This window comes from Equus quagga, chromosome 4 (genome assembly GCF_021613505.1).
Source record: "Equus quagga isolate Etosha38 chromosome 4, UCLA_HA_Equagga_1.0, whole genome shotgun sequence".
Lineage (NCBI taxonomy): Eukaryota > Metazoa > Chordata > Mammalia > Perissodactyla > Equidae > Equus > Equus quagga.
In genome coordinates this window covers 20,201,849-20,409,507 of record NC_060270.1, presented here as the reverse complement: position 1 = coordinate 20,409,507, position 207,659 = coordinate 20,201,849, and the positions used below count along the sequence as shown (strand labels likewise).

The 207,659-nt window shown below is 40.3% G+C and overlaps 1 protein-coding gene across 4 annotated transcripts; it reads left to right on the top strand.

Moving 5' to 3' along the window:
• Positions 1-21,235: 21,235 nt before the first annotated feature.
• Positions 21,236-144,886, top strand: IGSF11 (immunoglobulin superfamily member 11). 4 transcript variants are annotated; one of them, XM_046657922.1, is made up of 8 exons: positions 21,236-21,574; positions 71,667-71,804; positions 125,085-125,248; positions 126,662-126,869; positions 129,151-129,306; positions 139,688-139,810; positions 140,850-141,000; positions 142,580-144,886. In XM_046657922.1, the coding sequence occupies exons 3-8, from the start codon at positions 125,210-125,212 to the stop codon at positions 143,022-143,024; spliced, it is 1,122 nt and encodes a 373-aa protein (XP_046513878.1). In that variant the 5' UTR covers positions 21,236-21,574; positions 71,667-71,804; positions 125,085-125,209; the 3' UTR covers positions 143,025-144,886. The 4 variants fall into 4 exon arrangements, with proteins under 4 accessions (XP_046513878.1, XP_046513877.1, XP_046513876.1 ...); XM_046657923.1 differs by lacking the exon at positions 21,236-21,574 and adding an exon at positions 40,680-40,754; XM_046657921.1 differs by lacking the exon at positions 71,667-71,804 and having other exon boundaries at positions 140,934-141,000.
• Positions 144,887-207,659: the final 62,773 nt, after the last annotated feature.

Genomic DNA, 207,659 nt, shown 5'->3' with positions numbered 1-207,659 from the left:
TGTGTGTGTGTGCACACGCAAGTGTAACCTACTGGTTCTCCTTCTCCAGTTGAACTGTCACTGATGCAGAAGTTGGTACCAAAAGTGATGTTTCCAGAGGAACAGAATCTTAAAGATGAGTTCTCTGAATTGGTTTTGGGTTTTCTGGAATGGGATCTCTGATTAGATATAAAGGCACTAATGACCCTATTTTCAGTGGCACAAAGTGACAAAAGTGTTAGCAAAGTTACCACATTTGGATACCTGTAATCAACTACATATAGAAAGCAAGGCTCTGGTCACCAAGTGTTAGCAACCCTAGAACATTTTATTCAAAATAAGGAATATAATGGGATTGGTTGGCTGTTTTTAACTGCACTGAAAAAAATAAGGAAAGAAAATGATGAGCTCAGGGCTTCAAATTCCCAGCTCAAGCTACACATAATGACCTGAAAGCTTCTATAACTTTCCTGAAAGAAATCCGTATCCCCTTTAGCTACCAGTCTGAGACTTCTGAAAACCAAACCCAGAGTTTCACTTGCATGTAGCTGATTACAACACAAATCGAATTCCCAACTTGGCGCCATCTATTCTGTTAAAGTTAGAGTCTTTATTTGGATAGAATGGGATCAAGAACATATGGGTAGATTCCAGTGAAGATGGGGGAACATGGACCCCTAAATTAAATAGAGGCTTCGTTGCTAATGGAAACAGCTTTCCACCCCTGTCTGAGAGGGTTAATGGTATATATGCAATTGGGCTTGAGTCCAGTATATATGAAGTACATCCTGAAGGCACAAGTAAATTGCATGAGGATGTGGTCAAAATGTCCATGGCCTCTACTCCTGCTGTAGTACCTTCTCTCTCTCTCAGCCTGTACTTATAACCTCATGGGGAGTTCTCTATGACCAGCTGACTGAGCAAGAAAAAACTTGAGGCTGGTTTACAGATGCTTCTGCAGAGTATGCAGGCACCCACCAAAAGTGGACAACTGCAGCACCCCAGCTCTACTCGGCGACATCCCTGACAGAAAATGGTGAAGGGAAATCCTCCCAGTGGGTTGCCCTTCGAGCAGTGCACCTGGTTGTTTGTTTTGCTTTAAAGGAGAAACAGCCAGATATGTGACTGTAAACCAGTTCACAGGCTGTGGCCAATGGTTTGGCTGGGTGGTCAGGGACTTAGAAGGAACATGATTAGGAAAGTGGTGACAAGGAAGTCGGGGGAAGAGGTATGTGTATAGACTTCTCTGAATACGCAAAAAGTGTGAAGACATTTGTGTCCCATGTGAATTCTCACCAAAGGGTGAGCTCAGCAGAAGGGTATTTTAATAATCAAGTGGATAGGATGACCTGTTCTATGGTTACCAGTCAGCCTCTTTCTCCCAGCCACTCCTATCATTGCCCAATGGGCTCATGAACTAAGTGGCTATGGTGGCAGGGGTGGAGGGTATGCATGGGCTCAGCAAAATGGACTGACACTCATCAAGGCCAGCCTAGCTGTAGCCACAGCTCAGTGCCTAAATAGCTAGAAGCAGAGATCAACATTGAACCCCCGTTATGGTACCATTCCCTGGAGTGACCAGCTGATTACCCGGTGGCAGGTCGATTACATTGAACAACTTTCATCAAGGAAAGTGCAGCACTTTGTTCTTAATGAAATTTATACTTATTCTCAATGTGGATTTTCCTTCCCTGTGCACAATGCTTCTGCCAGAACTAACCTATGTGGATTTACAGAATGTCTTATCCACTGTTGTGGTATTCCACATAGCATCACTTCTGATCAAGGAAGTCATTTCACAAGAAGTAAAGGGCAGCAATGGGCCCGTGGTCATGGAATTCACTGGTCTTATCATGTTCTCCATTATTCCAAAGAAGCTGGCTTGATATAATGGTAGAATGACTTTCTGAATAACTAGATATGATGCCAGCTAGATAGCAATACTTTGCAGCATCCTCCAGGATGCAGTATATGTTCTAAATCCAGTGTATAATATATGGTACTGTTTCTTCTCTAGCCAGGAATCAAGGGGGAAACATGGCATTGTGTCTCTCACTGTTTCCCCTAATTTCACACAAAATTTTTGCTTCCCATCCCCACATCTTTAGGCTACGCTGGGCTGGAAGCTTTCATTCCAAAGAGAGGAATGCTTCCATCAGGGGGGCACAACAATTATTTCATTGAACTTGAAGTTGAGATGGCCACTTGGCCACTTTGGACTCCTCTGAATCAGCAGACAAAGAGGGGGGCTACTGTGCTGGCTGTGATGATTTATTGTAACCAATCTTACATGTTTTGAGATTTTTGAGGATTAGAGGCAATATCAGAGATAACATTCCCTAGAAAGAAAACTCGAATTCCTTAACTTTGACAGGAAACGAAATAAATCGATGTCACTACTTTTACAATGAAGTTTGTGTCAGATAATTGGGTTACAATTCCCATGATATACAATATTCCTTTGGTAAAATACAGAAACCACATACCATATCCCTTCAGTCGAATGAATATCCTCATTTATGAACCTCCTCCTGGGTCTCTTTGTCTTATTTGATACTTTTAACCATGGCAGGATCACACTTTGTCAAAAGCAGCGATCACAAATAATGTGAAGTTTGCAACTGCTATAACTCAAAAGAGATATATCATTATTTCCTTCAAAGAATTTCTTTCTTAGTGTGAATATTTTCTGTCTGGTAAACATGTAACCTGGACAGCCAAGGCTTTGCCAAGTTATGAGTATGACTGTGGTCATGTAACATTTGTGCCCAGCCTGCCTCTTAGCTCTTTCTGTTCTCGCAGAACCTCATCTCCCTCTCAAAAATTTCCCCCAGTTGTTTCAAGCAACGTCCATGATTCTGATGTTTCACATGTGCCCATGAATAATTCTGTCCATGCTCCTCCACTCTTGTATAAGCCCTGTGACTGACAACCACAAAGGAGACACCTCTCCCCTGGCAAAGAGCTGTTTTTGAGGATGCTGTTCTGCTGGGCACTGCTGCCTTCTACCTGCTGTATGCCAGAGCTGTGTTCTGGGGTGGAGGTCGGGGACAGAGAGAGTAGTCTCTCTGATTCTGTATGCACTTGATCACCTGGAGAAAAGCTAGCTCTGTTGTGTTCAGAGCCTCCGACAGACTCATAAATATACTTCCTTTGGCCTTTTGCCCTAATACTGCTCTCAGAGGAACTTGAACACATCCATCAGTACAGGTATGTCATGAAAGAAATGAAAAATGAGAAGTGAGAGAAATGGCATACATCCTGGTCACTGTCCCTGATTTTCTCGTCTTTATTCTATTCCTCCCTATCTCCTCTCAGCAAAAATAAAAAAATCCAAAACCCAAAACCAAATAAAAAACCAAAGACAGAAAAAATAAAACCACTCCTGTACCCAAAATTCACATATACTCTAAAGATTGGCACTTAGATGCAGCCTACACATCAGAAGATCTGATTCTTAGCTGTCCAGGTAGGACACCCTGGAACAACTTGGAAAATTTTCAGATCATCTTAAGGTAGTAAAATTTTGATTCTGCATAAAATATCATTAGTTAGGTGTTATTTAGGTATGTTTGCTTTATCAGTTCAAATCCCATCCCTTAAGTATCCCAAATATGTTATTAGTCGTGTAACTAGAACAATATTGTAATATATTATTTCATGCTAGGTATAAATACCAGCAAGTCTATATGCTGGCTCCCAGAAAAAAATAATCCCTTTCTGAAGCTCAGTTTGTTTTTGCTTTCAATTTTCAAAAGAATAAAATAAAAATATTTGAAATTCTTGCTGAGGGCCTAGGGTTAAAAGTTATGCTGTCTACTTTTTTGGTCTGGAAAAACTGTGACATATGGTATATACCATGTGCTCCAAAGTCAGGAACACCCGAATTCCAACTTCACTGCTTACTTCTGTGTTCTTGGTTAAGTTCTATGGACTTCAGATGCCACTCTTGAAACACTGAAGATCCTTCCCGGTATTCCCGTCAGGGTTAAATGAGATCTTGCAGAGACCCCAGCACCTGGCAGGGGCCACACCATTGCTCCTTCCTCCTACCCAGTGCCTTCTCTTCCAGAGTTGTCTCCGACTTCAGCGAATCATCGCTACATGGAATTTCAGAGCTGGGAAGAAATAGATCTCAATTTTCATTGCCATGACAACAGAATCAGAGAAGTGAAAAATTTCCTCCTGAAACAGTGAGCAACTGTTAACAAAGTAGCACCTTTTTAATTGGTGGCGAGTATGTGATGCCCCTCCTCCTTTTTCTCCCTTTGCTTCACCTAGCATCCCTAATCCTCTTTGTTTACTCTGAGAGGACCAAAAGGAGCTGATGGAGATTGATTTTCTACTTTCTGTGAAAATGTTCACGATGATATCTAGTTCTTTCATATCAGCTACCTTCAAGCTGCTGCCTGCAGACTCATGGAAGGTACCGAGGGTTCTGTTATTCTCTGAAGTTAGACCTTTTCATAATCAATATCTGCATTTGTCAGATGTCTTTAAGCTATTCTTTACAATCTCCAAGAGTTACAATGGTTGTCTAGTCTTTCTTTCACCCTCTAAATAGATTCATTTCCAAAAGGAGTTTTTCTGCTCTTTGTTTTGACATGCCTAAAGTCGACTCAATTAATTTCCATGGTAATATACTTCACTCCCTCATAGTTTTTGTGGTCTTAATTACCAACCCAACCTGCTAAAACCTAAGCCTCTTTGCTCTCTTACCAAAGAGATAGAAAATAGTTAATCATTGCCACTATAAAATACATCTTTTTATGCTCTAATTAAGAAAGACCCCAACTTATGATCTCTTCTTTTTTAAGATAAATAAACTGTTGTCCTTTTATCACATGATGTAGTACAAGCTATTTTAAAACAATATGTTCCACTTAAAGCATATTTTTTAACAGTTGCTTTGAAAGCTTGATTCCTTAAATGCGAAGGTTTGGCAGAAATCTGTGACCAAGGTTAGGCTTCAGAGATCAGTAGAAGTCATTTGCTGACAATTTCTTATTTGAGAGAAGAACTGAGTGATGTGGAAACACGTTGCCAGTAAAATTTCCTTCTCATTGATAAAGGATCACGACAGATACAGAAGCCATGCTTCTTGCATGCAAATAGGAACTAGCGGAACTTTCTTTGGGCTTTTGATAAGGTAGTAATTTTTCACTTGTGCAATTATAGAGAGGAATTTATTAGTTAGATAAGAAAGGAGATATAGGAAGAACTAAGAATGGAACTGTAACAGAGATTGCTAGCTGCCCACCTCACATCCATTCTCTCCTTTTTCCTTACTAAGGGAAGCCCAATTTTGGGAGGGCAATATTGTATTTGGGTTAACAAATATTCCATTTCCCAGCCTCCCTTACAGATAGAAGTGGATAAGTGGTACAGTTCAGGTCAATGATGTAGAAACAGAAGTTTAAGGTTAGAACTTCTGAAAATACTTCTTCAGAGTGCGTGATCCACGGCTGGTGTGACTTTTCTGCTCCATGGACTTGTTCCTTGCCCTCTCTGTGAAACATGAAAGCCATAGTGGATGTGGGTCATGTATCTTGTAGAGGTGAGAGAAAACCACGAGAATCACAGGTACCTCAACCCAGATCTAATCTTGTAATAGTTTCTTTGATGAGGTCGGTGTTGCTTAAGATTGGCTGCTTGTTAAAATCTCCTGAGGATATTCTAAAAAACTAAGTGTTGGGACTTCTACTAATAGGCAGGATGTAGTAGAGAGTGGCAGGCCGGTGTTCCTGTTGCAAAAGCCAGGCAAATTACAAATTTATTTCTAAAGGAATCAGAGAGCTGTGAAAGCAAGTTTCTGGTACTACAATTCCAGAGAGGGAGGAGCCAGTCTCAGGCGGGTGGATGAACAGCAACTCTTCTCTCCCTGGTGTCATTTGCCAATTCTGGGCATGGGCTGAGGATCTGACTTAGCCTAAGGAGAGGGACTCTGCTGAGAAAAAGAGAAACATATAAAGTTTTTAGTGGTCATTCAGGGCTGGAGTGAAAAAAGTAAACTCGAAGGACTTCAGATACATGTCTGATTTCCCCACAGGACATTAGCCAAGTTTTGGTGCTGCACAGGTGGCCGAGGAGCTAAGCTGAAAGCTTCTAAAAAGCAGAGTGAAATACCCTTCAGTCTCATAAAAAGAGGTGAACCAAGGGTAGACCTGAGTCTTATTAAAACTGGAACTCAGCCCCAACCTAGCTCAGTACTTAACTGGATTGAGGTAATCAGTCTCTCATCCTATATGCTAGTAGAGAACAAGATCTCTCTTTGGGAAAGGTAACATTATTTGGAGCATTTGTATTTTTTTTTTAATACACAGAGTTTGGCATACAATAGAAAACTACTAGACATACAATGAGGCAGGTCAAATAAGACCTATAATTGAGAGAAAAAGAAGACAATTGAGGTGGGGCCGCAGATAGTCCAGATATCGAAGTCTGCAGACAGGGAACTTAAAATAACTGTGATTAATATGTTTAAGAAACTAAAAGAAAACATAGCCACACAGGTGAAGTGATGGAAAATCTCACTAGAGATTTGGAATCTACAAAAAAAGTGAAATGGACTAAAAAATGAAGAAATACAATATTTGAAATTAGGAACTCGATAGATGGGCTTTATGAGATTGGACACAGCGAAACATAGACTTAGTAAACTAGAAGGCAGTTCAAGAGAAAATATCCAAGTTGAAGCATAGAGAGACAAAAGGATGGAAAGAACAAAACAGAGTGTAGCAAATGTGTACAGTGGTATTCTGGTAATCTAGCACTCTGAAAAAAGAAAGTCTTGATTTGTAGCAATACAACTGATTACTATAGTGTAAATACTGTCACCACGGCTGATTTCAAGTTATTGATGGTTTAACAGACATCTCACAAAATTCCTGAATATTTAACAATCAACTCTGGCAAGCTGGTACAAGCTGGTTCCAGCACATCCTTCATGTGAATCATACTCTGAAGGTCTAAAATATATTAGAGACCCAGAAAGAGAGAAGAGAATGGGGCAGAAGCAGTATTTTAAGGTATGATAGCTGAGAATATTCTTAAACTCTTAAAATAAATCTAGCCAGACACTAAAGAACACAGAAACTTCAAGCACGGTAAATACGAAGAATACTACAGCTAAGCACATCATGGTAAAAGAGTTGCAAACCAAAGTGTAATAGGCTGGATGGTGTTGCCTCCCCAAAATATGTCTGTGTCCTAATCCCTGAGATGTATGAATGTTGCCTTGTTTGGAGAAAGAGTCTTTGCAGATGTAATTAAATTAGGATTTTGACTTGAGGAGGTCATCCTGGATTATTTAATCCAGGTGGACTCTAACTGCTATCCCATTCCTATTCCACCATTGTAGAAAAAGAGAGACACAAATTACCTGCATAAGTTATAACAAAGGAGACTATGGATTTGACAGAAATCAAAAATATACCAAGATACTTTTGTAAACAATTTTACACCAATAAATTTGGATGAAATGTGTAGATTTTTGAATAATACAACTAACCAACGCTGACAGGAGAAGAAATAGAAAACCTGAGTAGTATTATGTTTATTAAAAAGATTATCCGTTAAAAAACAACTTTCCATAATGGAAATCCCCAGTTTGATGGATGCACAAGTGAATTCTTACAAATATTTATGGAAGAAATAAAAAGAATATTTCACAAATTCTTTTGTGAAATAGAAAAAAAGGAATACTTCCTTACTTTTTATGAGGTCAGCATAACCTTAGCTCTAAAACTTGACAAGCAAATTACAAGAAAAGAAAATTACAGACCAATCTCTCTGATGAAAGTAGATGAAAAAATTCTTAATAAAGCTTAAAAAAATCCATTTATATTTAAAAAGGATAATATATCATGACCAGTGGGATTTATTTCACAGACACAATGGTAGTTTAGTATTAAAAAAAACCAATTAAGGTAATTTACACATTGTCAAGAAAAATTAAAAAATCCACGATTATTGCCACAAATACGGAGAGAGCATCTGAGAAAACTTAAGACATGTTAGTGACTTTTAAAAAATTGTGGCAAACTTGGAATAAAATGGAATTTTCTTAATTCAGTAAAGATACCTGTTAAAAACCTATGGGAGACATCATAATAAATTATGAAATATTACAAACTTTTTCTCTGATATTGGGTATGAGACAAGGTGGCTTGCTACTAACACTTCCATTCAAAATTTTCTGGAGATCTTAGGAAGTATAATAAAGTAAGAAAGAAGCAAATAAGGATTGAAAAAGAAGAAATAAACATTATTTTCAGATGACATGATTGTGTATGCAGACAATTCAAAGAATCAATAGACAAAATATTAGAATTAATAAATCAATTTAGTAAGATTGTTGGAAACAAGTTAGATGTACAAGAATTAATTTTTTTCTTTATGCCAGCAATAACCAAAGAGAAAATGAAATTTGAAAAATGAAGCCATTTACAATAGCATCAAAGAACATCACATATTTAGGAATAAATTTAACTAAAAATAGACAAGAAACTATTAAATATTATTGTGAGAAATGAAAGAACTCTAAATACATTGATTGATATGACATGTTCTTGGATTGGGAGATCTAATATTGTAAAGATACCATTTTTTCTAAATTAATCTATAGTTTCAACACATTCCCAATCAAAATCCTGGGAGATTTTATTGTGGAAATTGAGGTACTGATTCTAAAATTCACATGGAAATGCAAAGGACCAAGAGTAGCCAAGGTGATCTTAAGAAGAACAAAACTGATATCAGATAGCAAGACTATCATATACCTATACTACCTACATATATACTGCCTATAGTGTAGTATTTGGGCCAGGATTGAGAAATTTGTCAATGAGAATAGAAGGGAGGCATAAAACCCCACACATACTCAGTTATCTCATTTATGCAGGCTACACGACAGGCTGAACTGCAGTAAGGAAAGGCTTTTCCTTACTTTCAATACATGGTGCTAGGTTAACTGGCTGTCCCTACGTCAACCATACACAAACATCAAATCCATGTGGATTGCAGACACAAATGTGAAAACTAAAACAACAAAGCTTTTAGAAGAAAATGTAGGAGAACATCTTTCTGACCTGGGTGTAGTCCTGCATTGTGGTCACTTCATTCCAACTCCAGGGTTCCTTGGGCGCACCAGTTTTCTTAGTATCTCAGAGTGCCCTCCCTTAACCAAGAACATGATAACTCCAACCTGTCCTTTCTGCACCACCATAATGAAGTATGTGCAGCTCTAGGAGAGCATCTTCTGGCCCACCCATCAAGACTTTCTTCCACACACATTCACTAAATTGCAGGACTGCCTCGTTGAACTGCTATACACTACAAAGAAAGTGAAGACTCTCAGAATTGACTTCCTGGCCTCTCTTTCTTTCTCTGCCTTGGTTCCTCTTTGAAAATTTCCCCTTTCCCTTTTTGCTAGGGTTGGAACTTTGTTTATATAATATTCTCTGACCTGTCTTCAGGATGACCACTATAGAATCTTTTTGTTTGAATCCATCTGATTTGTCTCTTGATACTTAAAAAGGAGCTATTAGAATTAAAAACAAACAAAACTACAAACAATAATGACAAGAATAACAACAACAAAAAAAAATAGGGAGAAATTTTCCCTGTCTTGAAGCCTGGCTACAAGACAGTAGCTTTGCCATGGACTCAAAGAAGTAACCATTGTTCTCAAAGCAGAAGAGTTACTTTTTTTGTCTAGGTGCCTGTTTTGTCCTTCTCTGTGCACAACAAAACTCATGGCTTGACTTAAAACGAGGTAAAAATTGCAGGAAAACATTATTTACAAAGGGGAATTTAAAAGTGCATAGTTTTAATTGTTCCAAAATATCTTCATTACACATTCTATTGCCTGTGCCAGAAATTATCTACTTCTCTTTTGCTGGGTCAGCCTTCAGTCTTTGTAAATGAGTCAATTCTTCAGGGAACTCTTCCCGGATCTTTTTAATTATGTTAAACTTGGTTACAGGCCTCCTTAGCACCCGATCTCTCTCCTGCATACCACTGTTACATTTGTTTGTAGGATTATGTGATAAACCTCTGCCTTTTCCACTAAACTGGAGGTTTCATAATAGCAAAAGACCTTCCGATTTTTGCTACTTAATGTATCCCCAGTACCATGGACAGAGCCCGGGGGATGGTATACTCTCAACAAATATTGTAATATGCCTCATCAATAATGAGAATTAGTATATAATGCAATTGACAACTCCTGTCCTGTGTTCAGCCCCTTTTTCATATGGCAGGATAAAGGGATGGAGGCTAAAGTGTGTACTTTCTAAGGGAGGATGTGGTGGAGTGAGTGAGATTAGAAGGTTAAACAGCAGGTGGTTCTGTCTTAGGAAGCATGGGATGTGTCCCTGTATATCATGGCCCAGTATTCTTGCATGAAGCTGATGAAACAAGTGCCGACCCACTATTCCTGGAATCACAGAGGCTGCCCTGGAAGTACCAACCAATACAGGACCCATAAACACTCCCATCAATAGCTAAGCTTTAGTTTGAAGTGCCACCAGGTAGGACAGGAATAGATGTGGATCCAGCAACAGGAACTCTGGAATTCCTGCTCAGCAAGCCAGTTTATTAACCCAGGCATTTTATTAACCTCACAATAATGGGACTGTGCATTTTACATGATCTAATTGTTCAGTTGCACTCAATACATCATAGTGGGATTTTTCTATGCTTCTGGAATTGATGGACTGTGTGGAAGCTGTGTACATTCAGTAGCGGTGGAAGGACAGGGCAGGGTTGGCTGTGAGGCAAAGGTATTTGTTACAGCAATAATGCCTTGAAATCTCTCATTTCAAAGATCCACATAGAGGTCCGCTCAGTTTATTCTATGGAGATATCTTGATTCCAAGCATTAAATGAGTTCAAATATTTGCTTATGGCTGTAAAATACAATGCAACAAAAGGTTTTTGGTGGAAATACCAAGTCCACCAAATGGATATTTGTATCCCCATGATACAGACTATCAAATAAAATGAATAATCTACTATTTATGGTAATAATAACAGCAGCTAACATTATTTGCCAGGCTGATGACCTGTAATAGGCATTTTCACATATATTACCTCACTGAACGCTTATAACAACCTGTGAAGTAGAAATTATAATCCATTTTTATAAAGGTGATAGTTGAGGCATAGAGAGGTTAAGTGACTTTCCAAAGGTTATTAAAAATACATAGCAGAGTTGAAATTGAGCAAAGCTTTTATTACTTAGAAGTTCAAATGAAAAAGCAATACTTTGTATTTGCTTTATTTGATTCTAGATATTGAGAAAGACACACAGAGACACACATCCAAAATCTCTAGGACAAGAAGAAGCATACTATTCCATTGTTTTGATGTGCAATTTGAAAAGAGCTGACTAATAAAAAACTATAATAGAATCTTGGTAAGAACTATATACACAGATGTATACAATCTACTTAAGGGTAGGTCTCTTAGCCTGGATTCCCATGCAAATTTATCCTGAGTCAAAAGCTTATGTAGAGTTTGTTTATTTAAAAAGCAATGGCAGGGGGAGGGAGAATAAAGCAGTCAAGGATGTCTTTGTTGTCTGTTGGTTACTGTTGATCATGGCAGGACCTTCTGAGGAGCTCGAGGAACTGAGAGCTGCCCACTTGGAGAATGCAAGGGAGTAGGATTATCCACTGGCTCCCATCCTACATGGGTTGAGAGTGGCCCCATAAGTGTTGACATCCCTGTGCTTCCAGGTTGCACCTGTCAGTCCACTCCCTTCCTGTCAGTGTCCCAGGCAGCAGGGTCAGAGAGGCTCCTGAGTAGGGAGAGTGTAGGCCTTGGGGTAGGCCACAGTGAAGCAAGTTACTGACAGGTTATTCCTGTGAGAAGCTGATCTAAGCCTGCAGCAGAGGCTGGAAGAAGAGGCAGGGCTGAGAATATCTGGAATATTGCACAAGAAGGTTCTAATACTGTGGTATTCTTCCTTTAGGAATACATGGTATTAATATGTGGATTTTGGTAATAATAATGACTAGAAATATATGGATTTTGCTAAAATGATATTAAAGCTGTGACCCAATTTATTGTAATTAAAATATCTTTTAGACCATCTAATTTTTTTCTTCCTTGTGTTACCATAGAAACATAGCATGGCTCACTATTTTTAATTTGAGTTCCAATTTTTAATGGGTTATTACTGATTTTATTATTAATAGCACATAGAATTCCAGGTATTATTTAGTCTTTCAAGCTCACTAAATATAGAATTTTAGATTAATTTTTAAGGGGGCGTGGTATCCATTTAATTGTGTAAGTCTATATCTTTTAAGGAAGAGTGTTCATGAATAGATTCAGAAGACAGGCTAAAATCTGAACAAACAATTCTTTAGTACTAAAAAGTAGAAGAAATATTACTAGTTCCAAATTGTCAGGCAGGTTACTAATTCAAATAGAAGTTTCAGGATATAGAGGAAAGAATACTGGCCTAGGAGTAAGAAAAGTTGGGTTTTATTATTTGGGTTTTACTGAAGAGCTGTGTAATCTTGACCAAGCAGTTGAAAGCTTCTTTGGATCTCAGTTTTCTTCATCTGGAATAATGGGGTAAAACTACCTACCTCACAGGGTTATTGTGAGGATTTCTCTGAGACTTTGTACGTTAAAGCACACAGCATGGCGCCTGGCACCTAGTAAGTATGCCATCAATATGGACTGAATTTAAATTGAAATGTACATGCGACACCGGCTCCAACCCACACACTGATCATATATGTTACGAGACTGGAGGCCATCTTTTTGAAATTTCTGGTTCTTTTCATGGCTTATTCCTTCACATCTGTTGATTACCAGGTTAGATATCACAGCTTTAAGATCTTCTCTGATGAGTCTAATCAAGTAAGACCTTCCTCCCCCTACTTGAAGCATAAGTTAATGACCCTCAGGACACTTTAATCCTGAAGACAATGTTTTTGGTGGCAGGCAACAGAAATTGATGGTGGTTCATTGGAGCAGAAAGGGTCCAGGATGTTGGGTAGCACGTAGAAAAGATGGGAAGTCTAAATGATCAGAAAACAAGCAGCAACCAAAGGAGTCAAGGTAGCCAAAATGACACCATAGGAACAGTCCAGTGAGGACTCACAGACAGCTCACCACCACCACTGCTGGCACCAGGTACTGGAAGCCACACCCGACACCATCACCACAACTGCCTCTGGTCAGTGGACAGTGGAATGAATTCTTCCTCATTCCTTCCTTATTCTTATATTTTGTCATTTCCTGGTCCCTTATCCCTTCCTTATTCCTGCGTTTTTGTGATGCCTGCTCAAGACTTACAGTGCAGAGGTGAGCCTGTCCAGCTGGCTAAGCCTTGTGTTATGTGACAGCACTCTGGTTGCTAGGAGGTGAGGAAGCCCTTTGGGCACCTGCAGTGGAAGGTGGACTCTGCTTCCCTTTGAGAATCAAACTTTGGGGAATTCTCTGAACATTGGAAGAGGGTCTTGGTGCTTAGCAGTCAAAAACAGGTTTAGCAATCAAAAAATTCCTCAGTCGAGCCCTTTGGATGACTAACATCCACCAATACTTTTTTCCTTATATTTATACTTAAAAAATACATAATGCATATATCTTTCTTACAACTGAAAACCGCTCAATTCTTCTACATTAGGAGACAATTGAAGTCTATTATTACTTATGGTTTCCAGATTTAAGTCCAAAGGTGATATCCATTCTTCTACTTGATATTCTCGTGTCTTGACATTCTTCAGTCTGTGGATTACCGGTAAAGTTACCTGCCACCATCACCCCCTAAATAAACTAGTGGGGTAAAGGAAAAGGAAAGAAATAGAAAGTTAGTTGAAAATTTAAATATATAAATGACAAGCAAAGAATAAGGCATAGAGGCTACAGACCTTATTTCTGAAACTGAGTTTGAGGCCACAGCTATTTCAACGCTGAATCTTTGAGAGATGACGTTCTTTTTGCACACTCTTTCAAAGTACCTGAGTTTCAGTCTAGGCCTTATGCCCAGAATTCAGGGATTTAAGCACATTATCTTCTTTCTTGAAGCAGTATAGTGCCATTAAAAGTAGTCACCTACCTCATAGTTCTTCATGCTGCTTTTACTGTTCTCCAACAGTGACAATCACTTTTCTCAAAGCCTTGTCTTCTCTTCTTTTTTTTTTTTTAAAGATTGGCACCTGAGCTAACAACTGTTGCCAACCTTTTTTTTTTTTCCTGCTTTATCTACCCAAACCCCGGTCCCCCGCCCCCCAAGTACATAGTTGTATATCTTAGTTGCAGGTCCTTCCAGTTGTGGGATGTGGGATGCCACCTCAACGTGGCCTGATGAGCGGTGCCATGTCCGCGCCCAGGATTCGAACCCTGGGCCGCCACAGCAGAATGCTCGAACTTAACCACTTGGCCACAGAGCTGGCCCCTCCTTTAATCTCTTAATTTGGTGAATAAGATTAATTTTCAGATGTTAAACCAATCTTACATTTCTGAAATAAATCCAGTTGGTGTGATGCATTATCCTTTTTAGATATCACTGGATTTGGTTTGCTAGTGTTCGTTTGCATTTCTCTAGATGATGAAAATTGGCCTATTTTCCTTTCTCCCATTATCTTTGTCAATATTTGGTATTCAATATAATGCTAGCATCGTACAATGAGTTGAGCATTTCCTCTTTTTCAGTATTCTTAAATAGTTGGCAAAAGACTGGAATTTTTAATTTTCTGAACATTTGGTAAAAATTCCTGATAAAATTGTCTGGATCTGAAGTTTTATTTGTAGGAAGATTTTAAACTATTGCTTCAATTAACTTACTTGTATGGGACTATCTGGGTTTTCTGTTTATTTTTGAGCAAGTGTTTGTAAGTTATATTTTTCTAGGACTTTGTCCATGTCTTCCAAGTTTTCAACTTATTGGCATAAAATTGTTCACTATGCTCCTTACTTTTTTAATGTCTTCAGCATCTGTAAGTGATGTCTCCTTTTTTATTCTGATATTATTTGAGAGCTCTCTGCCATTTTTTTTCCTTCTTCTTCTTCTCCCCAAAGCTCCCCAGTACATAGCTGTATATTCTAGTTGTAGGTTCTTCTGGTTGTGCTATGTGGGACGCCACCTCAGCATGGCTTGATCAGCAGCGCTCAGTTGGTGCCCAGGATCCGAACCAGTGAAACCCTGGGCTGCTGAAGTGCAGTGCGCGAACTTAGCCACTCGGCCAAGGGGCCGGCCCCTCTCATTTTTAATTTTGATTATTTTCACCAGAGTTTGGTTAATTTAATGAAAATTTTCAAGGTACTAACTTTTGGCTATGTTGATCTTCTCTCTATTATATGTTTGTTTAATACTTTATTAATTTTACCTGTTTATTATCTTATTCCTTCTACTTTCTTTGGACTTATTTTATTTTCTTTGTCAAATTTCTTAAACTTTATCTTAATTCATTTGTGTTTAGCTTTTATTTTTTTAAATATAAGCATTTAAGGCTTTAAGTTTCCCTCCAAGTATATATTCCAGTTGCATTTCACAGATTTTGATGTAAAATATTTTTATTATTGTTTTCTTCTAAATACTTCTTAGTTTCCTTTATGATTTCCTCTTGGATTTTGAATTATTTAGAGGTGCCTCTCTTGATATCCAAATGTGTGTGTATGTGTGTATATTTATCTTGTTATTGGTATCTAGCTTAATATCATCATGATCAGAGAATGTGTTCTGACTGATTTCAATCTTGTGAAATTTTGCTGTATTTACTGATTCATCTATTCAAAATGTTGATTCAGTGTCTACTGTATGACAAGCTCTGTCAAAGGCACTGAGATTTCATCAGTAAATAAAACAGATCAAAATCCCTGTCCTCCTTGGTTCCATTGGGTGAAGCAGACAATAGACAAACAAGATATTAAGTAAAATACACAGTATGTTAGTGATGGGTTGCTAAGAGGAAAATACCACAGGGAAAGGGATTTTGAAATGTCTTTTAAACTTTTTTTTTTTTGAGGACAATTAGCCCTGAGCTAACTACTGCCAATCCTCCTTGTTTTGCTGAGGAAGACTGGCCCCGAGCCAACATCCATGCCCATCTTCCTCTACTTTATACATGGGACGCCTGCCACAGCATGGCTTTTGCCAGGTGGTGCCATGTCAGCACCCGGGATCCGAACCCGCGAACCCCGGGCCACCGAGAAGCAGAAAGTTTGAACTTAAACGCTGTGCCACCGGGCCGGCCCCTCTTTTAAACTTTTAATTTTGGATAGAATGGTCAAGCTAAGGGCTCACTTCAGGTGACATGTGAGAAAAGACCTACTGGAACTGAAAGGAGAGCTGTGCAAAATTCTGGGAAAAGAACAGTTTCAGTGGCCCTGAGGCAAACATGTTCCTGCTTGTTGGAGGAACATTGAGGAGGTCATTGTAGCAAGATCGGAGTGAGTGTGGGGTGGGGGTGGGGGAGGACGGAAGAAGCCATTAGAGAGATAATGGACTAGATCAAGGTGGGCCTTGTGGTAAACAGAATAATGCCCCCGCTTAAAGACGCCTGCTTCCTAATCCCTAGAATTTGAGAATATGTTACCTTATACAGCAAAGGGGAATTAAGGTTGCCGATGGAATTAAGGTCACTCTTCAACTGACCTGGAGATGAGGAGATTATCCTGGATTATCCACGTGGGCTCACTGTAATCACAAGGCTTTTTAAATGTAAGAAGGAGGCAGGACAGAGTCAGAGAGACGGCAATGTGAGAATGACTTGGCCTGATGTTGATGGCTTTGAAGATGGAGGAAGGGGGCCATGAGCCAAGGAAAACAGGTGGACTCTAGAAGCTGGAGAAGGTAAGGAAATGGATTCTCCAGAAAGGAGCAGAGCCCTGCTGCCATCTTGATTTTAGCCCAATGAGACTCATTTTGGACTTTTGACCTCAGAACTATAAGATAATAAGGTTGTGTTGTTTTATGCCACTAAGTTTGTAGTAATTTTTTATAGCAGTAATAGAAATTTAACACAAACCTTGTAGTTTATAGAAAGGACTTTTACTTTCACTCTGAGTGAGATGGGAGGTCATTGGAAGGACCCAGGCAAAGATGTGAGCTGATCTTACCCAAGAGGATCTTTTGGGATGCTGTGTTGAGAATAGATTATAGAAGGAGTCCTTCTTTCATCTAGCTTTTGGCTTGACTTTTTCATATTTTATTGAGAGCTTATGAATTCATCTAAGATTTAACAAAATATAATTTGACATTTCTTGTAAGTCGAGGTCTCTAATCAACTTTGTTGTCAGAAATGAAAAGTCTTAAGTACACTTTAAATTAAACTTCTATGGAAAACTCATAGTCTACTCTGTACTTTTTGGTGTTTTTTGGAAAAGTTACATTTAGATCTAATCTGAAACTGTTCATTTTTAACAAGTAAAATGTTACAGGTCTCAAAAAACACAAAAACATAGTGGTGCCATTTTAAATTTACCATTAAAATGCATTCAGTAGCACTTTATCACAATGGGCTGTGCTCAGAGAATAACTTTGCCTAAAAAAAAATGTGTTCATAATAAAAGGATTTCAAGGAAAAGAGCCACCTTTTCCCCAAATGGATGAAGATGGCGTGAAACTTTGCTTAGGCGATATTCACAACGGTGGCAGGGATTAGGCTTCAGTGAGGGCGATGGAGAAGCTGTGACCTTTGTGTAAATCCTAATTAGCAACAGCTACTAGAGGAATGGGCAGAAATGGATATAAGAAAAGTAGGCTGTTAATATATCTAGATATAAATTGACCCACAATTTGAGAAGGATGTTAAAATCTTAAATGGTCTACTTACGTCTTAACATGCAGTGAACACTTACTGGCTTGTTAATTACTCTAAGCATTCCACTATTATCTTCTCCACTCCTTTATTGTTATTTTAGACCCTTTGTTGCCTCTTCACAAAGGGGAAGGGGAAAGAACTCCTCTCAAATTTTACTTCTGAAAGGACCAATAGACTATATGTGGTTCTAAGCAGCTGGGTTAAAAAGGTTACAGAATGAGTTACTGGCTCAAAGTTCAAAAAGGTATTTTCTAACTTTAAAAGTGCTTTTCTTATAAAACATTCCATAGACAAACATCCTTGAAAACTTAAATGCAATTAATCTGTAATTATATACGTGAATCCAGAGGGATAGGTGGTATTAATAATTTCAAATATCTCATTAAAAATGATTTATATTGAGCTTTGAAAAGCCTTATAATTCCCTCCATTGTTTTTCTTTCTTAATTATTTTTCTCCTGAGCAAATAATATAATTAATTTTCCATTGTTGAATGCAGAGTAACTGTGGGAAGAGATGATCCAGCATTTTGATGGGTGGAGCAGAGAAGCTGGTGTAGGATTAAAATGTGAATTTGAATAATCCATATTTAGATATTTATAAGTTGAACGTATTCCCATGTCATCAATATTTTTGAGCCAATATTATTATTACAGTATAGCAGAGTCTCACTAGGGTTCCATGTCCCAGTGACTCCCTTGGTCAGATAGACCAACTATAGCTCCCCTCGTGTTGCGGGTGGGGTGGAAGTGGTGGTGGTGGGGATGGTAATGAGGGGAAGGTGGGATAAATGTTGGGGAGGCAACTGCAGTGATCCCCATAGCCAGCTTTAAGACACTATGGTTTATATAAATTTCTTTAGATGTTGGTCTATAAAGAGATAAAAGAAAAAGACTTTGTGGTGTGATCGAAAAAACTATGGCTTGAATGACAGAATGCCTTGGTTCCAGTTCTGCCCATTGGTATTTGCAATCCCTGAGGCATCCCTTGATCCTTTTTTGAGACTGGACATCTTACTATGTGAATAATGTGAATATGTGAGTAATCCCTGCCTTACACCCTGTGAGGTTGCTGTGAAGATCAAATCAGATGATATATGTGAAAGCACTTTGAAATTTATGAAGTATTATACAAACATAAGATGATGTCTGTTGCTTTAGCACCCAGAATACTTTAGAGATTTAAAGAAATCCTACCGTGGTCATAAGGCAGATTAGGATAAAAGAGCTGGTGAAACTCATCAGTACTAATAAAAAATTTACTCAAAAATACATGCCAGTGGTATTATCTCTATGAATTAAAAAGCCCATTTTTTCTTTGTTTCCTGAGAGCGTCCTTTTGGAAGCCTCTGTGCACAGCACTTGGAGTTTCCCGTACTCTCCGTCAGCTTCCTTCGAGTCCACCATCTACCATCTGCCTCCACGCTTCTGGGCAGCCACATTGCCTCCTGAAATCTGATCGCCCCCACTCTCCCTTCAGAAGCCACGCTCCCTTTTCTATGAAAAGGGCGGCTCCACCAAACTCTGTGCACTGACCTCTTTCTAACTCGCCAGCTCCTGTTGGGCAAGGCGGAAGTACACCATGGTGACAGAGGCAGGAGAGCTCTCTTGCTCTGCTGATTCACGATGTGCAGTTACATCCCATATACAACTGGAAGTTATTTAAGGATGGGGATCATATCTTATACTTTATGTTTAACCTTCAACCCAGTGCCTTACAGAGTGTAGATACTCAGTAAATATATGCTGAATTGATGTGCTAAGAATTATTTCAGGTAACTTGCTTTATCAGGGCTTTTCAGCCTAGATTATTAAGTTATTTATTTAATTAAAGAATAAATATTCTATCTCTATATTTATGTCTGGGATTATAGTGAAGCAAAGTCCTGCTCTGAGGAGCACCTGCCATTTGACAGCTTTATATTACTTACTCTTATGCCCTGCATAGGATTGGTTAGAATGCAGGAATTTGTACAGGGCAAAGTAAGGAATTGAATTGGACAGAGAAAAAAAACCCTTTGTGTTTAAAAGAATGAGAATGAGCCCAGTTATGAAATCATAGTTGAAATTTTAACTTTCTGTTGTGAATAGCAAAGACTATATACTGTCATATCATTCTTTTCTTGCCATTAGAGATCTGGTAAGGGATTCTAGCAAATTGGAAATAGTGAGCAAAGTTGAATCATCTCTAACTGATAAGCAAACTATATCTTTTTAGGGTAGTCTTGTTAAAGGTGATTGACACTTGTTAATGGTTCTCCTTTTTTTTTTACTTGAAACTATAACATCAACATTTTCAAAAAATAAAAGGTGCATCCATAAGTCCACCATCTTGATACTATTTTCATTTTTACGTATATCTTTTAATCTTTGTCCAAATGGATAGCTGTTTTACATTATTTGCCTTTCTCCTGTGCATACTATTTTCATTTCTGAGTTGCCTGTATCTCACATTGTATCTGCCAGATGGGGCTAAGAATTTCTGAATGGCCTCAGGAATCCTAGTGTGTGCCACTGTAGAAATTGACCAGAATGGTCTGACATTCCCAGGGCAGACATGTTCTCAAATTTCGAAGGCTCAGGTTGGAGGCTGAAGCAGAGAGTGACTGTGGGCAGTAAGGAACCAGCAACCTCAATGGAAAAAAAAAAGATGATTAGGTTTTATAAGAAGAGATGCAGGTAGATATTTAAGTAAAATAATTTCAGATGCCACGAAGTTCCCTCTTCACACCCAACCAACCAAAGAAGAAACAAAAAAACCCAACCAAAATAACAACCATCACAATAAAATCACCTCCTCACTAGTTAACAAATACTTGAAATTAGTTGAAGAAAGCGATAACATTTAAAACAGGAACATTTAAAAGTTAGAAGTTGACGTAAGTTTTACTAACGGAGCGAGAGAGGGAGTCGTCTCATTGATAGGACCCGGGAGTGAGGAGCGTGGTACGCCCCTACGCTCTTTTGAAGGAAGAAAGAGTAGTCAGAAAAAAGAAGGAAAGAAAGAAGCTATAGAATAGAACAAGGCTCGTTGATTATGAATTTTGTCAGACTCAGGTTCTTTCAGATTATTTAGATTACAGAAGAGAAGACTGAAAGTGAAATGGCCAAATAGAAATCATCTGGAAACTGCAACGGAAAACAATGTTGCTGGTTCTGAGGAAGGAAGTGGCAAAGTCCCTCCTAGAGCCGGGTGGGGATGGGGACTGACACCTCCTGTCCCTGGAGTGTTGAGGCCCGGAGGGGCCCCGGGCGGCGAGCAGGCCGGCCGCCCCTTTCCGGCGCTCGCCGGGGCCCAGCGCACAGGTGGCCGGGCCGCGCCAGCTGCGCGCCGCGCTCCCTCCGCGGGCGGGCCGCCAGGCGTCGCGCTGGAGCCGCGGTTGCCGGGGAGACCGAGCGGGCCGAGGGGGCGGCGCGGAGCCGAGCCGAGCCGGGCTGCCGCCCGAGGAGCAGGGCGAGAGTTGGGGGAGTGGCTCCCCGGGCGGCGCGGGGGGCCGGCGGGGCCGGGGGCAGCGCGCGGTGGCCGGGGCGCTGCGGGGCGAGGCCGGCGAGCCCGGGACGCGCCTGGTGGCAGCTCGGCCTCCGCAGAGCGGGACGCCGCGGGAGCCGCACTTGCCGGGTCTGCGCGTCCCACGGTCTCAGCCCCGGCGGGTCTGCGAGGACCGGGCTGTCCCGAGAGCGCCGAGAGCCCGGCCCGCGCCTCCGCGGCCGCGACGAGGAGCCGGGCGGGCGGCGGGCGCGCTCCCTGCGGCCCCGGGATGACTTCTCGGGGCTCCCCGCTGGCGCCCCTGCTGCTCCTCTCTCTGCACGGTGAGTAGCCCGAGCCGTCCGCTGCCGTTGGGCCAGGCTGGGCCGGCGGGCGCGGGGAGAAGCGGTCTGGGGACCGCCAGCAGCCTTTTCGCCTGTGCCGCGTCTAGGAGCCCAACTTTCTCCGGGGCGCAATCGTGGCTGTGGGCCGCGGCTCGCGCGCCCGCCCGCGCCTCCTTCCCCGCCGCCGGCGCGGCTCAGGTGTCCCCGATCGGAGAGGGGACTGCGCCCGCCGCTCGGGGCCCGCCGATCCCGAACCTGACTTTGACCCCGCTGTGCTCCTGTTTAGATAATCAGCTCCCTTACTTACTGGGTCCAGTGAGAAACAGTTTTTAGAATCAATTTCCGTTGCTAGGCGGCTGCAGGAAAACTAGAGATGCCTTTAAAATAATGCAGAAAACTTTAAATTGTAGTTTTACCATAACGTTTAACAAGCATATGCAAGTTTGACTGATAAATGTGATCTTTATTTTAAAAATAACTGCACAGCGTGCTACACTATACTCGAAAACAAGCATTTAACGTTTTCTACCCTAGCTTCTTCCCCAAAGGATTTGAAATGACTTACAAAAATACATAGAATATAATGATATTAGAACAAAGGAATAAATGCATGTTTAATTTTCTTAATGGTTTTAAAAAAATCTATTTTAAAATTTTCTACTCTCTAATCTTTCTTACATTTGATTTTCTATGAATAGCCATCATATTTAAACTCTGATTTTCATCTTATCCAGTGCCCTTTTCTTTCGTGAGTGCACTGTCCTGTGCAGTCAAGTTCTGTCTCATTTAATTGATTGTTGAGATTTGCTGAGATTTATTCTGAAGGGTTTTATTTAAAAAGCAGGTTCAGTGGTTTATGGAATATTGCTGTTAACCTTGTTCTTTCTGGAGATATCAGTATGTTTCCCATAGTTTTGTGACCTTAATTGAGCTGATAATGTACCTATAGATAACCTACCTATAGTAACCTAATTTTAGCTAATTTAAATTGTACAAATTCATTTAGTAGGGGAGAAAGGAATACAAAACTTCATATACCTATTCCATAGAAGCCAGTGAAGGAAATCATCAAAATTACAGCTAACTTTCCTGGAGTTCAGTAGGTATATTTTTAGTGATGATGTGTAGGTAATAATTAAGTGATGTCAGTATGTGCTTCTAAATTTATTTTGTCTGGTTACTGGTTTGAGAGGGCCAACATTTTTGTCCTGCTTCCTTCAAGTGTGAAATAAGATGGAGCAAATGGGCTTTTTATACAGTACCTTGGACATAACTGAAAATGTTATAAATTTTACTATAAGAACTGCTGAAATTTTTGGTAAAAATAATGTGATTAATCTTCATAGGTTAAAGTAAATGCCACTCTCTTTTTGTAAATGACATTTATATATAGTTTGCTTTTGAATTATTATTGAATTATTTGAATATTTTTGAATTTTTTGAATATATTTGAATTATTATTATTTTGAATTGTTAGGCAGTACTTTTAAAGAGTTAATGTAATTCGCAGAAGCAGCCTTACAAGGTCATCTGATTTGTTTCTTTTCCTTCAGCAGAACTATTGCTAAGCCATCCTAGGATGTTTGTAAAGACTTCCAAGGACATTTCAGCCTTCATGATGAACTATGCTGTAGAGGCACTTTTCACCCTCCAAAAATGAACAAATGTGTTCATTTGTTCAGCAAATATTTACTGAGCTTCCATTCTGCATCTGGGTGTCTGGTGGGGAGGGGTGATGGTGGAAGACAAAGATGCACAAGAGTATGTCCACAGCCCTTAAAGAAGGAGTTTGCAGTCAGGCTGGAAGCATGGACAAGCGATTTTTGATACAAGGAATATATGATGAGTGCTGTTTATTAATGGTGACATCAAGGAAGACTTCCTGGAAAAGTTTACTTTTGATCTCCTCTGCTTTGAGTAGAATTTGAATTGGCTGAGATGGCAGTGGTTGGGTTTTCCAAGCTAAAGGAACAGCCTGGACGAAAGATATGAAGTGGAAAGTGCAGGGGCATGTTTTTGAAAGGTCAAGCTTCTGGCTTGCTAGAGCAGGAGATGTGTGCACAGGACAAAGGGCTAGAAAGGTCGTAAAAGGATAGTGAAAGCCTTGGATGCTCACTTTGGGATTTATTTCGTAGGCCATGGAAAGGCCACTGTTCAGTTTCCTTGAGATGGGGAGGGGAGAGAGGGTGAACAGGTATTGAGTGCCTGCTTGTGCCTAGCATAACCATCTGGGGGAGAATACCACATCCTGATGACATTAAGTTCTCGAACCAGACAATAGCCAAGATGGTTTGAGTGAATTAGGGCCCATCCCTTGGACTTCCAGTGTGGAATGAGGGGGAGGGCTGGATATCTGAACAAAGTTGTTTCTATTATGAAGGAGGAGAAGGGAAATGGATGCTAGATAGATAATCATTGTAGCAGGAGCCACTACAATGGGATAATGCACCAAAGGTGGAAATTGAGTCTCTCCAATTTTCGAAAGAAAATGGATGTCAAGAAATTTCTGTTTTTATTTTTGTTTAAATCTCTTCAAAGGGAATTTGAATGGAAAAGTTGACTTTTATATAATTCTACCAATGGGTTAAATATATCTAAAGTGTTTCTTGTACTACTTGTGATTCCTTGAAATAGCAGATAACTTTTTGGAATCTGAGAAAATATAAAAAGAAAGAAAAGACCACATCAAATGAAATGAAAATGAAAAGACTTATGAGCCTCAGTGTTAGCATTATGAAAAATTTATTGTAAACTTCAATTTCTTATCTCTAACTTTAATTATGCAGCTCTTTTGGAAGGATTCACTTTTTAGTAAAAAATCTGTAGTTTGACCCAGAGGAGGGGTGTCAGCCACTGGATGGGAATTTTAGAGAAATTAAGCTTCCTACACTGTATATTCAACATGGACTATTCAGAAGGCAATTTAAATATTAAATCACCAAGTGCCTCTAAAATGTTAGACTTAGAACTGTTGTCAGACCCGGGGTCATGATGCACTGGGTAGACTTTCCCCCAGTAACAGTATGTGGCACATTTTCAAATGTGTTTTCACACTTTGATAGTGGAAGCATTTATAATGAAAAGTCTCATTTGAATCTTCATACTTCAGCCGTGTGATTTAGTGTCGAACAAGGTGGTGGCTGGTACACAAGATTCTTCACTTGCAGTGAGTTATACGGAACAAAGGATGGGAGGTACTAGCAGAATTGGGAGAGAGTTGGGAAAATTGTGGCATTCCCACTAAAATTCTCCTCTATAACTAGTTTCTTTAGAATAGGGATTCCGAATCTATTGTTATCTGCACCAGTGATACCGATTTATTTCTACCATTTTAGGCAGTTTGAGGGAGGATTGCTGGGTTTCTGGTGGTCCAGTCACTTCAAGTCCCCTCCTCTGTTTGACGAGGCTGCCTGGCACTCACACGTCTCACCCTTGAGTTTGAGGGCAGCCCTCAGACCATCTGGAGGCTCGGAAATCCTGCTTTGATCGTTATTTGAGAGTAACTGGTATCAGGGAGGTTGTCAGCTCTTGGGTGGTGTTCAAAACACCATCTGATTTGAGCTGCATTTGGTCTTCAAGTGGAAAGTTAATTAGTTTCCTTATTAGTTAAGCTGATCTTACTAAACTGTGGAAGGATTTTTTTCATTTTGTTAAAGTTTGGGTAATCGATTTTCTCTGCACCTGGTTTCCTGTCGCCTAACAGATTGTTAGTAGTAGTTTGCATTTGTGATAGTTTTAAAGTTGTAGAAATGTGAAGTCAGTCACAGAGAGAAATCTGTTTGCTAATTTCACAGATAATAGACTCAGCCGTTGATCTGATACCAGTTCATCTTCACCAACGGATGCTACAGAGGTGCTGTATGGTGTGGCTCTGCCTCACTCATGTTTGACAGGAAGATCACATTGTAATAAGTATCACTAAAAATTTTCTGTTTCTAGAATAGGGTTAAACCAATACAAATTTTCCAATGTGAACAAAACGTCTATGCAATCAAAAAATCCCAGAAGTCTACTTACTGGTCTCTCTTCATTAAGCATTTTGGTCTTGAGAGGGTGAACACACTGACAGGGTTAGAGGCACGCTTTTATAGGAGCATTGCCGGGAAAGAAGTGGAGAAGCCAGAGGCACTGAGTTCAGGAAATTCTTGTACCACGTAGAGTTCTTTGGAAGAATCTTCAGAGAGTTAGACTAACGTCAGTGGCAATGAATCATAGTGGATCAGGATTTAGGGTTGGGATAGAAGGTCAGAGTGTAATAGTTTGTAGGATTTGAAATTCAATGCTGGTTTTTCACCAAGGGTCACAACTATGTAATAACAATGTGACATTGTGAGTGTAACTCTAATGTAATGGGGCTGCTTGTACGTCCAGTCTGAAAAGACTCATTCATCCAATATTTTAAAAATTTGGAGAGAAATTTAAGTTTTTACCAGAGTCTGTTGAAGATCACACCAGAGGAAACTTAAATGACTGTCGAGAAGCCCTTGACCCACCTTTGCCCGCAGTCTCCCTGTTCACAGCAGTTGCTCGTGGAAAATCTCTGTTCTCTCACTCCCGTATTCTCAGTAATGTGATTCTTTGCTGTCCTCTTTCCTCCTCATTCTCTTCTTCCATTTTGGAGGATGTTATGTTCTTCTGCTAGTAGCATCAGGTTCTTTTAAGATAAATCTAGCCATTCATGGCTTTTCCAAAAGATTTAGGTCTGCCTGTTTTGAGGGTTCATATAAAAACCCTAGGGCCAAGCAGGCAGACCCAGAAATTGCCTTAGAAGCTGGGCGTTGGTGGGGCTATGTGAGAATGTGGACATAGTTCCATGCTAATATTTTCCCTTTGTTCCATGAAGTTAACTTTATGATATAATTTTCTCTCTGTGTATATATATATGTATGTATGTGTATTTTCCCTAAAAGACTATGGTACCATGCCCAGTACATAGTGAGTACATGGTAGGTAATCCTGAATGAATGAGGGAGCGATACTAATATAAGTGGTAATCCCGTGTGCTTAGAGTACGTGAAAAGAATGTTTTTCTCTCTTTTAAAGAAAAAGAGAATTTTTGTTAAAATTTTCTTTAGGGCCAGCCCTGGTGGCCTCGTGGTTTAAGTTCAGCGTGCTCTGCTTTGGCGGGCCCCGTTTGCTTCTGGGTGTGGACCCATACTGCTCTGTTAGCAGCCATGCTGTGCTGGCAGCCCACATAGTAAAAAATAGAGGAAGGTTGGCATGGATGTTAGCTCAGGGGGAATCTTCCTGAGCCAAGAAAAAAAAAAAAAAATAGTGATTTGGTGTGACTGTGTCAGCATCATTGATCTTTAAACTTTAGTTTATATTTTGTGAAAGAGAGGTGACAGAGATCTATTTTCATAGTCTTTTCAAATTTCATGACTTTGGAGGTTTATTTAAAAATGTAATACTTATAGACCTTTCAAAATTGATTCTTGGCTTATCTTTAATCCTAAAACTTTGAAGTTCTCTATTTTGAATCATATTTTCCTAAGGAATTTCTGAAGGTTTTGCTTTGTGCAATAAAGAATGGTGTTGGATTTTTGGGAATTTATTTAGAACCTTGAAGATTCCCACATCCATGTCTGGCATTCTTAGACCTGACGGCCTGTATCTTGGAACTGGTATGCCGAGAGCAGAGATAATTAAAATAACACCTTGTATAGTCTAAGCTCAACTTCCCCTTCCCCACATTGTGTATAAAGTTCTGGAGTTGCTTTTTTAGAAATAGGAGCATTAACTGAATCAGCCGCACGTGCAGGTATTGTAACTTCTTCTGTGGAGACTGTCAGGTGCCCTCCCCTCCCTTCCCCTTCGTTTTTCCCGAAGTCTGTGTATTTCCAGCCATAGTCTCTTCCAGCTATGATTCATTCCCTTATGGAGCATCCTCTCAGTCAGCCGTGATGTTTATCTCTCTCAAAATGTCAGAAGTCTGCTACTAACTATAGCCACATCCTCACCCATGTGCTCAGAGATGCCTTAAGTAACACCAAACATTGATCGTAATACCTAATCTTTGTTTCTTTGGACCAGGTCCAGCCCTGGTTATATAACCAGAGTTATATGACTTCTGTTACCCACCATGGTTCAAGGTCACTTGCCAGGACACAAAATAGGTGGCAAAAAGAGAGGCTGAAGTGTAGCAAACACCACTTGTTGCAGAACCCATTCAAATCAGGCTGGCATTTTAGGCTTGTAGTGCAGTCCGGTTGTGAGCCTTGCCTGTGTGTAAATCCAGGTTACCTTCCCAGCACCTGTTGGCCAAGACTGAAGACAGTATGCAGAACATGTGAAGAATGTGTTAACAGTGTAGTACAGAGGTTCTTTTGGCCTTAAAGATTGCTAGGGGCTTAAAGATTATTGAGAATCACAAAAAGCTCTTGTTTATGTGGACATGTCTACCGATATTTGCCATATTAGAAGTTAAAAATGAGAAAGTTTAAAAATATCAATTTAAAAAAATAATAAATCCATTATATGTTGACATAAGTAATATATTTTTGTGACAAGTAAGAATTTTTTCCAAAACCAAAAATTATTAACGAGGAGAGTGGTGCTGTTTTACATTTTTGGAAATCTCTTTAGTGTCTGGCTCATTAGAAGACAGCTGGATTTCCTTGTCTGCTTCTGCATCCAGTTTATGATGATGTGTTGTCTTGATTTGGTTGAAACATATGAAGAATATCTGGTCTTAGATTTGTAGTTGGAAGAGGAAAGAGTATTTTGATAGCATTTTCAAATAATTTTGGATATTCTTCTTTGATATTCCATCAAAACTCGGTAGTCTCTTAAAGTGGTTGCGATGCAGAATCAGAAACCATGTGGATAAACGTTGCTTACTCTGCTATATTAAAATCCATTGGTTTATCTTGAAAATTGAATGGATCTCTTATTCATGCATGATTTATTGGTAACATTATACAGTGATAATTTGGAAAATATTGGTTCACTGATGGAGATCTTACAAATGTTCATATGTATCAAATTTTATAATATAAAGAACCCCACATTTGTTAATATCACCATTGATTTCATCAGAACAGTCTTTAAGGATTGAGAAGATGCTAAACTCATGATGGCAGATACAAGTTTTCCAAAATTTTAATATTTCCTCCAAATTTATCATTGGCAACAAATAGCTGTCAGTTATTTCCCCTGAAATAACTTATTTTGTTCGATTTTGTAGTCTTATTTTGTTCAATTTTGAGAACACATCTGCCAGTTACCTAAGTATGAATAACTGTAGTGTGTCTGTGAGTTGTTCTTTCAAGTAAAAATGCCGATCCATGAAGAAGGCCACCAGTTCACTCAGCTTTGAGCTCAAACAGTTGCTTTTCCTTGGGACAACCATTTTGCTCTGGTATGCAGCATCAGTGGCTTCTGTTTCATCCTACCCATTTTGTTGCCCAGAATATTGTAAAAGGTCAAGATTTAATAAAATGACTGGTATTGTTTCATCAAAGACATTCTTTAGTGAAACTGGGTTTTCTTTCTTAACTGAGTGCGTGACAGTGAGGACTACAGTGACTGAGTAGGGTTGAGTGCCAGTGCCTTGACTTGTGTAAGGCGCCAAGTTTCACCCAGCACTGCTCTGCCCCATCAGCGCAAACGTCAGCACAGGCAGAAAGGCAGAGAGCATTTGACCCTTATTAAGAAAGTAGGTTTTACCTCACAATTTTCTGAAAGGGTCTTGGAGACCCTCACGGGTCTGGTGTACTTAGTGGAATGTTAGATTCTTTTTTTTTGAAAATTGTTTTAGAGACAAATAGCCACACAATTATTCCATACCATGTGGGATGGCATTGAATGGAGTATGCATGTACTATTGAAAAATAAATAACAAACTCATTTAAAATTCTCTATTTTTGTATTATAATTCTTTTAAAATTACAAACGTAACATATCCTAGGCATAAAAATTCAAACCATTTGGAAGTCTTTGAGAACTGACTCATACCCTACCTCCACCCACCGAATTCTCTGGTTTTGCTGTGCATTGTTCCAGACCTTTTGCTAATCATAAACAAAGCCTGCATGTACATGTATTTTTATTTTCTTTTATGAAGATCTTTATGGATCTCACAGAGGACCAGTCACTTAAATTTTTTGGAGCTTTTGTTTACCCTCTTTACCTAAATTCTATTGTCTGATTGCATTTAGTAGGAAAATAATCATAGCTGCTAGGTAGAAAGTATGTGTGTGTGTGTGTGTGTGTGTGTGTATTTATATGTGACTAACAATCACCATGCCACCAGATTGTTTTTCATGAGTTACTCATATTGCACTTTGTTTTAATGAAGTATAATTTAATTACAAGATGCTCCTATTTTCAGTATTGTGTTATATGAGTTGATAAATTTATGGACCTGTAGAAACATGAGCACAGTCAAGATGTAGCAATTTCCCTCATCAAAAAGTTCCCCCATGTGCCTTTGCAGTTAACTCCTCAACTCTTGGACTCAGTCAAATGTTGATTAATTTCTGTAACTATACATTAATTTTGACTGTTGAAAAATTTTACCTAAATGGAATCATACTATTTGTGCTTGAAAAGTACAGACTTCATGATTTTTATGAAAATGATCCATATTTATTTTAAGTAAACTCAAACAATATAAAGCAGGAGAAAATAATATTTCAACATAGTATTCTAAACCACACCACCCAGATTTATCCATTTTAACCTTTGGTGATTATGATTTATTTTTATTTTTTATTTCTTTTGAAGATTGGCACCTGAGCTGACGTATGTTGCCAATCTTTTTTTTTTTCTTCTTTCTTCTTCTTCTCCTCAAAGCCCCCCAGTACGTAGTTGTATATTCTAGTTGTGAGTGTCTGTGGTTGTGCTATGTGGGACGCTGCCTCAGCATGGCTTGATGAGCGGTGCTAGGTCCGTGCCCAGGATCTGAACTGGCCATACCCTGGGCCGCCTAAGCAGAGCGCACGAACTTAACGACTTGGCCCCTGTGACTTATTTCTTGATAAATCTAGGTAGGTTTCTATCACTTAGAATTGTTTTAGTGCTTACTTTATTTCCTGAATTAGTTCATTTTTTCAGTATTTGCCTATTTCCATCCAAATTGAAGGGGAATTTGTCTACGTATGTTATTGAGTGAAAATATTTTTCCTAGAATTTTTAGAAGTTGCTCCATATCTTCTGGCATGGGCTGTTGCTGTGGTGAAGTCTGACATCAGTCTAGATTTAATTTTTCTCTCTTGAGAGTGATTGACTTTTTGTACCTGAAGGTTAAAAGTCTTCCTTTATCAATAGATTAACCATAATTTGTGTTGATGTGCTTGTTTTTTTTCAGTTTTTTTCCGTGAGGTATTATGCATTTTCAATCTGCCTAGTCATGTCTTCCAACATTTCAGATTCCCTTTCCTGTATTGTATTTATGAATATTCTTATGCTCCGTATCTTGTATTCATTATCTGAGATGCTATATATTAAATCATTTTTGTCTCTTCTGCATAATTTTCTTAAAAAAAATTTTCTTTCTTTTCTCCAAAGCCCCAGTGCATGGTTGTATATTCTACTTGTAAATCCTTCTAGTTCTTCTATGTGAGCCACCACCACAGCGTGGCAGCTGACAGACGAGTGGTGTGGTTCCGTGAACCGGACTCGAACCCAGGCTCCCGAAGCAGTGAGAGTGCCGAACCTTAACCAGTAGACCATCAGGGCTGGCTGTGAAAAAGTTTAATTCAATTTATTTAAACTACAAAAAACCAGTTCACCCATTTCTTTCATGTGCTTTTTTTTGAGGAAGATTAGCCCTGAGCTAACTACTGCCAATCCTCCTCTTTTTGCTGAGGAAGACTGGCCCTGAGCTAACATCTTCCTCAACTTTATAAGTGGGACGCCTACCACACCATGGCTTTTGCCAAGTGGTGCCATGTCCACACCCAGGATCCGCACTGGTGAACCCCAGGCCTCCGAGAAGCGAAATGTGCAAACTTAACTGCTGCGCCACTGGGCCGGCCCCCCAGGTGCTTTTTTAAAAAAACAAATAATACCATAAATATTGTTCTACAACTTATTTTTAAAACATAACAATTTGATATGGGCATCTTGCCACATTGTTACATGGATCTACCTTATTCTTTTTAATGACCCTTTAGTATTTCATAGCATGTTGGTACATAATTCAGTTAGCTGTTTCCCCGTGTTGGACATACATGTTGTTTCTGATTTTTTGATATTAATGATGTTGGAGTGGACATCTTTGTACATATAACCTATAAACTTGTGTAGATATCTCTGCAGTCTGGCTTGCCCAAAGTAAGAATTATTTGGATGTACACATTTAGCATTTTGGCGCAGATTGTAGCATTGTGGGGATTTTGATAGTCAGACATATTGGGTTTGAATACCTGACTTGTTATTTATTTGCTCGGTGACTTTGGGACTACTTTAATGTCCTGAACTAGAATTTGATTCTCTTGTAGAGTGGAGATGGCCTTCTCAGTGTGTTGAGAAGTACTAAATTAAATAAATTGACACATCTCTAAAGTGTCTAGCATAGTGCCTGGCGTATAGAAAATGCTTGGTTAGTGACAGTTATTGTTGCAAGGATCCATCAGCTCCAACTTGAGTCAGGAGGTAAGAGTTCCATCCGAGAGGGAGCACGGATGGAGGTGTGACCTGGGACACATCATGTGGTTCTCCGGACCTGCTTTCTTTTGTGAAATGAGGGAGTTGGGTTAGGTCACCTCCTCTTCTTTTCCACCTCTGTAATCTCGTGATTCTTTGACTTGGCTTCCAAGTATTGAGAATATTGGCAATCAAATAAGCTGGAGCTGATGTATGGCTGGTTTTAACATACTCACAAAACTTTTCCTAAAATAGTGACTTGACTTTCCTCCCCCCTTCCCCCATCAATATCATGAGACTTTATGGTGATGTCTATTCTAGGAACTACATATTGTCATCTGTTGTAGGAAGATTATAAAATGTGGTTTCAAATATAAAGAATCTTATTTTTAAATTTTGTTTTAAAATTGACTTCTTTTCACTTTGGCTCAGGCTCTTTATTCTTTTAAATCCTTTGTATCACAGACAGATCTTGTAGGTGTCAGGAGAGGTTCAGTGATAAGCAGGCTATAAATATGACAAAAATCTTTTTACCACAATCACTGTATTTTGGTCCTTAAAGTTGATTTCTGTGACCTTCCTCTGCTTTTCTCTCATAATGACTTATCTTTGTCTAAGCCATGCATAGGTGTCTAAATTTTATCTATCCTGGGTCACATGATGAATATAGACATTTTCGTAATGTTGTCATTGATTAGAAGTGAAAGGCCTGTGAACTTTTAATGAACAGTGAATTCGAGTCAGGGATGTGGCGATGCTCAAAGTGAAGCCTTTGGAGGGCGTGGTTAGAGCATGTCTTCATTCTGACTCTAGGTTTCGTGTCATTGCTGGTGTTTCCAAGTGGTGCTTTTTGCATTTTCATGGAAGAAGATGTTTTTATACAAAGCCAGGTGGTCTCCAAAATGAACAGAGTTAGTCACACGGTTAGAACTTTCAAAATAATTCTGAGATTCATAAACTCACCACCTACTGTGTTCTTTTGGTAAGTGTAGTTTGTTTTTAGGGCATTAAATTTTTGCTGAAGCTAAACCACACTAATAAAGAAGGTTCTTGAGTTTTTTTACTCCAAAATAGTTATAGAAACTTAGCATGATTCATTTTCATGAAAATATTTTTTGAAATTGTGACTTCTCATTTTTCCTAATTTGTGATTTCATTGTCCTCAGAGTTTGTTTTTTTTTAATGAGGAAGATTGGCCTTGAGCTAACATCTGTTGTCAATCTTCCTCTTTTTTTTTTCTTGAGGAAGATTGTCACTAAGCTAACATCTCTGCCAATCTTCCTCTATTTTATGTGGGAGGCCGCCACAGTGTGGCTTGACATGTGGCACTAGGTCCGAGTCAGGGATCCGAAGCTGTGAACACTAGGCTGCCAAAGCAGAGTGGCTGGACTTAAACACTACACCACAGGGCTGGCCCTTCAGAGTTGTTTTTAGTTGCCCTTTGATCAATCTGTATTTACAGTTTCCATCTTAACATTTGCACTTCTTTGGACAAATTAATTATGCTGTTCCCCGATCCCTCCCAGTTGCTTCGATTTCAGGGGGTTGAGTTGTCTCTCTAATTAATAAGAAAGTGTAATGTTGTGAGGCACAGGGATCTGGACCAGTAAGGTCTCTTAGAGCCCTTTAATTCCATAATGTCCTTGATCTGAGGAAGCCGCTCAGTAAAGCTCTTCACAATTTCCACGACCAAGCCATCTGCCTGCATTAAAATAGATCAGATCTGCTTACTCCTTCAACATCTAACAAATATTCTATAAACTGATGATGATGAAGACCACGAATGTGAAAATAATTTGCAGTCTTGAGCACTTCCTCTGAATTCTCGGCTCAGATCCTCTTGAAATAGTGGAAGTGGGCTGCCAGCTTTCTCTTTGGCTTGAATAAAGGGTGGCCGAACCCTTTCCCCACTCCTCTGATTGCACTTATCCCAAGTGTGGCCAGTGACTAATTCAGCTTGTCCACATTCAGATTAAACTTCACAAAACCTTTGCTTACTCTTCTACTTCATATATGCTGGCTGAGTAGGTAAACCCACATATGTATTGATTTAGTTTTATCCATGGCAGTTTGCATAAATGGTATATAGATATTTAAATCTCGGGCAGACTGATTTTGTGTCTGGCCCGAGCTTCTGATGTTGCATAGACTGTGTCGACTGCAGACCGTGGCAGCGTCACGCCGTACAAGTGCATGATCCCATGGCCTGTTCTTCTGCAAAAATAGTCTATTTCTTTCACACCTGAAAACCACGGAATCTTGACAATATTTCTTTTCCGTGTTCTTCGTACTGTCCTTTCCTTCCTCACCACCTCCATTAATTTATATCCTTATTTTAAGTTTAGATTATTCCAACAGTTTTCTGCTGGTCTTTACTTCACCTTTTTCGCTTTGATCCATCCTTGACTCTCTGCCAGGTTGCTTTCTGTCAAACGCTGCTGTCATTGTATTCCCCTCTTCCTTCAACAACAATAATGACAGCGAACTCCAGAAATCTTAAAGGATAAATTCCAGTTTTTAGGGTGTCATTCACTGTCCTCTGTGGCTTCCGCTCTTCCCCAGCCAACCCACCATGTTTGCACCCCCCTCTTTCACACTCTGGTCCCATCTACCTCTTCCGCTCTCCTGCTCCCACTTCCCTCCTTTCTGGTTGGTCTGGATTACCTCGCCTCTTTCTCCTGATACCTGCACTGCCTACCCTTCCAGGCCCAGCACAAGCCTGTTTCCTCCGAGGCTGACCGCCTGACATCCTGGCCTGACTGCTCTGTGCAAGATCTTTTCCTCTTTGAGTTTCCTAAGCACTGACTGTGCTGCTTCTCTGGTAGCACCTCCCAACTGCCATGCCCTGTCCTCTTGCACTTTCTCGAAAGTTCCACCAGGTGAGCACTTGTGCAGTGCACATGGCAGGTGCTTAATTTATTGAGTGAATGGACGAATTTTAAATTTTCGCTTTTCAGCAGTCTTTTATCTTGTATATACACAATCCAATTCTCTGATTTTTTTTGGGCAAAAAGTTGAAATTCTGTACATAAAATTGAGATAGTGATGTGAATTTTAAAGTTTTTTTTTTTACTAAAGCATAGACATTTCTCATTCTCAAAAAATGATAAAAAACATATTCTTTTATACCACGGATTGAATTTGCATTTCATTGGCTCCAGTTTTGAACAGGCTAATACAATTTCTCAGCCTTTTCCTTTATGTGAACTGAGTTTACAGTAGCTTCCCTGTATCTTCTAACATATTCCTGCTTCTCTTCTCTAAGTTATACTTTATTTGTTCCACTGAGGAGCATTGATTTATATATGGTCAACTTTTGCCAATTTTTTTAACGGCTTTACTGAGAAATAATTCATGTATCGTATAATTCACCCATTTAAAGTATACAATTCAATGGTTTTTGGTAGATAACATTATTAATTTTTAAGATTGTGGTAAAATACAACATAAAATTAGCCATTTTAACCATTTTTAAGTGTACAATTCAGTGACATTAAGCACATTCACAATGTTTTGCAGCCATCATCCCTATCTATTTCCAAAACTTTTTCCAGAAACTCCGTAAATGTTAAGGAATAACAGCCCGCTTCCTCCTTCCCCAGCCCCTGGTAACATCTCATCTCTTTCTATCTCTATAAGGTGGCCTATTCAAGGTCGCTCATATAGGTGGGATCATACAATAGTTGTCCTTTTGTGACTGGCTTATTTCACTTAGCATAATGTTTTCAGCGTTTATCCATATTCTGAAATGTTTCAGAACTTCATTCCTTTATATGGCTGAATAATATTTCATTGTATGTATAGACTGTATTTTGTTTATTCATTTGTCTGTTCAAGAATCCTTGGGTTTTTGCCAGTTTTTAAAATCAGAGAGTCTGTGTGTCTTTTTTTCCCCCCGATTTGTATGAGTTTTAAAAATATCTGTTGGAGTATTTTATTGGTACTTTATTTTATTTTACTGGCACTTTATTGGTTATAAGTGTTGTGAAATGTTCTTTTACTCTGTGACTTGACTTTTCACTCTCTTATTTTAGTATCTGTTAAAGAACAGTTCTTAATTTTAATTAGCTCAGTTTTAGTGTTTTTTCTTTTTTGACAAGCACTGTTTGTGTCTTGGCTAAGAATTCTTTGCCTATCTCAATGTCACGAAGATATTCTCTGTAATCTTCTAGAACCTGTACTGTTTACTTTTTATAGTTTGACCCACAGCCCACCTGGAGTTGATTTGCTGTATGTGTGATGAGAGTTGGGAGTCAAGGACTAAAACTTACGTTTTGGGGTGGTTTACCTATTTGCATTTATGTCCAGTCTTTTTTGTTAGATAAGTTCTTCGATGTGGTCTTAGACTTCCTTTACCTCCAGGGTCTAGTACAGTGCCTGCTCATGGTAAGTGATCAATAAATGCTTGTTAACAATAGTCAGGCCATAGAGATTTATTTCCCCAAAGATGTATCTAGGGACCCAAACAGAACGCTGTGAAATCTGACTTTATTCTTCAGTAGTGTTCATTTCTCGTTTACAGCATTATTTTCTTCTCTCCCTTTTTTTTTTTGGTCTATTATCTCTCACTGTTGCCACTGCCTCCTTTGTCACTGTCATCTCCTCCTCTTTCATTGATATCATCATCATCTGGAACTGAGGTTAAGTTCTAAATCTCATGATCTTAATTTTATCATTGTATAGTATTTACTTTAAAAGTAATCATTTTGGTTGTATAAGAGAGTTTTATATTGTTGAGTACTTTACATCATAACACCACCCCCTCACATTTGTTTTGTACAAGAATTTTTTTTTAAGGTGGTAAACATTTTATTTTTTCTTGAGGTACAGTTGATATACAACATTATATTAGTTTCAGGTGTACAATATAATTCAATATTTGTATATATTTCAAAATGATCACCACAGTGCGTCTAATTAACATCCATCACCATACATCGTTACAAAGTTTTTTTTTCTTATGATGAGAACTTTTAAGATTTATTCTCTTAGCAACTTTCAAATATGCAATACAGTGTTATTTACAGTAGTCACCATACTGTACATTCCATCCCCGACTTACTTATTTAATAACTGGAAGTTATTTTTGACCCCCTTCACCCATTTCACCCACCCCTCACCTCCTGCCGCTGGCAACTACTAATCTGTTTTCTGTATCTATGAGCTTGGATTTTTGTTATTTTGGTTTTCTTTGGATTTTTTGGTTTGTTTTTTAGATTCCTCATATAGGAGAGGTCATATAGTATTTGTCTTTCTCTGTCTGACTTATTTTGCTTAGCATAATGCCCTCGAGCTTTATCCATGTTGTTGCAAATGGCAAGATTTCCTTCTTTTTTATGGCTGAATAATATTCCATTGTGTACCTTTACCACATTTTCTTTGTCCATTCATCTGTCGGTGGACACTTAGGTTGTTTCCATATCTTGGCTATTGGAAGTAGTGCTGCAATGAACATGGGGGTGCATATGTCTTTTTAAGTTAGTGTTTTTGTTTTCTTCAGATAAATACCCAGAAATGGAATTGTTGGATCATATGGTACTTCTATTTTTAATTTTTTGAGGAATATTTATACTGTTTTCCATTGTGACTGTGCCAATTTTCATTCCCACCAACAGTGTACAAGGGTTCCCTTTTCTACACATCTTCACCACTTCTCTTGTTTTTTTGATAATAGCCATTCTTGACAGATCTGAGGTGATATCTCATTATGGTTTTGATTTGCATTTTCCTGATGTTTAGTGATATTGAGCACCTTTTCATGTACCTGTTGGCCGTCTGTATGTCTTCTTTGGAAAAATGTCTATTCAGATCCTCTCCCCATTTTTTAATTGGATTGTTTGTTTGTTTGTTATTGAGTTGTATGAGTTCTTTATATATTTGGATATTAACCCCTTATCAGATATATGATTTGCAAATGTTTTCTCCCATTCAGTAGGTTGCCTTTTTGTTTTGTTGATGGTTTCCTTTGCTATGCGAAAGTTTTTTAGTTTGATGTAGTCCTTCCTGTTTAGTTTTGCTTTTTTCGCCTTTGCTTTTCGGCGTCAAATTCAAAACATCATTGCTAAAACCAGTGTCAAGGAGCTTACCCTCTATGTTTTCTTCTAGGAGTTTTATGGTTACAGTGAAGTTTACATTCAAGTTTTTAATCCATTTTGAGGTAATTTTTGGGTATGGTGTAAGATAGCGGTCAAGTGTCATTCTTTTGCATGTGGCTGTTCAGTTTTCCCCACACCATTTATTGAAGAGACTGTCCTTTCCCCATTGTGTATTCCTGGCTCCTTGGTCGTAAATTAATTGACCATATATGCTTGGGTTTATTTCTGGGCTCTCTGTTCTGTTCCATTGTTCTATGTATCTGTTTTTACAAGGAATTTTATTAACCTTTGGTCCAAAAATGGTTTTCAGAGAAGTCACAGGAATTTTATGCAAAATTTAGTGCTGTATGCATTTGATATTTTTCTTTTTTCTGGGGAGAGTATCTCAACTTTTTACAGTATTCTCTTTCATTTCATAATAAACAATTAAGAGATCTACTTTCTGTATGTCCCTGTACTTGGCCCTGTGGGTCATACAGAGTATTCACTATGGTGCCTGGTCATAAGGAACTTAATACATGTGTAACTATAGTTAGAATTGTAAGCAGTTACAATTTGGAGACTTATGTGAATCAGAAAAGAAGTAATTGTGGAACCCACTTGTGGTCAGAATCATGTGAGGGGACAGAGCAGGTGACGTAGTAGTTAGAGTGTCAGGTGGAAGATGACGTAGCCAGATAGTTAATAGCCTTCTGCACTGCCTGTCTGGTCTTCCTCTCAGCCCATGAGGCAAAACACCTTTCTTTCTTCTGTATTCAGCAGTTTTTAAGGGGGAAAAACCCCAAAAACAAAATGGAGGGTTTATTATGCTCTAGGCATCTGGGGATAGCACGATGAGGAAAGTGTAGGCTCCAGTCTTCGGGATCCATGGTTTAGTCTAAAAGACAAATGTGATTCAGCTCATTGTGATACAATGTGTTACATTAATGGTTTAATCAAGTGTTGTCTCCCGTTCAATTCTCATTCTTATTTTGACCAAGCCATGCCATTTTCCTAGGTGGTATTGGTTCCTGGGGTCTGCAAGCTCTGCAGGTGCTGTTTTCAGTGTGTGCTAGGGGGATGGCATGGAGGCAGTGGCAGAAAGCAGGTTGGAGGCAGTGCTCCTGGTTCCTCAGGGCCCACCTGAAGGGTGTGAGAGGCCTGGTAGTGCTTGTGTATCCTGGGGAGGGGACTGATGGAGGCCTGAGGTTAGATTGAAGTCTGTGTGTGCAGGAATTTCAAGATCAGAGGCAAATGGCCAGGCCCACGTACGAGGATGAAAACTGGCACATACCCTGCATTATTCCCCAGTAAGCAGCAGCACCACCACCGGAAAGGCCACCCCCACGGAGGACCTTACTGGTTACCAGGCTGGGAGCAGCCGGTGAAGATGCTTACAGCAGAGGCCAGTGCAGACCCAGAGAACTTTGTGTGGATAGGAGGCCCGCCTCTCTTCTCCTCTGCCTTGGGGTAGTTTGAGGACTTTCTTCTTCATGCAGTCAGATCCCCTTTTGAGAAAAACAGGACCAGGGGAAAAAAATCTGAAAGACTGAGCATTTATTGGAGGCACTGATAAGAGACATCTGTAAGGTTCCTTAAAGAGGCTGTTCACGTTATTGGCTCAACCTTGGATGACCAGATTGGATTGAATTCCGTTACCCTCCTTGTCCCCACCACCCATCTGGTTTTGGGGCGGGTTGATGGGAAGGGGTTAGAAACAGTAAGAAGATCCTATCAGTTTGAGAGAAATAGACTCTGCTTCTTTGCATATGCTTATTTATTAACAAAGGAATGTAAATTTACTTAGTGCTGTCCTCTTGAAAACATTTGGTTGAGACACATGGCCAGTCCCACAGAGTCCAGGGTCCTCATCTGGCCAGATGCGCCAACCTTGAGCTCTGTCCTAGTTTTTAATTTAAGCTGATGTGCCAACACGGCAGCCAATGTGTAAGCAGCCGCGAGAACCATACTACAGTGGTTTATTGAATCGCAATAAATGATCTTTTCTTTCAAGAAAATCCTCTTTATTCGCTTGATCACTTGGAGTGTTTTTTTTAAATACTTGGATTTGGCAGGCTTTTTCGATCCTGAGGTGCCCACAGTGAACTGAATGTGGTTAAACAGCTTGGAACACTGGAGTTGAATAGGCTCTGGCCACATGTGCCAAGGGGTGGCAAGCCAAGTCATCCTGCCTCCTGTGCCAGCTCTGACGCGCTTCAGTTCTGCTGCCGTCACTTCTGGATCCCTAAGTCACACACATTTCTTCTTCTTTTAGTGTCATGAGTTTTCAGTCTGGATGTCCAATTTCCATTAAGATCGTAGCTGCCATTGTTGGCTCTCTACCACGTGCCGTGCATCGCCTAGGCATTTTAGTATGTTTGCTTATTAATCCTTAAGACAACCTGTGAGATAGATGAGTGTGAGCCCTATTTCCAAGTGAAGAAATCAATTGTGCAGTTGGAGAGTAGAATGAATTTCAGTACCTGGAGTTTAAGTGCCTGGAAGATTAATACTATGTAAGTGCCTAGTACTGCGTCAGGCTCCGACAGTCAGTCAGTGGATTGCATTTTCTCTTTGTAGCTCTATTGGGCCTTGTGGTGGTTTTGTCTCCATTCTGGGATCCACCTGGAGAGGAATGTGGGAAACATTTGTATGAGTTGTGAGCAGAGCTTGTAAAGGCCTTTAAATGCTAGGCAGGAAAGATTATGGGGCCCCTTCCTGTGGAACTCAAAATGAGACACTAAACTGTAGAGTGAGGATGATTCCAACACAGTTGTGTTTTTTCCTTCTAAAAGACTATTTTAATCTTTGTTCTGAAGTATCAGGAATTGACCTTAAAATGATTTCTTCCCTCTGTCTCTCTCTTTCTCTCTGTGTTCCTGCCTTGCTGGTGCCTTAAGTATTTGTTTGGTGTGCCCGTTGGGTAGTATAGCACTCACCATTATAGAGTTTAAAATTTTATTTTTATTTATATCAGATAAGTAGGTATGGTACAAGATTTATATGTTATTAAATTCAAAAGGGAATGATTAAAAACTTATTATATTTATCTCTTTTGGAGATTATGAGTCAACAATAAATTGTGCCTGGCAGTTATGTTCGACACTGCAGGTGACAGAGAAGAAGTCCCAAACTCCGTTCCTGCCTGCCTGGAGTTTACGGCTGGCGAGGAGGGAAGGGAGGAAACAGGTTTTGAATGCTTCCTAGGTGCTAGTCCTCGGTATACGTTATGTAATTAATCGTCACCACACGCTTCCATTATTCCCATTTTATAATCAAGGAAACTGATGTTCAGAAAGGTTAAATAAAGTCACAGTTCATGTCTTTTGGTTTCCACACCTACCTTCCTCCTGCTTCAGGAAAAAGAGAACGAGAAAATACTGTTGTATCAACTTGAAATGCCCCTTCCTTCTCTTTTTTCTGAGCCTGGAAAATAAGACTTGTGCTTCCAGATGCAGGTTGATGTCACCTCCCGTGTGGTCTCCCTGAGGTGGCCTTTTCCTTTCCTGTCTCCGTATAACTTTGTTCAGACTGTAGCCAGCCCTGTTTTCTGTAATCTCTACACTCACTTCTTTGTGCAACCCCCCTCCCCTACCTGGCTTACCCTTTGCACGGTGCCTAGTACACAACCAGTGCTCAATAAATGCTTGTTTCATAAATAATAAGTGATGATTGTATAGTTCAGGCTGTAAGTGCAACTGGAGTTTGAAGAGCGTTTAGGGAACAGGGGTGAACTAAGAGTCCTGCAGGATCTGAACAGGATTTAGACCAGCACAGAGGAGGCCAGGCACACCAGATTGGGGAGGGAGGGGCGCGGAAGACACGGGACTTGGTCACATGGAAGGAGCATCACTGGTTCCTGTTAGGAAGTAATGCGAGTTAAATTTGGATGCCATGTTTATTATTTCAACTCTTTGAGAACTGCCCCTAATGATATCTCTTTTCTTTTGTTTCCTCAAAATTAATTATCTTTTTGTAGCTATGGTAACTCATTTGAAGCTCTATTATGCATGTAATCTGCACACACTGACTATTTGCTTCAGCATTCTAAACATTTTCCTGCATAGTCAATAATTCTGTATTTACAATGTCCTCTTCCTTCTGGTGAAAATTGGCTTTTCCCTTTAGATTTTTAAAGATGGCTTAAGAAAGAATTAGGAATGACAGCTTGACTAGTAAATTACCATAAATGACCATCATCTTTGTCACGAACGTTCATGCCATTATTTGCTTGTACTGACAGTTGTTCCTTTGAGAAACTTTAAACACATGACACACACCGCCCTGGTTTCCCCACTTTCCTCGCTCCAGGGGCCCCTCCACCCTCACTCTTGAGAGCTCCCGACCCCCTGCCCCTCTTCTGGGACTCCCGCAGCCCAGCGGGGCACCCTTTGTGCCTCTGGTCAGCTCTGGTCCAGCCAGTTACACTTCTGTGTGTGCGCCTGTTCTTTCCCCCTGCTGCTACCTATCCTGTCGCTAACCTTCCTGGCTCAGCCTCTCTGCCTGGGCTCAGACCGCTCGTCTCTTATGTCCCCCGTCTCTCTCCAGGAGGAGTTCTGCACCTGCAGCCCAGCTCACCTAGGCAGACCATCCAGTCCCATGCTTTCTTCTCTTCTTTGCTCAGAGTACGGTCTAACCTCTGAATCTTTTTCCTCATCTGGAAGGTCAGGCAAGCAACACCCCGCACTGAGTGGCTGGATTGGATGGAGAGATGCCCTAACACGTGGGCCGTAGTGAGTAAGCTGTACCTCTGCCTCTCCCTCAGCCCTCGACATTATGAAACTTCTGTTTCTTCCTTTATTCACTAAATGTTTAATGAGTTCCCGCTTTGTGCTAGGCACTGGGATATAGCAGAGGCAAAAATAGACTAAAACCAGACTAACAACATCTAAGGCAGTAAATAAAAATGAGATAGCACTAAAATTTCTTTTTCAAGTCCCTGCTTCTTAAAATGTTGGTTCATCTATGAAATAGTGGCAGGTTAAGAACAATGTAGCTGATACAGAAAGAAATTCTGTTAAGAACCTAAGTCCCCTTACGTCACAGTAAACATGCTTTTTAAAGCTTCCACAACCTTTTGATTTTGTTTGTGTTCTCCAGGTCCCTAATGGTTTCCTTAGTGAAGTGGCAGGGTCGTGCGGTTGCAGCCTGTGCTGCTGGGCCCCCGTCTCTGAAACGCTTGCAGTTGGTTATGTTAGGCGAGCTGGATGTTACACAGACATTGGAACCGACTCTTGTTAGTTAGTATGCTTTTTATCTCCAATTAAGTGATTTCCTATTGCTAAGAGCAGTAATAAAAACTTTCACAATTTCCTCTGAGACAGTCATTGCTCAATATTGCTTAAACCACGGTGCTTTACGTGGGGAAGATACTCAGGAAAGGTTTATGGGCCCCGAAAATGTTTGTTTCTCTAAATGAGCTTTTATGCTTCTCTTTTTGGGGCTTCGTCAACAATTACGTTTGATGTTTATCGCCAGTAATCAGCATCATCCTAGATAATGTCTGTGTCTCTTTTTCTTTTAACTGATTTTTGTACTTTAGAAATGTAAAATTGTTCTGTTTGAATTGTGTTTATTTTTAAAGTACTTCTAAGCTGTTTTAGTATTTACTAAATATTTATTAAGCATACAGTATATGTGACTCATACACTTTAGAGGTATGTGAATAAATATTGATTGGTTTGCTTTTGAGTCTAATGTTGATAATTTCAAACCAGAAGGGGAAAACATCTTGCACTTCGAGTGGCTTTCTTGTGAAAATCTCTGCAGCTGTCTACGGTCCCAGTATTGAGATCTGGGAAGCACCTTCTATCTTCTTCTTTGCTCAGCTCTTTCCTCCTTCCCCTCCTGCCTCTATTCTTTGCTGTTATATAATAAGAAACTCAGCAAGGTAAAGTAATCTTTTCAAAACTACACAGCATGTAAGTGGCAAGGTTGGGACCAGAAACCAGGTTAATGCTCTTTCCAATAACATGAGGGAAATAAACAGCTAAGCAAAATTTCAGTTTCTTTTTCTGTCTTTTTCAAACTAATTTTAACCTCTTTAGGGTCAAACATTGTCTTTGCCTAGGGTCTTTCTGCCTCTGTCACTCCAACACCCCAAAAAAATATTATACAAGAAAAATGTACATATACCATGAGTGTGCACAGACGTGTGTAAATAGTCCATGTGCTTGTGTAATTGTGGTAGGGTTCTTTAGGCCCAGTGGAGGTGTTATGTGCACCAAAAAAAAAAAAATAAAAATACGTATCAGATACCTGCCCTTAGTTCCTTTATGCTTCTGTGATGTCGTTGTATTCCAGACTGGGTAAGATGAAACAGATGAGAAAATACTCAAATTTCATTTCAGAATGTGCAGCAGCTGGAGTGAACATCAAACAGATGGGCTTTTCCACCCTGATTATCCTAACTTCCTAAATTTAGAAATACATGCTTTAAAAAAATGTAAATTACCCGAGGGGGTGGTGTAGCACATGCCAGGCAGTGCTAACGAGTGCAAATAGATGTCATCTGCTGACTTAGATGGAGCTCAGCTCCCACTCCTGGGTCTGTGTCATTTTGTTCCCTTTAGACTTGTTTATGTCACTGCTCTCCTTTCTGAAAATGTAGTGTCAAGCCTCTTTTCACACATAGACTAATATTATTTTAGAATGTTGAGATTTATATGGTATCTCCAAACCAAAATAGTGTTTAATCTGCCTTATTACTCAAAATACCTTCAAGCTGGTGGAAAAGGATAGGGAAGAGATGTTAGATGAGAAGTCTCTTGTATTTTACCAGCTGGGGGAATTTGGGCAAGATGCTTCCTCTGCCATAAAGTAGGGGGACTGGACTTGGTCTCTAATGGGCCTCTCAGTTATAAAGTTCTTTGTTTCTATAAATTATCTCTATCTCTACATTATTTTTGTACTGTGTTGTGTCATTAGAATCTGACACAATGTCTGGCACATAGTAGGTGTTTAATAAACATTGTCGAAAGAATTAATACAGTCTTATATTTTCAGTTAACAAAATTCGTTGGGCCACTTGTGTAGGAACTACGTGTTTTATGGCCACTCTGCCCCTATTAGAATACAGCATTTCTCTCCTGTATCTTATAGTTAAGGTGAGGAGACCAACAGTGATCTAAGGACATAAAAAAGCAATATCCAAAAAAGTGAGAAGGTTTGAATATACACATCACCTCCCATTGGAGTGTGATTGGTGTGGGGAATCACATTTTATATAAATGAATATGTTGATGGAACTACCTTTATTCCAAAGTTACAAGAGGGGAAGCAGAAAATGATCCGTAAGCCCATCAGGAAAGGAAGTGGAATGATCAGGTTTGCAAGACGAGGGCAGAAGCAGCGAGTCCAGAAGCTTCCTCATAGGGGCTGAGTGAGAGTTGAGGAAGCAAGCGGGTAATGTGGAAGGGGGAGGCATGAGAGATCCATCCTTTCTGGGCAAAAAGAATAGATAAGCAGAGTTACAGAGGCATAAAACAGTCTGGGAGCTACAAGACCTCTGCCTGACCAGAAGGTGTAGGGTTCGAGGGGAGCAGAGGCTAGAGTTGGGGTCAGAAGGACAGGCAAGCGCCGGGGATCTGGACTTGATCTCGTGAGCAGTGGGAAGCCTTCCAAGGGCTGAAAGAGGAATGGCTTGCTCAGCTTTGCTCTGTTAGCAGTTTGACTTCAGCAGCAGTGTGGAGGATGGACTGGAGGTGGCTGGAGAGGGAGGCAGGGGCATCAGTTAAGAGGCTGTTGTGCTAGTTCAAGATCATGTGAGATTTCTCACAAATGTTGATAAACTAACTTTAAAGTCCAACAAGAGAGATGTATTCTCAATGAACCTTTAAAAACCTTGGCATAATTACTGCTTCAAAGCTCCCATCCCCCCAAAAATGAAGACTTGTAAAGAGAGCATTTTCTTCTCCGAATAGGGGAAATGTAAGAAGGAAAAAAGTGTTAAATTCATGGGAGCTTTATTCATATATGGATATATGTGAATAATTGAAAAGTTATTAATGTTGTATTGAGACAAATCTAGCCATTTGTATCTATTTTCTATTTCTAGTGTTGGCGACCAGGCCAGACCTTGGAACTCTAGATAGCATGGTAAAAGACGAAATTGAATTTCAGCTAAACGGTACCCATCTGAGCACAAACTAAACTAAACCACCTTTTTGGAGGGGATATAAATTATGAATACATTGAATAAAGCATGTGAAATTATAGTGTAGCACTTATTTGGGAGTTTCATTAAGGTCTGGGAAATGTCATAATTCTGGGAATGGCAGACCTTGGCAGTTTCTCTTTTCTCGAATTTGCTTGAGAGAATAATCACTGATGGTTTGCCAGTTTCTCCATATTTCTCAGAGGTCCCCAAGACTCTCTGACAATCTCTTGGCCTCAAGGCTCTTTTCAGAGATTGAATTTAATGAAGTTGTATCTCACCCTTGCTGGGAATGGATCCTCTCCACCGTCCTGGGGGGGAGGGCCAGCACCATTACTCCCCTCCTCTCTCCTCTCACCCTCCACTCCCCAGAGGAATTAGGTTAACTAAGTTAGCCCTTCTGAACTATAGCTTCCTTGCCACCCCCGACAGGGAAATAGTTTTTCAAAATTAATGTTCCATTTATTTGGGATAATTTTAGTATGGAAATAAAACATGATTTATTTTTTAGTTTGGTTGATGTAATAACAGCTTTTGCTGACTCCGTGATTTTGTGGAAGGTGGTAAGATGGTGAGTTGCCTGTGACTAGTCCACTCCTCATACCACAAGCACAAAGGGCCCTCCTGTGGGCACTGATGATTTTTAAAAATCCAATTTGATAAGGTTCAGTTTAAGTACAAAATTCTGCATCTATTTAAAGTGTACAATTTGATGACAGTTGTATATATCCATGAATTTGCCATGTCAGTGAAGATACAGAACATTTCTACTGCTGCCTAAAGATGACCTGTCTCATTTTGCATCCATCGCTCCCTCTGCCCCCAGGCTCAGGCAGCCACTGATCTGCTTGCTGCTACTTGGTGTTAGTTTGCATTTTACAGAATTTTTGTAAATGGAATGATACAATATGTAATCTTTTTGTTTCTAGCTTCTTTCACTCAGCATAATGATTTTTTTTTTGAGGAAGATTAGCCCTGAGCTAACATCTGCTGCCAATCTTCCTCTTTTTTTGCTGAAGAAGACTGGCCCTGAGCTAACATCTGTGCCCATCTTCCTCTACTTTATATGTGAGACATCACCTCAGCATGGCTTGACAAGCAGTGCATAGGTCTGCACCCAGGATCCGAACTGGTGAACCATGTGAAGTTAACTGCTGCACCACCCGGCCAGCCCCTCAGCATAATGATTTTGAGGTTCAGCCATGTTGCTGTGTATATCAGTAGTTTGTTGCTTTTTTTGCCGAGTGGAACCCTTTATCCGGATGTGCTACAACTTGTTTTTCCATTCTCCTATTGAGAAAAATTTGAGTTCTTTCCAGTTTTGGGACTATTGTTCTATGAATCTTTGAACACATTTTCAATTGTTGGGGAGTAAATAGTTATGAGTGGAATGGTTGGTGTTTAAATTTCTAAGATACTGGCAAATTGTTTTCCAAAGTAGTTGTACCATTTTTCTTTGCACCACCGCTATCGGTGTCTAAGAGTTTTAATGGTTTCACTTCATCGCCAAGACTTAGTATCATCAATATTTAAAATTTTTAGCCATTCTATTGGGTGTGTAGTGATTTTTTGTGGTTGTAGGTTTGTGTTTCCCGATGACTAGTGATGTTGGGCATCTTTGCGTGAGTGTAGTGGCCATTCACATAATTTCTTTGGTGGAGTGTTTGTTCAAACTCTTTTTGCCCATTTATAAAAAATGGGCTGTTTATCTTCTTATTGAGTTGTAAGAGTTATTCTATATTCTGGATACCATTTCTTTGTCAGATATGTTTTGTGAGTATTTTCTACCATTCTGTGGGTTGCCTTTTCACTTTATTAATGCTGTGCTTTGAAGAGCAAATGTTTTTAATGTTGAAAAGTCCACTATAATTTTTTCTTTTATGGTTTGTACTTTTTGTGTCTTATCTAAGAAATGCCTATCCAAAAGCTGCAGGTATTTTCTCCTATGTTTTCTCTAGGAGATTTATATTTTTAGCTTTTACATTTAGGTCTATGATCCATTTTGAATTAATTTTTGTATATGTTGTGAGGTAAGAGTAGATGTTCATTTTTTTAAAATGCAAAATCCAGTTGTTCCAGTACTTTTTAAAAGATGTTCTTTTCCCCATAAATTACTTCTTATCTTTATTGTTTCTGTTTAATTTGTCTTTGTTCATCTTTTTCTGGCTTCTTTTGATGGAATCTTAAGTCACTGATTTTAGACCTTTTTCCTCCAACATAAGCATGTACAGCTGTAATATTCCCTAGTAACACTGTTTTTCCTGCATCTCACACATTTTGATATGTTGTGTTTTTCATTTGAATTCAGTTCAAAATGTTTTCTAATTTCCATGGTGATTTCTTCTTTGATCCATTGGGTTTTTTTTTGATTGGCCCCAAGCTAACATCTGTTGCCAATCTTTTTTTTTCCTTCTTCCCAAAGCCCCCAGTACACAGTTGTATATTCTAGTTGTAGGTCCTTCTGGTTGTGCTATGTGGGACGTCACCTCAGTACGGCTTGATGAGCAGTGCTAGGTCCACACCCAGGAAGCAAAATGGTGAAACCCTGGGCCGCCAAAGTGGAGCGTGCAAACTTAACCACTCTGCCACGGGGATGGCCACCATGGATTTCTTGAAAGTATCTTATTTAATTTCCAAGCACTTGGGAGTTTCCCTGGATATCTTATTGTTATTGATTTCAAGTTTATCCTTTTTGATCAGAGAACTTACTCCGTGTGACATCATTCCTTTTAAATTGATTGGAACTTGTTTTATGAGAAAACACGTGCAGTTTCTCAGTGAATGTACCATGTGTACTTGAAAATAATGTGTATTCTGCAGTTATGGGAGGACAAGGTGGTTGATAGTGTTGTTCTGATCCTCTTTTTTCAGTATTAATTTTCTGTCCAGTGTTTCTATCAGTTGCCGAGAGAGGGATGTTAAAATCTTTTATGATTGTGGAATTGTCTCCTTTTAGTTCTGTCAACTTTTGGTTCATGAGCTTTGAGAGTCTGTTAGTAGGTTCATATGCATTTATGATTATAATGTCTTCCTGATGAATTAACTCTTTTATCATTATGAATAGTCCCTCTGTATATCGTTAGTTATGCTTTTTGTTTTTAAGTCTATTTATATGATACTAATGTAACTCTTTCTTATACTTACCTTTTGCGTGGTATATCTTTTCCCATCCATTTATTTTCAATCTATCTGTGTCTATATATGTGACACACATCTCTTGTAGATAGCGTATAGGTGCATCTTGCTTTTTAATATATTCTGATAATTTTATGTTGTCTTGTAAGCTATTCCTCTTTACATTATTTTGTTTTGTGATTGCTCCAGAGATTATAATATACATTCTTAACTTGTCTTGGTATACTTAGATTTAATATTGTACCATTTGACACAAAATAGAGAAACTTTGCAAACCTAGAAGTCCATTTACCATAACTGCCACTGTCCTTTATGTGATTGTTGTCATATGTCTGACATCTACGTTTTATAAACCCAAAAGGCCCTTTATGTGTTAGATAGTCATATTCATTTTAAACAAATTAAGAGAAAGGTATTATTTTATATTTACCTGGATAATAACTATTTCTGATGCTTTTCATTCATTCATGAAGTTTCATGTTTTCCTCTAGTATAATTTCCCTTCAGCTTGAAGAACTTTCTTTAACAAGTCTTATGGTGCAGGTCTGCTCATGACAAATTTTCTTATGTTCCTTTATCTGGAAGTGTCCTTGTTTCTCTTTCGCTCTTCAAGGGTATTTTTGCTGAATATAGTATTTCTAGGTTGGTAGTTTTTTTAAAGCTGTTCAGCTGTCTTCTGGCTTCTGTGGTGTGGGATAAGGAGTCTGCAGTCATTGGAATCATTTCTCCTGTGTGTGTGTGTTTCCTTTTCTATGACTGTTTTTAAGATTTTCCTCTTAGTTTTTTAAAACATTTGACTATGACATTCCTAGGTGTAGTTTTCTTTGAATTTATCCTGTTTGGGTTTTGCTGAGCTTCTTGAATCTGTAAATTTATGCTATTGACCAAATTTGGGGAGTTTTTGGTCATTATTTCTTCAAATATTTTTCTCTGCCCCATTTGTTTTCCTCTTTCTTTGGATAGAATTGTTGTATCCTAACATTTTGAAATTGGTACACATATCCCTTAGATTCTATTTATGTTTTTTAAATCTTTTATTTCTCTCTTCTTCAGTTTGGATGATTTCTGTTACTCTGCCCTCAAGGTCATTGATTTTTTTTCCCTTTTTTTTCTATTCTACTGTTAAGCTTACCCAGTGAGTTTTTAAACTCCACGTTTTTTTCAAGTTCTAAAATTTTCATCTTGTTCTTTTTTCCCTATCTTTTTTACTGAGATTCCCTATATTTTCACTCATTACCAGGGTACATTCTTTTTCTTTATTGAACATAGTTATTATAGCTAATTTAAAATCCTTGTCTGTTAATTCCAGGATCTGCTTCATATTGAGACTAGCATCTGTTGATTGTCTTTTTCTTTGAGAATGGATCAAATTTTCTTAGCCTTTTTTATATGGAGTAATTTTTGATTATATTCTTGACATTGTGAGTGTTATGTTGTGGAGTCTCTGTTTCTGTTTTCTTTCTCTGAGGTTCGTTGGTTTTTTTCCCTTGTAAACAGGGCTTTAACTAGGTTAGGGTCAAACTACGAACTCTGTCAGGCCGGTGGGGGAGGTGGCTCCCACCTCATGCAGGCTGTTTTGGGTCTGCCCTGTACATACGTGGTTTGGGGTCAGCCAGGGAATTGTGCAGTATTTATGCAAAATTTTGGGTTCTCTGCTTCTCTTCTTTTCAGGGTCTCTGTCTTACTTTCTGGTGACCTTTGTTTCTTTGGACCCTGATTCTTTCTGCCAGAAAGGTGGCTGGGTTTTCTATTGGAGTTTTAGTCTCCAGATGCCATGGCCATGGTGCGTTGTGGCTCATATTCCAGATTAGACTAATATCGGTTTGTCCCACGCATGCCTTCTTCAGGGGTCTGCCAGAGATGTGGACGGAGTTTTTCTACAGAATTTGATGCTCTCCTTCTCTGGTTCGTTCCTCTCTGGGGTTTTCCCTCACTGTCTGGGAGCTCTGGTGTCCCTGAGCTCCTTTCCCTAGTTCTTCTGGTTGTTAAGAGGATGGATTTTTTAATGGGGCTTTAGCACCATTGCCACCACTGTGGACCTTGAAACGCACCCCACCCGCTCACTTCTTCCAAGTTTAGACTTCCCTTCCAAACATGTCAACTTTTGTGCACCTGCCAGAGCTCTCAGGCAGTTGCTTTTATATGTCGTCCAGAGATTATAGTTGGTATTTTTGGGAGGATTGATTTGCTGGAAGCCTTGTCTTCCATACCACAAGTAGACCCTGCAGTGATTTCTTTTCCCAAGTACCTACTTAACCTGTAAGAAGGGAGGTAGACTGACTGACTTGTTGGTTCCTTGAGTTTAAAGTTATGTTTACTTAACGTGCCCAGGCGGCCTGGTTTTGACTCCCATGCTTGAGTAGGGAGGAGTTCAGAGCAGCACCCTGCCGTGTGCCGACATAGGAATGGCTCCCATCTTTCCCTTTCCTGATGTGTTTCTCTCCTTTATTCCTTTTAAAGAAGGCTGCTGGGGAATCCCAGCCGAGTCTCTGACCTCACGCATGCCACTTTGCCAGAGGCACCCTATTCTTGGGCACACTCTGTGCTCTGTGCGGGGATGTCCCCCGGCTCTGTGTCCAGCTGGCTCTGAAATAGGAGTCTGAAGGAAAGGAAAACAAGCTGACGCCCACAGAGCCCCAGAGGGCAGCCCATAAGATGACGCTTCTCTTCAGACTGCCTCTACTCACCCTTCAGTGTCAGCATCCGTCTTCTCTCTCCTTTTGTTTGCTCCTCACTCTTCCTCCTCAACTCCTCATTCTGCTTATTAATTTTATTAAATTAATACTCAAAATCATATCAAAATAGTATCTTTTGTTTCCTACACAGTAAAATATTATTTTTACCTTTTTTTTTTTTTTTTGCTGAGGAAGATTCACCCTGAGCTAACATCTGTTGCCGATCCTTCTCTTTCTGTATGTGAGTCACCGCCACAGCATGGCCGCTGACTGATGAGTGGTGTAGGTCTGTGCCTGGGAACTGAACCCTGGCCGCCGAAGCAGAACATGCTGAACTTAATCACTAGGCCGCTGGGGCTGGCCCCACATTATTTTACCCACATTATTTTACTTTTTGAATTATCTGTTTAACTTGAAACCTAGGTATCATTTATTTCAAGGTAGATCTTAGATCTCTTGTACTACTTTGCTTTCCTCAGTTTGTTGGGTAGCTGAAAACAATGTGGCAAAACAGTTAAAAGTAAAGCAAAAAAGTCTATGAAACTTCCCAATTATTTGGGAATGGAAACACCTGGAGAGGCTAAGAGTGTAAATGAAATATCTTTTTTTTTTTTTTGGCTGAGGAAGATTCATCCTGAGCTAACATCCATGCCAGTCTTCCTGTATTTTTCAGTATGTGGGCTCCAGCACAGCATGGCCACTAACAGAGCAGTGTAGGTCCATGCCTGGGATTGGACCCTAGGCAGCGGAAGTGAAGCATGCCAAACTGAACTGCTAGGCCCCTGGGGCTGGCTCAAATTAATCTTTTTTATTTTTTCTTCTTCTCCCCAAAGCCCCTCAGTACATAGTTGTATATTCTAGTTGTAGGTCCTTCTGGCTCTGCTATGTGAGACGCCACCTCGGCGTGGCTTGATGAGTGGTGTGTGGGTCCATAACCAGGATCCAAACCAGTGAAACCCTGGGCCACCAAAGTGGAGCATGCAAATTTGACCACTTGGCCACAGGGCCGGCCCCTCTTTTTTTAGATCTGTTAATGCCTATTGGTTCTTTGTTTAAAGTCTTCATTTATTATTATTATTATTTTTGGTAATTATATGGATGTTTCAGAGGGTATTATGGAAGAAGATGTTGGATGGGGAGAAAGCTTCAGTAGTAGAATTTCAAATATTTTACTCCAAGACGGTTGGTTGGCCTCTGGAATTTGCAGTCTGAGAGACTGAACACAAGTAGACTAAAGAAAGTATATTCTTCGTGCTCAGATGGGCATGTTTATTTGTAAAAGAGGTAACCTCTAATTCAGGAAACCTTCAGGGACTGATTTAGGATGACCAAAAATGTCTGAAAAGAAGTCTCCACAGGGAAGTGTGTGTACAATTAGCATTCAGCACTGTTGCCTGCTTCCTTCTCCTAGAAACTCCTTGCTTCTTCTTTGCCTGTTTCTCTTTCTCTGATTACTCCTTCAGTTTCTAGGAGGACCTTTCCACACTCAGATTCAGACTGTGTACTACAGACAAGTGCGTGGCAAAGGTTGGGGTGGAGGAAAAGAAGAGGAAAATTCACTTTCCTGAACATATTTCACAGCAGAACTTTATTTGGTTTCGACGTTTAGGAATTCATAAAGTGCAAGGCCACATTCCAAAGCCAACTGAAATGGGCTGTATTTGTATTGACCTTCATTTCAGATGATAAGTGTGGCTCTTCACTTTTGTTTTGTGGAGATACCTGAAATAGTTTTGAGTAGGGTTCATCTTGGTCTTCTTGGTTCTTTTTTTTTTAACCAAGAAGTGTGTATTCTTCTGGATGGGAGGCTGTCGAGAGTCCACACCGGTTCACTGTATAATGTTGGTCAAATTAATCTCTCACAGGTCTCAGCTTCCCTCTCCACCCGAAAAGCTAAATGGGGTGGATGGGCTTGAAGGTCCCCTTCACTTTTGATTCAATGATTAGGAGGACATTAGGGAACTTCGATAAGGCTATTTTAGTAGAAGATTTGAAACCGAAGCATCCCTTTCCTGAGGGAAGGAAGAAGCAGTCATAGATGTGGCTTCTGTACTTGGGCAGCTTGACCAGAAAAAGGAGAGAAATAGCACAATAGTTAGAGGAGGCAGCTGGGTCAAGAGAAACTTGTCAAAATAACAGAAGATCTTTGCTTTTTTAGAGGCACAAAGGAAGGGGTGGAACAAATGGGAGACGTTGAAATGTGAAGCGGTCGGATGATTGCGCTAACAAGATGTTGGGGGAAGCGGAGAGATGATTTAAGGCAAGGAGGGAGTCAGCCTACTTCTTGTGAGGTGGGAGAGACAAGTGAAAGGATAGGTACAAGGGTGGACACTCCGATGTGGTCGGGACAGAATTCCTTTAGTTTCTTCTAGGAAAGGTGAGAAGTGAGGTGTTTGCCAGGAGTTGGAAGGGTAGGTTGGGAGAAGAGTTTAAGGAAGACGAATCTTTGGAGGAGCTTTTAAGTGGGTCTACTGGGAGCTCAGTGGGAATACCCATTTGCAGTTGAAGGGTGAATCAAAAAGCCAACGTTTTCATATTTTTAAATATCTGATTTTTGTTCCCCAACAACTCTGGGTGTCAGTTGTCACTGGTACTGTAGGCACCTTGCTTTCTGCTCACCTTATTTTGACCTGAGACCCTATTTCTCAAGAACCTCCTTATGAATTAATTTTTAGAAGACATTCTGTCATTTGGGGGCTGTAAAAGAAAATGTGATTAGAATAAAATTGTTCTTGAATGAATATTCTACTATTAAGTACTATGTTATAAAGTTTGTATTTAATACATGATTTAATGTAGCATTATACATGAAGAAACATTTTGACTTTTTCATTTAGCAGGTGATGCACAGTGCGATTAGAAGAATTGAACATTTTCCAAACATTTTTGCTCCGTCACTTCTTATGGGGTTTTGTCAAGAAGCTTACGTTTGTATTGCCTTTTCCTTACAGTCTTGAGGAAATGAAGGAGCCCATTGTAGCTGCTGTTTTAACCATTGATGGAACGTGGAAAGGATTTGAGATGAAATTAACTCTAAGATTGCTATGGTCCATGTGATTCAAGGGGGCACACAGAATCACGTGAGCGGTTTTCAGATTACAGACGTAATTGTGATAGGTCCTTTACAAAATGGTTTTATCTCTGTAATTATATATAACCTAGTCATTGAGTCCTACATTTTTTTTTGTGGGGAATCATTTTTTAAAATTTTATTTTATTGAGATCCTGATAGTTTATAACTGTGAAATTTCAGGTTTACATAACTATTTGTCAGTCACATATATATGTGCCCCTTTACCCCTTATGCCTACCTCCAACCCCCTTCCCTTCTGGTAACCACTAATCTGTTCTTTTTGTCCATGTGTTTGTTTATCTTCTACATATGAGTGAAGTCATACGGTGTTTATCTTTCTCTGTCTGGCTTATGTTGCTTAACATAATACCCTCAAGATCCATCTATGTTGCAGTTGGGATGACTTTGTGTTTTTTTTATGGCTGAGTAGTATTCCATTGTGTGTGTGTGTGTGTGTATTCACCTTATCTTCTTTATCCAATCATCAGTTGATGGGCATTTGGGTTGCTTCCACATCTTGGCTATTGTGAATAATGCTGCAATGAACATAGAGGTGCATAAGTCTCTTTGAATTGCTGATTTCAAGTTCTTTGGCTAGATACCCAGTAGTTGGACAGCTGGGTCATATGGTATTTCTATTTTTAATTTTTTGGGAAACATCTATACTGTTTTCCGTAGTGGCTGCACCAGTTTGCATTCCCATCAGCAGTGTATGAAGGTTCCCTTTTCTCCACATCCTCTCCAACGTTTGTTATTTTTTGGGGGGGAGGTAATTAAAACCATTCTGACAGGTGTAAGGTGATACCTCATTATAGTTTTGGGGTTTTTTTTTGTGAGGAAGATTCACCCTGAGCTAACGTCCATTGTCAATTCTCCTCATTTTTTTTTGTTTGAGGAAGCTTAGCCCTGAGCTAACATCTCTGCCAGTCTTCCTCTACTTTGTATGTAGGATGCCTCCACAGCACGGCTGATGAGTGGAGTAGGTCCACACCTGGGATCTGAACCCACGGACCCCGCCCACCAAAGTGGAGCGTATGGAACTTTAACCACTTGGCCACGGGGCTGGCCCCTTCATTGTAGTTTTGGTTTGCATTTCCCTATTGATTAGAGATGTTGAACATCTTTTCATTTGCCTGTTGGCCATCTGTCTGTCTTCTTTGGAAAAATGTCTATTCATATCCTCTGCCCATTTTTTGATCTGGTGTTTGTTTTTTTGGTGGTTGAGTTGTATGAGTTCTTTATGTATTTTGGGGATTAACCCTTTGTCAGGTATATGATTTGCAAATATTTTCTCCCACTTGGTGGGTTGTCTTTTTGTTTTGTTCTTGGTTTCCTTTGCTTTGCAGAAGCTTGTCAGTCTGATGTAGTCCCGTTTGTTTACTTTTTCTTTTGTTTCCCTTGCCTGAGTAGACATAGTATTCAAAAAGATGCTTCTAAGACCGATATCAAAGAGTGCACTGCCTGTATTTTCTTCTAGGAGTTTTATGGTTTCACATCTTAACTTCAAGTCTTTAATCCATTTTGAGTTAATTTTTATGTATGGCAAAAGATAATGGCCTACTTTCATACTTTTGCACGTAGCTGTCCAGTTTTCCCAACACCATTTACTGAAGAGACGTTCCTTTCTCAATTTGTGTGCTCTTGGCTCCTTTGTCGAAGATTAGCTGTCTGTGGATATGTGGTTTTATTTCTGCTCTTTCAATTCTGTTCCATTGATCTGTGTGCCTGGTTTTGTGGAGTCCTACATTTTTGAAAGTATTCATTTCTTTTAAAATAATTTTATACATGGTTTACTTTTTAAAAATGTCATTTATTTTAACCATTTCTTTCTTGGAATAGGTTATACATTCACATGGCTCAAATTTCAAAAAAATATAAAAGAATACCTTTTGAAAAGTTTTCCTTGGCTGCATTCCTTCAATTTGTCTCCTGCATAGGCAGCCAGTGTTGTTAGTTTTTGAAAAAATATTCTAGAGTTATTTTAAGCATATATAATCAAATACATTTATAACCCACCCCCATTTCCTACACAAGTAGCAGTACACTATATACCTGTATGTTTCCTTATTCTTTTTTTATCCCTGCATAAAATTTCAGTGTGTTGATGTACTATAACTTGTACCCCCTTCTGATGGATTTCCATTCGTAGATGATTTCCATTCTTTTTTTTCTTAAACATTGAGATCTGAGCTAACATCTGTGGCCAGTCTGTTTTTTTTCCTTCTTCTCCACAAAGCCCCACAGTACGTAGTTGTATATTCTAGTTGTGGGTCCTTCTGGTTCTGCTATGTGGGACGCCGCCTCAGCGTGGCTTGATGAGTGGTGCCATGTCCACACCCAGGATCTGAACCAGCAAAACCCTGGGACACTGAAGTGGAGCTCGCAAACTTAACCACTCTGCCACAGGGCTGGCCCCTCCATCCTTTACTATTATGAACAATGCTAAAATGAATAGCTTTATACATACATTATTTTGCATGTGTAATAAGATTGCTTAATTTACTTTAAATTAATCACCTAAAATAAAGCAGCGCTTGTCACATTTTAAAATGATGTATTTTGGGGAATGAATATAGATTAAAGTGCAGATTGAAATTTAAGGTTGTGTCCAGGCATCAAGAAGAAATAAAAAGCTTTCTTTGTCACTTAATGGTTGAAAGTCTAGTATTTTGTCTTATTTTTAAGAAGTTATTTTATGGGCTTTCTTTTTAAATACAATAATAAAATACTTTAAACTGCTATTTGTAAGTACTTTCCTGGCAAATAACACATTGTGGGGGCAGACAATCTTAATTCCTCATAAATGAAAAGACAGTTTTGATGCTATATTTCCTGTAATTTTCTTTTTTTTATTTGATTTTGAAGTATTGGAAACATTTTGTTGTAAGAGATAAGAAATCTGATCAGATAACGTAATACCAAGTTGGCAAAGATCATCTTGAGTTGAAGTTGTAGGATTTAATGTTTGTATTCTTTATTGACTAATATTCCAATAATTCTTATGTTTCCTGTATTTAGCCAGTGGCCTTTTATAGATACAAAATAAATGACATACAACCAAACATGAATCAGTTTAAAGCCTTAGGACTGTCAGAGTCACCAGGCTGTTGCCTGTGATCAACTGAATAATAAACCAAATGACTAGGTCATAAGCCGACTCATCTTACAGTTGCTAACTGTGCCCGGATGTGTAGACAGAGGTTCTCAAAACATTCTCTTTTAAAAGTTAAAATAGAGGCTGGCCCAGTGGTGTAGTGATTAAGTTCACGTGCTCCTCTTTGGTGGCCTGGGGTTCACGGGTTTGGATCCCAGGTGCAGACATAGCACCTCTCATCAAGCCATGCTGTGGTGGTGTCCCACATAAAATAGAGGAAGAGTAGTATGGATGTTAGCTCAGTGACAATCTTCCTCAGTCAAAAAGAGGAAGATTGGCAACACATGTTAGCTCAGGGCCCATGTTCCTCACACACGAAAAAGTTAAAATATGTAAATAATTATTTTATATGTTGACCTAAAAATTGAAATAAAGATAGATGCCGTAACCATCTTACTGAACTTGAAAGATTTGTGTACAGTAATTAAGAAACACTGATACTGGGGAAAGTTAAGGAGAAAAAAGGATATTGGAGATTATAATCAGTGTCTCTTATGCAAATCTGCATTTGGAAGAGTAATTGTTACTTGTTAGAAATTCTGTGGAAGCTCTTAGTATTTGTTTATCGTGTATAGTACTTTATATTAAATGCTTTGCACAATACCATAGGAAGCCCACAGTGAATCGTAATTTAATTATTATTGTCTGAAAATCCTAATAGCAGCCACATCCTGAGGCAGCTCTCTAGGGTCAGTAGGAGAGAGGAAGGAAGATAACTTTTGCACCTGTTCCCTAAACTGTTAGCTGAGTGGTGTCCCCAGGCTGAGAAATTGCCTGGTTTGGTTGTCAGGATACAGACTTCCAGGCACCACCCCAGATGTGCTGCCTGAGAGTGGGGGATGATTTATGATTAACTAATAGAGAAGTCATTTGGAAATGGGTGAGGACATCAGGGAGCAAAGGGGCAGAGGTGCTGCAAGAATAGTTGGAAAGTAGTGGTCAAATCCTAGGCTTTGCTACCAAATTGATCCTTGTAAAGATCCCACCACAAATCTGGTGCTGGGCCACTGGTTTCTTTTGTCCTTGAAATGCTAACCTAGACCTGACCCAGAGCTGCAAAAGTTCAGATTAGAGAGACACTTTAATCTTTTCTAAGAAGCTGAGCTTGCTTCAAGCTTTATTAACTTAGTTCATGATTATCTAAAATAGTCTTAGTCCTGTTTACCATAGATAACTCTTCTTATGTTAGACCTGAAATAGTGAAGCCAAATGTCACTTAGGATCCAGGCCCATATTGCTGGTTGCCAGTGGGGTGCCTCTACTTGGACATCACACAGACACCTCAAACCCAAACGTCTGTAGCTGGACTCACCATCTTACTCCAAAGCTGATCTTTTCTCTTTCATTCTTGTAATGTACTGGACCTGGGCACTGAGTGAATAAAACAAGACATGTTCCCTGTCTTGAGACTTCAAGGGCAATGGGAATATCTTGCAGGGTTTTACACTTTAAAAAGATCATTCTTGTGTTTAGAATAGATTGGAGTGAGTCCAAGGATAGTGGGGCAAGGAGACTGAGTGAGAGGCTATTGGAGAAATCAAGGAGTGGGTGATAATGGCGTAAACTAGAGTGGTGGCAGTGGTGATAGAGAGAAGTGATGGACAGGTGAAACAATTTCCAAATTAGAGTTTGAAATTCACTGCCACTTGGTAATGGACTGAGTGTGGGGGCTGGTGGGAACAGAGGTCAAAGGTGACTCCCAGGTTTCTGGCTCAAGTACCAGCATCAGTCTGGTGCCATATTCTGAGATGATGAAACCCCGCACGCACTGGGAAACAGGTTTGAGAGTGAAGGGGCAAGAGTTCAGTTTTGGGAACTTTTAGGTTGAAATATCTTTACAAAAGTCAAGTGTCCCTTGTACATTTCCTTTTATCAGTGAAGTCATTCCTCTTCCCTAGGCCAGAAGCCCGGAAGTTATCCTTGATTCTTTCTTCTTCTTCACTCTCTGCATCTAGTCAGTCATAAAGTCTTGTCGATTCTATATCTCTTTAGAGCTTTCTGGACCCTTTTCTCCCCTTTCTCCGTCATTTACGCCTACTTCAGGTACTGATCATTTTTCGCCTGGATTACTACACTCGTTTCCTAATTAATCTCCAGTCTTCCATTATTACCTCTCTTTAGTCCAGAGTTTTCCACACCATCTTCTGCAGAGCACCAAGGGTTCTTCCGTGGTGGGGGGTTAAAGGAGCATTGTCCAGACAGGGCACCAGGCCCTCCACCACTGTTTCAACCAGAAGAGATTTGGTTTTTCACATCTTGGGTTTCTGTGTAAAATTTCATTTGAAAGCAGATTAAAAATAATTACATAGGTAAAGAAAAGCTGGAGAACTCTTGCCCTAGTGAATCTTCATCCTGCAGACAATGGCTAGGGTGATATTTCTAAAATAAATCTGATTATTTCATTCACCCACTTAATAACCTTCAATGGCTCACTGTTGCTTTTAGGATAAGGTTTAAAATTTGTAGCATATCCACAAGACCTTTCATGATCTGGCTTAATTACCCTAACTCATCTTCTAACAGTCTTGTCTCATCCCCCTCCTTTTTTTTGGGGTGAAGAAGATTGGCCCTGAGCTAACATCTGTTGCCAGTCTTCCTCTGTTTTGTATGTGGGATGCCTCCACAGCATGGCTTGATTAGCAGTGTGTAGGTCTGCACCTGGGATCCAAAACCGTGAACCCTGGGCTGCTGAAGCAGAGTGTGCAAACTTAACCACTACGCCACTAGGCCGGCCTCTTGTCTCACCTTTTTGATTCCCAAATTTCTTTTGGTCCCCTAAGCCTCTTTGCTTTTACATCCACCTTTTCATTGCCTTGACTGTGGTTTGCTTTCCTTTCTCCATCTCTTTGTAGACCGTTTCCCTCTACCAACCCTTTAAAGCCCTTGTCATTCCTGTGAAACCTGTGTGAGTCATCTCCAGACAAGATTCATTACTCCTTTCTCTGTATTTCTCTGCCCCCATACTTTTCCCTGTAGTTTGCACATAGAGCACTGAACTTGAATCATGTGCATACATATCTATCTCAGACCTAACAGGCTGTGAACTCCTTGGGCATTGGGCCTACTCTATCTTTTGTCTTCATAGTCTGAACATAGTCGTTGGCCTATGGTGGCTTCAGTCAGTGTTGAAGCAAATGGAACCAAAATTGGCAGTCAGTGCTGCTAGGCTTTGGTATCCTTAGACATTCCAAGTGTTTGGAATGCATCTGTTTGGTTCTTTGGTACCCCCAGAGCCAGTCCAGTTCTAGAGCAATGCCTGGGATATAGACGCAGGTGGATGCGAATATAATTGCTCTACTTCAAATAGGCCTGGCCCCATCTGGTATCAGGGAGCTTTAGGGTCGGCTTTTAGAAATGTGTAAGGGTTTGCACTTTGGCACACACACAAAAAACAACTTTATTGAGATAATAATTTACGCAGCATAAAATTTACCCCTTTAAAGTGTACAGGTTGATGGTTTTCAGTATATTTACAGATTTGTGTAACCATCACCATAATCTAATTTTAGAACATTTTCATCACTCCAGAAAGAAAACTTATACCCACTAGCAGTCTCTCCGCACTCTTTCCCACCCCCTCCTAGTGCTGGGCAACCTCTAATCTACTTTCTGTGTCTATAGAGTTGCCTATTCTGGTCAATTCATACCGATGGGATCATACATTATGTGGTCATTTGTGACTGGCTTCTTTCACTTAGCATAGTGTTTTCGAGATTCATCCACATTTTAGCATGTATCAGTACTTCATTCTTTATTATTGCTGAATGATATTACATTATGGATATACACATTTCTATTTATTCAGTCATAAGTTGGTGGACATTTGGATTGTTTCCACTTTTTGGCTATCATGAATACTGGTGTGAATATTTATGTACAAGTTTTTGTGTGGACATACATTTTCATTTTTCTTTTCCACCCTGGAGTAATTATTGGGTCCTGGGGTAACTCTCTGTTTAACTGCCAAACTATTTTCTAAAGTGGCTGTACATTTTCCCAGCAGTGTATGAGGGTCTCAATTTGTCTACATCCTCACCAACACTTATTATGTTTCTATTGTAGCCATTCTAGTGGGTTTGAAGTGGTATCTCATTGTGATTTTGCATCTTCCTAATAACTAATAATACTAAGCATCTTTTCAAGTGCTGATTGGTCAGTCGTATGTTTTCTGTGGAGAAATGTCTTATTCACACACTTTGCCCATTTTTTAATTGGGTTATTTGTCTTTTTGTTGGTAGATGCTGGAGACAAGTCCCCTGTCAGACATATAATTTACAACTGTTTTCTCTCATTCTGTTGATTGTCTGTTCACTTTCTTGGTGGTGTCATCTGAAGCACCAGCAGTTTTAGTTTTGATCAAGTGTAAGTTATCAAGTTTTTCTTTTGTTGCTTGTGCTTTTGGTATATCTAAGAAATCATTGCTTAACTCTGGTGCAATTCCTTGACCTCTTTTTTCCTTGAACATTTTTCTTCCATCCCAAGGTGGCCAAGGCATCGTTGTAACTTATTTGAGAGCCTGTAGACATGTTATAGCCCCAGGATCAGACTAGAAAGCCAGATCCATAGGACAGATAGACCAAAATTGAGTGTGTGCTTGGAGATGGGGGTGAGCATGGTGACTATTTGTCCTGCCAGTTTTGGAGAAGTATTTGCTAGAATCTGTTAATTTGGTGAATGCGGGCTTTTTAAATGTAGATTCAAAGGATGTATTAAAGAGGCTTTGCACTTTATTACTAAATGTTCAAGGAACACCATCTAAATCAACCATGTGCTGGAATCTTAGACTACGGTTTACATTTGTGTGTAATAAAAGATTTAGTAAAGGGGCGTGTTTGGGTGAAATCTACCAGTGTGGGTTGATAACTGGGAGACCCATAACATCCAGACTTATGTCTGCTGTATGAATTTTTCAAAATGCTAGTAGTCTTTCTTATTTATTTCACATTGTGGAATATAGGTTGTTTGTGATCGTTTCTGGTACATTTCCCTGCTCTTCCTCTTAGTGCCAGTTTAAGGAGTTGCTAATTGTCCATTCTTGCTGGAAAGTACTGATTTCCATTTGAATATAACAGTCTTTTTGCTAAAACTTTCCTATGGTTGATTCGAGCAAATACAAGAAGCCTTCTGTTTGTGGACTGAATGTTCAGCCAGCCGTGACGTAGTCACTATAATCAATGCAGCTTATTCATCACTTTCCATGCTGGTGCATTGTACGGGACTTGCAGAGGATCTTGGAGCCTCTGAATGGAGAGCTTCTCCTCTGCTTACCTCCATACATGATTGGTATTAAGCGATTCTGTTCTCTATCTTTTCCAGCCCTCGTGGATAATTCGATCTTTGTGTTTTCCATTGGTTCCCAATAGTGTCTTACAGATTGGTAGGCCCTGATTGAGACTTTGTTCATTCTAATGATAAAATGGCAATTAATAATCTTAGGAGGTAGTTTTATGTTCTCTTTTCTTGTATGTGAACATTTATATTATATCCAATGTCATTTTAAAAAGACATAGTGGCAGTTGATGATCTTAGATTAAAAGCATATTACGTGTTAGGTAAATTAAACTTTTTAATGCTGAATCTGGTATACTTGTTGAATAATTAAATTAAATTCACAGGTTAATTACTGAATTGCACTTGTATAGATACAGCTGTGATACAAAGATACCAATGGGGTTATTTGACCCAGTTTGTGACCAGAATGCTGCAGTGGAAGTTGTTATGAAACCAAGCCTATTATATACTTTGGTAAAATCATGTGCCCTGAAATATAGCTGATACTTATTAGGAGAGCCTGATAAAACATAATCGGGCCACCACAATGTGGGCATTGGACCTGTCCCACAACGGTATTGTTATGATAAGTGGTGTTCCCTGTGTGTCTGTGGCTAACAGGGGTATAAATATCCATGATAGAACAATATTTGAATTGTTTCTGACCCCATCTAACAGACTTACTTTTTTCAAAATATTCCATGAAAAATGGTATGTGCTTGCCTTACCTTCCCCACCCCTGTTGCTTTCTCTCAAGAGGCACTGAGTTTCAGGGACTCACTTAGCCTGTGGCCGCTATTCTAAGGAGAAGCATGTCTCCTGACCTCTGTGAAGTTTCCTTGGGTTTGGGAGGGCTATCCTTCCCCTGGAGACTGGGTGATTCCAGAAGAGCTGGTTGACTCAACACTTTTCATTCGAGAGACTCAAATTTTTCCTGGGGACATTTCAGGGAACTATTCATTTCTTGCAGCCAAGAAGCCCTCCCTCCCTGCCCACCAACACTATACACACACACACCCACCTGCCCTTTAGAGATTCCCAGAACCCGTAGGCTTCTCTGATTGAAAATGAGTCTTGGTTTGATACTTGTTGAAGTAAGTACCTCAGGCCTGCTGTGGTACATCGCTAACTTCTAGGGCGTCTAGGAGACCCAGAGTTGCCCTGGGGCTAGTAGTGAAAGGACTATTCTCACGCCCCTTTTATCTCCCACAGTGTCTGTGTCCACTGCTCTCTATGTAGAAGGTGAAAAGTAATGTGCTGGCTACAGCTCCTTACCCATTCCTCTTCTCCACTTACATATACGTGAATCTGTTTAGATTGTTAAAGCCCAGTATTCTAGAATTTCACATTTTGCCCCACATACCTCTCCTATCTCTCAGCAATACTCTTTTCATATTTGTATCTACTGAACTTCCACATTTTCATTCTAGAATTTCGCATTTCATTCCATTCTCTCTCTTCTTAGTAACCCACTCACCATCCTTATACTTAACTGATCCCTTCTTATATAATCAGGCCCCGTATTGAATTAAGTGAACAACTGTCTGATTACAGATTCTGATCCATATTGATAAGTAGGGAATGTTATACATTCCTACCCTTAAAACATTTTCCTAAGCCATCTCTCCTGCCTGTTTTCCTTGGCATAAGGTAGGCTCTGTTCACTTCCCACCTAGATTATTCCAGTATTTTCATGACTGGTCTCTGTCCCTCCGTCTGTTCTCCCTGCCTTCAAATCTATCTATCACACTGATGCCAGAATAACTTTAATGAAAATATTAACACATCCTTCTTCTGATTATAAAAATATTCGGTGGTTCCCTCTTGTGTTTTGGGTAAAGCCCGAAGCGTAAACCGTAAAGTCATGCAAGTCTCTCAGAATCACCTTGTAGGTTAACTTTCTGCACTTGTACTGTTATTACTGTGCCTCAGAGTTGATGCTGTAAACATCCCATCCCCTTTTCTGACCCCCAAGCTTTTGCAGATGCTCCTGCTCCACCTGCGGTACCTTGCGCTTCTGCCTGTCTCCGACTTATCCTTGCAGCTCAAAGGCTGTCTCTTCTCTGGAGCGTCTCTTAAATCTCCCAGGCCGTTTCTCATCCGTGCTCTTACTGGATAGCATAATATAGTGTAGTATAGTATATATTACTTCTGTTATATCACTTTATTGCATTGCTTCTCAAACCGTTTGTGGACCAGTAATTTTGTAAAATGTAGTAAAAGTGAAATACTGGGAAAATGAAGTGTAATAGATACACTAAAATACAAAATAGAAAGCTCATTTTAAAATTATTAGATTCAACAGACCTAAAATTACTATTAAATTGCTATAAAGGTTTCTAAATGTTTACCCTCAATTTCTAAAGTTAACTATTTCTTGTAGACCAACAATAAACCATTCACGGCGGCATTGGTCCTTGGGCCACATTTTGAGCAGCACTGCTTTGTAACGTTGATCAAACAGTTTTACCGTTATTTGCATGTCTATTTGCTTTTCTTACTAGACAGGGGCTGTGTCTTATTTATCTTACCTTCCTTTGGCTTCTCATCCTTTGTCCCCTGTCCCCCCGAAAATCAGGTCGTAAAATAGTGCATGACCCAGAATTAATCAGTAAATGTTTGTTGAATGAATTAGTGTAGCATTGCTCTCATTACCTTATAATCACAACTGATTTGCATTTCAGTTTGCGAAGTGACTTGGGTAGAGCTTTTTATTAGTTTATGAGGGTATGGCTTTGAACTTCATTCTGCCATAGCAAAGTTCTGCTGGGGAAAGGGCTCGCTAACTCAGTCCGAAGTAGACACAATCATGTTGTAATATGCCTTCGTTTCAGTGGTCTCTAAGAAATCTTGCATGCAAGACATCGCCCCATTCTTAGCACAGGCGACAAAATAGCTCTCTGCCAGGAGAGGGCTATAGAACTAGTAATACCACCGAGGCAACCTTTTAGCAAATAGTTGCTTTGAGGAGAATGGGTGCTGCCAGTTACAAAAGAAATGCTCTGAATTTTTCTGCTTACTGACATGACACGCAGATGCCATTCTGTTTTCTGGGTCTCCCACCCTTGAGGACATCCAGCCCTCATACCCCTCCCTCCATCCCCGTTCATATTTCCTTAGTCAGTGTGTCTTTTGCACCTACTTTTGAAGGTTGTATTCTCTCAGCTTCAGAAGCCTAGAACTTGCCCCATTTTCTGTGATTTGGGGACAGTATTCTGCCGTGGTGGAAAGTGCTGGAGATCTGAGTTCTAGCCCAGGCTTTGCTGCTAATTGACTGCATGACTCTGGGTAAGTCATACCCCTTTCTAACTTGTGTCCTCATTAAAAAATCCAGACAAGGTGATTTCTAGGGTTGTTTTTTTAACTCTTCCCTTTGGTCCTCACAGGGGTTGATGTTTGCTTGCCCTGCTTTTGGTCTTTTGACTCTGGCTGGTGATCTTCATACACTGTCATATACATACTATGTGACTACCATATTATATTGACGTTCTCTGTGCTTTCATTTCCTCCCCGGTAGACTGTAGCTTCCTCAAAGACATCTTACGCATCTTTGTATTAGCTGCTCTTTGTCCAGTGTCTCAATTCACGCTCCATTAATATTGGTTGACTTGTTAAGCTGGACTCTGTTCTTTGTTGTTGCTTCAGAGTTTTGTTCAGCAGTCTGCCTACCAGGTGAGAAACCTTGCATTGGTTGCATATTTGATAGCCAATTAATATATTACAGAACTTTCAGGTTGTAGAAGTCCTACAGCCCAGTTAGCGTCATGCTGATAAGTCACATGTGTGTGTAAAAGAGATGAGAGTCATGGTTATTCATTCATTGTTCCCCTCGGGGAGATCTCATTGATTATTAGCTTGATGAAGGATCTGAGTTGGTATTCCTCTGTCTGGGCCTTCTTGGCCTCTGGCAGCAGAGAAGAAGATGTGAATTCTCTGCCCACAGGCTGTCCAGCCCCACAAGGCAGGCTGCCAAGAGTCTCAAGTCACATGCCCAGTGAGTTGCTGCTACATTTTTTCTTCTTTGTCTTTTTCAAGGCTGCTGTTGTTGGGCTCTCTGCCTGGTGTCCCTGAATTGTAGCTCTTTTAGTTTCCTGGGTGATGAACTCCAAATGTTGTTTAGCAGCCAATGCAATCCTTATTGGGGCTGGATTACCTCCACCGAGTGGGCCAAACGTAGTTTTATGAGGCCATGTTACCAGGCAGGACTTGTGGAAGTGGAAGTCCAGGGCCATTGGACTTGTTCTAGTCCTTTCCCCTGAGCTTGCAGCCATGACTCATATACTGAGCCCATAGTCCTCAGTACCCACAGCTTGCCCCAGAACGTCCCAAACCTAGGGTGTATGGGTATGGTGTGAGAGGTAGCTTGTCCTCACCCCTTTCCTGGAGGAGGGGAATCCTCATCCTCTGGGAGGAGCACATGAAATAACCCTCACACTCAGCTTTTCCCAGTAGGTGTTCCATTGTGTGTTCTGTTTGCAGAGCAGAGCCTTGAGCGTCTTTGTAATATCTGTCATACACCAAAATGTGCAAGTGCCATTAGGAAGGTTAGTTCTCTGAGCTGTATTTGTAATGGTGATGGATTAGAACAGCCTCTACACGTGTTTTCCTGGTCCACATGTTTGTGAGATGGTTTGCAAGGTTAGAAATTTAGTAGATGGATATCTAGAGGAATGACACTAATTAATACTTAAGTTTATTGAACGTGCTAACCTGAACTTTTATTGACATGGTGTAGTAAGTAACAGGCAGGATCTTAGAATGACCCCATTACCCAGAGTCCCCTATTCTGCTGAGAAATGTGGAGAAAACTGTGAGAATGGAGGAGAATGTAGAACAATTTCTCTTCTTTTATTCTTTGTATTGCCTTTTCTTTCCATTTAATTTCTGTGTTCTCTCTCTTATGTGAGAAGCACTATTGAGTTCGCATAGACCCTGTCGTTCAATATTGACGTATCCACTTCCCAGCTATATAACCTTGGGAGAATTTATTATCCTCTCTGAGCTGGTGTTTCCTTCTCTGCAGAAACAGGATACTGCCACTACTTAACTTACCTGGCTGTTTTAGACATTAAATATCATGTGAAAGTGATGGTGTGGTGCTCTGCTGACCTGGGGAAGATGTTAGTAAAGGCTCCTTGCCATTTTCCTGTTAAATCGAGCATACAAAATCTTACTTATCGTAAACCCCTCGCTTGTACCTGTATTGAAAACTAGAAGAAAATGTTACAAATAGCATCAAGTAGAAATTGAGGCACTTAATGAAGAAAATGTTGTTGGGCACCGGGCACTGTGAGTGGAGGAGAGGACCACAGCCGTGAGCTGTCACAGTCCAGTGAGTAACGCAGACACACAAACATTTCCCTAGAGCTTGATGGTGCTGGAGAGGCAGGGCTGCTGTGCTGAGAAAGTAGAGAAGGAGGGCACTCCATCCTGAAGGGAGAGGAGAAGGGGCGGCAAAGAGCCAGGGAAGAGTTCCTGAAGGAATGGAGTTTTGAACTGTGGCTTGTTGAAGAGGGAAAGGACGTTCCAGGCACAGGAAAGACAAAAAGGTGTAAAGCAGCATGGGGATTGCAACTTCGAGTTGTTCATGTTGCTTAATTGGAGCGATTGTGTGATGTGGCCGTTGGTGGAAAGTGACGCTATTAATGGCTGACTTATGGAAAGCGTTTTTGCCATGCTAAGAAACTTGGTTTAGACCTCACAGAGAATGGAGTCTAATCATCGTAAGGCTGTGTTGTGAGGTGTGGCATGAGCACATTTGCGCTGTAGAAGCATCCCTCTGGGGCTAGTGCGCAGAATGGCTTGTCAGGAGACAGGATGAGAAGGGGAGAGATGTGCCCGGAGGCTGGTGCGGGGGGTTCAGAGGAGAGACGACTGTGGCCTGAACTGATAGAGCAGGTGGAGGAAGGGATAAAGACGAGGAGACCAACTGAGTAATTTAGGAGGTAAAATCTGTGATTCTTTCATCTTAAAGGATGAAATGTGTCCAGGATGAATCTCCTAGATTCTTGTCTTGGGTGCATTGGGATGGAGAATAAAAGAAGAACATCAGAGTTGGGGAAAAGTTTTGGACAAATTGAATTTGTTCTGCTTGTGGAATGTGATCCAAGGGGAGGGAAAACCAGCAAGCAATTCGATGTATACACCTAGGGCTTAAGGGAGGTCAGAGCCAGAAATGTAGCTTTTCACCTTAATTTTAACTGATAGTAATAATGTAGGAAACAACAAAGAAATGGTCCCTTTGTCCTTGCATTGTGACAGAGGGACAGAAATTTATAATGTATCACAAATGAAGCTGTTATTACAGATGTTCAATAGACCCCCCCACCTCAATTCTCCCCTTAATAGAGATAGAATATTGTTATCTCCCTTTTCTCTCTCAATTCCCTTAGTGCCTTCTGGTTTGAAATACTGCTTTGAAATTAAATAAGATTGAATGTTGAAGGGTCTTAAATTTTCATGTGATACTTTACATAACTCCAAGCTGCATTTTAATGTGGCTCAGCATATCTTCTGAAGTCTCTGGGGGTACTTCAAAGTAATTTATTATTATTATTGTTATTATTTTATCATTAGCTCTCAGACAAAAGTTGAGAGAAAATTATGAGAAAAATCAGGATGTATTCCCTAGGCTGCAAAACGGGTGAATGTTGACGTCTGGGCTCCAGCGGCTTTCTGTCTTCTTGCTCGGCATGCCCTGCCTTCTCTCTCCTGGAGGCTCCGCGGGTTTAGAGCAGAATCAGGGTGTCACTGAGGGGCGGTGACAGAGTTCTTGCAGCTCAGAATTTTTTGGATAATCTTCCACACCTTCACCTTTTCCCTACCATTCCCTCCTCTTTCTCAGCAAGGAGGACAAACTTCATCTCATTTCAGAGGATCTTAGGAAATCCTGTTCTTAGGTGTTCTCATTCTATTCCTTTATGATCTGTACATATTTTCCTTAATTATCCTCTTGTCAGTATTGAGATTTATGGTAACCTGTCCCTTCCTACCCTCTTCCATTTGAAAATGGGTAGAAAATCAGCCATTCTGTTCTGGCTTCCTTGACGTGATAGGTTTGTCTTTTTTTTTGTTTTTCTTTTCTTTTGTTCTTCTCTCCATTAAGATAAAACGTTCTTGGTCCATTCACTCCCTGCCCCTTCCAAATAGACCCGTTAACCCTCTATATTTGGCTCCGTGAATACTTCTTGAACCAGCTGCCTCATGCAGCTCATTTCATTCTCAGCAGCTTTATTGTCAGAAGACGTCCTTTACGTACAGGTGATATAGTGATGTATTAACCAGTGTGCTTTCCGTTCTGGTACTTCCTGCTGTCCTCTGACAGTTTCCCTTTGCTAGTTATCAGGGGAGGGAAGAGACACCTCAGCAGAATGCAGAGAAGAGGCAAGTGTCTGGTTTTTGAATTTCAGAAATTTGAAGTCTGGGTCTGTCTATAAAACCAAATTTGGGAAAGTCAGGAAAAAAGATTTTGTAGACTAGCTGAGGAAGGAGAGTCCGAAAGGGAGTCGAGAGAGCCTAGTGGTTGGCATTGGGCTCAAAAGAAACCCCTGGGAAGGTTTGGTGAAGCTTCTCCGAGAGGAGAGTGGATTTCTCCCTAAGACCTCAGAGCAAAAATGCAAAGATTAAGTTTCTGCCTCCCAGCCAAATAGAGCTCACAACCAAAATTAAGTTTAGTCCCAGAAAAAAATGAAAAGATCGAAATGACATTTCTTGCCCGTGTGATTTGTAGACAGAGATTTGTACCCGCACTCTCTAAATTGACTAGCAGTGAGGTGCAGTGGAAGATTGCTTAGGCTCCGAGGCCAGATTGCTTTGGGTTTAAATCCTGCCTGTACATAATATCCTTGTCAACTTACTTAATCTCTCTGAGTCTGTTTTTCACTTAAATTTTTCTCTCATTACTACCTCTTATTTTATCCTCTCAAGACTTATAGAACACATCCAAATCCTTTTTTCATGTGACAGCCCTACAGATATTTGAAGCCCGATATCCTCAACAGTGCCCAGCGCCATGTTCTGCACATTTGAGAAGCAAAATGATGTAATATATTCTGGAGCCCATTGCTTGCATGTGAATCCCAGCTAGGCCACTTCCTAGTTTAGGTAAGTTACTTAACTTCTTTGGACCTCAGTTTCCTTGTTTTTAAAATGGGATAATAATTATAATACCTATCTTATGGAGTGGCCGTGGATATTAAAGATGTTAATATATATAAAGACTTCCAGGTGCATGGTAGTTAAGTAGGTATATAGTCAGCAACTCACTGTGACAGAGACAAGGCTACGTGTTCACCTAGTCCTGTTTTATTTCTCTCTTCAGAGCCAGGCCGAGGCTGTGTTTTCCTGCCTTCCTTGCACTTAGGTTGGGGCCACGTGCTTATTCTGACTGATAGACTATAAGTGGAGGTGATAGGTAGGTGTCATTTATGAGCCGAAGCTCTCTGCCATGTGGATGGTGGAGACCCACGTGTTGAGATGACAGAATCACAAGATGTATTAGAGTAGGTCCATGAGTCACCATTTGGAAGAAAGCTTCTGGATCCATAGAGGACATCGTGCCCAAAAGAGCAAGAAACACACTTTGTGTAAAGCTGCTGAAATTTCAGAGTTAATTTGCTATCAAGGCATAACCTCGCCTATGTGGATTAATATAATATGGCTATTATTATGGGTTGGTTGAATAACAAATGAAGGAAGCTGTTGAGTCATCTTCAGCAGAGGCTTTTCAATGAAGATATTAAGAAGGTGAGACAAGGGGCTTTTATCAGGGAAACAAACTGAGTTAATAGAGGGTCGTTAATTTTTCTTTTGGAAAGAGTTTTTGTGTAAATTCATGTCTGGATGATAAAAATCTTTGCTCTTCTTTTCCTTGTCCCATATCCTTTAAGAGAAATTTATTTGTCATAAAGCTTTATATATCTTGTTAAACTTCAAACCGTTGTGTTCTGCGAATGTTAATTGATAATTTTATTAGTGAATGAGCTTATCAGTTCCCATATTGGGGAGTGGGCTTTATCAAAAGGAGTGGAAGAGAGAACATAAGAGCTCCAGTTAGGTTTGTGAGAAGGGAGAGGACATGACATGGGGGCCAAGGGTGAAACACGGGCCGTCTGTAAACAGGGTCAAATGATCCTTGAGGTGACAATGTTGCCTACCATTGTCCTGATAGTTTCTCTGCTTACCCCACATGCCACACAAAATGGGAAATGGATTTGATTCTTGGAAAACAAGTTTTCAGCTACCTTTAAACACTTAACGCAAGAAAATAGGGCATTTCAAAATGTTTTCTGTATCATTTTTCTCTTTTCAGTATTTAATTCTTCATGTGTTTCTCAGATTGAGTCATTATGAAGATGGACAAAGAAATATCAGAATAAAGTGTAACAAAAATACAAGTCAAGTATTAAGGTGACTGACTTAGAGGTCTAAGCAGACCGACTTCATTTATTAACAGAAATTGATATGTGAAAGAATATTCGACCCTTAACAGTACTGGAGCGGTGGTCACATACCCCATATATTCACTTCATGTTACCCAAATGTCTGCTTTTGAGAAATAGGAGCATGAAGACAAATTTTTCTTTTAACAGTTAGAGGCTGTGCAGTGATACATCAGAGCAGCTGTGGAAATTCAGTAACTGTTGTTTTTTTCTACAGAGAATAGAAATTTCTGATACTGACACTGGAGTGTTACAACTGTGGGAAAAAAAAAGTATGGACTCTCCTACGATTTTCACATCCCTCCTGGTCCAGCATGGACTGCCCTGGCAGTGGGAACTTTGAGACACATTAATGATCTGGATAGAACTGATTGTAGAAATGAAGCAAGAGACTCGCAACTTTGGGGAAGGGCTGTTGCCTATATCTAGCTTTCAGAATCTCCTCCATCTTCAGACTAGAGGGAAAAGTTTGTTTCTGTCTCTAGTTTCACCAGTAGCGGTTCTGTCCCCCTTTCTTGCTCTCAGTGTAGGGGTACGGGGACTTCCTTGGAGCCCAGATTATGGCAGCAGTGGTAGATGTCTCCTTTGAGGTATTGGGAGGTAGGTGATGGAGATTTTGCGGCTTCCTGTATACAAGACTTTCTTTATGCAAGATACTATTTGATAGTACAGACAATAGCATGAGGAGTTTGAAAAGACAGCTCCAAGGTTTGAGCCTGATGTTACCACTAGCCAGAAAAAAGAAGTTGAGAGAAACTTTTTTTTTTTTTTTAAAGTTTGAGGAGCACCATTCTTTGTTTTGTTTTGTTTTTTGGTGAGGAAGACTGTCCCTAAGCTAACATCTGTTGCCAATCTTCCTATTTTGCTTGAAGATGATCATCGCTGAGCTAACATGTGTGCCAGTCTTCCTCTATTTTGTATGTGGAATGCTGCCACAGCATGGCTTGATGAGTGGTGTGTAGGTCTGCACCCAGGATCTGAACCTGCGAACCCCAGGCTGCCAAAGTGGAGCTGGCGAACTTAACAATATGCCACCGTGCCAGCCCCAGAAAACCACCTTATTTTTAAGGGGAAGATATCGACTTCGTTTTTGGACCTTGAGTTAGAGACAATGAGTATTAATATAGTGGTTGGAAGGTCAACACTCCATCCCTTATGAAAAGCTGGGGCTAACGATGGTTTGAATAGAGGCTTTTTGTTGTTACGCCCAAATTAAAGACACCCCCCCAATTCTATATTTGGTAGAGCACGTCTTTGAGATTATAGAGCGCATTTGTGGCAGTATATGATGTATTATGTAAGCTCTTGACAAACAGCTTTCTATGAGCACAGCTTTTGTTCAGCAGGGGTACAAATTTATCTCTGTTATATATAGTAACAGAAACCTACATGAAATGAGTGAATTTTCTGTTTTTAAGGAAAGGTGCTATTGAAGAAGATTGAAAAGTGGGATAGCATTTTTAAAAACATATATTTGGTTTTGTGAACAAAATGATTTAATTTTCCTTTTGCAAGGCAAACTTTCTTCAGTGAGAGAGAGAGGAGAATTTCTTCTCCATCAAATTTAATCTGTAGCCATCTGCTGCTGTATCCCATTATGTTCTTCATGTAATTAGAGCAATTAGGATGAGGCTTGGTCTCGGAAGGAGGGCTGAGCTCTTTGCAGGCTTATTTTGGGAGACTGGAGATTAATGGCCTAATCTTTTAGGTAAACTGATGGAAAGTGAGAAATCTTTAAGCTAGTAAAAGAAGAGGGCTATTTTTTCTCCTATCTGTAATGTTGCCTTCTTATCACCATGGTAACGAGGTATCTTGATAAATATGTTTCTAATGAGGTTAACTCAAAAGGTGATAGAGAAGAAAGATTGTGAAACGAACGAGAGGAGATGGGCTCTGTGGTGTGGTGGTTGTGGTGGAAACCTCTCTCAGACTTTTGACACTGAGCTGGGTGGAAGGAAGGAATGGGGAAAAGGAGGAAGAGAGTTTAAAGGAGAAGGCGTTAATCAGAGATGCGCAAACCTCTCTTTTCGGAGGCCAGTCACACGAATGTGGTTTGGGTATTGAAGAAGGGATTAGGTACCATCACCACGATGTGCTGACCCATTGTGAGACCCCTCGGATAGAACTGCCATGCCCCCCACACACCCACTTGGGATGAGGGTGTCAGTCCACATCCCGGGAGGGGCTTCCCTTGAGGGCTGACAGTTCTTCCTGTTCTGTCTGCCTCTCTGCCCTCTTGTGTTCATTGCAATTGCCAATATACTAATAGTGATTCTCATTACCAATAACTCAACTACTGCATTATTTTTCCAACTGATCTTTCTAAAGTCATTCTCTACTCCAATTCAACCTACCTGTGGCCACCAGATACATTTTAATGAAATATCACTTCTCTGTCTCTTTTTTATTCAGATGCTTTTTGTAAAGGCTCAGCCTCGCCCACAATGCCCAAACTTCTTATCCTGGCATTCAAGGTCCCCTGAAGGGAGACTGACCACATTGTCATCTGTAGCTCTAGTGCATGAGCCCTATTTAGGTAGTCTAGGGTCTTTCCTGTCTCAACAGTGTGCCATGTTCATCTCTGCTATTGCTTCTCTGTGCATGCCATTGCTCTTGTCTGAAAACCCCCTTGATTCTCAATCTAAGTCCTAAATCCTTCAAGGTCCAACTCAATCCTTCACTCTCCTAATTATTTTCTACAGCTGTTGTCTCTTATATTTTTATCAATAGTCCTTACAGTGCTCAGAATATTTTTTCTATAATATAGTGGATGCTGAAAAGTTGGTGGTAATTGAACCACAGGGCTTTAGAAGTGGAAGAAACTTTAGAGATCGCGATGGCCCATCCTGTTTCGAATGTTGGATTGTGTGGCACCAGTTCTTTGGGAACCCAGACAGACGAGCCTGCTTAAAGGAATGAGTTGGGTCTTTATTTCATTCCTTTGTTTCATCTTCTGTCAGGGCCCTGGTATCGCTGAATTCCACCAGGCTCAGGCAGTTGACAGACAAAATCGTTTTCTCCAGTTTCGAGGGGATTTATGCTGGAGGCATTGAATGTGTTCAGCTTCTGGGTGCGTGCCCGGTGCTGTATACAGGGAACAGTTAATTCTAGGGGCTGTCCGTGCTCTACTCTATTCAGATCAGGACTCATTTATGGATGCCAGGCCACTGCTGAGCTTGGCACTTGCTGGTGGGCAGGAGAGGACTGCTTGTCTCTCTGCATGTGACAAGTTCTGCTCCTGCCGGGTGGAGCATATGCCTGGGAGAGAGGTCCTGCGTGAGACAGCAGCAGGGAGAACAAAGCACGGGAATGAGAGACTGAGAGTGAGTAGTAAGAGCAGAAAGAAAAGGAGAAATTAAAATGGAGGGAATTGGTATCCACATTCCCGGTGGAAACAGCCAGGGAGAGCAGATCATGATGTCTTTCTCAGGGTCGTGTGTCATTACCTAGGTCCTAGCATCACCTGAAGGTCACTGACCCCAGCTCTTTATTCATTTGTGGCATGACCTATGCCTCTTCCCAAGTCTGCTTTAAGAAGGTGTTAATTTTTTATTAAAGGTGTCCATATTTTAGTTCTCCAGTGGTTACTGAACTCTTTAATTTGCTTTTAGTTGATGACAGTGACACCCTGGTCTACATATCTGAAATTGTTCCATTTGTCTTTGAATTATACCTCCCAAGCATTAAGGTATAGGTTTTACAGATTCAGTAATGGTATCTGCCCAGGATGACCAGGATATAGCTGTCCAGCCCTGGACCTGTATTTTGTTTCTGGCACAAGGATTTTGTTGCTTCAAAATGACAAGTTTATAGGATGTCGAGATTTTCACAGGCTATGCAAATCCATCCATTCAGCAGCTATTTATTGAGTGAATATTCTTTGATATAAAAAATTTGAGGGGCTGGCCTGGTGGTATAATAATTAAGTTTGTGCACTCTGCCTTGGCGGCCTGGGGTTCACCAGTTCAGATCCTGGGTGTGGACCTATGCACCGCTTGTCAAGCCATGCTGTGGCAGGCGTCCCACATATAAAATAGAGGAAGATGGGCACAGATGTTAGCTCAGGGCCAATCTTCCTCAGCAAAATGAGGAGGATTGGTGGCAGATGTTAGCTCAGGGCTAATCTTCCTCACCAAAAAAAAAAAAAGAAGAAGAAGAAGATCCTTGTCCTCACAGACCCTCCATTTCAACAGGGAGAGACAGACAGTAAACATTAAGTATGATAAGTATAATGTATAGTATGTTAGGGAAACAGAAAAAGTACAGAATGGTAAGGGGGTAATGTGATATGTGAATGAGAGTAAATATAGTTTACTGTTTTCGATTTGGATACATTTAAACCTTATATTTTAGCAAATATGTAATTAAAGAGATTGTGCCTTTTTCCTGGGTTTTTAGATTACAGGACCATGAGGAGTCAGGCATTCAGATCCTTGTTTCTAGACTCTACAGGAATAATGGGCCATTTAGTCCTAGCCATTTGGGACTGGAGAGAAGGATAGGCATAACCCCAAAAGTCTCAAGGCAAGATCACAATTTAGTGGGAAGAAACCCTAAAACAAAGCAGACGCTGAATTCCCTCTTCCTGTTCCCATGGACTGGGGAGTTTCTCCTTAAAGATAGAAGTGCTTTGTGTTCTAATATTTGTCTTCATTGTACAGGAATAGTAATTTGAGTTTTAGGTGGTTTTGATTAAATATCTTCTTATTGAATAGATTTAAATATAATTTGGGGACTATGTTATCTTAAACCTGCCATTCTTCATTCTTCGTTTATACACTAAAATGTTCAAGTGCGAGGGAAGGGTTGAAAAGGTTGTGAGTGGGGAAGGAATACGTTTCTTTTATCCACCAATTATACTTTCACATCTTTTAATTTCCATTTTTATTCCAGTCACTTATTTATTTATTTGGTGAGGAAGATTGGCCCTGAGCTAACATCTGTTGCTAGTCTTCATCTTTTTGCTTGAGGAAGATTGTACCTGAGCTGATATCTGTGCCAATCTTCCTCTATTTTATGTGGGATGCTGACACAGCGTGGCTTGACGAGCAGTGCTAGGTCCACATCCAGGATCCAAACCTGCGAACCCCGGGCCACCAAACAGAGCATGTGAACTTAACCACTATGCCACCAGGCTAGCCCCTACAATCACTTCTTTTTAGGATAATCAGTGTTATTGAAATGAGGAAATATATCTCCAAATTAAGATCAATCACGTGGCCTGGCATGATCCTGAATTTTTAACGTTCTAGTTTTCACATACACACATAACCCTAAAGTGTTTTCCTTTAGGTATTTATTTTCTGTTACTGGATTTTCACTCCCTGAAGTGTACTAATCTGACTGACGCTGGCCTAATCGTTTGTGATGTGAAATCTCTCCGCCCTCTGCCCCTGTTGATCCCGTATGCCAGGAGTGCCTGTCGTAGGCTTCAGTCATCCCATTGCCTTTTGCTCTTCAGTGCTATAATGGACTCTTCCTTGTTTCTTCAGGTTATTGTCTGGGCCAAGAGTGAGCGAGTGAGGTGGCAGCAGGTACATCTATCAGTCCCAGGACTGCCAGAGTTCGCCCCAGGCCTTGGTAGGGTGCAAGCAGCTGGGACTGGTGTTCATTTTGTCAGCTTTATTGTGACCCATTCTGCTTCAGCCGCCCAAATCCTGCAGAGACACCACAGCATTATTCTTGGTCTCTTTTTCAGCTCAATATTTTTTTTTTCAGAGAACGAATAACCTCTGTACCTATTCCTACAAAAGAAGAGGCCATTTAGTAGAGAAGTGTGAATGGAAAGGCAGATTGTAGTGGTTGAAGATTTTGAAAACTTGTAAAAGATCAGTTGTGCTTTCTCTTTAAACTGTAAAGTTATTTGAAATCTGATAGTATCAGAAAACTGTAATAATGAATATATTGAGAAACAACTGAGCAGTCCCAAGTCCTAGAGTAAGTCTCGCATCCTTCTGCTGGTATTTTCGATCATCACCTTGAACCAGAAGAGCCTGTGTGAATGTAATTCAAAACCAAATTCAGAACCTTGCCACTCTGAACTGGCTTCTGTTTTGAGAATGCCATCGCTTTCCTGATCTCAAAGGCTGGAAACCCTGGGGTGATTTTATTTCCTCTCCTAGTTGGTATCCTCGGCTTCTGTCAGGCATTCCTGCCAGCTTTTCCTTTTCATATCAATAAACTTACTTATTTATCCTCTTTTCCCAAAGATCCCCTGGTTCAGGTCTTCTTTTCCTCCTGCTTGGTTTGATGTGATAACGTTTGAGACATTAACCAGTATCCCTCCCTATTGTTTCCTATTATACTTGCCCTTTTTAAAATTTTTTTCCAATTTGGCAATCCAGCTTATTTTTTAAGGAAAAGATAAACCCAGCATATCCCATACCACAAAAGAGTCAAGTGCCTGACTTTTCAAGTTTAGGAGTCAAGTTCCAGGCGTAAAGGGAATTGATCTGGAAGATTCCAAATCAGTTCTTCCTGTCCTCAGAAAAGTAGGGAGTGGAACTGGAGAAGAGTAGAGATGGCTTCTAGTTAGACGGACCTGAGATAGCTTTGCCAATTGTTATGGCAAGGAGAACTTAGGGGGCAGCCAGGAGATGCCTGTGTGCCCAGAGGGGCAGAATGTAGCCGAGAGCACCGGACTAGGAGCAGGCTTGACGGGGAGGAGGAGGACGAGGGAAGGCTCTGGGGAGACCAGCTGCTGGAAGAGCTTCCGATGTTTGCAGGGGTAAGGGCTAGTGATGACCTCCACCCGTCCTGTCCCCCGCACCCCCACCCCAGGCTAGCGTTTTGTGATCCTCTGGAATTTGGATGCAGCCCTTGAGAAAGAGGAACCCAGAACTTGATTGAGGTTTTCCTGAACTGACTGAAATTTAGTTTTCATCCTTCAGTAGAATGGGCGCCTCAAAACGGAAATTCACTTCAGTCACACAGATGTCAACTCCAGTTCCTTGCCCACCTGGGTGTGTGCTTTGCAGTGGTACCTGTCACACTAGCTCCTTTCCAGCACTGCCTCTCGAATCTTGGTGCTTTCAGTGGGGATGTCTCTCATGGCTGTTTGCAGTACGCGGCCTGGATGTCCAGATTCTTCAGAGCCTGGTTCCACCCCGTGTTTTCACTGGTCTCCAGCCTGAGCCTCTCAGGAGACCGACCAGTCTCCTCAGCCTCACGTCTGCCAGATGCCTTCTCAGCCTCCCACCCAACCGCTCGCTCTTTGCTTCTGTCTCTCCTCCTCACCTTCAGACGTGGACTGTCCCCCTCCTCTTTTTTGCCAGTCTAAATCCTATCCATTTTCAGGGTTCAGCCCAGATCGTGCTGCCTTGTAAAAACTTTTCTTTATTTTCAAATTCAAAATGGTTTTGGTTTAAAAAAAATTACCTTACCACTTAGTGTTTAGTTACATAGTGCTGTTTGTTCCTTCATTTTTGTTCTATGGCCAGTAGTTTTTTTTTTTCTTCAACTAGATGATAAGCTTCTTAGAAGTATGGGCCATGCACCCCATATTTTTCTTGCTTTCTCTTGAATTCTAGCCCATGATGGGCACAGAGTAAATAATGAAAAATTACTCATTAATCAGTAGGGTAGAAGCCATTGCTATTTGCATCGTGTGCGTGAGATGAATTGTATCTGTATCAGTTTTATTCTCTATTTCTATACCTCTACCACTCTAGCAGTTAAAGAAGCAAGCAGTGGGTGGATGCTCTGTGCCTGCTCTGACAAGTAAAACAAAGCTGATTTGCTCTATTTTTGGAAAGCGTGATGGTGTTCGTTTTTCAAGTGTCACTTAAAAATGGGTGGCTAAATAAGTACTCTGGGCGTTTTTGACGCGATGGTGTAGTTTGGTAAGAAGCCCTTTGGAATATGGGCAGCACAGGTTTAGCACCTTTACTTAATACCTCCTGAAGTTATTGAGGGGTAAGGAAAGCTAATGCTCTGCTTTGTTTAATTTTTTTTAATTATGAAAAATTATCTAACATTAATTAGAGTCCCTTCTTGACACAACCTCAAAAGCATAATTTTGTTGCAGATTTTAGTTCTGTGTTTCATTCATTTCCTTGAAAGAAACTCAGCTGGCTTCTTGCCCCATCTGTACTCTCTTTTTTATTCAATATTAGGAGCCTCTTCATAGAAGGGTCCTCTTCAATTAGGTTTTCAGGCAGCTGGATCTTCTGTTCCCATGTTGCTTCTCTGGCTGTGACAATCCCTGGAGGCCTGGGGCAGGCAGAAGACCTGGGGAAGGAAGGAGTAGAAACCTGAGAGGCTGCAGGTGCACAGGGATGTTATCCTGTCCCCCGCCACCCTCCCCCGACAGGGCGTCAGCTTTCCCCAGTCCCACAGGAGAAGGCAAAACCCATTTTGCAGAAGTAGGCCATATGCCCCTCTTTAGGGATGCCCTATCCAACATGTATCCTTTTCCACGTGTAAAAGTATATAGTGCATCTAATGTTTTTTAAATCCTCAATTGACCCATTGCAAATAATTTGAGTTTTGTAATATTCTGCTTGTAAGGCAATGTTATCTGAGGTGCTTTTTTGTTAGGAAGCTATCTCTCTCTCTCTCTATATGTATATATGTATATGCACATACACACACAGACACACACACATACAAGCACTTTCTTACTGGTAATGACCCTGGTAATAGCCCGAGTCACGGTAAAGTTATTGGAGAGTGTCCTTATTGTGAGAATAAGGAAGAACATGCATTCAGTTTGGAGGGAATCCTTGCCAATCGTTGCCTGGCTCTGCTTGCCAACGCATAGTAAAAATAAAATAAAATGAACAGAAAAGCTTCTACAAAGAGAAAGCAGTACAACTATATTTATTCACTTGTTTGTTCATTTGCTTATCTATTTAACATGTTTCAATCAGTGCTGAGAAGCACCGCTTACTATGAGAAAGACACAGTGGGGGCGCCTTTCTCATAAGGGTTCTCTAAGGAAGTGGTAGCTAAGCTGACACCTGGACAGTAAATAGAAATTAGGGAAAGACTTGAAGAAGAGGCTGTTTCCTTGAAGTTGGAAACGGTTGGGTACGTGGGAGGACCTCAAGGCTGGACGTTGTGGCACAGCGACTGAGGGGGAGAGTGGCAGGAGAGGAAGGGAGCTGCATTTGGAAATGCTTATTTTAACTTTTAATAGATGATTCTGAGGTTAATGATTGCCAAATAGCTGTGGAAAGTAATTTTGGAGAGTCAATTTGCTGGAACAGCAGATTCTTGTAAAGTTGTATCTAACTCAGTCGAGAACGTAAAGAAAGACTAGAGGAGAGATTTGACACAGATCATACTATGATCAGTGGCTTTTATAAACTTTTTCCTCTTTTACTTTAAAATAATGAGTGGAGTACCTGGATATTAACTTGACGGATTTCATATATATATATATATATAAATTAATTGGTCTTTTAGTTTTATGTTTTTGGCCTTAATTCGTGAAATAGTCGATTTGGTACCCTGTATGTTCGGTGCCTTTTAGAACTTGTGCGGTCTCGCTGAGAACATAGCAGTAGGGTTGAGTTGCAGCCCTCCTGCAAAATCCTGAGTTAACTTTGCAAAGTGCATCTTTGTCTTTTCCTTTCCCTTCCCTCCCTCAGCTTACCTGTTAGGTGGAATTGCAGGTGGTGGGAGCAGTTGTCTCCTCTGTGAGGTGCTGTGTTTCCACCTCCTGTGCAGGCAGAGCCCTGCGCGGGCCAGAGACGTCCTGGGAATGGAAACCAGACGCAGGCAGAGGAGGACTGGGCTGGCTCGGTTAACCTGTGGTGTGTTTGTTGATGAAAAGATCAACTGGATGTAAAGAATAGGAAGGGGGAGATCTTGTCAAGATGGTGGCGTGAGCAGACTGAACTCATCTCCTCCCACAAACACAATTAGGTTACAACTATTTTTGGATAAATTACCGTGGAGAGAAAACTGAAAACTGGATAAAAAGAACCCCCACAACAAAGGACAGTCCTGACTAAGGCGGAAGAGGCAGAAATTCCTGCTGGAGAGGAAAAAAGCCACCTTTGGGAGCAGCGGAGCTTCTCAGCTGGCCAGGCGGGAGCCCCCTAAGGTACTCAGCCCTCCCTGGAGGAGTGAGGTCCAGAGCGGGGGTGATACTGCCGTAAGCGTCCTTCAGACTCAGCACAACTGAGACGGGTGTCTTACTGTCTGGCTTTGCTGGCTATTACTGCAGTGAGGATACCCCCAGAAAAGCTATCGGCCGAAAGCCAAAAAGACCCGGGTCTTAAAAGGCCCATGCACAAACTCACTCATTGCAGCAACCTAAAATCACCAGAGAGAAGGCTGACAGTCCTTTGGTGAAACAAGACTCACCTGGTGGGTTCTGGGGGCATCTTGGTGAGAGGAGGGACCTCTCTGGAGACTGAGACGTTGGTGGGGGCCAATGTTCTGAGCTGGCCCAGGCGCGCTGACACGGACCCTGGTGGGCGCCATTGAGGTTCATCCCTTGGCATGGTAGCCCAGGGGTCTGCCACGCCCACTGGAGCACAAATTTAATCCAGTTCAATCAGGGCAGGCAGCCTGCCTTAGGGACTGGCCCCACCTAATAGCAAGCCCTCAGGCTACTTTTCAACCTGTATTGACTGGGTACCTTGATCCTCTACAGGCAGGCAAGGGGGTCTGCCTCTGTGGGGTGGGGTGGGGCCTGTGTGAGGACCAGGTGAACTGTAGGGGCATTGGTGGAGAAGTGGGGGCCCCTGCAGCGCGGCATCAGAGTGTGCTCCAGGGGGTTGAGAAGTGTGCACAGACCAGGACTGTGTTGATGTATATGTGGTCCTGTTGGGGGTGAGGCTTATCAGCGGCAGAAGACCTCTGCTTCATAAATAGCCATAAAAAGGATCAGCCTCACCTTCCAAACCCTGAAACAATTGAGTGCCCTGTGTCTAGGGCCAGCCCCACTCACCTGCACTCCTAAGAGGTCTGACAACAGCCTTGTAGGCCTGAGGCCTATCACAACTGTAAGCCCCTGAGACTAGCAACCAGCTACACTGGGTACCAACCCAATTAAGAGGAAAACTGTAATAGGAGTGTGCTGTTAGACTTTGTAGCCAACAGTGCTGAGGCTCCCCAAACCAGATTTACAAACAGCTGGCCAGGGAAGGAAAGACTAGACTCCCTGGATACCTGAAGTAAGAGCAACCCTGCCACAGCAGAAAGACACAAGTAGCCCACAGAGGGGTCACTCCTTGTTCTTATGGACTGGTGACGAGAGGGAAGCACACTGCTGGGCCTCATAAGGCATCTCATACATTAGGCCACTTCTCCAAGATTGGGAGACATAGCCGACTCACCTAATACATAGAAATAAGCACAGAGAAAGAGCCATAATGAGGAGGCAAAGGAATGCTTTCCAAGCAAGGGAACAGTACAAAACCCCGAAAAAGGACTAAATGAAATAGAACCAAGCAACCTACTCGACAAAGAGTTCAAACAAAATATCATGAGGGTGCTCACAGATATGGGGAGAAGAATGGATGAATACAGTGAGCACAACAGCAAAGAACTGGAAGATATTAAAAAAATCAAAAATGAAGAATACAATACTGGAAATGAGAAATTCACTAGAGGGACTCAATAGCAGAGTAGAGGATGCAGAAGAATGGATCAACAAGCTAGACGAAAGACTAGAGGAAATCACCCAAGCAGAACAGAAAAGAGAAAAAAGAATTAGACAGAATGAGAACAGTCTAAGGGAAATCTGGGACAATACCAAGCATGCTAACATTTGGATTATAGGTGTCCTAGAAGGAAAAGAGAGAGACAAAGGGGCAGAAAATTTATTTGTAGAAATAATAGATGAAAATTTTCCTAATCTGAGGAAGGAAACAGACATTCAAGTTCAGGAAGCACAGAGAGCTCCAAACAAGATAAGCCCAAAGAGGCCCATACCAAGACATATTAGAATTAAAATGTCTGAAATTAAAGACAGAGAGAATCCTAAAAGCAGCAAGAGAAAGACTACAAGTGACATATAAAAGGAACCCCATCAGGCTATCAGCAGACTTCTCAGCCGAGACCCTACAGGCAAGAAGAGAATGGCACGACGTATTTAAAGTGCTAAAAGGAGAAAATCTACAGCCAAGAATACTCTATCCATCAAGGTTGTCATTCAGAACAGAAGGAGAGATAAAGCAAAGAGCTTCCTAGACAAGCAAAAATTAAAGGAGTTTATCACCAAGAAACCAGTTCTACAGGAAATGCTGAAGGGACTTATTTAAGTGGGAAAGCAATGACCACAAATAGACATAAAAGAAAATCAACAAAACAAAACAACAACAACAAAAAAACAGGCAATAAAATCACTTGTAAGGTAAAAATATAGTAAAGGCAGCAGATCAACTACGTGTGAAGATAATATGAAGGTGAAAAGACAAATATACTAAAATCACATATTTCAGTGATAAGAGGGTAATGGATAGACACACACTAAACAAGAGACTATATATGATTTGAAAAACATAATGTAGGAGGAGGGGAGTGAAAAAGTAGAGCTTTTAGAAAGAGGTCAAGCTAAAGAGTCTATCAACTCAATATAGACTGTTACATGCATAGTATATTAAATAGGATCCTCATGGTAATCACAAATCAGAAACCTATAACAAGCAAGAAAAAAAGTAAGACAAAAGAAATCAAACATATTACTAAAGATAGCCATCAAACCACAAGGGAAGAGAGCAAGAGGAAAAGACAGAACAGAGAAGAACTACTAAAACACCCAGGAAAAAAAAGTAACAAAATGGCAATAAATACATATTTATCAATAGCTACTTTAAATGTCAATGGACTAAATGCTCCAATCAAATGCCATAGGGTGGCCAATTGGATAAAAAAATAAGACCCATGTATATGCTGCATACAAGAGACACACTTCAGACCTAAAGACACTCACAAACTGAAAGTGAAAGGATGGAAAAAGATATTCCATGCAAATGGCAAAGAAAAGAAAGCAGGGGTAGCAATACTTATATCAGACAAAATAGGCTTTAAAACAAAAACTGCAACAAGAGACAAAGATGGGCACTACGTAATGATAAAGGGAACAATCCAACAAGAAAATATAACACTTGTAAATATCTATCCACCCAACATAGGAGCACCTAAATATGTAAAACAATTTTCAACAGACATAAAAGGAGAAATAGACAGTAACACAATAATAGTAGGGGACTTTAACACTCCACTTACACCAATGGATACATCATCCAAACAGAAGATCAATAAGGAAACAGTGGCCTTAAAGGACACATTAGACCAGCTGGACTTAGTAGATGCATACAGAACATTCCATCCAAAAACCACGGACTACACATTCTTTTCAAATGCCCATGGAACATTCTCCAGGCTTGATCACATATTAGGCCACAAAACAGGTCTCACTAAATTTAAGAAGATCGAAATAATACCATGCATCTTTTCTCACCACAAAGGTATGAAACTAGAAATCAACTACAGAAAGAAAAAAAACCAGAAAACCCACAAAAATGTGGAGATTAAACAAAATGCTACCGAACAACGATTGGGTCAATGAAGAATGAAAGGAGAAATCAAAAAATTCCTGGAGACAAATGAAAATGAGAATACGACACGCCAAAATCTGTGGGATACAGCAAAACTGGTTCTAAAAGGGAAACTTATACCAATTCAGGCCTACCTCAACAAAGAAGAAAAATCCCAAATAGACAATCTAAAAGCACATCTAAAGGTACTGGAAAAAGAACAACAAAGCCCAAAATCAGCAGAAGGAAGGAAATAATAAAAATCAGAGCAGAAATAAACGAAATAGAGACTAAAAAAAAATAGAAAAAATTAATGAAACCAAGAGCTGGTTCTTTGAAAAGATAAACAAAATTGACAAACCCTTAGCTAGACTCACCAAGAGAAAAAGAGAGAAGGCTCAAATAAATAAAATCAGAAATGAAAGAGGAGAGATTACAACAGACACCTCAGAAATACAAAAGATAATAAGAGGATACTATGAAAACTATACGCCAACAAATTGGATAATCTAGAAGAAATGGATAAATTCTTAGAAACACACAACATTCCAAAACTGAACCGAGAAGAAGTAGAAAATTTGAATGGACTGATCACCAGTAAGGAGATCGAAACAGCAATCAAAAAGCTCCCAAAAAGTAAAAGCCCAGGACCAGATGGCTTCCCTGGTGAATTCTACCAAACATTCAAAGAAGACTTAATACCTATCCTTCTCAAACTCTTCCAAAATCAAAGAGGAGGGGAAGCTTCCTAACTCGTTCTACAAAGCCAACATTATCCTGATACCAAAACCAGACAAGGACAACACAAAGAAAGAAAGTTACAGGCCAATATCACTGATGAACATCGATGCAAAAATCCTCAACAAAATACTAGCAAATCGAATTCAACAATATGTTGAAAAGATCATACGTCATGATCAAGTGGGTTTCATTCCAGAGATGCAGGGATGGTTCAACATCCACAAATCTATCAACATGATACACCACATTAACAAAATGAAGAATAAAAATCACACGATCATCTTAATAGATTCAGAGAAAGCATTTGACAAGATACAGCATCCATTTATGATAAAAAATCTAAATAAAATGGATATAGAAGGAAAATACCTCAACCTAATAAAGGCCATATATGACAAACCCATAGCAAATATCATTCTCAATGGAGAAAAACTGAAAGCTATCCCTTTAAGAACAGGAACCAGACAAGGGTGCCCACTGTCACCACTCTTATTTAACATAGTATTGGAAGTCCTAGCCAGAGCAATCAGGCAAGAAAAAGAAATAAAGGGATCCACATTGGAAAAGAAGTGAAACTGTCACTCTTTGCAGACATGATTTTATATCTAGAAAACCTTAAAGATTCCACTAAAAAACTTTTAGAAACAATAAAGGAATACAGTCAAGTCGCGGGATACAAAATCAACGTACAAAAATTGGTTGCGTTTCTATACACTAACAATGAAGTAGCAGAGAGAGAAATTAAGAATACATTCCCATTTACAATTGCAACAAAAAGAATAAAATACCTAGGAATAAACTTAACCAAAGAGGTGAAAGATCTGTACACCAAAAACTATAAAACATTGTTGAAAGAAATTGAAGAAGACACAAAGAAATAGAAAGGTATTCCATGCTCTTGGATTGGAAGAATTAACATTGTTAAAATGTCCATACTTCCTAAAGCAATATATAGATTCAATGCAATCCCTATCAAAGTTCCAACAACATTTTTCACAGAAATAGAACAAAGAATCCTAAAATTTATATGGAACAACAAAAGACCCCGAATAGATGAAGGATTCCTGAGAAAAAAGAACAAAGCTGGGGGTATCACACTCCCTGATTTCAAAATATACTACAAAGCCATAGTGACCAAAACACGTGGTACTGGCACAAAAACAGACACACAGATCAATGGAACAGAATCGAGAGCCCAGAAATAAACCCACCATTTATGGACAGCTAATATTTGACAAGGGAGCCAAGAGCATACAATGGAGAAAGGAGAGTCTCATCAATAAATGGTGTTGGGAAAACTGGACAGCCACATGCAAAAGAATAAAAGTAGACCGTTCCCTTACACCATGCACAAAAACCAACTCAAAATGGATTAAAGACTTGAATGTAAGACCCAAAACCATGAAACTTCTAGAAGAAAACATAGGCAGTATGCTCTTTGACATCAGTTTTAGCAGCATATTTTCAAGTACCATGTCTGACCGGGCAAGGGAAGCAAAAGAAAAAATGAACAAATGGGACGACATTAAACTAAAAAGCTTCTGCACAGCAAAGGAAACCATCAACAAAACGAAAAGACAATTTAACAATTGGGAGAAGATATTTCAAACCATATATAAGATAAGGTGTTAATATCCAAAATATACAAAGAACTCATACAGCTCAACAACAAAAAAACTAACAACCAAATTAAAAAATGGGCAAAAGATCTGAACAGAGATTTCTCCAAAGATATACAGATGGCCAATAGGCATATGAACAGATGCTCAACATCATTAGCTATCAGGGAAATGCAAATCAAAACTACAATGAGGTATCACCTCACTCCAGTCAGAATGGCTATAATTAACAAAACAGGAAACAACAAATGTTGGAGAGGATGTGGAGAGATGGGAACCCTTGTACACTGCTGGTGGGAGTGCAAACTGCTGCAGCCACAATGGAAAGCAATATGGAGTTTCCTCAGAAAATTAAGAATGGATCTATCATATGATCCAGCTATCCCACTGCTGGGTGTTTATCCAAAGAACTTGATAACACAAAGACATAAAGATACCTGCACCATTATGTTCATTGCAGCATTATACACAATAGCCAAGACTTGGAAGCAACCTAGGTGCCCATCAAGGGACGAATGGATAAAGAAGATGTGGTATTTATACACAATGGACTACTACTCAGCCATAAGAAACGATGGAAATCCAGCCATTTGTGACAACATGGATGGACCTTGAGGGTATTATGCTAAGTGAAATAAATCAGAGGGAGAAAGTCAAATACCGTATGATCTCACTCATAAGTACAAGATAAAAACAACGACAATCAAACACATAGCAACGGAGAATAGATTGGTGGTTACCGTGGTGGGGGGCAGGGCAAAAGGGGAGATTAGGCTCACATGTGAGGGGATGGACTATAACTAGTTTCTGGGTGGTGAACATGATGTAATCTACACAGAATTCGGAATATATTATGGTGTATATCCAAAAGCTATATAATGTTATAATCCAATGTTACTGCAATAAAAAAAAAAAAAAGCTTTCTTGTTAACCTAACTGGGTCAAGTAGTTGAAATCCTAAAAATAAGATTTCTAATTAAAATTTTAATTTCTGGTAAACCAAAAAAAGGAAGGGGCAAAAAGTTTTTCACTTGACTATCTTAAATTTAAATCTAAATCTGGCCCTTACTAATGTAAACTGGCTGCTTTTTATTTGGATAAGTATATAATCTTTGATACACTGTCTCAGTGCTGCCTTTGTGCTCACCTGAGCCTGGAAATCCTTATATATGTCGTTGGGATACGCAACATGGAGGTGAAAGTTGCCTTTTTAATTCTGCTCCCTAGTAAGCACGTTGTCAAATGCTTGGTAAAGAAATTGGAAAGAAATCAGAAAGGTTAGAGGTCTTTTGGTAGACTGACGACACAATTTCTGATTTTTAACCTGTGAAGAATATAATTACGAAAAACCAAATAACTCAGTCAAGCTTGTAAAGGAGCGAGGTGTAGGGAAAAGCAACGTGGAGTGAGGGTCCTGTTAACACCCCTGCTTTGCCACAAATTAGCCATGTGATTTTGAACTGAGTACTTAGCCTTTCTGAGCTGTTTCCTCATCTGTAAAATGGAGATGACAATACTTACTTCATTAGGGTCATTGGTGAGGATAATACATGTGGCAGTGCCCAACATAAGGGTGAGTGGACCCTAACTGTCAAATGAATTGAATGAAATCGTATTGGGGCACACATGTGTACAAGGTTAGGCATGGTAGGGCACACATGCGTGCAAGGTGAGGTATGGTAGGCGGGACATCTCTGGCCCCTGCCTTTCAGCAATTTACAGTCCAGTAGCTGTGGAACCTGACTCTCTTATCATTACTGTTTGTTGTTTGAAAAGCATCTGCACTGCCATTTCTGAACATGCTTTGATTCAGTGGCAACAGTGGTCACACACAGGGTCCTGCAGCACTCAGTGGACCACATGACAGGAAGCTCACTGTGTCACCACCCTGCTGGACCTCACGTGATCAGGGGTGAAAGAATCATCCTGATTTGGCTGCTACCCAGGGTGATGATGTGGGAGTGAGTCCACCAGACTCAGGATGGTTGGAGGAGAGCCTGCAGGTCCCATGGAACGATGCTGGGAACCAGCAGTCAGAGTCAGCACGTAGACATCATTTGATGGAAACGTGGTGAGCTCTGAACATGAGGACTGGCGAGTGGGTGGCAAGGTAAAATTGGCCAAGAGGGGAGGCACCTGATATTGATTCTGTGTTACTCTATGCATTTTGTATAAAAAGAGACTATTTTTGTGCCCCGAAATGGGTTCTGATTATGTTTGTATCACACTCGTTTCTTTGGTCTGCTACTGCGGTTCTGTCCACGCAGTTCTTCTTCCTTTTCTATTTTACTCTCCTTCCTGTGGGTTTTTTCTTACCCTTTCTTAATATTCTTGTCTGGTCTTTTCTGAACACTGTGAGCTGTTCCACCCCCAGAACTCATCCACCCAGCTGCTGAGTGTAAAACAAGTTGGCCATCCTTCATCTTTCTTTCATCTCTGAAATGACGCATGGCTAGGCAGTAAACACATTTTAATAGATGCTTCCCTAATTCTAAACATTATATACATTTTTTGCAGGAATTTTGGTAGATATGGGAAAGTATAAAGCAGAAAATTAAAATTAGCCACAATGCTTTAGCACCCAGAGGTCACATTTGTTAAAATTTTGACATATCCTTTCTATCTTTTAAAAAATTATGTAGTAAACATTTGGATTTTCCATGCAACACACATGGACATGTTACATTTAGAAAACAACACTGCCACATTTATGTATGATCTCTGATAACTTCAAACTATTTTTCCTAAAGAATTATGATCACTTCTATAGGAAAGTGTTTTGTTGTTTTTTTTTTTAAAAGCACATCTTGTGTAAGATTACTATGATCACTGACCTCGACTCATTTTTGAGCCAAAAAAGAAGCAATAAAATGGAAATTAGGAAAGAGAAGAGCTCTTTGATTTAGTAATTTATGACACAGATGCTTATCAAATAGTTGATTTTCCTTTTCTTTTCTCTTTCCTTTCCCTCTTTTTACTTCCTTACACCCCTTTCAGCCCACAAATGTAGCTGAGGAATGGAGCCCAGTAGCTCTCTTTGGGGTCCTTGTGACGCCTGTTGGGTTCTGAGTATGGCCCCCAAGAAGATACACTGATTCCTCTATGTTGGAGGCTCCTAACTTGGGGTATTGACGTTCTCTAAAAGTGTACGCCAAAATATATTTATGTGTGTACTTTTCTGGGAAGAGGATTGGTCCATGAGTTTCATCAGATTTTCAAATGATTCTGTGACCAGGAAAAACATTCAGGATTTGAATCTAAGATCTGGTTGTGGCCTAGCCCTTGAATTGTTGCCAGCTCTGGGCAAGGCACGTAACCTCTCTGAAAAGAGGAAGAGTTCCTTGTGCATAGTGTACATGGAAATTGTAAAAAAAAAAATAATAAAATTTATGACAAATTGGGTTTGTTGGTAAGGGAAAAAAGTCAAGGGACAGTTTACTGCCAACCTGAACCGTGTAAACTATTGTTACCATTTTCTGAAGCTAGCTGTGAGCTATGGGATTTGGGACACAAAACAGATGCAGGCTTCACACGCTAGTATGAGAGATCTGAGTGGACTGTAAGGAGACCTGTCCTACAAGGGTTTCAAACAGGAGAATGAGTTTGTATAATCTTCTCTTCAATAAGCCCTCATAAATGGGATAAAATTTTTATTTGCATGAGATGGCTTAGAAGAGTTCTTATTTGGAGTTAAAATAGGTTAGATTACCTATTAATGAGCCCATATGCTCAAAGTCTGAAAAAACAACCTAATAATTAGAAGTATAAAATGACCTCCCTTCTTTCCATTCGTACCTCCTCCCTTCCCCTGCAAGTGTATTTGCTGTCCTGTGTGTACTTACCTTAAGCTGATGTTTTCAACCCTCTTCTCAGCCTGTGACAGGTTGGGAAGTCTTCTACCCTGACCCCTTCCTCTCCTCTGTAGTTCTGCCCATTTGTCAGCTCATCCTCTGAATTGCACTCATTATCCACGTGTATGTTAACTATCCTATGAGACGCTGTGGTTAAAACACAATCGTGGACAAAACTCGTCAACTTTCTGACTTCTTTTCCACTTACTTGCTATTTTACTGAAAAGTCTGCAAAGCAAATTTGCAGACCCGGAATGTCATGATGCTCTAAGACATCTTTCCCAAGCTCATCTAATGCATGGAATACTGCAAGAGGAAATAACAAGGACTCAAGCGAAATGAACAGATCCTTTAGCCTTTGTGGGGCGAGGGATGGGGAGGTGCTGGAATGATTTTATAAAACAATGTGCACAAGGCTGAACTAGATGGATCTCCAGGATCTTTCTGGCTCCAATATTCTGAGCCTGAACAGCATTGCCTAGTTGGAGACCACTGAAAACAAAAGGGTTCTGTGCATAATGGAGCTCATTGTGCTCCTGACCCAGGAAGCTTGGCCGAGAGGCCCATCACAAGACTGTCATCGGTCAACTAAAATCAATACCAATTAGGGAATATTAATTAAAATTGCAGTTTCCCTAAGGAGAAAAACATTGATTCTCTGTCTCTATACATAGATAAAAACATTGACTCTCTATTTCTATATATAAATAAATAGAAATATTGTTTTTTTCCCCCAAAACCAAAAGAAAGATAATAACGCAGAATATCTTTTGAGCGCATCCGATTTAGTAATCTGGTGCTCTTAGGTTGCATGACTTCTGTTTAGCACCCCGGGACCACCAAACAGAACTTTTCCTTTTTCATTCTGGTTTTGCATAGTTCCCCTGGCCCACAACCTCCATCTGCATGGTCTCCTAGCTACCCATGAACGCAACTCTCCCCCACGGCTGTAGCACTTCTCAACCCTCATCAGAATGGTGGCACCACATAATTGAAATGGATTGATGTAAATGAAAAGCAGAAGTATTATTTCTGCCCTGAGTACTTCTGATTATTGTACGTTTATCAAGTACTTTCTATCTTCTGGGTGGATTTTAGTGATCATTGCTTTAGCACTGTTTCCAGAGAGACAAACAATTGAACTATCCCATGTCAGGTCGGATGGACGGCGAAGAGCATGTAGTCTGGTGATCCTCAGATTTTAGCATGCATAGGAGTTACCTGGGGAGCTTATTAAAGACACCTAGTCTTGAGTTTCTGCCGCCTGTGATTCTGACTCGAGTATCTGAAGTAGGGTCCTGGAATGAGCATTTTAATCAATTCCTCAGACAGTCCTGATGCGTGTGGTTCAGGGACCCCTTCTGTAGGTCACCGAAGCCCAGGGCATCCCTCTCTGGCTCCCCCAGGGTTGGGAATGCGGGCTTCTAATTCTGCAGTCCTATGTCTCAGCAAAATGGCCAGATCTACTCCCCTTTGGGAACTTCTTTTGTAAAGACCACCAAAGACCCCCTGATGGCCAAATCCAGTGGGGTTGGCTTGCAGGTTTCATGATAAGTTGACTTAAACATACAAACTGATTTTATAGCTTTTTAGGCCTGTGATGACTCCTTTTCCTCCAGGTACTTGGCTCAGTCCTCCAGTCGTACATTCTTGTTTCCTTTCCATACTTCTCCTTCCTCAGCCCACCCCGGAGTGGGGGTGCCATGAAGGGCTGGCTTTTATTTTTATCTTTTACTTGAATGATTTTTTTTTCAGTTTCATGACTTCAGTGGCCTGTCGGTTTGTCTGTGAGTTCTGAATCTTGCTCTTTGCTTGTATTTCTAGCTACCTACTGGGCATTTTCATCTGTTTGTCCCCCAGAACCTTTAAACTCAGTGTCTAAAATTGAACTCCAAATAATTTTCCCCTGAATACTTCCTCCAGCTGTATTTCCTATTTTAGTAAATGATCCCATCTATGGCCTACCCAGAGTACTTGATAACCAGAATAGATTTTTTTTTTTTTCCTGAGGAAGATTCACCCTGAGCTAACATCTGTGCCAGTCTTCCTCTGTTTTGTACATGGGATGACACCACAGCATGGCCACTGACAGACAAGAAGTGGTAGGTCCAGGCCTGGGAACCGAACCTGGGTTGCCGAAGTGGAGTGCACTGAACTTAACCCCTGGACTGCTAGGTCCTGCTCAATAGATTATTTTTTAACACCCTCCTTTTCTATATGACAAAATTATTTTCAATAATAATCGTGAAATGAAAGAATAATAATGGACAGAAAGTTTTCCGTGTTGAAATTTGTGTACTCATACACATAATCGTGCCAGTAACAAAATAAACATTAGTATACAAAAAGGAAAACTTGTAAATTATAGTAATCTGATTATATTGATATAATAGTTGAAACAAGAGAGGTAAATGTGAAGAAACACAAGAGTGAACTCTGCAAGGTTCAGAGAATGATTTGCAGGTAGAAGGACAGAATGGAAATAACTCAAGTTGTGTTTCTTCTGTTGCAGTCACTGTGCTAACCATTGTTACTTAGAATCTACTCCCTGCTCTGCAAGCACAGGCTTACGTAGTTGGAGGTGTATGTGGATTGGAGACAGGAATTGTGCCCGAAGTGAGCTCCAGTTCTTTCAGACAGACATGTATCAGAGGCCAGGCCATATCATCACATACGTGGAAATCCCATAAAAGTAGCGATTTCTGTGAAGTAACGTCCACGTGGAATACAGTGTTTATTAAAGGATAAGTAATAAAAATGTGCTAATTCAAAGTTTACATGTATATTATATTACCAACAGTAATGTAATTAACAGTTATTTAACAGTTGTATTAACAGGAACCGTGGCAATTGTTTAGAACTTAGAACAACACATTTTTTCAGGGAGTAACTTATCAGTGACATTGTTTAGAATTGCTGGTTCCTGGTGACAATAAGAAGCAAACTGACTTTTAGTCAGCTTTATTAATGCTTTGAAATTGGCTGCAAACAGTGCCCCTCAGCGTCCTCAGACTGGCTCCTGGGCGTCAGAATGTCACCGGATCCCACCATTCACACATTTACCTCAAGCCAGAAGGCTTAGAATCATTTTCTAAAACTCCGTTTCTCTGTGTTCTTTGGAATTTATTTTGTTATTGTTTTCCTGACCTTCATTGTATGGTTAATTCATTAATTTTGAGATTTTTCTTTTTGCTAATGTGAACATTTTTGGCAAATTTCCCTTTGCTGCTTTAAAAAAGTAGGGTTTTTTTTTTGAGGTATAACTTATATACAGTAAAATTCACCCTTTTTCTGGTGCACAGAGCTGTGAGTCTTGAGAAATGAATACGGTGTGGGAGTGTGAAAGAGCCTGGGTCCTGCGGAAGCCTGGAGTTCGAGTCAAGAGGTCTCTGTGCAGAGCGTCGTGACCCCGCTGTCTGGGCCCCCAGGCCCCAGAGTGAGTGCCAGCAAGTCTTTCCGCAAAAGCCCAGGACCAGCCACGTTTCAGCAGGAACCAGTCCAAGGAAGAGCGCCATCCTGTAGCTGACAGCAGCGTGATGTCCAGGGGCATCACCTGGACCAAGGCCCTCTACGCCCCCTGCCAGAAGGATCTTATGAGCCCCCTTGTATGTTGTCTCCTTTAGCCTTCCAGGCTGAGGGAAGGGGTGGCGTAGAACTCTGAAACAGTGCTAAAGACACTGAGTCCTCCGAAGGGGACCGTTGAAACCAGCAGTTTTGGCAAGTCAGATTTTGAGTAGATAAATATTTAAGCTGAAGGATTGTTTAAACTGGAAAAGATTGAAGTATTGCTGATTAGCGAGCCTGTCGTCCCACTTTCCACTAGAATGGGGCTCCTACAGATGCCTAAGTCAGCTGTACAAAAGAACGGCTGCATTTTCTTTGCACAGCTGAAAGTTGCAAAAATAAATTTATAATATTTTACCACAAAAAGTAACCCCTGCCAAAAATAGATCTATAGCCTCACTGTGTGATAATAGGAGTCGTATAATAAATGCGTGAGAAAAAGATCAGAAATATGTACACCAACAGTATTGATCTCTGAGTAGTGGCATTCAGGTGGTTTTTTCTCTTTTTTTCCCCCTCAGTTGTCTGAAATAAACTGTATACTTTATAGTAGGAGAAACAAATGCTATTAAAGAATAAGAAATTAATCAAACAGCAAAAGCTAAGTTTTTTCTTGGGTAAATATACGTTGTTGCACAGCCTTATAGTACACACTGCACGTCTACATATTTGATACAGTACTTTTTATAGAATTTTATATCCTGCTTTTTGTCACCTGTTGTTATACCATGATCATTTTTCCTGTTTCATATTGATTTTAAAAAACGTTAAAAAATGTCTGTACAATAGTTTGTTGATGAACAATTTCTCTATTACTGTAAATCTAGGCTTTTTAAAAATTTCACCATTTAAGTAAGCCTGTAATATACATATTTCTTTGTCAGTCTTGCATCTTTGATTGTTTCCTTGGGATACATTCCTTGAAATGGTGTTACTGGGCCAGATAATAGGAACGTTTCCAATATACTAGATAATAGTTTTAATGTCCATGATCTTTTGGGAGCCTTGACTGAGGCCAAGCTGTATTACGTGGATATAACCTTTGCATTCTGCACATTTGTCATTTCTTAGCAACAGCAACAATTAAAACACCCACTTGCACTTGTGCAGGTGCACACACATGCACACATACATATACACACACAGCTGTTGCGTCTATCTAATCAAGACTTCCTCAGACCATACATAACTTGTCCTAAAAATTTGCGACGCCTCTTGTCTGTCTGTTCTCTTTGAGGGGAGGCCTCTCAATACTCATAGCAGTTACTCTTCTGTGAATTCAACAGGGCCAACCAGCTAAGAATGGCTTTGCTGGTCGCTTCTTGGGCAGGGTCACATTATCCTGGGATGTTATTCCTTACCTATTGTTCCATCAGGAGTAACTGTTGACGTGTTGCTCTGAGGAATTCGTTGCTGTTTCCTCTGTCTGGAGTATGGGCCTACCTCCTTGCTGTTTAATTATTCTTCTCCCTGTCAAGACTCAGATGGTTTGCAGTCTTTCCCTTTTGAGTCAAGCCATGTCAGTCTCTTCCTTTGCTGGCGTCCAGCAGCATATATATTTCGAATCAGGAATCTTACTGGGGGGTTTGGATCTTCTCTATGCAGAGACCTGTTCCCTTCATGATAGGAACATCAAAATTGACTCCCTGTTTAATGAAAGAAAAATCTCCCATACCTGTTGGAGGGCAGGTAGCCTGTGCTTACTTTTTGCCTAATCTGAATGTACCTCCAAAGTGCGGTCTTGAGTGGAATCTGCCTGTCCAACTTTATTTTTTGGTAAAATGGCCTTCTCTTCCCCACACATATTTTGCAGGTGCCTCTGTAGCAGAAGTAAAATTACTGCTGGGAGGAAGGAGGGGAGTTAGCACTTGGCAAGTATGAAATGGGATGATGACTCCTATGAATGTAGGGGATCTCATTTGCTGCTTTTGTGTTCCTCACAATGCTTAACTCAATGCTAAGGACAAAACTCGCCCTGAATAAATGTCTGTTCTCAGTCCATCTGTACTTCTGTTTTGTTTTATTATTGTTATAATGCCTTTGATGATGATAAAGTGTTGAAGAACATCTCTTATAAAATATACTTATTAATCCTTCAGGTCACTGGCTGACCTTGTCATTATCTCAGCTTTTTACTCACTGCTGTTGAATCTAATCCTTCATTTTTGAATTCATTCCAGTGGCAGAAGCACTGGAATGAATTGTAACTATCCAGTGTTTATATTTCTTGATGTTCCCATAGTGAATATGCATGTATCCCTTTGTAATAATTTTCTTTATCTTGCTACTTATAGCATCATCCTTGTTTTTTTCTACTGACTAGGGAAAGTTGGAGACTAATGAAATGCATGACTGCAAGATTCCTGGGCAGAGTCCTCAAATAAGTCATCTCTGAGTACATTGGGATAAAGTAAGGAAAGGGAAAAATTAAACTACAAACTTAGTCACAGAATATGCCTGTGTTCCCCCTTGCTTTTCTCTCTAAAGCATGAATGATGGTCACAGTGATGGTAATTGTGGTGGTTTGTGGATTCTGGTTCACTGCCCCATTTGTTAACTTTGATTTATTTCTCTTCTTTCTTTATAAAAGAACAACAATGGCATCCATCATTGGCAAGTTTAATTGTGAACTTTAACTCTTCCTTCAATGAGACTTTGAATTTTTTAAAAGTCCCATCTCCTGTGAATATTATAGAGAGCTCTTCGGTAATGTCTGTGACTCTGAGAAATACAAGGAAAGAGGTGATTTACAAGTGATCCTAGAATAAGCAGTGTTAAGTTTAGAATTTCTTTTTTCTTCTGAATTTCTACTTTTGGATTTTAGCCCCTTTGATTTTAGCAGGAGGGCTGTGCAGCTGCTGTAAAGCTCGCTCATTTTGCTAATGTCTTCCTAACCAAATCAGAAATGTGTCAAAGGCTCAGTAGCCCAGAGAAAGTAGGAAAGATGAGGAAATTCGGAGGGTGATGTGGTTTCTTGGAGGTAAAGAAAGGGATGCTGGTTATGTGACCCCCGCTCAAGTCAGTAGCAAAATCAGCTGGTCCGTTACTTTAGCCTACAAACAAGGCACTTTCCACTGAAGCCTCTGCTAGCAATTGGCTGTTATTTCAGAATAGAAGTTACTTTTACTCCTTAAAACAGGGTGAAGTGGGGACTAGTAATTGCTTTGAAAAATTATGTTTGGAATATGTTGCTTGTGAAACGAGCAGTGATTAGAAGAAATAAGCTAGCCTGCGAGGAGTGGAAATCATGGTGGTTAAGAACATGGATGGACTCTGGAATCAAACTTCTTGTATTCAAAATTTGGCTTCGTCATTTATTAGCAGTCAGTTGACAAATTAATCCCTCTCTGTCACACTTTTCTTATTTGTGAAATAGGGATAATAGCATATAATAATAGTGCCTATCTAACATAAAGGTCGTAAAGATTGGGCTAATATGTGTGAAGAACTTAGACTCAAGAAATGTCAGATGTAGTGGCCAACTGGGGGAGTACCCTGTCTAGAAGTATTTCATTTACACTAAAAGCAAAATTGCCATGATCACCAAACCAAACTCATTTGTCAGCCAAGTTTTGTCCATGGATCACCAGTTTGCAATCCCTGGTATGGGGGATACATACATGATAAATAGTTTAGCTGTATAAAAAGACTAAGAAGCTAAAACTGTGCTATCCAGTATGCTAGCTATTAGCCACATGTGGATATTTAAATTTAATTAAAACTAAAATTCAATTCCTCAGTCACACCAGCTACAGTTCAGGTGCTCAACAGCCACGTGTGGCTAGTGGCTACCATATTGGATAGTGCAGATATAGGACATTTCCATCATTACAGAAAATTCTATCAGATAGACTTGATGTCGTGGTTTATAAAAATACTCACTCATTACTCTCTACCAAGAAGTATCCCTTGGTGAAATGGCCAGGCCCGAGGCAGTAGACACCAGTACACAGCAGTGTGGGGTTGGGAGTTGTTTCCTGTGTGATTGTACACCACAGCTGGTAATCCACTCCCTAGCAGCAGCTTCTAAGTTTGTTTTTGAAGTTTTTTTTTTTTTAACAGCTTTTTGTTTGGTGACTGTAGGCTTCTGGCGCTAGGAGAATCTCCAGTTTGAGAAAATTCTATAGGGGAATAGAAAGGGTGGTTTCCCCCTTGAATTTCATGGGATACATTATTAGTGCCTTTCTAGGCATGAAGGAAAAATTGAGTTGGGGTATATATGTGTTAGCATGTGTGTATTTTTTCCCCATTAAGAAAAGTACGTCAGTGAGAAACTTTAACCTTTACATATTCTCTATAAAATGTATAAAATGCATATTGCCTTAGAAGTTCTTTTACTGTGTCCTAACAATGCTGTGTCTCGTGGTGGCAATCAATACTTGCTATTGCTGGAATAATGCTTCATCATATAATGGGAAATAGCACACTTTTAATTATTTAATGGTGATTTGAAGAATTTTCAGGATGTTAAAACTTCACTGGAGGAAGCATGAGCTGGTGGTGGGGTGATACAACAGATCGGATCCCATAGAGCTATTTACGTTAGTAGATGGAATTATATGGCTATTGCCATTAATAATAGGGTCCATGTGTTACTCCTTAACAGAGAAAGCGTAGAACACAGAGGGAGCCAGTGTATGCACTATGGTTTCTTATTATATGTGTCTTGGGGAATTATCTGTTTTCCCTGAGCAAATCTCTACTTCCATTCCTGTGTCAATGAGAGTCATCAGAGAAAAGGTGATTATTCCTTCTATTTCTCCATTTAACAGCACAATTTGACCTGTTCCTGAACTTAGAAAGAATGAATGGTGCCTCACAGTGGATTACCATAACCTTTATGCCATGATCCTATCCATTAAGGCCGCCGTTCCCAGAATTATTGAAATTACTGATTCCATCTAATCAGCTACTGGATAGTACTTTGCAATCATAGATTTGGCTAATATGTTCTGCTCAGAGCCTATTTCAGCAGCCTCTCAGCTGCAGTTTGCCTTCGTCTTTGAAGGGACACAGTATGCCTCTACCTAGCTGTCCTTGTGGCACCTTAATAGCCCTATTATTCTATACAGTCTTGGCAGGTAAGATGTTAACCATATCCGGCTTTCTCCAGAAGCACAAATATGACATCACACTGATGACAGTCTCCTCCAGGGAGAGTCCTTTAACACACTCATTCAGGATACTAATACTTGCAAAGGACATGAGCCCTTGTCCCACACATAGTGGAGGGCCCTACTACTTTTGTTAAATTCCTGAAAATTGTTTGGTAAGCTGAGACCCACTCCATCCCTGACACTGTCAAGAAATAGCTGATGGCCTGTTCAGCACCCACAAATGTTAAAATAGGCTCAACATCTTTCAGATCTCTTTGGGTTTTGGAGACAACATATTTGTCATTAATGAATTTTCCTTAAGCCAGTTTATGCCATTATTTGCGAACCAGCCCATCTTGAATGGGACTCCCCACAGCAAAAGGCTCTAGAATCTGTCCAAATTGCAATACAATGGCACTCCCATTAGTGCCCCTCTTCCCGTCCCAAGACTCATTTACTACGGAGGCTTTAGCAAACCTCCTTGAATCTCTGGACCACCCACCCGTAATCAGCACAAGTTTTGTGCGCTGAACTGCCCTCTTGGCTCCATGCTTTGCCACTAGATACTGAGATCTCCTGGAATTAGAGGCTCTTGTAGGCCCCGAGCCCGTGACCCTCTGCAATGTCTCAACTTGCAGTATCTCTGTTCAGCTTCCCAATAGTCTTCTCTGTTGAGCTGCATAGAATCATGCCTTTTGCATATGCAGCTAAGTCTTCAGCCAAGGACTTAAGGGGAAGTCTGTATAGATATCTGGAGCTCTTTCTTTTTACAGCTCCTACTCTGGTAAGCTACTCCATAGAGTCCATGCACCTCAGTAGCCCCAAGGTTGAACCTCTGCTTCTCAGGTTAGTGCGTGTGCTGTGCTCTGCTTTGCTTCCACCTGTCTACACTAAGTCTGGAACTTGCTCAAGGCAGAAGGCTGGGATGATCATGGGGACCACCTCATTACCGTCCTGTATGCTTCTTTTCCAGCTTCTGTAAACAATTGCTTCATATATTTTGCTCAGTTTTTTACTTATTTATACACAATTGGAGGGATAGTATGGTACCATTTAGTTTTTTTGTGGCTGTAGTAGAAATTAAAATATACTTTTTATTAGTATTTAGTGGGAACTTTCTTATCCTAACCATTTCAATAATATCATCAGCCTTATTCATTGATATGCTTTGCCTTAACAGTACATTATTCTTTGCTTCTTTTATGTAATCTAGAACTATAACTATGATCATACTTTTATTTCTAATTATTAAATAGCAGTTGAGTTACTTGTAGGTTTTCTGCAGAACTTATACTTAATGTTACCAGCTTCAGTTGGATAGTGTATGTATACAAGCTATGGTACGTGACTTGTATATTTTATGCTTTACATTTTTATCTAATTAAATTCTCACAACATTTCACTAACTTTTTAAAAATATATTTGAGTTTTTTTTTACTGCAGTGCAATCAGATTATCATAAGTAGGATATCCTGGCAATAGTTGTAGTCAAATATCTTTTAAGTATTTTCCTATGACAGAGTAAGTTTTCAAAACTCTATTTTGAAACAAACTCTATTTGTATTTAGTTTGAGCTCATGCAGAAACACCAATGTTTAATTTTCCAATTTAGAGAACGTTTATTGAGTTTTCATGGTGATTATGGCCTAATATATTAGAAGGTGAGGAGACATGAAACATAGATGATTGAAATTATTTAAAACACCAATTGCAGTTTTTCCTCAATAATTTCAACCTGTTTTCATCCAAAAACTTTAAAACAATTAAGTTCTAGAAATTATTTGAATGGATGAATTTCAGAGTCGTTTTCTTTCTCTCCATCATCCACTACTTGGTAAATGTCCAAGTGAGTAATGGAATAAGTAACAGTGACAAAGATAGAAAGAAGCAGAAATTTCAGACTTCCTATTCATAAATACTTGAGATTTGTTCGTGGATATTTGAGTTTCTGTCCTTGGTGCAACAAATCCGATACAGTGGAAATCATAGTCAGTTCGGAATTAAGGACTGACACTAACTGTGATTTCAGACAATGACTTCCCAGTTAAGGGGGTAAGTTTTTTTCATTTATGAAACAGAGGGATTGGATTAGATGATATATAAGGTCACTTTCAACATTCTGAAAAGCTTCAAATAATAATAAAAAAACCCAAACACTAAAATGACATCTGATGTCTAAGATTTACCATAAACCTTTATTTTAACACGAAAACTGAAAGAATCTGTAAGCTCTATAGGGAATCTGAAGGGTGGAACATAAAACCATCCAAAATAAATACTTGCAAAGGGACGTTTACTGAAAGTGGAGCAGGAGAGCAACAATGGAGATGCCGTCTGGGTGCTGACTTGATTTCTGAACACAGTTGGGTAACTGATAAGCTTAGGAATAGGAAACTCACTGGAGGTGGAAACGCTGATTGCAAGGTACCTAAGCTAAATGCAACTGGAAAATGAAAACTTACAAATAAAGTAAGATTGAAAGACTCTGTATAGTTTAAATGCTGTTTTTCTTTAAGCTCTAGTCTGTTAAACTGAAAAACGAAACAATTCTAGACCCCTGTTTGTTTAAAAGCTAACTCACTACATGTACCACCTGACCATTGGAGGGTATCGCTTTTGTTTTTGTCAAAACTCATGTATATTGCCTGAGTTAGTTGTGTTTTTTTCAGACCATACTCCCATCTCAGTTACAGAGCCAGCACAGATACAGTCTAACAGCGCTTGCCACTAGATACCAGTGTCTGAGCATCTAAAGAAGGCTACTCCTGTCAGCTCCTAATTAAAAAATAGGAAATGATTGAAAGATGGGAATGATTAAGTAGAACAACTAATGAATTTTATTTTATTAATATTTTTTTTTGATGAGGAAGATTGGCCCTAAGTTAACATCTGTGCCAATCTTCCTCCATTTTGCCTGTGGGATGCTGCCACAGCATGACTTGACCAGTGGTGTGTAGATCCGCACCCGGAATCCAAACCCATGAACCCTGGGCTGCCAAGGCAGAGCGTGCAAACTTAACCACTATGCCACTGGGCCAGCCCCATCAGTGGATTTTAAATTGAGCTGCTTATCTGATTCAACTCTCATTCCTCAGGCATTTCTGTCTATTCTTAGTGTTTTATGCATACACACACACACCAACACATGCACACACATCTTGAGATGTAGTGTTAGAGTGATCGTAAAGGCTATAGGAGATGCCTCACAATTGAGGAGTAGATTATTCCATTTGTGGATTGTTTAGACCTCTGGCCTCAATGTCATTTTCCTCTTTATAGATCACTTCTGTAGAAGATGAAGTGATGGTCCCCACTGGAGTCTGGCTTCTAGGGGAGAAGTGGGTTGAGGGAAGCAGATTGTTACTCTGAGGATATCTCACATCCTCTTTAGGAAACTGGGTTGAGAAGGACGGACCTGTGACCTCTCATTTCTCCTTTCGTGTCATAAAAAAAATGCTTAACCCTTTGAAAACTGTAGATAATGTGGTAGTCTTACCGTTCTCGTAATCTTCAGCTCAACAGCAACTTTCATCACGAAACTTTATTAATACTGTTCTTTTGTTGGTATCCAACCTGGGTAATTGATTGTATCTCCAAATTCTGAAATCGTACTCAGATTGTACGTTTGTTGGAGGCTCCTCTGATTGTTAATTAAGCCATTTTGTACCTCGTGGTCGCTTTTTGTCTGGCTGACTCCGAAAACCACAGACAACTTTGAAGAGCCATGGAATTGTCTGGAAGATTAAATTGCAATGTTATAAGACTGTCTCTCTAGCTCCTAGGGCATGGGAGGGAGTGGCCTTCTTGGGTTCAGGACATAAGATGGTGTGCGCTATGCAAGGAAAAGTAGCCAGAGTCTAGGGCTGCTGCTGCTTCCAGTCTCCAACGGGGTGGAGGGTGTTTGGGGAGGGGAGAGAAGTAGAGAAGACCTTCAAAAATCGTGTGGAAAGAACGTGTTGTTAATATTGTATAAGTAGTTGTGGTACCTTAGATCTGATAGCACTTTACAGTTTTCGACGTCTTTAACTCAAACGTTGGTGGAAGCACATATGTTATTGTACGCGGCTTTTCCCACCGTGACTACGGTGGAGCTGGGTAGGTTTCACTTTCACACCACCAGCCAGCCTCTCGCAGGGAGCAGTTAAATTTTTGCAGAGGAGTGGCATCTGTGCAGAAAGTTCTATCTGTCCTGCTTGGTGTCTTCAGTTCACGATGATTTTTTTTCTCATGCCAGAGAAAACATCCCACCACCAGCCTGTCTGGGCTTCCTCTGAAGATCAGTTTGATCAGAATTCAGCTGAAATTTTCTCTGGACCTGAGGCAGCTCTGGAAGGGCTGGATCAGCAGAGTGGGAGCCCACAGACTCCACACCTCAGAGCACAGAGCCTCGGGACTCCAGGGAGGAGTTGCCCCCTGCACTTCACCCCCTGGGCCCTTGTGTGTCAGTCACAGACCACTCGCTAGCCTTGGTTCCGTGTTATATTGTCCTTTCACCTGAGAACTCAGCAGTTGGTTAACAGGCCAGTGGTTCCAGAGGTAGCCATATTTATTAGAGAAATTATAAGCAAACCTCACCATCAAAAGTACCTCATCCTGAGAAAAGAGAAATAAACGTGCACATCTTCTGCATAACATTTATCACCATGCATCTGTTGGATTCACAGCTGAATCTCCACTAGGCTGTGGGTTCCGTGGGGGTCGAAGCTGTGTCTCTGCTGTTTGCACCCTTACCTGTGCCCAGCATTGGTTGGCTGCCCGAATTAATCAGTGTAAAACTCCATCAGCCTGGGCCCATGTGAGCCTCTGGGCTGGGGTGGAAGCACCGAGGGTGACTCCTCAGTGCTCCCCAGCCCCTGCCTCCTCCTCCTCTCCTGCCCCCTCGCCCCCGCCCACCACACACACACCGGAGCTCTGGCCTCCGTTCCCCTCCCATTCCCGAAAAGAATTAGGTCCGTTCTTTCTTATTAAACTATTAGTAACATACCTGTCATCAACGTATTTTCTCCACGTGCTTCCTCCACTTAACCCGTTGTATCCGTGTCCTTCATTGCCTGTGTTTAATAAAGGGAGCCACAAAAGTTTATCTTCTTGTGACATTCAAGTTACCGGATAGCTGTAAGGGCTGAGCCAGTAATAGATGAGAGAACCTAGGTGAGCATCTCAGTCCCCCAGCAGGGAGGCCTTCTGGATGCTAGTGGAGGCCCTCACAGGGAGTTAGCACCTTCGGAGCTGGTCCCTGGGCACCCGGAGGTTAGGAACGGAAGCACTGAGGTCGAAAGAGGAGGTCTTGAAGGGGAATACTCATTCGTCTGTTGTTGTCTTGGCCATCTCAACCCTAAGAGTTTTTTCTTTCTACATAGTGGGGCTGTGGGGGCGTTGTGCTTTTTCTGATGAAATCATGCTTCCCCGTTCTTGCCTGGTTGCAGGACCTCTTCGTGCTGAAATTGAATGTTTTCTGTGCATTTGTTAATCCTGCAGCTGAACATCAAAATTAAGCCAAAATAGGGGACCAGTGGCTGCAAACGGGCACATAGTTCCCAACAAGTGACTAGTGTAGTCCTTTCCTGCTTTTACCTGGCATAGAATTCCTTATTGGGAGTCAGGGGGGTGACCCTTCCGAGTTTTAAACTTTTCACCAGCAGTATAATGTGCAACGGACACAAAATCACAGTCTTATACTGCGACTGCTTTAACAGTCTTAGTTATTTAGGAATAGGAGGGGAAGTAAAAAAGCCTGTTCTTCTGGACCAAACGTTGGGATATCTGTTACACCTCAAAAGGTTTTTTTTCTTTTTAGTAAAATAGGCTCATCTTAGAGATTAAATCTGTTATAAAGTGCTATAAATATGTTACAAATATAAATGCTGCAGAAAAATAACAAGTATACTATACCAGCTTAATTCTGGCTTTTAGTGGTTAGTCTTCCACAGCCATACGAGATTTCAGAGGAATATGAGATTTTTTATAAAACCATTACTGAGTTCAGCAGTTTTGCAGGATTTATATATCAGTGCGTCTGTGTATATAGCATAATATGTGTATTTTTTATCTTCTCATCTATTTCTTGCCACTGCAGTTCTTTGGTTGCTATGGAGAAGGTTATGATAAGGAAAAGCGTCAGAAGGTTAAAGTTCTTCCTGCATCTGGGACAGAAATAAGAGTCCCCCACCCCATCTCTTTACGCCCTCCCACTCACGTGATGCTCACCACCTGTTGCTGAAGGGAGGATGGCTTGATGCTCTGTTTGAAAAATTATACAGAGAAATTCTCCTCTTTTTATTTTGCTTTTCAGCTTTATCACTTCAGGATAGGCACATTCGGGTGAATCAACTCGAGACATTTCTGTTTTCAGTGGATGGGATTTTTTTTCTTCTATTTGTCTGTTTAAAATTTTTATTTATTCTTTATTTGCTGATAGGAGGGAGGAAAAGCTTAGAGAAAGGACCTGATGTAGAACAGTTGGGATTTGGTTAATCTGCTTAGAAATAACATTAATCGGTGGATAAGACGCTGTCAACAATACAGGGTCCTCTATCCCCATTATCGTCCCCATTCTTTTCTTGTTGATTCTTCCTGCACTCTCTTTGGTTTCATTTACATTTATCCTCTTATTTCCTGCTGGTTATTTGTTTCCTAATGTTTCTTTTATATTTTTACTTCGCATTTTATTTTGGAATTTCTCTCCTGCTTTGTCATGGGAAAGTACTTAGTCTTTTGGCCTTTTACTCAGGGAGTGGAGGGTGTGAATATGTACAAACTCATAGACGAAAAAAAGTTTTCTCTTTGCTGAAACATATGCTGAAGCGTAACTTCACCTAGCTCTTCATCATTAAGAAATCAGAGCTATGGGTATGTGTCAAAATAAGTGTATGACCATAACTTTCTTGAGAAGTTTCATCTCTGGGACAGTTACATGAATGGAGGTGAATACACACGTACCACTTTCTTTCTGCTTATTACTGCTTTGGGTTTTTTTCCTGAGATCAGATTCAGTTATGATTTATTAAGAACCTCCTTTATCTCAGGCCCTTTAATGTACACTTCTCATGTGGTAGATATTTTTATCCCTTTTATTAAAAAGGCAAAAATACTAAGGCTCCAAGAGTTTTGGTAACGTGCCCAAGGTCACACAGCTAGGAAGGAGCCGCACCTGCATTCTGAGTCTGTGCTCTTTTCTCTATTCTGGGAGGCCGTATGGAGGAGGCTTGGGAAGCCCCTAGAGTCAGACCAGACATTGATTTGGATTCCTGTTCTGTCTGGGAAGTTTTTTTAACATCTCTGGGCCCCAGTGTCCTCATGTGTAAAATATGATTAATAGCCGTTATCACCTCCCAGTCATGTTTGTTACTAAGCCTGTATAAAGTGCCGACAAGAGTACTTGGCGCATAGTTCTGGATGAATCTTATCAAGTACACATTGGACATTCACTGTATTATGGTCAGTGTGTGCTGGGACCTGGGCATGTAGTTGCTACTTAGAATCTGGTGAGAAAGACCTATGCTAAGAGAATTTAGAGGCTTAGCACAGTTTCAAGGAATTACAGGGTGCTGTGGGAAGCATGTAAGGGAGAATTGTAACCTGTTCTGGATCAGGGAAATTTTAAGATCTGAAGGATAGGTGGGAATTAGAAGGATGGGGAGTGTGTGTGTGTGTGGTGTGTGTGTGTGCGCGTGCGTGCCAGAGGAGAGTATTTCAACCTAAGCAAAGAGACCATACAAATCCAGGAGAGCCCAGTGTATTCCTGGACCTGGAGAAGCCCGCTGTGGGAGAAAGTGCTGTAAGACTGGCTAGAAAGACAGGCAGAGGCCAGATGAAGGGGGGCCTTGAAGATCGGGGAAGGTATTTGGACACATTGTGTCAGTACATAATTATGACACCATCTTGCTTCTGTCTACCTTCTTGGATTTCTAAGAGCTTCTAACAGGATAGATAACCATTAACTCCCTATTTCCACATTTTTTAAATTGAAGTACAATTGACATTGTATTTGTTCCAGGTATACAGTGTAATGATTTGATTATTTGTATATATTGCAAAATGATCACCACAGAAAGTCGGTTAACATCCACCACATACATAATTACAAACATTTTTTTTCTTGTGAGGTGAGCTTTCAAGATCCACTCTCCCAGCTACTTTCAGATCTATGGTATTATTAACTCTAGTTACCGTGACATCCATTACATCCTCATGACTTACTCATTTCATAGCTAGAAGTTTGTACTTTATGACCCCCTTCACCCCTTTCATCCACCCCCAACCCCCACCTTAGGCAACCACCAATCTGTTCTCTCTGTATCCGTGAGCTTGGTTTTTTATTTTTTGGGTTTTTTTAGATCCACATATAAGTGAGATCATATGGCATTTATCTTTTTCCGTCTGACTTATTTCAGTTAGCATAATGCTCTGAATGTCCATCCATGTTGTCACAAATTGCAAGATTTCCTTCTTTTTTATGGCTGAATAATGTTCCACTCTATGTATATGCCACGTTTTCTTTATCCATTCATCCATCGAGGGACACTTAGGTTGTTTCCATATCTTGGCTATTGTTTTTGTTTCTTTCAGATAGAGTTCCAGAAGCGGAATTGCTGGGTCATATGTTAGTTCTATTTTTAATTTTTGAGGCTCTTCCACACTGTTTTCCATGGTGGCCACACCAGTTTACAGTCCCACCAACAGTGCACAAGGGTTCCCTTTTCTCCACATCCCAGCCAACGCTTGTTATCTCTTGTCTTTTTGATGACAACCATTCTAACAGGTGTGAGGTGGTATCTCATGTGGTTTTGATTTGCATTTCCTGAATGATTAGTGATGCTGAGCAGCTTTTCATGTACCTGTTGGCCTTTTATATATCTTCTTTGGAAAAATGTCTATTCAGATCCTCTGCCCATTTTTTAATTAGATTGGTTTTTTTTTTTTTTTGCTATTGAGTTGTATGATTTCTTTACATATTTTGGATATTTACCCCCTATCAGAGAGATGATTTCCAGATATTTTCTCCGATTCAGTAGGTTGCCTTTTCATTTTATTGATCCTATTTCCACATTTCAAATCTCTTATTTTTTCTTGTTGTGCACACTGAAGAATGCTTTAAACTAGTTAAAGCTAAACTAGTACTGACAAAAAATCAAGGAAATGTTTAAAAATAGTGCTTAGTTTGGAAAGAGGCGATGCTATTGGTTAACAAGAATAAATTATTTCAGTTGAGCCATTTTTTAAAAAGAATTTAATTGGTTTCACAATATAGCATCCTTCTTGATGGTTTCAGATGGCTTTATTTGTTCATAAATAACTCCATTTGTTGATTTAGCCTCTTTTATCGTATGAATGCTTCATTAAACAAATGGAGCTCGCTCATTAGAGCCAAGTGGGGCTGTATTTAACCAAGTGGTGAAGTTGAGAGAACATGGTTATATTTAACAGTAAAGGCCATTTACCTGGCCTTTTGCCATCTGGAAACGCTAGTTAGTATTTCCCAGTATAAATCTTCAATCTGCCACCCACACTGATACTGGCATTCAGCTACAGGGACACGATGTGAGAAAGGCCTACCAAAATATAAACTAAAGTGCTCTGTAATTTCTTTAGAAAACAAAGCAAAACTAAGACAGGAAAGAAAAGTACATTTTTCCCATCCTAGTCATATCTAGGTTAGAAGCCTAGATCTTCTCAAGTTCTTTAGAAACCTAAACAGCAAAGAATTTGGATTTTTTTTCTCTTGAAAAGGGCCAATCACTTGCAAGTTCTGATCTGGCTACAGGCTTACCCCTATAAGAAGAGTCAATCCTGAAACACCGAAAAAACAGCCCATAGACTGTCAGTTTTTTCTCCCCACATCCTGATCTCTCTCTACACAGTGAGTTTTGAAGTTTGAAAGTGCCAAGGTTAAAAAAAAAAGTCCTTCATATAATCCTTGGGGCATTAAGATTATTTAAAAATTATATTTATCATTCCTAGGACCCACCAAAGTTTGCAAGAAATGTCTCTTCATCTGTTTTCTTTAAATCAAGCTAAATGCAAATCTGAGACTCTCTTCTTACTAGTATGGCAGGAAATGTAGTATCACCTTTTTGTTGGGCTGGCTCCCCCCACTGCAAGGTCTCTTACAGAGCCAACGTGCCAGGGAGTCCTCTGGTCTTCTGTGGAGTAATTGCTGACGTTCCCCACGTTTGAGCCTGCAGAGTCCTTCGCAGTCTTACTGCTCTGCCGTGTCTGTGCCTTGTAGAACGCAAGGGACCTTGCACTGACAGGGCCCGAGTGTCCGTGGGCCGCCATCCTCTCAGGTGCTGTATTTCCCTTGGCCTCTGAGGAAGGCAGAGCACAAGTCCCTTCTTCTCCAGGAACTTGGCCAGCTTCCATGCCCTTCTCGGGAGTCCTTCTCACCTTCTCTCCCCCAGTATAGTTTCCTCAGTGAGCACAGGCTTTCGCTAGAGACAAGAAGATTGTCTTCAGGAATTTCATCTTTCTACCTTGCAAAAGCCTATGAGGTAAGGAAGTACAGACAAAGATAGGCTTAGAAGAAATAGGGGAGAAGAAAAAGAAAGAGAAAGAACTTTTAATGTTTTCTTTGACTGTTTGCTGTAGTCAACATTTGTCCTGTTCACTTCTGGCCGTCGTATTTTGAATAGTGTTTCTATATTTGGAGAAATTCCCACATTATGAGTCCACCTCCAAGTGTTAGAAATGAGAATGCAAATTTCTAGCCTCTTCTGCACCTTGGGCTTGGGCTCGGGCTCTCCAGTCAGATGCACGTAGGTGAGACCGTGGTTTGGACGAGAGCAGCGTGAGAAATGGGCTCTGTGCCGAGCATGGATGGCAGCAGAAGAGTATGGATTTGGAGATGGTGGTGTTGTGGGGTCAAGGGCCTGGTGGAGACCTGACGTCATTAGTAGTTGCAGTAAGGTTCTGGTTCTGGCATTTAGGGGCTGGTGACAGGGACAGCTGCAGCAGTTTTCTCATCAAGCCAGTTCTACAGTGTCGTTTTGGACGTTTTCCTAGAAGTTTAGCCTTGAACTTGTTTCTCTAGCTATGTCAGGGATTCTGCAAGCTTCCCAGCATCCTTTTTTTAACTAAAAAAAATCAGATTTATTGAGGTATAATTTACGTACAATAAAATTGTCCTTTTTAGGTTAGTTTGTTGAGTTTTGACAAACATTTATAGTCTTGTAATCACCACCACAATTGTGACGTCGAATATTATCATCACCCTAAAGAGTTCATTCATGCTCCTGGGCAGTGATTCTCTGCGCACACACACCCCAACCCCCGCCAACCCAGTTTCAGCCCCGAGTAACCACTGATGTGTTTTCTGTTTCAATAGTTTTGCCTTTTCCACAATATAGGATTTTTTTAATGGTGCCTCCTGCATATAGTCTTTTGTTTCTGGGTTCTTTCATTTAGCATAATGCCTCCATGTTGCATCTGTCAGTAGTTGTTTCTTTTTGTTGATGAGTAAGTTTCCATTGTTTGGCTGTGCCACGATTGTTTTATCTGTTTGCAAGCTACTGGACATTTGAATTGTTTCTAGTTTTTTGGCTATTGTGAATAAAAGTGCTATGAATATTTGCATATAGATGTTTTTGTGTATGTATGTTTTTACATCTCTTGGATAAGTATCTAGGACTGGAATTCTGGATAGTATGATTAAGGGTATATCTAACTTTTTTAGAAACCGAATGATCGTACCCCTTTGCAGTCCCTACAGAAGCGTATGAGAGTTCCAGTTACTCTGCATTCTTGTCCACACTTGGTATTGTCAGTCATTTTAATTTAACTCATTCTAGTTGATGTGTAGTGGTATGTCAATTTGGTTTTAATTTCCCTGTTGATTAATGAAGTTGAACATCTTTTCATGTTCTTATTACTCATTTGTGTGTTATCTATGGTGCATTTTAAAAATTGGGTCGTCTGTCTTACTGAATTTTAAGAGTTGTTTATGTATTATAAACACAAGTTTTTGATGCGTTTTGAAAATATTTTCTCCCAAACTATGGCTGGTATTTTTATTTTCTTGATAGTGTCTTTTGAAAACAAGAAATTGTTAATTTTGAAAGTCTCATTTATCAATTTTTTAATAGTTCATGCATTTTGTATCCTAAGAAATATTTTCCTAACTCAGAGTCATAGAGACTGTCCCCTATGTTTCCTTCCAGAAATTTTTATAGTTTTACTCTTATATTTAAGTTTTTGATCCATTTCAGGTTAACTTTTATATAAGGTGTAAGGTAAGGGTAAAGTTAATATTTTTGCATATGAAGGTTCAACTTTTCCAGCATTATTTTTTGAAAAGTCCATCCTTTTCCCCTTGAACAGCCTTGACACCTTTTTTGGAAGTCAATTGACCATATATGTGTGGATCTATTTCTCAACTCTCTGTATGTCCTTCTGCGAATCCCATGCTGTCTTGATGACACTAGCTTAATAGTAAGTTTTTAAATCAGATATTGGAAGTCCTCAAACTTTTTTTCCTTTTCAAAATTTGGCTATTTTAATCTTCACTTTTACACATACATTTTAGAAATAGTTTGTCTATTTCTACAGAACATCTTACTGGAATTTTGATTAAGATTATATTAAATCAGTAGATGAATTAGGGGAGACTTGACACCTTAATAGTAGTAAGTCTTTTGATTAATGGCAATGGTTTCTCTATTTATTTAGGTCCTTAAATTTCCCTCAGGAAAGTTTTGTAATTTTCATTGTATAGATTTTACAGATATTTTGTTAAAATTATACCTAAGTGTTTTTGATACTATTATAAGTGGTTTTATTTTTGAATTTTAATTTCCAAATATTCCTTGGTATTATGTAGAAATATAGTTGATATTTGTATGTTGACCTTGGATTTTGCAACTTTGCTAAACTAATTGGCTAATTAGAATTAGTTGCTTTTTTGCAGATTCATTATAATTTTTAATGTAAATGATTGTGTGATCTACAAATAAGTACAATTTTACTTTTTCCTTTCCAATCTGTGTGCCTTTTGTTTCTTATTCTTGCCTTATTGCAATGGCTAGCACCTCGTGTTGAATAGACATGGTGAAAACAGACATCCATGCCTTGTTTCTGATCATAGGAGGAAAACAAACCATTAAGTAAAAGTTGTCTTTTACCATTAAAGATGACATTAGCTGGCTAGTTTTTGGTGGATGGTTGTTACCAGTTCGTAGAAGTTCACTACTCTTTCATTTTGAAGAGAATTTTTATAATGAATAGATACTGATTTTTGTCACTTTTTCTGTATCTATTGAAAAGAGTATGTACATTTTTTATTTTTTGGTATGTTCACATGGTAAGTGATATTGATTTCAAATATTAAGTGAACCTTGCATTCCTGGGATAAACATCACTTGTGTCATGATTAATTATCCTTTCTTTGTATTGCTGGATTCAGTTTGCTAATACTTGGCTAAGGACTTTCTGTCTATATTTACAGGAGATGCTAATCTGTAATTTTCTTTGCTGGATTATCTTGGTTGAATTTTGCTATCAGTGTCCTGCTAGATTCATAAAATGAGTGGGAAGTGTTCCCTCTTTTTTTCTTTTCTGGGAAAGTTTATATAGAGAATTGGTATTATTTTTTCATTAAATGTTTGACAGAGTTTGCTATTGAAGGCATTTGGACCTGGTGTTATCTTCATGAGAGGATTTTGAAATGCAAATTAAATTCATTTTGTTTAATGGACATGGGCTGGCCATTCAGGCCATCTGTATCTTTCAGAGTGAGTTTTGGTACTTGTGTCTTTCAGAGAATTTGTCCATTTCATCTGTACCAAATTTATTAGCATAGAGTTATTTATAATATCACTTTATTATTCTTTGAATGTCTCTAAGATCTGTAGTTATGTTCCCTCTTTCATATCTGTGTCTTCTCTTTTTTATTCTTGATCAATTTGGTTAGAGATTTATCGATTTATTGGCCTCAGAGAACCAGCTTTTGATTTCATTGATTTACTCTATTTTTCTGTCTTCATTTTCATTGAATTCTACTCTTTATACTTTTCTTCTTTTGACTTGGTTTTGATTTTGTTTGCTTTTCTTTTTCTAGTTTCTTAAAGTGGATGCTTAGGTAGTTTATTATAAACCTTTCTTTTATAATGAGTGTTTAGGTGCTATTAGTTCTCTTCTAAGTAGTGCTTTCTTGCTTCCTATAAATTTCAATATGTTGTGTTTTCATTTTGATACAATTCAAAATATTTTCTGATTTTACTTGTAATTTCACCCTTGACCCAGGAATAATTTGAAGTGGATTTTTATAAATATTTGATGATTTTCTAGATGTCCTTCTATTATTGAGTTTTTATTTAATTCATGTTCTTTGTATGATTTTAATTCTTTTAAATTTGTTAAAGTTTAGTCTGTAGCTCAGAATATAGTCTATTTGGTGAATGCTCCATGCAAACGGAAAATAATGTGTATTCTATGATGTTGGGGAGAGTGTCCTAAAAATCTCAGTTAAGTTCATCTGTAGTGTTGGTTAAGTCTTCTATATTTTTACTGATTTTTATCTATTTATTCTATGAATGAATAACAGAAGAGTATTTTAATTTCCCACTATAAATGTTTTTTTCTTTTCCTCCTTTTAGTATTATCAGTTTTTCCTTCATGTACTCTGAAGCTCTGTTGTTAGGTGCGTACACAGGACTATTGTGTTCTTGACGAACTGACCCCTTTGTCATCATTTAATGTCCCTCTTTCTTCCTGTGTTAGTGACCTGGCTCTTCTCTCTTCACGTGCTGCTGCTTTCTCAAACTCCCCACCAAGAGGGAAGGTCCTGTTGGATTTGCCAGGCACAATTGTATTTGGCATATCTTTTGAAGAGATCTTGTGACAGTTACCTCATAAACAACTGTCCAGTCTATAGGTGACTGTCTTGCTCAGGTGCTGATTCCTGGTGCAATCACTTGTGGCCAGAGTGTGAATGAGATCCCATGTCCCAAACCATGGTGACCCACGTTTAAGGAATTGCTTCATTCTGCTCTCTCCAAAGGGAATTCTGGCTATGGTAGCAATCAGAGTGTCATGTCCATCATAACACTGGCAAACCTGGTTCCACTTTTGTGGCTTGCTTCTTGAAACAGCTAATTAAAATCACATTACTCACTTAGTTTTACATAGGGTTTTGCAAACACAGATGTCCATAGGAGTCAGGCAGGTAAGCTTACTCAGTAAAATGGGCTGTATTGTGGAACAATAGGGAACGGTGGAGACTGTGGCAATGTGGAGAGCTCATACTTTGTCTAAAGAGGTAGCACTAATTGCCACGTGAAATGCAGGCACAGTGTTACCAGCTCTTTCAGTTTTTCCAGATAAGTTGGTAATCTAGAGTTTTGTATTATTTAATTGTAAGTAATACAAAGTATTTAGAAACTCTGAGCGGGTCATATAATATAGGCCAAACCAAATATGTCTGTAAATCCTCTGTCACCTTGCCAGACTGTGGTCAGCCCTGGAAGGGGATTCCTAAATGGAATAGAGCGCCTGTGCCCATAGCCAGCTGTAACATCAGGAGAGGCTGCTAGTAATGAAAGACTTGCTGTAGAGGGTTCTGATCAAGTTTGCCCCAGGTGTTAGTGGCTTCTCCTGAGCAAATGCCACCCATGTAATAGACATGCCATGGCATGAAGGCGTCGAGGATGCAGATGTATGTACTTTTTGATCATTTGAAAAGTGACAAAGGAAGGTGACCATGGATAGAGTGAGCGTTGTTTCGGTAGAAGGCGTTAATCCTCCCTCTGGACCTCTATCTCGTCTCTGGGCCTGCTCTTTGGAACTGCACCTGAGGAGATAATTTCTGTACTCAGGTCCCCAGCATGCCGTTTGCCCTTGGTATGGTCTCTGAGGACTGTTTGTGGTTGAAAAGGAGAAGTCAGCGAGAAGGCACTGAAATAACATCTCAAGGGGAACCATAACCATGGAAATAAAATACTGCATACCATGGGCCATACACTCTGTATGAGTAGTCAGTGGTTCAGCCAGAAGATAAGGATGTGTAAGTTTATGGTAGCCTGCCTGTGTATACCAACAAGAAAGTGTGTCATGTAATATGGCATAGAGTGAAGTAGAGATTTGACAGTGATCCTGCAAATTGATTAATGTGGGCGACTAGTGCATAACAATGCCATCAACATTGAAAAAATTAACTAGATATTTACTTTTCATTTAATTTAGTACCGTATTGATGGTCAAAATATAATTTATTGTCAGTGACTCAAACGTTATTTTTTAGTTCAGATGGTAGTTTTAAATATATATATAATAATATAAATTATAGAGTATTTTATCTAATTAAAATTTGGTTAAAGTATGAAGAGAAGTGATTTGTTTTAAAAATGACTACAATGGAGACTTGTGGTATTCTGTAGTTCCCTTCAGAAAACAAGTATAGTGTAGAATTTTTATTTTCTGAAATTTATTTCAGTCTGATAGAACTACAAAACTGAATTTGAATAGGTTAAATGAATTTTATATTATATTTTTCACATGCAAGAAACAGCACTTATGAAATCGTATAAGCCAGTAAGCCTTTTGTGACTGCCGCTATTAACATTTTGGGTGAAAGGAGAACGTGGGTCTCCCGAACTGCCATGAGATCCTTTTGATGCTTTGCTGACTATATCCCCAGAGGGCAATGTTCTGGCAGTTGGGCTTGTCCTGAAACGTGAGCACATGCTCCACAGATATCAGCAAACACTTTAGTTTGAAATCTCAGTTGGATTGGCTGGGCCAGCCCTCGTTCGGAACTTCAAGCGTTCTGGCCCTGATGGATTTGCAGGGGAGGTTTCCCGTCCTTTGAGTCTAGCAGATCACTCTAAAATGTCCTTTGTCTGTTCTCTTGGCTCTGTGGTGTGGATGATCCTTCTTCAGACTTTTAAGGATTCTCTGCTGCCAGCTTCTTTTTCTCTATCATGTGCCTCTTTGTCTGAGAGAATGTGAATTTCTTCCTGCTTTAAATCTTGGGAAAGAGGGGCCTAAAGAAAGAGTATAGACAACTGTGATTTATGATTTGAACTCCTCAGAGGAAACAAGACCAGGTGCTTTATGTCTTTCTTATTTAATTGCTAAGAGTCATTCAAAATTCATGAATTATCTTAATTTTTCTTGGGTGAAAGTACTAAGAAAAGATTCAAGTCTGCAAACTGCTCCCAATTCAGCTCTTAAATTATGCATTTTACATGTAAATATTGCAAATTGTAAGATATTTTAAATGAATTTTTAATCCAATATTTAGCATTAAAGTTTAAATTTCTGTCTAGAATTTCAAACATGGAAATACACTTTAAAAGGAAATAGGATTTTTAGTTGTTTATTTAATAAGATAGAAAATATTAATAATTTAAAATCTGAGAAACACCAATTTCTCTCCTTACTCTTTCTAAGAAATTTTCAATTATACTCAGTTCAATCAGTATGTTAAACAGGAATCCTGAGACGTAATCACAAAGCAACTTATGTTTTCCTTTTCACATCCCTTTAAATTTATTCAAGATCCAGTTCTTGTCCTAGATGAAAGCTTAAGCAGGTTACACAACTTTTCTGATCACTCTGAGTTTAAAAATAAAGAAAAACAAGAAAATCTCAATTTATGTACAAAAATATGTATGTAGTTCTCAGAATGCCAGTGATCCACCCTCTAGGAATCCAGAGATCTACCTCCATCTTCCTTCCACTGAGGTCTTGTCAGATGGCCCTCTTGGACAGAATCTCAGCTGGTCCTGCACCAGCGCTTTGTCTGTTCACATCTGGTCCATTGGAAACACTCAGATGCCCTTTGCCCTGACACATTCCAGGAATGTAGGCCCTTTTGTTGGGTTGCAGTGGGATGGGACTTATAACACACCACAGCTCTAATAAAAAATTCTCTCCACGAAGTCTCTTTACTGATGTTCACTCCTGACTCACTTATTCCCTGCGTTGTTCTAAAGTTATATAGTCAGTTTTCAGCCATCTTTTTTGTGCAAATCCTTTAGGGTAGTCTATCTTAAACTTCAGTTTGGTATCTGATATCTTAATATCTGATGTCTCAGAGTCTTGGAAAACTTCCTTTTAAGATTCTGTTACATAGAGAATTCTGGTCACTGAAGAGCCTAACAGCCTTTTTATGTTAAATGTTTCTATCCACATGAGACTGAGAGTAGAACAGATGTATTTACAAAGAAATTGAGTTTTTATTGCTCCCTTCACCCTAATCATAATACAAGCAATAACATCATCATTTGTGTTCTGAGATATGGTCTCTGGAAGAGTTTGGTATAGTAGAAAACATACTCTATTGGAAATCAGAAGAACTTAACTTTTGGCAAGTCTATCTCTTTGGACCCTAGTATTTTCATGTGGAAATTTGAAGGAATTGAATTAAATAAGTCCAGCAACATGTATTTATTGAGTTCTGTTGAGTGCTTACACTAATGGAGTTCTTAGTGGACCTTACAGTATACTGGTGAAGAAATGTTAAATAATCACCCTAATGAAAGTATGGTTACCAGTGTGGATAGTGTTGAGAATGAAAGGAACACTACTTTATGGACCTGACCTAGGCTGAGGGGACAGGAAAGGCTCTTCTGTGAGAAGGTAGTGCTTGAGCTATCATGAAGGATGAATAGGAGGTTGCTGAGTGAAGGGATTGGGATGTGGAACAGAAGAAAGAGGACAGAGCAAAGGCTCTGATTCAAGAAGTCAAGAAAAATTTAGTTGGTAAAATGGATCAGATTTGATCACAGATTGGGTTTGGGAGATGATTAAAGAGTAGAAGGAATCAGGAAAGATTTCTAAATTTCTGACTTGTCCAACCTGATGATGACTGGTTGAGCTATTTGCTACCACGGGGAACACTGGAAAGGAGACAGATATACAGGGAAGACAGGCACAGAGAGGAAGATAAAGAGTTTGATCCTGGACAAGTTGACTTGAGAAGCCTTTGAGGTAGCTGCATGGAGATGTCTCAGAGAGAGTTGGATATCAGAGGAGAGATTTGGGTTGGACAGAGACATTTGGAAGAGATTGGAATGTATATGAGAATTGACGCCACAATACTGGATGAGAATCTGTAGGGAGAGAGTTTAGAAGAAAGAACAAGAGAAGGCAGCTCTGAGGGATGCCAACATTTCATAGCCATGTAGAGAAGGGTGAAACAGTAAAAGAAGCCTAGAAGTATCCAGAGATATAGGAGGAAAACCAGAAGTAAATTATATCACTGAAGCTAAGGGAAAAATGTGTTTCAAGAAGGAGGGAGCACGGTCATCACTGTTAGATGCTACTGAAAGTCCAAGAATGGTCACAAGAATCATGAAGCTACCAAAAGGTCTCTGGGAAACCTAGGGAGAACTATTTTTAAGACGTAGTAGGGGCAGGAGTGGATTGAAGACTGAGTGATGGAAGAGTCTATGCAGAGAGTGAGTATAGACAAAAAGATGAGTGGTGAAGTATCAGAGAGAGGGCAGTCCCTGGAGGGGACTGTGAGATGGAAGGAGGAAGGAATTTTCTTTTAAGTGGAAATAGCTGAGGATGTTTACATGTTGCCAGGAAGGCTCCAGTGCAGCAGGAGAGGTGGAAACTACAAGAGAGGGAGCAGTCAATGATACGATTACCAAGGAGGCCAAGAGGATGGGATTTAAATTATGCTCAGATGAGATGCTGGCCTTAGAGGAACTCCTCTAATCTAACAAGATTGAAGAAGAAGAGGATGAGGGAGATCGAAGCTGAGTTGTAGGTTTGGAAGCAGGAAGTTGAGAGAGTTTCCGTCTGCTGGCTTTGAGTAACAGTCCATACTAATTTTAAATTTTGTGATTGTAGGATATAGTAGTGATACTAATCACAGACATTTGTGGAATGATTTCTGTGTGTTGAGTTATGTGTGGTAGGTAAGTGTTTGTTCTCTGTAGATAAAACTATCTGGATTAGAATCCAGACCCTCCCACTTCCTATGGGACCTTAAGCTATGTGACCTTGAACTAGTTTTTATTCTCTCTGGGCTTATGATTTCTTCTGTAAAATGGAGATAATGTCAGCAGACACCTTATAGGATTAAATGAGAGAGAGTGTGTGTGTGGGGGGTATATATATATATATGGTGTGTGTGTGTGTGTATATACACAGTGCTTAATGTGGGCTCGTTATATGGTCAGCGTGCTCTAAATGTTAGCCAGCAAAAGCAGTGGCACTAGTGATAGAGCCATCAGCATCTGGTCCCGCCCTCCTCATACCCTTTTGATGATGTGATGGTAGTCTTTAGCCCTACGTTACAGATGAAGCAGAAGAATCAGAAATTGACTTATTAGGGGCCACAAAGCTAAGTAGATGAAAGAGCCAGATTTCAGACTAGACGTATCCAGCTTCAAACCCACAGTTTTACACGTTCTGAAAGCAGCTTACTAGAATATTTCTTCTGCAGCTGTCTCAATCCTTGAGATTTCCGAGTTAACTCTATGTAAAGATGTGAAGTCACGGAAGGCCGTCTTCTATAGCAGCTACCGCCCCAGACGCTGACGGGCTGCCCGCGGACCTGCACTGTTTCCCCAGCTCCCCCCTGTCCTGTGCGTCTACTCTTCCTTTACTTAAATGCTGCCGGATTTTGATAGTTTTTCCTGTCTACATCTTTCTGTTTCATTCTTAGTTTATATTGGGCATTTTTTTCCTTTTAAAAATTTGTATGAGCTCAGTTGGAAATTAGTGAATTGAGGGTGTACATGATCCTGTGTAGTTCAAGGCGGGCATATTCCCTTCTCTTCTTCCTCAGAGTTTTACCCAAAGAATGAAGCGATGGAGCTTTTGCCATTGTTTGGCTTATACACCTATTCTTAAAAGCATCTCCAGTGGCATTTATTAAATCACTGTAACACATACACTCTCCTAACCCACTTGTACCCTACAAGGTAGCTTATTCCCCTGTTCATTGCCTGTTCCATCATCAAATAACCCCCCTTTTTTCCTGTTAATGCCTGAGATTCTTTCAACTTTCCCTTTTAAAACTCAGAGAATTTTCCTAATGTTATTTAACTTAGAGACTTTTCCTGATGTTAGCAAGTGCTTTATGTTCTATCACAGATGGCTTATTTCCTTAAACATTTTGTCCTGCAAGCTTACTTTTGAGAACATCATCAGACTATGTGAAGAACATGAGATTCTGTAGAAGGAAGGTGTGATGTACGTTTATTTTTTTAACTAATTGTCATCATTATGGTATGTTGCTGTGTCACTTTTTGGGGGGGGGGGGAACAAGATAATAGCACTTCAAAATAAAACAGTTTGAGATACTGCCATGGACTTAATGTATTTTTTATGATTAGAATGCCTTCTTTCTTGGGTCTCCCTGACCTATTTTAATCTCCTGTTAGTCCCATGCTGTTCTGTAGTCCCAGGCGGGCAGGCATGCTTTTCAGAGGAGATAACAGTTGGTTTTGACTTCCCAGGAGTTGGCTCTGCTAAGTCACTGTTTTCTTTTTTGAATTTTAACAGTGTTCTTCAGGTATAATTTACATTCCAAAAATTTTACCCATTTAAAGTATAAAATTCAATTATTTTTAGTAAATTTGTAGGGTTGTGTAGGCATCATAACAATCCCATTTTGGAAGTTTTCCATCACCCTGAAAAGTTCCATTGAACCTATTTACATCAAGCCCTCCTCCCTCCTCTCTAGCCCCATGCAACCGCTGATTCGCTTCTTGTCTCTATAGATTTGCCTTTTCTGAACATTTCCTATAGATGGAACAATGCAGTATTTAGTCTTTTGCATTTGGCTTCTTTCACTTAGCAAAATGTTTTGAGAGGCCCATCCATGTTGTAACATTTATCCTTAGTTTGTTGCCTTTTATTTCTGAATAGTATTTCATTATATGGGTATCCCACATTTTGTTTATCCAGTCATCGGTTGATGGATATTTGTATAGTTTCCATTTGGAGGTATGATATGAATAATGCTGCTATGAACATTCATGGGCAAGTCTTTATGTGGACATATATTTTCATTTTACTTGGGTAGTTTTCTAGGAATGCAATTGCTGGGTTGTATGGTAAGCTTATGTTAAACTTTTTAAGGAACTGAAACTATTTTCCAAACTTGCTGTACCATGTTCCATTCCTACCAGCGGTGAAGGAGGATTCCAGTATCTCTGCATCTTTGTCAACACTTGGTATTGTCTTGATTATATAGCCATTCTAGGGGATGTATAATAGTATCTTATTGTGATTTTCATATGCAGTTTCCTAATGAGTAATGGTGTTGAGCATCTTTCCATATCCTTATTAGCCTTTGTTGAAATATTTATTCCAATCTTTTACCCATTTTAAAATTAGATTGTCTTTTTATTACTGAGTTGTAATAGTTCTTTATATATTCCATATACAAGTCCTTTATCAGGTATATGATTTACAAATATTTTTTTTTCCCAGTCTTTACCTTGGCTTTTAATTTTCTTAATTAAATCTTTTGAAGCACAAAGCTTTTTACATTTTAATTAAGTCTAATTTATTAATTTGTTTTCTTTTATGATTTGTGGTCCTGGTGACATATCGAAGACCTCTTTCACTAACCTAAGGTCACAAAGATTTTCCCCTATGTTTATTTCCAGAAGTGTTATAGTTTTAGGTCTTACCATTAGGTCTATGATACATTTTGAGTTGGTTTTGTGTATGCTATGAGGTAAGGGTCTGAGTTAATTTTTTTTTGCATATTAATATCAAATTGTCCCAACACTGTTTGTTGAAAAGACTATTCTTTCCTCCATTTAATGGTGGTGTACATTTGTTGAAAAACATTTGACCATAAATATATGGGTTTATTTCGGAGGTCTAAAACCTGTGCCATTTACCTGGTGGCCTATCTTTATGCTAGTGCCACGCTGTATCGATTACTATTGCTCTCCGGCAAGTTTTGAAATCGGATAGTGTGAATTCACCACATCTGTTCTTCTTTTTCAGTATTCTTTTGGCTATTCTAGTTTTTTGCCTTTCTGTGCATTTTAGAATTAGTTTGTCAGTGCCTATAAAAAGCCTGCTGGGGTTTTTATTGGAATTGCTCTGAATGTGTAGATCAGTTTGGGGAAAATTGGTGTCTTAACGATATTGAAACTTCCAATCTATGAATGTTGCATATCTGCCCAATAAGACTAAGTAATAGTCTTATTTGATTTCTTTCATCAGCGTTTTGTAGTTTTCAGTGTATAGATCCTGAACATATTTTGTTAGATTTATGTATAGGCATTCAATTTTAAGTGTGTATTGTAATGATGCTTTTAAGAAAATTCACTTTATTTCTCATCCTTCATCACCATTGCAAGCTTTCCTCAAACCTTATCACTTGAAATCTCCCACGTTGTATTTGAATCTGGCCAAATACCGATAGCGTCTTACAAAATAGAGTAAATAGTCTCTAGTATTTTTCATTTGTAGTTTCTGAGAGGTAAAGGAATGAGCTGTTTTAATTATTTTGATGCAGTGCCTTCCCAGCAGTTGTTTAGTAAGACTGTCGTGTCAGTCTGTTCACATTACGACGATGTAAAGCACACAAACCTTTTCTGAAGGGATTTGGACTCTCAGGAAAGGGCGAGCACGTAAACCCCCTCTCCCTCCTTGTGCAGGTGTGGCAGCTTCCCTGGAAGTCTCAGAGAGCCCTGGGAGCGTCCAGGTGGCCCGGGGGCAGACAGCGGTCCTGCCCTGTACTTTCACCACCAGCGCGGCCCTCATTAACCTCAATGTCATTTGGATGGTCATTCCTCTCTCCAACGCCAACCAGCCTGAACAGGTACTTGCACTTCACCCTGCGCTACCTCTGAAGTAGTAGTCTGTTCAGAGGAGGTGGGTAGTAAAGCATCCTGAGTGCATACTTGATTTCTAGAATAGGGTGGCACTCTCAGTGTGCCTGTGCTGTTTTAGGTCCTACTCCTGTGTTGTTAGTCAGCTATCAGAAGAGCCTGTCCTCTTTTTAAAAGACTTTCTTTTCGAATTGACAAATGTCAAGGGGATCCTTCTGAGAATTTTATGTAGGAACCTGGAATTTTATCAAAAGACATTGCTGACAGGAAATACCAAGACAGAAAAAGCAAAGTATCTTTTAACAGGAAGGGGTTGGCACTAAAACAGGTGGGTGAGAGAGTACTTTTTAAACATAATGATAATATTAAGGAAGTAACATTAGATAGTAGTACTTGATTTATTTGGCTAATTTCATAAGTATTTTAAAATAAACAAAGCCAGGCATATTAGCCATCCTCAGAGTCTCAAATAAATTAGAGTACGTGAAAATAGAAGCCACTACCTAATATGTGTGTCAATTATAGGTAAAAGATCTGTAATTTATAATACCCACTGCAGAAAATAATGCTCAGAAAATTAATGAATTGTGATCATGACTATACCTCCATTCCCAAAGATAACTATTTGTCTTATGAAGGTTTTCTGCTTCAATAAGCTTATTACTTCCTAAAAATATTTGATAAGCTAAATTTTCTGATATGAAATTCAAATAGGTATATTTAGAAGCTTCTTTTATTTCTTTAAGCCATGGAAGTTTTCTAACTGGACTGAGCGTTTGAGATCATTTTATTCAACCTCATTATTTTAGAAGTCACTGGCAAAGAAAGACTTGACCACAGTTGCCCAAACACTTGCAGGAGGAGCTTGAATAGAACCAAGTCCCTCACTCTCAACCCAGAGGGCTTTTTGCAACACCATTCTGAGTCCTCTCCCATGGAGGGTTAACTTTGATAACAGAAATTGACGTTAAGAACTGCAGTCATGGGCCTGTAACTCTTCTTCCCTCTTCTGACTTTCATTTATATTCAGTCTATAGCTGTGATCTACCATTTTGTGACCTAGTAAGCATGAGAATTGCAGTGCTAATATTTTTTAACTTTTTATTTTGGAATTAATTTTTTGAACTGATAAAATATTTATGGGGTGATAGTAGGATAGCATTAAAGACATTTTTTATATTCTGATGAGCTAAGCAAGGAAACAGTGTTATTCCAGTTTAGTATGTAAGAATTTAGACCCAAGATCCCTGTGCACGGGTGCTATAGGGAAAAGTTGATGACAGCTGTAAGATTAGAAAGCAAATTTTCCAACGTTTGGTGCAGTCTACACTCTACCAGATAGTTGCTGTTGTATGTCTAGAAGGGGTGCACTGGCAATTGATTTATTTTGCTTTCTTTTGCAGGTCATTCTGTATCAGGGCGGACAGATGTTTGACGGTGCCCCCCGGTTCCATGGTCGGGTGGGATTTACAGGCACCATGCCAGCCACCAATGTCTCCATCTTCATTAATAACACTCAACTCTCAGATACAGGCACCTACCAGTGTTTGGTCAACAACCTTCCAGATAGAGGGGGCAGGAACATTGGGGTCACCGGCCTCACAGTTTTGGGTGAGTGGCGGGAAATGTTCCCCACACTTCGGCTGCGCTCAGGGATCTGCTCTCAAGCGGCTTCCTTCTGCCTGTCCTTCCACGCTCTCAGTCTGCGTGTGTCCTTTCCCTGTCTTCTCTCCTCTCTGCCTCGTCTCAACTCTGCTTCTCCATGCTTCCTACACGTAGTCTCCCCAACCCTTTCTCCATTTCAGGTGGCTCTCTAAAGCTTATTTCTTAAATGATTTTTCCTAAAGGTAGCACAAAATGCCATCAAAAGTGGCCTCATCATTTTTCTTAGGCTTCTACAGGATAGGACTGATTGTTGAGAGTAAATAAATAAAAAATTGTTAAAATGAGTACGAAGCAGAAATATCATCCCCTGTGAGGATAGGTACTGCTACTTCCTGTGTGCGTCACGCTGGGTAGGCTCACCACAGTTCTCGGCTTATACCCATTGTCCTGGCATAATTTTGATATTACCTCCTTTTACTCTCAATTATATGATCAATTTGGTCTTAATACTGAGACCAAATGGATTTAGGACCTTTCACAAGGTTACATAGACAGACAGTAAACAAAAATAAACTTTAGCTTAAAATTTAGGTCTCTTGACTCAAACCAGTATTCTTTCCATTATCCCATGCGGTTAGACTGTCTCAAATTAAATCCATTCTCAACATGTTTTATTTCTCAATTCTGCTGCCTCTAAATTAAACAGTGCCTTCTAAATGGATGCTTGTGGTAGCAGCGGCTAAACTCAGTTCACTGGGGGAGATGGAAGAAGGATTTAGAGAAGGCTGACGCTCTTGATTGTCCTCCATCCTGCTGAAGTCTCAGAATCCGCTCCCAGCTCCTTGTCAGATTCTCCCGCTTTTCTTTTCCTTCCCTTGCTGAGTCACTTGAGGATACCAGTGCTGGGGACTCTTGCCTTTTCCTTCTCTGGGGGAGAATGTGCTACAGCCTTGGTGCCTTGTTCTCTCAGTCTTCGAACAGAATAAGAAAACTAAGGACCAGGTCGGGGACTTCTATCCTAGAAACGCTATTCATTGTAATATATTAAAACTGTATAGACTTTAAAATACTCTGAGGACCGAATACAGAGTGCTAATGGAATTTAATATTATTCCAATGCCTCTACCCCTAAGTTAGGTAACTAGCTTCCTACATCATCCAAGTTTTTTTTATTTTTTAATTTTCTAAAGGAAGAAGAAAAGCTTTTAATTCATCTTATATTTTACGCTACCTTCAAAGAGCTTTTTGGGTTCCCCTGTAGTGCCACAGCGGCAGTGTCAAGGGCGGTAAACTGAGGAGATTGGTTTACTCCATCACAGCAGTTAGGATTCTCTGAGTTTTTTTACTCTTCCTGCCTTTACCCTCACCTTGCTCTCTCTTCCCCCACCCACTTTCTTTCCTGGTTCCTCTGTATACTGTATTCATTTCCCATTCCTTTTTGCAGGGTTGAGCACATTCATGGAAAAGTCATTAGCATTACAAGTACGTCATCACTCGGATTTAAACTCTACAGCCTACGTTCCCCAAGATGAGACTTAGTTTCATGGGCTTAGTTTATGTTTTTATTTGCCTGCTTTTTTACTACAAATCCCTATCTTCTTCCTTTAGTGTTCTTTTTAGTAATTTTTTGTTTCATGTCCTTTGTGTCCTTAATGGTCTTAATGATTACAAATTGTCCGCTGCATGACTCTCAAGTAGTAGATGTACTTGAACCTTACTCTAACTTCCCCACCATAAAGCAGAATTTGGTATAAAGTGGGTCTGTCTGGTTTTCGTTTGTAAAGTAACAAAGAACTTTGTACAGGTAGTCTTAGCCAGAGAGTAGCTGGCAGGGTAAGTGGTTGTTCTTCTTTGAAATATCTCCTCTATATCCGTCTATGGATGCTTGGGTTGCTTCCACCTTTTAACTATTGTTAATAATGCTGCTTTGAATGTGGGTATTTTCAGTAATGTTTTTAAAGGCAATATGTTGACATGGAGAATCTTAAGAATTCTTCTTTAGAGGAAGCAGAGTGAAACCAAGACCATAAGATACCTTGAAAATATAATCAAAGCATGTAGCCCCTCTTACATATTTGCTCCCTGCCAACTGAAGTTGTAGCCCTTGCACCTATGCCCTGTGAAGAGTACATAACTGTCCACTGCCTTCACCCGTGGGGCAGTCTCCTGGTTTGTGTTCCAAAAACAGTGTTATCTCGAGTTCCAGTGCACTGACGGTTGATGTCTCCTCCATCGTCATTTGGCTTACAGTAAATGTGTATTTTGTTGCTTCTGCTTCCTGTTATAGTTCCCCCTTCTGCCCCACACTGCCAAATCCAAGGATCCCAGGACATCGGCAGCGATGTCATCCTGCTCTGTAGCTCAGAGGAAGGCATTCCTCGACCAACTTACCTGTGGGAGAAGTTAGACAATACCCTCAAACTACCTCCAACAGCCACTCAGGGTATGTACGCTGTTGCTTTACCCGTTTAATTAGTTATCATGGAAAATTCTGATTCTGAGACTCACAAAGTAATTAATAGATTTTGAAAAATAACACACTGTATTTGTAACTGCCGAAAATGCCATCTGGCTCATTTTGTGTTTTCAGCTTTCAAGAGAATAAAACATTTCCTTTCTCTTCTAATTGCTGCCTTTGTGCAGTGTATCTCCTTCAGTGGTAACTATATGTGGAAATTCTGTTCCGTGATAGTGCAGATTTAAAGTAGCTAAAGGGTAGCTTCTTTGTGTTGGTAACTGTAAGGTAATCCTTGATGTTTATAACTGAGGATCCACTTCCTCCTTGAGGCACAGCTGCCTATTTTAGTGTGAGAAACATCAGCATGGTCATGAGGGGGTTAATCATCCTGTTCTCAGCCTCTAGTCTGATTAGAGGAGGAAGATGGCAAAGGGAACAGGAAAAGGCCGTAGTTCGTGGGAGATCCAGGAGTTAATCTCACCAGATGGGTGAAGGTGGAGGAGCGTGAGTATCATTGATGGTTTTCTAGGTGTAAGTCCAGCTATTTAAATTTGATATTAAAGGAAACACCCTTAAAAAACTGAGGAAGATTTATGAAATAAAATGAGGGAGAATTATCTGTAAAATCTTCTATTTCAAGAAAATAAAATTTAGCAGCTTCGATTGTTGCATCATCTCTGATACAGAAAATGTGTCTTGTAGCTGTCTCAGGGCCGGTTTACGTATCTTAACTTAAAGAGCTGGCAGTTAATGGAGAGGCCCCAGACAACCTTAGTTATGCCTGAGAAGCTGAATCATATTGACGGTATGTGCCTGTCATGGAGAAGGAAAGCCCTTTTGATGTGGTGAAGTTAGATGTAATAAAGAACCTTGGCGAGCAGCTTCTTAAGAGCCTGTAAATTTCCTTTAAGAAGCCCAACAGGAATATTAACAGCCCTTCCCATCATCTTTTAATTAACCTGCCCCAAAATTAATGATTTAAAAATACTTCTTTTCAGCATAGTAACTTTTGGGTTATTCTAATAATGATTACTGCAATACTCTTGTTCCCTACTGATTTTTCATTGCTAAATGTTTCAGCCACACTGTGGGTTAAATAGCTTTTTTTGTGGTCTAACTTGTTAATCTCATCATTGTAAGTGGCGTGTTTAAAATAGGTATTGTTTTGAAATCCTGAAAACCATATTCAAATTCCACATTTTCCAGTAACTAGTTTGATGACGGTTCACCTCGCTGGGCCTATGTTGCCTCTTTGTAAAATAAGGGGATTAAACAATATCGTTGCCACGGTCCTGTGTATCAGCATTAAATTTCTATTATTTATAACATTTCTGTGAAATATTAGGCTGAGTTTAGAATTACAAATGAACATTTAAAAGTGGTTGTTTGTATGTAAGTGAAGCAATATCTGTGGAAAGAGGCTTCCATACTTCCTTATTTCTAAATAATTGTATATCAGTCAAAGTGTTTGGTGTCTTCTTTGCAACTTGAACATTCTTTGGTACATTACCTATAAACATGAACTCGAATGCCAAAGATGAAAATGTTTGTCTTGTATATTTCAAACTCTGGATCACTTATCAGAATTACTTTGGATAACTTTATTTATTATAGTAACATGCATTAAATGAGTCAGATTTTTAATTTAAATTTACCTCTTGATAGCTACATTAATAAAGTGGATCTCAAAACAGCATATAATCTCAAAATAACTTAGATTTTTTCAGAAGATTTACTTTCTAATTATGTTTGCAGTTGCTTAATATAAACTCAGGATGCATTCTCTTAAAAGAATATTTGGCACCAGGGAGGGCACCCGAAAGTCCAGTTAGTGACAGGGACATAATATTTAGGGGTTAGAATTGTCCGTGAGTATAGGGGCTAGCTTGAAGGAGCTCCTTTTGGACAAATCTGGGACAATCTGAACATTAAAATAAATACATAATCTGTTGAGTAAAATGAGAACTCCTGAATCCCTACTGATATATATATAAATAAGTCTGGGGGGGGGGGGAAGGGAAAGCATTTTCTTACGGTAGGATGCTGACTAATATATGTAGAAGGAATGATAGAGTTATAAAATCATCATTGATGTCAAAATAGTGGACAAGTTTGATGAGGAACAGGATATTTACATAGCCCCAAAGTGTGTCCAACAAATTACTTAATAATTACAAAGAAAAAATAGTAACTTCATAGTGCAGAGAACTATTGGAAACCAACTGATTAAAGTGAACATTGCCAGTGACAAGTTGATATCCATGCCTCCTGATATATGCACTGAGAAGGATACAACATCACTGCTGTGCTATTCTGTCAAAAACACGTAACCCGAATCTAATCATGAGGAAACATCAAACAAGCTGAAGACAAAACTGTTCCGGATTGAATGAGACTAAGGAGTTAAAACAACTACGTTCAATGAAGGTCACTACAGTATGGGAATCATATTACAGTATAGAAATGTATCAAATTAATATATTGTACACCTTAAATTTACACAATGTTATATGTCAAATATATTTCAAGAAATAAAGAAAAATAGAAAAAAAATCCACAGTTATATAGGGGGAAAGTGGGTCCATGGTCAAATAAATTGGGAAAAGCCAAAAAAAAAATCCTAGATTAGAATCTGGATGGGGAAGAAGAACCATAAAGGACATTATTGGAACAATTGGTGAAACCTGAGTTTAAACTGTAGATTAGATAATACTGTTGTATCAATGTTAAATTTTTTGACTTTGGTACTTTGCTGTGATTATGTAAAGAATGTCTTTGTACTTAGGAAATAGTCACTAAGTACTTAGCGGTAAGAGGCATAATGTCTTCAACTCACTCTTAAGTAGTTCAGAAAAATATTTTTATATTTACTGAGAAAATGATAAACCTAATAGGGAAAAATGTAAACAACTGTTGAATCTGAGTAGATGATATACAATATATGAGTTCCGTGTAGTAGCTTTGCAACTTTTCTGTAAGTTTACAATTATGTCAAAATAAAAGTAACTAAAAAATTTTCTTTGTATAATTTATGTGTGGATACTTAAGAGTTGAGTGAATGGAGAACCAGTATCCCATGAGGTACACTCCATTTTCATACGGAGGAATAATAAAGTGAATTTAGTGTTGTCCTCTTAGCATATAACCATTTTGAATTCTAAGATAAATGAAAACTATATTTAAGGTTGATATTCTTTGAAGCCAAATGTAGCAGTTTGGTCTGTGCTTCTAAGGCCTGTACAACTGGCCCAGGTTCCGGTAAGAGGAAACAGTGCATGAGACACAGTTTGCCGGGCTCTACACCAGTGGAGCTCAACAGAGACAATTTCGTTTGGCGATGTCTGGAGAAATGTTGGTTGTCACAGCTGGGAGGATTGTGCCACTGGCAGCTAGTGGGTAAAGGCCAGGGATGCTGCTAAACATCCTACAATGTCCAGGATAGTCTCCACAACAAAGAAATATCCAGCCCAAAATGCCAGTAAGTGAATTATATTAATAAATGTTCTCATGTTAAAACATCCTTGCATTTCTGGAATAAAGTCTATTTGATTGTGATTATTTTTTAATTTATTACTATATTTGGTATGCTAATATTTTAATAGAATTTTTCCATCTGTGATCATAAGTGAGAATGACCTTTTTTGTCTTCTGTTGTCCTGGTTCAGTTTGGTATCAGACTGCACATGGCCTCATAAAATGAGTTGGGCAGCATTTCCTCCTTTTCTATCCTCTGAAACAGTATGAATGAGATGGATATTATCTGCTGATTTTGTAGAATTTACCTATTAAGCTTTGCCTTGCTGTTATGTTTTATTGGTAGATTTTTGACTATTGATTCAGTTTCTGTGATGGTGTAGGTTTGTTTAGATTTTTTGTATCTTTTCTATTTTTCTAGAAAATGTCTCTTCTGTCTGACTTTGTTCATATTGGCATCAACTCGTTCTTAGTATTCTCTATATGAAAACAGAAGAGTGCGTTTACAAGTGCAGGTTCTGGAGTCAGAGGAGGTGGTTTGGAATCTTGGCACCAGGAATCACCGACTGTGTGACCTTGTGCCTTAGTTTACCTATATGTAAAACAGACACAGTAACAGTAACTTCTTCACAGGGGTGGAATAAAGATTAAATGTAAAAAGTTTAGAATGTATAAGCACTTGATAAATATTGGTGTTTATATTATTAGTATTGTTTTTCCCTTGTGCATTTTATTTTATTTATTGAGGAAGATTAGCCTTGAGCCAACTGCTGACAATCCTAACTGCTGCCAATCCTTCTCTTTTTGCTGAGGAAGACTGGCCCTGAGCTAAAATCCATGCCCATCTTCCTCTACTTTTATGTGGGATGCCAACCACAGCATGATGTGCCAAGCGGTGCCAAGTCCACACCCAGGATCTGAACCAGGGAACCCCGGGGGTGCTGAAGTGGAACATGTGCACTTAACCACTGTGCTACTGGGCCGGCCCCTCTCTTGTGAATTTTAAAACTGTATTTATGTTCCCCTTTTCATTCCTAATTCTGTTTGTTTGTGCTTTTCCTCTTTTATGTTTTTGATCTGCTAATCCCAGCTTTATAAAACCATATCTATGCTCTTATATACCTGTATTAATTTCTTTTCTTCATTCATTCATTCACCAGATACTTGTTGGGCACTTACTGGGTGCCAGACACTATTCTAGGTGCTGGAGATACATCCATCAACAGGATAGACGTCTTTCTCTTTGTAGAGTTTACATCCTAGTGGGTAGAGATCGGACATAATGAATCAGTAAATTGCAGAGTTTGTTACAAGGCGATAAATTCTATGGGGGAAAATAGATCAGGATAAAATGGATTAGTTGGGGCCTGAGGAGCTGCAAGATGCTTAGGGGAAGCCTCATGGAGAGGAAGATACTCTAGCAAAGATTTAGAGATGCTGAAGGAAGGCAGCATGTGACTCTGAGGGCTGGAGAGCATCCCAGACAGAGCGAACAGCCACATGAACGCCCTGAGGCAGGAGCGCGCCTGGTGTTTTTGCAAAACAGCAAAGGGACCAGCGTGTTCTGAGTGGAGTGAGCGAGGCGGAGAGTAGTAAGAGCTATTGTGTCCAGTTGCAGGTGCTAGGAGATAGGAATATATCTCTCTCATATGAAACATGTTAATTGTATTATTCAAGTATTCTATATCTTTACCAATATTTTATCTGTCAGCTATTATTTTATGAAAGAGGTGTTTTTAAAAATCACACAGTAGGACTCTGGATTTGTCAATTTGTTCTTGCACTTATGCCAATTTTTAAAAATCTGTTTGAGCCCATGTCATTAGGTACTTGCACGTTTGTTACATCTCACTGATTCTCTATGTTTAATATTCATTTTTGCCTTATTTTAACTTATTAAAATTCCTATAGTAGCTTCCTTTGGTTGATTCTTGTTAGTATGTTTCTATTTTATGGTTCCTTTACTTTCATGATTCTGTGCTTTATATTTTAGGTTTATCTCTTATAAGCAGCATGTATCTGGATTTAGTTTGGTTTTCAATCTGCCATCTGAGAGCCTCTATCCTCTGATTGATTGAATCCATTTACATTAGTTATGATTATGGATATATTTAGATTAATTTCTAATATTTTATTTTATTTATTTTGTTTTCTATTTACCGAGATTTTTCTTAACTTCCCCTCTCCCCATGCCTTTTACTGATTATTTGAGTGTTCTTTATAAATTATGCATTTTTCCTTCTTGGTTCCTGGGACTTCCTCTGTTGTCCTCATCCTTTCATAATTTAATGCGGTGAAGAGAGATGATAAACTCTCCTGCTTGCTTGAGAACTCTGTGCACTACTTTGTATAGACATCATGTAGAGCAGGAGAGTATCTTAAATATCACCACGGTCCAACACTGTCAAGCTACAGGGGAGAAAACCCAGAGAGGATTCCAGGTTTGCCCAAGGTCTGGTGATAGACAGCACTCCCATTCGCCCGCCGTGCTTGGAAGCCTCAGGGACCTTGATTCTCCTCCTTGAACTGCCACTGCCGAGTCCTCTCCCAGTGAGAGTGGTTCCATAATTCTCTCATGGGGAGTAACAAAGTTTTCACCCACTTAAGTTGCTGAATAAACAGGCGCTTATTTTGTCTTCATCAAGATGTTATTCTGACTAAAGACAGGTTTCCCCCCTTGCTTTTTGCCTTCTGACATAAACAAGTCCCAGGCAATGCTCAGTACTCCTCCTTCTTTAAAAAATTAAATACCAGTGATTATCACAACTCTGTTCACTTGGTTATACATTTGTCCATTCTTTAGATAGGTGTGTATGTGTGTGTGTATGTGCAAACACACAGGCACAACCCTTATTCTGTGCAATTACCTCAGGGTAGATTGTTGGGGAAGGTAGAGAAATATAAATATAAAGAGACGCATCTCCATTCTAGAGCTCACTGTCAATGGAGGACAGATATAAAGGGATAATTATAGTACTACAGGTTTAATGCTATAAAAATGTTTACTGTGCTGTAAAACTAAAAAGATAGAAGTTTTAATTCCCCCTGAAGAGTCTAGGAAGAACTTTATAGGGAAAGAGATTCCTGAGCAGAAAATGATCTTAAAGTAGGAAGTAGCAGTTTTAGCAGGTAAAAGGGGGTGTTATCAATAGAGGGAAGCATTTGTGTAAATAAAATCTTGCCAGTGTAAAAGTGTAACAGTTTTAAGTGAGAAGATCTATAAAGCTGACATAAAGATTCATGGGGATTTGGCCAGAAAGGAGGTTGGCAAGTTCACGTCCAGGTTGTGAAAGGCATTATATAACATTCAAGGAGTTTGGATGTTGTCTTTGAGACTGTGGGTATTCAGTGGCATTTATGAAGCAAGAGAAGATATCCACATGTGCATTCTAGAAACAGCTTCAGCAATCAAGGTGAGAGATTGGCAGCTGGGTCATAGATGGGAGGCTTTGATAGCAGCTCCATCAAGAAATGATGAGGGCCTGAACTAAGGCCCTTGTGGTGGGGATGGAGAAGGGACAGGAGGCAGGGTGGATTCAAGAGAGACTGAAGGCAAAATCAACAAGACATGGGGCTTGATTAGATGTTGGGACCCAGCGAAGTGTGAAGGTTCATTCAGATTCTTGTCTTAGGCCATTGAATGAACAGTAACTATAGTAACTTAGAGAAAGAATACTTAGAGGTTTGGTTGAGGAAGGTAGTGAGTGAGTTAATAGTCCTCTGGGACTTCTGGATGGTGACTAAAATAATTATAATGGTAACAGGTAACATTTCTTAGGCACTAAGTACCATTCTCCTTTGAGGATTAAAGCTTAATAATCAACATAGAAATATACTGATTCTAAAGAATCTGTTGATGTCAAGTTAAAAACAAGAGCACTCAGAGTCAACATTTCTGGGAGCCGGACAGAAGCGTGTAGGAGAGAAGCAGTCACAGGCCAATCAGTCAGGCTTGCTCGTAGCTGTTGCCATGTTGGGAGTGTGTGTTCATGACTCTTTGTTGCTAATGGTGAGTCATTTTTGCAAATAAATATTAATCTCTTTATACATATTTTATAGTATATTTTATATAAATGCTATGGGTGGTATTCTAAGAAATAAGTTTTAGAAGCAAAATAAGTCCTTAGCTTGGTAATTTTGATGCATGATGCATGATTCTGTAGAATATTGTTAATACCAGGGGATCCAAATATTAAATTATTCAAATATTGCCCAGTAATGTTCATTGGTGTTTTCCAGAGTTTGAATATTTGCTATAGACTTGAGTTCTTTGTAAATACTTTAACAGCAGAAAGGCAAAGAGAGGAAGATGGGAAGGTTGCTGTGGAATACACTGACATGAAATCAGAAATGGATTTAAAATCTGAACTGGCAAAAGTAGTATCTGTTTCAATGGCAAAACCAAAATCAGGGCAAACAGACAAAATATGTTCATCATTAAATAAAGGAAATGAGCTAATATGAAGCAACGTCTGTCCTAACATCTGCCTCGAAGGCGCTTTGGACATTCTCTTAATGGGGACGGGTTCTCTCCCCTGTCCCTTCTCCATCTACATCTTAGTTCAACCAACATCAACACAAAAATGAAATGAAATGTCCTATGTCTGGAAAATTTGGCATGAAACAAAGATCAAGGCTACTGGGTAATTCACTTAATGCTGTATAGTGTTTTCAAATTTTATTTTATTTTATTTTTTTCTGCTTTATCTCCCCAAACCCCCCTGTACACAGTTGTATATCTTAGTTGCAGGTCCTTCTAGTTGTGGGATGTAGGATGCCACCTCAACGTGGCCTGACGAGCGGTGCCATGTCCACGCCCAGGATCCGAACCCTGGGCCGCCGCAGCGGAGCGTGCGAACTTAACCACTCAGCCACGGAGCCGGCCTCTCAAATTTTATTTTAGAATTCCTGATGTTATCTTTGAATTTTTACATAGATTTTAATTTGGCATTTATTTTGTGTTGATGTTCCCTTTTTTACTATTTTTTATTATCAAATGTATCAGGTTGCAATCATTTTTTGCATATCATTGACATAAATAATTTTGTCATATTGCTTCAGATAACAATAAATCATGCATTCATTATTTTTTTCCACATAGTACTTCTGAAACTTTTATATAAGAAATGACTCACTATTATTATTATGGTCACTCATTATTATTTAAAAATAAATAAATCATACGAAAAATATATAATAATTTATGATTTAGGAACTCCTATCTCTCAACCTCAAATCCTGAGCATTAATACCTATTGGGAATTTGGAGACATTTGACATTTTCCCAATTTCTTGACTGGTTTTTCTTATGATTCAGGAAAAGACAAATTTCCAAAGCAATGCCAGGAAGGAATTCCCACATGGACACATCACCAGGCACTGTCATGAGCTTGCTACACGCATTATGTCATCTAATCCTCACAGTAACCTAGAAGGCGGGGGCATGTTGGTAGCTCCATGTCACACATGAGCAAACTAAAACACAGATGAAGAGAACGTGACACATTCAAGACGCATAGCTAGTAGGTGGTAGAACAGGTTCCAACCCAGGCTGTCTGAGTCTACAACATATGCTCTCAGCCAGTGCACCATCGTGTAGGCGGTTTGGATCTGGGAGAAAGGGTGGAAGTGGAGTGTACACTTATATGTGTTTCTCTCTGATTCGGAAGGACTTTCTAGTGCAAGTGCACAGCTTGTGTGGGCTGCAGTGTTGCTGTGGACTGAAACAGTGGGGTGTGATGTCATTTGTGCTTCCCAAACTGTAGTTCCACGCAGTTGAACTTTCCCTATTCTTTAAAAGAAAGAGGATCCAAAGAACATTTATTCCCTAACTTCATTTCAACAAATTACTTCTGTGCCAGAGCAGGCCAAGTGAAGTGACAGATTGAGGACTTAAGTCCATCTTGTGTCAGAAAGAGCCACATGCTTGTGGTTGGGAACAGTCTGGGGCTTGCTGAAGGCATGCTCCCGTCTCCACTTGGCCTTGACCACATGGGCAGCCCTGTTCTGCTTCTGGTAAATCCCCTCTTGCCAACGCCGTCTGCCTCATTCCCTGATTACATCCTGAGTTAGGTCTAGCATGGTATGTCAGCCTCGGTTCAGAAGACGTTTTTACATCCATCTACTTGAGGAGTCTGCATCTATAGAGACAAAGGGGAGAACAGTGACTTCGCCTTTTAAAAATAACTTTATAAAGCAAGAATCTTTAAAGTTTACCTCTTTCTACATGCCAGAATGCCACTTACATCAGCTGTTAAAAATTTCCCAAATTACCTCTACGGAAATGTTAACAAAATTGCTGGTTCTGTGTGAGCTGATCAAATTCCTAGAATTTCAGGGCTTCTCCAGCTTCCTCTCTGCTTCCTTTACTGGCATTTCCTCCGGTAAACCTTGTCTTGGTGTCTGCTTGGAAAATCTGGACTTACACAGACAGTTATAATGGTTGTTGGGTGTAACAGTCTGCACCCTTGAGCACAGAGTGGATACTTTTTCCATCAACTATGAAGTGAACATTATTGTAATAAGTTTAACCTCATCTTTATGTTATTGCCTTTCCTCAGAATTAAAATTTGGTGTTACTGATCGTAAATTCTTTAGGATAGGCATTAGCCACTGTTTCCTCAGGGAAGGCTGCTAACATTTAGGACCTCTCACTAATCTGCAGATTAAGGCGTAAGATTGCCCTTAATTAGGACAGTCCTCTGTAGCTCCAGTCTTTAATGTGATGTCATGGTTTTAGTCTTTAGCATTCATGAACCAAAAAAGTTTTTTCAAAAACAGCTATTATAGCTCTTCAGTGTTTGTCTATTTTTATAGTCTTATCTTCTGCTAATTTCTTTGGTTTTCATATTTTTTCTCCTAAATCCTTACTTGATTATTATTTTTGTGACAGATCAGGTCCAGGGGACAGTCACCATCCGCAACATCAGTGCACTGTCCTCAGGTTTGTACCAGTGCGTGGCTTCTAATGCCATTGGAACCAGCAGCTGTCTTTTGGATCTCCAGGTTATTTCACGTAAGTATGTAAAATTCTGAGTCCACTCTGGGTCTGAGACGCCAAGGTCTCTGTCAAACCAGGAAATGAAGAGTTCTGCTGAATTGTTTTTAGGTTGTTCAAAGATGAAATAGAAATTCTTTCGGTTTTAATCGTTATTGAAAATATTTTAGGGGCCGGCCCTGTGGCCAAGCGGTTAAGTTCGCGCGCTCTGCTGCAGGTGGCCCAGTGTTTCGTTGGTTCGAATCCTGGGCGCGGACATGGCACCGCTCATGGAGTCACGCTGAGGCGGCGTCCCACATGCCACAACTAGAAGGACCCACAACTAAGAATATACAACTATGTACCAGGGGGCTTTGGGGAGAAAAAGGAAAAAAATAAAAAAATCTTTAAAAAAAAAAAAGAAAATATTTTATAAATGTATTAGTATACTTTCCAGCCTCAGCAATGTGACATCTTCTTTATGACAAAATGTCTTTCTCCTCAGGATCCTTAGAATCAAGTCAGTTTTGATTATATAGTACTACAGATGTTATAAAAATTTGTGGGGATCTTACAGCCATGGCAAGACCTCCTTGCATTTTCTCTGTATCCCTTACATCTCCTTATTTGTTAGGTGGCCAGGTCATAAATAAGAAGTGCAGAAGTTTTCTCTTTAGTGGAGAATTCTGGGTTATTTGAATACCCGTTGCAGACGGGAGTGGTCTGGCTGGGAGGAGGTGCTAAGTTATCCCACCGATTGCCAGGGTTCCTTTGGGCCGATCAGGCAGGTGAGCATCCTTTTCCTGCTCCACTCTAGGTGTTGCTCTCCTGAAACACTGAGCCATGTAAGGTTCATTCCTTCAGTAAATGTCTGTGAACCTACTGTGTGTTAGTCCCAGCGACTGGGGATACAGAAAGTTAACTGAGGTTTCGCTTTATATGGATGGACTACATTAGGCAATTTTGTACATTTTAAGAAGATTCTATAGTAGTTTATAAAGTTGCATGTGTATATGCCATTTCTCTCTTTCTTGCTTCTTTTTTGGTTCTTTAAATCTACCTTAAATATATTTTGCAGCCCAGCCCAGGAGCATTGGACTAGTAGCTGGAGCCATTGGCACTGGTGCAGTCATTATCATTTTTTGCATTGCACTAATTTTAGGGGCATTCTTTTACTGGAGAAGCAAAAATAAGGAGGAGGAGGAAGAAGAAATTCCCAATGAAATAAGGTTTGTGTGTCAGATAATTTGTCTTGCATAACTAATGTCTATTTCTATTCATTTTGGCAGCTACGATTTCTTTGCTAATCTTATGACTGTGATGTCCAAGATAGTTAAAGCAGCCAAATAATATTTTCTTGTATGTTATATCATTTTTCCTCATGGTGCTACTCAGTTTTATTTACTGGATCATGAAAGGGGAGGAGGGTAGAGCATGTGCCTAACTAGGAGGACCCAAGGGAAGAAGTTCCCCTCTCCTCCCCATCTCCAGGACAGGTGGGGTTAGGTGGCTGCCACAGTAGAAAAGTTAGTTTAAAACCTGTGTTTAACATTGGCATTTATAAGGGATGAGAGCATAAAGCAAGAAGGAACACCGTAAGAGCATACCGGTACCTGTGTCCACTGAGGCCAAAGCAGGATGGCTTGGTGTGAAAGACAGTTCCATTAAGAATATGAACGTCTTAAGAAAAAAAAGAAGTGACTCTTGGCAAATTGTCGAGATATGGGGGTTCAAGCTCAGTGTCAGATTGCATCACTTTATATACAGATTATATCCTTTTGAAAGTGCTTTAATGACTCCAGTCTGCTTAGCATGACATACACGGCCCTTCAGGATCTTTCCCCGCTTCCCTGATCCCTTCGTGTTCCAGTCTGTTTTGTATTCTCTCATGCCTCAGGGTCTTTGCACAAGCCTCCACCCTCTTCCTTCCCTTTTCATCCAACCCTTCGGTAAATTCCTTGATCTGATTCAGGTCTAGTCCAGGCATCACCTCCTCACAGAAGTTGAGCCTTTCAGACTTGCAGATGCTCTTGCATTTTTGTCACCCCCGTTTGGCCATAATCTTCTTGGCTATAGGAGCTGTGTCTTTTTAACATGAAACATCTAGTAGAATGCCTGCTGCTCAATAAATGTGAAATGAATTAGTTAACATGTTAAATTAAATTAATGACTTCTCCTAGCTTCTTGTAATTCTTAAGGGTTAGGACTTTGTGGGGTTAGATTTCATCCCTGCATCAGATTACCAAGGAAATCCTCTCATCAGCACACCACAGTGATATCTCAGACCCCGAAGTGTAAGAAAGTCAGGCAGCTCTAACCATTTCCTGGAGTTCCCCATATCCGGGGTTTGGTTTCCCAGCTATCTTACAGCAGCTGGCTCAGCGGATTTCTTCATGGACTATTTTCCTATTTAGAGGGAAAAAAAAAAATTTATACGCACACACAGACACACACACATATATAAAGATACATAAACATGTACATATACATACAGGCACACATATATACTTTTCTTTTTCAGTTATATTGGAAGGCATGGTCTTTGAGAGATTTGGTATTACCTTTTTTTTCTCTTGGAGATTGAGAAGCTGAGGGAACTATTTTTCCTGAGCATTGTCTCAAAGGGAATGGATGTCAAAGCTGAGGCACCAGGACTGCTGGGTTTGCTTTCGGCATAATATGGTCTGTCCTGAGGGTTTGTATCTTGCAGACACACTGGCCGTAACTTAAGAGGAAAGAGTTCTGGGCAGGAGGGAGGGTAAACCTCAAGTGAATCCTAACAACAATTTTATTTTTGTTCCGTTTCAGAGAGGATGATCTTCCACCTAAATGTTCTTCTTCTGCCAAAGCATTCCACACTGAGATATCCTCCTCAGAGAACAACACGTTGACCTCTTCTAACACCTACAACAGTCAGTACTGGAGCAGCAATCCGAAAGTTCACAGAAACACGGAGTCACTCAACCACTTCAGTGACTTGCGCCAGTCTTTCTCCCTCCACTCAGGCAATGCCAATATACCATCCATCTATGCTAATGGGAACCATCTGGTCCCAGCTCCACATAAGACTCTGGTAGTGACAGCCAACAGAGGGTCGCCACCACAGGTCGTATCCAGGAGCAATGGCTCAGTCAGCAGGAAGCCGCGGCCTCAGCACACACACTCCTACACCGTCAGCCAAGCAACCCTGGAGCGAATTGGCGCTGTTCCTGTCATGGTGCCAGCCCAGAGTCGGGCCGGGTCCCTGGTATAGGACGTGAGTGGACGGAGCATTCAGGAAAGAATCAGTGGACTGCCCCATGCAAGGGGGAGGGGAGGGTGGGCGTGCGCTCGGAAAGAAACACTTTCCTTGTAACGATACCAGTAAAAAGCACAAAGAAGCAGGCAGTGCTGTTACCTGGCCACTAAGAGTTGTGTAATGAACTGGAATGTTCCACCATGAAGACTTGTTTCACCACCACAGCTGTCCCAGGATTCTATTCAAAAAGCTGGATCTCAAAGATGTGCCAAGCCAAGGAAAAAGATGCGAGAGCAGAATAGCACTTAAAGCTGAAACTGCAGTCCAGATGGGCTGGTTCTTTAATTCATGCCTAACTTAATAATTGTTCAAGAGACTAAAGTGCCAGACAGAATTTAAATAATGAAATGATTTAAAAAGATAGGCGTCTTTAGTAAAAGTAATGAGCAGCCCTGGGATACGTTCTGCCTCCCCCGGCCCTTCTTTGGAGAGGGCTTAATGGCAGAAATGGTTAATATCGGTCCCCACAGGGCTGCCTCTTGTATCATAGAATCAAAACTTTTTGCACAAACAAAATTCAGTAAGAAATAGGGGGAAACAAAAGAAACTTCTCTGAGAAGCCCGTTCCTATTTATTTATTTATCTCCTCCAGAACCATGAATTTCATATTTGGAATATTGCTATACGGACAGATTCTTGCCTGTCTATGTTTTCTAGGGTCTGTTACAGGTCTGTGACGTTTACTGTTCATTATTTCCTGGAAAAAAATTTTTTTTAAAGAAAACTAATGGTTTTTAAAAATCATACATGAGAGGCATTGGGCTAGCAAAGCAAAGGCGACACCATGTGCAGTGAGTGTTCACAGAGCCCAGCAGGAGGCCCATCGCGGAAGAGCTGGGTTGAGTGGGCAGCACGAGAGCAGGAAGGCAGGTCTCAGGGGCGTCCGCTTGCTGACAGCCTCTCAGAGCTGGGCTGTCCAGGCCTCCCTGGCTATCGCAGTGGGTTCCTCTTAATGAGGGCAGCACCTGCTGCCTTTTGTACTGAGGTAGATAACTTTCTCCTTGTTTGACAAGTCGAGGTTAGTAGGTTGTTACAGGCAGGGCAGGAGTTGTTTTGTTCTTTTCCAAATAATTATTTTGCAAAAGAGATAAGACTGAGACAAAAGGCATGTCTTCAGATATGCTCCTGGGAGGGTCTGCCCTGTATTCATCACAGCTCAGGGTTGCAATTTCGCCCAATTGCGTTTTACACCTCTGTAAAGAGGCTCCTTTTGTGATTAATTACCTGGCTTGGTTGGCCTTGCAGTTCACCAGATAATTTACAAACTCCTCATTCTATTTGTGCCGCGTGGATCTGCCCATACTTGCATTGGTGGCTGATTCGCCTTAATCACACTTTGAGCAACACATGAATGATTTCTTCCCAAATTTGTTTCCTAAATTATTTACGACACTGAGCTTGTGATTTGATGAGTATCTTTTCTATCCCAATTCGTCTCACTCCCTCTTCCCACTTTTTCCCTTTTTGCCCTCTTTTCCTGTAATCACAGTTGTCACAGGGAAGGCCTCCCGATTTTCAGACCCATTTGAATAAATGGAACCCAACAGCTGCAGCGTACATTCGTTTTCTGAGAGGGCTAAGCTCAGAACCTAACCATTGCAACCATTCCAATATTGATGAGAAGCTGAATTTACTTTAGCATTACTTATTTTTTCCATTTGATGGTTCTTGACTTTGTAAAAATTTAAATAAATGAATGTCTATACTTTTTATAAAGAAAGTAAAAATACCATGACAGAAAAGCTGATACTATCAGATGTTGTTTAGAAAGCATTTATCTTGCATTTCTTTATTCTTTCTAATTATCTAAAATTCAATAAAAGTTTATTCATATAAAAACAAGTTGTCTTTAATTATCAATTACTAATGAATATATGGTTTTTTTTTAAAAGATTGGTGCCTGAGGTAACATCTGTCGTCAATCTTCTTCTTTTTTCTCTTTTTTTCTCCTTTTTCTCCCCAAAGCCCCCCAGTACATAGTTATATATTCTATGGTTTTGTATTTAATGTTTCCCTTAATGTTATAAGCATTTTCCATTCTGTTAAATACTATTCATAATGACTATAGTGAGCATATAATATTCCAAAATTATTTCACCTTACTCTTATTGTTAGAAATTTGAGTCCAATTCTCACGTGTATGACTGAAGATTTAATGGTCCTTTTCATCCATTGAGCTGTTTTCATATTTCCTGTCTGAAAGTTCATGAAGACAAAGCCCATGACTTTCACCCCTGAATCTCATTACCTAGCACAGTGCCTAATATGGGTGTTGAGTAGATAAATGACTGATGATTTCTCAACTGGATTTGCGAAGTTTCCGTTCAGAAAGTTATGACCCTGATTGATTGTGGCTCTTGATATATATTGACTCATTCCTTTAACTTTTTATTTTGAGATAATTATATATTTACATGCAGTTATAAGAAATAATAGAGATTCCCATATCCCCTTCACCTAATTTTTCCGAAGGGTAACATCTTGTGTAACTATTATACGGTTTCACAAATTGACATGGATACAATCCATCAACTTTATTCAGATTTCAGCAGTTATAGTGCACTTATGCGTGTGTGTGCGTGTGTGCTTGCACTTAGTTATATGCACTTTTGTAGTCACAGCCACCTCCTTCCTTCCCAAGTCCCTAATCCCTGATCTGTTTTCCAGCTCTACAGTTTTGTCATTTCAGGAATGCTGTATGAATGGAATCATGCAGTATGTAACATTTGAGGCTTGGCTTTTATTCACCAAGCATAACTTTCTTGAGAACCATCCAAGTTGTTGCATGTGTCAATAGTTCATTCCTTTGTTGCTGAGTGGTATTCCATAGTGCAGATTACCATGGTTTGTTTAACCATTTACTCATTGAATGATATGAAGGATATTTGAATTGTTCATAGTTTGGGGCTATTAAAAATAAAGCTAGTGTGAACATTTCTTACAAGTCTTTATGTGAATGTAGGTTTTCATTTCTTTGAGATAAACGCCTAGGAGCGCAGTTGCTCTTGCACCATTTGTTGAAGTCTATTCTTCCTCCTCCGGTGAATTGCTTTGGCCTTTTGAAAACAATCATTTAGATGTATTCGTGTTGACCTCTTTCTGAGTTCTGTAGCTGTTCCACTGATCTCTCTGTCTGTTCCTCCACCCAAAGTATGCTGACCACTGTAGCCATTTAACGAGCGTTGACGTCTGGTAGAGTGATTCCTTCCGCTTCATTCTTCTTTTTCAAACCATTTTAGCTATTCTAGGTCCTCTGCCTTTTCATGTCAATTTTAGAATAAGACAGTCTATGCCTGTAAAACACCTTGCTGTTTTAATACGAATTGCATTAACCCTATAAATCAATTTGGGTAGGACTGGCCTCTACGATATTGAGTCTTCCAACCCATGAACATGACCTGTCTCTCCTTTTGTCTAGGTCTTCTTTCATTTATTTCATCAGCGTTTTGTAATTTTCAGGATACAGATCCTGTACATGTTTTATTAGATTTATTCCTAAGTTATTTAATTTTCTTTGAAGCAATTGTAAATGTTACTGTGTTTTAAATTTTAGTTTCTATCTATTTGTTGTTAGTAAATAGAAATGTGATTGAATTTTTTGTATTGATTTTATATTCTGCAACTTTGCTGAACTCACTTCTTCAGAGTTTGGTTTTTTGTTTCGTTTTGTTTTTTGTAGATTCCTTGGGATTTTCGACATACATAGTCATGTTATCTGCAAATGAGAACAGTTTTATTTCTTGGTCTTCAATCTGTATGCCTTTTGTTTTTCTTGCCTTATGTCAATGATTGGAACTTGTAGTGCTATGTTAAATAAAAGTAGGGAGTGTGATAGCCCTTGTTCCCAGTCTTAGGGGGAAAGCATTCATTCTTTTACCATTAAGTATGATGTTGTAAGTTTTTGTAGATGCTTTTTATCAGTTGAGGAAGTTTCACTCTATTTCTGATTTGCTGAGAGTGTCTTATCATGTGTATGTGTGGGATTTTGTCAAATATTTTTTCTGCATCAATTGATACAATCATATGATTTTTTTTCTTTAGTCTTTTAATAGACTGGGTTATTCTGACTGATTTTCAAATGTTGAACCAGCCTTGCATGTCAGGAATAGATTGCAGTTGGTTATGGTGTATAATTTTTTTTTAACATTGCTGTATTTGATTTGCTAATATTTTGTTGAGTATTTTTATTTGTAAGTGCATAGAATTATCTCGTAAAGTCATCTGTGCCTGAGATTTGTTTTTCAGCTTTTAAGTTATTAGTTCAATTGCTTTAATGTTATAGTATTATTCAGGTTATCTGTTTCATCTTGATTGACTTTTGATAGTTTGTGGGTTTTGAGGAATTGATCCCTCTCTTCTAGCTTGTCTATTTTGTAAGTGTAAAGGTTATTTGTATTTTTCCCTTATTCTTCTAATGAGAGCAGGATCTGTACCAATATCCCTTGTTTCATTCCTGACGTTGGTGATCTGTGTCTTCTGTCTTTTTAATTTTTATCAATCTTGTGTGAAGTTTGTCACTTTTGATTCTTTTCAAATAAACACATTTTTCTTTGATTGATTTTTTTTCTGTTTTTCTGTTTTCAGTTTTATTGATTTCTGCTCTTTATTATTTCATCCCTTCAGCTTGCTATGGGTTTATTTTTCTCTCATTTTTCTAGTTTCTTGAGATGGGAGCAAAGAATTGAAACTCTTTCTTCTTTCTTAGTCAGCATTTAGGGCTATAATTCCCCCCCCCCACCCCCAATACTTCTTTAGCTGCATCCACATATTTTGACATGTTGTATTTTCATTTTAACTCAATTCTGTGTGTTTTTTAAATTTCCTATGAGAATTCCTCTTTACTCATGGATTATTTAGAAATGTGTCAATTTCCAAGTTATTGAAGTTCTCTGGTTGTCTTTCTGTTAATGATTTTTAGGTTGAAATTAGAAAAATAATTGTATTATTTTAGTTCTTTTAGATTTTTTGAAGTTTTTTTTTATGTCCTAGGACATAGTCTGTGTTGGTACATGTGCCATGGGCTCTTAAAAAAATGTTTATTCTGCTGTTGTTGGGTGGAATGTTCTGTATATGTCAACTGGATCCTGTTGGATGCTTGTGTTGGTCAGTTTTAAATCCTTACTGATTTTCTATCTAGTAATCAGTTGCTGAAACTGGGGTGTTTCAACTATTAGTTATTAGTTGGTGTCCCCAACTATTATTGTAGATTTGTCTGTTTCCCCTTTCAGCTCTACCAATTTTTGCTTCGTGTATTTTGAGGCTCTTTCTTTGGTGCACATATATTTAGAATCTTTATGTCTTTCTGGTGGATTGATCCTTTTATCATTGTGTAATGTCCCTCTTTGTCTCTAGTAATTTTCTGTAAAGTCTACTTTATTTGGGATTAATTTACCACTCCTACATTTTTTAAATTAATGTTTGCGTGGTATACTTTTTTCCATCCTCTTATAACGTTCCTATGTCATCATATTTGAAGTGAATTTCTTGTAGACAGCATATTGTTGCATCATATTTTTTCATCCACTCTGCAAATATCTATCTTTTAATTCGTATATTTAGACCGTTTACATTTAAGGTAATCATTGATATATATAGGGCTGAAATCTATGTAATTTTTTGTTTTCTGGTTTTTTTTTTTCCCCTCTGTTTCTTATTATCTGTTCCTCTTTTCTTACTTTCTTGTGAGTTATTTGAATAATTTTGATTTATTTATAGTGTTTTTGAATATATCACTTTGTATAATTGTTTTTAATGTTAATTCTAGGTATTACAGTAAGCATACTTAACATATCACAGTCTACTTGTATTGACATTTTACCACTTTCAGTGAAGTGTGAAAACTTACTTCCATATATATCCCTTTTCTTTCCCCACTTTTAAATATCTTTTTCTTGATCATAAGATGATATATAATTTTTGTTTCAATCATCAAATATGATTTATAAAACTCATGAGGAGAAGTCCATTATATGCACCTATATTTCTGCTTCTTTATTCTTCTTTCTTCCTTCCTGATGGTCCAAGATTCCTTCTTTTATCTTTTCCTTTCTGTTTGAAGAACTCCCTTTAGCCGATTTGTAAGGGTAGGTCTGCTAGCAACGGATTCTATTTGGTTTTCTTTTGTCTGAGAATGTCTTTATTTCCCTTTCATTCTTCACTGGATATGGTGTTCCTGGTTGACAGTTCTTTTCTTTCAGCACTTGAAAAATCTGGGAAGTGTTCAACCATTATTTCTTAAAATACTCTGTCAGCCCCACTCTCTTTCTCAAAGCTTCCTGGGACTCTGATGATGGATCTTTTGTTATTGTCCCACAGGTTTCTGAGGCTCTCTTCATTTTTTCAGTCTGTTTTCTCTCTGTTGTTCAGGATAAATCCTATTGATCTGTCCTCAGATTTACTGATTCCTGTCTTCTCTTGTTTCCACTATACTGTTGAGTCCATCCAGCAAGTTTTTTATTTCAGCTACTTGTATTTTTCAGTTTGGCAACTTACATTTGATTCTTTTTTAAACAAAATTTAATTATTAATTTAAATTTCAACTTAAATTATATTGAGATGTAATTTACACACCATAAATTTCACTCATAAAAAGTGTACAGTTCAGTGGTTTTTAGTATGTTTTAGAGAGTTGCACAAACACCACCATAGTCTAATTTTGGAACATTTTTATCACCCCAGAAAGAAACCTGTACCCACTAGCAGTCGATCTTTATTCCACACCACCTTCAGCCCCAGGCAACCACTAATCCACTTTCTGCATAGAGATTTGCCTACTCTGGACCTTTTGTATAAATGGTATCATACAATGTGTGTGTGTATTTCATGACTGGCTTATTTCACTTAACATTATGTTTTTTAGATTCATCCATGTTGTAGCTGTACTATTCATTCCTCTTTCTTTACTGAGATTTCTAGTTTTTTAGTAGTTTCAAGAAAATTCATAATTGCTTATTGATGGATTTTTATTATAGCTGCTTTAAAAATTTTGTCAGAGAGTTCCAACATCTGATTCATCTTAATGTTAATCTATTGATAGTCTTATTCAAGTTGTGATTTTCCTGGTTCTTGGGGTGATTAGTGATTTTTTATTTTCTCCTGGACATTTCAGATATTATGAGATTCTGGACCCTCTTTTTAACATTCATTTTTTTAGCAGGCATTCCCTTTGTTTCTCTTTGCTGAGGTGTAGCACAAGAGCCAGAGGTGTCTGTATGTGTAGTTTCCCACCAGGCCCCACTGATAGCACCTCGGCAAAAGTGGATTGTTTACACGGTCTCTTTGCAGATGGGTGCAGTAGAGGGCTGGCTCCCCCTTGGCTCTGCTTACACCTTCTTGGGGAAAGTGGGCAGCAACTTGTGCTTCAAGTGGGGGTGTAACGTTAGCCTTGAGCTGAGACCCAGGAGGTAAGGAGCAGAGTGCTGACTCACACCACTTGTTGCTGCAGGGTGGGAGTAGAAACTCACCTCTGTGCTGCCCACTGACACCAGTGGAACGGATGGAGGGAAGTGGAGTGCCACCTTATTCTGCCTTCTTGATGGTAGGTGGGATGGAGGCTCACGGCCCCACTGGGCCTGCTGAGACCAGGGCAAGGGGGAAGTGGAGAGTCAGTTACCCTGCCTTATTACCCTGCCTTGCACTACTTCTTTCCACCTTGTTAATACTAGGTGTGAGTGCAGGCTTAGGGGATTACCAAGGTCCCTAGGAAATCCATCTTCTTTCCACTGTTCAGTCTTCCTATGCTTGCTTGTTGTGTTATGTCCAGTTTTTTTTTTTTTTTTTTAATTGTAAGAAGGAAGACTATCCTACAATGGGGCTTGTAATGGGACTACCCCATTATGGCTGGAACCAGAAATCCTGGAACATTAGCTTTTAAAATAATCAGTAGTTAAATCTTTTTTTTTTTTTTTTTTTTTGATGATTGGCTCTGAGGTAACATCTGTTTTCAGTGATTTTTTTCCCCCTCCTCAAAGCCCCAGTATATAGTTGTATATCCTAGTTGTAGGTCATTCTAGTTCTTCTGTGTGGGATGCTGCCAGAGCATGGCGTGATGAGCAGTGTGTAGGTCCGTGCTCAGGATCTGAACCAGTGAACTTGGGCCACTGAAACGGAGGCTGCAAACTTAACCACTCAGCCATGGGGCCAGCCCCTAAACAAATCTTATAGTACTCTACTATTTGCAGGATTCTCAATTGTGCATTAAATAAAATTCTTACTCCTTGGCTTGATTCATTCAGTTCCTTCCTCAAATGGTCCACTGTCTTTCCATTCCCAATGTCTACTCCTCTGCATGCAAACTTTGCTCCGGGCCTGTTCACCTTAACCTTGAACTGACTAGTTCTTTTTTTCTTTCACTTTTTTGTACACCTCCCACCTACCTCCAGCTAAATGTTCTTGTACCACAAGTCAAATCCCTATGCTCTGTCCTCCATAAATCCTCTCCTTTTCAGTCTAGTGAGAAGTTGAAGCCAGGTACCTGGGGATTACTGTAGATGTTCAATAAGAACGTGATTGCCTTTTGACCTTGTTCCCAGCACAGACATAGATGAATCTTGTCACTTTGCTGTTTTCTTGTTTAACTTGAGGGGTGACTCGGATCTTGAGAATTTGTGCGTTGGCTTTGTAGAAGAAAGAGAACTCCTTCGGGGAGGTTGTGATCATTGGATGGCCGGCCCCCAGCAGCCATAGCAGATTGCCCAGGGGCTTATAAGGAGAGACCCCTTTGCTTCTCCAAAGCTTCTCCTGCCAAGCCTCTTAGCTCTATAAAACCCCCTGTTTTCTGCTCTTGTGTAAGTGGATTTGAGTGAACCCATGCTCCCAGCTTCTCATCTTGGCCAATTCAAATAAACCTTTCTCCATCTCCAAGTACTGATGTCTCAGTGTTTGGCTTACTGTGCGTTGGGCACATGAACTTGAGATTAAGAGGTTTGGCATCAAAGTGACAGCTTCTCACAAGCTATAGCATTTACGACCTATAAGGGAATTGTCACATCTGTATTATATTCCTGTATTACTATATATGATTCATCTTTCCTGCTGGAGTATAAACTGAATTATTCCACAATCATATTTGATCCCTTACTATGTGCTAAACACTGTTCTAGATGTTGGGGATGAATTCCCTGGGTGGTCTTTGATGTGATATTAAAGGTGCAGTATTCTTTGGAAAAGCTGTGGGGATAACACACTAAATGCAGTGATTTGGAAGAATCCCATGTTTAAGTAGCTGTAAAGTGTTTTACATAAAAATAATAATAGCTATAACTTGTGCTTTCTACATGGCAGGCACTTTTTAAAATGCATTTAAGCATTAATTCATTTAAGCTCCTCACAATCCTATGGGGAAGATGTTATCACTCACATTTTATAAGTCCAGAAACTGAGGCTAAGAGTGGTTAAGCAATTTTGCCAAACTAGTGAGAAATCTGCCAGCTGTTTTTCTCAATACGTGCTCCTGTCTGAGTGAACCAATGTCTGAAAGGGAGACCTGGGGTCCCAGTTGTTTGGCCTTCTTTGAGCCCTCTTTCAGACAAGTCATCTAACATGTTTAGTAAAATAATACATACTCAACTTTACAGAGAAGTGTTGAGATGATAAATGCAATTTAGAGAAAAGGTGACTTGTCAATTCTATGTGTATGTGGTTATTTATAGCTTTTCCTCACAGCTCTCTTGTGAGTAAGGTATTATTTCCCTATTTTAGGTGAAGGCAGGGCACAATCATAAGACTTAATCATAAGACATTAACGATAGAGACAAAACTATTAGGCAAAACAATAAGTGTAAGTGCCTACTGTGTATTTAACAATGGGTTCAGTTGATATCTGATTAATTTTGGCAGGTTAGATAACTAGATTAGATCATTTAGCCTAAAATAATTTACATCGAAGTCATATTTCTATACCATGCATCTCTTGCTCCCCAAGTTCATCAGATTACAGCAGTTTTGCATTTGGGGCTTGGACAGAATTATATTTCCATGTATACGTATATGGACTAGTTGCAATTGTCCATTATATTGGACAAATTACAAAATTCCCAAAGGCTCAAATTCATCTACAAAATGGAGATAATAGTAGCTACCTTTGAGATTGTGAGGACTAAATGAACCAATGCACATCAAACGAATAGCATAGTGTCCAGCCATAGTAAACAGCCAATGTTAGCCATTAGTAGTAGTAGTTCAGAGGTGGAGATTCTAGGTGAGAGCTAAGTCGTTTACACCTACTCAGTATTCCAGCTCGTTTTACGGGAGCTACTGTTTGGGTGATGCTGCATAAAATAGCACGTGGAAACTCCTTTTGTTTAAGAGAAAGGAGAAGACTCAGTAATTATTGTCTGTCTGCCAAAAAAGTCCCTTGTTTCCCATTTTCCCACATTTTATTCCAAAATAGCACATCTGTGTTCTAATTACCATCACTTTTAAATCAGGAGAATGGGAAGGTTGGGAAAACATCAGCACTTATGGCACACCTACTATATGCCAGACAGCATGCTAATCACTTTGTGTGTATCCCATTTAATCCTCACAACATGCTTCCTAGTATTATGCTAATTTTCTAGATGAGGAGACCGAGGTGTAGAGAGGTTAAGTAATTTACTCAAGGTCACAAAGCTAGTAAGTTGTAGAGCCAAGAGTATTGCTCATCTGTTGCCATAGACCACCCCTCCATTAAGATAGCTAATGAATATTAAAAGTCTTGGCACTGCCTCAAATTTGACACGGCATGGACAGAACTCTTAATTCCTCCCAGTCATTCTTTGCCCAAGTGTTTTTTAATAATTGGAGAGAATTTCCATCTCTGACCTTCTAGAGAATTAGAATAATTTTCTCCACACAGTCAAGGTTTTTGAGTCTTTCTCTTTAATTCCTACATAATTGGGCATCTCACAGCCTTTTAATTTTTTCTCATCAGTTTCCCAGGGCATTTGCAATTTGCATAAGATACTATTTCCCTCACCACCTTCAGCTCATGGTAGTCAGAGCCATTGTGAGAGGAGAGTGAATTTGAGGGGATTCTCTTGGGAGAGAAGTTTTGAGGGGGACAAAGCAGTTCCTGAAGGCGTGTGGTGTATTTGGAGGATGTTAACTGGAAGGACGCACTGCTTTACCCCGGACCCTGCGCTGCCTTCCAGATCCGTCGCTTCCTAACTGACTTTAGGCCTCTTTAGCCTGCCCCGGCCTCATTTTCTTCACCTATAAAATGACGATCATAATTCCTCCATCACAGTTCTGAGGATTCAATTAGATAATACATGTAAAATGACATAGTTCTTAATAAATTGTAGCTGTTACTCTTTTACTTTAGGGCACTTGTTTGAATTGATAAGAAGTGGAAAAAAGTTCCAACAGAGAGACTACAGAAGAGCTGAGTCTCATATACAACCAGCTCATAATGCTCCTCTTCCTCACCTCCCTCTTTCCAGTCATCAAGAAGGCAAGGCCATCCTTACCCCTCCAAGCTCACAGAGCCCCTCCATTACTATGATGTAGGTAGGAGCTGGGATTTTCTGAGTCCCAATGTCTTTAGTGTAGAGATCAAAACCTCAAATGCCTAGAGAGGTTAGTAAATGAGAGAATTGGGCCAGACGGGTTGTAGCGACCTGGAGACTTACATGCCTTAGTTGGCATGTGGCCCAGTACTTATAATCTCTGCTATAGACCAGACCCATTTCAAACAGCTCCGTGGGTTAATCCAGCCTGGAATTGTTCTCTGCTGAATAGCATCTATTGACCAGAAACTATGTGCCAGGTACTCTTCTAAGCACTTTACGTCTATTAACTCATTTTAATCCTCACAACAACTCTATGAGGTATGTACTATCACTATCCCCTTTTACAGATAAGGAAACGAGGCACAAGCAATTACGTAGCCCAAGGTTACATTGCAGAAGTGGAGCTGGGACCAGGATTCAGATATAGGCAACCTGGCTCTTAATTGCCATATAGTGTTTTCTGATGTTTGTGCTTCCAGAAGAAGAAGAATAGGTGCTTTTTTGATCATTTTCAAATTAAGAGGAAGATTTGAGTGATTAAGATCAGTACACCCCTCTCCCTAGTTCTATTCACAACAATCTGGGCTTCCATTCGGCAAGGAGTGGGAAAAGGCTGGTTCTGGCATCTGACCTCATCGCTAGGTTCTTCTGAAGTCAGCGGAGCTGAAGGCCCCCATTGTGTAAGCTCCCAGCCTACCCCTCCCCCAGCGAGAAGTCATGAGCAAGTCTGGAGTCTCTACATAACTCTAGAGGCCTGTAGAGGAAAACTCTTCATTAACAATGCATTGATTTGTGACCGCACTTTTATAAAAAGAAAAGCTTTAATAGAACCCTCGGCAGCATAGTTTTTCTTTTAAGTGTAGTGTTTTTGGTTACTTGCAAAGCACTAAAGAGGAATTAACTTTTAGATGGGTACAAGGAATCTTCAGATGTGTTGCTGCTAGCACTTTTTTTTAAATTGAGTATAAGAGTGAAAAGAATGTTACCTTTTGGGGAGGATTATCAGGAAAGAGAATTTCTTCTCAGTTGATGAAACACAGCCGAAAAGGGGGAACATCTTTCAGCCAGCTCCGACTTTAATTATTCTATATGATGAAAAAAATTCCCCTGTCTTGTCTGAAAAAGAAAGTGAAAACTTGTCATTTTAGTCTTGCACTAGAAAACTTATAAATATGTTTCAGAGAAGAAATAGAGCTGGGTAGACAGTTTTGGTCAGGCGAGAGGGCCTTGGGCCTTACTCACTCCCGCCTGGGGAAAAGGAAGTGATTTATCGAGAGCCCGCCATGTGCCAGACACAGTCCATACATTATCTGATTTGTTCTCACTTCCAGCCCATGAGGTAAGTATTATTTTCCCTGAGAGGTTGGGAAAGGCAGTCGTCCTTAATTTGCCTCCACCTTCATGTGCCCTCTCTCTGCCCCCACACACTAGTGGTGGCTTCAGACAGAGGAGCTGCTCAGAGGTGGCAATCTACTGGAAAGTGGGCAAAATGGAGGGAGGGACAGTGGAGGATTTTTCCTATAGTTCTGTTAGCATAGCAAATTATCTGTCTTTATTTCACCTGTTTATTTAGGAGGGCTGCAGGAGACTATGGGAGAGCTAAACCTCCCAGCACGGCAACCCACCTATGCCACACCACTGCCTCCGTATAAGTCCAAGCTGTGGACTTGACATGCCAATATCCTTTCTCGCTTCTCCTTCCCAACTGCTTTTCCTTTAGCCTGTTCCCTATTCACTTGGACTATGATGATGGTCTCTTTAGCTGGGCTTCCTGCCTTCAGTCTGTCCACTTCCAGTCCATTCACCACACTGTTGCTGGTTAGAAATGTGATAGTGCACCTCTGGTTATTGCAATCCTTAAATAGCCCCTCACTGCCTAAAGAAAGAGGTTGAGTGAAAAATAAAAAATGGTAGATCTCATGAAGGGCCAACCAGTCAGTACTACTGGGGGGTGGGCCAGGCGTCTGCACAGGTGACGATAATATGCACTCTCATTAAGAATCAGTGGCCCAGGGACCGGCCTCATGGCCGAGTGGTTAAGTTCACGCACTCCACTTCCGCGCCCAGGGTTTTGCTGGTTTGGATCCTGGGCGCGGACATAGCACCGCTCATCAAACCACAGTGAGGCAGCGTCCCCCGTGGCACAACCAGAGGCACTCATGACTGGAATATACACCTATGTACTGGGGAACTTTGGGGAGAAGAAGAAAAAAAATGATTGGCAACAGATGTTAGCTCAGGGCCAATCTTCAAAAAAAAAAAAAAAAAAAAAATCAGTGGTCCAGAGCGTCCAGGCTCCTCATCATGGTGCACAAGACCCCCCAGGATCTTGCCAGTGCTCAGCTCCCCAGCCTCACTTCTCACCCCATCCCTACCTTACTTTATGCTCCAGTCACACCAAATGTCTGACACCCCCAATTCACCCTGCAGTTCCACCTCTCCTGTTCCTGCACCCCACTGCTCCAAACTTCTATCTGGAATGCTCTTCTTTTCTTCCTTGATTTCTTGGGATGAACTCACCTTTAATCTCAGGCCAGGAATCACCTCCCCGTGGAAATGAGGACTCTCTGTCTCTCTTTGGGCCCCCATTATACATCTTATGTCCATTACCTGCAACAGCAACGCCTTAATTTAAAGAGCTGCTTTCCCATGATAGACTTGGGGTTCCTTTGTATTTTGAGTACTGAACACATAATGTTTATGCCTAATAAATGTTTATTGAATGAAATGAATGCATTTTATAATTAACCCAAGGTCACACAGGACGGACTGTCTTTTGCTCTTGCTCTTCTGTTCTGCTTCCTATAAAAAATGATGACATAGAAATACTAGGCAAATCGTGGACACACTGAAGCAGCTTGTCTTTTAACAATGACCCCAGAGAACCATCCCAATGCATACATGCTTAAAAAATATTAAAATCTGTATAGATAATTGGTACCTTTCTTTTTATCACTAAAGTTATGTTAATATATTCTTATTGTTATTTTAAGAAATATTTATGTAGCTAAATAATATTCCATCATACTCTTACTGTACTTTTAATCTAGTGTTTTTCAAAGTGTGGCTCAAAAACCATTAATAGGTAGGAATAGTGGGTTATAGTCAGCACTTAAAAAAATTGAAATTGGATGCATTGTATGTAGTAAAGATATGTATTGTCTCCTGAAGATTTGGTTACAGATTGTATCTATATATATATATATATACAGATGTGTAAATGTGTGTTTGCATGTGAATATATATAGTAATCAAAAAAGTTCAAAAGCTACTATTTTAAGCATTCCCCAACAGGAGGTTATTTAGATTACTTATACTTTTTATTATTATAAATAATACTGCAATGGATTTCTCGGTGAGTAATTTCTTGAGTATGTTTCTCTAGAAAAGAAATATATGGCAAATAATTGGGTCAAAGGATATGAATTTTTAGCCTTCTGCTATCTTTTGCCAAGTTATTATCTAGAAAGATTATAGCAGGTTCTACCACCAGCAGCAACAAATGGTCCACACAGGTGATTTTTTTAGGACTGGGCCCTGGGTAATGAACATTCCCAGGCATGTGATAGTGAGGCAACCACATTCCAGGCAGAGGAAACCGAATAATCAAAGGAAGTGGGCCGGGGGTGCTGGAAGTGCCTGTTAATGTTGAGGAGTAGCAGGTGGAGCTGTGCATGGGCGGTTGATGGAAAAGAGGAGGAATATAGTAAGATAGCTTGGGGCCAGGGCTCAAGGGCTTTACACACCTTGCTAAGTTTTGGTCCTTATTCTTTGGGAACTGGAGCATCATAAAGTTTGAAAGCTGAAAGTCAAGTGATAAGATGAGACCTCTATTATAGAAAGACAAAATGGAGGAGAAACTAAGCTTCAGAAACCAGTTAGGAGGCTATTTCAAGAACTCAGGTAAGAAACGCTAAGGAACTGAGCCAGAGTCAGGGAAGTGGGGATGAAGAGGGTACCACATCAAGAGACGCCTCTTAACACATGTGTGGTGATGGATTATAATTAGTCTTTGGGTAGTGAAGATTATGGAATCTACACAGAATTTGAAATATATTACGATGTACACCTGAAAAAAAAAAGATGCCTCTTACATGGAATGGGATGGCTTGAGGGTTTATAGTTAGATGACTTATAAATAGTAACAGAAATGGGGACCCAGTTTGTTTGAGGAGAGTGGATGGTAATACTAAAACCCTAGAGCCATCCAGGCAGAGGCTGTGGAACCAGTCTTGCCTCCCAATAGAGAAGTGATCAGAAAACCTCCCTGAGATGTGCCGTGGGCCCTAGAATGCTCTCCAGCCTCAGGCCCTGCCTGATGCAGTGGGTTTAAACCTCCTTATGGCCTGGGTTTCACTGGGTTTCTGGAACAATTTGATAATGGGATGGGATGGGACACAATGCAAGTATAGGGTCAGTGAGGAGCATACTTGTTTTTTTCACTGTACGACATCCTTCTAAAACATTCAGGAAGCCATTTCTGATGGACAAAACTTAGACATCCATACCTTTGCGGGGACCTTTGACCTTGGATATAAGGTTCTGATTTCAAGAAAGTTTGTGAATACTGGCATTTATGAATGCTGGGGAAATGACCAGGGCTCAGGAGAAAGGCAGGATTGCCTACTGCTAAATGTCTCATTTTCTTGTCTATAGTTCTGTTTATTGAACAGACTAAGATATAAAATGCAAGATATTTACCTCCATACATTAACTGACTGAGGCAAACCTAGAAAGCTGAATTATGCAATGGCACAGTGTACACGTTTTCACTTTTGTTCCTTTCCCCTTCGCTTCTTTCAAGATTTCATTCATAATTTTTTTAAAACAAATATTTATTAAGCACTCACTGTGTGCCAGGGACTGCTCTTGGTGCTGGAGATGCAGCAGTGAACAAAACAAAGTTTCTCCCCTCAAAGAAACTTACATTCTAGAAAACTTGGTATAGATCAGCCACCCCAGCAGTGTGAAATCATAGGAATGTGCGGCACTCTCAGTTAACCAGAAAGCTCCATGCTTTATCATTCTAGATAAATGGAGATCATGATTTGATGGCTATCGAGACCATTGAGGCTGATTATCCTCTTTCAGTCAAAACCTACCTAGGATGGAACATGCCTAAGCTGCACTAATAGGTATATATGACTCTGCTTTCTCTCCTGGACTTGCACGCAAAAGATACAGCGCTCGGCTGGCAGCTGTGTAACTTTGGCCAATTGACAACCTCTTCAGCCTAGTTCCACTTTTCTAAAATGAGTACAATTAAGTCTGCCCTACCCACTGTACCAGTACTTTGAAAAGTACGAGGGGTAAAACAAATATATGGTTATTATTATCTTACATGATCTTGTATGGGCCTTGTATGGGTCTGGAAAGAGCTCGTCCAGACCTAAGGACATCAAGTTCATGATGACTGCTGACTCTGCGAAGGAGCCAAGAAAGCAGGGGGAGGATGGTGTGCTATTAGGGGTAGCATTGCAACGAGAAGATCCCGACTCTCAGTGATAATTATAAGGACTTGAAGATGGTAAAACATAACAGCACAAGGACAGCTTTTGAAAAATCTCTAACATTTTGCCACTCTCCAGCACTTAGCTCATAGCTGTGGTCCTAAAGACACTTCCTGATTGACAGCCAAGAGGGTAGGGTGGGGAGAAATACTCTGCTAAAAAAGCTGTTATCTGCAATGTCACATGAAATGGTGCAATGGTTTCTCTCTTTATTGTGTATTGTTTTGTCTAGGTTAAAATGTAGGCAGTGTCCTGCATTACGTGACATGCATTACACTGTTTTTCTTGATACTTTTAGATCTCAGACATTGATTGTTCAGTAGCTCTAGAGTGACACCTGCTGCAAATTGTAGGAACTGCAGTTTCGGATTGCAACATTCCACTTTCGGATTTCTGTAGACATCTGAGGTGTGACGGTTTAGTAAGGACACTGATTCCACAAACCTCCCGTGAAAACCAGCTCCACTGTGCCACAGAATGCCGCATTCTTGGTTAATTGATGTACACCTGGAAACTGAAAGCAAGTTAATAAATATCGCTGGGTGCCCACACTGTGCGCGGTGCTGCCACCCTGTGGCGTCAGAGGCAACGGGGCATGGTGGGGGCGCCCTGGCCTTGGAGTCGATCAGACCTGCGGTTGAGCTGCAGCTCTGTCACTTACCAGCTCTGTAACCTTTCTGTGGGTGGTAAAACCTACCCTGCCTACGCAACTGGGTTGTTATGTGGGTTAAAGAACACGTATGTGACAACTCTTGTAACCTGTGTATAAAGTGGTGGTACTAAAACATCCTCAGGGACCTTACTCTCGTGGAGTGTCATATAAACAATAAGTGATAATGACAAATTGGTGGCAGGAATAATAATAATAACAGCAATAATAATAATAGCTAACCCTTCGTGGTGGTTTTATGCTGTGACAGTTTAGCTAAGCCGGGAATTTCTCTCCCAGGATTCCTTCGCTGCATGATTCCGGCTTAGGGTTGGCCACAGGAGAAATTCACACGAGTTTGGAAGGCGGAAGTGAAGCAGCAGCACCTCTGTTGGGAGATTGGGTGCAGGGCGCGGAGCCACAGCTCCTCGTGCTGTTGTCGCTCATCTGCCTTGACTTTGTTGGGGTCAAGCAGCACCTGGGCCTCCAGCTCCTCTTGCTCCCACAAGGTCTCCTTCACCTTCTCCCAGTTCCGGTAGGCACCTACCCCTGGGTGGAGCACACCCACTTCTTTTTCGGCCACTGGCAATGTGTGGGTTAAACGTGCGTGAGTTAAATGCCCTGAGGTACTGTCGTGAGTTCCACTTTCCCTCTGCTTTGGTCCGGTGCTTCTTCCCCAGCGGCCTGCTCTTCTGACCCAGCACTTCAGGCCAGCGGCAGATGCAGAGGCAGCAGGCTTCCTCAGCGGTGGCCTTCTTCATCGGATCCCTTTGTGCTTCCTGATTAGTGATGTTTTCCTGATCCTCCAGCTTTCCCCGTGCAGACCTTTACTTACCCAGCTTTCCCCATGACTGTGTGAGGTCTAATCCCTGTAATAAAACCCTTATTCCATATCAGTCATAGTGGTTCTGCTTCCCTGATCAAACCTTCCATGATACACGCTAATAGAGACTCTTCTAAGTATTTTGCATATATTTACATATCTAATTTACAACAGAGGCCTGGGAAATAGGTCTTATTTTATCCACATTTTGAAGATGAGGAAACTGAGGCATTGAAAGTTGAAAGTGACTTGCTCAACATCACAGAGCCACAGAGAGGCAGAGCTGGCATTGAATGCAGTGTCTGTTTGGCTCCAGGGTCTATGCTCTTGTTTTCCACATTATACTGTCTCTTCTGGTTATGATCTCATTGCTGTGGTTGTTGGAGTTCAGTGCTGGGAGAGAACCATGAGGACTGAAGTTGCCTCTTGGGCGATGAGAGTTGCATGGAAGAGCTGAGCTTGCGAGTACGGGTCCTGAGCATCAGAGCACATGTGAGCTCCAGACTGGGGCACCAATCCTCAAGCAAAAAAGGACAGGCAAAAGGTCAAAGTTAAATCCAAGGTCCAAGGGCTGAATGGAGGAAAAGATTGATTAAGTTCTCAGCAGAATCCAACACAGGTTAGCATAGGAGAGATCCAGCCACAGGTGTCGAGAAGCTGGTTAAAAGGACCTGCAGACCAAGAGTGGGAATCCAGATTCCTGACACAACGATTATGGTGTAAGTAGCAAACGAGGAACTGGTTTTAAGGTATGACTAGATGAGCAGCTATTAATATCTATTAGTACTGACTCCTAATTCCCCTTGCCATGGCACGGAGAGTCCAGGATCTGGGGCAGTTTAAGCCCACAAGTGGCAGTTAAATGGATATATGTGATTTTTGCTACATCCTTTGCTTTTGGAACCCACCTTCTTGATTCTGTGTGGTTCAGGTGAGGCTGACCAGCCCCCTCACGGCACCCCCAGGTCCAGAGAGGAGCATGTGACCAGGCTTGGGCAGTCAGAGCCTTGTTTACCAGAGCTGTTGAAGACAATCTCGGTTGTAGTTGGCTCCATTCACTCGGCTCAGTGGTTCATGGATGATTACATGATATCAGCAGGACCAATCAATGCTCAGAATGATGCCTTTTCCTCTGTGACTGGGAGCTACAAGTTGGAACTACTTGTGGCCATCTTGCCTGACCAAATGAAGATTCTCTCTGTTTTGGAGTGGATGAGCCCAATATGCAAAGAAAAGAAAAACTGAGCAGAGAGCCCAAACCACACTATTTGAATGCCTGGATCCAGTCATACCTCAAGGTCTAGCTCTGGGCCTGTGCTGTCTAATATGGTAGCCACTAGCTCATGTGGCTGGTGAGGACTTGGAATGGTCTAGTCCAAACTGAAATGTCCTGGAAATGTAAAATACACACCAGATTGTGAAGACTTACTGTGTAAAAAAAAGTAAAATGTCTCATTAATAATTTTAACATTCTGGTTACATGTTGAAAGTCGAATAATTGTAGATATATTGGATTAATAAAATACTTTATTAAAATTAATTTCACCTTCATCTTTTAACTTTTTAAATGTGTCTACTGACAGCTTGAAAATTATATGTCTCACATTATATTTCTACTGGTTAGCACTTCTCGAGACTCTTTAGTTATAGTAGGCAATAAATTCCCTTTTTTACTAATTCTAATTTGAATTGAGTTTTTGTCACTTGCAAATGAAAGAGTTAGGAAAGGCACATGTTGGATCCCAGCTTGGGAGGTTAGGAAGAGACAGGAGAGCCAAGCAGAGCCCTGCGTGAATCATCAAGATGGAGACCACAGAACATGAAGCTAGCCGTGTGTGTGGCTTCTGTGACCTCCAAATTACATCTCTTTTCCTCATTTCTCTTCTGAGCACCTGGCACAAATTTACAAATGTTAGCTAGATATTTCTCTTTGGTGGTTCCCTACCACAAAGTCAACATGTTTATAACCTAATTGCCAGGTCCTTCTGGTCAACCATATTCAAAGATTTGAAGTCATCCGTCATCTCACCATCCTCTCCTACATCTTGACTTTCACAAAACAGATGTGAACCAGGATGAACGTTTAAGGTCCTCCAGTTGGGTGTAATCTCAATTCATAGATATGAAACCTGATTAGTCAGAAAGCCTGTTGAATCTTTCTCCATGCTCTTTGCCTGTCATAGCTCTTCCCAACTGTCAGAAGAAAGCAATTGCTGGTCCTCCTTTACTCCGGGAGAAATACCTTGGCCACCTCCTATGACTCCTGGTATTATAACCACTTGGGTTAAATTTTCTGCTTAATTGCGCTGCCCCATTGTGGTACCAACAAATGTTGGTTAGTGGTGCACCCAGTAAAATAGAACAGCCAAGGATTAGAGAAATTATATTAATTTGGTTTTCCTTTGCTTATTTGTTTTCATACAAGAAGAGGCATGTAACATTTGACTCATGTACTTATAAAATTAATACTAGAGAACAAATCTTACTAACTAAGTTAAAAATGGTTAAAAAGCATACTTCAATATTAAAGGTGAAAAAAAAGAAAGGAGCAGAAAATGGAATGATTAGGAGGAAGAGACAAAGACAGACCTCAAGAATGAGGCAGAGAGAAGAACAAAAGGATATTTTAAAAATAAAGAGATAAGGTAAGATAGAGTGAGAAGCACAGAGACACCAAGGAACAGAACCTTTAAATGAGAAAAGCCATCACTATGGAATGGGGATTCTGGAGAGTCCAATGCTGTTTTCCTAAGGAGGATTCCTAGCGTGTCAAGACAAGGACTGGGGCCCTTTTTGGGTGGTGACTAAATGGGCCTTCTGAGGAAAAGAGTGGGGAGGCATCACGGAACTCACAGCTAAGACTCTGGATGAGGCTGGGCAACAGGGCCGGGTGGATGGTTTCAGGTGCAACACTTGATGCTCCTCCTGGGTGCCTCAGACTTGGCCTCAAGTGGGGCCTCTGTCAACTTCCTGTAGAAGAGACTGTAACAAACTGAGGATAGAGGGTGCAAACATAACACTTAGTGTGCAAGAAGCAAGTGACAGGGCAAGTCCATCCTGTTTGGAACTGTATTAGTCAGCTCGAGCTGCTGTAACAAAATACCATAGTCTTGGTGGCTTAAACAACAGAAACTTATTTTTTGACAGTTCTGGAGGCAAGAAGCCCAAGATCAAGGTGCCAGCAGGGCTGGTTTCTGATGAGACCTCTCTTCCTGACTTAGAAATGGCTGCCTTCTCACTGTGTCCTCACATGGTGGAGGGAGAGAGAGTTCTGGTGTCTCTTCTTCTTCTTTTAAGGACACCAGTCCTGTCAGTTTGGGATCCCACTCTTATCACCTCATTTAACCTTATTACCTCCTAGAAGCCCTATCTCAAAGTACAGTCACTTTGGGGATTAGGACTTCAACACAGGGATTTTGGAGGGACGCAATTCAATACATAACAAGGACCAAGTTAGAATGTGGGAACATTTGTGGTGAGAAAGTCCTCTCTCACCTCAGCAGTGTGGTTGGTGTGGGAAAGGGCAGCAACGCATGGGGGAATGGAGGGAGACTAGCAATGTGGTGATGATGGGGTGGGAAGGGATGGCGGGGGGAACAAGGCCTGCCTTCATCAGTGACATTCAGTTCCTCTCATCATCTGCCATGTGACAGAGAGAAGAAGGAAATAGTAAACCCAGCCCTGAGGAGATCATATATGAAATTTTCTCTGTGACCATAAAGGTGAACTTGTAATGACTCTTGAGCATAATGATCCACTCAAGAACTCTGTCAGGAGAAGGGCAGAACTCCGGCAGAACTGAGTTCTGGTGTTTTTCACTGGCAGGGGCTTTGTTTCATGTTTTAAATTGCCCACACCTTTCTCATGCTTCTGACATCTAGGAGACATGGTGATAGGGTGATAGTGGTGTAGAGGGAGACAGCAAGTGACGTGGGCTGATGGACATGGGAGGGTTGACCGAGGGGAGTGGGAGAGAGCCTGAGATCCACACGCGCACAGATCAACTCCAGATGTACTAATAAATAATAAACGCAGAGGGACTTTCTGTGGTGGAGAACCTTTACTATCTGGCCTTCTGGTTTATCCCACTGCTAAAGACTTTGTGCTATATGGTGGTTTCCCACGCACAGGTAGGGGGGAGATGTGACTCTTTGTCCTTGCCCCTGAGATGGAAGGCATTGAGCCTGGGGACCAGAGGTTCCTTCGTGTTCACTCCCGGTGCAGCAGCGCTGGCAGGGAGCTGGCTGGAGGACTCCTCCCGCTGTGTCCTCATAAGCAGACACACTTTGAGAAGTGCTTAGTTCCAAGCGCACGCTGCAACCAGCCTCTCCTCAAGCCAGTGAGGGATGTAACGGAGCAGAGTCATAATAGGGGTATTTACACCTCAGGGATGTTGGAAGAGGAGAAGCAGAAGGGGACCAGGGGCTCACACTCAGAAGAACTGGGCCTTCTTGCAGCTGGTAGAGGAGAGACAATGAAACTAATGAAAATCAAATTGCCATTTAAATTCAAATACCCTGAAGGTCTTGCCTACGCCATTTAGAAAGCATCCAGGCCAATTTCACAGAGCTCAGTGTCCCCAGACCAGCCACAGCCTGTGGTGGGTGTACACAGCCACCTTGTCCGAGGCCGGGATAGGAGCCGAGGCAGCAGAAACTCTTCAGGAGGGCAGCCCATGCGTGGACGTGAGCCCCACGGTTAAAGGCAAAGAGCCCTCTTAGACAACTTGTTAGGAGGGTGGGAGGCAGTGCTGGGTCTCTGAATTGTGGTTGGTGCCTCTGAATACCCTTGCTTCCCAGGATTCTGCAAGCTGGAGGGCTCTGCTCTTACCTCGTGACCACGGCAACCCCGAGGCTTGGTTAACCTGCTGCTTGCTAATCTCTTGGTACAGGAGAAGCAATGCATCAGGACCTGTTTACAGAACTAAACTGTCCCAGAATTTGGCAAAGTTCCAATCTATTTTTACTTTAGAGCAGGGTTTGGCACATTTTTTCTGTAAAGGGCCAGATAGTAAATATTTTAGGCTTCTGGGGCCAATTTCTGTTGCAACCACTCAACTTTGTCATTGTCACATGAAAGCAGCCATAAACAACATGTAAATGAACGAGCATGGCTATATTCCAATAAAACTCTATTTACCAAAACAGGGGGCTGGCTGCTGGCTGGATTTGGCCTGCAGGCCATACATAGTTTGCTGACCCCTGATATCAAATATCTGTATAATCTTCTCCCTTCTTAAACTCCTGCCATCACCAGAACAACCTGCACTCCGTAGTTGTCAGGGGAGATGGGAGGAGCTTGAAAAGTCAAGATATTTGTTTTGATACTTCTCACTGGAGTCTTGGCCCTTGATAAGCTTAGGGATGTACCCCTGATCAGTGAGCATTTGAAACCCTTCTGGGCCTGAGTTACCGAACAGAGTTCTAAGTGTCCTTCCCGCTGTCCTGTCTCAACAGATAAGTCAAACACCAAGATTCCATCGCCTCTACCTGGCAACTATGGGGGTGATGGAACAGTCCGATTCCAACTGTACCCGAATTATAAAAGGAGCCTGTGAAATAGGATCCTGTGAAATAAAAATAAAACTTATCATATCACAACTAAAGTTAAAGAAATGTAGGCTGGATAAATGCAAATATAATTTTACTAGAGGTTGCCATTTTGCCCATCTGCCAGATGAGAAGAAGAACAAATGTTTTTCTGTAGCCTCTCCAAAGTGTACATGATTAGACTCATGGGTTTTATTGGGAGAGAAGTGAGAAATAGTGTATCCATGTTGTTTTCATTTGTGTTTCTCCCATTAGGAGTGAGGTAAGCATCTTTTCTTATGTTTATGAAACATTTCCTCATCTGTGAAGTTATTTGTTGGTGTCTGTTGCCCTTTATTTTATTGGGTTATTGTGCTGGAATTTTTTTTAAAGAGCTCTCATATACTTATGGAGGCTAGTCTTTTTTCGATGTAAGTTGCGTTTTCTCCAGTGTGTTCATTTGTATTTTAGTTTTAATTTTTTTCAATGTAAGAGGTGTTTGTCCCCCTTTTTCTCTTTTCTTTACATTTTATGTAGTCAAATAGAGCAATTTTATTCTTTCTTGCTTCTGAAACGTAAGTCATGTAGGAAGATTTTCCTTCTTTCCAAGTTAAAAGGAATATATCTATTTTTCTTATAGTGTTTGTATGATTTCTTTTTTTTTTAGTGTTTAAATCCCTAATCAATTTGGAAATTATCTTGGTGGGTAGTGTGAGGATAGATTTGATTTCATTTTACTTTCCAAAGGGCTATCTGCTCATCTCAACATCATTTATTAAAAAGTCATTTTTCCCTATGATTTGAGATGCCATTTTTTCCTATATCAAGTTATTGTGTGCACTCGGGTCTATTCCTAATTCCTATTCCTAGTACTCCATCTCCTCATCAATATTGTACTATTTTGACTTTAAAGGATTATAGTGTGCTTTAATATCGTATAAGCCAGCCTGTCTTCCTTTGCTCTTCTCTTATCAGGATTTTTCTGGTTGTTTTTTCTTGTTTCTTCTTCCAAATGAACTTCATAATTAAGTCATATAGCTGTAGAAAACAATTCTATTGGTATTTTTGTTGTGGATAAATTAAATTTATGAATTAACTCAGAATTAAGATCTCTAAGACGTTGAGTCTTCTTATTGAAATATGTGGTACATGTTTCCATTTGTTCAAATCTACTTTAGTATCTTTCATGAATATTTATAATTTTCCTAATTTTCCTTTAGCTCAAAGAACTTTCAAAATTGCTTGTTGGGAACATCTGTTAGTGATGAGTTATCTCAGTTTTTGTTTATCTGAAAATGTCTTTATTTTACCTCACTTACGAAGAATATCTTCACTGTGTATAGAATTCTAGGTGGATAATGTTTATTTTTCCTTTCAGCATTTTGAATGTGTTGTTTTGTTAGCTTCAGGCTTGTATTGTTTCTCATGAGAAGCAAGTGACAATTCTTGCCATTTTGGGGTCTTTTTTTATCTGGCTGCATTCCTTTTCCTCACTGATTTCTAAAAACTTAACTATGATGACCTTATGTGTCGTTTTCTTTGGTTTATTCGTATTGTGGTGTGTTGAGTTTCTCCAATCTGTGGGCTGACATTTTTTATTAAATTTGGAAAATTTCCAGCCATTATTTTTTCTATCAAATATATTTATATATATATATATATTTTTTTTCTTTTACTGCTCTTATCTCTCTCCTCTTCCGCTAGAAATCCAACCACATTTTTAATAGACTGCTTGATATTACCCACTTGTCACTGAGGTTCTGTTCATTTTTCCAGGCCCCTGTTCCCAGCCCACTCTCCATTCTTCAGTTTTGATATTTTTCATTGCCCTGTCTTTATGTTCATTGATGTTTTTTCTTCAATGCCCAGTATGATGTTATTTCCATCTACAGCATTTTTCACTTCCATTCAGTTATCAGTTTTAAATTATATAATGTCTGTTTGGTTCTTTTATGTAGAGTCCACTTATCTTTTGAGATTCCTTATCTCTTCATTCATTATATCTATCTTTTCTCTTAAATCCTTAAATATATTTATACTAGCTATTTAAAGTAGTTGTTTGCTAATTGCAACATCTTTGTCATCTCTAGATCTTTTTCTATTGATCTTTTTTTGGTTATGGGTCACATTTTCTTGCTTCTCATGTTTGGTAATTTTTGATCGTGTGGTAGACATTATAGATGTTACATTTTATTTTATTTTTTTAAGATTGGCCCTGAGCTAACATCTGTTGCCAATATATATATTTTTTCTTCTTCTCCTTGAAGCTCCCTAGTACATGATTGTATATTCAAGTTGTAGGTCCTTCTAGTTCTGCTCTGTGGGATGCTGCCTCAGCATGGCTTGATGAGCGGTGCCAGGGCTGTGCCCAGAATCTGAACTGGTGAAACCCTGGGCTGTCGAAGAAAAGTGTGCAAACTTAACCACTCAGCCACAGGGTAGGCTGCTAGATACTACATTTTAAAAAGCCTGGCTTTGGTTGTCTTTGTTTAAAGAGTGTTCGGTTTTATTCTGTCAGGCAGTTAATGGAGGATCAGGTTGGTAATTTCAAGGCATATTTTAAAGCTCTGTTAGGATATAGCAGTAGTAGGCTTTGCTCTATGGCTAGGATAAGGCAGCTAGCTCATTGTTGGCTTTTCTGAGGTCTCAGTTGGATTCTTGTGTGCAGTGAGGAGCATGCAGTGAGGTTTCTTCACATTGGCAGGGTGGAACACCCTTGTCTCTTTGTGTACTCTATGACCTCTGCAATCTCTACTCCATGCACAGATCTCATCCCAGTAGCTATTATCTGTTATGCTCCATCTGCTCTCATCCTGTACATGTGCAACTTAGTCTTTATTCAAAGTGTTAAGATCCTTTTGCAGATTTCTTGCTCTCCCACTCTGTGAAACTCATTTTTTCCTAGTGTGAGGGTCCACAAATTTCATCCCCTTGAGGTCTTGATCTCCAAGTTCTGTCTCTCCAGGTAGTAAACCCATTATGCTCTGCATGAGTTTACCTCCCATAACTATGGCCCACAAAATGTTTTCATACAGAAAGCCAGGAAGATCATAGGGTTTATCTCATTTGCTTCTCTTCTTTTATATGCTACTTGTTGTCCAACATCTGAAAACATTTGCTTCATAGCTGTGTCCAATTTTACAGTTGATTACTGTAAGAATATTAGTTTTGTATCAGTTACTGTCATGGTCAGAAGAAGCATAGTTTGTACTTTTTTCTCTTGTCCTTGTTTCTTAGCGTCATGTTCAGGAGGAAACTTTGTAGGTTAAATAAACAAACAAACATATTCTGTTGGATCCTGAAGCCCTCATCCATGGAACTGACTATAAGTCTGTCCTTATATCTAAAGCAAGTCTCTAAACCATTTTAGCTACCACATTTTGCCTTTGAAGTTTGGGCAATTTGTCACATTTGTCTCTGAGCTTGTCACTATGTTGACCCTCAACTCTTGAGGGACTCTGTCCTGACCTGAGTTCTCTTTGTCTCCTCAGGCCCCAACCGTAAATCTCATGCCACAGCTGTGCCCTTGCCTAGTCCTTGTGTTTGGGTATACCATGAGCGGAGGCAGGATTCAATTCTTCACAGAATACGATGAGAGAAATAAGCATCACCAGTCTCTAGAGTCCCTGTAGAGTGCAAAGACAATCCAGTTCATGTGGCCATGGCCTGAGAATTCAAGCCAGCAGTCCCTGGGGTTGTTGCTGCTGACAGCACACCCTCTGCTGCAAACCTCATAGGGATTAATAGTGACTTTGCCTCTAAAGCTTCTACCCTTTGTGGCAACGAGGCTGTCACTTCCCTGGAATTATAGATTTGTGCTGTGCAGCTGCTTAATTCCCATAGAGAACCAACATGGTTTCTCACTGTCATGCTGAGATGCTCTTTCCAAAGGCTTTTTGCAAAGACAGCATCCCCATTCCCAGCCTTTCCTTCTCCTCTACCAGGCTGCCTGGTGAAAATGTGCCACTGTTGTAGCAAAGGGGTGTAGACATGCTGATTCCTTTTATTACTTTATCCTGGGTGAAGCTGTGGGCTCATATGACATCTAGTCATGATTTTATTTTGTCTTCTTTGGCTTACAAAAGGCTTAGCTTCTCCCACTTTACTTACAGAAACCCACATATCAAAGGAGAGAACATATATGATATGGCTCTTGGCAATAATCTGCAGATGTTACACGCTTTTCTCCCCTGTTGCAGATATGCAGTCTGTTTGGAAAGGGTGCAGAGACCCCCTGCCACACGTTTCTAACAAATAGTGATTACAGTCTACTAGTTCTATTTAGTCTCATGAGGAGGAAAAATCCTTAGATGGTGGTGCCAGGAAATCCAGGCTCCATTTAGGACATTTTCTGGAGAATATTTGATGCATCATTTAATATAAATGTGTTGCGACTTGATTCAGAGCCCTTGTACAAAAAATTCTCAGGCAATTTATTTCATTGACCAGGGATATTGTTGCTTTGTTTCCTCTCCTTCAGCACTCTAAGAATTAAGGAGATTCCTTATCAAAGAATTAGTTAATTAGAAATTTAATTTGGAAACAATGCATGATAACATTAATTTCATATAGAATCCAAAATATCTTGTGTTGCCCATAGTGATGTCTTTATTCCTCTGTGAGGCTCAAGTCTCGGGGCGTACCTCCTGGGCCTCAGTGAGGGGCATCATCCAAGTCCTTCTGGAACCCACTCTTTCTCCAACTCTACTGACAAAAGCATATGTTTAGTTGTTTGGACCCCTAGGTAGTATAGAAACCTACTATAGTCGTGCTCTGAATAACAGTGTTTTGGTCAAGATGGACTGCATATACCACGGTGGTCCCATAAGATTAGTACCATATAGCCTAGATGTGTAGTAGGCTATACCATCTAGGTTTGTGTAAGAACACTCTGTGATGTTCGCACAATGACAAAATCACCTAACCATGCATTTCTCAGAAAGCATCCTCTTTGTTACAGATACATGACTGTGTAGACATCACATGGCCTACTATAAGGGACTTAGAGAAAGGAACTGCAGTTCCTTTTCTCTGTGTGACACTCTCTTTGACTCTTGTCTTCCTCTGGCTATTTTCTTCCACTCTCCAACTAAGTTTCCTTTACTGGCCCACGTGCTCCTGCTGGTCTTTAGCTGAGAGGATTTTCTCAGTCAATTATTCAGCCTCTGCCCCCTCTCTGGTGCAGTCTTATATTGCAGCCACATTGCATTATTAAACATTTTCATGATAAACAATTCAGAGTAGCATTCAAAATTAAAAACATTCATCCTGAGGCAAATAGGAGCTCTAGTTTATTGGAATGTGCTTTAACAATAATTTGATACGCCTCAGAATCAGGTTATTGAATTACAATCTGAGTTGCTGAGTGGTAGATATCTTTTTAGGGTGCCAGGGCCTAGAAACCCTCTCTGAACTTGCCTTTGGTTCTCAGCAATATGGCTCTCTCTGAGACCTGTGAGCTTTTCTCACAAGAGCTGATTTTCTATTAGAAAATTTCCCCCAACTTCTCTCTCTTTGAGAAGTAGGAGCCAGGTTGCTTCCTCTGTCATCCATTAGTTCTGGGTGAACTACATTGTACTATTGTATTAATTAAGGTGTGCGCTTTGAATAATGTATCAAGCTCCACATCATGTAAATGAAGAGATCTTTAAAATTCTCACCATATCTGGAAGAATTTTCTTTATTTTCTTAACCCTTGAGACACTCTCTAGGGTAATTTCAAATTCTTCCTCATATGTTTCTTAAATAAGTGGCATTACCTTTAAAGAGCTGCTCAAATCTACCTTGAAAGAGGCAGAACTGCAAAAATGGCAGATGCATTGCTTCCTGTATCCTCCAGAACTTCACAGCTCATATTTCTGTACCTATTTCTTAAGTCCAAAATGAGGATTATAATAGTATTCAGCATTTAAGGTTATTGTGAAAATACACTGTCAATAAATGGGAAGTACTTGGAATTGTGACTGAAACGTTATTCAATAAAAGTTGGCTACTATCACTGTTATTTGAATGGCTTGTTATAAATAAATATTTTAAAATACGTATCAAATCAGCATTGTATTTAACACTATTCTATTCCTCCACATATACCACATTTTCTTTATCCACTCATCCATCGATGGACGTTTAGGTTGTTTCCATGTTTTGGCTATTGTAAATCATGCTACAGTGAACATGGGGGTGCAGATATTTTTTTGAGTTAGTGTTTTTGTTTTCTTCAGATAAATACCCAGAAGTAGAATTGCTGGATCATGATAGTTCTGTTTTTAATTTTTTGAGAAACCTTCATACTGTTTTCCATAGTGGCTGTACCAATTTACATTCCCACCAACAGTGCGCAAGGGTTCCCTTTTCTCTACATCCTTGCCAACACTTGTTATTTCTTGTCTTTTTGATGACAGCCATTCTAACAGGTGTGAGGTGATATCCCATTGGGCTTTTGATTTGCATTTTCCTCATGATTAGTGATGTTGAGCATCTTTTCATGTGTCTGTTGGCCATCTGCATGTCTTCTTTGGAAAAATATCTCTTTGGATCCTCTGCCCATCTTTTAGTCGGATTTTTTTGTGTTTTTTGCTATTGAGTTCTATGAGTTCTTTATGTATTTCAGATATTAACCCCTCATCAGATATATGATTTGCAAATATTTTCCCCACTTGGTAGGTTGTCTTTTCATTTTGTTGAAGATTTCCTTTGCTGTGCAGAAGCTTTTTAGTTTGATGTAGTCCCACTTGTTTATTTTTACTTTTGTTGACTTTGCTCTTGGTGTCAAATCCAAAAAATTGCCAAGACTGATGTCAAGGAGCTCATCACCTGTGTTTTCTTCTAGGAGTTTTCTGTTTTCAGTCTTACGTTCCCTAGAAATTATTAATAGTGCTCCTCCTTCACTCTTAGAAGCATCTTAGTTCGGACAATAAATTATAAGGTCACTCTGCCTTGAACTGCTGTCTTGTGATCACCTTCCAGGTTGTTTTATGACGGAAGTTCACGATCCAACATCAGTTTTCCATAGATCTCCATCTCTGCATTGCAGCCTCGTGGTTTCTCTAGGCTCCTCTGTTTTAACAACTCTGTTACAAAGCTTCCAGGAGAGTTGTATCAGAAAACCTAACATAGGCATATTTGTGGTGGAAAGTGTGGTGAAAATAGGACATCAATCTCCACTGCAGTAGAATAAAAAGATCTCTTCTCAGGTGATACCTCCTCCTGAAGACTTCCTTTACTGTCCAAGACAGGTGAAGAAATCTTCTGCACTTGTATGAGATGCCCTGTGCTTATATCTATTTTAGGATTTACCATATTATGTTCAAGTTAACTTTGCTCTGTGACTATACTCCTGGAAGGCGGGAACTATTTTGCATTTATTTGTGGTTTCCCAGGTTCCCACATAACGCCTGGCACTAGTAGGTGCTGAAAAAAAAGTTTGTTGTTCTGAACATGTGTTACGCTCAGTTGAACTAAGGCTATTTTCATCAACTCTTCCAAAGATCGAAGTTGATTAGTATCTGCTAGAGGCTGCTGCCCACCTACAGTGTAAGACAAACTACTATGAGGTGTTATCAGTCATGCAGGCCGCCCAGCAGCCTGTGCTTTTAGTCTTCCACATCTGAAATCTTCTCTTCCTTCCATCTCACGTGGAGGCAGGCGAAGCTCCTTCCCTTCTCCCTACTCTCAGTAAGTCTGATGACACCCTATGTTCCTGGTCACCTGATCCTAAGGCACCAAAAATAAGATATTAAAACTGAGGCAACCCCTGCCTCAGGTAAGAATTTCTTAGTGAGATCCTGTTAGGGACCCTAGGCAATCTCAGAGAGACATTGCCCAAGGCTCATAAGTAAAGCCAATGACCATGGTAAGGAAGGCGGTAATGGATAGCTTGCCCTGGCTAAATTCCTAAGTCTGGAGTCTGAGATAGGAGCTGATCTTGATGAAAGAAGACCAATTAAGTAAAGAGAAACCAACTCGAACTTAGAATAATTCTCATTCTCTGCCTGTAGTTCTGGTAAAGCATTTGAAAATAGTGGCTCCCATATGGTGTTTACTCTCTGTGGGTTTGAATGACCTAAGTTATTCTTTTCCTGCCTTACAATGAATACTTGAGACTTGGGCATTGCAGGATGACAAAAAATGGTTTCAAAAGCCAAAGTGCCTATAGCAGTTTCTGCCTTTCAAGTAGGGTAAGGGTGACATATTTCATTTCAGGGAAAAAATAGACGTCTATACTGCTTCCTTCCACTCACAGAGGCAAGAGGGGAAGAAAGAAAGGAAAGCATGAAATTTCAAAGTCTCTGTAAGTTTTGAGGGTACCAAAGGTTGAGAGAACCCATTGTTTTTATCAAAGGACATAAATGAGGTTTTTAAAAATATATATATATGCAAAGGTGAGTACAGAGCTAGGTGAGAGTGGAGGACTAAATTACCCTGCACAATAAAACGAGCAGACTTGAGATGTGAGATTTCAGTGAAAGAGGTAGTTGAGTGACAGGTCAAGGTGGTCTGAAGTCTTTTCAGTGCAGGGTTCGCTAGTAATCAAATATAGACTACAGGCATTACTTCTGTGCAAACCCCTCCATTGCCCCAAATCTGTAATCAAGTCTGTTATTCTTACCATGCTTTGAGAGAAATCAAGGAGCAACTGAGTTCTACATCTACGATGTCTGAGTTGAGTATAGCAGAGCTTCTCGAACTTTAATATACATGCACATCACTGGGGATCTTGTTAAACTTGCAGATTTTGATCCAGTAGGTCTAGGGTAGGGCCGAAGATTCTGCATTACTAACAAGCATCTAGTTGTTACCAATACCTCTGATCTCGAGACCACGTTTTGAGTATCAAGGAGAGAGGCAAGAGAACCATAGGCAAGACAAGCGGGTGAATGGTCACTTTCACTGGATTGAGAAATTCAGAATTAGAAAAACCTTGAGAACGTAAACCCTAGAGATCCTCAGATAATCTTAGGAGAGAGGATTAGACTGCCCACCGAGCACAGGAAAAAGGATGCAATCTGTTTTATTAAATCTCAAATGACAAGGAGAGGGCAGCTGACGCCTGAGTTACAGGCACCTGAATTAGTTTTTGAGTTTTTGAATTTTGGGGTTTTAGGATTCAAACTTTCCTGATCTGCTTCATGGTTCCTTATTATTATTATTTTTTAATTCTCCGCTGTTCCTTCTTTTCCTTTCTTATTCTAATCTGCATTTTGCTCACATCCAATGCATGGTCTCAACTGGAATCTTACGAAGAAAAGTCAAGTTTGCCCTGAAAGTGTCACCCCTAATTAATATCCTAGAAGGCCACCCTTTCATTAGTATTCAGACCCGGTTTCAGTCCAGATCGTTAATGGACTCTTTTTCTCTGAGGATGATAATTACGTGTGATGCTGATGTTCCCTGCCAGTCTGGGGATGTGAAGAGCTTTATCACTGTGGTGGGCTCAGCAGAGAGTTAAATGGCATGGCTGAAAGCTGTTCCACCAAGACATTTTCTGACGTTGTAAACAACGTTTTAGCCATCCCCAAACCTGATGCTTCTGCATAACCTCATGTGAGTTTCATGTAATCGCTGATGGATGCGAGCGATGATGCTGTTGTTTACTCATGGAGTGTCTGGTATCAGTAAACACTAGTCATTGTTCTCGGCTCCTCTACTGGGTCACTTGTAGTTCAGTTAAATGAACAAAAACAACAGTTCCTCCTCTGAAATCAGTTCTACTCTGGGATGCACCCCATCTGACTTAGTCAATTTGAGCTTTGAAGTGAGAGATCACCTGAGGTTTCCAAAAACTTCATTTTTTCTCAGCCTTTCACTTTGTTGACCGTTCTCCAATCTAGTGTTGATAGCTTTGCGTATGTCAAAGAACTTCTGCATGTATTCTTATTTGATGCGCATGCCGTGGTCTCTTTCTAATTCTCTTTTATTGCTTCATCACCTTCCCAACGGAAAATTACTTGTCATCTTCCCTTGCTTATATTCACAGGGCAGTGTGTTCCACAGTATTATGCAAGCATTGCCCCTCACCCCCCCCCCCCGCCGCCCTCCCATAATTCTCAGAGCTCTAGCTAAGTCTGACACACTGAGGTGTGGACGGCAGCTCTTCTTATGGGGCAGGTGAGTAATTAAGATGGGGCATGGAGGGTGGTGCCATGAGTGAGAACCAGGCCAAAAAGCAGGTAAGGAAGCAGGCAGGCAAACCAGAACCTAGGGCCACAATTTCCTGGAAAGCAAAGCAATGCAGGCAGTCTACCTACCAGGGAAAGGCTTCGGACTGGTAGTTCTGTAGAGGCTGAAGAGGTAGAGAAAAGCAAACAAGAAAACCAAGGTTTATAAGAACAGCTGCAAAATCAGGCTGTTTACTGAAGCCATCTTTGGTCCCAGAAGTGTGTAGATGCTTCTTACTAAGGTCAAATCTGTTCCCTGGAGTGGCTGCCTCTGGACCTGCAGGTGGAAGTGAGTGAAATAATTTGTGGAGGATGGAGTAGGAATTGAGAGCACACAGAGAAAGTCAGTTCCTTATGTAGACACTATTGTTCACGTAATGTTGGATACCTCCTGTCTCCTGTATCCAAAATTATAGAACGGTCCAGAGTACTGCTGTCTGGAAGGAATAGCACTAATCATATTGCAATCTAGACTTTAAAAACATGTATATGGAGCTGGTATGAACTTTACTGCCAGCACAAAGCCTAGCACCCAACACACAGTAGGTGCTGTGTACTAACGTTTGTATACTGAGCTGGACTAAGTGTGAATAGGCTGGAGTTTGTCCAATTGGAAGCCCTGAATCTGTGAATTGCGTACCAGGGAATTAACATGAGTTAAAAAGAGCAGATATATAGCAAAGAAGGAATGAAGCAATAAAAGGAAGGCTGCATATTGGGAGAGCTATCAAAAAAATGACACAGTGTGAGAAATCCGGAGGTGGGGCATTCCCAGAGTAGGTTAATTCAGTCACTTACTAATGTCTTTGAGTGGTCAGCTTATTTCATTCTGTCTGAACTCCATCCTCAATGGGACGCTTTTTCCTTACGATTGGTCCTCCCATGGTGATGAGATGGCTGCTGCTGTTCCACAGTTGCATATAGACACAACAAACAGGATTATGAGGACTATCTTTTCCAGGTTCTCTTTCTTCATGGAGAGGTCCCAGGAGACCTCTCCTCATATCTCTTTGGCAGGAACTAGGTTCTTGTTTAGTCCTTGATAAATCACTGACAAGCAGAATGAGGTTTCCATGATTGGCATATATTGTACTGCGCAGAATGTATTCCTTGGGGCTGGGGAGCTGGGGTTGGAGCTAGACTCTCTTTTAAACACTAGACGGTGGATATGTAAGAGAGTTTGGGTAGGCTACCATCAATGTTTCTTATAACAGAGACTTAGGGGGTGTGGAAAGCTCTTGGAATCAGTCCTTGTGAAGGCCAAAGTCTGGTGTCTGGTGTGCATACCACACTTATCTCACCTCTGATAGCACATGTGTTGCATTCTGAATCTCTGAACTGGGGTTGTACTGAAGCCATGCATGTAAGAAGGGTATTGAAGGGATGGAAGGGGAGAGGCTGCATCCCCTTCATGATCTTTGGAAGTGGAACCTACCTGTTCCCTTTGATGTTGTAGGTGTGTCAGGAGAGCCTTCTTTTAGGAGATTGCCCTAAGTCCAGTTCATTGCATAGTTCTACTGATGATTCACAAAAGGAGTTGTTTTTCTTGGTCACTGATTGTTCTAGTTTAAAGAGAATGTGCACGCTCATTCCCCAAATCCCTCTCTCCTTACCAGCTAGATGTCTTGCCACGGCTCTCTCTCCCTTTCCAGCCCCTACTTCCCTTGCTGTAGACCAAGGCCCAGATACTTTGCAAGGTCAACTTCGAACCAATGGGGACATGCATTTCCATCTGGGACTTTCAGACACCCTCACAGGGGGAGTTGGGAGCAGGACACCTCTTTCATGGCACCTTTTGTCTTACTAGATACCTGTTCTGTCCAATTTGCTTCCTCCTTATGCTCATTCTTCCAGATGTATTTCAAGTTCAAAGAGACCAAAGTGAATGGTGCCATCTTCCTAACCAACTTTTAATCATGTTTTCCACTTACCGTTGAGTGGTTGCAACATTCATGTCACTATGGGTTTAGATTTGGAAGGGCACCTCATTCCTATTTCATCCTTTGCTCCTCAGGACAGTGTAGCTATAAATTCCTTTGCTAAATTTGACTAGAAAATGAGATTCCTCTTATCTCACTCTCAATTTCTTTATGTGAGAAAGTCACAAAAGGTACTTTTTATGTCCTGTCTCTTGAGGTTTGAATGCCAGTCTAACCTCTTGTACCCTTGACACATTGTCCCAAGATGGTTTGACAATTGAGACATTTTAGATGCCATAGGATATTTCATAACTTTAAATATTTTATAACAAATTAAATGTTAATTATATGCTGGTCAGGGAAGAAAATCGCTGAAGTATTTAATTAACATTTAATTTATTAGTCATCAAATATTTAAGTAGCTCCTGTCTGAGGGACTTTTCCTCCTCATTAGTTGTAAGTTGGTAACAGGTTATCATTGTTAGTTGCTATAGCTCCTGCAATTCCAAGTGTGAATGGCCTCTCTAGATTTTTTTAGAAAGATCTTTGTATACACGTATAGGTAGACCCCACTATCCAATGATATACATATACAGCCTTTCGTCCCGTCTTTTTGTGGGTCTAGGAAATTGCTGCTTAGACATATTTTCTCACAGAAACCCTACGTTTGCATGGTACTTTATAATTTGAAGAATGCTTTAATTTTCATCATCTCAATTGGCTTGGTCACTAGCAGCAGCTTTCATGAAATTTTTAGGGAGGGTAGTCACTGACTGCTATCTTACAGGACTGGAATCTCAGAGAGGTTGTGTGACCTCCCAATGTCATGTAGTCCTTGGCAGAGTTGGAATTTGATCCCAGATTTTCTTCCTACAGGTTTAGCCTTGCATCATTATCAATGTCAGGTGGTATTTCAGCCTCGGAAAAGTCCTGGCAGCTACTTTAGTGAGCCACTTTTGTCGTTTGTTTCTAACTTATTATAAGGGAAAATGTAGCCTGTAAATGATTTTTTTGAATATATTTTTATTTAAGCTAAGTACAGGATCAATTTTTTTGTAAATGTTTCGTAGACATAAGACAAAAATGTATATTCTCTATTTAGAGCCATATAGTTCTCCAAATATTTAGTACACTCATTGCTTGTATTATTCAGTTGCTTGATTGCGTTATTCAGCTCCTCTAGGTATTTGCTTATGTTTTGCCTAGTAGGTCTACCCATTTCTGAAAGAAATATATTGAATCTTCCTAGTATATTTAAGTTTATTTACTTATTAAGTTCTGTTTACATTTCCAATACTTTTTGCTTTCCATATTTATCTGCTCTGTCATTTGGTGACCATGGTATCCTCTTTATAAATAGTGCATTCTTATTATTTCAAAATACTCTTTGACCTGTTTGATGTTTTTATGGCCTTGTCTGATTTTAAAATGCTCCATTCAACTGTCTGTTTATTTATATTTTCCTAGCATCTCTTTGTATATTTCTTTATTTTCAGCCTTTCATTATTGCTTTAAGTATTTCCTGTAAGCTTAGAGTTTTTTTTCAACAAATCTGATTTTCGCCTTTTGTCTTTTAATGAGAGAATTCAGTCAGGCACAGTGCAAGGACTGGTACGCTTGGTGTTATTTCATCTCTCTTGCTTTGTTTTGTATTCACTTACATAGTTGAGTCCTCTTTTTATTTACATGGCTTATTAAGATAGAATTGAAACACACTAACTGCACATACTTAAAGTGTGCTATTTGATCACTTCGATATACATCTAGATTCGTGAAATCATATCTTCAATCAAGATAACAAGCATTCCTCTCACCCACAAAATGTCCTTGTGTTTCTTTGTAATCTATCCCTCTCTTTCCTCCTGGCTTTAGGCAAACACTTCTGCTTTTTGTTAATATAAATTAGTTTGAATCTTCTAGAATTTTATATGAATGGAATCATAGAGTGTATACTCTTTTTTGCCTAACTTCTTTCAAATGGCATAATGATTTTGAGATTCATCCACTTTGCGTGTGTAGCAATAGTTCATTTCTTTTATATTCCTTTGTATGACTATACCACAATTTGTTTATCCAATGACCTGTTGATGAATATATGGGTTATTTTCTAGCTTTTGGAGCTTAGGAAGAAAGCTGCTATGAACATTCATGTAGAAGTCTTTGTATGGACATATGCTTTCATTTCTCTTGGATAAATATATAGGAGGAAAATGACTGGGTTATATGGTATGTGTATATTTAACTTTATAACACACTGCTATTGAAAATGGTTATACCGTTTTGCGTTCTGGTCAGCAGTATATGAAAGTTCCAGTCGTTCTACATCCTCACCAACACAGAGGATTGTAATAAAACCCAGAGTCTATATGACATAATATTCTCTTCTAGTTACTTGATATACAAAGAACCGGGAAAATGTGACCAATTCTCAAGAGAAAAGATAATAAATAAATGCCAACCCTGAAATGGCCCAGACATTGGAATGACTCAGACACGGTCTATAAGCATCAATTATAACTATGTTCTGTGAGGCCAAGGTAAACACACTTAAAATGAATGGAAAAATAAGTGCTCTCTGCAGAGAAATAAAAACTATAAAAAAGAACCACATGGGAATTTTAGAACTAAAAAATATAATAAGCTGAAATAGCGAAGTTCACTGTATCATCTCAATATCATAGTGAAGAAGACAGAGAAACAAGTCAGTGAATTTCCAGATAACTTCATCTGAGAAACCAAGACATAGAAGACTGAAAAAGCTAACAGAACCTTAAAAACAAAAGGCACAATATCAAAAGGTCTAACATACAGGTCATGGTTGTCCTAGCATGAGAGGAGAAAGATATTGAGGCAGAAAACACATTTTAAGAAATAATGGCCCAAACTACCCAAATCTAGGGAATCTATTCATACCTTTACAGATTCAGGAAGCTCTGTGAAACTTAAAAGGACAAACTCATAGAAAGTTGCACCTAGATACATCATAGTCAAACCGATGAAACTAAAGATAAAGAAAAAGTCTTGAAGGCAGCTAGAGAAAGCGACACATTACCTACAGGGAAGCAATGATTAGAATGACTGTGGATTTCTCATCCCAAACCATGGAGGCTGGAAGAGAGGGGAACAACAACTTTGAGTGCTGATAGAAATGGCCCATCAACCACAAATTCTATGTCTAGTGAAAATATCCATCAGGAAAGAAGACAAAATAAAGATATTTTTCTAAGATGAAGGAAAGCTAAGAGAATTCATTATCAGCAGAACTGCTCCATAAGAAATGCCAAGGAGATTTTTCAGGATGAGAGGGTCTTCAGGAATAAAGGCAGAGCAACAGAAATGGCAAATCTCTGGGTGAATAGAAAGACTATTTTTTCTCTTAAGGTTTTAAAAATATGTATGATTGAAAAAAGCAAAAGCTTGTGGGATTTTCAATGTATGCAGATGCAATACAAATGACAATTATAACATAAAGTTCAGTGGAAGGACCTATGTGGTTGGAAGGCTTCTATGTTTTACAGGAAGTGGAACAAAATTAGCTCTAAGTAGACCGAGAAGGTGAGGTTGCACATTAACTTTGAATCTTCAGAGCAACCACTCAAAGACAAGACAAAGCAAAAGATATATAGCCCAAAAGCCAATAGATAAATAAAACAGAATAGTGACAATATTTAAAGAATCCAAATGAATATTCTTTTTCATTTTCTTTTTTTTTGCTGATTTATTAAAGTCGATATTCATTCGTTTCCTCTTGTTAATTTGTAAATTCTACTGTACTGTCCTGTTCCATTTTCTGTTATTCAAACTCATATACGTATTTCTCTACTATTTATTTAAAAATATCTTGCCTATTTCCCTTGTTAAGACCCTGTATCTTTCCTCTATTTCCCCCACTGTTAATTCAACAAAATAAGAGTTTGAGAATACTTTCACTTTTCCCATCTCATAAGCTCCCAGCCCCAACCCAGATGAGACTTTTGGAAGACAGCTATGTTTTCTCTTTCCCCAACCTCAAAGTTTTGCTGAAATAGTTTAGTACTTTTAGTTCTTGAATATTACTAAAATTTTCACGGAAGTTTATCCCTCCTATTTTAATAATGCTTACTTAGTGCATGCATCACTTATTCCCACAGTTTATCAGTATATCTATTTATAGTTTTCTTTCTGTCTCTGTCTGTTTCTGTCTTTCTCTCTCTCTCTCACACACACACACACGCACACTCTGTATGCTCACAACTCGTTCCTCTCCTCTTCATTATGTTATAAACTGAGTTCTTGATTCTGATTTCGTTAGTTTGGTTAGAGTTCTTTCTTGAGCATTTTCTTCTGTTGAGGTATGGGTGACATGAATATATGCAAATAATTTTTTCCTCCTGACAGTTAAATGTCAGGGTTGGATATAGAATTCTTGGGTTTCAATCCCTTCTTCTCAGTCGTTTATAGGTAATCACTACAACATTTTCTAGCTTCCAATGTGATGAATAAAAATTTCTATACCAGTTCTTAGTAGGTAACTTATTCTTTCTGTTGGAAACTCCTAATCATTTTGTTATTCTTGGAGTTTGGGAATTTTAACATGATGTGCTCAGGAGTATATCTTTTTCAGTCAAATTTGCCTAGATGCTAGTCTACACTTTTAATCTGCAAACTTGGACTTTCCTTCATCTCAGCAAAGTTCTCTTTTATTATTTATTTTAATTATTTCTTCTTGTCCCTGTATTCTATTGATGATTTCTAGAACTCCTGTTATTGGCATCTTAGTTCTCTTGAGTCTATCCTCCAAGTCTTTTATTTTTTCCATTATAATTTACTTTCCTATACTTTGAAATGATTCTTCTAATTAGAGCTCAGGGCACTAATTTGGACCTCAGTGTTTATCACTTCTCTGTCAATTAGTTTTCTAAGCTATTTGGCTTGAAAATCAAGGTTTCCAGTTCTGCGAGATGTTCTGTGTGCTGGCGAGCTGTGCTTGAACTTCAGGAAGTGCTGTTGATATGCTTTTGGTCAGCTATTATCTGTCTCCTCCAGGAGCACCACTTTCCTGGTGCACATTTTGTTGGTCTTGTCTTCTCTCGAACCATTAGATGTGTTGTTCTTTTCTTTTGTGTGTCACCGAGACTCAGATATGGTTATTGGGGTGTCCTAGGAGGCAGCAGTGCTGAGGGTAGTGAGAGGTCAAGTGACCTCTCCCTCATGGGATGATGAAGTGGAAACAGCAGGTTGGAATCTCTGGAGAAAGTTGCCCTCTCCCTGAACTGCACACGTTTTCCTTGTCTGAGGGGCAGTGAGATCTCAGCCTCATAGTTCAGCACGTCTCAGCTTCCTGGGGACCTGGGAGACCTCTCACAATAGGCCAATGTTGACCTCACCCTTAATGAGTGAATCTCTCTGGGGACCAAGCTCCTTCAAGGTCTCCAATCATTGCCCCAACTCTTTGACAGTGGGCTTCAGGTCTCTGATGGGCTCTTCTCATTAAATTTCGGTTAGAGCCCAAGACTTCTCTGGCGCTCAGCTGGCCATTATCTCCAGCAGCTAACTGGGGTAGGAGCTGCTGATCATGTGGATTTAGGAGGAGAGGGGAACATATACCAGGTTACTGTCTTCCCAGACTCTCCCTTCTTGTGGAAGTTTTAAAAAGCCCAAGCTGACTCTGTATAAAAATAGTTAGGAAAATGTGAATAGAATTTTAAAATAAATAAATAAATAAATATCGTCTGAGGGACCTGGTGGAGCAGTGGTAATGGCCCTAGTAGACAGTCTTTAGGCGTTTGTGGATATGAGGCACTTGGCCATTCCTCTCAGTCTCTCATTTTTAACATGATTTGGAACCTAGGAACTGAGATAGACCTGGTGGAGGCAGTGTTAGGCAGTCCTTTAAGCCTTTCATATCCTTGGGAAATCCCTGCCTTTCTCAGGGACTATTAGGGCTGAGGGCTGGGGGTCCTTTGAGTAGAAATGGCCATAGTGGACGTCTCTGAACCTCCAATGACTTCCCAGCGTGGGAAATCTCTGGTCAAGGGGTGAGGACAGGAGCCTTCTGCTAGTCATTAAGCTATTGTCTGTCGTCTCCAAAGCCACCCTTCTATACTTTGTTTTGCGATAGTCTGCCAACCACATTTATGCTTTGCCAGCTGGTTCCTGAGTAGGGTTTGCCAGTAGGGGGCACTAACAGGGAGACTGCAAGGCTGGAGGAGGCAGAAGGGATTTCTTCCTTTCTCTTTGCTTTTTCAAAGTTACCAAGTAAAGCCTTTTCACACTGGCAGCGGCAGGTCCTTCCTGTAGCAGCAGCTGAGTTTGGTTTGTAGTTTTTCCAGCACCTAGAGAATCAGTCTCATTGCATCCCCTTCAGACACCAGCACCAGTCAGCTGGCACCCCCTTCTCAGAAGACTGTCCCTCCTGTATGATTTTTTTTTTCCTTCTCTAAGTTTTAATAATTACAAACTCTTCCTTTTGCTCCTCTAGCCCTAGGGTCATAGCTGTTTCTTGCACTTGCTGCTTCCATGATACCTTATTGTTCTTTTATTCTTTCAATTTCCTGATTAATAACTTTATACAATTCTTCATATTAAATTCTCTCTATCTAAATTTCTTCTGTGGTCCTCCTGTCTTAACTGAGGCAAGACCTTACCTGAACTTGTACTTGGAACGGTAGTAAGGATTTTCAGACCAGGCCAACAGGGGAGCCCTTGAGACTCATAGTCTGAAGAAAATAGGAAGAAACCTGAACATTCTCACTTTCTCCATTCCCCAGCTCTTCTGTGAAAATGGACCACATGGATCCTGCCTTGCACAATGGTTCCATCAAGAGCCACCCCTTCCCCAGAATTCTGGTTTGGGTCACCGGAAGTTACATACTCGTAGAGCAGGCAAGACCGAGCCGAGAGTGCTCAGACACCCAGAAGATGGGGCAGTGATGTAGGGGCACGATGCTTAGCCCTCCTGAGAGCCTGCAAAGCCAGTTAAGAAGGACTGGTCCTGGAAGGGGAAGAGTTAATGTTGCAGAACTCGCTGGAGTCTGCGGCCAGAGCATTCAGGAGAGACTCTTGGTGATGGCTGCTCCAGGAGCTGCTATAGGGCAAATCATGGGGCTCTATGGGAAGCCAGGGAAGTCCTCATCTGCAGTAGGAATCTGGGCAAAGTTTTGAAGGATGATTGGCATGTGACTAATAATAGTATCTTCAATATATTGAATACTACATCTTAAACACTTTATGTATATTATCTTAATCCTTACAAGAACCCATTTTGTAAATGTGGAAATAGCTTTAAATAGGTTCAGTAGTTTACTCATACAGTCAGGTGTTTAGTAAATGTTCTTAACGGGCTTTGGATCCGGGTCTGTCTCGAAGCTAGAACTCCTCAGCACTGTTCTTAACCGTCTCCCTATGCAGAAATTTTGGTAGGCGACTATTCAATATTCCAAGTGGGAGGAAGAGCATAAACCCTTCTTAGGCTGTCACTGCCCAGTTCCTACTCCTTTCTATCAGTCTGAAATTAGTTTTAATAAAGACAATGTTAATTTAAGATAATAACTGATGTCTGTTTGTCTCTGGGCAGTTTGAATTTTTCTCCTTTCGTTGAAGTTGTGCTTACTCTTTGGTAACTCAAGATATCTCTTCTGAGAAGAAATTACTTGTCTTTTTTCTGATTGTTCTCTCTCTGTCCCTCCTGCCTGGGCCCACTTTCATATAGTTGATTGATCTTTAGGCTACATTGGGTACTTACCCCTGTGATTATAGAAGGATTCCTGATTCACCCACAATTATTTAGCAAATACATACATAGAATTAATCTCACATGAGGGCAGTGGGAGAGGAATGTAGTTGAGGGAAGAAATAGTAGAGGGAGGAAGGATCACTATCTTCTCTCCTCCCAGAAGTAACAAACTTCTGGAAGGCAGAAGCTCTATTGATGGTTCCGTGCTGCCTAAACAACGTTGTTAACTGGTGTTAAACAACTGACCTATGGCTTGTGTTTTAAGGTATTTTATAGCTGTGCAATAGAACAGCATACCTAGCCATCTACACATACTTTTGCCAGCCAGTCCTCATGCCTGATATCATTCCTGGTGATATGAGTGGAGCTCTTTGATGGGTTTACTGTCACAAGAGGGTGGTGGCTCTTTGCTATCAAAAAAACAAAACACTGCTACTCTTTAATAGGCAAAAATATTTTGAACTGGCACTCAAACTTTTATTTTAATTGTATAATGTTAGAATATTTAAATTCAAACTTAGTGGGAATCATAAATCTGAAAAGGGGCTTTTGAGAACCGCATCGTGGAGATGGCATGTGGCAATAGAAAGAGCACGGGAGTTGGAGTCAGAGGATTTGAAAGTTGGTTTCATCACTTACCAGCTGTGTGTTCTTGTGTCATATAAGATCTCAGAACCTCGTTCTTCTTATCTCTATAATGGAGGTAGAACACTTTAAATCACCTCACACAGTACCTATGTCAGGTAGGGTGAGATATAGCTGCATGTAATGGAAAATTCAAATCAAATCAGCTTAAGTAATGGAGAAAATTTAGTGGCTTACATGATTTAAAGTCTAATACTAGGTGGGCTTCAGGATTGGTGTGGTTCAGCAGACTACAATGTCATCAAGCATGACAATACTCCCACTGCTGTCTCAACTCAAGACCCATATGCTTTCTTGTCCACATTTGGAGTGTATATATACGGGAACCCTCTGGAAGTCTTTTGGAAGAGAAATGATGCATCTCTCTCACAGATCCCTGGGAAACTCCAATGTACAGTCTCATTGGCCCCAATTGTGTCATATTCCTGCTCTTGAATCCAATAACTGTAGCCTGGGTTGTGATAAGACTTATTTTCCTACATGCTCCATGTCTAGAATCAGGTGTGGTATGACCTTCTGCTGAAGTACATGGACTACAGTGGGCTGGGTGTGGATTCTAGAATGGAAATCTTGGCAGCTACCAAGAGAAAGGGGAATGGAAGTTAGAGTGGCAACAACAATACGCATGATAGTAACATTGAGGATAAAATCAGGCAAGTTATGGCTGTGGTTATTCAAAGTCCGTGTCCCGTTGAGCCTGAAGAGCCACCTCTATGGGTGTTAGGGAATGAGAGGATGGGACACTCGACCCCAGCCTGCCCCTAACACATGCCTTCAACCAAATCAGCTCTGACCAATGAACTGTGGGAAAATATTAGAAACCTATAAAGCACTGTATATGGTATTATTATTATTAATAATAATAACAATAAGAAAACTACCATCGTCTCAATTGGTTTAGTTTTGTATCCTATAGACTTTGCTATTCACTTTCTGTTTAGCCAAGAGAAGAAACAGATCATTTTACATCTTGCCAAGGTCCAAAGAGTGTTGAGTAATGCTGATCCCAATAAGCTTATGTCATTCCCTGCTTATAATATATTTGAAAGCACCTTTTCGGCACCTGCAATTGCAGATTGGTTTCTGTTTACTGTTGCAAGAGACACCTTTTATTAAGATGTAAGCAGAGCGGAAATAAAATTATAGAAGGAGTCTTCAGTTGTGACCTTCTTGACTTTGTTGCTAATAAACTGTCAAGATAACATATTACCTTATACAGAACACCTTAAAATATTCAAGACTCCACTGGTCAGATTCCTTAACCAAAGGAAAGATAAATCTATGTATAAACAGGTAGATTACCAATTTATATTGTCTGTTTCTTGTTTATCAGTCATTGAAGTTCAAGGCCACGGTAGCTTGAATTTTTCCTGTCTGAAAGGTTAACTTGGTGTTTTTGGATAAGGATTCTTAGCTGTTCAGTCTTCTCACCTTGGAATGTCATTCAAACTACAGAGTCTCCCTGTAATGTGGTCTCAATTATTCACAATGCCGTTAATCCTACAAATTAACCAAATCCCTTCCACTGCCCTTGCCCAGGGCTCAGAGTAGACCTTTATCAGTTAATGAAATTTGACTTGAAAATTTTGAGGTTTTTATCATTTGTGTTTAATTTTAAACTCTTTTTCCCTCTATTACAAGAGTTAAAGCTGCAGCGAAGAGCAGACTTTCCCAAAAGTCTGAACGCATTATTTTAAAACAATAGGTTTTATTCAATCCCAAGCAACAGAATGAAATGGTCGTATCACTTATGGGCCAGCCTTGGATGTAAAATTTCTCCAACTAGTATTTGACCTTAATTTCGGAGCTCCCGTCTCCTCCCTCCCTCCTTCTCTCTCTCCTTTCCTCCCTTTTCTCCCGTCTTCCTTTTTCTTCCTCCCCTTCCTTCCTTTCCTCTCTCGCCACCCTCCCTCCTCAAGGGCTGTAAGACTGGCCAGCATTTTGTCCTGGGCCAGCATTGCTCGGTTTTAGGGCCTGCTCTGTAGGTTACTGGCTAATGCGTCATTTCACTCTTGAGATAAACTTTTCTATGCTGAATGTTATGACCCAGACGGGATTGGAGGCTGGGGCATAACACTCCCTCCCAGTCCCTGCACCACAGCCCCAATCCACTTAAGGCCCCCAGCTCACCCCGTTGACCTCACCCATGGCTGTAATTCATCTCCGGGGGTCACGTCAGCCTTTCCAGAGCTCCTCTCCCAGCTCCCGTGGCACAGAATACTGGAATCCTTCAGGCTGCCTGTTCTTTGGTTCAACAAAACTTTGAGGACTGCCTGCTGTGGCCAGGTGCAGGCAGGTGATGTAAAGGTCACTTCCACCCTACTCGGAAACTCTCACTCCTTAAAGTCCCCACCGGCTTACTCAAAGATCACTCAGGGCTGGCCAGGTTTGTCCACCAAGTTCTAACTGGGAAAATCTCTTTCCTGTGATTTACTCTCCACCCAGGAGCTTTGCCTCTGGACTGCCAAGGGCTGTTGCAGCAACCCGGCTGGATGGGCTTCCATGGGGGTGCCTGTGGCCGATCGCCACCCGATGTGGCTGAGGCCAGGGCCACCCACCGCTGGCCTTGCCTGCACTGCATACTCTGTCTCTGTGTGTAGGGCTTGCCTGAGGGCCCACAGGGAGGCTCCTGTCCTGGAAGTCAGCACAGAGCATACTCCAGCCATCTCTGGTGCTGGCGCATATCTGTCTGGCCACCGTCACCTAACTGGGCTCTTCTACCATCCCTACTGAGGACAGAATGGATCCCTTGACAAGGCTTCTAGTTCTTACTCTGTCTCAGGCAGAGTGTGCAAATTGAAATCAAAGGATTATGCTTGTTAAATTGACCCCATGAGGGGCTGTTGACTCTCACAGCATTCACAGCCTACCCTCCCTGTGAGCGTGGCTGGCTCACTGTTAACGTGCCTCTTTGCCACTCTCCTGCATCAGTGTTTGTAGAGTAGGAAAGATTTTCTGTACTCAGACTATCTGCATTCAGATGCTGGCTCCCCTGCCTTCTGTCTGTGTGCCTTGGGCAGGGAAATTAGTTTTCCTGGGCTTCAATTTCTTCAGCCGTAAAATCAAGCGTATACTGGTATCTACCTTGGAGGGCTCCTGGAAGGCTCAGACAACCCAATGTCTATGAAGTACTTAACCCGGTGCCTGGTGCATTGCCCAATAAACACCTATCATAATTATTATAATCATATCTATATTTGGGCGCATTTCTATTATCTGTTGGTGCTTTCACACTCATTATCTGATTCAAACCACCCAGTAATTCTGGGAGGCAGAAATTATTGTGTCTCTTTGACATACGCAGAAACCAAGGCTCAGGGGAATTAAGTCATTTGTCCAATGTCATGCAGCTAACGCATGTGAAACTTGCTCCTGTGGACTTTGGTCTGTGTGAATTCCAGCTTGTCACACTGCTCCCTGCCTCACAGCTGGATGATGCAGCTCAGTCAGGCTCCCAGGGTCCTGCCCAGGCCCGTCTCCATTAGGAAGCTCCTAAGCTTGTGTACTTCTCCTAATTCAGAATCCCACTTTTCTGAGAGATCTCCTTCTCCGGGTTCCTGAGGTCAGCCTCAAGCCTGACCAAGCCCCCAGGGCCCCTAGGTAAGGGACTCCCAAGTGCTGGTCCCCACTCCCTTCCCTTCTTCCTGGTGGGCAGAGCCATGCTTGGTCATCCCTGGGCCTGACCACCCCTGGGCTGTGTATCCCTGTTCATCACTTCCTCTTGGCCATACCAGGGAGTTCTTCCTGCCAGAGCACCAGGGGGCCTTTCTGTGTGTGCTGTGGCCTCACACTAGAAAAGCACAGCTGGGCAGTGCAGGACCTCACAGTGCAGGGGTCAGGCCTGGGACGCCCCATGTCCTAAGCATGCAGGAGCGCCTAAAGTGGAGATCGGCCCAGCAGGGCTTCCCGTGTTATCTTCCCTTGGGGATAGCTCAACGCCCTCAAAGGGAGCCCAGCCAGCTGCTTAAAGCAGCCCTTTAAAGGTTTCAAAATGTGGATAAATATGACAAAGACACCAAGACTTTTATGAGGATGTGAAAAATTCAGATGTAACCTTTAAATTGGAATTAATTTATCCCTTTCCGTCCTATAATACACGCTTACTATGCCTGGTCTTGGGGTGCTAATAGGGGTTATGAAGCTCTGTGGGGCAATGGGACTCTCTGGTCAGCTCTGTTTGAGAAATTCTGGGTTAAACAGGTGTCTCTCACGGAAGACTTTCCACAGCCCTAATGTAACATGAACTAAAACTCTCTACAGAGAATATTGCTTGCAGCATTCCCAAACATGGCAGGCCCTGGAGTGTTTCCTTTTTCCCACAGAGCACCCATGGAAGGAAGTATCTCAAGGGACTAGGAGGTGGGAGACTGGGGCTTGGTCCTGAGGGCCACCAGCAGTCTTGTGACCTGAAAAAGCCACTTCTGCTGTATGGCCTACAGCATCCTCAGCCACATAAGCATGTGGTGTCACTAAATGATTTCTTCCAAATATGCCAGTCCGTCTTTGGCTATATTAGCATATCTACTTCTTGCATTTGTTTGCTGGGAGATGGAGAAGTGGAAGGGGTTAAGGAGAGGGCCCAATGAGACTGACCACTCCTGGGCAAAGGCAGTCTGCTTCCTATCTTTTATTGTCCTCTTTCCTTTACTTGGAACTCAGTATACTTGTGAGCCCCCATTTTCACCCCCTGCATCCCTGTTATACCCTTCGTTTTCCCTCACACCCCTCCACCTCCACCAGCTGTCAAGTCCTGTTGGCTCAGCCTCTAAGATCGATCCTTCAGTTTACCTCCTTCTCTCCAGATCCACTGCCAACACCGTGGTTCCTGCTATCATCCTCATCTCAGCTGGACCACTGCTGGTGTGCCAACTTCTGTCTTGCTCCCTAAAATCCGGTGTCTGCTCCAAAGCCAGCTTAGAACTCCTTCATTGGAAATACATTTATTTGAGATTTCTCTTTCAAATAGAGCTTTGCAAGTATTCTAGTGGCGGCTCCAGGATGGCATACTGGTTAGGACATGGGAATTGTTTGGCCTTATGGGATTTATTTACCTATTCACTTAAGAAAAACTTTTCCAAATGTCCACTCTATGTGCTATTCTAGTGCTGGGCAAACAATGGCAGACAAGACTCCTGGTCTTCCCTCCCATGTGGTTACAGTCCGGTGCAGTGGTTCTCAAACTTTGGCATGTGCCAGTTCACAAGGAGAACTTGCTAAAACACAGAGTCCGGGCCCAACCCTCAGAGTTTCCGGGTGTAGTGCGGCTTTTCCAGGGACCACACTTTGAGAACCAGTGGTATAATGGAAGAGAAGGAAAAGCGCATGAGTCAACAAGTGAAACAATTGCCAGTTATAACACATGCTATAAAGAAACAACAAGGGGCCAGAGAGGGACCTACTCAAGGTGAAGTGGGCCAGGAGGTTCTCTCTGAGAAGGTGATATTTCAGCCTGGACCTAAAGGAAGAGTGAGGTCTAGCTATGTCTGGCAAAGAGTATTCAACAAAAAATGAGCGTGTGCGAAGACTGTGGGGTGGGAAAGAGCTTGGTGTACTTAAGAAACATAAAGAAGGCCAGTGCAGCTGGAGCACAGAGAGAGAAAGATGAGGTTCACGAGGGATGAGGGATCAGCCCATGGAGAGCATGTCAGGCTTCAGGGAGGATTTTTTCCTGAATGAAGTGGGAAGCTTCCGAAGGAGTTTTGGCCTAGCTGTGGGATAGAGAATGAATGTTAGGGAGAAAGGCAATAGTTGGGACCCCACTAGGGGACTGTTGCCCTAGTCCAGGTGAGAGAAGACAGTGGCTGGGACTAGGGTGTAGCCGTGGAAATGGAGAGGAGGAGCTGGATGAGAGGATGGATCTTAGAGGCTGAGCCGACGGGACTTGGTAACTGGATGTGGGCAGAGGGTGTGAGGGAAAACCTGAACTGACTCCATGGAATAGGGCAGTGTAATGGGATTTGTTTGAAAAAAAATCTCTGCAGGAGGGTGTAGCCCTTAGCAGGTGTGCCTGCCCTAAAGCACGCACTGGATCCCCAAGGAGAGGCTTCCTGCATGGTGTTCTGTTCATAGACTCATTGCTAAACTCCTTGACGAGAGCCACTCCCCACCTCCTCGCAGCACTCCCAGTTTTGCCAGTCAACTTGCTCACCTTCCTGACTTATGGTCATTTATGTAGAGGACTCCATGTTATAAATTATCAATAAATTGTCCGGGATGTGAAAGAGTAGGCGTAAAAATCAGCAGGGCAGCTTGATAAACATGCAAATTACCAGGCGCTGTCCCTAGAGATGCAAGTCTGGGTGGGGCCCAGGCGTCTGAGCTGTCTCTGGGTACTGAATGATGCTGATGCAGGGGAGGAAAACACTGCTTTACATCCCGCTACTCAGAGTGTGGTCCCTGGAAAAAAGCATCAGCATCACTTTGGAGCTTGCTAGAAATGCAGATTCTCAGGCCCACTCCAGACCTTCTGAATCACAATCTGCATTTTAGTAAGAGTCCCTTTGGTTCGTTCGCATGGTAAAGTTCGAGAAGCTCTGCTCTAGATGACCCCCATCATCTCTCATAATGAATTTTGGAGAAGTCAAGGGTCTGCCTATGGTGGTTTTGGGGTTCCGACTTTTTGTTTTTTATAACTTTGTTCAGTTTTATTTGTATAAGCCAGCCCAGACTCTGCCTCTCCTTTCTGCTGTGCCCTGGGCAGGATGGGGCACATCCTGGCTCTAGGTGAGTGGCTGTGAGCTGGGGCCTGTCCTTAGCCTGGGGAGGAACTTGCTGGAGTTCTCTTTTCTAGGCGGTGAGTGCATTCCTGCACGTCCCCGCTTCTCCTGCCCCGAGGAGACCCCTCTGCCTGCTGCAGTTTTAGTGCTGTTAAAATCTATTTTATATTCCATTATGTGATTCCACTGTCCTCCTTCTTGTTCAGCTGTAGTGCATGCTCCCTTCTAATCTGGGTTCAGAACATTTCATCAGATGGCCTCCGATTAGAATCCAATAAAATTTAAAGCAGGGGAAAGTCCAGAATAAAGGGGATGCCGTATAACACAAGAGGTCGGAATGAAATTCCATTTCAAGCCTTCTGAACATATTTTGGGAACCACTTCTGAGGCCTGTATTTAAAAGAAAACAAAACAACAATAAAAGCTCCTTTCCCTGCCTCCTGCCTCACAGCCTGTTTATGTGTCTTCAACCTGAGGGACCATGTATTTTCTATGAAGACCTCAAGAGTTTAGTGCATCTATGAGGTGCACTAAACTTATTATTTGCTAGACATGGGTACCAAATATTATTCTTTATTTCTATCTATGTATCTATCTATGCATTTTTCTATCTAGGGTATCTATCTGTGTTTGTATGTATGTATGTATCTATCTATCCAGCTTCATAATCTATGTAGCTACCTATGTATTTGTCTGTGTATCTATCTATCCATCTAGCCATCTATCCATCCATCCATCCATCCATCCATCCATCCATCTGTCCATCCATTCATCCATCTGTCCATCCATTCATCCATCCATCCATTTTCATCATCATCTATCTATCATCTGTTTTGTATCACAACTGCAGCTCCCAGGCCCTGGAGCCAATCTTCCTGGACCATACAGCATCTGCACTCTGACCACCTCCCTCCTTCCCCGATCTGCTCGTGGCTGTCCCCTCTGCATGACTCTTTGCCTCCTTGGATGGTGCTTTCTCTGCACAGCACCATTTCTCTCCTCCCAAAGGCAGCTCTTTCATTCAGGGCAAAAACTGACATGAGGAAGTTAGAAGAACTCAATTCTGTTTATCCTGACAAAGTGCCTATTACAGAAAATGGATTGTCAACCTGTTTCCAATATATGTTTTCTTGTCACGTTTCTCAATATATGTGATTAGATGCATCCAACTTATATTTACTCTCTGCCCCTTTGTAATTATGGTCCCTCGCATTCTACAAAGGAAAATGTTTCCTGCATACAATTCCTCTTACCTTAAAACAGCAAACAAGGCTCAGCCAGACACACTGTCTTGCACACACTGACACCTTCACTCAGAATCTCCATTATAATTCTTAGTGCAAAGAATTTTTTGCTTTACACAGCATTTTCTTCCTAGGAATTGTCATAATTGCCTGGGACAATGCTCAGGTGATGTGGTAGGAGAGACAGAATGCAATTAGTTTTGTCATTGATTTGGGATGGCCCCTGTTCCCTGGTGGAGTGGGCTCACTCACCCTTCCATTTTGCCCCACCATACATAAGAGATGGGGTGGGGACGGGAGGGGTGGGGGTGAGAAGGAGGCGGCATATGTACATGAATATGATCGGACTGTTTCTGTGCAATTATTTTCTGTTACAGCTACCAGGGTGGGCTGAGAGAAGGGAACCGAGCTCAGACTCAAGTTGGTTGTTTTTGTTGTTTGTTAAAATGCAGGAGAAGAACTGCAGGGGGGTTTCGTACTATCTGTTATTCAGTTTTAAATATTTCAATTATGCTTCTCCATTGGTATGGAAAATTGAGAGTTGGCTATAAAATGCTTGTAGAAATAACCGTTCCTGAAGCAGTTTAATTACTTTAATGAAATGGAGACAAATATTTGTAAGTGAAGAGCATGCTCATAGATAATGCAAGGAGAGTACATGTATTATTCAGCAAATGACTTAATTAGTTTTTAATTAGTAGAATTGCAATAATTTTTCAGCATATCTTTTATTGGAATGGTTTTTAATAATAAAATAGCATGCGGGTATCCTTTGTAGAAAGCCGTTTACTGTAAAGCAGGATAACAGATTTGTTGTTTCAACTAGAAAAATTTCAGTTCTATTACAAGCTAATTATAGCTCAACTTGTCTTAGCAATGCTCAGTGTAGTGCTTCTCGTGTGTCATCCGCAGTGTGTACACATCCGAATATTGAAGCAACTGGAAGATGACTAGATTCTAGTCTAGTTTCTGGATTCTTGCACACTTTGAAAACCTATAGGTTTCCATCCATCCATCCATCCATCTATTCATCCATCCAGCCAGCCAGTCAGCCTTCCATTTATCATTCATTCATCCAAATATTTAATATTTATGGCGTGCCAGGAATGGTACCAGGTATCAGGGATTTAAAGATTTCTAAGACCTAAGGCCTTTGAAAAGTTCAAAGTTCAAGAGGGGAGACAGAGACATAAATGATTAGAATTAATTTGGTAAATGGCATCCTCCAACCAAGTATCAAGTGGTTTTAAAACAAAGATGAGGGAACAACCAATGCTTACTGGGTGCTTTAGAGAATGTCACCTAGAAGAACTGACTTTCAAGTTCTTGTAGGGACTTCCAAGCAGTAGGAACTTTAACAAGAGAACCAGGGAGGTGTGGAAATGCCTGATGTGTGTAGGAAAGCATCAGGGGTGGAGAGAGTAGATGGAACAGACTCTTTCTAGGGCCTTGAGTGCCATGCTATGGAAGGTACTGTAAATGAATATTTTCTCGTTGTTAAAGTAATACATACTCATTATGGAAAATTTGGAAAAAACAAGGAACTATTATAAAGAATGAAATAAAAATCACTTGTAATCTTACCTATTGTTCACGTTTTGGTACTTTCTTTTTCTCTGCATACAAACTCACTTAAAAAAATAACAGTGAGATTTAAATAGCTTTATAGCCTATTTCTTTCACTTAGTGCACTGTAAGCATTTTCCCATGTCATTCAAAATTCCTTGTAAATGTAATTTTTAATGGCTGTGTAACAGTCCACAATATGCATGTTTGCATGGCCTATAATTTATTTAAGCAGTTTTCTATTGTGGGGCATTTTTATTGATTCCATTTATTACTATAATAAATAATGCTATAATAAGCATATTTGCACATAAATTTGCCTGCATTTCTGATGATTTCCTTAGGGTAGTTATCTAGAATTGAAACTACTGGATCAAAAACTATAAACATTTTAAGACTTTTGATGCATATTGTCTTAGTGTTTTCACAATGGAGGAGGATTAGAAATATAAAAGGTCTAAGTCCTACTGGACAGTAGGGAGTTTTTATAGTGTTTGTAATCTTTGCCAGCTTGATAGAGAGCAAATAGTGTCTCATTGCAGAGATAATTTACATTTCTTTATCTTTCTTTATATTTATATATTTATTTACTATAGCTACTTTTATTTAACATATATTTTAAGCAGCTACTAGTAGTGGGCTCCAGGGTTTTTGCAGCCATTCGTATTTTTTCTTGGAACTGTATAATCCTTTGTGTCTTTTTCTATAGTGTTTTAATATTTTCCTTATTGATTTTTATTTTATTGATAGATAAAACATAGTCAAATCTGTCAAAAATATCCTTTGATGTTTCTTCCGTTCCTCAGTGTTTTCCTTGTCTTTTGACCTGGCGTTCTTAGCCTGTGCAGAGAAAATGCAGCTTCATCTGTGAACAGTGGGGTTTAGGTGGTTCCTACAACTTAATACATATGTGACTATAAAAATGGAAAAGAGAATGAACGCTTAGGATGTTCCTTAGCTTTATGTTGTATTATGTCATCAAAATGTTTTCATGTTTGCTGCTTCATGATATCTTTTTAGAGAATGGGAAGCCCACCTCTTGGAGCCCCAGTGAAAAAAGGAAAGTTGCGATTGGATGCCATTACTGTCAATCATGTTTGGATTACAATAGAGGAGGCTGTGACCTCTCAGAGGAGAAACGGAGGGACCAGGTCATGTCCTGGGAACTTGCCTGTATGGTTGCACCTGAGCCAGTGCATGTGGTGGGGTGTGCCTGTGTGTGTCTCCAGTTTGGCTCAGGGCTTTGAAACAGTTCAAGGAGAAGTGCTATCTGATGATTTCTTAATGTTATCTTGAATAGAAAATGAAGGGACTTTGTTGAAAAAAATGTCTGATTGATATCTGGGTCTTTCACTCACTGCATTTAAAAAAGAACCTGTTAATTAATTTGGGGCCAAACAAGGAGAAAAGAATACTGATCTTTGGTCAAAAATTCTTCTAAATCCTCCAGTTCTCGTAATCTACGTCAAATAACCTCATAATCAAATTAAAAGACAAGTGACAATCAAGGAAAAATATTTGAAATAACTCTATAATGTCCCAAAGAGAGAGTTTTTCATTCTTTGACGGTATTTAACAAAGATAATCTTATGTGCTTATTTTTCCAAATAGAACTCAGAATCACGTTGTCAAGTTCTACACTTCTTCCTTCAAAAAATAGCCAATAAGAGATAATTAGAAATGCAGACAAAGATTAATGAACACACATTTTTTTGTAGTAAGTATGTTTGTTATGGATTTGATGAATTGACAATTGAGATCAATGAGATTAATGCTGAACAGATGTATGACCCTCCAAATGTCTCATGGCATCACGCAAAAATGCCCCCACCCTCCCAAACGGGACAGGTACCCCATCCCTGACACAGCTCCCACTAACAGCATAGTCCAAAAAAACCTGACAAAATCGTGCATCCCATGAGCAGAGCCACAGGCCTAGTGGGAAGATTACACATAGGACTCTTCTCTGCTAATTAAGTTCATTGGCTCAGTCCAAGCAGAGAGATGAAAATAATTTCTCTGCTGTTCTGTGGGCAAGAAAGAACAAGGTTTGGACAACTTGGGGATGCGGTGACGTGGTCTGGTTAAGATGACAGAATTATTTCAATAGCAGTGTGATGAGGCCAGGTTGGCAGAAATGTCCTTGTAGCTCGGTATGTTGGCCTGGAAGGACTTCAGCGATGGACCAGAACATGGGTATGGTGTGGGACTGCCCTGCAGTCCACCCAGCTGTGGCTGTCTATTTCAGGGGGCATCTTGCTGTGGTTCCATTCATTTTTGAATTTGTGGAAGGCACGTCTTTGCTGAGAAAGCAACTCTTTAGAAATCATTTAAAAGTGAATGGGACATTTGCTTGACTGACCTTTGGTTTTCATACTTTGCCCTTTTCAGCCTGCTCATCTTTACAGTATCCCCAGTTCCTGTGCAGGCTGGTTAACTTCTTCATTATCTCTGGACACCTCACAAATACCTTCACAATTAACACAAACGAAACTCAATTTCCTTATCTATAAAATGGGACATATAGTTTGCCTAACCCACAGCATTGTTTTGATAATAAAATAAAATTGTGTGTGTGAAAGTGCTATACAAACGTGAGATATCAACATTCACTAATGAAGATACTCATGATATGCAGGAAGATATCCTTGGAGATACGAGGACCAGCCTCGTTTTGCATTTTGCTCTCTCTGGGACAAAAGAAAAATTTCTACTAACCAGGATATTTGGGTGAAATAACTATCATCGGTTAGTGAATGAAGTTCTGAAGCCCTGTATCCCACGCTGTTTCACCTCCGGAGCGGAGGCATGCTTTATCAGAACGGAAAAGTAGAAAGGACCTTATAAATTCGCCCTCTTCACCACAAGGTGGTGCTAGTGTATCCAAGGAAAACGGTTAACTCCCGACTGAATCAAAAATTCTCGTTTCAGACCTAATTTATGATTAGGATTTACAACCCATTGCCATAACTTTACCTTTCCTAAGCCATAAATTCTCTGTTTCTCGTTTAAAAATTCTCTTCCTATGAAATTACTACTTTTTTTTTTGGAGGGTTGAATTTGCTTTTGCGACAAATTCGTGTCTACCTTTTGAATTGTTGACTCTTGATTTCTTCAGGGACCAATGCTGGCCTTTCTTCTGTGGGATACTACAAGACCCAGTCTTGGACTTATTCACAGAATGTCCCCGTCCGTCAGGTTCTGACTGTAAATGTTTTATGATGGATGGTGAAGTGGGAAGAGTGTGACAGTGTTTTCTGTATTAGGGTATTGCTCTGTAGAAAGAGCTTTGCACTACACATTGGGAAACGTGTGTAACCCATGGGCAAGTTCCCTGACCTTTCTGAGCATCAGGTTATCATCTCTAAAATGGTAATAATGGTAACAGCAATCTCTTTGGACTGTTGCGAAGATTAAAGATAGGTTATAATGTAGTTTTTTCTCATCTGTAAAATGGGATGATAACAATAGTTGCCTCTGAGTGTTGTAGACTGAGTAACCTAGAGAAAATGTGTAAAACTCATAAGCACAGTGCGTGCCACTTAGCGAGTGCTCAGTGAACTTGAGTGATTATCAAGGATGCCCTCGAGTCTGTGCCTGGGGCTGGGGGTCAGGCTGGAGGACCCCTCAGGCCCGCTCTTAGATTCCTTGACTCTGTGTGATTGTACATAACACTTTCCCCATCCATGTCTGAAGCTGGTTATAACTGCACTTAAGTGGTAAGAAATTTTGTCCATTTTCTTTTTTTCCCTTTTCACTTAAAGGGAGAAAAACTTATTTCTATACTGCCCCTCTCCTTAGGATATTAATTTGCATTTTTGTAGAAAGACCTGAATAAGAAGAGAGGAGACCTGGTGTTCCTTCTAGCAATGCTGTCAAGGAGCCCTGTGAGATTAGAGAGAGCTGGCCCGGAAGCCAGGGCATCCCAGATCTAGCGACTTGGAAATATAATTCCTTATAAAGGTAATGACTGACATTCTCTGATTTGATGATTCTTTCAAATGGGAATGGTAATCTTTTTTATTCCTATCAGACAGAGATATTATGAAGATGAAAATGTAAGATCTGAATGATAACATTGGGGTTCCAGATGTCAGTATTAAAAATAGAGGTTATTAGGAATCTGAGGGTGCATGTGTGTCAGGTGAAGGAGGTCATGCTTTTCAAATGCTCATTGGACAAAAGATGATTGACTTAGAAGTTTTCAACTACAGAATCAGGAAGTGAGGGTATTGCATATCCTCTTTCACTCTCTTTATTTCTCTCTCTCACTACTCACACACACACATCACACCCCCACCCCCTAGTTCCAGTTTAAAATATAGGACGATTATTTGTCCCAATGGAGTTGAAAATGGAACAAACAGTAAAATATGGGTCATTCCTAACTGTGTTTGGGATATCTAGTAATTTTGCCTTGGGGGGAACATGAGCATCATTTTCTAGGGCAGGGATCAGCCACTGGCCTCTCCTTAAGAACCCAAGTGGATGGACCTGCCTCCATGGTATAGTGGTTAAGTTCACACATTACGCTTTGGCAGGCCAAGGTTCCTGGGTTTGGATCCTGGGCGTGAACCTACACACTGCTCATCAAGCCATGCTGTGGCAACATCCCACATACAAAAAAATAGAGGAAGACTGGCACAGATGTTAGCTCAGGGACCATCTTCCTCAGCAAAAAGAGGAAGATTGGCAACAGATGTTAGCTCAGGGCCAATCTTCCTCACACACACAAAAGAACCCTAGTGGAGCAAAACCTGCCTAGATATGAACAGGCATAGAGCACAGGCAGGGAAGAAGGTAAAGAGCAGGTCATAGAAAAGGTAAGGAGGCGGGAAAGAGAGAGAAGAGGAAGGCAGAGAAAAGATAAAGAAAGAGAAGTGCGTTTTTGAGAGTGGAGACAGTACCAGCCTGGTGTTCAGATGTGGGGTGGAAGGAAGACTAGAAGCTTGGGAGTTAGGAAGATCAGGGCGGGAATCCCCGCTGTACCACGGGCTGACTCCTCTACTCTAACTATTATATGTAACCACTCACATTCTCAGTTTCCTTGATTCTAAAGTGGGGTTAATGATATTTATTTTTGCATGGTTGCAGTTAGTTTAGCTGGACAAAATATCCAGTATTAATGTGTGTGTGTGTGTGCGTGTGTGTGTGTGTGGTCTTACCCAGAGTAGAAGTTGCCTGTCTGCCATCCCCTCCTAGAGAGAAACCCCCAAAGGCTTTTCTGTTGAAGCCTAGGTGAATTGTTCCATGTTGTTCTCACATGCAAAGAATCTCCTTGAGAGCATCCATTGCTGTCAAAAATGTGCAAGAGAACGGCTCCAAGGATAGCATTCTCCAGACCTCTCTTTCAAGCTAACTTTGAATACATAATCAACACTATTTGGGGGTAATTTTCTCAAACAGACACAAATATACCAAATCACACTGCCCATTAGTCCCCATTTCACCATCCTAATCACAGGAGTATATTGGGGGAGCGTTAAATATTTTGCTGAAAACAAGGCATACTATGTTTGCAATATCCCTGAAGTTATTCAGCTTGGTAAGCAACTCTAACAAATTTATTTTGGTGTGAATATTTCAAAATCTTTTGATCTAAAGTCTGCTCTAAATTTTCTAAGACTTGATAAGTGATGTGTTGGTCTATAGTTTCCTGGAACTATTCTTTTTCATTTTTAAAAAAACTTAAGAATTATTCCATCTGTAGTCTTCTAATGCATTGTCTATTCTTGATGACTTTGTCCTCCCAACAGAGTAACTCTGAGATACGGGTGCAAATTCCTTTAGCACCTGAGATATAATTAGTCTGGGTTCTGCTACATTTTTTTGTTTTTAAATAAAGCAATGACTTGTCTTAGTCATTTTGGGCTGCTATAACAGAATACCTAGACTGAGGGGCTTAAATAACACAAATTTAGTGGCTGACCTGGTGGCGTAGTGGTTAAGTTCATGCACTCCACTTCGGTGGCCCGGGGTTTGTGAGTTTGGATCCCAGGCATGGACCTACACATCGCTCATCAAGCCATGCTGTGGTGGCATCCCACATACAAAACAGAGGAAGACGGGCCTAGATGTTAGCTCTGTGACAATCTTCCTCAAGCAAAAAGAGGAGAATTGGCAACAGATGTTAGCTCAGGGCCAATCTTCCTCACCAAACCAACCAACCAACCAACAAAACATAAATTTATTTCTCACAGTTCCAGAGGTTGGGAAGTCCAAGATCAAGGTACTCGCAGATTTGGTGTCTGGTGAGAGCTCCCTTCATGGTTCACAGATGGCCATGTTCTTGCTGTGTCCCCACATGGTGGAGGGAACTCTGTGAGGTCTTTTATAAGAGCACTAATCCCATTCAGGAGGACTCCACCCTTACGACATAACCACCTCCCAAAGGCCCCACCTCCAATACCTTCATCACATTGGAGGTTAGGTTTCAACATATGAATTTTGGCGGGACACAAATGTTGTCTATAGCATCGTTCTTTATTAGAATAGGAATAACAATGGCTAAATTTTGGTGTTCTCTGAAAAATTTGAAAGTACTTCCAATATGTTATCTCATATGATCATTACAACCACCTGAGAGGGTGGTAGGACTGGTGGTGTTATTATCTCCCTTTTAAAGACAAGGAAACGGAGGCTTAGGAGATCAAGAACTTGTTCCAATTCCCAGCGCCACCTGTTGGCAGCACGTGGTGCTACAGATGTGGAGCTTCTGATTCGATTTCTGAATGTCTTGTTATATATGGATTTTATTGTATGTATATTATTTTTGGAAGAAAGTAAGCTAAAAATAGACAAGAATACACACATACATGTATATGTGAGTGTGTATATATTAAATATAGTGCTGCCCAATAGAATATTCTGCAGTGATGGAAATGTTCTATGTCTGTACTATCCAGTTATGGTAGCCATTAGCCACATGTGGTGATGGAGCACTTGAAATGTGACTGGTGTGACAGAGGAACCGAATTTTTAATTTTATGCAATTTTAATTGAAACAGCCATATGCTAAAGAGGCCCATGCCCAGGAGTAAGTGGGACAGGACTCCTCAGCCAGAAGTCCCTTTCCAGACCTAGGAGAGTCTGTAGGTTCACCCTCAGGGTAGACTCTAAAGGGATGGATCCTGAATGCACTGAACATTCCCAAGGAGACTGTGTTAAGCCATGGGTGATGGCTTGGAAGCCCAGTAGGGGCAGGCAAACGGAAATGGGAGCTCAAGAGCACGGAGAATTACACTCCGTTTCTGCACATCTGAATCACAGTGTGTAAATTTTGATTCACTGCATGAGCAAGCCTCAGGCCCTTTGGAGCTTTTGCCCTGCTGAATTATTCTTATGAGGTCGTGCCATCCGGTGTATGAGTCTGTGGTTATGTGCTCTGCTTTCTAATTCTGCATAGTTCAAAGTGTGGCTCTCCATATAAGTAATGGGTTTCTTTGGTCCTGCTTTGAAAGGACAGGTTGCTCCCTGACCAGCTCCCTCAGAGACCCCTAGTCAGGGCCTAACAAGCGGCGGATACAGTGTTTAGAGCACCCACTCTGGTGCCAGGCTGTCTGGCTTCAGCTGGGCACTTACTAGTGCCACTTATTAGCTGCATGACCCTGGACAAACATTTACATGCTCTGTGCCTCAATTTCCTCCTCTGTAAAATGATAATAGTAGTGCCTACATCATAACGTTGGTGAGAGGATTAAATTAGTGACTATATTAGCAGTGCCCAGCATAGGGAGTGCCATATTGGTGTTTGTTGTGGATGCTGTTGTAGGCTCAGCCCACTCTGGTCTCAGGTGCTAACTGAGACCAAGGGAGGTTCTAGGTGAGAGAGATTTAAGGAACACCAGGCTTTCTTTCAGCAGCTGTGCCATGAAAGCTCTCCTACTATTGCTGCCTTAAAAAATGGGGTGCTTATCTGGTTCCTGGTGTCCTGTCTGTGGTCCCCAGACCCCACGAGTCCATCTCTAGCTGTGGCTTGACTTTCCCAGGGCTGACCCCTGTTTGCCTGCGGGTGGCCCATGGCAAACTTTTACTTACAAAGCTCAAGCCACCTCCCTACACTTCTGCTGTCAAATTCTGGAAGCTTGACGGATCGTGTGCTCCGCTCTGGTGGGTTTGTCCATTTCCAAGGTTCCAGCCCGTCGGTTATGTGGCCCCTCCTGCCTCTCATCACGTCTCTTTTTTATTTCCCATCAGGCATTGTTTTAGGGGTCAAATTAGACTTTTTTGTTTTTTTCCCTTTGTAATTTCCCATGAACTATATTTCTTTTGGCAATGGGATCAAAATCGATCTTTTTTATTAAATTTTTAAATCTGCTGGTATAAATTCTAACATTAACTTCTTTTTTACAATCTAGGCCCAGTACTTATTCATTCATTGGACAAACTTTATGTACGTGGTGTTCACTACTCATGAGGCACTGGTATGTGCTGGAGGTAGGGGGTTTTGTGTAATTCCATCCCCATAGGAGGGTATCCAAAAGTGGTTGCTCAATTACAGTCTATAGGATTAAGTCCAGAGTCACACTTTCCTGGATGGCTGCTGTGCATTTAGAGAGACATACCTCAGTGCCCACTGACGGGAAGGAAAAAGGAAGCTAGAATTCTAAGAGCTGAAGAAGACAGCGCACTTATCACCAGGTCTCTGTCCTCAGCTCACAGTCATCCTGCTCTGTGGCTCCATCCACGTTCCCATTGCAAAGGATGGCGTGGGGTCAGGAGGAACCGAATCCTTAATCATGTCTACAGCAGGCCACCAATGTCTGCAGGGTGGAAGCGGCAAGATGTGTCAGAACTCCCAATTTTGAAGATGTGTCTGGAACTGTGAATTTGAATTCGCACATCTTGTCTCATTTCAGATCTCAGACTCTGCTCGTCCCTGGTCTGATCAGTTATTCAGGAGGAATTTACAGAGCAAAGCACAGAGACGCACACCCACAAACATGCCTTTTTGGTTTATTTGCTTTTTCAAATACAAGCAGTTTAACCTGGGCATGATTTACCAGGAACTGTCTTAGAGGAAAGAGATGTGAGTACTTCCGTCAAATTTATCGGCTCAGGAAGTTCAGTCCCTGCTGGAGGAACCGGGAGGGCTCCCCTGGCAGCGGCTGAGGCCTCCGGTTGGGAGGTGGGGGCGGGTGCAAGCATACGTAAACTCTGCTTTGTATTACACCGCAAAGACACTGCTGCTGCTTGGAGCAGAGCAAACAGACGGAGAGAAGGAATAAGAATAAGAAAACTCTGCTTGTTAATATGTATATTTCACGTGGCATCCTTGAAGAGGAAGCTGCAGCTTAGACTACTTTACTCCAATTCAGCGAGTTTTACAAGACCACAGGGGGACATGTTCCAGTTTGAGGGAACTCTAAATGTCTTAAAGCTGACAGAAGAATGAGTATGTTTTCTTTGTTTAATATTTTTGATCCAGATCGGGTAACTGGTGTCTGTCATTTCTACCCAATAGACCTTTTGCTGTTTTCCAGCTACGTATCTTTTGCTGGCTGGAAGATTTAATTTCTCGTATGTCTAATAAGAAAGTTAAAATAAAGGCAGTCATTTCAAGTTATTGTTAAGAACTTTCCAAAAATTATGCAATGAATATTTGATTCTCTGGTTAGGTAGTTAATTTTAAAACTGATGGTTTTGACAGAATATTTTTTCTCTTTCCTTTTTCTTTTGTTCTAGTTGTTGTATTTCTATTCTTGCTTTGGAGATTAAACTGTGAGTGGAGTTTCGCTTTCCACTCCTGGACAATCAGAAAGGAAGAGAGGGAGAAACTGTCAAGACAAAGTTATATCCAGATAAGCCCAGCTGGGATTAGACGTACTATAAGCGAGTGGGTGAACATTTAGAAGAAAGATTTTGTGCTGGCCCTGAGACTGACTCTTTTTCAGGGAGAGCTTCATTAATGTAATTATTATTATTACTGTTATTATTATTTTCTGTTTATTGTTAGTGCTGTCTTCCTAGCAACTCTGTACAGCAGAGCGGAACCCTGCCCGGTCTTTTTGTACCATCCTCTCCCCTTCCAGGACTCTATCAGACAATGCTCTGCTGCTATTCATAGGGTTTTCATGACCAATTTTTTCAGAAGTGGGTGGCCAGGTCCTTCTTCCTAGTCTGTCTTAGTCTGGAAGCTCTGCTGAAACCTGTCCACCAAGGGTGACCCTGCTGGTATTTGAAATACCGGTGGCACAGCTTTCAGCATCACATAGCCACCACAGTATGACAACCGACAGATGGGTAGTGTGGTTCCCCGACTAGGAACGAACCTGCGCTGCGGAGGGGAACCACTGAACCCCCAGGGCTGGCTTATTCGCTGCCACGATTTACCGATTTCTTAACAGGTGGTAGGAAACGGACGTTTGGAGAAGTTAGGGAATTTCTGAAGGTCACTCAGCCTCTGTGGAAACCCAGCTGTTTGTTTCCAAAGCTTGTTCTGGTTTCACAACACGCTATCTCCATCTTTAAACCCAGGGACCCTGTGTCAGAAATTCCCTGAAGACCTGGGTATTTTGCCCCAGGGTAGTGGTGACTGTGATCCTGGAAGTACTGGTGCTGTCTCCCCTCCTTTGTCACTTACACACAAGCTCACAGGACGCACTTCATTTCTTCACAGGGCAGGGTA

What these genes read in the sequence shown, in the direction of transcription:
- IGSF11 (XM_046657920.1), top strand. Translation starts at nt 21,523, where the DNA reads ATGACTTCTCGGGGCTCCCCGCTGGCGCCCCTGCTGCTCCTCTCTCTG. An exon ending in GCTGCTCCTCTCTCTGCACG is followed by an intron (nt 21,575 to 125,084) that starts GTGAGTAGCCCG and finishes CTCCTTGTGCAG; the next exon opens with GTGTGGCAGCTTCCCTGGAA. An exon ending in ACGCCAACCAGCCTGAACAG is followed by an intron (nt 125,249 to 126,661) that starts GTACTTGCACTT and finishes TTTCTTTTGCAG; the next exon opens with GTCATTCTGTATCAGGGCGG.